Here is a 288,358-nt window from a genome sequence, read left to right as displayed (position 1 = left end):
GAGTGGATTTAAAGGGAGAATCTGGGCTCCCTAGATTTAAAAAAACATTGAACGTATTGTCGAAGGCTTTCACAGATGGGTTCAACTGGTTGTTGTGGGCTTTCCAGTCGTGTGTCCGTGGTCTGATAGATCTTGTTCCTAATGTTTCTCCTGCATCTTTGGCTGGCATCTTCAGAGGCATATCACAGAGAGAAGTCTGTAATAAGAGAAGTCTGGGCACAGTGTGTAACAGACTTCTCTCTGAGATACACCTCTGAAGATGCCAGCCACAGATGCAGGTGAAACATTAGGAACAAGATCTACCAGACCACGGTCATGCAGCCTGGAAAACACACAACAACCAACATTGAAAGTGATGCTGTTGGGGGGGGGGATCTAACCTGAAACAGCATCATTTTCAATGTTGTTTAAACTAGGGAGCCCAGATTCTCCCTTTAAGGTGGATTTAAAAGGAGAATCTTGGCTCTCTAATCTAAACAACATTAAAAGTGATGCTGTTTCAGGGTGGATTCCCCCACCGTTCATATAGCATCACTTTCAATGTTGTTTCAACTAGGGAGCCCAGATTTTTGAGTTGGGGCATGTGTTCAGATTTGTGAGTTGGGGCATGTTCTATAATGTGATTGTGACTTTGAGATGACATCGTGCAAAAATTGTTCTTTGGCCGTAATGGGGGAGGGTGACCTTTGGTTGTGGAGAGGCCGTCCACACTGCCCCCTGCCCACAAAACTCAGACTTTGCACCAGGCTCCATTGCACTGGGGAGTTTGGCAGGGGGCTGGGTGTGTCTCTTTATAATGGTATGCTATTGGTCTGCCTATCCTCAACCAGAGCCAGAACCTTGTCGGCTGTGGCCCCAACCTGGTGGAATCTTCTTTCAAGTGAGACTCAGGCCCTGCAGGACTTACTTCAGTTCCACAGGCTGTAAGATGGAGACGTTCCACCAGGTCTACAGCTGAGGACAGCAACAGTGTTCATGTTTGTTGGCCTCCCTCCCTCCCTCTCCCCTCCTCTCCCCTTCTTTTCCCCCCTTTTTTCCTCTTTCTTTCATTCCTGAGCCCTCCTTGGTTTTCTTTAAGAATTCCCGTGACCCTTTTCTTGATCCTTCTCTCTGATTGGGTATTCCAAATAATAAAATTAAAATGAATTAAAAACAAAAAAGATATATATAAACAAAGGTTCTCCACCACATGGTAGACCTTGGAAGTGTTAATTTTTGAGACTTCACCAACCCACTCACTTTAGCAAAAGAGAAGCACTCATACTACTAATTTGGAAATGAAAGAATACAGGAAGTTGCTAAAATGGCAGAGTCTATTTATACTATTGAATGATGTCAGAAAATCTGCTATTTTGTCCAACTATGAAGATTATGTCATGTTTGACATTATAAAGATGATGTCTTTGGCACTGAAAGCAGTGAGAACCCATTTTGGGGAGCCTGAAATTCCAAAGATTCGGTAGATGGGCTTCCCCAAATGAAATAAAGTATCTCCTCAGAACAACTGATGTCCAACATTAGTGTTGATTGCTGCAGAAACTATGAAAATATGCTTAAAATAACCAGGGTTCCAGCAGTAGTAGTGCATAGTTGTGAAATATGAAACTATTGCAAGATATGCCATTCTGATGGAAACTTGATTTCCAAATATCTTTGTTTCACTTCTTCCCATGACCTGCATACTTTTCTATGTGTAGGTTACATATCTTTGTTGACTATAATATCCCAGTATTGTGCTTTGTTTCCAACAGTTTTTATTGCTTACAATGTACTTACTCTTCTCCTACCTTTTTGCTTTCCCATAACAATGAAAATGAATCAATAATTTTCCAAGTATAATCTACTGAATATATCAAATCATGACTACAAATGGTATTTACTTCAGCATTTGACAGTTTTATATCCTTGTTATGCAATATAACCTACACATATTCCCAACCTTATTCTATCCCTACTTAAACCAGTTAGCTACAGAAATGATTTGTTGGTAAGAGCAACAAACAGGAGTTCCCAAATACAGTATCTGTGATATGAATGAAAACTATGCATTACGTACATTCTCCAGAGTATAAAATGTTGTGGTACTGGCCACAGTAGGTCTTTTGATTTGGGGTTAAGCCTATGTAAAATAGATGGAAAGCCAAATCTTCTGTACATTATGATTTGACAAGACCCCATCTGCTCACTCTGCTTGTCAACCCCATAGTTCATTGTAATCACAGTATTTTTTTAGGGGCTCTGTTTTTAGTAAGTGGGCTAATATCAAAATTCATGTTTGGCCAGATTTTTCACCTAGAACTATTTTCAATACTACTGTTTCCTCCAGGTCATCTTCTGCTACTTCCTCTAGACCAGGTATCCCAAATCTATAGACCAGGTATCCCAAATCTATAGACCAGGTATCCCAAATCCTCTAGACCAGGTATCCCAAATCTATCTACTTCCTCTAGACCAGGTATCCCAAATCTTTTTGAGTGTGCAGGCAGTTTCAACATTTTGGGAAGAGGTGGTGAGAACCACTCCAAAATGGCAGCCATAGAATGTCACACCAAACCCAAAATGTCTGCTGCAGGAGGTGGAGCCAAACATATCTCCCTCCTTACTTGACAAAAGAATAATGAGTAAAAAGAAATGAAGAAAAGCCCAAGGGCAGGGAAGTAAAAAGAAAAATGGAAACATAAAAGGAGGAAAGCATGAAGGGAAAATGGAATCACTTATTGACTAAGGAAAGCACAGATCCTTATCAATCTTCCTGATCCTATGATGGCTGTGGCTGCTATCATAGTAGAAAACCCTTTCATTTGAATGAGGGCAGCCAATAATACTCCTGCTTACTTTGAGCAGATTTGGCAGACCCCAGGGAAGTTCTGATGACTTCCATGGCCCCATGGGCACCATATTGGGAAAACCTGTTCTAGAGTATCATTCCAACCTGCAACATTCTCACAAACACCTCTTAGTTTTCAAATTGTCTGAAGGCTTATTGTGCAATCTTTCACTCTCACTATTTGTGCCGCTTCCATCATTTTGTCTTCCTACAGATTCCTGCCCAGGTTAATTCCAGAAAGCGCGGCCGTGCCTAGAACGCGGCCGCCGTTGCTATGAGGGCAGAAGGGCCCGACAAAGGCTCTAGGCCCACTCTGCGCATGCGCGGCCGATCCTGGCCAGGTTAATTCCAGAAACCCTTATCCACTTGCTATTTGTAGTTGATATAGATTTACTTTATTTATACTTAACTTGTTTTTCATTTTTTTCCCCTGTGGGGACTCAAAGTGGCTTACAACATTGTCTTCCTTTCCATTTTATTCTTACAACTGTCTTGTGAAGTAGATTGGAGGTGCTGTTGGACCAGATCTTTTTGTCGGATAAGAAATGGCCAGGGATGCCTTTCATCAGCTTTGGCTGTGGAGCCAGCGGCACTGCGTTCTGGGTGGGAAAGTTCTTGCCACTGTGGTTTATGACCTAATAACATTTAGGTTAAATTACTGCCATGCACTCCACATAGAGTTGTCCTTGAAAATTATCCAGAAGCTACAGTTGAAACAATGCTGAAGCCAAAATGTTGACTGGAATGTGTTGTGCAGACCCTATCATTTCAGTCTAATCTATGCTTCTGGGTTCAATTCAACAGATAAAATGGGCCAGGATGTTTGGATTCACTTCATGTTTGGAGTCACAATCTTCCTGAAGAAGGTGGCCAATTTTGAGATTTCTAACTTTATTTTCTGATGTGTTATGCCTGCTATGGTCAAATGGATGAATAGACAATATATTCACATGGATTTTTGGACTGCAATGAAATTGTTCTCAGCTAAATAGCTTTACATTTTGAAAGGGATTTTTGAGGAGTAATATGTAAGCTGAAATCTGTGTTCTTGCAATTTAATTGTTCTTGTCCACCCGTTAAAGAGGGTAAGGTGAGCTATCATCCTTCATCTTCTTTCTGAGTCTTTTATTACATGGTGATTCTTCTATTCTTCCTGATTCTTACTGAAGGATTTTGTTGAGCCCAAATACACCAAAAGACTACGCATCACTCAAGCAAGAGCAAGTGATAATCAAGCTGATTATTGGCTGTCCTTTCCCAGTTATGATTCTGCACCCTCACAATGTAACAAAAGCTGATGTTTTGCCAAGAAAAACACACTGAAATGCAACAGCTCAGTAAACAACCAGCTTCATTTCATTTTAAGCGTTCTAATTGAATGTCAGTCAATTACATAGTTGTAATCCATATCTTATTACAAATGCTAGCTAGTATATACATGCATTTTTAATTGTACATTTTCTTATCTCACAATCTTCTCTTTTTTAAAAAAGACACTAATCAGATTTGCAACCAAGCAATCAATTGTGGTTGTAGTAAAAGTCTATAAAATATTAATTACTTAATGTTACATATGTAAATACAAATGATTGCAGCTCTGTCCTGACTGGTTCCTTGCTGGGTGGGATGGTGCTGTTCTTTGCTGTGGTCTGGCAAAGTGAGGCAGCTCCTTTGAGTCACTTGACATGACTTGTGATCCCTATCCAGTCCCTCTCTGAGGTGTGGCTGTGTGGGTTAGCCCTATCTGTCCCTTGCTGCATCATGGCCAGGTGGAACAACATTGTCCCTTTGCTGTGGTTGGACTAGGCAGGGAAGTCTCATCCTGCCAGTTCCTTGCTGTGGTGAAGCCTGGCAGGTGGGCATCTCCCATCATCCCTCATCATAGGGAGAGTGGGCTTGAGAGGACATGTCTCTCATTGAAGTGAGCCCTCTCTCCTTGTGCCCTCCGCTCTTTTGGGGCTGGAATCACTGGGGGTAGCTCTCACAAACCTCAATTCAGAACTGTATGCTGTAGTGCATACAAATAAACATTGTTGAATCATATTGGTTGTATTTAAATCTACCTATTTAAATCTGCACATTTAAATCTACACATTGGTAGTATTTAAATCTACCTATCATAACAGGATGGCCCAATCTTACCAGATCTTGGAAGCTAAGCTGGGTTTGTCTTAGTTAGTACTTGGATGAGAGTTCACAAGGAAAGTCCAGGATTGCTATGCAGAGGAAGGCAATGGCAAACTACCTCTGAACGTCCCTTGCCTTAAAAACCCTATTAGGTCTCCATTAATTTGCTATGACTTGGCAACATGATCTACTACTACCATCAATCTTACTTGTTGGTGTCTTGTCTGGCTTTTTCTCAGAACCTGCAATTCTTTACAGGAATACTGAAAGGATGATAATGGTGGTTTCAGGGAAGTATATGCAGCAGTATAATCTTAGGCGGTTTCTGCGCAGCACAATTATACCAGGTTACAATTGGTATCTTACAATCCAGGACTATTTTATCCTGGTTTCTCCCTAGCATGGCTGCCTGTTTCTGTGAGGGAATTGAGTGAAGACCAGAAGGAAATACTCCAGTTTCGCACGAGCCCATGTCTTTTGTATTTACACCACAAGTGTATCTGCTCATGCGCAAACATCCCCAGTATCCTGCATTCTGATTGGCTGTTGTTTTGGGGCAGTAGCAGGGGAAAATGAAGCTCCCTCCCTTTTCTAGTTCTGGATAGGGCCCAGCACAGGCCTCAACACGGCAAGCGGCAGCAAAAAAACAATGGGGCACAGCACCACGTGACATTCCTGCTCATGTTCTCATATTTTTGTGGAAAATGAGAGACTCCCTCCCCCATGATATGCCCAGTAACATTTGGCCCAAAGTGCACATCTCCCTAGCTATGCACTCCAAGCAACCAGTTCATGTACAGAAAAGAAAATGGGGACATTTTGGGACTCCATGCCTGAGTAACCCAGGCAAAATGGCACCTGGTGGATACCATGAGTAGAAAACGTGCTTGGGGGAACGTTTCGAGGAGGGTGGACTGCAACGGTTGGTGGCTTAGCCTGACATGATGTCAGGTGTGGAGATCAAGTGGCTGGGCAGGAAAAATAAACTAGTTCTACTCCCATGGTGTTTGCTTGGTAGCAGATTCACCGCAGGATTTTTGAAAAGAATTGCCAAATTGGTGATTTTTGAAAATCCCAGAATGTGGGAAATATCGCTGAACAAACCTGCTTTAGGACCAGAAACTGCAAACTTCTTGGCCAAACTGGGATATTTCCCTTGCTCAGCCTGGGATATTTGGACCATGCAGAAACAACCTTAAATGACAGAGAGTCTTGTTCCATTTTAAAGTCCATCAAATTTATATTGGCATAAGCTTTCATGAAAGAGCCCACTTCATCAGATGTATGAACACCATCTTAGAATTTTTTCCAGGTTAATAACATCATTTCTGCAGTTAATAAGCTGATGGAATGAATAATATTTTTCAACAGAATTTGTTTTTCTCCGTCCCTGTTTTTAGTGTTAAAATTTAATATCCCTGTAAGGCTATCACTTTGGGCCCTATAGTAATGCAATTACAGGAATGTAATTATTCCAGTAGATCAATTATCATGTCCTGTGAATGCCACACTCATTAGATAGTGGGATTGGGAGGAATCAAGAACAATGTAATTGATGCCTAGGCTTGATTCCTAATTCACATTATGAAATTAGTTTGAAATGCATGCAGCTGTTGCTCATTGCGACAGTCACTGTAAAAAAATATGTTCTCTATATGTCATATTAAATATTTAATATAAGCAAGTACAGATTTGTTTTCAGGTTGGAACTGACTTAACAGTAATCTCAGCAATGGGCTTTCAAGGCAAGTGGGAAGCAGAGCTGGATTGTCATTGCCTTCTTCTGCAGTCTTCCTTAGTGGTCTCTTTTCCAAGTACTAACCTTGTTTAGCTTCCGACATCTGATGTGATCAGGCTATGGCTGTACCATGCTGCCTTCCTTCCAGTATACCACTTAGGAAAACAATTTTGAGCAGTAAATACACATACACACACACACATTTTTGTTTCCAGATTATTTATTTATTTAATTGACTGGAAGCATACTTCAAAACTCTCCGACCTGTGGTGAAAAAGAATTTGATCCTTCATCTAAAAGGACTCTGTCTGCACTTCCTCATCCACTATCAATGTTGTATTGTGTTATTCCACAAGCACTGTCTATTGTACATTGCCTGTAATCAACAGTGCTTGAGCTACAGCTTTCTGGGAACTGCAAAATGGGTCATGGAACCATTTCACCATATATAGCCACATATTCATGCTTTTGCCACTCCACTGCACCTGAGGTGAGATAAAATCCTCCTGGGCAATGTTCAAAATGTTCAACAAGCGACTTACATTTAGGAGAGAGAGTTTGTCCCTTGATCTTCTGTATGAATTGGATACAGTGTGGAAAGGAAGCACCACGAATAGGAACAGTGGTTCTATATGATCATAATTTTGCAAAAAGAAATGCTCTTAAAATTAACCTTCTGTACTCATGTTGCTTGACACAATGGCCATGACCATTTGAACTTCCTCCCCATGAGAAGTGTTCTATCTATGAGGGTAGAGCTCAGAAGCACAGAATCTGCTTGGGATGAGTTGTCTGAGTAGGCAGTACTGACTTTGATGGGCCAGTGATATGATTTGGTTTGAGGCAGCTTCATGTCTTCATATTAGTAATGTAGCAACTCCTTGGGGCTCTTTCAGGTGGGGAATGCTTATCCCTGCTCCCCATTTCTCATCTTCTTCATGGTGTTACTCTAAATTCACATTCTGTATACTTGTGTTTTAAAAAATGCCTTGTGTTTTAAAAAACTGTTTGCCCATAACTCCCAGTATTGTGTTCGCTTTTGCCAGAAGAACTGAAAGTGGGGGAAGGAAGGGAAGAAGTAATCATATTATACTTGAAAAGAGAAGAAACTATAGCTGTCTAAAAACACCTACCCATCACATCAAAATAATATCAGCAGAGTAGAGCGGAGCTACCCATAGTAGACAAGGAGGTCTAATAGTCCAACTGTTTACACTCAGCAGCCTCCCATCTTCTTAGAATAAGACACTTCACAAGAAATGTTCTTTCCACCGGAAAGCTTTACTTGATAGTTTCTCTATACAAACATTATACTATACAAAGTTCTTAAGCTACACAGGACTAAACACTAAGGCCGTTTCCGCATGGGCGGAATATGGTGGCCTGGGGACGGCAAAAACGTCGTCCCCAGGCCGCCATTCGCACAGGGGGCGCAGCTGCTTCGCCAAGCCGGTGTTTCCAGAGTGCGCTGGGAAGCGCACTTTTCTGGAAACGCCGGCTGGAAGCCGCTGCCATGCGAATGGCAGCGGCTTCCCGGCGCTTCCCCCCCCCCCACTCCCTCCCTTCACTTACCTTGTCCCGGGCCTCTGGCACGTCGCCGAGGCCTGGGGACACGCCCCCCTGCCCTGCGATGCTGGAGCAGGCGCGCAGAGCCAGGGGGGCATGTCCTGAGGCCTCGGCGACGTGCCGGAGGCCCGGGGACATGCCGGGTTGGTCGGGCGACGGCGCTCTGCGGCGCCGTCTTCCTGGATCTTTCTGGGACCGTTCATGTGAATGGTTCCAACGTTGTCGGGTCGGCGTCGAGTACGCCGACCCAGCCGCTTCCGCATTTGTGCAGAAACGGTCTAAGATAAGTAAGAAGCCTAAAGATACAGACAGAGTTCTATACACTGCCTTTATAATGTTCAAGCTAGCACTTTGCCCAGCAACAGTCTTCCATAGGAACAGAGTCACAGTCTCTTGCACCAATCACGTTAAAGGTCGACTATCACAAGTTGCTCCAGACTCTCTGGCTCCGGCTCTGTTGCTGACCCAGCTACCTAGGAGATGAACCCTCTTTTTTCACATACCATAACAAATAATGGGCTATCAGCTAATCTATATATAATGTGAGCGTTTTAGCTCTTCAGCTGTCATTCCAAGCTTCTTGATCTGAGTCAGTCTTTTGCCAAAAAGTGTATTCCTATATAGAGCTGAACAAGATGAACATTTCTTTTACCTAAACCACCATCAATGTTCCACATAGTAAGATGTAACTCTAGACACAATTACAGGACTTAATTCTGTGTCCCTTGAAATTAATGTGCTGGTTTCAATGTGAGCAGACTTTTAACTTGTTTCTGAAGTGAGCTCTTCCTCTGCAATCAGAATCAGGATTAAACAGGATTAATTCCCCCCCCCCTTACTTCATTTGCCTTGACGTGTGCAGTTCTATGAAAATTCTAATAGACTAACCATTAAGTGACTTGCTGTTTGTATTATAGATTCTTTGAAATTTAAAACTGACATTGCAAGAATTGGAATAGCAGAATTTACAGAAGCGTAGCTGTTTCTCCTGCTGGATGTGTGATAATTATTTTTCAACTCATTTACATTCAAAAGTAATTTAAGTATACAAGCAAGAAAACTTATGTGCAGAGCGTTCTTTGAGATGTTGTGGAAATTCCATAGAAATTTCGCAGTGACAGCTTTAATAACTGACTGTTTAAATTATCACTTTCTAAAACATAGGATTTTGCCCTTGAAAGAATAAGGCCAGGGTTGGTGAAGTTGTAGTGGTGGTCTACATTCCATTTTTTACAACTGGTGTTGTTTAAGATGCTTCTATATCTTTCTTTCTTTCTTTCTTTCTTTCTTTCTTTCTTTCTTTCTTTCTTTCTTTCTTTCTTTCTTTCTTTCTTTCTTTCTTTCTCTCTCTCTCTCTCTCTCTCTCTCTCTCTCTCTCTCTCTCTCTCTCTCTCAATCAATTTTTAAACTGCCCTCCCCCGAAGGGCTCAGGGCAGTGTACAACATAAAACTATACAATACACATAGAGTATAGTATAAACTATATAATACACATATAAAACAATTCAGATTTAAAACATTTAAAACAGCAACAATAAATACTAAAAGGAACTTCATCTGTAGCAGATGGCGATAAAAGCCCCCCACCCCAATATCAATTACTTATATCAATATCAATAAGTTATATCAATAACTTTTGAATCTATTTCTTGAAAAAAAATGGTTGATTTATTAAAATATCCAAGTAATTCATACAGTAGGAACGTTGTTTGATTTTCCTTTGAGATCTCCTATATCAAGCAATTGTTTTGCACATACCAGGGTAACAGATACTCAGTTGCAAATTACTCAGTGGCGGTCTGATGTAAAGAACTCTTACCAGGTTCTTCTTCCTTATACTTCATAGACTTCAGTTACAGAAAGAGACTTTCCCATGTAAAGTTACAAGTCCAGAGGACTGAATTGAAACATGGTGAAGGCCTAAGATGTAGACATAATTTTTTACAGCTAACTACCAGGGTTTGACTGACCTGGTTGGTTTTTTTTTAAATTACCAGCTTCTTCTTTTTGTAACAAGTCTCAGTCCCACCAGCTCAGAGGCATGTTTATTTGTGCACAGTGCTTATTGGTAGTGGTGGTTGCTCGTTTAACAGCTCCCATTCTATGCAGTTGAACTGGCTTGTGTTTCTGGTGCAAATGCTCATTGGATTGAGCAATTAGTTGCTTTTTCTGTGGCATTTTCTGTGTTCTACCAGATCTGCAACTTCTACAACAGATGCCAGTTTTCCAGGTGTCAAAATGCAATGGTGGAGGAAAGTTGCATGTGATTAATTTCATGCAACTTGTTAAAGGCATAAGGAATCAAGAAAAAAGATGGCACCCTAAGTTCTGCTTTTTGCAAAACACTATCTCAAGAATCTGAGGTAGTTCTTCATAACATGCACCGACTTGTGTGTCTCTTGAGGCCTCCATTCTACACTGGCTTCTGTCCACTCATCTTTAATCATATTTTCCAATATAGTGCTTCCTCTGGGTGACTTGCAATAGCAACACCAGCAATATTACACCCTTAATAAGGCTGCATCAGATATCTGGGTTCGTTCACAGATACCAGAAACATGTTGGAGGTTCGGCTAAAAAGAAGCTGGAATGGTATAATGCAATTTTAAACATCATTGGAGTAGTTCACTCTCAAAGACTGTATTTGAATTAGCTTTCAGTTTTCCAGTTGGACATATTAAAACCAAATGTCTACAGAAATGGCTGTTCCTTGACTTTTAATGCAAGCTTCTGCATGCCCAAGGATGATCTTCCAAGGGTAATGAAGCATACATGCAGTGAGTAGATTTCCTTGACAGCTTGGATTTTTGTTTTTTGCGGCAACACAAGAAAACTTAAGCTGACAAATATTCAAACAGATTGCACTCTACGGTATTATTTAGTGGTTTTCTTGACTGTTAGAAACACATTCTTGTAAACTAGTCAGTACTGACCTTAAGCAGCCATCCATATCACTTGTGAGTCTTACATGTACATGTCTTCGGATTTTATCATTGCTCTAAGAAAAGACTGGGGTTCTAAGGATCATGAATGGCACAAACAAACTCTTTGAATACTAGATCCAATATTCTCATAGAATCATAGGTATTATTAAATATCAGTATTAAAATTCCATAAACTGAAGGAATGCAGTGGTTTGTTTTGTTGACAAAGAGATGACAGTAACCTATATTTTGCTGTGCCAGAATTTTTTTTTAATGTGGTGCCAACATGTTCAAGGATTGGTTAATACTTGGGGCAATGGAAACAATAGGTATCACTTCTACTATATGCATTAAACCCAGAAACTTAGCAAAGAAAGGGAAAAGTGTTTGTTCTGGCTTCACTTCCCTGCTGTCTTATGGCCTCTAAGAGGTTCCAAACTTGGCTACCCCCCTCTCCGAGATTTGAAGGCCGACATCTGTGCATGATTCCAGGGATGCTGTCTGTATGAATGTGACTGCAACTTCCATGTTGCTTCCTAGGTTTTATTTGCCAAGGAGTAGGAAATGAATCTCTCCATTGGTTCCAAGATTAGGTGAGGACCTGGCAGGCACAATGAACCATTCCTTCTTCTTCAGTCTTTTGTGCAGAAAAGTTCACACTCAATAGATTTCCCATGTTTGATTAACATGACATGGAAGTTGGCACTGCAGTATTGGGGTGTCTTCTAAAGACTACTAAATATGGTCTGTTGAGGTGGAGATTCATGTATATCCCACCAGTACTGAATGATTGAATTGTGGGTCCCAACCAACTCTCCCAAGAGAAGAAAAAGTTGGTTTTTATACCCCACTTTTCTCACCTTTAAGAAGTATCAAAGTGGCTTATCCTCCCCCCCCCCCCACAATAGGTATCTTGTGAGGTAGGTGGGGCTGAGAGAGTTCTCCCCCTGAAGTAGAGGGGTGTTTCCTGCCACTTAGCCAGGAAGGCAGGAAATTAACTTTTTCTTCTTCATGTCTCCTTGGGAAATGCCCCCTACTCTTCAGTTTCTTTTCCAGACTCAAATAGAGAAGCAATAGAACAGTTGCCTGTCCTACTTTCTGTATTGTGTAAAACCTTATTACGTTTCAGTCTTTACCTTTCCTCTAGACTTTTCTTTCTTCACAGCCTTTCTACTGCTGTTTTCTGCTGTTGGTTCCTTTTTCACTTCTTTACTTCAATTTTGATGCTACTCTTTCAGTGCAGGAGGGACATTGCTTATCTCTGATCTCTAAAATGACTTAGAGATTGCTGGCAGCAGCAGTCTTTAATGGTTTTTCTTGAAGGAGGGTGAAGTACCCATTGTGACGCAGGAGGAGGAAGGTGCGGGCTGGGAAGGCATGACCCATGGGGCAGCCTTTGCTTTAGTGAGCCCTCAGTTGGTGTCTCCATCTTGCCTGCTGGGAAAAGGCACCAAAAGGAAGCGGAGTTCAAAAATAGCAGCCACTAAGAAAACATGTGAATCAGAACCTCTAGTTTACTGGCATCAAAACAATTTAGCTGGAACCAGGGTTCCCTATTTCCCCCAGGAGCTCCTGGCAGAAATGAGAGCCTCCATGAGGGAGGAGATGGTGGCCATAGTTAAAAGAGAACTGGCAACCACAGGGTTCTTCAGTAAAAAAATAGGGTTCTTCAGTTCAGCTGTTGTTTACCCTCCAAATCTGAAAGACAGAATCTGGAGGGAAAAGGAAACAAGGCAATGACTTGGCCATAGTTCTGGTATGGGGAGACTTTCACTATTTCACGAGATCTGGAAAAAGTCTCAAACCAATGTCTGGCCTTGGAGATAGTGCCCAAGGACTACTCCACAGAGTTTATTGCAAGACCACCAGAACACTTGGTGATATCACCTTCCTTCAACCAATCATTAGAAGAGACTCAGAACTGCAAAGGCAGTAGAACACCTACTGAACATTCACACAGTTGAACCCATGCCAAGAAGAGAAGGGTCAAGGTATCTACTGAATATTTTTCACAGTCCCCAAAAGAATCAGGGATTGGAAAGCAATATTGGATTTAAAATATCTGAACAGGTTTGTGAACCTTTGTCACTTTTGGATGGAGACTCTCAGGTCCATCTCAGAGGCACTGTTACCCAGGGAATTCTTGACCTCATTAGACCTTATAGAACAGTGATGGTGAACCTTTTTGAGACTGAGTGCCAAAATTGCAACCCAAACCCCACTTATTTATTGCGAATTGCCAACCCTGCAATTTAACCTGAATGATGAGGTTTTAGTTTAGAAAAAAACAGTTGACTCCCTCTTCCTCCGCCCCGCCCACTCGAGCAGGGGCCAGCCTGCTCTAGCCTCCAGCAAGTCCCGCGTGCACCGCTCTGTGCCTCTCCGAAGGCATCTTCTGCCTCCTCCTGCATCAACCCCGCCCCCCCCTCAGGACAGCAAACCACCCTGAGGTTAACAGGCACCAGGCTCCATGCCAGCCAAGTCCCTCCCTGCTTCAACCGCAATGCGGCAAGTAACATTGTTGGTAGCTTCCAGGTTCTGCCCAGGCCAGCCTAGATATGTGTGTGTGTGGGGTGTGTGTGTGTGTGTGTGATTTTCTGCCCCCACATAATGAACTCTGTGTGCGCATGCCCACAGAGAGGGCTCCAAGTGCCACCTCTGGCACCCATGCCATAGGTTCGCCATCACTGTTATAGAAGCATATCTGCACATCCCCATGTTTTCAGGTCATTGTTGGTTCCTCAGGTTTTGTGTCATAGACCAACACCTACAGTACAGAGCCTTACCTTTTGTCTATGTACTGCACAATGTGTCTTCACAAAGATTTTAGTCAATGTGGTGGCAATAGTTCACCAGGAGGACATTTTACTATACGCCTACCTAGATGACATCCTGATATGCATCTCATCTTAACAACAAGTGATTGTCTGCCTGTCTCCAACAACATGGCTTCTTGGTCAACCTACAAAAGAGTTCAACCATACCATCTCGGGTAGTAGAGCACTTTGGAATAACCACCAACACAAAATCCCACAAACTTGTGGTAACAAACAAGAAGGCTTAGAAATAAAGATCTGATCCTCCAGATCATCAGGGCAAGATCTGAAGTCCTTGTGATGGGATTGTTGATTTCCAACATAGAAGCAGTCCAGTGGAGCAGGCTCCACCCAAAGGATAACTCCTGCAATCATTTCACGAGGATTGTCAAGAAGGTGAACTTGTCTGTTGCTGACCTTCACCTGTAAAGGTCGTTCTGCATTGGTGGACAAGAACATGCAATGTAAAGCAAGGGATCAAGGATTCCATGAAAGGGTTGATAGTTTAAAAAAATTGGGGGGGGGGGCTTGTTCCAGATATTATTTGGTTGTGGCAGGATTGTAAATAGTCATTTGCCTGGTTATTTGCAATGACCATAAATTATTTCCAGGCAGTCTGTATAAAATCCTGTAAACTTTGCAGACATCTGCTCTTTTATTCTAGAAATAACTGCACTGATATATATTGTGATACTTTTTCAGGGCTAGTAACCTCTTATTTGCAAGATTGAGTTATGGGATTGTCTAGCCAATTAACATTAACAAATCAAGAACAGATGCTCTCATGGTAGCCTGAATAACAGTGGGAACAGAATCTGTATTCAGTATAAATCAGTCTGGAGTACTTACAATCAGGTGACAATAATTAATTCAAATAAAGAAGTTAATGTTTAAAATGTGCCTTTATTCCTTAATTTACTGTTCAGTCCCAAACAGAATAAAACCCTTCTAAATCTATTGAAGTCAGTGGGTAGGGAAAGAAGGATATAACACTAAAACTGATTTTTAATTTGCCTTACTACATTTGTAAAATTAGAGGAATTAGCTTCAGATGTTCTAGACAGGTAATACATAAGAATTCTCCCAATAATTTGCAATCCATCTTTTCCTTCTTCTAAATGATATCTTGCATTGTAAATGAAGATTTCAACATATCATTTCCTCAAATGTAAATAATACATACACAATTTTATAGGAAACCAATTTTGAATGAAAGCTCTTTGTACTGAAAATGAATGTTTTTTAAAAGCTTTAAATGTAACTCTCCCAAAATAACCCAAATCGGTGAAAGCAACACACCTAAAATGGTTCAACTGAAAAGTACAACAGAAAACTGTCTTTACCAGACATGTCTTGCCCATTAAAAATATGAAGGAAAGAACAGTATAAAGAATGAAATTCTGGCCTCCTTTGCCCACCTGTAGAGGTCAGAGTTAAGGGTATTGCCATGGATTTATAAGGAAACTCATATTGCAGCTGTCTGGACTATACCTGGCTTGAAGATAAATCAGCAGGCTAAATTTCCACTGCTGCCAGTTCTTTAACCTTCATAAGTACAAGTTATGAAGTACAATCCTGGTCCTGTGTTTTTGCAAAAAAAAAAAAAAAAGGTCTCAGAGTCTGCAGAGCCATTTCTTGCGAAGTCTTAACTACTAAGGCCTCTTTTCAAGCCTAATAATTGTGATGAGTCTCATGCAAAGGCATCTGGTTGGCCACTGTATGGCAGACAAAGTTGGACTACACGGACCATTTCTTCATTCCAGCATAGTATCAAATATATATAATTATTATTTTGTTATTTATTAAATTAGGAGTTTGCTATCCTGCCCATTCCCAACTGGCTTTGGGCTCAGGGTGGCTTACAGAAATAAAACACAGAATTACAATAATTACTGTATTTCTAATAACATTAAAACCAAGTTAAAATCTAATGATGGCAATTAATAACAGCCATTTGATAGCTTGTAATGTATATACTCACCCTCCTTTCTCATTAGGTTCTCAGGATAGTTTCTAAATAGCCTCATCCAAGACAGGGGAAAGAAGATGCCAAAATAAAACAACGAAGAAAAAAGGGGGGAGGGGAGTGCCCATTTTGTCTTTTATGGGCAACTTGAATGGATAAGAATTGATAGTTAGGAATGATGGATAGTGGATGGCCTCAACCAAAAGCCCTGTGGAACATCTCTGTCTTGTAGGCCCTGTGGAACTGGGCCGTGTCGCAGAGCAGGGGGGCGTGTCCCCAGGCCCCAGCGACGCACCCGAGGGCCGGAGAGCAGGTAAGTGAAGGGAGGGAGTGGGGGGGGAAGTGCCTGGAAGCCGCTGCCGTTCGCACGGCAGCAGCTTCCAGCCGGCGTTTCCAAAAAACCACGCTGGGGAAGCGTGGTTTGGAAATGCTGGCTTGGCGCCGGTCGGGCGGCGCGAGGGTGGTGCAGCTGCGAAGCAGCTGCGCCCCCTGTGTGAATGGCGGCCTGGGGATGACGTTTTTGCCATCCCCAGGCCGCCATATTCCGCCCGTGCAGAAAGGGCCTGACAGAGAGTTCTACCAGGCTGGAGCCAAGGCTGAAAAGGCCCTGGTTCTGGTTGAGGCCAACCTAACATTTTTGGGACCAGGGACCACCTGAAGGTGACTTTCATAGGGCCAAAGTGTCCTCCATAGGCAGCATAGGAAGATGCAGTTCTGAAGATACGAGGGTTGGCAGCCTGGTGCAGGCAACCCCTGGAAGATGAGAGTTGGAGTCATGATGTATGGCATTGAGCCAATGCCTCACTGTCACTTCCAGAAAGAACCTGGAAGTGACATCACCATGTCAGTATGTCAGAGCAGCAGCAGGAGCAGTAGGGCTGGGGAAGGAGTTCTCTGACCAAAGTAGCTGGGATAGCTGGGAAACCTGATGAGAGCTGGTGTAGCATATTGGCTGAGAGAATGCTGGTTCAAATCTCACCTTATCTATAAATTCATACATTGCATGTCATCTTGGGTAAGAATAAATGTCCACAACGCTGTTGTGTCAGAGTTTCTGACTTTCTGAATTAAGTAAATGTGTCAGAACATTTTTTATCAGTTTTCAACAGATTTAGCATAAGGCGACAGATTGTGATCCCTTACTTATGCACCGCTTCTTTGTTTTGCAATAGTACAAACACTGTACCAAGGCCATTGTGAAATTTGCTAATGTTTCTGTTTTCTTTTAACATGCTGTAGGATTGTTGAAGAAGGGTAAATACTTTTTCAGTGATAATCCATCTTGGAAAGATCTTGTCCCACCCTACTGCCTCCTTCCCGGAATTAATATGTAGTGATGCTACATGCCATTAGAAAAGAAATCTCAGGCTTTGTTTCCGTTTTCAATATCTTATTTTTTTTTAATCCAAAAGAAACTTCTGGGCTCAGAAAAGTGCATTTGATGTTTTCTGCAACTGAAAAGTCACAGTAACAGCTGCTATTTTGGCTCATTTTCTAGTTTTTTGAACAATAGCAATTTCCAATTTCCAGCAACTCACCTGTAGTGAGTACAATTCTTTGATCAAGTATACATCCATCAGATTGGTCATAGAAATGAAACTTAAATCAGTTTTCTAATCTTTTCCTGTGAAGGTCTGTCCCTCCTTCCCCCTCCCCACCCCCAGAAATGAGGTTTCCAAGTGAATCCATGTTGATTCAATACCTGTACAGTCCAGCCTATACTAGATGCTATCAGGTGCCATTGACTTCAGCAGGACTGAATTAAGGACTTAGTTAAGCACATCTGGCTGGATTTCCTTTCCTTTAAGCTTGCAAGGGACTCAAGATAAAAGGGGAAATGGGGAAATAAAATGGGACAGGGGTAGAGAACAGTAGCATGGAGTGAGAGAAAAATGCCTGATGAGAGATGATAGAGGAGAAATGGGTCTAGTTAGTAAGAGACTTTCTGGAGAGCAAGGAGAACCCAATATAGACAGATTCACCACTAATACTGCCCAGTGATACTGGTGATGGTTCCAGTAGATTCATGACTCAACTAGGCCTGTCCAGTTGCTGGTGGGCCACTGCGAGTAGCAGAGAGCTGGACTAGATGGACTTTGGTCTGATCCAGCTGGCATGTTCTTATGTTCTTATGCTAATGTTCAACAGCAGCCACCCCATGAAAGCTAGAAGACCAAGATTCGAATGCCCCTCTTGCTATGGAAGCTCATTTGGTGATTTTGGACTTTCAAACTCACAGAGTTGTTGTGTAGATAAAAGAGAGGCAAGGAAAATAATGGCAAGGAAAATAATGTCACTGTGGAGAAAGGTGAGATAAATGAAATAAATACATAAATAAATAAATAATATAGCTAAAGATAGGAAGTAGATAAAAAGTACGTTGTGGAATGGCTGAGAAGGAAAAATGAGACAGGGAAAGGGGAGAAGATAGGCAGGTTGCCAGGAGGGGAGGGAGGTAAAGGGGGAAGTGAGGTGCCACCCCACAAGTCCTTAAGAGTTCCCTACCATGGAAGTGGCACTGGGCCAGTGGCTGGCATCACACAACTGGGCCATAGTTTTCCTAGGAAGATGCTGCCCATGGGCGGGGGGTGGGGAAATGCTTAAGACAGAGGGGCACATTAAAGAGATAGTATTGCCAACTACAGGTTAGAAAATTCTTAGAAATTTGCGGGTGGAGCCTGGAGGGACCTCAGAGGGGTTATAATGCCATAGACTCTATCCTTGAAAGTATCTATTTCCTCCAGGGAAACTAGAGTTGCCAACCGCCATATGGGGACTAGAGATCACTCAGAATTACAACTGTTCTACAGATGACAGAGATTAAAAAATGGCTGCTTTGGAGCAACCATGGTGATGAGGATCCATGTTCAGGTCTCAAACTTGCAAAAATCAGTCATGGGAGAGGCCATATGAATTGGGCTTCAGATACTGGGGAAGAGATGCTGGTTCTTATGCCCCATTAAATCCCCCCATGGCATAGCGGTGCTTGCCTTTATATTCAGCCTCTCATTCCTACTGGTTCTGAATAATGAACCTGTTTTCACACTGCTTCAACACCCAACCTGACATTTTCAGTAAGCTTTACACTGCAATCCCAATATTTCCTTCCTGGGTACTCGCAGCTTATGCCCATCAATATAGGAAAAGAGGCTTTGAAAATCTGTAGATGCCTGTAGAAATAGCTAAGCAGATAATAAACGGTTGCAGAATTGTCAAATTAAAATCACAGCTTGATAAATCTAAGATCTAGCTTTTAAAAAGGGAGAAAAACAAGGAACAAGCAGTACAAGCTGCTCTGTCTGTCCCTGCCACCAAGGAAAAAAACTCCCAACACAAACTGTGCTTTTGGCATGAACTCCCTGAGCACTAAAAGCAACATGGGCTACCCACCCAAAACACAGTGAATGGAATAAAGGAAATCTAAATGGCACTGACATGAAATAAAATGTTTGTGCCATCAGAAAGAAATACCAACCGGTACACAGAGAACCACCTTGGGAGGGTGCTGATACGTACCTCTACTGCCATACTATACAGAATTCCCTCCCCAAAGATGTCTGCCTCACCCCATACCTGCTGTATTTGTATTGCTCTGTATGCAAAAGTTTTGCAAGGACTTTTGGCAGTCATGTTGTTTGCTGGTTTAAATGATATTGTAGTGGTACTGATATCAGAGAATCAGGGGGTATCCTGATGGCTGATGGCTTTTTTTTTTTTACTGTAACACTGTGTTTTGAGTTTGTAGGCTGTCGTAGCCCACCCTGAGCTTTCATTTTTGGGGGGATGTGGTGGAATGTAGCACAGTTTTCTAGCTCTGCAGAAGTGTCAGCAGCAGCCTGCAGACCAAATTACTGACTATTTGAATGGCAGCAATACCATCTCAGTGAATGCTGAAGATGACAAAAGAAGATGTAGTCCAGTGGAAGTAGTGATAGGCATCTGTGGATAGCATCATTGTATGTTACATTAATTTATTTAGAAAATTCCTATACTGCCTCTCCAGGGAAACTGCTTGAGGCAGCTTATCAAATAAAACATAAAACACCGTAAGTTATTAATAAAAACCCAACATGAGCTCAGGCATCTGAAAAGAGTTAGCATAATTTATATTCTATCAATACACACATAGCAAAGAGTGCCACAAATATGATATTTCTCTTTTGAAAAGGAGTCTGTAAGTCGGCTACTACCACATTTTAATCCATCTTCCAATGAAAGCAAGAGTTAGAATGCATTGAGGGCTTATCTAAATGAAGCAACTGTTCTCAGAAACTTACCTAAGATTGTCAAAAGCTTTCACAGCCAGAGTCAACTGGCTGTTATGGGTTTTCTGAACTGTGGGGTTGTGGGCTGGTAGAGTTTTTGCTCCTTACATTTCATCCACATCTGTGGTGGCATCTTCAGAGGCATGTCATGGTATTTCTCTCCATGGTATTTCTCTCCATGGCACAGTATAGAATGATTGTGTGGTGGGGTATACGTTTTGTCTCAGGAGGGTGAGGCACATTTGTATGTGTCTGGGTGGAGTGCAGTTGCAGTTGCGGGCAAAACTTTAGGAGCAAAAAATACCAGAACATGGCCACACCACCTGGAAAACTCACAATAGCAGTTACCTATGATCGTCCACTCCTGCCTCAAGGCTGCAAGTCACTTTTGTGCATACCTTTGCCTTTGAACCTTATGTGCCCAAATGGGTATTAAAATTTGGTGCACAAAGCTGAAAACCAGTGCTCTCTACGGCACTTCATGTTTATATTTGGATGTTTATGCTTCAAGAAGTGCCTTGAATTGAATGGTGGTAATGATCAGTCAGACCAGAGCCCTAGAGGAGTGAAACCAATACAAAAAGCACTTTTCTGCCTTCTACACTAAAATGACTGAATGCCATTTGACTCTGGGCTTGAGTCTTTGTTACAAAAAGATTTAAGATGGGAGTCTAGTGCCTAGTTCAAAGGACCTTCAGAAGTCTCTTTGAATCTCCTTCTTTTCAAAAAGACCTTGGGCAGACTTGAACTATTAAAATCTTGGGAAGTGACTTTTCTACCTTTCTGGTTGCATGCTGTTCCAGTTTCAATTCATGTCTTCTATGAAATTTGAGGCCTCAGGAAAGGATCATTTTCAAGAGCAAATATAGTTATCATTGATCTGAACAGAAATTTTTGAACATATCTAGATGATTAAAAAATTTTGGATAGAGGTAGCTAGCTCGGTTTATAAGAGGAACTCTAATAAACTGTAAGAATTTGTATAAAATCTATATAGTTCTAAAGAACTTCGATAGTAAAGATCAAATTTAGTACTAAAAATTGGTTCCTTTAGTTTAGCTCTCTGTCTGGCATATACCTTTTCCACTACAGTCTGAAAAGAAAACAAGGGAATATGTGCAGACTCTTTATAGTCACTAGTGATGGATTGATAGTATCCTTCTCATTAGGGCCATGAGGGGGGCTGGCTGCATTGAGGAAATGAATATATGTGTAAAACTTGTGTGTGCGTGTGTGTATGTGTGTGCACGCATGTGCATGTGTGCGTGTGTTCATGTGCACATGTACTGGTGGGGTACATATTGATGCAACTGGTGGAGGTGTCTTTGTACACCCTTGAACTTTTCAGGCACCAGTCACTTTTGATATATCCCGTAAAGAATGTTCTAGATTACAGAAATCCAGGAGAAGTGAGAAGTATGTTTCTGAAGCCTTAAAATAATGTATAGATAATGATTCAAAGATTCATGCATAACAATCTGAAATTTTAGGAATATTAATATTCCTACATCCGCAGAGGTGGAATAAGGAGAACCAACACCATTAATTATGATAATAAAAATGGCGAACTTTATTTTTCATTGCTGAAGAGGGATCTTCTGCACACACAGACCAAAACCTCATTTCAGAATTAATTCCAGTCTTGGTAGTAGTTGTTCTACAGAAGAACATAAGAACATAAGAACTAGCCTGCTGGATCAGACCAGAGTCCATCTAGTCCAGCATTCTGCTACTTGCAGTGGCCCACCAGGTGCCTTTGGGAGCTCACATGCAGGATGTGAAAGCAATGGCCTTCTGCTGCTGCTGCTCCTGAGCACCTGGTCTGCTAAGGCATTTGCAATCTGAGATCAAGGAGGATCAAGATTGGTAGCCATAGATTGACTTCTCCTCCATAAATCTGTCCAAGCCCTTTTTAAAGCTATCCAGGTTAGTGGCCATCACCACCTCCTGTGGCAGCATATTCCAAACACCAATCACCGTTGGGCGTGAAGAAGTGTTTCCTTTTATTAGTCCTAATTCTTCCCCCCCCTAGCATTTTTTCAATGGAGATGCCCCTGGTTCTGGTATTGTGAGAAAGAGAGAAAAATTTCTCTCTGTCAACATTTTCTACCCCATGCATAATTTTGTAGACTTCAATCCATAATCCCCTCAGGACGTCTCCCTCCTCCAAACTAAAAGAGTCCCAAAGCGGCTGCAGCCTCTCCTCATAAGGAAGTGTGCTCCAATCACTTCAATCATCCTTGTTGCCCTTCTCTGCACTTTTTCTCTCTTCGATATTTTTTTTTTTGAGATGCGGCGACCAGAACTGAACACAGTACTCCAAGTGCGGTCGCACCACGGCTTTATATATAAGGGCATGACAATCTTTGCAGTTTTATTCTCAATTCCTTTCCTAATGATCCCCAGCATAGAGTTTGCCTTTTTTCACAGCTGTTGCCATGCATTGAGTTGACATTCCATGGAACTATCAACTAAGGCGCCTAAATCCCTTTCTTTCCCTGGTTCTGTGACTGATAGCACTGACCCCTGTAAGCGTAAACGTATGTGAAGTTTGGATTTTTTTGCCCCTATGTGCATCACTCTTACATTTTGCTACATTGAACTGCATTTTGCCATTTCTTAGCCCACTCACCTAATTTATCCAAGGTCTGCTTGGAGCTCTTTCGCAATCCTTTGTGGTTCTCACCTTACCTTCTACATAATTTGGGTATCATCTGCAAACTTGGCCACCCACGGCTACCCACCCCCTACTTCCAGGTCATTTTATGAATAAGTTAAAGAGCACACTGGTCCCCAATCACGGGATCCTTGGGGACACCACTCCCTACATCTCTCCATTGTAGAGAACTTCCCATTTTATACCCACCCTTTGTTGTTCCTGTTTCTCCAACCAGTTTTTTAATCCATAGGAGGACTTCCCCTCTTATTCCTTCATTGCTGAGTTTTCTCAACAGTCTCTGGTGAGGAACTTTGTCAAAAGCCTTTTGGAAATCCAAGTAGACAGTGTCCACTGGTTCCCCCTTATCCACATGTCTGTTTACACCCTCAAAGAACTCTAGTAAGTTTGTAAGACAGGACTTGCTCTCCTACAAAAAAGCCATGCTGACTCTTCCTCAGCAGGTCTTGCTTTTCTACATGTTTAATAATTTTATCTTTAATGATAGATTCGACTAATTTACCAGGAACAGATGTCAAACTGACTGGCCTGTAATTTCCTGGGTCCCCCCTAGACCCTTTCTTAAAGATTGGTGTGACACTGGCCATCTTCCAGTCTTCAGGGATGGATCTGGCCTCTTCTTTCTATACATTCCTGTTAATATGGACAAGGCCACCAGGGCTCCAAGCCATAAGCTGTCAGGTGGGTATAGCTCATGCTCATCCTTGCCAGCTGTTCTTTAATGCTTGAAAGAGGTCCTTTTGCCTAGCTGTAAGATCTATGGGTGAAGGATAATGGTATCCCTAAAGGGGTTACTGTTCCAGTCCATGAAGGCAATAAGACCCCAGGTTTCTGATTTGAGGATTACCATGATCTTTCAAAATGATGCCTCAGGGAGCTTACCTGAGCTGCATCACATACCATTGAGGCAACATTTTCCTTCACTGCTACCTCCACTGAAGATTCAATGAGAGACATGAAGCAATGGCTCTGAATATGCCAGAAGACCCAGGAGACTCGGTCATTATACATTTAGATATCAAACTTCACTGCCCAGTGATTGATAAAATATTAGGCCCCTTCCGCACGGAGGCGGAAGGGGTTGTGTCGGCGTTACCCACGCCAACCCGACGATGCTGGGACCGTCCGCATGGACGGTCCCGGAACTGGCTGGGACGACGGTGCAGAGCTGCACCATCGTCCGGGCGACTTACCAGTCCCGTGGCCCTCCGGCACGTCGCCGAGGCCAGGGGACACGCCCCCCTGCCCTGTACAGCCGCTCCAGGGTCACAGGGCAAAGGGGGCGTGTCCCCAGGCCTCGGCGACGCACCGGAGGGCCGCGGGACTGGTAAGTCGCTCAGTGGGGGGGAGGGCGCTTGGAAGCTGCTGCCGTTCGCACGGCAGCAGCTCCAAGCCAGCGTTCCTGAAAAACCATGCTGGGGAAGTGGGGTTTGGGAACGCCGGTTTCGCACCGGTTGGGCGGTGCGGCTGCGCTGCAGCTGCGCCCCCTGTGCGAATGGCGGCCTGGGGACGGTGTTTTTGCTGTCCCCAGGCCGCCATATTCCGCCCATGCGGAAAGGGTCATAGTTATTTTGGTGTGGGATCACTACATGGTATTAGAGCTCATTGATCCTGCTATGGGGTCATGAATTCTTAAGCCCTGAATAGACAATATTATTGGTGTCTTGAGCAGGGACATGACAGAGGAGGGAATAGCCTTATTATTTTTTTTCAGGAAACATCTATATCCCTGGTGGTTATATAACCACAGCTCTGCTTTTTAGTAATTCAGAGTTTGATGTATCCAACAGTAATGGCACCCTGGCCCTGACCTGGATGGCCCAGGCCAGCCTGATCTCAGAAACTAAGCAGGGTCAGCACTGGTTAGTACTTGGATGGGAGATCACCAAGGAATATCAGGTTTGCTAAGCAGAGGAAGGCAATGGCAAACCACTTCTATTAGTTTCTTGCCTTGAAAACCTGACAGACTTGCCATAAGTCTGCTGCAACATGACACACTTTATATACACAGTGGCACCCTGATATTGTATGTGAAAAATTGGCCTTCTCTGTGTGCTTCCTTAGGTCATCCCAGCAACTTTTGCTAATTTTGTGCTGCCCAGACTAAAATTGCTATTATCTGATTGGTTGAGTATTCTTTTGATGACTACCTCTTCTCTTTGGAAAAGTCTCCCAGTGGAGGTGCTGTTGACCCTTTTCTTGGCTGTATTTGGAAAAGTTTGTAAGACTTACATTCATCAAGGTTTTCAAATTGATCCTCTGGGATTGTTTTCTAATATATTGTTCTTACTGTACTTTATGATTAGTTTAATTTTTGTTGTAAGCCATTTTGGAGGTGGGGTATACATCATTTGCTGTTGTGGTCGGAGATACTGCATTGGTGTTCCATGAAGCCCATATAGTTGTGGGAAGTGTGCAGTGACTTGGCAACTCTGTCCTGCCATGATTATTGGCAATCAAGTTTTGAGCCTCCCCACTAAATTCTTCAGGGGAAAGTCAATCATTTGTTTCATGATATAACAGGATTTTCTTCATGATAAAATGTTATTTTAGTCATGAGATCTGATAGAGTGTACACTGAATGAGTGTTGTGAGGTTCCACTGTGTCAGTCCCTTGAATGTTCAGTGTGTTTTCTGGTTGTTAGAATTTATTGTCTCTGTGCTTCATCAGCTGGATGAGCAATTTTTGCCAGCCAGCAAATAACCGAAGTCTTTTTACACTTACGAGTTAATGTAAGGTGAACTGACAATATAACATTGCTCATTTATAAGCAATTTGTATAAAAAAAGGCTTTTATGAAAAGCATTCCAGTTTAAATATATGGTCTATTAACATTGCCTGAATTTTGAATGGCTTTAATAGTGCGCACATTGTATGCTATAAAATGCTTAAGACAAAGTCAGGAATATAATAAATTCATTCATCATTACCTCCTTATGAGTTTGATCTTGCTCCTGAAAGAGAAATATCCAATGATTGCTTGAATTAGAACTGTCTAAGATTCATTTCAAAATTTGCTAAATAAAAGTTGCTAGTGAACTACAGTCTATTCCGCACAACACAAAGATGGCATCTGGGGGACATCTTAAAGAGAGGTGATTGCTTCTTTTTACTCTGTGCACCCAACGTAAGATGTCCGGGGGGCATCTTTTAAAAAGCTGCTCCTTATGTTTGTTTTCGACAGCAAAGGCATCAGAGGAGAAAAGAGACTTTTTCCCACCTGACTGGTAAGCTCTCTGGTCAGTTTCCTGGCCAGCTTGCGCCCAATGTTTTATGTGCAACTGAAGTTTGCCATTTGCTCTGCAGGCTCTGATCCTGGGCACCTTTTCAGCTCAAAAAGTACACAGTTGTACTCAGTTTGTCCTGCCAATTCCAGCAATATAGAGTTTTCCTTTTTTTTATTTTTAGAGAAGCTACCTCTGTACCTACACACACACACACACACACACACACACACACACACACACACACACACACACACACACACAAGAATCTTAGTATTTTATTCGGAAGTGGTTGCTATAGCTCAGGCAGGGGAATCGCGCTTTCGTAGCCAAGAGCTAGAACTTTTTATACACATGCATCAAAAGGGGCAAGGGGGCAGGTAAGAAGGCAGGTCCCTTACCGTACAACAGTACAGAAACATCAACACATAAAAGAAAAGATACAATTACAACTTTGTGAATGGGACCATGAAATCTCGCTGTCAGGCGTCTTCCCACGAGACTTTACGCTAGTGCTGAAATGGATAGTGGAGAGAGTCCATTTCATAAAACTGGGTGAGCCTGTTTAACGCACCCAGGAATCTGGTTATCAGATGGGCTGCTTCCTTGAGTCATGACCTGAGGCTCCCGTGCCTCAGTCCCGCAACAAAAGAAGGTTCAAATGGTCCAATGGTGATCTTGGCACGTTCTTCAACGGCTGAGATATCTGGGGTGCCGTTATCAGATTCAATTTGTAAATCCAAAGGGGTCTTTGTTTCTGCTAAAGAGATCTACGAGGTGTTGGCCCAAACTGAATTCCAAGGCTAGCTTCCTTGGCTCTTAATATCAGCTGTTACAAGCCATTGCTTTTACCCATAGATACAGATATTTAAAATAACATTTTTAAACTTAAACATTAGAGGAAACCTTAAAGAACCTCCAATACAGTACAAGCACATATACCTATAAGCAAGAGTATCCTAAATTAGCAATAACAAAACCTTAAATTAACTAAAGTATAATCCTAATAAATTCAACATTGAGAGGGCTTGTATTACACTTTAAAAGGGACAAAGGCAAGAAGGAAACCATGTAAAATATCAGCACATTTGTATATACACGTTCTTTTCAAGTCTTGTAGAGGCTTTTGGACAACACTGGTCTCTTTGCTCTGATCCTTAGCCAGTGTAGTTCAGTGGCAGGCTCAGGAAAATAGTTTTCCTATTTTCCTGGCGGTAACAATACCTCTTAACAGAATTTTCATGGAAGCTGACATGGGGCCTTGCCAGTTATATACACTCAAGCTGAACAAAACAGTGTTTCTCACCTGTCCTGCTCTGTGAACAGCTTTCTCAGTGCAATGGAGCCCTGCAAAGAAAACACATCAGTTTCACCTGCCCAGCAACCTTTCTGGGAAGCTTAATGAATTCTGTCATGGAATGGAAAACAAGCATTGAGAGTCATCCTGTTTAAACGCATTTGACAGTGCAAGAGAAAAAGCAGCATCTTATCTGTTGTATTTTCAGGAAGAAAACTCAGAAACAGAGTTTGTTTCATTCCTCAGAATTCTAAGAACTTTTTGTTCAAACCTTTTTTATTTAACAACGCTGAATCATTGATGTCTGTTACAAAGGAATAAATTGCTAATTCTGTGCTTCCAGAATCCAAAGGCGAACATCTGCTGCTTCAAACTTCTTGCATCTACTTCTTGCTTGTTGTGCATTATTGTGGGAGTCATATGATTGAATTCCATCTTTTTGCTGCCTCTGCACATTGCTTGGGCCTAAACTATGTGCAGCTTTCATTCAAATCAAAACTACAGCTCAAAGATGATATCCACAAACGATCCAGCTCATGTATGCGTTGATTCAATTGAAGACATAATGGGATCATTCAGGGAGATTGCCTTTTAAAAGAACCTTTGTTCACTCCCCCATGTTTTTTGGGTGTACAAGCATGTAAAATGCATCACAAAGAATGGGAGGGGGGAAATCTATGAAAATTTTTATTCATAAAAAGGTGCATTTTTCACAAGCCAGCTGTGGGCTGTATTCAGCTGCAAAGTATTAAGCTGCATTTCCAGACTCATTAGCAAGCTAGTAGGCATAGCCCACATTCAAAGGAATGTATACCAGTGAAACAAATAATAATGAAAAGACATTCCTGAACCACACCACTATAAAAAAATATTATCTAGCACGGTGCTGCTGCTTTTTGTTTGGGAAAAGCCAGTCTAGTTGCATAGGATTCGGTTTATTATATGTTTATTCTCCTTTCTCCTTTTAAAAGGCTAGTTATTGGCAGCTGGCTTAATGGATTGAGAAGTCTCTCCGAATGAAAGCCCTTTGTGGAGTTTGCCCTGGCTCCGTCAGACATGTGACAAAGGCCACATATCTTGCAAAAGACCACAGCGTTTCACAAAGGAGGTTGAAGAGCAACAATTGAATAAGACTTTTTATGTGAAACATCTGTATGGATCTACGAAGCAGTTAAACCCTCCCTGGGGGGGAAAGTGTGTACATCTTTTAGAGTGTGACAACAAGAAGTCTAACTATCACTGGAGTCTCATTAATGAGACCGTTCTCTTATCAGTAGAAGTAGAAAGGAATAGATGCTCATTGCCAAAAAGGAAACTAAAAGTGTAGTCCTATGCTCACCTGGAAGTAATTCTCTCTGAACATAGTGAGATTTACTTCTGAGTAAATATGCATTAGGTTGGATACAGGCCTTGAAATTCCAGCTCTTTGTGGTTAGATTTAAAGTATATACAAGGGTCCGGGTTTACAATGCTTTGGATGTTGTGCTCTGAACTTGAAGGCAATGGATGAATGCAAATATCAGTGCTTAAATACTGTAACTGCTTTTGTTTAAATAGCTGGGGAGAAATATTCAGGATGGACACCAGAATTTTGGATCACTGGGGATGCTGTAAACAGCTGTTGAAATGTAGCCATTTTTAGAAGGGTTGCCACACTGGTTTAAATTCCTGCCTTGTGGATGATTTAAAATTAGCCTATACAAATAAGCCATGGTCAGTCCTCAATACTAACTTCTGTGAGAATCGGCAACAGGCTGATACTAACAACACTTACACATTACTGTCTGTAATCGGAAGATGAATATCCCCTCTTGTACCATCTACAGTGTCCTGATCTCTTTTGTAGACTTCAGGCTGGAACCCTCAGAGGTTTGTTCCAGCCCCACATCAGATAGGACTAATCTCATACTGCCAGCTTCTGAAAATCCCAAAGAGAAGGAATTCAGGTCTGGGGCTGACAGGAGTAAACTTGAAGAAACCATATCTGTAGAAGCCAAACTACCTCCTACCTATTCTTTTCTAGATACTGTTGTTTACATTTTGTAGGCCACCCTTCCCCTTTCAAACTCAGGGCAGTTTCCATCATAAAATAATGGAATAGAATAAAAACAACATCCATAAAAATGTAATCCCAATGATGGAAAAAATAATAATCATAAAAATCCCAACAGCTTACACAGAATGGTAGGGAGGAAAGGTATGGGGAAAGAGCGGGGGCGCTAGATGGTAAAACCATTGTTGCCTCAACCATGTGCTTGGTGGATCAGCTCTTTCTTAAAGATTCTGTGGAATTGCACTAAGTTGCTTGGTACCATTCAACAGGGCATTCTATCAGGCTTGGGCCATGGAGGAAAACACCCTGGTCCTGGCTAAGGCCAGCCAGATAGCTTTAGGGCCAGGGATGACCAGTAAGTGTTTATCTGCTGAGCAAATGTTCTTCACAGAATGTACTGGGAGAGGCGGCCCTGAGAGAGGCGGCCCCATACAGATGTGACTTAATCTTGAAGTCCCCAGTCCACAACACATGACAAAAGTAAAGTAAAATAAAGAAAACCAGCTGTATGTGTGTAGCTGAACATCAATATTCCCAGTTTATTAACATCGTATCCCTAAATTTTATTAAAACAATTGGGGGACTCACAAGGAATTGAATAGGGCATCACATTTTCTCCTCAGCCACTATTTTCCCTTTCCCTTCCCAGAAAGCACCCACAGCTTTCTCTCCTTTTATTGACTCATGCTGTCTTTCTCACACATCAGCCAACCTACCTTTATTTGCCATCCTATTTCTCTTCCCTTGGCAGCCTCTATCCACAAAAACTGTGGCCTAGTTATGCGGTACAAGATGCCAGGCCAGGCTCAGTTGCATGGGGGGGGAACATACATGAACGTGTGTACTTCCCCACATTATTTCCTCTTTCCATTTTCCTGGCAGCCCCTATATCCTTACTTTTCCTGCTTCCTTCTCACTATTTCACCCACCTACCCACCAATTACTCTTTATCTGCCATATTTATCATTTCATTTATATACCACCCTTGTCCATGACAGGTACCCAGCATGACTTACATTGACAATGCAACTTACATCATTGACTTCCGCTCCATTTTATCCTCACAACAGTTCTGTGAGGTAAGTATAGCTGAGAATCTATATATATAAACGCGAAATACCACTCACTGACTCATGCACAAAAACCACTGAACCTACAATGTTGAAATTTGGCACACCGGTTCATTACGTACTCCAGGTGCTCACTAAGAAAGGATTTTTCAAAATATTCAGTTTTACTCGAGTTATTACACATTTACTGTTTTCACTGCTCATCTCTGGCCATCTGCACGAACATTCTAAGGGCAAACCAACCGCTCAGTCCACAGACATGCTGCACGAACATTCTAAGGGTGACAGTTAAACACTACCAGCTTCATGTCTTTCACCAAGGTGCACCAAATGCACTCTAACACTGCCCTCCACAACGCATGCGAACCTATCCCTTCTGCTGAAACTGCTACAGGGAGAAGAGGAATTAAACGCAGAAAGCGCTTTACACACTGCATTATAAAAAGACAACTACAGGAAGCTGCTGCAAAATATGCGAAAACAAACCCATCAGTCCACAGACAGGCTGTGAGGAAATATGCTGCATGTCACCCCAAAGTTCACAAACAGGCTGCAAAGAAGTATGCTGAATGTCACCCCAACGTTAACAGACAGGCTGTGAAAAAGTACTCCTCCACCCACCCTCACGTTAACAACACCGCTACAGCCAAATACTAACAACATACCTTACAAACCACACTATCACCTTGGACTACTAAACATTTGTCGGGTTTTGCATATGGACATCAGATTGATTACTGTGGAGACAAGTTTACTGCTCTCGGCCTCCAATCACCCTGTGCTTGGTGTCGTACTCTGAAGTGGTGGGATGAGTCTGCAGGAATGTGCTGCAGTGGCGATACAGTCCAGCTCCATGCCCTTCAACCCTACCCTGAACCTCTTCATAGACTTCTCACTCATCAGCATCCAATGACAGAACATTTCCTTTCTGCATCCCGAAAATACAACAGCTGCTTCCACATGACGTCTTTTGGAGCCTACCAGGTGAAAGAGAGCAATAAAACATTGCATTATAAAAAGACAACTACAGGAAGCTGCTGCAAAATATGCGAAACCCATCAGTCCACAGACAGGCTGTGAGGAAATATGCTGCATGTCACCCCAAAGTTCACAAACAGGCTGTAAAGAAGTATGTCGAATGTCACCCTGAAATTCATAAAGAGCCTGTGATGGAGTATGCGTAGCGAAGCATGGGTACCCTGCTAGTGTGTAATTGTTCCAATGACACCAGGTGCACTTCCCTGGCAGACTGGTAATTCATATTTGGGTCTTGGAAATCCCAGTCTGAAACTGTAGCTATTACACTACATTAACTTTTGAGTAGAGGATGTCTGCTGTTGATCAGTAGCAACCAGCCAATCCTGGGTGAGTTATGTAAGTCATGTGGTATCCAGTTATCCATTGGTTGCTGCTGGTCCTGGTCCCAAGGACTCATCCTCAAGGACTATCACAGCCATGGGAAGGTCACTTCCCTTTCCCTGGAGTTGCCAGACAGTGAGAGAGTGAGGGATCTCCTGTTTTGGGGGGCCTCCCCGGTACTATTCAGCTGGCAGCAATCTTACCAGGAACAGAATGAGGCCTAGTCCTCAACTCTGTGAACGCATCAACATCACTTTTGAAGTGATGTCTTCATGTCACTGATGATGTGAGAAAACTGTATGTTCGTTTCCACACGGGCCAAAAAAACCCAGCAAAAAGATGTTAACAACGACATTATAGATGGGGAGTTCGCACAACCATCGTTGCAGAAATGACGTTGCAGCGATGTGGCAATTCTCCAGCGGCACTACAACAGTTTATTAGAAAGTTGCTCACTGAGCATGTCCTTTCAACAATGCCACTCCGCAGTCAGTGTCGTGCAAAGCCCCCACTAGGAATCAGTGCCACAGAGCTCGCCCCCTCTACAGCGGCCCACAATGGCAGCGGCCATGATGGGGAGGGAGAACCCTCCCGGTGGCCATGACAGTAAGGTCAGCTGCAGTGCATTCCAGGGTAGTTGCTGAGGCTGTCCGCCACCACAGCAAGCTGGCCAGCTGTGCCTGTGGCCAAAGGGTCCGTGCCCTCATTTGTGGAAGCACGACGCCATCGCAACGCAGGTGCATTTACCTGTCACACCGAAGAATGGTGGCTCAGGTGACAGCATGCCTCCATGTCACTTGGGGCAGAGCCATCTCTATACAGGATGCCCACACTGTCCAGCCATGGGAGGTGCACTGGTCCAGGGAGGCGGGACCAGGGGCGGCTTCAGGGGCAGTCACCTGTCAAACCCACCTCCAGCTGCCAAGGAGGACCCTGCAACTGGGAGGAGTGGTCAAGGGGGATGGATGAAGGGATGCGGGAGACTCATGCAGACTCATGGGAAGACCATGGTGGCAGTGAGACAGGTCTGCAATGAGACTGTCAGGTCAGTTGGAGGGGCCCTGTGGCCCTATGGAGGTCCCAGCCGTACCAATGGCCACACCAGGGCCATGTCAGGACAGGCACCAGGGTGAAGGGTCACCTGGAAGGACAGGGAGATCTGGGATCTGTTGGACATCTGGAGGGAGGCAGAGGTCCAGCAGGTGCTGGGTAGGGGGCACCACAACATTGATGTGTTTGACAGGGTGGCCCAGCGGATGATGGCTCGGGGCCACCAGTGCACAGCCATTGAATGTGGTACCAAAACTAAAGCCATGAGGCACAAGTTCAAGCATGTGCAACAGCACAATGGAGGGACAGGTAATGCGAGAACCACCTGCCTCTACTATGAGGAGATGGTGCCCATACTTGTGATGGATGAGAGCATTCAGCCAGGCTGTGTGGCCAGATGCTACTTGCTCACAGTGGCGCGGGGCAGCAGACAGCCGCACAGCCCTACCAATGCGTGTCCACCCCCCTCCCTAGGAAGTCTGCCTCAGCTCTCCCCCACACATTGTAACTGGGAGGGCACCTCTTGTCGTGTCGCTGTAGATGCAACTGGACAGTGACGGGCAACTGGCGACCAGGAGGAGGAGGAGGCCAGCTGGAACCCCAAGCATGACCGATGAGGAGAACCAGTTATCGGCCATGGTGGCCACCCCACCAGCGGCCCCAACAGTTGCTCCAGCGGCCACCCACCATCAGTCACATAGGTGTCTGACGCCACCTGAGTTTTACCCCACAGTCACGTACCTGCAACCACTGCCTGGTTGACCAACTCTGTTGGGTCCATGGCTCACCTCTGCAGAGTGTGCCTGTGCATCATGGTATCTGTTGCCGCTGGGCGACATCCAGGGGCGGCCTACAGTGGCATGAAGAAATGTTGACAGGAAGGTGTGGGGGAGCCAATCACATCAGTGCCAGGACCTTGGCCAATCCTGGCACTGAACGCCAGTGACGTCTGAGCTACGTGGCAACACTGCCACGCATCTGCAACTGGATAACAAAAGGATGCCATTCCCAAAGCGCTGCTGTGCGAACCGCTGCAGTTCTGTCAATGCGCTTCCTGTCTATGGAACGGCCGCCCATGTGAACGCTCCATTGCTGCAGTGCTTCCAATAACACCAACGACACAACCGTGTTATTGGCTGAGATACGGCCTGAGATAAAAACAGTTTCTGTCATAGAGCTTTGCCAAAAAAAGCAGAGCATCTCTCAAGTGATGTGATGGCATCACTTCTGAAAATGATGTCAACATGCCAATGACATTAAGTCCTAGGCATCATTTTGCACTTGATAAGACCCATCCACCCCTCCCCCACCAATTGTCAGAGGGTACCTGGCAGCCCTACCTCTTCCCCTGACTTTTACTGACAGAAACTGAGGTTAGAACTGGCTGGCATTTCTGTGTGGTTCCCTAAATGGCCATGAGGGTATTTATTTCTTAAATCTACAAGCATTTCCTCCCCACCCCCACCCCCCTCCATTTTCAGATTACTTTTTTTTCCCTGCAAACCTGTGGCATTTTTCAGGTTTTAGAAAGATTTGGCTTCACCTATCATGACTCAAACATCCAGATTCAATTATCCACAGATTTGACCATGTTGAGAATTAGATATGCTTCATGTTATATCACAAAGCTGAACTGCTTAACAGTTCAAATACAGATAATTATTTGAATTTGCAATATTGCTGAGATCTTTTAAAATGTTCTCTGTTGGTCTAACTAATGAGTCAGATTCTACACTGCCTATTTCACCTTTTCAATGCTTGTTCCATCAAAGTAAATTGCAAAGTACTTTGACAGATGTTCTTAGTAATGTTGTCATGGATGAGGCAACACTATGACACAGCACAGTTCCATAGCAAACAAGTTAACATACCCATTACTTGAGATGTCTGGTACATGGTTTCCTATAGTGGTAAGAGCTGATTTTTCCCCTACCATAATGTTAACTCTTGATTTCCATTAAAGTCTCTATGGTGGATGGAGGCTTTTCCAGGGGCTGCTCTTTTAATCCACTGGTAGTTATCACGTATTATCAAAAATTAAAATTAAAAAACATCTAGAATATGTCTCCTTTTCACTGAAAGGTAAAAACTGTCTACAGACAAGGAAAGAAAAAAAGTTAGTTGTGGTTCCAGCAAGCTTTCTCTCACAACGTATGTGTATTATATAACTCAACTGGCTTAATAGCCATTCCCATACCCTAGGGAATGATAATTCTCTAGGGAGAATTCTAACAGAATACTCAGTATGTTTAACAAACAATGATTCCTGAGATTCTTTGTGGAAGATACTGCAGTTAAACTAATTTGTAGTACAGTATATTCTCAGTCTCCTAACCACTACTGTAAATAGAACATTTGACCATCCTTAAAAAAGCAATAGGAACACAGTTTTAACTGATATCAATTTCACAGATTAAATACATATATTTATTTCTGAAAATATATTGCACCTGTTCTTATACAAATGATACAGTCCTGTGCCCCAGGACTGTTTCTAGAGATGCATGCTTAGCTTTACCACCTATGAACAACTCCCATAATGTTCAGCCAGGATATGCAATTATGAGTACAAATCCCTTTAATTAAACATTTTGATTGGCTGAGAGAAAGTGAAACTAGAAGACGTTAGTGAAGCTGACTGAGGATGCGCAAGGTTCATTTCCTGTCCATGGTAACATTTTTTGGATATTCAACTCAGATTGTGGAAGTGAGGTGACCATGTCATTAACTGAATCCTCCGTCAAGAGCTCAGCTGAGTATGCCTCTGTAAATACTTTCTAGAACCAGCTCCTGATGTTAGCTGCTTAATCAACTCACTTTCAAGTAATCAGTTAACTCAAATTTATGTATAACTCAAACCTCACTGCAGGTGTCTTTCTGAGGATAATGAATGAAATATGAAAAAAAATGGCACTGGGTATAATCCAACCATAGTAAGGCTCTTTTAGGAGTAGCCTGCTAAGCACACTTGGAGGGGAGTAAGGACTACTGCACTGGAGAGTAAATATGCTTACAGATGTATAACATATCTTAGTGGTTTCAGCTGGAGCAGGATAAGCACCTGTTTGAAGTTTAAAAGTGTTTAATTGTGGCTGGATAATGTCCAATGTAATAAACCAAAGGGCCCATTTGTTGTTTGGGGCAGGAGAGAAAATCCATCTTCTTTAATGTGTTGTTTTTCATCCCTTGTCATAATAATGCACAGGAACTGAAATTCTGATTACTGATTAATATTTTGCCATCAGCATCACCTGCTAGTTCCAACTTTTATTTGCTATACTTTCCTCTGAGAGGCTCTGGGTGGCAAACATGGTTACCCCTATAAATTATTAACTTCACAATCCTGTGAGATTGGTTAAAGGTGGAGAAAGAAATTGGCTCAAGATCATCCAGCGAGCCTCATGGCAGAGTGTGGTAATTTTTGACCATAGTTCCTGGTCTAATATATTAATCACTACACCATGCTAGCTCAACTAAATCAATCAACACTGGCAGCCCACTTCTAATGCTGGAGCTGTGATGTCACCACTTGATCTGTTTGTCACTTAGGACCAGTACACACATGGCACTTGTCGCCAATGGTAATATTTAGCCAAATCTGACCTCTAAATTTCAAAAGGAGAAGTCTATGTACACATGGATGTTGTCTAGCAGCAGGGTAGGAAAGATATTTTTGTGCATGATGAAGTCAATACTATGTAGTGTTTTAAAAGTGGCCATCCCATCAGCTGTCTGTCCACAGCAGAGTTATTCTGGTTCCTGCTTCTTGTTTTGGAAGTCGAAGTACAGGGAAGATAACTGACTTGTTCCAACAAACACAACCCAGCTTTTTCAGAACCAAGGTGGAATTCCAGACTTCTACTTCTGCCACTGGCTTGAAGTTTCCTGACAGTTCTACATCTGACTCATCAACATTCAACATGTAAATTAGTCCAAAAACATTTTATTATTATGTATCATCAGCTGCGTACAGAAGATAACATAAAAAGTCAGAGGCAGAATTGAAGAGCCTGGATACACATTCATGATCTACAAATTGGGAATTGGTCAAAGCACATTTGTCTACCCTTGGGCCACCTGCTGCCACACGTTGGAATCCAGATGTACCACATAGCAGAAGATGGAACATGCAAAGCAGGACTGTGGAACAAATGGATTGGAGGAGCCACAGGAGACTTTTCTCCAACTCCATCTAGAGATGTAAAAGAATGTATCTTAAAGTGCTTGGATTGTAAAGTGGCAACCCTATCTCCAACCTCAACATTAATCAGAAGGTTGTTTCCAGTGTTCTCCAGAAATGATAATTTGAAATGTACCATGTTTTTATTTGGGTCTCTAATTTTTGGCTCAGGAAAACATTGGGAAAAGTTTTTTGTTGACAGCCAGAAAACTTCTCTTTCCTCAAGGGGAAATTTTGAGTAAACTAACATTTGCCTTTTCTGCACATGCCATTTTGTACCATTTCAAAGATGTTTTCGATCCCAATGTTCAGTAAAGCCAATCACTGCCCAGCTTTGCCAGAACTGTCCTCGGCAAAGTGACATGAGTTTGGATAGAAGAAACAATGGGCAACTTTCCTTGGCAGAAGTATTAACTTCTAAAATACTGGACTGAATACTAGTAACCCAAGAATACTAAGTAACCCAGGTTACAGGTATAACTTGATTATGAACACTCCAGAGAGACTCTGGTCACCAACCACCTTGCCTCTGCAAGCAGGGGCATAGAGGGCAGGGCTTGGGGAAAGAATCTTAACTAGAAGGCTGAACAGTAATTGTGTTTCGGATTCTTAAAGGGTAATTTCTCTTTCTCAGGCAACATCTATGTTTAGCAATTTCTAGAACTGATTTTGTTCTCTAATTATTCTGCCCCAGTTCACGTTGCATAAATGAGACTAGTTTATCTTCTCTCACATGCTTGATTCCCTTTCCTCTTCCCCTCAAACATGATCGGTTAATTACGGTAGTCACTTTCACATTACTGGTAAACCATAATCTGCCATTGTATCTGAATCACAATCTATGCTTTATTCTCTGCCCTCCAAGCCAGGATTCCAAACCAACATTAAACTGTAGTTTGGAATCCTGATCTGGAAGATGGGAAACAAACTGTAGTGTAGAGGAAATGAGAAGTTATGGTTTCTCATTATGTGAGAACCATGTTTTTCTGTTGTTCACTGATTCATGGTCATTTCTGTTGCTCACTAGCCACTCATAGGATGCTTGTTCAGACCAAATAACTACTTAGGACAGTCTGGCATGCATACCTGTTTCTGCTCTGTATAATATGGAGTAAGGTCAATATGATTCTGTCATCTTTAAAATAAGACCATATTTACTATCTCAGAAAGTAAGTGGGTAGAACAATGCTTTGTGTTTTTTATTGTACTTTTCATTTCTCTTTTAATTGTACTTTGTACTGAAATTATACTTTTCATTTCTCTTTTAATATTTCCAAAGAATTTGTAAAGTATGTCAGAGTTATTACTTTCATGTTATTTATTATACCACTGAAAACTATAGTACTGTTACTTAGATTAGTATTACTCTTGGATTACTGAAACTTATTTTGGTGATCCATCTGCATCTCCACAGAGAAGACAGGGGAATGAGGAAAGACTGAAGGTGTACTATGTCTTCACACAGCCCACTGATCAAAATAAATAAAAGATCTGTCACAGTTTCTCCAGTACGTAGTAACTGTCTTTTTATGGATAATAGTGTATGTTGATTTATGTAAGGATGTGATCCTCCAATGGCTTTTACTATATCATCATAAAACCACAGTCTTGGAAAGAACATTAAGCTGCACTGTTCTGTTTGTTCTGTACTTGGGCTGGTAGCAGTCTCCACTGTTCGTTTTGCACTGATAGTGAAAAGAGGGGAAAAGGGAAGTTGTTGTAGAACAGAAGTGAAGCAGGAATGATAAGTAGACTGGAAATTGGTGAATGGCTGATCTTAGTTCAAAGGAATTCCTCTTCTTCTTTTGTTAAATGTCCTGGAATGTCACTGGAAAAAAAGTGCATCTTTTTGAAAGCTTAAATTGGAAAACAGGTTAAGAGAACCTGACTGCAAATTTCCTAGAGATTTGGAGCCTCCAAGCATATGTTCTCATATGTACACTTATACAAAGTTCATAGATGACAATATATACATTTTCCCTACACCTGGAAAGAATGTTATGTGAATCATCCAATGTAAGGAAGGAAGAATCTTTGTATCTCAGGGTCTGGGTCTCTGAAAGGACAATAAGCAGATTGCTGAAAAGTTGAGCTGACGTGAAGAAACCTTGGAAGAAAGGCATTCCTATTAGTTCTAGAAAGCAATTTCATGCCACTTGTTTCCCTCCAAAAAGTTTTTTTCTTTTTGCAAATGCTTTGTGAAGAGGGCAGACATTACTAATGCAGCTTTACCACACATTGTCAAATGCTTGTAAACTCTATTTATAGCTACAGTTAAATATTTAGATATGCAAGTGCTCCATTAAAAGACCACATTAATGAGCCCTATGAGAAAATATCTCACAAAGCCTTCTGAGCTCATAACCACTTGGTTGTGCAGGGCTTCTTGCTTGTTAACATTCATAAAATATAAATACTGTGTACTAAACACCAGCACTTTGTAGGCCCTGATGACTTATGAGGCTATCAACAACTTACGTTGTGCCATTTGAGAACGCACTGCTTGAACTGAACTGCCGAATGTCATTCATTTCTGTTCGCTCAAGTAAGTTGTTCCTATTTGGAGACCTTTCATTTTTATTTGGAACCCTGGAGCTTTCGTTTCTGGTGGCTCAGTAGGATAGTATATGTAGGGATAATCACCCAGATAAAAGCCAAGCCTATTAGGTTGGCGTTACAGAGAAGAGCTTAGGTCTAGCTTCAGCTCAGGATTTTGAGTACTGACCTAACTCTACAATAAACAAATATAAACCTTTGGCAGGATATAAAGCAATGAAGAAAGCCTTCTGCCTTTGACATAAAGATCCCACTATATCATTGCTGGTGGAAGTGGGGGGGGGGGGGCGCAATAAAATGAATACAATTGAAAAATGAGCTTATTCTTTTTCTTTCACTGCTGCTCTTTTCCCATTTATTTTTTTCACTCTGCTATTTCATTATTGATATTGCTTTGGAGGTATTTAATGTTTAATACAGATAAAAAGTTAAAAGGTAACTGGAATTGACTTTGGATTGCTCTGTAATCAGTAAGATTTTTTTCCTAAATGCAGGTTTTGGACAGGGTGAAATCTTTTTACCCTCTGAGCACTGAGATCCTGCAACTCTCCATTGCTGGGGGGTGGGGGTGGGGGCTTAGACCTTCCTGAAACCATGCAGGCTCATCAGGGATGTTGTTACTACTGTTACGGGAAGTTCCTGATGTCCAGATTTTGGAAGATGACTGACCCAGGCTCTAAGGTCCATCTTGAAAGGGTAAGGCTTCAAAGATGTTCCATTAAACCAGTGGAGAAGATCAGGGTGACAGAAAAGAACACAACAATTAGTAGAACTTGGCCATGCTATGCTCAGGCCCACATCCAGGGCCTGCTTCCATGGCATCTCACCTTTATCCTGTTCCACCTCAGCAACCTCCACAGTGGAGGTGGCTACTCCATGGCTGAGCTCCATCTTCTCTCGGATTGTCCCCATGGGGTGGATGTCACATAGCTAACCTACTGGGGAGCGCCAGGAGCAGTCACCCGGTAGAGTTTATGGGTCTGCAATGGGACCCTTTTCTGGAGACCATAGTGGATTCCATAGTCACCCTGCTGATGACCCTGACATCTGACAGCATGGCACCAGCACTAGACTTGCTGCTGAGAAAATTGTCTGCAAGGGTGTAGGCAGGGGTGACCAGGTGGCAAGAGGTAGATGTGCACCCTTGTTGGTCCCCAGGAAGTATACCATGGCTATGAGGCCACACATCCTTCATAGAGAGCCTTGATGCTGCAGGCTCCACCACAACAGTCAGAATCACAGAACACAACATGTCCTCAGCACCAGACAGATCTTCCACCAGTGCCCTGTTGTGAGCCATGAGAGGACACATATGCCTCCATATTAAAAGGCACTCAGGTGAGCAATCATGGAGCAGCCCTTGGTAATAGCAAGGGCCACACTGGCATGCTCAACCACCAGCCCATGCAGCAGCACTTTTTCTGCTTCAGTCTAGTAAGGCTAGCAGTGGGCATCATTTTTCCCTCAGTCTGGTGCAGCAACGCCAGAATTCCATGGGGGAAAGTGAAGATGGTGTCAGTGAACCATGGAAACCTTAAGCCTGTGGAATGTACCCTTGACCCCTTCCCTCCCGCCCCCACTGGGCAGAGAATGGATGTTGCAATAGACCAATAGAAATGCCTGAACCTGGACTCCTGAGGACAGTCATAGACAATGGCAGAAAATCAATGGGTAGCTATGGGGGATGCTTGTGGTTTCAAGGGGCAGGGAAGGGCCATCTGGCCAGTCCAGGTTGATGCAGCCCTTCTCCCTCTTGTGATCTGTGCAAAGGCCATCTGTCCAACATGACTTCCCTTCCCTGCACCATACACCATGCTACTGCCACCACCAGGGATCAGCACAATCCTTCTCCTGGCTGCCCTGTACGTCTTGGCTGTTCAGTGATGTTGCAGGAGGCACTGTACCAGTTGCTACTGTATTTGCATGAGCACCTTCCAGATTCCGAATGACTCCTGCCTGGAGTGGTTTCACCTGGAGAGGGTGACCAGCCAAGCCCTTGTGAGGCCTTCATCCTGAATTGCAGGGCCAGGTGAAGAAGAAGAGTTGGTTTTTATACCCCACTTTCATCTATCTTTAAGGAGTCTCAACACAGCTTACAAATCCCTGCACACACAATAGGCACTTTGTAAGGTAGGTGGGGCTGAGGAGGTTCTGAGAGAACTGTGACTAGCCCAAGGTCACTTCAGGCTTCATGTGGAGGAGTGGGGAATCAAGCCCAATTCTTCTCATTAGAGTCTGTTGCTCTTAACTGCTATACTACACTGACTCTGTCAGACTCTTGACTATCCAGTTAAACCCTGTTCAAGTGGTTGTTGTTGTTCTATTGGTGGGACATCTAATGTCACATCTAATATCACAGCAAAAACTACTTTGCTATTGCAGATATTAAGCTTCATGTTTTATGACAAATGACATAACCTTTTTAGAAAACATAGCAGCAAAATCAATTCCAATGATCCTATCACTTCTCATCTAGAACCACTACATAATCAATTGCTCCCACTTGTGTGATAAGTAAAGGTACAAGGGAAAACTTGAATCCTTTTTGGTTCACCACTAAAGTTTTATTGTGATACCAAGTTTTTGTGAACTGCAGTCCACTTCATCAGTTGTTAGAAACATGTTCAATATTGGTACATATATGTATGTGTGCACAAATATAAAATTACAAAATTAGACACATAGTTTAGATCAGGATCATATGGAGGGTCAGGTAGAATCTTTGTCTGAGGGTCCACTATGCTTTCTGCAGTCCCGGGCAGCAGAGAAGGAAAATATTCAAAGTTTGCCAGTTTAACTCCATGTTTCCTTTCATATCACCAGATATGTATAAAGCAAAACTAAAGCCTAGGATGTTTGTCACGTTAGAACCTAAAAGAACCAAGAGTTAACCCTGGATCTTTGCTTAAAAGCCACTTCCCCCATCACAAATACAATGTAAAATGTTAGCCCAAGAAAATGAAGAAATATGACCCTCTTTGATCTGCCACATGTGGATTACCCTTGCTTTCTGAGTTAAATTGTGCATTATCATTGGTTTGTTGCAAGTGACTTGAAAATAGCTTTGATTATCACCTGTAAATCTTCAGTGATGTCACAACCATGCCTGCTGGCCTGCTAACAGTTGAGGCTTGTCTGCAGCAAAAAAAATGTATGTGATGGTGAGTTTCTCTGCACTATTCTTATATGCAGCCATGTTGATTGAACCACTGCTAGAATTACAATATGTGATACTTCTTTTGTTTTGTTTTGCTTTGTTTTTTGCAATTCACAATAATTAGATCTCTGTAAGGATATCATGGATCAAAAGGTTGAAAACCCAGATTTGCCTAATTCCCCTAGGAACAAGAGACACATTCTAGAATTCTGGGATGGGGACTGGTTTTAGATTTGCTTAACTAACTGGTTAAATTTGGTCAGAAACAGGGAATCTCAGATTCAGATCTCCTCTCTGCCATGAAGCATATTAAATTATTTTCAGCCAAACACTCCTTTTCAGCCTGAGGATCTCAGAGGCTCATTCCGCACATGCAGAATAATGCAGTTTCAAACTGCTTTCAGTGCTCTTTGAAGCTGTGCGGAATAGCAAAATCTACTTGCAAACAGTTGTGAAAGTGGTTTGAAAACGCATTATTTTGCGTGTGCGGAAGGGGCGAGAGGTATTATTGTGACGATAAAATGGAGAATGAGAGAACCATGTATGCTTCCCTGAGGTCCTTCAAGAAAAGGTGCAGGAAATGCCATAACAAATAAGGAAATTATACCTGAGCCAGTTGCTCAAGCCATGAAGAACAGTGTTCTTTCTCTACAGCTTTCTCTACAGCTTTAGTCTGATTGCCTATGACTGAAGAGAAATAATCTGTTCTGAGAACCTAAGTTCAAAATTTTAATCTTATTTCTTGCCTCCTTGATACAGCTCTCTGTCTTACATGGATATCCAATCTTTTTCCTTGTGATGTCAGTTCACTTTTTCTAGTTCCCGTTCTAGTCTTGGCTGTGCTGCCTACTGGCTTCTTGGTGCAGTTTGGCTTTCTGACCTTGGCCTGCGTTTTGACCTTCTAGTGTTTGGGCCAACTCAGATTTCACTACTTGTGTCCCAGACTGACTCATTAGCTTTCAACTGCAGTCTCCTTCCCTCCAGCCATGCAGAACATTTGACCCCTGACTTTTGATTCCATTTCTGAATCCTCCAGTTTTTTCTTGCTCTGTGCAGCTGCTTGGCTCCTGTGCATCTCAACTGTCTCTAACAGGATTGCCAGTTTTTCCAGGGAAAAGGAGATAATGCCCACACTCTTACATACGTGCATATACAATTACTTCTTTTATCCTGTAGAGATTTTTCAAAAGGAAATCTGGACAAAAGACAAACAAACTTGGTCAAGCTGTTTCAAATTCTGATGGTAATTCTAACACATCACTTTTGATGAAAAGGAAACATGCCCATCCCTAAGACATTCCACTTTCTCAATATCAATTATAGGATCTAAAGAGTATAACTCTGAACAAAAACAAGCTGTTCATGAATGGCTACCATCCAGAATAGCTAGGAATAAAATCTCCATGCTCCAAGACAATGTACCTTTGAATACCAGGACAAACAACAAGAGAACTGGTGTTCCTGTAGTTTCCAGTGTTCCACAAGACTCTGGCTTTTTCTGTATGCACAGCTTACCAGATTTTTCCAGTGGTCAGTCCTTCTGTCCTGGAAACATTTTCTGTGACATCATTCCAAATGCCTCCATTCCCTCTGTTGTTTCCCCCCTTGTCACTTCAATTGCATTTATTCTACACACTACTGCTGAAAACATGTTATTCCTAGTGGTGGTGGAATGTCATCCGTGATGCAGAAGAACACCCTCTCCTCTTTTCTCTCTTTTGCGCAGGCACTCTAGCATTACTTCGCAGTTACACTGAAGCAGCAGTTCAAGAAACGTCTCTGCCTCCATTTCTACCATTGAGAACTACCCACACAAAATGGAAGCAAAGAAAAAAACTCCAAAACCAATGGGAGCAAGTGATATTATCTGAAGGAATAGAAATACATAGCTTCCCCTCACATACATACATATTTTTGACCAAATTAGAGCTGCAGTAATGCACAATCGTCACTGTGGCAGTCTCTTGTCAATTTTGCTTGCTCCAAACTGCAAATATGGTGTATCTTTGCCTTAACCTTGCATTGCTAGTTTGATATGAAATTGACAAAGCTGATCCAATTGCCCCTATTTCTTTGTTTCTGTTCCTGAACATTAACATCACAAGCTCTTTGTGCAATGACAAAGTTGATCTGATTACCCCTGCTTTTTTGTATCTGTGTCTGAATGTTAGCCTCACAAGATCTAGATGAAATGGACAAAGCTGCTTCAACAGCCCCTGCTTCTTTCTATCTGGGCCTGTTAAGATTTCAAGCTCTTTGTGAAATTTACAATGCTGATCTAATCACCCCTGCCTCTTATCTCTGCCTCAGCATTACATCACTAGCTTAGTATGACAAAGATTTTTAATACATCCTTTTAAAAAGGGAGGACAAGAAGGAGAGGAAAATGGCTGAAATGTTGGTTGGGTCCCTGCACAGGGTTGACCATAGGGTCCAGGTGTTTGGTGGGATGCAGAAATAAAAATTGTTTCAACATGATTGCATACTGAAGGGAAGCTGATTTGGAAATGGATCATAAAAAGACCATCACGGTTAAAATGCTCAGGAAAACAACAGAGGGAAAATGAAGGGAAACGATTTTCAGAACCAAATGGAGGAAAAAGTGTGCAGAATTCAAAGAAAAAATAAGTAGTATTTGACACCAAGATTTGTTGTAAACATCTCGTGTGGGAAAGGCTCCTGCTAGATTATCACAGGGACATCCTGTCAACCACTGTTGTAGTCAAGGCATAGAACTTTGATCTCATCTAGTAAGGAAATTCCAGGGCCAAACCACAAATGAAATTGGAGCTGTGCAATTCTATATCCTGAAATGTTTTTGCCCCATAAAAAGCAATCAGAGCAATATGGATTAGGGCCACTATGATGAAGAAGGGAAATTCCTGTTTCTCTCATGCTATTTCTAGACTGAATATGGCATAAAATGGATACCCCATCAAGGCGAAAAGACAGATACCCATGTGATGCCATTCTTTCTTCCTCATAAGAACATAAGAACATAAGAACAAGCCAGCTGGATCAGACCAAAGTCCATCTAGTCCAGCTCTCTGCTACTCGCAGTGGCCCACCAGGTGCCTTTGGGAGCTCACATGTAGTATGTGAACGCAATGGCCTTCTGCGGCTGTTGCTCCCGATCACCTGGTCTGTTAAGGCATTTGCAATCTCAGATCAAAGAGGATCAAGATTGGTAGCCATAAATCGACTTCTCCTCCATAAATCTGTCCAAGCCCCTTTTAAAGCTATCCAGGTTAGTGGCCATCACCACCTCCTGTGGCAGCATATTCCAAACACCAATCACACGCTATGAAGAAGTGTTTCCTTTTATTAGTCCTAATTCTTCCCCCCAGCATTTTCAATGAATGACCCCTGGTTCTAGTATTGTGAGAAAGAGAGAAAAATTTCTCTCTGTCAACATTTTCTACCCCATGCATAATTTTATAAACTTCAATCATATCCCCCCTTAGCCGCCTCCTCTCCAAACTAAAGAGTCCCAAACGCTGCAGCCTCTCCTCATAGGGAAGGTGCTCCAGTCCCTCAATCATCCTTGTTGCCCTTCTCTGCACTTTTTCTATCTCCTCAATATCCTTTTTGAGATGCGGCGACCAGAACTGGACACAGTACTCCAAGTGCGGTCGCACCACTGCTTTATATAAGGGCATGACAATCTTTCCAGTTTTATTATCAATTCCTTTCCTAATGATCCCCAGCATAGAGTTTGCCTTTTTCACAGCTGCCATGCATTGAGTTGACATTCCCATGGAACTATCAACTAAGATGCCTAAATCCCTTTCCTGGTCTGTGACTGATAGCACTGACCCCTGTAGCGTGTATGTGAAGTTTGGATTTTTTGCCCCTGTGTGCATCACTTTACATTTTGCTACATTGAACTGCATTTGCCATTTCTGAGCCCACTCACCTAATTTATCAAGGTCCGCTTGGAGCTCTTCGCAATCCTTTGTGGTTCTCACCACTCTACATAATTTGGTATCATCTGCAAACTTGGCCACCACGCTACCCACCCCTACTTCCAGGTCATTTATGTGGGGCTTAAAGCAGTCAAAAGAGAGCATTTCCATTAGAAAAATGCACCTCCCCCCAGCTCAGTGCTGCAGCCCATGTCTATAACATACATATACTGTAACTGCTATTTTCAGCAGAATCACACTCCTTCAAGTGCATTGAAATCAGTGGGCTCAGAAGGATATAACCCTGTTCAAAACTGCATTTTGCAGGAGGCTGCTTCTTAAAGGCAAACACACACAAACTACATCTGGAGTCCCAGTCTTGGAATCATGTACAGCCTGGTCCTCCATTGTAAATATGTTCTGTTGTCATGCTTCCAATTATTTTGATAGTTTAAAAAAATATTGTTCACATCTTTACGTGACACTGGCCCCTGAACCATATGCTAAAAGTCGTATTAGCAAAGTTCTTGCAACCCGATGGTAAATTTCAATCTATGCAACACCCATGAAATGTGATCTTCAAAGGAATTCTCAACTGAGAAATGTGTTCATTCACCAAAGCAACATCCACATTAAGCCTTCAACCTGATTAATGTAGAAAACTGGCAGGACAAAAGTGCACTGTAATAATAAAACCAAGACATTTTCAACAGGGAGCGTATAACAGGATTCAAAAAGAGAAAGATGAGCTTCTGTCCCAAGACTTCAGAGTTACCCTTAAAAATATTAGATTACCATGCATGGAAAAAGCCCTCTGAAAAATGCTTCAAAACACAAGTGCACTGTACATGCAGTAGACTTCCATAAAACAGGCAAAAAAACCCCCCACCATACAATGAAAGCTGGCAAGATTCATTTCCCTTTTTTATTCTTAGGGATGTCAACATTTCATTTCCCAAAAATGCACCAAGTGCTCAGTCAAGAGTTTCACTGCCCTTTCAAGCGGGAGTGCCCATGATGACATTTAAAACAAACAATTACAGATAGCAGGCTGGTGATTTCACCATGAGACAGAAGTTAGGAGCCCTTGGCTTCAACTGGAGAATTTGTTCCTATGGTTTTAACAGTGAAGCCTTTATAACTTCAAGGCAGGTGGATTGGATTACATATTGAAAAGCTAATAAACACTTTTGCTGCATAGGCAACTTTCCTCCTGCTGCTCTGCCACTAACCACATTGTCTTTGAGCAAAGGACAAGAGGGTGCAGAATATGTCATTTCCTGTGTCTCCAATCCAACTTGCATCTGCTTTATCCACCAAAAACCAGTTCGATGAGGCAAGGAGATTGTCAGCAGTTATTTGAGCTGCTTAGGACTGAATTTATGAAATCATCATCACTGGCCAGCATACTAGAGATTACTGTGGAGTCGGGAGACTCCAGAGCAGAAATAGATACATAAATCAGGTCTAGACTCTAGAGTGCACCGCAAAGCAACATTTATAGTGCTAATAGAATTGCTCTTGAGTAAATGGCTTGTTGATCGCAATCAAAGGTATATTAGCTTTTATTAAATTCAAAATCAGGTGTCTGTGGGGAAGATTAACCAAGAAATATTAAACTTCTTGGACAAGCTGGAACAGCTGAATTTAGGCATAAAAGCAGCAGACTGTGTAGGCTGAATCGTGTCTGCTAAAGAATCCATAGAGTTTAACAGTGCAATTCTGAGGGGAGGCGTAGTTTTGGCATGCCCGGGTCCAATGCAGACAAGCTGCCTCCTAAAAGGCAAAAAGCAACACTCCGCCACCCCTGTTAAAATCCCCCTATGCAACACAAATGGTCTGTGCCTATCTTTCTGCTAAAGTCTGCACCAGCAAATGGGGACATTCCTGGGCCAAAAGGGCTCAGGAAGCTGACTAAAGCTGGCTCTGCCCCCTTTGACTCAGGCTCCTGTGCCAGAGGTGCACTTGTGCTGCAGCTGCATTGGCATCTGAATGTTGCATTGCTGCACAGCTCCCCAGCACTGGTGTAAATGCCCCTTACACCAATGCAAGTTACATTTATGCTGGCACAGGGTTCACACTGCCTCTTCAGCAGTTTAGCCCCCCCCCCCCTTTGGATTGCACTGTAAGTATGAGTCGAACAGAGGTGGAGTGAATGGGAGAGAGGGACTAAATCATCCTTCCAACCATGTTTCTCCTTTGTGCTGCTTGTGTGTGTGTAGCTCTAGGATTAGAAGTAAGCCCAGTGGAAGGAAGGGGCTTAAAAAAACCCCTTTAGATGGAAAAGCATGGACAGGGGGAGTGTTCAGCTCTCCCTTCTGGTTTATAAAGGAAGGTCCTTAAATTTCTCTTCCTTAGGAACTGGCAGAGACTGAGGTCTACAATCGTCATGTCTAATTATGTCCCAAATCAAAGACAAATAAATGTGCATTCCCAGAGTGAACAATCATGCCTCAACCTGTGAACCAGGTAGGCCATTCTAAAGTTTTGTAACAGTTACATGGATTCCGATTATCACCATCAGAGCAGGGCTTTCTTGGCCCAATATGCTAACTAATCAGCTCCCTGAGCAAGAGCCAAAGACTTGCTAGCTTCAGAAGCTGAACTGTCCCCTGGTCAGTCATCTGTTAACAGAGGATGTGACTAAGTGCTTGGAGGAAAAGAGAACAGCATCAGCTGGGGAACATCAGCTTACTCATACTTGGCATATTTAAGAAGCCTCTTCTTAAATGTAGTCAGCCCAGAGTCACCACATGCTTTTTAAACCTCTTCTCTCTCCACACATCTGAAAAGTTACCCTGCGTGGTTTAAAAAGAAAAAGGCCTGCTTTTTAACTACCATTCATGGCTTTTACAACAGCATGGATCTCCTCTGCATTTAAACGATGGCTTCTTACATCATACTTACTTATCTGTATGCCCACACAGATAGATGTCCCCTTCTCACACACATGACACAAAGAACCTTAATAAGAACAACCTTTGATTGTTTATGACAATTGCTTCATTGTATGACAGATTCGTGGAGTTTGTTTCAAGCGCTTCCTTGCCAAATGAGAGTTGACAAGATTCTTACAAGGGACTCGTGACGTGAACTAAAAGTGCATGATATTATTGCATTGATATAGCTAAGCAATTGCCAGCTGGGAGATCCAGTGACCTTCAGATTTTGGTGGGAGAGAGGGACAGAAAATTCATTGGGTATAGCAAGATTAGTGGCAGGGAAAAAACTTATGTCTGGATGAATTATAGATTAAATTACAGAACAGTGTGGTTTATTCAGAGCACTCTTTATAGTATTTTCTATTTTTACACAAAAGGATTTGTGCCTTTGGGATATGTATTTCTTTGTTTAATATACTGTCAGGATCCATGATAAATAGCAACAAATGCAGTAAAATCATTAGAAGACATCATTAAAACTGGTAAATTGGAGCCCACTCTCATAACTGGCAAGAAGCCCCATAATCTGCTTTAAAGCCTTGGTGGAAGGAATCAAGGATGTACTTGCCTCATCTCTTCTGGGAGGTTGCTCCACAGCAGCAGGTCAGCCACAGAAGAAGCCTAGATGGTAACAGATCATGTACTCATGAGCAAGGGAGCCACTAGAAGATTCTACTTAATGGAAGGCAACTGCTGCACATTCCTATTGGGAAAAATAGTCCTTGCAGAGAACCAGTATGATACTGTGGTTAGATTGCCAGACTATTGTATTTTGTATTATTACATTTTATATGCTGGAAGTTTACAAATGAAATAAATAGACAACTACAATGATAATGGGATTTGGGAGATCCAGGTTCACAACCCTACTCTGCCATAGAAGCACGGTGGATGAACTTGGGTGAGGAGCTGAGAATTGCAGCAGAAGTCCATCAATGCAGTAGAAGTCCAATGAGGAGTAGGAGGATCCCACAAAGCAGTATGTGGGGTTGTACAAATAGTGGGAGAAACTTGGCACATGCTCACAGACCTGGGCTAGTTCTTTTATGAAAATTCCATAGTTTGACATGGGACAAGACTTTGGGCCTTTCCCCACTCGAAGCGATCCCCCCTATGCCGCGCACTGCTCTCAGTGCGCAGCATCCCTGGTGCGCGCCCAGGTGTCCCCACGACACCGCGCTCTGCGCGGGGTCATCAAAAGGTGCCGTTTTCTCCAGCGGCAAGGAATGCCGTGCGCTGAGGGTGTGTGACCGCGGCAGTGTCGGGGCGGCTTCACTGTGGCCGCCCCTGTTGTGGGGAGTGCCCAAGGACCCCGCACTACTTGAAGAGAGTAGCACAAGGCTTAAGGTAAGTGGGGAAAGGCCTTTTGGAAGGGTCAGGATTAGTCCAAGAAGTAAAGTTTGAAATTGATGGGGCAGTTTAAAGGTAATTGTCTCCCAAATTCAGTGGAAAGTGTGGAAATGACATTTGACCTTCCAAGACGAGGTCACTGATGGGTATCTTTATTGACAAAGAACTAGAATAAATTTTCCTTTTGATGATCCATCCTGGTTCAGTTGGTCCAACATTATGGACCCTCAAAAGGGTAGCCCCATCTCCTTAGCAAAGGGTAGCCCCCATCTCCCCCTAAACCAAACTGCACCAAACTTGGGGGGTTCCCATCAGGACAGTTTCCAGATGATACCCTGATACTTTGGTGCTGATACATCCAAAAATGCGCCCCCTTCAGGAACATCCCAGAAATTTGCCCAAGAATCTTTGTTCTGCATTTGAGTTTTCTGTATTGCTGTCAATGGGGGTTGCAGGCTGGGGGGGGCACATTTCTGAAGGCACAGTCTCAAAACTTTCAGGGTCTGATCAGGAGACTGCCCTGATGATACCCCCCAGGTTTCATGTAGTTTGGTTCAGGGGGGCCAAAGTTATGAACCCTCAAAACTGTAGCCCACATCTCCTATTAGCTCCCATTGCAAGCCTTTATTGGCATAGACAACAGTACAACAATAATAAAAATGGATTAAAAAGCATCTACAATACAGGAAATAAATGTTAGGTCAAAGGAAATCTACTGGCGTTTAGTAATTTCCAGGAGAAAGTCTGCCACTATCATACAGAGAGAAGGATCAGGATTGTCCAACAAGTAGTGTAATCTAATTAAATCTGGGAGATCTGGTAAATGTAAAGGAGTAAGATTCATATACTTGGATCTAATTTCCTTGAATCTGAGACAGTGTAGTAATTGGTGGGCCAGAGATTCAACTGAGCCATCATTACATGGGCACAATCTTTTTGCCTTTTCTTGCTTATTAAATCTGCCATGTAACAAGGCAGAAGGCATAACATTAAACCTGGCAAGCATTATGGCTCTCCTTTGAGCAGGGTTTATTAAGCAGTACAGGTAGTGTGCCAAGTGGCTCCATTCAAATGAGAGAGAAAAATACAGGAGGGAGCACGTTTTCTTGGCTGTGGTGATTAGGGTAGAGAACTCTTTATCCAATAGTTGACCTTTTAATTTCCTATAAGCTTCTGAATAGGACAAAGGGCAAAGTGAATCCACTGACAGTCCAATAGAGGCCATTTTTTCTTCAATTATGGAGAACCAGAGGTTGGAATGGGTGTCAGAGAGCAGACGGTGGACCAGGGAATTACAGTCCAAGAGAAAATGAATTCGCAGCCAGAATTCGCAGCCCTCAGCCAAGTAGCTGATTCCAAGGAGTTTTGACCTAGCTCCAGACAAAGGGCTGCATAGGGCACACAATTTGGGGATTAGCTCCCATTGGAAACAATAGGGGATGGGGCACCCCCTTTGGGAGTCTGTAACTTTGGACTCCTTGAACCAAACCTCACCAAACTTGGGGGGTAGTAGCATAAGGACAGTCTCCTGATGATACGTTGAAATTTTAGTGCTGATATGTCTAAAAATGCACCCCCTGCACGCACCAATGTCCTGGTGCAAAAAACATTTGGTCGTGGTGGAGTGGCTGCCCATGGGGGGGGGCATCCAATTCAGGTTTTGCCCAGGGCTACAGTTTGCCTCGTTACACCCCTGCCTCCACGTGTTCATGTAGATATGATGAGGTCTTAATATGCAAAGTGGTGGTGAGAGGGAGGTTTTGCATTCACCTCAGCTGTGACCCCTCTTTTGTTTTTACTTTCTTTACGGAAGAAACAGAATGGGAAAAAATAAATAATATTTTTTACTATTTTGATGGGCACTTGACTAGTAAAATTCCAAAGACAGTGTGACAAGAGCAGACAACACTGGGCCGGGCTTAATTTGGGTTAGAATATCTTTTCAGGGCTGCTGCACATGCAAAATAGTAATAAAAATGAGTGTCTTCATAAGACAAATGAAGCTTACTTTCACACAGCTGGGTGAGAGGGGATAGAATGTGGCTTTCAGATTAACCCTAGCCCTGGTTACTGCATTTTTTAGAACTGAAGTGCTAAGTGGGGAGGTGGGGGTGGTTGCATGTAGCTGTATCAGTGGCTTTTGTGGGGAGAAGAATGATATTTAGTAAAACAAACCTGAATGGCTTGTAGTTGGGACTGTGAAGCACTTACTCTCCTGTCTTAAAGCAAGTAGAAAAATCTTGACCAAAGACACTTGACCCTTTTAAGTATCATCTCACGGCTGTAAGGATTTTCATGCATATTTATGTACAGTGGCTTGCTATGTAATGGCCACTTGAAATGGAACTATGTGAAGTGTGACAAAAATATTGTTATGTCCCAGTACTAAAAACTCTGTTGGAATTTCCTGCATACCAGTCTCAAAACCCTCCCACAGAGAGTAGTAGTGGATGGCATTTATACATTGCTTGTGGGTCTTAAACTTCTTACTTGGAGCTAGTTTAACAAAGTTTTTCTTAGGAAGCCAAATCCAATATCTTTGCTAAACAATTTCTGAGAGGCTCCATGGCAGGGCACATTGTTTTATAAGCCCCTTTTAGCTACACCGAACTTTGTGTTGTTCTCTATGCACCAAAGCAAAATCATATGATTCCCATTTCCAAAGTAACATAATTATCGTAGTGGTTCTTACAATGGGAAACACTACTTTTATTGTTAATTAATGCTGTCAAATCTGGTTATGCAAATCTGGATATGGGAAGTCTAGTTAAGTGTGTGCAAAGGTGAAACACTTGCTAAAAATAAGTGTCATATCCACATCTTTGTCTACCAATTAAAATAGTTCTTACGTAAACCTCTATTCCTAACTATTGCAAGGGATGTGACTTGCGGTCACTTTACTCCAAGGAAAGGCACAGGGGGGTAGTGGTGGGAGGCAACAGAACAACAGAAATTATTTTACGAAAGTAGGCTGAGGGTACTTAGTATTGCTTAGGGAGTGGAAAATTATTCACAGAGGCAAAAAAACATAATCTTGCTATTTTTGGCCCCAAAAGAGCCTGATGAAAAATGACAATAATATTTGGAGTCATTGCAAAAGCTTAGCTATTTGAAGGAAATCTTAAAAAAAAAACAACCAGCCAAAGTGTACTAGGAAATTCGTGCACAAATAATATTCTATATTTCCCTTAGCCAAGAAGGATCCATCGGACATGGAAGACACAGGATGACTTCTTGATTCTTTCAGTTTTTAGCCAGTCCTCTAATGCAATTCAAACCTGCTACATCTGCCATACCACACTGTTAATTGGTTTTCTATTTATTTAGCAGATCTAGAAGTAGAAAGCAATCTATTGCCAGTGAATTGTTTGACTTCTGTGCTAAGTAGGCTGCATTCCAATCCTCTGATGTTGAAACTAGCAGGAGCCCAACTTTCATCTCACTGCCATGTCAAATTAGCACCCAGCAGATTTTAGATATAAAGATTTCCCCTATCTTCTTTTTGGGTTTGCAAAAGACTAACATGTTCTTATAAGTCAATATAAACAGGCACTCGGAAGTAATTTGCTGTTCCCTTCTCTCTCTAGTCTCTCCTTCAATTGATAGGCAAGTTTAAAATTAGAATACATAAGATACATGCCGTCTGTAGTTTACAGAGAACTGAGGCTAAGGTTTCAAAAGAGGCAATGTTTGTTTTATAAAATCCTTTTTTTCCAAACAAAAAAAGAAACAACAGAGAGAGATAGAAAAGTTTGACTATGCAGGAATGAAGTAAATGTTAGGTGAGCCCAAGAAAACAATAGGGTATCTGGAATAGCTTACAAAGCAGATGCAATGTAGCTGCGAAGAGCTGGAGAATTCTTGCTCTGATCTTGCCCTGGGAAAGAATGAACTCTTAGGTCATATTCCTCAAGCCAATGTCTCTTAATGTCAGGCTCCTCAGTGAAATTATATACATGAAGTGTTTTGTACTCTCTGAAGAGACAACATTTATTTTGTTGCAGAGTCAGTGTTACCATGAAGCATAGCTAAATGTGCTAATGTTTGTTGTTTCATATTATTTTAATAATAAGATCTTGTCTATTTATATTTCTTTGTTCATATTTAATGTTTATTTTAAAACGTATTTAGCTGAATTGAATACTCTGTAGAAAGGTAGAATAGAAATCAAATAAATGTATGAAGGAATGGTAACAGGGACAACTCTTGAAAATCCAGTTTGGGTAAGCAATGGCAGGCACTGTTATTGCAGGAGCCCAGTTTTGCAGATTCATTGCAGTGGCGAAGCTCCCAGGGGATGGGGGGGGGGCGTGATGCACCGGGCACACTAATTTGGGTCATGTGGGAGGGGCACAAAATCCCCCAGCCCCTCCCCCTTCCCCCCCGTGGCACCCTTCCTTGCGGTGCTCTACCCACACACATACTTTAGAAAGCCGAGCAGGCTGGAGAACAGGTCTTCCTGTTCTGGTGGGACCTACATTTCCCAGGGCCTGGGAAGGCCTGTTCTGCAGCCTGTTCAGTTTTCTAAAGTAAGTGTGTGGGGGGGGGGCACCGTGGGGGGCGGGCATGATTCCCCACAGAACTGGATGCCCTGTGATCTCACAGACTCGAAAGCTCGGAACACAGAGAACCTGTCTTGTCTGGAGGCTGGGAAGGGCAGTGTAGATTCCCCAAAACCTCAGCTGCATTTGAGTATGCTACTTAAGGGGAAAAGCAAGAGAAAGTTACAGAGTTTAGGCTTTGTAAGGGATTCGTGCTATGGCTGTTGGACATATCAGGCTTTAAGCTAGCTGTGTCTGCAAAAATGACAACCATGACACCATTTAAAGATGGTGGTCCAGGTTCCAGGTGACTCCTGTTTATCCTGGAGTCCAGTGCCCTCCGAGCTAGGAGCATCTACCCTTCATAAGTTCCTTAGCTAAAGTGGCTGGATGCTCCCCCCCCCCCCCAAATCTGATTCTTCAGATACCCTTTGCCAGCAGAAACAAAACCACAAACTGTTTAAACAGAATATTTGGGAATTACTAGGTCTGAAGTCATTGATGTCCCATCCCCTTTTTAGGGGAACAAATGAAAAGTAAAAGGCAGAACACAGAACTCTGGAGGGAGCCTCAGAAGGCTCCTCTATCTGCCTCTGAAGGCCAAAGGGCCAGCCCCTCCAATGCATGACCATGTTTTTTAATGATCAAGGATAAATCCATGAATTTCAGAATTTTAAAAGATAAATAACCTGCAGGGATTTTTCCTAGTTATGCTTGATTATCTGCAGAACATATGAAACAGTTGCATCACAATTGTATGCTTCAAAATATTTCTGAAGATTATCATGTAACATTAAAATAACACCTTTCCTTACTTCAGGTTTTCTGAGGCCCATCATGACCTGCATGGTTTACATTCTGTGCAGAATTAGTGTTTAATTAATTTTTAAAATATTCACAACATTTTTTCTTCTTAAAACTAGAAGCCCCTTTGAGTCCTACATTCAAAAAGATATAAAGATATAAATATATAGATGCAGGTATATAGATACCTTCCGTAGAAGCACAGGAGAGTCAGTAGTGTAGTGGTGAGTGTATCAGACTAGGGCTGGAAGACCTAGGCTCCAATTCTTTCTGAGTTTAATTGGGAAAAAATAGATAGCTGTTAAAAATAAATTATAGCTTGCCATAGACAATTTATAGCTTGGCAAAGAATTACAGTTTGGCATAGGCAAGATGTGCAAAAACAATAAGAGTTGTCTTTCTTCACACTCATAGAAGCTCTACTCAGCACAGTTGTTCTTGAGGCCTTCAGGTTGTGAGGCTTAAGCAAAGTTCTCTCTGGATGCAAAAAAGGGGGGGAGGGAGGGAGGGGGTAAAATAAGGGGAAATAAATACTGTTACACTGATGAAATGCTGGCCATTGTCTGATGGACCCAAATGGTCAATCCAGGTGCTGATCCAGCCAAACCACCTAGGATTGGAGCAAACTGACCCCCCCCCCCCAACAGGAATGAGCAATTGGCCCCTGAATACTTTAAGCTAAAATAAATCTTTCCAACGAAGTGCTCACCTGGGGAAACAATGTAAGATAAGGAACAACAGCCTCACCTGTAAATGACTTGGTTGGTTAGAACTGGATTCCTTCTTGACAGATGTCACTGTCATATATTGATGGCGGGGGAGGCAAGTGCTACAAAGGATCTCCAAGCCTGGAAAAGATGACGGCTTTATTTTTCAAGGCAAACTTCAATGACTCTTTTGGCACACACATACCAATATGGTCCAATACACAGGTTATGAATCACTGATTTAATATATAATAGTTTCCTGATTTCCTCAGCACTGAAATTTTGATGAAGAGAGAAAGACAAAACCTGCACATGCCCTATCTATTTTCAACACTTTTTGTCTGAGATATTTGTGTTCCATCTTGTCTACTGGCATTAAAAAAATGAATTTGCCTTCCCTCCATATGTAGCAAACAGATGTCAGAGACTAGGGACCTTGCATAATCAATGAATGATAACTTATAAAATCTGTAAAACTGCAGGAAGAAATCTAAATTTCAGCAAATTTCCATCTTGTCTGGCTTTTCAGTTTGATCAACTAGAGAAAAAGAGCCAGTTGAGCATAAAACTCCATCTGTTATAGCCTTGGTGAATGTGTGGCTGGCAGAAGAATATTCAGAGGGACATTTCGTAAAAAGAGCTCTGAAAATTCTAAATGACTTCAGCATTCTGCTGGGGAACAATCAATTGGGATTCAATTTTTTGCGGGGGTCTTTAAGGTGGCAGTCCATATGTGTAGGTGTGTGTGTATACACACACACACGCACACACACACACACATATACATATGTATATTTGCTTAAAAAGAATTATAACAGGTACCTTCAGATTGTTCTCTACGTGGATACTGTTTAAACTACATTTACTTTTTTACAACAGTGATTGATTCTACAAACTCTTCCTCTGACTTTTTGTTTTGCAGCAGTTCTGCCAAAATGCTTACAACAATGTCAAGCAAAACACAGTCTGCAGAATGTTAGGAATTTGTTCATGTTCCTCAGATTAATCTGCAAGAAAAATAATGTCTTTATTGTTCTTTATGGTATCTGCTTATCTCACTTCATCCTGTGATAGATTTGCATTTTTACTAACCGTTGAAATATCTCACACACCCATGCAGAGCAAATTGATTACTCTTTTGAATAGATCATGTTTTCAGTCCACTTTCCTTTGCTAGTTTGATATGTCCTGGCCACCTGATACTGGTGTAGCCACCCTGAGCTAGCTGCTGTGATTAAGTGGTTAAGGATGAAGAAGTTGAAATCTGACAAGATGGGGTGATGCTGTTGGGGAAGGCTGTGGTCTTGGAGGCTACTGCACATGGGAGGACTGACCAAGGGGACATGCGGTATCACATGTCCCCAGGTGCACACCATGTAGTTGTGGGGTGGGGGTGCTGGGCCTCTCCTGTGTCACAGCGCCTGGTGGGCCTGAAGCTGACGAGCGTGGCCCAGGCATGAAGGGAGCCACCGGGTGACCCCTGCAGGAGATGCTGGGTGCAAGGACCCGGCCAGCGCCCGGCAGCTCCCTCTGTGCCAGGGTGCCATTCGCCGGCCAAACCACCTGGTGCAGCTGCAGACCTCCTGCCCTCCCCAGCCTCTCTGTCAGTTGTGAGAGCCAGCCTCAGGCCTGACAGGGGGGCTGGGGAGGGCAGGAGACCTGCAGCCACAGCAGGCAGCGTGGCCTTTTGGCGGGCAGCTCAATTCAGCTTAGGTGCCACTATAAGAGGGCAAAGCCTCTTCCAATGGCTTTTTTTTCTTCCCAGTACCACCCTGCTTGAGATACTGGATTACAGTAAAATTCAGAGTAGAATTTTAAAGAAATTAGAATGCTTTTTAAGAGTTTATATGGATTATAGCCTGTATGCTTTTGCTCCAACCCCTTGAGGTTTTCTAAAGCTTCTGTTGGAGGGAGCATCTTTTCCAAACTCTTTGCCTTCAGAGAGTCAAACTAAGCCTAAAGTACAGTTGCACCAGCACTGTTATAAGATTTTCTTTTTCTACATAACCTTTTCCTAAAATCTTTTCATCCCCCTTATCCTTTTCTTGCAAGACTTCCGTGACTGCAAGTTTCTCTCATTGCAGCTTCAGGTTATGCAGAATAGCTTTAGTCTTCACTGACTCATACATTTGGGGTCAGAAATACCTTTTCTTTCCATCAAGCATTTTGAAACTTTGTTGAAGGGCAAAGTTAGCATAAAACTTTTGAAAAAATATATCATCATAAATTGAATTAATAGCTTGGCTAAAGAACTGCTTTGCAGAACATAATACAAATGTTTTTGTTTGTTTCATTACCCCCCTCCCCCAACTCCAAAGTCATTACCAACAGATTTTGAACATCTTTTTTTTTAAAATGTCTTTATTAGTTTTAAAAAGGTAGAAAGTTACAGAAAGAAAATAAAGAAAGAAAATAATTCAAAGAGTTTCGCTCTGGTATTATAAGTACAATACAACGTTGATATCAGTGTCTTAACAGTTATAAAAGTAAATGATTTTCACTTTCTCAATTTGTGTTTCTATATTATTATACAAAGAGGTCTTCTCCTGCAAACTGTAGTCTGTAAAAAACTATATCTATCTATCTATCTATCTATCTATCTATCTATCTATCTATCTATCTATCTATCTATCTATCTATCTATCTATATATATACACACACACACATACACACACACACACGTACACACACACACATACACATACACACATACATACATACATATCTATATCTATATCTATATCTATATCTATATCTATATCTATATCTATATCTATATCTATATCTATCTATCTATCTATCTATCTATCTATCTATCTATCTATCTATCTATCTATCTATCTATCTATCTATCTATCTCTATAGAGATATAGAGATAGATAGATATAGATAGATAGATATAGATATAGATATAGATAGATAGATAGATAGATAGATAGATAGATAGATAGATAGATAGATAGATAGATAGATAGATAGATAGATAGATAGATAGATAGATAGATAGATGTACATATATATAAAGATTTGCTACTAACTGTTCTAAGATTTTGAACATCTTTCATGATACCAAGGATTTGAATCACAGTCTCTCCAACCCCTCATGAAATAAGGAGTCCCTTTGCCCTCTGGACTAAGCACATAGATGTTCAAGTATGAGCCATCTTGGTCTGTCATGGAGATCACTAATAAGCCTCAAGCCATTTTTTTTGTTTCATAGGTCAAAACCAGTCTAGAAAACCTATAGCAACCTCAGTAACTGTACTCAGAAGATAATCCCACTGAGCTCAATGTGTTATTCCCGAGTAAATATATTTAGGATTCTAGTCTTACTATCTATGTATTATCTTCATGTCCATCCATGAAGTTCTGGCGCATCATGAACACTTCTATAGAAATAGACAATGGTGCAGAAACATCATTAGATATTTCAAAATTAGTGTTCTGTTCTGCCACCATCCCTATTTGACCAAATATCAACAAACATAACATTTAGTCCTTTTCTTTAAATAAATGTACAGTTCATAGGTGTCATAGTGTGCATACGTGCCTGTTAATGTCTTTGTCACCATCAAAGGTTTCAGGCACATTTATTCTCCTGTTATTAGCTTTTATCAAACTAGACATCAAAAAAGGAAACATTTATTGATATCTTGAAAGGCCTGTGTGTAATTAAAACATGGATTTGCTTAGCATATTTTACACAAGACTGTCTTTTTGGTATTCTGTGGAAAAGAAAAAACCATTTCCTATTAATGTCCAAGAAATGCAAAATTTGTTGATGTTGTACTGGGAAACCTGAAATGGTGATATGTATTTAATGCACTAGTGTTATTTAAAATGAGGTTACGCTTTAAGTTAGGAGTGGGCTGACCTGTTTTATGGGAAGTTTTCAAAGTAGAATTCCTGTGTTTTATATGTATACAACTCTTAAAGCATAGCTAATTTGTATTAAATGGTCTAAAGCGCTGACATGTTTAGGAATAGAAGTTCTTTCTTGCTTTTTTAGCAAGGCCAACTTAGTTCATATTTCTTTGCAAGAGACCCATCCACCTGAAGACACTAGTAAGACTACAATCTATCCACTAGTGCAGGGGTGGGCAATTATTTTTTCCATGGGGCCGCATAAGAAACAGAAAATATTGTGGAGGGCCGGGCCAAAACGCAGGGGGGCGAGGTGGTTTTGAAAGCCCACAGAAGCCGGCAGCCAAGGCAACCGGCTTCAAGGGGTTAAAGACACCGCTACCAGGCAGAGGTGCGGCGCGCCCCCGCGAGAAGCCGCAGCCAAGGCAACCAGCTTCTGGCGGGCTTTCAGCTACGCCATTCCCCAGCAAGCCAGGGGCGAGGTGGTTTTGAAAGCCCGCGAAGCCGCAGCCAAGGCAACCAGCTTCAGGGGCTTTCAGTACGCCCCCCAGCAAGCCAGGGGCGACAGCTTGAAAGTTCACAGAAGCCGGCAGCCAAGGCAACCGCTTCTGCGGGTTTCAAAGACACCCTCGGCGCTTCAGCAGCAGGCGCGAGGCGCTTTTGAAAGCCCGCGAGAAGCCGGCAGCCAAGGCAACCAGCTTCTGCGGGGCATTCAAAGGCGCCACTCCCCAGCAAGCCAGGGCGAGGTGAGCTTGAAAGCCCGCGCAGAAGCCGCAGCCAAGGCAACCAGCTTCATGGGCTTTAAAGGCGCCTTGCTCCCAGCAAGCCAGGGGTGAGGGTGGTTTGAAAGCCCGCAGAAGCCGGCAGCCAGTAAACGGCTTTCGCGGGCTTTCAAAGACACCTCCTCGCCCCAGTGTTAAAGAGCTGGGGCTGGCTTTGAAGTCTCCGCAGAAGCCGGCAGCCAAGGCAACCAGCTTCTGCGGGCTTTCAAAGGCTTCACCCCAGCAGAGGTGTATCTAGGCAAACTGGAGCCTGGGGACAAACCTGAGTTTGGCACCCCCCCCCCCGTATGGGCGGCCACCCCCCCCCCCCCCCCACCAAACAAAGATTTTTTTCACCACCCCACAAAACACCCCCCCCCCCCCGCAAAACATACATGGCTCTCTCCCCACCAACTCTCTTTCCTAATTTTGTCCTTACACCAACCCTGTGAGGTAGGCTGGCCTGAGAAACAGCTCCAAGCCAGTGCAAGGGGAAATTAACTTTTAAGCATATAAATCTCTCACAAATCACCCCCATCTGAAGGTTTACCAAACAAATGCCAGCATCATCATCAGTTCTGTTGCTGCTGGGATCCAGCTCAGCTTCCCTTCTCCTGTGCCTATCGGAGTCTGCCGAGAAGGCTTGTGAGTAAGGGAGAATAAGGCACACTGGGTCAGAGGGAGGGGAGGCGGAGCACCCCAGTCCTGCTCCTGGGAGCACAGTGGGATTTCTCCCCCGCCCCCTGGACACTCCAGGCCACCGTACAGAGTGGGCGGGGCTACAACAGGCACTGGCAACAGTCGCTGCCTCAGTGCCCGGCTTGCTAAGGCCTACTGAATCAGCTTGCGTGCAGGGACGTTTTGGCGCCCCCCACGTGACCAAAATGGATGCGCCCGGGGACAAGAGGTACTGTCCTAGGCAAAAACGCCTGTGCTACCCAGCAAGGCAGGGGGGCCGGTCAGGGTCATCTGGCGGGCCGGATACGGCCCGCGGGGTCAGATAATGCCCAGGTCTGCACTAGTGGGTAGAAACCACTGGCCACATCTGTGTGGTTATCCTTGCCAACAGGCTTGGAAAAAATGTCTTGTCCCTACAATAGAGACTTAATATGTGAAAGCCAGCACATGAAGCTTTTCATGGCATGGAGGTAAATAACATCACCAGATAAAAAATAGTCGAATAACCCTCTGTTAAAGGAACTGGGTATTTTTCTCCCAGGCAGTCAGCAACCCTATCCCAAAACATACTAGGGGTGGAGACAAGGGAAGGAGCCCACGTTGATCTTGCCTTCCTTCCTGCCCTCAGGTCAGCCCTCCTTGCCACTCCCATCTTTGATGGGACCTGAGCTGGGCTCATTGGGCTGTGGCTGAGGTAAGTGAGCCCTGAGGGGGGACAGCTGCCGCAAGGGCACTCCTCTGGATGCAGCTCACTCTTCCTCTTTCCCTCCCACCCATTTATCCAGCCAGTGGGTCACTGCTGAGTGTCAGTTCGTTAAGGCTATAACAGGGAGACAGCGATGATGGCAGCAGCAGTTGACTGCCTTGCTCGCTTACTTATTTGCATTTGCCCCACATCCCTCACACAAACATGCTGAAGAGTGCATGCCCCCCCGCCCCATGGCGTGTGAGGGCAAAAGAGATGCTTGTCTATATGTGTGCTGGGACTGGCTGGTTATGGGGGGAGTGGCAAAGGCATCATCTTTTTATTTTCTTTCTGGCTTCTGGCTTCTTGGGACTTCTTTTTGTTTTGTTAACAATGACCAATCAACATTTTCTTGATTAAAAGAAAGGTGGACTGTCATCCCTCCACTTCCCTCCAGCCTGTCGCCTTGTGCCCAAATTCAATGGCAAAGTCAGCTTCCCAGTGGCCCTTCCTTTCCCTTCCATACACACATACACACATTTGCCTGAAACTTTGCAGAAACTTTTAGCATTAGGTTTCTCCTCTCCCAGTCTTGTGGTTCTCCTTTATGTTATTCATTATTATTTGTTTCTGACATTTATAGTCCACCTTTCTCACAGGGAAGCATAGCATAGGTAGAACTGAAGCATAACATGTGTCAATGTGACATTAATAAATTAGGGTAATTACCACAGTAGAATCCTATGGATGAACAAGCTTGCTCTTAGGGATTACATTATTTATAGAATGGATTAGGATCACTACAGAAAATGAGACCAATAATAAATGCATTAAGGATTTTAGAAGGGTTGAACCCCTGAACAGAACTGAACTGTAGCAGAAGTATTAACATGGCATATTAAATGATGCAGAATTACACAGTAGAATCATACTTACAGCAAACAATATTTATTTACTTTGCTTATTTACATTATTTATAGTCTGCCTTTTTCATAAGGCCTTTTGTGAATAGCACAGAATCAGGGCAATCATTAGAAATGGAACATTCGGTGCATTAAAGGTTTTTAACATCTTTGTAAAACTTGTCTTCTCGACCACCCCTTCACCCAGTTAAAACCTCATTTTTAATTATTGCTTTTGCGTAGGGTGTATTTGGTGGAGGTGGAGAAGCTTGCCATGACCTTGTACATCTTTTCCAAAAGTAAACTTGCTGCCTCTTTTTGCAAAAGTTCTGAGGTGTATTGGGGTTTGAGAAGAGCACAATTTCAGTGCTTGTCCTGGGCACCATTTTCTATAGATACCCCCTGCCCGTTGACAGGCAGCAATTAAAGGAATGCACCAATGTACACTAATGTGGTACCGTCCTTCTCATGTCAGCCCAATGTTGCCTATATGCAGGACACAAGGGAGAACAAAGCAGTGGTTCTTATCCTTTTTAATGCCGTGACCCTTTAATACAGTTCCTCATGTTGTGGTGACCCCCAACCCTAACATTTATCCGTTTTACAGATGGAGAACACTGATGCATAGAGTCTTAGGTGACCCCTGTGAAAGGGTCGTTCGACCCCCCAAAGGGGGTTGCGATCCTCAGGTTGAGAACCACTGGAATAGAGTGTCACACCAGTGTGGAGGGAGGCATGATCAGTAGAAGCCCTGGAAACATAAATGTTGAGATCTCTAGAGATGCAGGTTTGAGTGTCCTGCTGAAACCACACACCCTTATCCAGGTGAATACACAGGAAAATGAACAGAAATATCACCCCCCCCTTCCTTGTATCTTACTTGGCCCGTGAAACCCCGAGAGAATTCCCAAGTGTTAAAATATCCCCCCCCCTTCATTTTACCTATTTTTCCATCTTGTCACATAAAATAGTTGTATTTTGTTTTCTGTTTTATTTTGATGGATAAATGCCACGGTCATTGTACAGATAACCTTACGCGACTCATGCCCGGATTGGAACATGGAATGACTCCCCTCTAAAATGTATGGTTATGTCCTGTCAGATATTGATTCCATTTCATGCTTCCTCTTCCATATTGCCTTGATGTTAGAAAAGAAAAGACACAATTTATCATATCTGCACTTGCTAAATACATCCCCATCAGTGTTCTACTCAGTTCTCCCAACCCTTTCTGGCCCTTTTTTGGATGTGCTCCTGTCTTCACATGGTCTGTAAGGCCTTCCCACTCCCTGCTGACACTACCCAGCGGCAAATGGCTCTTCCACCTCCTCGTGTGTAGCAGTCTCTATACTACAATGTAATTTCTTCAGCCAGCCTGAAGTGAATTTTCATTCAACAGAGTCTTTAGCAAAGCAAATGAAAATGGCAATGTCAATATTGCGGCTGACATAAATGGTAGTCTTTGAATAAATGAAATGTAGATAGCTTTATTGGATTCAATTACATTTGAAATTGGACAACTTGAAAACAAACTACAATAAAAACTGGAACTCATTTATTAGGTAACATTTTTGGAAAACCCAACAGACATAAATTTTTTTTTTATTTATTTATTTATTATTTGATTTCAGATAAATCACCTATCCCCCCCAAGGAGGGCTCAGGGTGGTGAACAAATATAAAAGTATACATATAAACATAAATATATAAAAAGTTTAAAATTTTTCATTCTAAAACAGTATCCCACGAACCTGGCATATGCAACCCTCCCAAGAAGAGTGCATGGGTCCCGATGATGTTAGGGGACCCCTATACAGCAGGAGGGAGGATGAAAGCAGGGGCACCCCTAGCTGCTGGTTCCTCCAAGGTCTGGTGGAACACCACTCCGGTCTTTGCAGGCCTCACTGGAATCCTCTCCCATATCCCAAGAGGGGCCCTGGACAGCTGGTGGTAGAAGTGTTCCACAGGCAGGGGCCAGAGCGTCGAAAGGCCACTGGGTCCGAGGGAAGTGGAGGGCCAGCCGATCATTGAGGGGCCAGGGATTTCCAAGGTAATTGGGTTCCTCCTGCTGAGCCGCAGAGGGCTCCACTGGCTCGACATATGGGGTATCATGCGTCCCCGAAGGTAATGAGGGTCCCAGGTCGCTGCAAGGCCTTAAAGGTCAACACCAACATCTCTTGAAGAAGTGATGACCGGAACTCCAAATTGGGAGCCAATGCAGCTGGTGCAACACAGGCTGATATTATGATCCCAGATGGCACTGCTACTGTGAGCAGAACGTGCAGCTAGCATTTTGGACCAAGTTTTAGCCTCCCAATCAGGACGCAAGGGGAAGGCTCACAGAGCTAAGTTGGCAATAGTTCTAGGCCTGAGGAGACTGACCGTGGCATGGATCAAGCAGTGGCTAGGGTCAGCTGCTTGAGAGGGAAGGGAGCCAGCCGTCAAGCCGGAGCCTGTCAGAAGATGGAAAATCCAACTCCGGTTGTGGGCGGGCCACCCTGGGTCTCCATTGAAAGAGATCTAATCCAGGTGGGACCCCCAGGCTGCGAACGGAGGGGAGGTCGCCGCTAATGTGACCCCCCCTCCCACATCCGGCGGGCTGGAATTCCCCCCACCTCTCCCCGCCAAGCCACAGAGGGATCTCCCGCCTCTCGGATGGGATTAAGTTTCCTTTTAACCTTGCCTTGCTTGTAAATCCAAACTCAGCCGACCGCCTCCAAAACAATGCTGTAGAGCTGCAGGAAGCGGTGACAGCTCCCGCCTACCCATCGACAGAATGAGCTGAGTGTCATCAGCATACTGATGGCAGACCATGCAAGGGAGGGGAGGGAGTGAGGGATGGCATGCAAGGGAGGGGAGGTGGGGCGGGGAGAGGGTCCGGGCATCTGGATTACGGCCTCCACCACACCCCTAGCTGGCAAGGGAGGGGAAGGGAAGGGAGGGTTAGAAGGGGCAAATAGAGAGGGGTTAGATAGCCCAAATCTTTTTTACCAGTCCAGGAACATGTACACATTCTGCATCTCCTAACAAGTTTTTAAATGGTAGCACAGAAAGCACATTTTAAAATGTCATTTCCTAGCGCTCAGTTGTGGAAGGTAACAGTAAAATTGCTGTCCCAATTTTTTTTTTTACTTCAGCTTTGTGAGTGCTAGGGAATAAAAAAGTTGGGGTTAGTGCTGATTAAAAGTAGAAAAGATTAATCTTCAGCAATATATTGCAGCAGTTCATATTTCACTTCCAGCATTTTAATAAAACATGTTCATCCATCTGTAAAACTTTGCAGATTATGTAATATATAGTTTTGCAATACCTATATTAAAAAGAACTCTGAATTCACATATAGATGTGGAAAATCTTATTTAATCATGCATTTATGCACCCAAGATAGAAAAGAGTAGCTACTTTTTTTAAAAAAAACTTTTTCTTTCAGCAAATAATACAATGGGATCAATGTATGTGGCATGCACATGGCCAGCTATGGAGTAGGGAACTGTGCAGGATCGGTTTGCACACACAGTTCTCTGTTTAGCAGTAGACACATTTGAAACAATGGTTGGAAGTGGGTAAAGGAACTTATGCTGGATCCAAATGAGCTGGAAGCCAATACAGATGCATAAAGATGGGCATCACATTTGGCTATGAAATTTAGACGGAAAAGGCCTGTGACAAGGGGAAGCCAGAGATAAGCCTGCAGTAGTCAAGGTGGGAATTGCTCTGAGCATGAACTAGAACCATAGCCACATCAGGATTGCATTTTCATAATATTGTACCATGAACAAGCTAAGCCACAGTTTTCGTCAGTGTTATTCACAAGTGTGTGTGTATTCATTACTTTTTTTTTTCCAGAGGAAACTCTTCATATATAATATAGAAATGTTCTTTGCCTTACTGAACATACACCAGCAACAGAGTATCAGGTAAACTTTCATTTTTAAGGTATTATGTTTTATTTCACCATTTTTCTGAGCTGAAATGGACTACATTTGCAGCCAAGGAAAGCAAGGATGCAACTTCATTCCCTTCTGTATTCTCCTGTACAATTTTCCTCTTGGCAACAGATTTTAAATGTGGTTGCTTCTCTTTCTTCTTCTTTCTTTTTTTCCATGGGAACTGTTTGGTAAGCGCCGACATTAGAGTTGACAAAGCTTTTTGTGTGTTTTCCTCCTTTGCCTGGTTTCTGTGTCTGTGTGTGCAGGCATGCATTCATTAACGTAATTCCTCAACATTCAACAACAGCACATCATAAACCAGGGAGAAAAAAACCCCCTCATAAATATTTAGATTCTCCTGTCTACCTTCCAAACCAAAGTGAGGGGGGGAAAGAGTATTTGGTAAGGACTTGGTCTAAGTTAATCTGCATGTGAACTGAAATGCGTTACAAAAGGATGAAAAAGTGGTGAAAACTAGTATACAATTGCATGGTCCCTAGGGGGTCATTCATCTTGTTCATGTCAATACATTCCCAGTCTCAGTGCCTAGCTTTTTCTGCGCATGACCAAACAGACCGGCTTTGTAAAGACAATGTGGCAAATGATGTGCATATTTTGTTCCATTGTGTAGGGCATATTAAGAAAAAAAGTTGGTGCTAAATACCTTACATTGTGGGAGTAGCAACTGATTTTTCTTTGTGTCTTTCTGCTTATCTGAAATCCCTTACCCCTAGATACAGGTTTTTTCTAAGTAATCTACACGTATCAGCTCAACAGATCAAAATTAAGAATTTCTTAAGTGTTACCTGAAAATAATAGAGAAGAAAACAAGTTTAATATTTGGGTTTTAGGAATACAACTTTGAATGCAACTGATGACTACCAGTTAAGAGAATTAAAAAATGTAGACCTAATCTTCCTCACAATGTGTAAAAAGCACGACAGAAACCTTCACAGAGATAGCACCTCCATTTAGTTGATGCAACTTATATTAACAAGAATATAACATTAAAATACAATTCATAAACGTTTGCATTAAAATGGCAGTGACTGAATATGCGACTCCTGCTTTTGTACAAAAAGTTTCATGATGGTTTATTCCAAAAACTGTTGCCATACTAATCAAAGAACACTTTTGTGTGGACTAGATAGTTAAGTGAGAAAAAAAAAAAACAAATTCAGTATTTGATTTTTAAAAAATTAAAAAAAATGGATTTACTTCTCTGTATTTAAAACTTTTCAAGTATCACAAAGTATTTAAGAGGCTCCTTTTGCAAATCTCTGCTCAGCTGTGAAGGCTGCTGGGTGACAACAGGCAAATCCCTTCTCAGCCTATCCTATCCCATCATGTGGAAGATGAGATAGCTCCATTATACTGGCTCAAGTGCCTCAGAAAATATGTGGGTTACAAATACAATAAATAAATCACAATGACCGGATGAAGTTCTGAATCAAAGGTTATGACACTTATGAGATTATGATAATATATGCAGTCACACGTGCAAGTCAACATTCAATATTCCACTTGACTGAAGTATTTATATGAACCAATCCCGTTGTGCAAAATTTGAGTGTGTCCTTTTATTCTGTGAAGTCCAAATGAATCAGAAAGGAATGGAGATTTAAAATACGCACAAAATAGTTCCTATTAGCTATAGATAGAAGACTACAATTGCTCCCCAAGTTCTCTGTCCATAAAAAATTTAATGCATTGACCTTTTTTTAAAAAAGCTCTGTTCCACTAACTGGTTCTTAATTTGCTATTACGTCCCATGTATGTTTGTGTAGTTGATGCTTCCTTCTTATTTATCATGTGTTTCACAAAGACAAAAACACAATGCTGTCATGTTTTTTGCACATCCCATTTTGTACCTGTTTATAATGGTTGGAATTCAAGGAGCTGCTTATATTTATGCAAGGGGGAGTGTGTTAGTCCAGTGGAAGGTTTGATCTTTTTTTCTTTCTGAGATAATCAAGTTCCCCTCAGTTTTCAAAACAATCTTGTTATGTAAAAGGCTGCTGTTTGAAAAGGAAAAATGGCAAGTATAAAATTCACATGGGCTCATGGAACTGCATGTTTCTTCAGGGAGGTAAATCCCAGGGGGTGGTAAAAGGTAGTATTTTGTTTCTTCAGGACAATCAAAGTTGAAGTGGGCTAAGTGGGAAGGGAGATTGTGAGGTGGGATCCCCAGATCTTCCTCAAGCCCAGTAGTTCCCAACGTCAGGTACACATACCCCCAGGGGTACTTGCCACAGTGTTTGGGGATGTACAAAGATTATGTAATGTGTTTGCTAATGTGGAGGTACAGCTTTAGGGAAATGGGTTGCCAAGGGGTATGCGAGTGAAAAAGTTTGGGAACCACTGCTTTCGGCAATCCTTACGAAGAGCAGTTTGTTTCCAGAGAACTGATCTGAACTTGATTCTGAACAAAATGGTTTAGTGCTTGGCTTGAAAAGTCCAAGAAACTTTGCTACTTACATACCGGTAGTTACTGTTAATACCTAGCCAGTACTTTTCTATGTATGACAGATACATTGAGTTTTATGAGGTATTTTTTGAGGTATATTTAACGTTTGTGTGAACACTTTTTCTGTTCTGTAAACTATATTATCTACTTCTAAGAAACAAGAGTTTTATCATACAGGGTAGCTAAATTCTTAACCACATGAACTGCTAAAACTTCATTAGACTTTTAAGCAGAATTGGAGGCGAATTTGTAAAGCTTGAATTTAACTTGGGTACAAATTGCTGAATCCTATATGAAATTCCTTACTTTTGAATCCAAAGGACCTGGTTATCTTCTGAGTGATGGCAACTGACATTATAGATCCTAGGAATTTACAGACAAATATAATTCTTGAGGGAGTGGAAGAATCCAACATTATTCCAAAGTGCTAGAATATTTCTGCACTATAATTAAATATAATTAATTATATTTTATGATGTATTTAAGCTCTGTTTTGAGAGCCTAGGTGACATATATAAAATATTGCACTGATATATATGAGAGACAGGCTTTCAAATGCCATTGCTGATTGTTCAAAGTGGATTCATAACAAGGCAAAACACGATCATATTCCAGCAAAAAACAAAACGAAAAAGAGAAGCCAACAAGCAAACTTTTGTTTTAATGAGCCTCCCCCCACACACTTCAAAGTGTAATATATTGTCAGTATGACAGAATATAACTCCAAATAAATAGGAGTTACTGGATAAACTAAAACAATGTTATTTTGACTAGTATAGCAAAATTAACTTAATGGCTATATGATCTGTTTATAGAACTGGAAATGAACTTGTAAAGCTTGTATTCAACTTATTTTCAAGGAATACAATTTTATTAGAATTTTTAAAAGTACAGGCAGCCAGTAAATTACTAACTTTAGTGATTCACCAACCCACCCCCCCACCTCCCCTGCTTCCCGGTGAAATCTCCCAAACACTCCTTAGCAGGTGAGAAGTTATTTGCAGACCTAGGTGAAGTGAGTTGCAATTCTATTCCACATGTGGATGATCATATTTTTTTAACAAAGTTGAAAACCAGGTCAGCACTGGAAGGAAGACAGAGGAATGTTTCAAGAATGTCAATAGACTTTTGGCAGATAGAATGATCAAAATGAAGCCAGACAATGCTTAAAGCTTCCCCCTTTTTGACCCTGAGTGAGTTTTAACAATGAAGGAAGCATTGGCTAAGAAGCACTTAAAGAGACAGAATATCATAGATCTATAGTATGTGGCCTTCAAGACACTTGTAGCTTACCACTGCTACTATCTAAGTTGGCTGTAAGGTTTCCTAAAGGTTGTTACTGACTGGAGAAACTTTCTATTTTACAGAAAGAAAAGGAAGGAAACTAGCAGGATAAAGCTGTAAAACCCTTGTGACACCAAGGGACATGCGATCACCAGATTTGGTGCAACAGGGTCACAAGGAGAGTTATGTCTCCCCTTTGTTGTTGTTTCAATGGGAAGAACAGAGCAATCCCATGTAATTGGGGCAGTTGCCTACTGAGAATATTAATCAGGATACGTGAAAGAATCAGGATCCTTCTGAAAAGAAAATGGGAACCGAGAGCACATATGTACATAAGGAAAGAACTGTTACTTGAAAGAAAGTAAAAGAATGTGCCAGTAGATCCTTAAACAAAGAAGCAAATAGAAAAGAATCAATGAATGATCAGACCCCCTGAATAAACAAGTTCTTCTTAGAACACTGACACCATTTTAAAAAGTTAACCAACTCAGTTAGGGCGGCCATTGTGATGCTGGAATCCACCCCCAAACAGCATTATTTTCAATGGTGTTTAAACTAGGGAGCCCAGATTCTCCTTTTACTAACGACTTAGTCCCTAGTTTAATAATGATTGGTGCTGATTGCCTTTGGGGTGGATTCCCCACCTGAAACAGCATCACTGCACTTCAGTGTTTAAGAACTGGGGACCTCAGATTCTCCCTAAATCCATGCCAAGGGGGGGTGGATTTAAAAGGAGAATCTGGGAAATTTGGGAGTGCCTGCTGCCAGGGATGCAATTGTTAAGCTAGCAGCACTAAACTTTCAGGGTATCTTTAGGAGACTTCTCCTGATGATACTTCACTCCAGGTTTCAGGAATGGTTCTATGGGGTCAAAGTGCCATGGACCCTCAAATATGTAGTCCCCATCTTCTATTAGCTCCTATTGGAAACAATGGGGGATGGGGCACCCCCTTTGGGAATCCATAACTTTGGACCTCCTGAACCAAACCTCACCAACCCTGGGTGGTATCATCAGGAGAGTTTCCCAAAAAATCCCTGAAATTCTGGTGCTGCTAGCCCAGGGGTAGGGAACCTGCGGCTCTCCAGATGTTCAGGAACTACAATTCCCATCAGCCCCTACCAGCATGGCCAATTGGCCATGCTGACAGAGGCTGATGGGAATTGCAGTTCCTGAACATCTGGAGAGCCGCAGGTTCCCTACCCCTGTGCTAGCCTAAAAACCACGCCTCCTTAAGGCCAAAAACGGAAAAAACACTAAAAATACAAAAAACCCACAAACGGGAAGTGGAGCTTCAGACATGTAATGGAGGGGGTTGAACCTGGGAAACCCACCACCACCACCTATGTCCTTGGGGCCAAACCAGATACGTATAGGTAGTCTGTCTGTCTTACCCATATTTAAAATGTAGTGAGGAATGTGCAAGTGATAGGAAGTGAATCCTGCACTACATTACCTTCCCACATTCAAGTGAAGTAGACAGTTTTCACCAGGTCTCTCTCTATTCCCAAAAATAAGCCAGGCAGGGAAGGAAGTGAAAGGTTGGGGAGACAGTACTCCCAATCCCTAGTGTCCTCTTTTTTTGTAACAGAATCCACTCCTCCTATGATAAATGAGCAGAGGAGACATGCAATGGATGGGAATGTGCTTATTCCCATCTCCTCTAAATGAAGCTACTTCATATTCCTAGATATATTTAGTCAGAAGTACGTCCATTAAAAGTGGGACTTGCAACTGTGTAACTTTGTCAACATTGGTTTGCAAGATGTGTTTTCCAAAAAGCAACAAAAATATACATTCTAAGAGAGCCTACAGCTGTCTTTTAAATATTGGTACATTATACTTGAATTAATATTCTTATTCCTGAAAACAGGGAAAAAACTTACACACCACTATTTAACCTAAGTTATTTTTCTCTAAATCTCACACTGGCATTGTACCTTACATGGAACTACAAAATTTGAACAAGTAGAGATTATGAAAAAGCAGACATTTAAAACAGCCTTACAAGGCAATTGTTAAAATATGATCAGTATTGTCTTCTTAGAGAGTAGAGAATTACACACTGAGACAAGAGCATTAATATGTTTTAATCATTAATTTCTGAACGATCATATGATGCTTACTCGGAATTCAAGACCTGTAAAATAAAGTAGGAAATACATTTGAGTAAGCAGCATGCTTATGATCGGGTAGCAAGTATTTGTAAAGCACCTTTGAAATCTATTGGACTTTCATGAAAATATGCTTGCTATAATAAGCAACTATAAAAGAAAAGCTGTCTTGCCTAATCCATTTATCTATGTCTTTACAATCTGAGCCTATTTATGCTTCTTTATGGGCCTCATTTCCAGGTATGGCAGAATAAAATTGCCTTTACAGCAAAGATACCTTTCTAACAAGATAAATTAATATTAGGGTGTTGTGGGTTTTCTGAGTTAATGTTGTGCCTTGACAATGCAGCTCATGACAGACAGTAGCACACAGCAGCACAGTGGGATCTTGAAGACAAAACTTTGGAACGCCTGAACTTCTCTAGTTCGACTGTCTCAAACTACTGTTTATATGATTTTAGAAGGATTTTTTTAAAAAAGAGGAAACACACTTTCCCAATGTTATTTCTCAGTAAACAGAGCGAAGAGTAAGAGATACGCAGAGTTATTATTTCTAGCATCCTGCTGCTACGGTGAGCTTGTAAAGCTCCGAGAGAAAACGGGGGGGGGGGGGCGAGGGGAGACTGCGCACAATGACATGTGCCGGATCAGGTTAACTGAGACGTCCTTGGCAACAGGACACGGGAGTCCAAGAGAGGCAATAAACACGGCACCCTAAACTAGGCAGACGGTCATTTTTGGACTCGAGAGACCCCTCCCTTCGCAGTCGACCCTGCAGGGTTGACAGCTGAGGCGAGAGCAGCTGCTCAAGCAGTTTTGCTGAGGGAGTCAGGACGGGGTGGACCCTGACTGGAAGAAACTCCCTGGTTATGCTCCACCCCTAGACAACACAGTCGTGTTCCCAACTGGCGTGCGTGGCTTCTTGCGGAGGAGAGCCCGTGCGCTACACTTCTGTGTCAGGGACCGGACCACGGGAGAGATGCCACTCCGACTGAGGGAAGAGCCCACCCCACTGTTTCCAGAGTCCCCTCCCCCCCGGGACCTAGGCGCCCTCCAGGCAGCACCACCGGTCCCTGGGGCTGCGAGGCCAACGTCGGTCAATCGGAAGGGAAAGTCTTGCCCCAACTTGGGAACTGATCAGGGGAGGCCAGCTAGAAAGGCGGGCCGGCGTTCCTAAAATCTTCCTGGGCGAGTGCGCTGGAGAAAGGAGAGCCGTTCAGGCTGCCCGCGGCTGTGTGCATGGTCGTGGCGAACTGAGCACTAGCGGGTGTTCGAAACACACTGTGAGCGAGCCGGCGGGTCGCTCGTATGTGCTCTTGGAAGAGGAAATGGCGCTGCTCTGTGTGAGAAACGCCGGCCTCGGAGACCCCCGGTGTAATATGCACACATCACGACAGTGTGTCGCGGAGGACTAGCCGAGCACACGGGAATCTGCCGAACATGCCGGCGCATCGACATTCCTGGCTCTCCTCTTCACCGCCAGCGGCCCCTTCCCTTTGGGTCGCCGCTCTTCTCGTGGACCCTCGCGGCCACTTAAAAGAGTAGAAAAGAACAGACTTCGCGTGCCGCCTGCGCAGGCGCACACCGTCTTCTTCTCAGCCCCGCCCCATTTCTTACACCTTGAGAGGAAGGGCTGCGACCGCCGCGACACAATTGAAAGCGCAAGCCCGCGTGCTCGTGCGCGTACAAATAAATAATCTATGTGTCCGTATGAAACCGTGTGAGAGCGAACACTACACGCATGCGCGCTAGTAGTAACTCGCCCCCGATCGGGACTTCCCCGCCACCAGCACGTGACGTAGTCCCACCCCGACGTTAGATCCGTGAAGTAACAAGTTTTTTTTTCTCCTGAGGAGTTTCTCGTGCGCTCACATTAAACATAGGGGGAGGGGGTGTGCAGACAGCGAGAGCAGTTTCCCGCAACAATCATCTGGAGCGTGAAAGTGTAGTAGGCAACAGCGCGAGCCTTTGTGTGCGCGCGCGCCGGTTAGTCACACCAAACCACACGGGGGGGGAACAGAACGGAAAGCTGCGCGCGCGTGTTTGCTAGCGCCGCGTTTTTCCCGTTAGCACGAGCGACCCCCTCTGTCTCCCCCCCCACGACCCCCCCTTGTGGATCGAAAGCCAAGTCCCGAGTCTCTCAAGCGCGCGGCAGGGGCGGGGCGGCCAGAATCCGCCAAGTGGCGGCGCCGCCGCCGCCGTTCTGATTAACGGCCGCCCCGCCCCTACTCCTCGGCTGCTCCCGCCCCGGCCCCTCTCCCCTCCCCGCCGCCGTTGCCTGCCGCCGCCAGCACAGCCCGAACTGAAGCGAATTGAGGAGGAGGAGGAAGAAGACGGCGGCGGCGGCGAAGGAGGCACGGAGACTACAGCCGGGCGGAGACTCGTCAGCCACAAGGAACGGCACCGGCGGGAGGGGAGGGCGGCAGGCAACAGCAGCAGCAACACCAGCAGAAGCACCACCGGTGGCCGGGAACAGCCTTACAAGCGGCGGCGGGGACTCCTCGGGAAACAGCAGCCTAGCCCGCCCCCATTTGCCTGCTTGCCTCCCCCGTCGCGGAGACAGACCAGGGAGAAGGAGCCGCGACCGACGCCTGCGTGTGCCCGGGGAGAGGAAGAGGAGGAGGGGGAAACATTGACGATTGCGCCGGCCGCTGGCACTGGGAAAAGGCTTCCAGTGGGAGCGGCTACAGGAAGAGAGAGAAGCGGCCGCGGCTGCGGAAGATCTGTGTGCAAACGCGCCGGAGGAGGCAGACTAGGGCGCAGCCCTCGGCGGTGTTGGGAGTGGAGCGGGGGCTGGGGGGGTGGCGGTCGCCGAGTTTCCCCCCGTGTTTTTCCCCGCCGCCTGGGACCCGGCGGCGTCTTCTGCGGGCTTCTTCGTCAACGGTCCCGGCACCCCTCTTTTCCCGCTTCCTCCTCCTGCCCAGGTCTTAGGGGGGGGAGAGGCCTTCCCCCCGCCCCGCACACACACCCCGTCTCTTCCCCGCCTGGCGGGCGCCCAGTGCGGTGGTGGGGCGAGTGCTGGTGCGGGCGCTCTCTCGCTCTCTTCGCACGCTTGGAATATGGTGGGGGAAATGGAAACCAAGGAGAAGCCCAAGCCGAGCCCCGATTACCTGATGCAGCTGATGAACGACAAGAAGCTCATGAGTAGCCTCCCCAACTTCTGCGGGATATTCAACCACCTCGAGAGGCTGCTTGACGAAGGTAAAAACAAACACACGGGCGTTGGTGGTGGGGGAGGTGACCGGATAGAGAGTCCGAGAGCGACTCTGTCCTAGTGGCTGAGAGGAGGGTGGGGAAGAGACAGGGCGCCCCCCTCACCCCCGCACAACTTAGGCCTTTGTACTCTTACAGGGATCCCCTTTGCTCTCCCTATTTCAGTTCGGGAGATGGTGGTGGATTCCCCCTTTCGGCCCTTCAATGGCGCCTCTCGGCCTGGCATCCCGCCCCATAAACAAAAGAGGCGAAGCGGGAAGTCTTTCCACCGAAGTTTTAGGGTTCAGAGCTTGGGCGTCAATGAAATCTCTCTTTGTGCTGCTGCTGCTGTATTGTTATTTTGCTGCTCGGGGAAAACGCAGACGCCACATTGAGAAAGAAACGAAAAGGGAGAAGTAAAAAGCCTGAGAGTGTTTCTTTTTGGAGGGGGAGGGGGCATCGGCATAAGGGACACTTAAGCGACTCCTGAGTCCACATTACGAAGGGCTAGAGTGTAGAGGGTGTGGAGGTATTTAGAGGCAACTTTGTTTTGTAGCCTAAAGAAATGAGAAAATGGGTGGTTTTGTTGAGATTTCGCTGGCGCTGCGAGGTGGTTGAAATGTACTGACCCGACCAGAGACTCAGCCCTTTCCAGGACATTTTTCCCCACCGCAAAAAAAGGAGTAAACCATTTCAACTTTCTAAGTAAATAGAGGCCAAACTTCTTTACTGGCTTTTATCCTGAAGGATCTGCACTGACATATTTTTTACTATAATACCTAAAGTAAAGCATTAAAAAGTAGTGAATAATCAATTCAGATTCCAGCCAATGTGTGAGGTATACATCTCTTCCCCACCATCTCCCAGAACGTATTTGCCAAGAGTAGTCACATTTTTGGTGTAAGTCTTTGTTACTTTCAACTCTGCAATCGTTAAACTATTCTGAATTATTTTGTTGTTTTAAAAACTTGAAGATTGCAGGCAGAGACTTCACAAAAGTGTCTTCTAACATTTTCTTAATGATATATGGAGTCTACTGTCCAAGACATATCTTTAATTTCAGACAAAAGCATATCCTGTGAAATTTCATCTTGAAGTGAAGTGGTATTCTAGTAGTCTTGCCAGTTGAATATGAAATATGTACAGTTTCAGCTTTGGATTGGGGTACTTTAATTCTCTCCCCCCCCCCCCCCCCATTAGTTACTATATACAGAGCTCTTCCTTCTTTTGACAATTTTCCCCCTCACATTTGGAATAGAAATGATATATTTAGCACCTGCTTGAAGCAGTTGCAGAGAAAGCAAATTAACAAACTGGAATTTCCTAGTAATTTCTATTTTGACAGCCATGTTAAAAACTACACAGACAATATAAGAATGCAAGCTAGTGAAAGTTCTGTAAGTTCATAAACACTTTATGGAGACGTTCAGTAGTATCAACTTAAGAAATGAACTCAGAAATAGGGTGTAAGGGAACAAAATTAAACAGCAGCATAACAACGGATTTTAAGAGTTGATGAATTAATAAAATCTGTTTTGGGGAAGGAAGATAACAGCACCTTTGTCACAAGAACTGAAGAGTTAACTGGAGTTAAAAGTATAGAATGTGAGGTCACATTGCTTCTTGAATATGGAACTCCGCAAGTCTTTCTGTAGCAGCAAGTACTTCGTTTAAAAATCCAAAGACAGGTCTTGAATGAAACTTAACAGTCAAACTTTTCTAGTTCTTCCTTCCCCCCTCAGTCTGTTCCCTTTCTAGGTAGCCCAAAGAAAAGGTTTGGCTGTCCCTTTAAATCGTTCTGCTTTTCCTGTTTGTGTTGGCTCCTGGGTGGGAGAGCTGCGACTGCTGAAAACTTTCTGGAATGTTGAAAAAATGTTCTATGCAAATTCAGTGAATGATCTAAATGGTTTAATATTTGAACACTAAGGGGCGCCCGTTCTTTTTTTTGGGGAAAAAGAGACCCCTAAAATCCAGTTACTTTATAAACCTTTATGCCAAATTAGCTAACCTGCTGAGGACTTTAGAATTATGTGAGACGTGGAGGCTAAAACACAAACACGCATATATGCTTTGTAACTTTTTTGGCTAGTTTTTTGGTGATATAGTTCCACGCCCTCTTTTGTAAAATGTGGTGGGGTATGTTGTGCAATTTCTTTTTGAACACAGTGTAGTGCCATGAGATTTGTGTGAACAGTAGCACTCAGAAGCTTGCTAGAGAAGAGAAAGTTATATTTGGGGGAATTTCTGGAAATTTTTCATATTAATGGACATTTTATAAGAAACTGAACACATAGGAAAGTTAATGTATATCACTAATTTTCTATTATTTTTATTAACATTATTGTTATAAGATTTTTGCTATTGTGTGGAAAAAATCATAAGAAGTAACACTGACAACATTTAAGTGAAAGGATTAAAACCTGTATATTCTTTAATTGGTAAAGGCTCAGGAATTATTTGAAGCCTCTTTTCATTACATAGTACGAAATAACTTAATGTTTAATATTATGAAGTAAAGGAAAGGAAGAGATTTGAAATCACTTGTAATGGGCAGGTTTCTGTTTGTAATGGGCAGGTTTCTGCATTCATAGTTCTTATTTGTTTTTACACCTTGTATTTAGTAGCAAGGATTTCTAAAACACAGTTTCTTTTGGTTAACAGCAGCCTGTAGAAAAGATAGGAGAGGTATTTCTCTAAATTAAATATTTTTTTGTGTAATTGTTTGCTAGGACCCTGGATTTTTCACATAAGCATTTTCAAAAGCTAACATTCTGTTTCGCCCCCTTTAAATGGAAACATTAAATTCATTTTATACCATGTTCTTTTCCCGCTCTCTCAATGACTCAGATTTGGATCAACTAGAGATTAAATACTTTAGCCTTTGGTAAGTGATCCAGGCATTATCAACTAGCAGTAGGTTAATAAACAAGATGTTTGACATGTGAGATTCTCCAATTTTCTTGAAATCTAGAATTTTAAATGTATTTAGACCCCAATGAATTTACTATAATTTCCACAGTGAATTTAATAAGGAACTAAAACGAGTGCAAAATTCCTGTAGTAAGACATGAAGGATGTTTTGTTTCAGCTTCATGGCCAGTGCTGCTTCCATATGGAGTACATACCAACAGGAAAAGAAAACCAGCTTTGCATGCATGGATTCTGAATTTCAAATGAAAACATTTGTGAAGCCTGTTAATCATTATAAATGCTGCTTTTAAAGTTCAGAGGATGTTTCAAAACTACTTGTTGAAGTTGCTGTCATGCTTTACTAAACTAATTGAAGAGAAATACTTTTGCAGTTCAGTATCCATCTTGCTTTGGTTTCTTCTGATATGTGCTCTCTTAACAACTAAAATTTATCTTGTGGGAGTAAAAAAGTGATGTTCCAGGACTTGTGGTGTTTGCTCACTATGCATAATGTCTTCAGGTATTTACCCACTGTAATATTGTTAATAAAGGCCACAATGTGATCATACTTTAAACAAAAAGAAAGAAGGAAAAGACCCCTGATTTTCCCTTGGGATCTGAAATACTGAGAATTTATTTAGCAAGGGATTTTTTCCCCTTGTTTTCTAGATAATACACAGCTTCCTTTGTAATTATAACACTATAACATGGTTGAAAAACATGCTATACCTTTATGGTTTGTGATATTACTGGTGTACCAGTTAGCATGGTTCATCCTAGCATAACAAGCTTTGGAATTGATTTTTTTCTGTTTTAGTTCAGGGAGAGAAATTGATAAGTGCTTGAGTTTCCAGGTACATTTCACACTTTTATAGTTGAGCAGTAAAATACATTCTGCATGATACTGGACTGAAAACTATTATTTGTATGTACACATAATGTTGCTGCTATTGTTTATTACAGTTGTTTTGGAAAGTGTGAAGCATCTTTTTGAAAGGATGTTTCTTATCTGTTCATTTAGAAGAGCTTGCATTGGGCTAATTAAATTTTTCAAATGTTAGCACATCTTGATTCTATTTTGTTACTGAGTCTGTTTGACTTCCCATATAAAGAAAGTTCAGTTTTTTCTTGATATGTATGTATTCCACAGAAAGAAGTGAAAATTTAGCATTTCATGTATACATGTTTATCAGAATTTCCTCACAATTACCACTGTTTTACATTGCTGATGTGGCTTGTTTCATGACAAAGAGTGATTTATCAGCTGCATGCAAACATTCAAGGAACATAGACTTTAATGTTTTTTCTTCTTTCCTATTATGTTTGGTGTGATTGCTAAATGGCAGTGCCATCTTATTGAGGAAATAGTAGCTTTGAAATGCTCTGGGTTGGATCCTGAGTATCTCTTTTGTTAATGGTTGGAAATCCTTCTGACGTAACAAATAGGTCACTGATGGGAGAGGTATATCCACAGGTGCAAGGTTTTTTGAGCTAATGGAATACTATTTGCTTTGGTGTAGGGACCGTTAGTAGATCAGAAATATATCAGCCAACAGTTTGTGTAAAAGCTTGTGTAAAAAGCCTGCAACCTCAAAGCATGTTGTCAACAATCAATAGACTTCTATTTGTAGATTAGAACTGCAGTTCATAGTCTGATTTTCACTGCTGTTCTCCTTGACAACTTTTTAACCTAGTGCCTTAGAAATAGGGAATTACATATCAAAATTTACTTGAAATTAAAAGCTGGCTTGTGCAGTTTAATGTATATTTTAGGAAACCAGTTGAATAAGAAATGTTGTAAGTGTAGGGGGAGATGTTGCTAAACCAATTAGTTGTTATAATCTTGTTGGAGCACAGAAATCTTGTAATGTAATCTGTTGGAATCCTTGCTGTGATGAAGCTAAGAAAATGGATGCACAAATTCATGCTGCTTTTGATTAAATGGTACAAACTCACAGACATTTTGACATTAGTATATAGTGCAGATCAATAAGAATGCATTGTCACTTGCCTGAAATGAAGAAACTGGTGTGGACAACATTGTAGGTTATTAAAGTTCTTTGTATTTAAAGCAGAATTGCATCACTGCATTCGTAGAATCTTTACTTGTGTTACCCAAGTATCTCAATACTAGGGACCAATTGCACAAAGGTTTATTATACATGTAAACATACCTGTCAATATTTTTGTGAATTTAGAATTCCAGACTTCAGTATAGCATGGCTCATTAATGTCAATATTATGAGTTACCAAGGGGTAATGTAATGCTAAATTACAGTGTTAAGGCTGTAGACATTTCAAGCAATTATTCTTTGCCCTTTCCCCCTGGCATTCGTGTGTGTGCATATACACAAATATAGTATTCTACAAATTATACATCGAAAAAGAACCCTTACTTTCACAACTTATTATGTATCTTTACAATCGTTAGGAATATAAAATAGATTGTAGTTGTGAAATTATTAATACATTGAAGTTTGGGAATTTTCAGCTCTGAGTAGGTTGGTGAATGATACCAGGAAATTTGTTGTGGTAGTTTGCAGTAGATTTTTTTTTGCGGTAGTTTTTTGCTCCTTACGGTAGCAAAAAAGAAACTTGTGGCATCATAGAGAGTGAATAATTTGTTATAGCATGGTGTACTGTTTGATTGAAGTAAAGGTATGAGATCAAGATAGGAAACAGCTGAAGAAAGTTTATTTCTTATAATAAAGCCTTTGATCTTTATTGTGTTTTAGGCCTTTTGGCTGACTCCTCCATGGCACTTTTGGCTGACTCCTCCAAAATCACCCAGATTTATTTTGCATACCCAAAAGACCTTGAAGTTGTTAGATAAATGACCTATTAGTGTTCTGTTATGAGGTGACACAATGTTTTTGTTTTTGTGTGTGTTCAGAGGTTGGGTTACTGTTTGGTGTCTGGAGAGGGGAGCTGTAATTCTTGAATACTTATACCCTGAAACTCTCGCCTTGGTCTCCAAGGCGCTACTGAACTGGAACCTGACTTTTCTGTTGCACACCAACACAGCGGGCCTCTGAAACTATTTGGTGAGGTTGAACTTGAAGGATTTGTTGTAAAATTGCAAAAGATAATTTTATATCTCACAAAAACTAGTAATATAGATGCCCTTAAGAAATTATGGAACACTTGAAACATGAAAGTGAACATGCTTTTTATTTGTATTTAGAGCATGGATAGTAAGCAGTACTAATATGTGATCACTTAACATATTGTAGCAGTTAGATATTTCCTTTTGCAGAGTAGCTTCCCTTGCTACTTTGCAGCTCCCCGTCCCTTTAGGTTTGAAGCTACTAACATTTTATCAAGAATTATACATTATGCACTGAAATAGAAAACCTGATAAATAAGTGTATGTACATCATCTCCCACATCTTATCAAGCCTTAATTGTTAGGTGGGCTGCTAAGAGGATTTCTGGTTTCAGGTCATTTAAAGTTGTGTCATTGTGTGAAGTTGTATAAGGAAGTTTTTGTGTAAAAGGTCATGTTTTCTTTTGCTTGTGCATTTGATAAGGAGACTGACTTAGTAGACCAGAAGGACCCAATTTCTTTGAATAACCTTTTGAAGAAAGCTCAGTGTACTTTTCTTCCATTGGTATGTGCATTGGTACATGCAAGTACAAAATTTTGTCCAAATGCCACACATCAAATTTTAACTTTTTTTTGCAACTTTCATAGTCACTATCCAGTAGTGGTGTTACAGCCTAAAAATTCAACTTACCGGTAAATAGAATCCGTCCTACATTTTTGCCTTGCAGTTAAACTTATGTGAAAGACTGGAAGAGTATGGCTAGTGGTCTATTTGGGTGTTGTCACTTTGATCATTAACACAAACATAACAAAAAGTCAGCAAAAGATACCCATCAGATGGGATATAAATCCAGCAAGACACCATCTAATTCAGTCTAATTATAGCTAGTTCTGTTGGTAGGGAAGTGGCCAAATAGAAACTTTTGACTTGCTTGATGGAAACATCCCAACTGTTCAGAAGTTTTCTGGCTGAAGATTTTTGATCCTGTGTGGTATAGTGGTTAAGAACAGCCTATTGTAATCTGGAGAACTGGGTTTGATTATCCACTCTTCCACTCTTGTGTGAGGGGAAAAGATGATTGTACAATAGAGAAAAAAGGGTGTGTGTGTAAAAACCAACGCTGCTTGTAATACAAATGTTAAACTACTATGTCACTATTTTGAGGCAGGGGATTAGGAAATTGCTCATGCTGAATTTTTTTTTCTAATGTCTGTGTTTGGCTTTATTGGCCATACATGCCACATGAAATTAAGAGTATATCTTAAGGGTGAGTCCTATTGATCTGCAGTATTGTAGAGTTGAAAATGGGTGAATTAAATTGTATAAAATTAAAAACTTCATTTTAAAATTAGATTTTGTAGCTTTAGTTTTGCGCCATTTAAGATAACAGATTTGACATGAAATCTGAATTTAATGCAAACATACCTCTTAATAGAATTGTCTTACGGAAGATTGCTTTTTTATAGTAAGGAAAGCACTTAAATAGTACTCAAGTATTGGGCATATTTACAATTTAGCTTATGGAATACTGAGGCAAAAATACATAAATATGTCAGCTGAAGCAACAAAATAAGTAGAGGCTTTTTTTTTAATGATTTGATTTATAACTCCTACCCTCCCTTTAACGGGGGACCCAAGGCGCTTCATAACATACACAACACAACATGGAAAACTTAAAATAGATAATAAAACTGACAGATGCACCACATACAATAAAACAGATTCTGATTAAAATTCACTGGGTCGTCAGCTCTGGGACAAATCTGGATGCTCACTAACCTATTAAATGCTACACAAAACAAAAAGCCTGCTTTCACTGTAGAACCTTAATAGTTCATGTAGAGCATGAACCACTTTAGAGAGCTGGTTCCAGAGGACAGGGGCAGCCACAGAGAAGGTCTTTGCTTCAGTGGATGACAAACAGCCTATTTGTGAACCTGGCACCTGCAGTAGACCCTATAATGAAAACTGAAAAAGGCAAGGGGGGTCATTTTGGGAGAGGCAGTTCCAAAGGTATGAAGGTCCCAGACTAAGAATTTATAGGTCAAAACCAACCCTTTGAATTGGCACCAGACTAATTAGGGGACAGTGTAGCTGCAGTGAGATTGGACTTACATGAAAACCTGGTCAACTGTCTAGGCGTTGCATTCTGGGCTGTGTTCTTGGCAAAGTCTGAAGTGTTTTCAAAGGTATCTCTATGCTGGATTCTGCATGGGCCGATTTCACTGGCCCGGTAAAAGCACCGTTTTGGGGAGAAACTTCCCATGACTGCCGCCTCCAAATCAAGGCAGCGCCGCTCTTCCCCCCCAATGAGCGAATGCACTGGGTGAATGTTGCTGTTTCCGGCACGCCACTTAAAAAAACCCCTTACGTCCGTGTCCCTTCGTAGCTCCATCAGGACGAGGGGACACTCCCCCTGCCCTCTGACCCCTGGGCTGTTGCCTGAGCCACGGTGGCATGCCCCCTTGTCCTGATGGAGTTACACAAGGACATGGAGGTAAATTTTAAAAAGTGGCGCATCTTGTGCAGAGGCACTGCCACAAACCGTGGCAGCTCTCGGGCCACCCACACACAAGTGTGCAAACAGCTCAAGGGCTATGCTGGTGTCCCACTGTTCCCTGGGCCCATGTGGAATTTGCCTATGAAGAGTATGCTATAGTAATCTAATCTGGAGGTGAGCCGTGTGTGGATCCCACTGGGAAGGTCTGAACAAGACGTGCAGGGAGTCAGTTGGTGGGCTAGAAATAGATGGTAAAATTCTGCTATTGTCACCATGGTCACTTGTTCAAGGCTAAAGTGGGATTGAGTCTCACCCCATGGCTCTTGATGAAGTCCACTGCAGTATGATAGACCACATCAAATACTGGTAAAGATGGCCACCCCTGAGTTCTGGACCCACCCAACCACATTATGTTATGACATCCAGGCACACGGTAAAGACAGATTTGAGCTGTTGGTTGTTTTAGGTAGGTAGAACAGAATCATCATATTGTTGTATTTGTTCCAAACTTCCTGACTATCTCTTCCACAGGGCACATATAGATGTAAAATAACATTGGAGGAGGGATGGACCCTGTGGGACTCAAACGTAGAGCTCGAGGAGATGACTTGTCTCCTTTGATGACCAAAGTGCGTTATTCCAGCAAGCAACTCATTAGTATCAAGGCAAACTATGTTGAAGAGCAGCTGGTTGAACAACTGCGAGTTGAATAGTTTGCCTTATGAATTGACAAATCAACATTGCCCAACAATGAAGCCCTTCTAATGACATATTTTTGAATGATATCCAACTGGTAGAAGAGATACTTTTTGCTCAAAAGCTCAAGACAGACACTAAAGGGGAGTCAATTTTTCAACAGGTTAAGGGACGCTACAAGAAGAATATTTCATTAGCATACATAATAACTTGTGCTACAGATAGAGCTACTTTGATACAGGAGAGTACAAAGGATTTCTGGCATATTTTTAAAATGTCCCTGCCATTTTTACAGTTCACTAGTACATCGTCAGCATTTAGTAGCTAAAAAGTTAGGAGGACGACTGCATGACACACTTTCTGCAGTTTTAAAAGCAGTTAACTATATAAAATCCTGTTTCTTGCAAGATTGCCTCTTTTGCCAACTCTGCTAATAAAATGAAGAGCAGTTCGAGCACCTACTGTTCCACACAGAAATCTGTTGGCTTTCAAAGGGAAATTGTCTCAGTAGATTAGTTTCACTGGAGCCATGTAGTCACATTTCTAAATGACAATCATATTGTGGAACAGATTGTCTGTGCAAAGTCCAACATTTTCTATCTATCAGATATTTTCACTAAATTAAATATGGTTAACAAGCAGCTGCAAGGAAAAAAGACTCCAATTTGATATCATCCAAAGATACCATTACTGCATTTCTAGGAAAGCTGAAAGTTTTTGGGGTGTTATTGGGTGATAGGAGTTCATGTACCGTATATACTCGAGTATAAGCTGACTTTTTCAGCACATTTTTAATGCTGAATAAGCCCCCCTTGGGGTATACTCGAGTGTATACGGTAGTATATGTGACCGAGAGCCTGCAGCCAGGGAAGAAGGAGGCTGGTAAGCTGGTAGACAGGGGGGCGGTGGCGGCAGTGGCTTCTCCTCCTGGGACGGTCTCCATGACAGAGCCCGAAGCCTGCATGGCAGCTGGGGAAGAAGGAGGCTGGTAAGCAGCCAGCCAGCCAGGCGAGTGTGTGGGCGGCTTCTCTACCAGGGACTGCTCTCTGTGATCGTGAGATGGACGCCTTGCACAATCTGCCGCCAGCCCAAACAGAGCCAGAACAGCCCCAGAGGGGGGCAGTTGGGAGAGGAGGCAGGGAGAGGGTGGCCTGCTGGTAGATTTTGCAAAATGCAATTTTGCATTGGGGCTTGGGGTGCGTGCAAAACATGGCTTGCAGTGTGTGTGTGTGTGATGCACATGCAAAAGCCCCTGGGGTTTGCATTGTGTTGCTTGGTGTGCTTAAAGGCTCCCCTCTTACCCATCTTGGCGTGACATTGCTTTTTTGCATTGCGTGCGTGCAACTTGTAAAACGCCCATTTGTGTGCCTGCAACTTCTAAAAAGTCAAGTTGCATTGGGTATATGTGAATGCTAAAAATTCCTGGGGTTTCATTGTGTTGCATTGGGGGGGGGGGAGCTAGTTGTGCCCCCTCCCTCCTTGCAAATTTACGTTACATTTTTGTATTTTGTGCAATTTGTAGAAGGCCCCCAGTTTGTATTGCATTGTGCACATGCAGAAAGACTGGCTTCTTTTGCTTGGGGAAAAATGGGGAAGGGTGTATGGGTGCAATGGGAGTCTTGCATTATTGGTGATTCTCATTGGATACAAAAGGAAGCACAACTAATTTGGTCACTGGGAGTCCCCTATTGCTTGTTTCCAGCTTGGGGAAGAACAAATTCTGTGAGTCTATGATTCTAACTATTAACAAGACACATTTAGTGATACGGAGATTACAGAATATGATCCTATCACAATAAACTATACACATTGTTTATCCAAATCAGGATTTGCTGCAGGCTTGGCTCTGGCTCTGTTTCCTTATCACAGTAGATTATAATTTATGACAATTTGTGTGTTTTTGAGGCTGATCATGAGGCTTTATGGTGATCCATTTGTTTTGATGTTGCTTCAGTCACAAAGTACACGTTAATAGATTCTTTCTGGAGCCTTGTTTCTGGGTCACCTGAAACTGCTAAGCCAGAGACCCTGACTTTGCAAGCTGGAGACCTCTCTTAGATTTCCCTGTTCCCTCACAGTGCTGTTTCTTCTGTCAGTTGGTGGCTTGGAGTTAATTGAAATCTGCTGCTTTTTTGTCTTTAATCTGCAAGGCAATGTTTTCTTGTACTTCCTTGATACCAATTTACATGTTACAAAAAGATGATATAAGAGCATGAGCGCAGCTTTTGTAGTATGGGGTCAGTTCTTTGCAAAATTTCAATTTCCATTCCATTCAAGTTTAACTTTTCAGATTAAGAAAGAGATGAAAGTGTACAGTTGAGCAACATGTAAGCTAGTGTGGTACCTTAGCCATTTATTTTGCTTCATTTGTACCCCACCTTTGTGCCCTGTGGAACCCAAAGTGGATTACATTGTTCTCCAGTCTGTCATTTTATCCTCACAACCGCTCTGTGAGGTAGATTTGAAATTTACCAGTAGCTGCTGCATTTCCCACCGTAGGCTTATAGTCGAGTCAGTAAGTTTTCCCAATTTTTTGTGGTAAAATTAGGTGCTTCGGCTTATATTTGGGTCGGCTTATACGCGAGTATATACGGTAATTCACTGGCCATAGTTGCCGAAGAATTGCAAAATCAAGACCTTCACATCTATATTGACCGTTTTTTAAAAATTACATGACAAATTGAAGAACTGGATCTGCATCCTGTTGGATATGGTTGTCCCAGAATGTGTTATGAATCATTTGGGGAAATCTGATTGATTCACGCTTGGAACCTATGACGAGAAGAGCTTATTTGTGAATAAAGTTGCAAATAAATCAAAGATAATGGCCTAACTTTAGAGGCCACCCAAGTGGTGGTTAATTGGCCAATTATTCTCTGGAAGCAGCAGAGAGGAGTAGCAGTGAAGAGAAGAGGAACAGAAACGGCTATGTGAGCTCTGGTTTTATTTTTAGAGGGCTTTTCTCAAAGCCACATATTTTTAACGGGGGTTAACAGGGGTTTTCTTTTTTCTCTTTGTCCTGGCTGTGTGCTTGCCCAAGGCTTCTGAGAGGTGGGTATTTGGTAACAATCCGAACACAACTGTTGCGCTCCCTTCAATTAATTAATTAATCGATTAATTTAATTATTAATTAAATTAATAATAATGTTTAGGCTCATTCTGCACATGCAGAATAATGCACTTTCAAACTGCTTTCAGTGCTCTTTGAAGCTGTGTGGAATGGCAAAAACCACTTGCAAACAGTTGTGAAAGTGGTTTGAAAACACATTATTTTGCATGTGCGGAAGGGGCCTTAGGGACTGAATGGCAAATGAATAGAAAAGGACCAGTTGCATTACGAGTAATTGCTGCCTGGTTCGTAGGGTCTTATTTTTTGTCAGATTTTATTTCCAATTTTGGCAGAATTTATTTTTAATTTTTAATAATGTAATTTTGCCTTTGTACCAACTTTTTGCTTTTATTGTTTAACATGGCTGTTGACATTAACACAGAGCATTGCAGTTCTTGTGTTGATCTAAATGTTCTGTGTTGGCAGCAGATCATGGGCAAGGTACCATCAAATGTATTTAATGATAGAACCTATCTTCAATGATCCTGCATGGCTATCACTCAGGATTTTATTAGTGTTTCACACTGTCATATGAAGATAGTAAAAAGTTGTTTGCTTAGTTTTTAACATAGAATTTTAAAGATCAACATTTTTTCTAAGCAATAAATATTGATGAATGGTATGAAATTAGTTCATGAATTTTTCATTCTAAAACCAAGCTGTTTTACAAAAAGCTATTGTCTTTGTAATAGGTACTGTGAGCTTGGTATGACTTCAGATTGTTGATACTTTTAACCAGATACTTGAACTTGCATGCTGCCTTTCCCCTCCTGCATAGGGAGATACAGATTGAAGACTCCCTTTTTTGATGCAAACTGGACTTCATTGTGACATAAGAATTTGCCTGATATAGAGGTGCGAAACTTTCAATCTGTGCCCCCAAATGAAAAAGCAAAGGTAGAGAATGTGATTGTAATAATTACAAACTAGAATTTGTTTGTTGTCTCTGATGCCAATTTCAGTTGAGGTATATCAGGGTTCAGTGGTTCCATTGTTAGAATAAAAGTCACAGTTTCCCCTTGCAAGGCAAAGTTATCTGCTAGCATTGTGTAAAAATTGGAAGGTGGGCAGAGGCAAGTAGTGTCTTTGTGCATCCTCCTTGGCAGTGTGCCCTTTGAGAGTATAAAGTTTCTGCTTTTTTATGTGGGAAGAAATGTTTATTTTTTTCTTTAAAGTGTTAATGCTACTGATAGTTAAAAGGACCTACGAGAATATGGTTTCTGAAAATAATTTTGTTAGCATCTGCAAATCTTCATGTGACTTGTAAGAAAAGTCTGACAATTTTTTCCTATTTAGATGCTTTAGATACTTATTGCTAAGATGTCAAGGTCTGCCCTTGACAGATGTATGCAGCTATCTCCTTTTGTGTGGCAGTATGTCTTGTCTGTCTAGTGTTGTGTCTTGATTTAGACTTTTGTAATGCAGCAGAACTGAGATCTGATTTGAAGTAGAGTTTGGAGTGTTCATTTAAATAGATAAAAGCGGCTGGGGGGCGGGTATAAGCACGGTGGAGGAACGAAGGATGAAAGGTTAGGTGCTTTGACTCCACTCTCTGGTAAAGAGGAATATAAATATTGTAAATTAAATGTTGTTGGGGTTGTCTGGCTATCATGGTGGAAAATCCCACAGTAAGGAATTGTAATGGTGTTGGTATCTTTTGTACAGCTGTGTTGAGCTTTTACTACAGGACAAGCTCAAACATTAATTTTGGCAGTGTGAACTGTTGATCTGACAGCAGGATCTTGGATATTGTATTTTTATGACTAAGTAAACAATGGAATTGCCTAATGGTTTTATGGTTAGCTGTTAGGTTAATTAAACGTATTACCGTACTGCTTGTTCAGTATTATATAATTTCTAAACTTCATTTGCTTGCTTGGCTGTTATAAGTTAAAAAATGAAGTTTAAAAAAAGGTTACAAAGTTTAAACTTTTTTTAAGTTTACAATACAGCTATTGTATATGTAGAAAATTTTGCAATGGCTGAGAAGGCCTATTATGAGTCTGCACCTGTGTATGCTCACATGATATTATGTTCTCCCTCTGGCTCAAGAGGACAGCTTGAGTGGGCAATTCCCACTCCTTGGTATAGAGGGCTAGGAACTTTTTCTTCTACTTCTTGTATGCTGTGGTGATCGTCCACCTGAATCCTCATGTAGGCAAAAAAGGAAATTGCTATCTATCAGAACTGAGCACGTAAAAGAAACATCCAATATGCAGACCGGCTTGCTGAGCAGAACTATGATCCAAGAAGAGGAGTGGGTGCTCAAGAAAGCCCTATGTGACTAGATACTGGAGCACTTTGGCCCACCCATTGTGGACTTATTAACATCAGTTCAGAACTAGGAGACACCCAGGTTTTTCTCCAGATTCCATCATCCTAGGGTGGAACAGATGCCTTGACTTCGCATTAGCTGAAAGGTCTTCTATTTTCACCGCCCTCTGGTCCTGATAGCTTCGAAGGTAATTGGGAAATCAGACAGCAAAGAGCACAAGGACTTCTTGTCATCCTCTTTTGGCCGTGGCCAAACCTGCTCGCGAGTAAGCCGCTGCTTCAACATCTTTTGTTCACAAACCTGGTGTAATTGTCCATGGATCCACCACTGAGGTTACCCATCTCTACAGACATGCTTCACCAAGGTACAAGTTTATCATCCGTATCTGGAATCCATGAACTTAACTGCATGGAAATTAAGTGCAGCAGTTTTCTAAGGCTAGGGCACAGCAATGAAGTAACCAATACTTTCCTAGTGTCCAAGAGACCATCAGCTTCCAGGATCTGTAATACTTTATGGAAGGCCTTTGTTTGCTGGTGCCCGAGAAAGAGAGTGAACAGCCTATAGCCCAATCTTAGAGCTCTGCTGGAGTTCTTGCAAGAAGGAAGGGAAAGAGGCCTGAAGGTGGCCACCCTCAAGAGACAGATAGCAGTGTTAGTTACAGTTCTGCCTATGATCAATGGAATGTTCATATCCAGATGCCCTCACATTTTACTATTCCTTAGAGATCCTCCCCAAGTCTACAGGTTTCCCACCTGGAGATTGAACATGATCTTGACAGGTCTTACCAAACCACCATTTGAACCTGTGTTGGATATACTACTAAAATGGTTCAGAATGAAAACATTCCTGGTGGCCATAACCTCTGCCAAGTAACTGAAATAGGAGCTCTCTCTATCTGCCAAAACCTAAGTGTCTGTCATAAAGACATGTCACATCCCACCTTTTATCCAAAGGTTAATTCATCATACCACAGTTTGCAGGAGATTAACTTGCCATCTTTTTGTCCTAGACCTAGTTATCTAAAAGCGAAAGTGAGATAAGATGGATATGAGATTGTCTCTGAAATTCTTTCTTCAAAGGATGGAAAACACAAGGAGAACAATCTCACTTTTCATCTTATTATCCTCTCCAAACATGGGGAAACAAATGTCTAAGTTTGCCATAAGCAGGAGCATTAAGCAGTGTTTGCCATAAGCAGGAGCATTAAGCAGTGTTTAGTGGAAGCTTACAGGAGTTGGGGACTGGAACCCGCTCAGGGCATCACTACACATTCACTTAAAAGCACCACTACTAACACGCACTCAACAAATGGGCATCTGTAGAATAATTCTGCAAAGCGGCTACTTGGTCATCTGTGTCTATGTTCATTGAATTCTACAGGATAAATGTATATTAGTCTTCAGTGCTGCCTTTGGGAGAAGAGTTTTACAGATGATAGGGGAACAGGAAGATTATGACCCATCTGGAATCTAGGACACTGCTGTGGGAAGGCCCTGTCAAGATGTCCTCTGCTGCATAGGGAGAATGGGCTATTGGACACTTATTGTAAAGGGCCCTTCTCTGAGGGAAGGGGGACATCCTGTCCTTCCCACAGTCATTCATGGTAAGTAATTGCCTGTCCTTCAAGTGTGGAGAAGCAAAGTTGTAATGGGGGGGGGGAACTTTGGAGTTCGGGGGGGGATTGCAAATACTGAGTATACTGTAGACATTTGCAACATTTTTTGTTCATATATTTGTTTCGGTGTGGTTGAAACTGTGCACAGTGGGTATGTAGAAACATGTGTGAAGATTTTGCACTGTTTAGTGATTTTGGTGGTCTCCTTAAGTGTCCTTAGTCCTATCACAACTAGTAATATCTAGTAAATTTATGGAATTAATAAGTGTAAATATTAGTGTTCTGCAAATAAAAATGGGGGAAGGGGAGTTTCTAGTCTGGATCATCAGAAGTTAAGCAGGGTTGGCCCTTCTAGATGGGAGGCTGCCAAAGAATACCAGAGTTGCTATGCAGAGGTAGGCAATGGCAAACAACCTCTGAACATCTCTTGCCTTGAAGACCATATGAGGTAACTATAAGTCAGCTTCAATTTGCTGGGGTAAAAAAAAAATCAATTGTTAGCTTACACAGTATTTTAGAGAGACTTGGAAACTGCTGTTCTATGCTACTATAGCACATGTATTTTAATTTTTATTATCTAGGAGGTAGGAAAAAAGTAAGAATTTAAGGTGGGAGACAAATTTGTTAGCCAACAAAAAAATCACTGTATTTGGACAGAAGCTCATAAATTAAACTTAACATTGAAAAGGCTGGACTTTTTAGTAACATAATTAAGCCTGATTTTGGTGTGAAAATTAGGCTCATTTAAACAACATTTGTTGAAAATGTTGAATAGCTACAGCATGTGTAGCAATTAGCATTATGTAATACTGACACCGTCTATTACAATTTTTTTGAGTAAAACCTGTCTTTTTTTAATTCCAAAAAAGAAAAAAATAGAGTTTTTAAAGTGGTTTCCTCCAAATTAATTTTTCTCCTGGATGGTGTTGGCCATCTTGTTTGGGTTATTCTCCACCGTCAATCAAGGAGAATAACCTTGATTGATGGTGGAGAATAACCCAAACAAGATGGCCTACAACCACCCAGGAGAAGACCCCTTCACGGTGAGTATCCAATGGGTTGTTTCCATGGAAAATGGAAGTCGCCAGATTCTTTTATACTATACATTTTAAGCAAGGAAAAACAACACTTGGGTCAATTGAGTTATGAATGATATATTTCATTTGTACCACTCTTGCTCCAGAGAGTCCACAAAGAAAAATACAGTTATGTACTGTATTTTGATTTTTAAAATAGCCCTGTGAGGATGGTAACTACTGAGGGTACTCAGTGACCTTCATGAATCAATTACAGTTGTAATGAGGATATCCAAATTCAAATACACAGCTTTCTGTTCTGGTATTCATCCTTGTCTTTTACATACAGTATTCCCACATTTTTATAGCCTTGTCCTACTCACTTTTGTTAACCAGCTCATCTCCAGCCATTCAACAATGCCACTTTTTAATTTAGCAAACAAACATTTTTCCTTATTCTTCTTAGCTTGGTAGTTTGAAATATGATAAATCTAAGCTATGGAAACAGCTGGATTAATTTGTTTGGATTCATGTGATAAACATAAGAAAATGTGTTGTCGAAGGCTTTCATGGCCAGAATCACCAGAGTGTTGTGGGTTTTTTGGGTTGTATGACCGGGTTCCAGCAGCATTTTCTCCTGACATTTTGCCTGCATCTGTGGCTGGCATCTTCAGAGGGATCTTCAGGCTGGCATCTTCAGCAGCATTTTCTCCTGACATTTTGCCTGCATCTGTGGCTGGCATCTTCAGAGGGTCTGAAGATGCCAGCCACAGATGCAGGCAAAACGTCAGGAGAAAATGCTACTGGAACCCGGTCATACAACCTGAAAAACCCACAACACTCTAACATAAGAAAATGTTTTCACCAAGCTTGAAGTTAGTTTGAAAATACTTTTTTTGTTCCCAAGTAACTTCTGACATGTTTCTGTATACCTTCATGGCAGTATTGTAGTTATTACACATAAGTATTTATAGAGAGTAGAATAAACATGCACCTGCTGTAATTATAATCTAACAAGTATGATATGAAAGGGGAGAGCAGAATGAAGAGAGGAGGAAATTAAACACATTAAGAGATGTATTCTTAGATAATGCTGATACACTGGCTAGATCAGTGGTGGCGAACCTTTGGCACTCCAGATGTTATGGACTACAATTCCCATCAGCCCCTGCCAGCATGTCCAATTGGCTATGCTGGCAGGGATGGATGGGAATTGTAGTCCATAACATCTGGAGTGCCAAAGTTTCGCCACCACTGGACTAGATAGAATGGTCATTGCAGGCGGCTGTTCTGGAGGAAGGAATTAAATGGCAAATGGTCCAAGTTTATGGTGATGGCCTCATGGTTTAACCTTTTTTTGTAGTGTGCCAACTCACAGATGAAGGTAATTCTAGGAGTAAAGCTAAAATTGCAAAAATTTTTTTTATAGATTATGTACTTTAATGAGACAGATATACAATGATATGTATAACTTTCCATTGTCACCCTTTGCTGTAAATATAAGTACACTGCAATATAAAAAGAAGAAAAATTAGAGTGAATGGATTTAGAAATGATGTTCATTAAAGCCAATCCTATCGCTAACAAGGATATCAGACTTCCAGTTTTTATGGGTTGTATTTTAGGAAGATGGGGTAGAATTTTCAATCTTTTTTTTTGTTTACTTTGCAAAAGCAGAGTTACTTTCCCCTATGCAATATTATTGTGTTTGAAAACTGTCATACTTGGCTTTGGCAATATAGCTATATAAACTTGGTAATCCTTGATGTAATTGCTTTTATCAGGATAAAAGTAGCCTTATTGCTTTTATGAGTTGTAGAAACAAGGTGTGGTAAATTAAACAGCTATAATCTTACCTATTAATCTGAATCTTGATATTGAAACATATAATATAGAATTCTGCAAACAAATAAGTGCTAATCAAATTAGCCTACTGAGAATCAGTTCTAAACCCAATGAGTCTTTGTCATCTGTATTAAAACAGAAGAGGAGTTTGAATTTATACCCCCCTTTCTCTCCTGTAAGGATATTCAAAGGGGCTTACAATCTCCTTTCCCTTCCCCCCCCCCCCCCCCAGAAACAAACACCCGTGAGGTGGGTAAGGCTGAGAGAGCTTTGAAAAGTTGTGACTAGCCCAAAGTCACCCAGCTGGCATGTGTTGGAGTGCACAGGCTAATCTATCTCACCAGATAAGTCTCCACAACTTAAGTGGCAGAGCAGGGAGTCAAATCTGGTTCTCCAGATTAGAGTGCACCTGCTCTTAACCAATACGCCACTGCTCTTCATTAAAAGAAGATATGATTGAGTGCAACTATAGAAAGTATATCCCCTAGTTGCAAGCCTGGAGTTTATTCAAGGCACAAATGTATAGTAATACTATGCCGGGGCGAAGCGATTGGGAACTGCGCCTGGGCCACACACATGCCCTGTGCCCCTGCTGTGACGCCGCCAGAATACCCCTTTACGCCCTGGCCATGCCCACGCTGCTGCCCATGCCCGGGGCATCGCCCCCCCCCCCCGCTTCATTGGTGCTATTCCACTGTATTATGCATATGTGCTTGGTATGTTAATAAAAACAATACCATTCTTTCAACATGATTATTCTTTCATTATTATATACTGAGGATATAGCTTCCAGTGTCTACCACCTAGGATCCAAGATAAGATGATAGTTCAGTGGATGGAGCCAGACTCAAGTTAATGGATCATGGTAGTTGTTTAATCCTTGTTTTCCAGAATACCTTCACAAAAATGGTGCGCGCCCCCCCCCCCCACTTTGTAACTTCTACTAGTTCATCCTTTAACATTTTTCTTGTAGTATACTCACTTATTAATTAGGAACAGGTTGCTTTTGAAGAAAAGTTCTGCCCAGTATTAAGCCAAAGCAGCCATTGAATCCATGACAGACCATTTTAACAGAATAGGAAGTCATGTCAGCATTTTTAAGAACTGGTACTGTTAATGCTGTGTAGCACTGTGTAGCATCAAATTTATTATGGTGTAAGCTTCCATGAATCAGAGTCCATGTCATTACATGCATGAAGTAAAAGGACTGTAATCAGCTGGCAAAGAGATTTATGGTAGATCAGGGGCTGGTGAATTAGTCAAGTCAGCTTGCAGAGCTTATATGTGAACACATTCTAGGGTTGCCTCTTTAGTAAGAGAATCCAGTTAATAGCTTAAACCTATGAATATTAATACACCAGAGGCTTTGTTATGTGGCACTCATGAGGGATGTGGGGCCAGCACTTAATCAGTTGTATTAGAAATTGAAGCTTATTGCTCCGCTCAATCACCTATCCAGAGGAAGCCACATCAACCAGATAACACCTCATTGATAATACAATGGCTACTGTCTCCACACCTGCTGGGACTCTCTGCCTTCCAACCCACCGCCATGTGTGATAGAGATTTTGAAGAATTGGCTTCCGACAGTTCAGGGGCAGCCTGATGGGTGAAGAGGCACTTGAGAGTAATATCAGCTGGCAGCGCTGCCTGTCAAAAGCCCACAAGAAGCTGGGGGTATCATAATGGCTGGTTGGAGAGGCAAAAGAGGAGCATGTGCATGGCGGCTGAGGAGAAGGAATACCTTCTAGGTCAGTGGTGGCGAACCTATGGCACGGGTGCCAGAGGTGGCACTCAGAGACCTCTCTGTGGGCACATGCAGAGTTCGTCATGTGGGGGGGGAATCCCCCCCCCACCTAGGCTGGCCTGGACCGCTGGGCTCGATTATTAGCATTAAACCTAAGATCTAGTTTTGGGGAAGCAGTGTAGGTAACCCTGTTAAGTGCTGTTAAACCCCACTGATTTTCATGCGAATATAAGCCTTTACCTGGGAGTAAGCTTGGTTGCTAGCAATGGGGCTTGCTTCTCAGTAAACCCTCTGGGTCGTGATTCATCTGTCCAAAGAGTTGCATGGTTGCTTCAAAGCAAAACCACCAACTACCACCAAGCTTACTCCAGAGTAACGCACGCCTCAGAGCCAACCATTTTTTCTAAACTAAAACCTCAGTATTCAGGTTAAATTGCCATGTTGGCACTTTGCGATCAATAAGTGGGTTTTGGGTTGCAATTTGGGCACTCGGTCTCGAAAAGGTTTGCCATCACTGTTCTAGGTGATGCTGGTTAACTGAATATTGTGGCTAATAAAGTGCTGGATAGCAGACTTTTTACTGTACTTAGAAATGAGTGTCACTGACTTCAGTAGGTCTTGCAGATTAAAGTGTTATGCTTGAAGCTTCAGATGTTACACAAAAACCAGCACTGTTATGAGTCTTACTATCAAGGCTATTGCTTTCAGTGCCACACACCATGGTGATTTTCCTTTGCTGTCTGTTAGTAGGATTTTAAAGGATATCTGACAACATATGGCAGTCATGTATTTTTTGACCAGCAATAAAGATTGACCAAACAAAAAGGAATGAAATGCAGAAGAAAACAAAAGTATTCTGGCTGCAAAAATGGTGACAAGGGAGCTACAGAGAATGGGAAAGATCCTCAATGTTGGTATCCAACATGTTTGGTGGCATGTGAATGAGAGGTAATGAGTAGGAATTGCAGATGGCAAGAGACATTGTTGCCCAATTTTTCACAGTTGAGAACAGGAACGCTTCTATTAAGTATCTGAAATCAAGGGTGGAGGCCTGGAGACATGCAGATATTTCGGGCAACTATGACTGAGGAAGAGTCACAAGCAACTATTTCGGGCAACTATGTCTGAGGATGGTGGAGAAAAAATAGGAGCATCTGTAGTCTGTTCCTTCTCTGCAATGTTAAGCAAGTGGCCCAAACAGTTTCACATCCGAATATGGAAGAAAGTAAACAAAAATGGAGTACATGAATAGGAGTAAAACCTTTCTGAATTGCTGCAAAACAGCTGTTGATTGTGATCAGACATTAAGCCCTCAGTTGCAGCGCATCTGATAGAAAAAAATCCTTGCTGATGAAAATGTTCTTGTGAAAGACTGGGGCGTGTTCAAAAAATGTAACATTCTTCTGTTCATAAAGGAAACACATTCATTTAATTCAGCTATGTCAATTTGGTCAGTTGATTGATCTTGATTAAAGTCTTGCAGTGAAGTTCTGAAAAGCATTTGTCCCATAAATGTGTGCAGTTTAGAAAGATAAGCCATGTTAGTCTGCTATTTGAAAAATAACAAAAGATGTGGCACCGTAAAGACAAATTTATTATGGCATAAGGTTCCATGAATCAGAGTCCATGTCATTACATGCATGAAGTAAAATGGCTGTATTCAGCTGGCAAAGAAATTTATGCCCTTAACTTAAAAAATGGCATAAGGGTGGGGTTTGGGGGAAAATGTTAGAGAGTCCAGGACGACCAGTTTCCCAGGAAAGGATGTGTAACATTACATCTCAGAGCACAGTCTAAGATGAGATGCATTTAGGACTAAAATACCCAATTGGTGTGGAAAACTCCCAGAAGTTGATGAATAGCAGAGTAAAATGAATTTGAAGATAAACTGCAAGGATGAGCAATTATTTGTTAATGAGTAAACCATTCAAAGTCACTATTTAGTACAGGCCTGTAGTTTAATCATATCAAACCAATATATGAATTCCAGTTCCTAAGGGGAAAAATACCTCATAGTAGTATTTTTAAAATTTTCTCCAATTTATTTTTTATTGTTTTCTAATGAAAAAATTGTGAAAAGTCCTGCTATTAAATCTGAATAAAACCTTATAAGAAAGAGCATTTTTATTTCTTTCACAAGAAAAATAATTCATAGGTGCTTCTTTTAGTACTCCCCAGTGCTTTCAATCACAAAAATGAAAACACTTCCTTGAGGGAAAAATGGGGAAAATTTCATTCTTCCTCTCCCCGCCACACCCCCCATAGTTTTTTATTTCTCTCGATGTGACCGTTAATTCAGTGATCATAATTTTGAGGGTACATGAAGGTTGAGTTGGCACCATGGCTTGTCGTATAAAACAGTAGTTGTTCATATATTCTATTATGTGTATATATTAAATTTATTAATAGCTTAATTAATGTATTTGTTAGGTCTTCTTAGCTGCTCTGAGCCTGGCCAAGAAGTCAGGAAAGAGTGGAATAGCAAGTCCAATAAAATAAATAGAAATATTTCATTGCTGGTATGGTTTTTTCTGGAAAGATTTCCTGGAAAATTTTCTCATGCTCTAAATGTCATCTAATTCTGCATATTTGTTAAACTCATTGTTTGACTCCTCAGCACACATTTTCCTTAGTGAGGCAAACAAAAGATCTTATATTTAATAAACACAACTAAAAATGTAGCCCAGTCAATTTTATGTGCTGTTCAAATATATAAGATTTTCCACAATAGATATAACTGTGAACAAAATATATCTCATTATGGGGATAATAAATTAAGCATGCAATATAGTATAAATGTTACATTTAAATACATTAAAAGCTTTATGTGGGAACTACTTTAGTGGCGTACTTGTAAAATATAAAGACAATATCATATACTTTTGTTAGGTTGCCTGTTTACATACAAGAGAAAAAAATGGGAAAAAACCCAAACATACTATATTTAGATATGCAAAGATTTGTGCTTCTGCCTCTTGAATTTATAGAATTGACAAATCTTAAGAAAACCTTTTTCATCTTAACAGAAGAAATAAGGTACTGGTCTTTGTGCTTAAGGAAAGTGAAAGGGGCATCCCAATCCAGAGGCTGCAATGCAGAGGGCTTCCAGGTAGTATGGGAAAGCAGAACAAAATGGAGAATACTGGCCAACTGAAAATCCTCCATAGGATGAAATAGAGTTACATAACTTTTGGGTGGCACAAGTCTTCAAAAGTCCAATGGAACCCAACTAAAGTCAGCTCTATTTTTGAAAACTTCATTTTTTAACTTATAACAGCCAAGCAAGCAAAAGGCAACAACAATATACAACAATACAGAATATAAATAACACATTAAAAGTATTTGAAGCAGCAGCAGTATCCCACATTCTTATTTAGCAAAAGAAGGAAAATACACCACGAACAGACGTGGCAGTGTACAAGTACTGGGCTTTGTCTATGCTTCATATCCCACATTTTGACTATTTTTTTTGACTAACACAATCTATTTTGACTAACACAAACATTGTGACTGATACAATCTATTTGCAACACAATTGCCCTGACAGTTATAAATAAACAGTCATAATTTGCATTTGAAAGGCAGAAAAATCATGAGGAAATATAATACCATTTCCCCCAAAATAAGACAGTGTCTTATATTAATTTTTGCTCCCAAAGATGCGCTATGTCTTATTTTCAGGGATGGCTTATTTTTTCTCTCCATAGCTGCATGTTCTGGTCGACGGGCATGCTTCCAAACAAAACCTTTGCTATGTCTTACTTTCGGGGGATGCTTTATATTTAGCATTTCAGCAAAACCTCTACTACGTCTTATTTTCAGGGGAGGTCTTATTTTCGGGGAAACAGGGTATCACAATATTTTATATAAAATTTTTCATACCATATCACCATGTTCACTGGTGTGTTGGAAGTATACATTTAGTCAGAAGTGGTAGGGAAAAAGTGTCCAGGTTGCCACACGTGTATAGTTTCTGTGGCTGTGATGGAGCTTCTTCTTTGTCAGTAGAAAGATTGACAGCATTCCTAGTGGGCTTAGTGGCTTAGTCTATACTTTGGCTGCTTGTAGTGATGTCTTTTCTGTAGAGAGTCAAAGTGCCTGCTATAAGTAGTATGTCTTCTGTAGGAGAAGTTTTGGTAGACTTGAGCCAGTTACACACAAATAGTGTGGTGGTTGTGGTAAAATGGAAGAGAGGAGAACAGTGTTTTAAGCTTCCCATTGGGGAGTAAGTAAAGTATAAATATATAATAAAATCACTCACCATTGTCCCTGAAGTTGCAGATTGCAGTGGATTTTTCATTTGGAGCCTATCTGATATGATGTCCATCTTTTTGCATTTGGATAAAAAGATGATGGGTTGGATTCAGTAATCCATCTACAACAGATACTAATAGTTGGAGCTCAGCTATATCCCTCACTACTCAGCAATCAGTGATGTAGGCTTTCCAGAAGATTGTCTGATGTGTAATCTGGTTTAACATGTTTATTTTGACTTTTAGTAAACAAAATGATAAAAAGTTTCTGATATTAATTTCATATCCCAAAAGTCAGATATTCTTGACTTGAAATATTTGATAAGGGGAAGCATCAGTTAAATGTTTACATTCAAACAAGCTCAAAGCTTTCAGTGGAAATTATTTTTTATTGGAATAAGTTTTCTGGAAATGATAACTGAACATGTACATTCCTTACACTGTTTAAAGGAGAAAAACAATATGCTAATTTCAGCACCCTCCGAGAACTCTGAATGATGTACTATGGATATAGTTGGCTTGTCAGTTTCATTGCAATTTAACTCTGTTCTTCAGAGATCTTTGAGATATTTCCAGAGCAGCCCTAAGAATTGATTATATCTGAGTAGGATTCTGAGGAGACCTGCTTGGTATCACTTGGATTACTTTGTGGCTCTGTATCAAATGAATTCCAGTTTTATAACAGAATTCATTAAAAATAAATGAATTGTATGTGTTTGTGGTTTTTAAATCTATAAAACATGCTATTTTTCAATTCTGTAAAATATGTGCGATGAAGGTGGTATTTAGCCCCTCTCCTCACTGAAGCTCTGACCTCCTTGACTTGCTGCTGGAACAACGGGTCTGCCCAGGTCTGTATCTGTGCAAGTTTCTTCTACTGTAGGAGTGGGGCATCTTGTGTGGGTGTGATCTCGACCAATTGCAGAGAGGCAGGAAATGATGAAATTCTTCCATGTACTTCCTGTGAGGTCTTGGGGTCACCTTCTTCAGTATTTTCCTGCCTCTGCAGAGAGCAGACGCGTTTTTTGGCTCTGGCAAAAAACCCTATTCGTAGTCTGTTTGTGTCAGTCTGTGTTTGTCTAAAGTCCTTAGAGGGGTGAGTAAGCGCGATCCGGCTTGGGGAAGAGTAGTCTAGCCGCCGCTGAAAGCAACCGCTTTCCTTCCCACCCACCCCTCCCCCACCCCTTGGCAAATAGAACGTTGGCAAATAGACAGTTAATCATGGACGCTGGTGGTCCTTTTTCGCCTGAACGCGAAACCTTTGTTGGCTCCGCGGCGGAGCGCACACGCTCCGCAAAGTCAGGCGGCCATAAAGAAGGGGGGAGAAGCTCCACTCAAACGGACGCCCAACGCAGCGCGCGGGAAAATCTGGCGCCTCCGAGCATACGCAGTCATCCCAACCCGCCAAGAAAAAGAAAAGACTAAAACGGCCGGGAGTCTAGCGCCTTCCCAGGGTGCGTCCTTAACTGGAGACTCCATAGCCGGCTCCTCCGCCTTCCCAGGGCCTCGGAGCAGTCGTGCTACACCTCGCGGGCCCCCCGATCAACTGGTTCTTCCCTGTGCCCCTAACAGGCAAGACCCACAGGATCCTGAACGGGGAGATTCTAATACTGGGCAGTTAACTCCAGCCTCCTCCTGGATGAACGCGCCCCCTGCAGTTTTCGCTGAGTTCCTTAGAAGGGAGATAGACAAAGCTCTTGATGCAAGAGATCAAAGAACAGCGAATGCCCGCTCCTCTACTCGGTCCCATAGATCCCGCAGTCCCCACCGAGAGGACTCCGGCTCCTACAGAAGGGACCCCTTAGCCCTACCTAATGAGGAGGAAGAAGAATTATCCAGTTTAGACGGCTCTGATGGGGGAGAAAAATTCTCTGACACAGAGGAAACCCCTGAGCCAGCTGTAGAACAATCCATACAGTTCTTTAAACTGGAAGAAATCCAATCCTTAATTTCTAAAACTATCTCCGCTCTGGATTTACGCGACCCTGAGGACGCGGAAGAACAAATTCCCCAGCCTTCCATTAACGCTTCCAACAAGCCAATCAAGGGCTATCCAAAAGGCACATCATCCTACTTCCCCGCTGATAGGGAGGGCGACAAGTATTTCCCTGCCCACAAGGGCTTGCCCCCTAATTTTAAGAAAAAATATCTGATGCCTCAGCAGTTTCACGTCCTCCTCCAGAATCCTCCAGTTGATGCCCCTGTGTCCATCCTACATTCCGGGGCACTGGTAGCCAAAGAGGGGGAGGGCAATATCAAGGACCCACTTGATAGGAGGTCTGAAGCAGCCAGATCCCATGAGTGGTTGGCGGCAGCCATCAAAACTCTTACGCCCTCCTCCACAGTGGCCAGAGCCTCCATGGTGTGGCTCAAACGTCTCCTGGAGATGATTCCAGTCGAAGCAAAAGGCATCAGAGAAGGCATCGAAAGGGTCCTTTCTGCCAATTCCTTCATAGCAGATGCCACCTTCGACGCCATGTCACTGGTAGCGAGATCCTTAGCCTCTAACATGATAGCAAGACGCAACGCCTGGATTCGCCACGGCAAGCCGGACATACAATCTAAACAACGTAGTGGCTGGTTATTCATACTATGGAGGGGCCCTATTTGGCAAAGAGTTGGACGAAGTCCTTGTCCAAACCAAGGACAACAAAAAGACGATGCCAAAATCTGTCCGGGCACCCGACAGGTCCTCTACCAACAGCAAGTTTACCTTCCGGTCCCACAAATCCTTACCCCACACGCAACGAGACGGGCAAAGACCACACTGGCAGAATCAACATTCCTTTCGGAATTACAAACAGTCCTTCAAACAATACAACAAGCCGGGCAAGTCCTTCAACTCCAATAAGAACAAGCAATGACGATCAAAGCACCCCGGTGGGAGGCCGTCTCCAACACTTTCAGCACCTCCCGCAGGCAACCCACGTGGACCGGTGGACAAAGGAAGCCATCTCCACAGGTTATGTGGATAGAATTCAACGCTATTCCACATCACCACCTGTTCATTTCGCCGCTCTCAAAGGATCCGCCAAAGCCAGCAGAACTCTGGAGGCGGTTTCCCACCTAACCAAGATCCAAGCCATCGAACCTGTACCGACAGCGAACGCTTCTCAGGGACATATTCACATTTCTTTACAGTCCCCAAAAGAAATGGGGACTGGAGAGCAACTCAACCTGAAGCGCATCAACAAATTCATTCGGGTCCCCAAATTCAGGATGGAGACCCTTCGGTCTATCACGGCAACTCTTCGCCATCAAGATCTGCTGACTTCGTTAGATCTGACCGAAGCCTATTTGCACATCCCTATTCACAACTCTCACAGAAAGTACCTGAGATTCGCCATACAGGATCAACATTATCAATTCAAAGACGCTGCTATTCGGACCAGCCACGGCCCCAAGAACCTTCGCCAAGGTACTATGCGCCCCAGTCATCATGTTGAGGGAACAGGGGATACACGTCTACCCCTACCTCGACGATCTGCTGATTCGTTCACGCTCCGTCCCCAAGGCCATCGCCGACATCGAGGTAGTTCAAGAAACGCTAGCACAGCATGGCTTTATCGTAAACAAAGAAAAAAGCTCTTTCATTCCCTCCACACGGCTAGAACACCTAGGTGCAGTGCTGGACATGGTACAAGACTCCCTTTTCATACCAGAAGAGAAGGTAGAAAGAATCAGGAAAACGACATTACTAGTCATGTCCAACAGAAGATCGTCCTTGCTAAAACTGGCAAGTCTGCTGGGAACCTTCATCTCAGTAATCGACCTGACCCAGTGGGCACGTTTTCACGCAAGACCGCTCCAACGATTCCTCCGTGCATACCAGCTGGACATTATTGCCAAGAAAGACAGAAAATTGACCATACCCCCAAGAGTCCGTCTCAGCCTTCTCTGGTGGATGAACCGCTCCAACCTCAGACGGGGAAAACGTTATCTACATGCTCATCGAGCTCAAGTCTTCACAGACGCCAGCCTTCAGGGCTGGGGGGCCACACTCAGTCAAATGTATGTCCAGGGAACTTGGTCTCTGGAAGAATCTCGGCTCCACATCAATGTGTTGGAAACTCGAGCGATCTTCCTTGCCCTTCAACATTTCCGGCCACAAATTTGTCACCAACATGTCATCATAAGAACAGACAATGTTGCCGCAAAGATGTACATCAACAACCAGGGCGGCTCCAGATCAGCAAGGCTCCACTCGGAAGCAACAAAAATCCTCCAATGGGCCGAGGAGCACTTGGTATCGCTAGAAGCCCTACACATCAGAGGAGTCCAGAATCTAGAGGCGGATTGGCTCAGCAGACAGAATCTGTGCGAAACCGAATGGCGACTCGATCCACGGGTCTTCTTCAAGATATGCAACACCTTCGGCACTCTGGAGGTAGACCTGTTCGCCTCTCAGAAGAACCATCAACTTCGAAAGTTCATGACCTGACACTACCATCCACAGGCAGTAGCAACTGACGCCCTGAACGCGATATGGCCTCCAAATCTTCTCTATGCATTCCCTCCTTTTCCCCTGATCCCTCGGCTCCTGCGCAGGATCATATCCGGTTTTGGTGATCCTTGTAGCCCCCAGATGGCCCAGGAGACCCTGGTTCACCACCATCCTGGAACTGGCCATCGCAGAACCACTGACTCTGCCAATCACTTCCGACTTCCTGACGCAGGGCCCCATCATACATCCCGATCCCGCTTGGTTCAAGCTGACCGCATGGCTCTTGAACGGGCAAACCTCAGGATAAAGGGGTACTCGGAAGAAGTCACATCTACAATCTTAACAGCCAGACGCAGGTCGACGGTCAATATCTACAACTGTTCATGGAAGGCCTACGCCAGGTGGTGGTGCCATCGCGAAATCCACTCGACCCCACGGAACCATCCATCACCGTTATCTTGGAGTTCCTGCAAAGGGCTACTCAATGGGACTCAAGTGTTCCACCTTACGCAGACAATTGGCAGCTCTTGCTACCGGCTATCCCTTTGTGTAATGCATAATCTCTATCACCAGACATCCGGATCGCTCTGAACTTCCTAAGAGGGGTAAAATTGTCCCAACCTGCGGTAGTCCACAGGTTCCCTCTTGGCGCTTCGAACGCTGGTCCTGTCGGGCACTCACTAGGTCCCCGCTCAACCCATCTCAAACTGTACACATCAAATGGGTAAGAAATGAAAATCGCTATTCTTAATTGCAATAACATCGCCAGAAGAGTGGCTGAACTTCGCTTTCAATAAACTCAAAATTCTGCGTGTTCCATATAAGGATAGAGTATGTCTTTGTACAGATCCAACTTTCATTCCGGCGTTAACTCCCCTTTCCACGTATGGCCAGGAGATCGTCGTTCCTAACTTCATGCCTAACCCCTCTCATCCCAAAGAGAAATCGTGGCACACATTGGACGCACGGGCCTTAAAAGCATACATAATAAGAACGGAGGAGTTACGCAAATCAGAGAGTATGTTCATCAACATTAGCCCTTCCAACTTGGGAACGCAAATGTCCAAGGCAGCAATCAGTAGTACCCTGAAAGCCTGTATATGCGAAGCATACAAAGCTTCTGACTTACCGGTCCCTCAGGGAGTCACAGCTCACTCAGTTCGCAATGCTGCGACCAACATAGCCTTCCGAAATCATGCATCGGTGGAAGACATCTGCAAAGCTGCCACCTGGTCTTCCATTTCCACCTTCATACGTCATTATAAAATTCGGTCCCTGGCCTCGGCAGAATCAGCCTTTGGCAAAAGGGTACTGGAAAGTATCATCGGGGACTAATGAAACCCACCAATTCGACACTGCTCGAGGTTCCACAAGATGCCCCACTCCTACAGTAGAAGGATCCATTGGATACTCACCGTGAAGGGTCTTTCTACTGTAGGTAAGTGGGGCATCTTGGCCTTCCCTAGTTCCATTTGTTTCCCGATGTTACTCTCTCAGTTATCAACTAAATTCATGTTTTCAGACGGTTCAACGTTTAGGGTTGTCGTTGTTGTTGTCACTGTTCTAGTGATCCTAGTTATTGCCGAGCCGTTGTTTTTCCTTCTGTGTTTTTGGTTATATGTTCCTGTTACTTAAGTGCTATACTACTATGCCAGGCGGGGGTACTGAAGAAGGTGACCCCAAGACCTCACAGGAAGTACATGGAAGAATTTCATCATTTCCTGCCTCTCTGCAATTGGTCGAGATCACACCCACACAAGATGCCCCACTTACCTACAGTAGAAAGACCCTTCACGGTGAGTATCCAATGGATCCTTCAAGAGGTTGATAGATTTTGTTTGGTCCTTGCCCTGCTTGTTTTGACATGTAACAGTCTAAAAGGGGCTGGGAGTGGACGGGCAGGTAACAAAAGTTATTGTTGATCTGAAGGTTTATGTTGCTTTCTTGTGTCCTTTTTTGCATCTATGACTGGGTGAACACCTATTTTAAAGTGTGCTAAATGCTAAGTAAGGTCTCTGGCACTTTCAGGATCACAGGTTGCTTATGACCTGTGCTAATAATCTAATTTCTGAAGATGCTAATTTCTGAAGGATCCCCAAAGTGTACTTTAGTAACCTAGACAAAGTATTTTTATCAATGGTTTTTTCCAAACAAATATTTGCTTTTCTGGAAGTAGTCATTCTTTTCATTCTTTGTGCTCAAAACCAAAGAATGTATATGTTGGATTCAGGAACATTTCTCAGTTAAAATGAACAAGCTTGTCCAGGTAATTAGGTAATGCACTTCTGTGGTGACTGAGCCCTGCGGGGGTAGCGCGGTTTATCAAATCGAATAAATAAATAAATTTTGGTACCATATTGGAGAACCAAATGTCTGGATGGATGTGGGGGATAACTTAGAATGATGCTGCAAAGCACAGCAAATATCTTCTTTACTGTTCTTATTTAGCAGGCTGTAGGGTGCAACATATTTTTGTAATAGAGATAATTAATTTAATCCTGAACTGGCAGCCAAATGGAAATTGCAGACCTTGATACTGGGAAAAACATGCCTATAAAGCAACTCTTGAGAGAGTAGGCTTTAAATTTGTCTACCCATTTCTACGTTCAGTAGAGGATAGGAGCTATAGGATACTTGTTGGTCCTTCTTAGTTTGTATGGATAATAATTCATGTTCTTTTATTCAAGAAATAGGGGGAGTTTGTTAAAAGAATGGCCTTCTTGCCTTATATGTAAAGCATTTTGGTAAACTGCTTTATAAGACTTGAAATATTTGTGCTGCCATTACAACCATGGGGCTATCCCAGAACATTTTGGTACTTACGCGTACATTGTATGTTTGGTTTGGTTTTATCTGGAGATAAGGCAGAGGCATACTGCCTATAGGGACATGGAGTCACCCATGTCCCTGGGCGCATGCCACTGAGCCCCGCCTCTCTGCAGGCTGGCTCAGGGCTCCGCCGCCCCGGCCTCCGTGCAGGCCAGGTTTTGACTACCTCAGGCCCTGCTGCCCCCCCACACAGCCCTACTTCCTGTGTGGCCCAGCCCCCGACTTCCGTGCAGGCTGGTGATGCGGGGCTTGGTGCCCCCAACCCACGCCCAAACATGCAGGGGTGGGGGGGGCACCCGGGGAAGGGGATATCTCTGGGCGTCATTTCCCCCAATACACCTCTGAGATAAGGTTCATGGTTTAGAAGTGGGGAAATTTTCTACCCTGTTCTTGTGAAACACCAGATGGTGTTGACCTACAAAACCTACAAACCTGATGTAATTCCTTTGCAGTATGTCTTGCAGATAAAGTTGCTTGCACTTATGAAGAGTTATATGCCAGTTGGACTGGTCCAGTCTCAGGATGCTATTGGAGCACAGTGTGGTCTTAATTGTACAGATTCCTTGCTTTTTAAGAGACCTGATGAAGTAGATAAGATTTTTTTTAAAAAGTGTGCAGCCTGCCATATCCAGTCTTGCCTCTTGCCTTTCATGATTAATATATCATTCTACTGGAGGCGGGGGACATCTTGATGGGTGTTTTCCAACTGGATCTCAGGGAAGCAGGAACTAGAATTCTGTCACTTCCTGTAGACTGGTTGGCGCCCACCCAGTAACGTTCCTGCTTCATCCAGGGAAAGCAGCACTTCTCAGAGCTCCTGCTACTTTTTTCAACTTTCTTCACTTTTCTTCAAATTTCTTCTCTGACTACCTTACTGCTACCAGGAGGTATTCCCCTTGGTGCAAACCGGGATAACCTCCTTCTCCTCCCCCCCTCTACTTCTCCCTCCCCCCCTCTGGAAATGGAGTGCCGCCACTTTTCTCCTCCTATGGAGACCTTCTCTCGTTCCTCTGCTGAGAGGACGAGAGCCTCTACCGCCGCATCAACCCTCCAAAGCAGAGCGCAGACGACCAAGCCGGTAGGCAAGGTGTCTGCTAAGACGGCGGGAGGCGGCAAGAAAAAGGCGCGAGAAGAGAGGGGTTGATTCCTTTAGCGGCGCCTCGCTCGCGTTATTAGAAGAAAAGCGGGCTGCAAGCACCCTCCCGGCCCCTTTAAAGCGGGACGGATCATGTGCGGAGCGTCCCCGGACTGCGGGGGACGATCAAGGGCACGTGGCAACGGACCCGGGCGCGGCCGGGAGACCGTTCAGCCCGCCCAGGCAGCCGAACGTCGACGCGGAGGAGGAGGAGACCACCAGCGTCCCAGAGAGGGCCGCGGAGGGCGGATCTCCATCGCGTACAGCGCCCCCTAGCGTCGATCCAAGCCAACAACTCAGGCAAGATCGCGACGGTGGGGGGGTAGACCTGGCCTCAACCTCAACCTTGGTCCCTTCACAAACCCTGCAGGGAGGGTGGCAACAAGCCTCCCCAGAACAACTAGTGGATATGTTTAGAAAAAGCATGAGGGAGGAAATTAGAGCCTATCACAGAGCCCATCATAGAAGGGCTAGATCCCATTTCCCAAGCTTCCTCCCTCTTCCCCCTCACTCCACCAGATCCAGAGGGACTTCAGGGCTGGCCCTCTTCTGTCCTTCCTTCCATATTGCCCGTGGGAAGAAGGGGCGGTCAGGTGAAGGGGAATGTGAAAACTCTGACCACTTCTCAGAGCCAGAAGAAACCCCCAACGAACCCACTGACCCAATTCATAGATTTTTCAAAGTGGAGGATGCTACCCTCCTCATCACCAAGGCCATCGCCGCCTTGGAATTGAAAGATCCAGAAGACGCAGTGGATTCTGCTGCACCTACCTACCTCTTCCTCCCAGAAACCCATTAAAGGTGTCCCCAGAGGCAAGAGTGAGATTTTTCCAGACGATGACCAAGTCAAAAACTTTCCTTCCCCTACCAGAATATTTCGAAAAAAGAATGAAGAAAGAGTGGATCAACCCCTCCTCCAGTAAGGGGTTTCCTGCTAACGTCAAGAAACTCTATACCACCCCCCCTCATCTACAACGCCTCCTGCAGGTGCCCCAGGTGGACGCCCCGGTAGTCTCCCTCCAGTCAGGAGGATTGGTCTCCCAAGACGGTGACGGATCTATTAAAGACCCTTTAGACAAAAGATGTGACATCGTACTCAAAAGGCTACCACTTCGCGCAGAACCTAGCCACAACCACCAAAATTTTGGCCTCCTCAGCCACCATGGCCAGAGCCGGTATCGTCTGGAGCCGCAGAGTTCTCGAACTCATCCCACCAGCCCAACAGGGGATCAGGGAAGGAGTAGAGAGACTTCTCCTCACCATTTCCTTCCTAACAGACTCCAATTTCGATGCCTTCCTGACAACCTCCCGATCACTGGCTATGGCCTCAGTCCCCAGGCGTCTGGCTTGGTTTCGCTCGTGGCAAGCGGACTTCCATTCTAAACAACTCATTTCCGGCTTTTCCTTTCAAGGTGCTTCTCTCTTCAGCCAGGAATTAGAACGTATCCTTGTGGAAACTCGGGATCACAAGAAAGCCATGCCCAAATTCTACAGGGCGGACCACAACTCATCCAAATCCGGTTCCACCTTCCACTCCCACAGAACACTACAGAGATTCCTAAAGGAGGGTCGTAGATGCTTGGCTTAACCCCAGCAAGGGTTTCGGAGACGTACCAACAACAACAACAACAATTCTAACAACGGCTTCAACCATTCCTTTCGTCCCCACGCCAAACAAGGAAAACCGGACCGCTCCAACAAATCCTGACTATGTTCCTCCAGTAGGCGGCCGCCTCCGTCTCTTTCAACACCAATGGACGGGCGAGCACGTGGACCGCTGGACAAAGGAAATCATTCAAACAGGATATGTCATAGAATTCGAAAAGATTCCACCCCCTCGATTTTGAGCGTTTCCCGTCAACTCCAACCTCATCAAGGCCTGGAGAACGCAGCTTGCCATTCAACACCTGCTGACCATCAAGGCGAAATCGAGCCAGTACTCCAAGCAAAAGTTGAAAGATCGCTTGGGCATGATTTTTTCACTTCTTTTTACCGCTCCTTCAAAAGAGAACGGAGACGTTGGCCGAAAGCAATACTAAACTTGAGGTTCGTCTAACCAACACATAAGACTACATCAAGCTTTCCTGATGGAAACCCTTCGCTCGATAACCGAAAACTCTATGTCCCAGGGACTTCCCTCACCTCCCCTGGACCTAACAGAGGCAGACATGCACCTTCATGTGTTAATAAATCCAGCCCACCGAAAATTCCTTCGCTTCGCAATAGGCATGGACCAATTTCAATTCAGGGATTTTTACCTTATCTCGCCCTGACGTTTAAGCCACCGCACTCCAGAGTGTTCTTCAAAGGTCCTCCTGGCTCCATCACCCTCCTCAGACAACAGTCAGTTCACACCCATCCATACTTGGATGATATACTGATCAGATCCAAATCCCATCAACAAGCCATTGCGGACGTAGCCAAGACTCAGGAAGTTCTCCAGCTACACGGATTCCTGGTAAATCTCACCAAAAGCCACACGTCGCCTTCCCAACGTCTAGAACACCTGGGTGCCATCATCGACACCACTCGAAACGCGTTGTTCGTCCCACCAGCCAAGATCCACAAAATTCAAACCCTAACAAACCTCAGCATATCAACCAAGAAACCTTCCCTGCTTCAACTGGCAAGCCTCCTCGGGCTGATGGTTTCGGTCTACGACATGGCACAATGGGAAAGACTTCACGCACGCCCACTCCAAGCGTTTCTAAGGCCCCTGCAACACCAAATCATGGCCAAAATGGACCGAACTCTTATCCTGCCGGTTCAACTAAAGAAACAGTCTGCGATGGTGGACAGTCCGAAGCAACCTGGAAAAAGGAAAGCGTCTACCTATACACCTCTCCGCCTGGAGATCTTCACACCGATGCGCAGCCTCACAGGGATGGGGAGCCACCTTTGCAGAACCAATTCATTGCAGTGGGTCAGTGGACCAAAGAACAAGCTGCAAGCCTCCCCATCAACGTTCTAGAGACCAGGGCCATCTTCCTAGCTCTACAACACTTCCATCCCAGGATCCAGGGGAAACATGTTCTGGTCCGGACAGACAATGCGTCTGCCAAAGCATATATCAACAACCAGGGAGGATCGCGCTCGTCCCAACTACATCAGGAGGCGATGCACATCCTGACCTGGGCAGAGCTTCACCTACAGTCAATTTCAGCCGAACACATCCAGGGCCAACTCAACGTCACAGCGGACTGGCTGAGCCGTCAAACAGTCTGGGAAGCCGAATGGCAACTCAAACCAGCCATCTACCAATTCATAACCCAGAACCTGGGGGTACCAGAAGTGGACCTGTTCGCCTCGATCCACAACCGTCAGATTCCAACCTTCATGTCGCGCTTCCACCTCCCAGAAGCCCTAGACGTGGACGCACTAATAGCCCAGTGGCCCAGGGCTCTCCTCTACACCTTTCCTCCCACGCCGATCATCCCCAAGGTACTCCGCAAAATAATTCAGGAAAAGGCTCGAGTAATACTAGTTGCTCCCTACTGGCCTCGGAGGCCCTGGCTGTCGGCGATAATAGAACTAGCAACTTCTCCAGCCTTGTCCCTACCGACACCGCACAACATGTTGTCACAGGGCCCAGTCCTTCATCCGGATCCCGGATGGTTCCGATTGACCCCATGGCCCTTGAACGGAGGATCCTGAGAGACAAGGGATACTCGGCACAGGTGACATCCACCATCCTAGCGTCCCGCAGGACTTCCACCAATAACATATACAACTGTTCATGGAGGACCTTCGTGAGATGGTCCGCCAGACACTCAGTTAACCCAGAGTCCCCGGACCTTCCCCAGGTCCTTCTCTTCCTGCAGGAGGGGTTCGAGATGGGCCTTCGTAGCGCCATTCTGAAACGTCAGGTAGCAGCTCTCTCCACCATCTGGTCCAATCACCACGGGTGCCCAATGTCTAAACACCCGGATGTTATCAGATTCCTAAAAGGAGTCCTTCAGCTCCAACCACCAGCCATTCACAGATTTCCGTCCTGGCGCCTTCATCTAGTGCTTTCAACTCTGACGTCTTCACCCTTCGAACCAATCCAGTCCATCCACATGAAGTGGTTGCACATGAAGACTCTTTTCCTGCTGGCCATAACATCAGCACAAGAAGGGTTTCAGAACTCAATGCCCTATCAATCAACAAGGACCTTTGCGTCTTTCACAAAGACCGTGTAATATTGAGGACGGACCCGACCTTTGTTCCTAAAGTAAGGTCAACATTCCACCTAAATCAGGACATCATTGTCCCTAATTTCTGCCCCCCCAATCCAATCACCACCTCCCCAAAGAACGCCAGTGGCATAACCTGGACGTTCGTCGTTCCCTCAAAGCCTACATCATAAGATCTTCAGTAATCTATTCATCAACATCGCCCCTCCTAACCTGGGGGGACACATGTCTAAAGCCGCTATTAGTCATACTATCAAAGCCTGCATAATCGAGGCTTACAAAACCACAAACCAACCCATTCCGCAAGGAATTACTGCACACTCCACACGCAGCGCCGCCACCAACGCGGCCCTTAGAAGCCAGGCCTCAGTTTCAGACATTTGCAGAGCAGCCACCTGGTCTTCCGTATCCTCATTCGTCCGGCACTACAAACTACACTCCATGGCAGCCGCAGAGGCTACCTTTGGTAGAAGGGTGCTGGAGCACATCATTGGGGACTGATACATACCCTCCCTTCTTAGGGACACTGCTATAGGAGGTCCCATCAAGATGTCCCCCGCCTCCAGTAGAACGGTCCATTGGTTACTTACCGAGAAGGGTCCTTCTACTGGTCGGCAGGGGGACATCTTGGCCCTCCCGTGGTCGTCATCAGTCCCTAATTGGGCTCAGCACCAGTTCTACGTTAATTCACTTAGGTTCACATGAGCTCTGGTTAGCACTCTAAATGCCTCAGTTTCTTCTGTCCTGTTGACTGTTAACTGTTACTGTTACTGTTACTTCCTATTAATCGAGCTTCTCCCAGGTTTTGTTAAAAAAGGGAGAGCTTCCACTGCTTCATCAGGCGTCTACTGGAGATCTGGGTGGGCGCCAACCGGTGTACAGGAAGTGACAGAATTCTAGTTCCTGCTTCCCTGAGATCCAGTTGGAAAACACCCATCAAGATGTCCCCCTGCCGTCCAGTAGAAGGACCCTTCTCGGTAAGTAACCAATGGACCGTTCTGGGTTGGGTTGCAGTTACTTGTGTGTGTGGCGGGGAAGGCTTTTAAATTTCATTAACATGCCAAATATTACAATTTTACATGTTAAGTTATGAATTACACATTTTATAATAAAGCGGTTAGATACCTATTGCATATCTCCACCAGAGCCTGGAGATGTTTACAGGCAAGATTGGGAAGGCAGTTGCAGGGAGGACAGAGCTACCTCGTATCGGGAGGGCAGGACTACCTCCCCTCCTTCTACCTCCACAACCCCCAGCACAAGGCCAGAGGAGAAAAATTGCAACGCATGGAGGAATGCCTCCCCCAGAGAACTTATGGATATGTTCAGGGAGACCATAAGAGAGGAGATCAGTAACTATCATTGGGGGAAGGAACTCCCCAGATGCAGAGTCAGACCTAGGTCTCCCTCTAGGTTCCCCAGCCCTTCCTCTTCAAGGGGTGCTGCCTCCAGAAGGAACCCCCTCAATATCCCAGGGGGTAACTGTGATGATTTTAGCAAGGGGAAACTAGAGGAAAATTCCAACCATTTTTCTGAGGCTGAAGAAACCTCTACTGAAAACAATGAGTATTTCCTGAGGTTTTTTAAATAGGAAAACTTATCCCTGCTCATGGCCAAGATGATTTCCGCCCTGGAACTCTGGGATCCGGATGATGCAGATTATCCTTCCGTTCCAGCTCCCACCTCCACCAAAAGTCTGTGAGAATGTTGTCCATCTCAGCATTCACCAGGCACTACAAAATTCACTCCCTTGCAGCCACAGAGACCGCCTTTGATAAAAGGGTGTTAGAACATATATTTGGAGACTGATCAGATGCCACTCGTTCCTCAGGGACACTGCTCGGGGAGGTCCCATCCAAGATGCCCTCAGTCGCCTCCAGGAGAACTGTCCATTGGTCATTTACCGTGAAGGGGCTTTCTTCTGGTGGGCGACGAGGGCATCTTGGCCCTCTCTGATTCTCATTCAGTCTCCAATCCAGTCTGCAACCTAGTTAGTCACAACTACCATACTTTATCAGCTTAATGTTTCAGTTCTTGTGTTGTTACTGTTATCATTGTCCTTGGTACTTCTTGTTTCTTATCTTGTTGGAAGAGTTTTATTCACTGCTTTGTCAGTTGTTTACTGGAGCACAAGATGGATGCCCAAGCCTTCCACAGGAGTTCCTGCCTCCCTGAGAAAGGGTTGGGAAATCACTCATCCAAGATGCCCTGGTTGCCCACCTGGAGAACACCCCTTCATGATAAGTGACCAGTGGACCATTCTCCACCTTGACTTCCACTGGTATTGAAGAAACCCAGTTCAGCTACCTGTGTCATAATAAGAGGCTCTTGCTGTTTTAGTTTCTGCCCCTGAAGGGAGAAAGCAAAAATAAATTAAATCATCTTGGTTTTATTTCTTTTGAAATTTACCAGGTGAAGGTAACAAAAGCCATGTCAATTTCACTTTATGAAAAGCAGTGTGCATGCCAGTGCAGGATACATTCCACAGATTTTGACAGTGAAATTTGTTATACTTTCCTTCTGTTTGAACTATAGGGAGCTGTGCTACAGTCTGCAAAGTAAGATGAAGCTATACTCTGTCTCATATAAAGATGTTAGCACGGTCAGACGAGGTTCAACAATTGAAAAAATTGTATGCTTCTGCATTACAATATAGTCCTGAACGAATATGAGAATTATCACTCATTTTTGCATTCTGCCTTTGTCAAACCATTATTTTGTTAATTGAACATGGTACTTTGATACAAGAGAAGAGGAAGAGTTTGGATTTGTATCCCCCTTTCTCTCCTGTAAGGAGACTCAAGGGGGCTTATGATCTCCTTTCCCTTCTCCCCTCACAACAAACATCCTGTGAGGTAGGGGAGGCTGAGAGTGCGCTGAAGAACTGTGACTCACCCAAGGTCACCCAGCTGTGTTGGAGTGCACAAGCTAATCTAGTTCACCAGATAAGCCTCCACAGCTGAAGTGGCAGAGTGGGGAATCAAACCTGGTTCCCTAGATTAGAGTGCACCTGCTCTTAAGCCCATTTATAGTTCTTTGAACGACTATCACCAGTAACTGTCTTTTACAAACTGGTAGGCCTTAGGGCCCAGGTGGAGCATTCTACAACAAAAAGGTCTGGCATGTAGAGTTCTGTGGCACAGGAATACACAACCCTACTAACATATTTTTTCTGAGACAGACCATAGTGACATTGGGAATGTCATAGCAGTGGGACAGGTAAAGTTGGGGTGGTGGGTTACATGCTGTTACCAAGCAGGTCACAAACTATACTTCCAAGCTGAGGAGATCAGATGTGACAGGACAGTGCTACAGTTGTGATGGAAGTTTGAAAAACTGCTACAAACCAGCAGTGCAGAAATAATTTGGGACACTATCTAGGAAGAGCCCTGACCTGGATAGCCAAGGCTAGCCTGATCTCATCTGATCTCAGAAGTTGACTAGGGTTGGCCCTGGTCAGTATTTGGTTGGAAGACCACCAAGGAATAACAAGGCTGCTATGTATAGGCAAGCAATGGCAAACCACTTCTGAATGTGTCCTGTCCTGAAAAACCCTATGAGTGCTCCACCAAGAATGTTACTACAGTATAATTTCATAATCCTTAACCTACTCATAGGATACATAACGTGCTACTTGGTAGATTTGTCTGTGTATAAGGATATAAGTGAGAGACAAATGTGATATGAGAAGCCACAAAGCGCAACATTCCAAGGCATAGATTTGTTATGTTACATTTCAGCATAAGAATGGAATCTAGATCTAATCAGAAAAATAAGCAGCCTGGTTGATGAAAGGCTAGGAAATCATACATTTGTTCATCTTAAGAGAGCCATAAGACTTTGATGCTTTGACTGCTGTTTCTAAGAGGTTTTATTTTATTTTTTTGTCAGAAATGACTGCAAGCTTCATACTCTTTCTGTTCTTAAACCATCAGTCATGCAGTTTGCTGATTCAGGTGTTCCTCCTATTAAATCTGAAACTTCATTAAATGGTTTTATAAAAGTAGAATTTAAGGTTCTCATCTCTCAAAATATTGCAGTGTCAAATGTTTACACTAGAACTGTTTGCATTGTTGGCTTTTGTCAAAACTTTCTACTGCTTTAAAAATAGAAACATTTAAAGTACTGTTGAAATAGGGTACAGTTTTTAAAGGATACAACATGATCCCAAGATGTGGACTTGAAAGTCTTTCTTGCACCTGAAATTCAGAGGTTTGAACTAAATCTGTATGATTATTGTGCTGGACAAAGATAGCTGCAGGTGGGTTGGGTCTAGCTCAGGAGCCATCGTATCAACATCAGCTGACTGGTGGACATGACTGTGACTCTGGGCAGGGAGGGCTTGCCCTTTGGCAGATGGGAGTGGTGCCAGACAGGAGGGACCTTGTACCAAGATGACGACAACCATTGAGGAGAATTTAAAGGTAATTGTGGGCAGGAGCTAGGAGATATAGGCAAATGTAACATTTGTAGGACAGTGAGGGAGCATCATATGGCTGGCAGAATTGATCTTCTTGGCTCCATATTGGCTGAGGAGACTCTCATTCTCAGACCTGATGGCACTGTTGGACCAACTACCACAGACACTTCAAGTCCTTCTAGACCGTGTGTCCCAGGGTCTGCTATGCTATTTAGATCCAGCATGGTTGTATCTGATGACTTTGAGATTGAGCAACAAGGACTTCTAGATTTAGAGTTCTACTGGATGTTGGGAGACCGTCTTGCTTGGGTTTTCATCACCTTCTCTCAAGGAGGCAGGAACAATTTCCGTTGGCCACGCCCACTTGCTGACGTCGTCAAGCCCCAGTATCTTCCTGCCTTGAACAGGGAGTGCAGGCTTTTTTGTAGGCTCTTCAAAAAAAGAGAGAGAGAGAGAGAGAGAAAGAAATTCAGAGGATTTGTGTGTGTTTGTGCTTTACCTTTCCTCGTGTTGCCAAATTTACCTCACATCCTCCTCCCCTGTTCCCTCTGTGGTCTGTGAGGAGAGTTGAGGAGAAGAGAAAGAGCGGGAGTTCTTCCTGCCAACGGATCGTCATGGCGTCGGCGCCATTTTCCCCACCGCGAGAGCGCTTCGTGCGCTCGATTGCGGAGAGCACCAGGGCGGCGGCAAGAACGGGCGGACCCTCCTCGCACAGCCGGAGGGCTGGGAGAGAGAGGTAGAGGCTATGGGGGGCCCAGCGCAGCCGGCGGCTTGGCCAGTGGGTCCCTCCAGAGACGCACGCCTCGCATCTCCACGGGCGTTCGCAGGCGCCTCCTCCTCGGCCAGGCCGGGTTGAGTCAGACGCCGCTAAGCCGTTCGGAGGGAAACCGAGAGTCAGGCGCGGCAGCGCAGGAGCACGCCCTCTGAGGCAACGGATGCGGCGGGAGGAGGGAGGCGGCCTCCGGCAAAAGCGACTGCCCTCAGCTTGACGGGAAGCGCTAAGCAGCACGTGCGGCGCTTGGCGCTGGCAGGCAAGACCCCAGAGGGAGATGACTTTGGGCCCTGTTGTTAACCGGCCGGGAGCCGAATGGGCCAACTTCACTCCAGATCGCTTTACTTTCCCTTACATGAGAGGAGCTTCGATCCAGGGAGGGAGGTGGAGGGCATTATTGCAAGCCCCTTCCCACTTCCGAGGCGCCCATCATCCAGGGGCACAGGGGCAGATCTAGGTCCCCTAGGAGGGCTACTTCAGAGAACAGGCTGTGTATGGAATCTTTCCCCAGCTCTGACTGGAAGCTTGGTGTGTTCTGAGGTGGAGAGTAGACCTGGACTCTGGATCACTTTTCAGAGACCAGAATCACTCCCAGACAGAGGCTTCTGAGCAGTCCCATAGAGCTATTTAGAGTCCGAGGATATATTCCTTTCTATTATCCAAAGACAATTTCTGCACTTGAATTGCATGATGAGGGCAGATCTTAGAGGACCCCAATGATGCTAGTAAGGCAAAGCCCATCAAGGGCGCTGTCCCAAGGGGTTGGCGGCTCTTTTCCTGGCTGCAAGGGATGAGGAATCCCCAGAAATATTTCCCACTCCCAGAGCTCTTTTGAATCGGAAGTTCAGGAAGGAGTGGGTGGGCCCGGCACAAAAAACAAGGGTTTCCCCTGTTTTCAAGAAGCTCTATCTTACACCAGACCACCTCCACGCCACTACACTGGTAGGACCCCATTGGTGGATGGAGCCCGCCTCTCAGCCACCTGCATTCAGGGGGCTTAGTATATAGAGATGGTGAGGGTTCGAATTAAGGACCCCTTAGAGAAAAAGGCAGACCACCTACTCCGCCCAGAGTCCATGAGGGCGACGGGCTATGTCGTGGCTAAGATTTTGGCCTCCTGCGGCCACGCGTAGCCAGAGCAGCCATAGTCTGGCTTCAGCGCTTTGCTTTGGCACGCATTCCCCCTGAAGATCAGGGTCTCAGGGAGGGGGCGGAGCGAAAGTGTTAATGGCTAAGCTTCCCTTCCTAGCCGCACTCAACGCTGGACGCCTTCCTTAATTAGCCACGCACTATGGCTACTGCGATTCGTGGTCGCGCCAGTCTTATTTGGCTTAAGCCGCGGGTGCAGGCTGGATGTTTTGTCAAAGTCAGTGGTTTTCCTTAGCTCGACTTTCAGGCGGGCATACTTTTTGGCACAGAATTAGACACGTATTTTAGTGAGAGACAAAAGATCACAAAAAAGTCAATGCCACGCTTCGATTAGCGTGCAGATAAGCCTCCAGATTCACGCCATGAGACAGCTCCTTTCGGGATCCTACTCGCCCTCCCTCCTCCCATTTCAGTAGGGGAGGGGAGAAGGCAACCTTGGCAAAGTCAGTCATCATTCCGCTAAGAGACAGGGACTTCAGGTCCCAGGGTAAACCCAACAAAGGGTTTTCCGTCCCGAAGTTGGGCGGTAACAAGGCCTGACTAACCAAGACATCCCCATAGGGGCGTCTTTTGGCCTTCAGCCACAGGTGGCTAGGGAGAGATCACGTGGACGCCTGGGTCAGGGAGGAGTCTTCTCGGTAGAATTGGTACTCGTTAGAATTCAAGCTTTGGCCAAGGAGCCGTTTCATTCCCTCCCCATCAGCTCCAACCCTATCAAGGCTTCCCCAGTGCTGAGATTAGCAGTCCAGCACCTTTTGAGGTCATCCATGCCATTCCAGCCGGGTCCCAGAACACCAGCGGTTCAGAGGGACTTATTCTCCATTTTTCACGGGTACCTGCAATTGAAGAACGGGGATACCAGGGCCATCTTGAATTTGAAAAGAAGGGTCAACAGGCATCACCTTCAGACGGTTCAAATTTTGAATGGAAACGCTTCTGCTCCACAGTGGGAAGCAATCCAACGCGGAGATTTCTTAACCTCCTTGGACTTGTCCGAAGGCGTGCATCTTTACATGTGCCAATCCACCCAGCCCACCAACAGTACCTCAGGTTTGCCATAGGCCACTTCACCATTTTCAATTCGATTTGCCTCTCCCTTTGGAGTTAGCTTCACAGCCCCTCGGGTGTTCACAAAGGTTTTAGTGGCCCCCATAGTCCTTTCCCTCAGGAGTCAGGGGCATTCACTTACACCTCGTACCTGGACGCACATCTTTGATTCGATCAAGGTCAGAAGCTTCGGCGAGACGGTGATGTCTCCTCCCAGGGTACAACAAACTTTCTTCCGATCACGGGTTCGGGTGGATCAATCAGGAAAAGAGCTCCATGATCCCATCCCGATCAATCGGAGCACCTTAGGTGCGTGGATAAACACCTCCACCTGCACGCTTATCGGGTGCCAGAGGACAAAGCTCGGAGGAAGATTCGGTCAGGCAGTTCTGCAGTAGACCTTGAGACAGCTAACAGCAGCAATCTTCTCCAGCTGGCGAAGTCTACTGGGCCTCCTACTTAATCCACGATGGACATGATACAGTGGGGCAGGGCCCATGCCAGGCCCTTACAGGGTCTGCCTCGTCCTTTCGCCACCCAGATAATCCTCTCAGGTTGGACAGGCAGATCCACCTTCCCTCGGCAGTCAGGATCAGTTTGAAGTGGTGGTTGCTCCTCGCAGCTAACGCCGGGGAAAGGCGTTGGGTGTTCCTCCATTCTGGAGCCGGTGTCACATCTTTCACAGATGCAGAGTCTCCTAGGTTGGGGAGCCACCCTGGGGCCCTCCCTCTACAGCGCAGGGGGTCTGGCCACAACACCGCCTTTCAGACGCCAATCAACATCTTAGAGAGTCCAGAGCCATCTTCTTTAGCCTTGAAACGCTTTTAGCCAGGAGATTCTTCAACAGCATGTCATCATCCATCACGGACAACATCTCCGCTGCAGGTGTTATATCAACCATCAGAAGGGAGGCTCCAGGATGCGCCGGACCTTCTGGCCAGAGAGGCATTCAAGATTCTTATTTAGCGGAGGCTTGAGAATCTGGCCTTCACCTTCGGGCGGAGCATATTCGAGGTGTGTTGGAATGTCAAGCAGACTGGCTCAGCAGAATCCAAGAGATCAGGGAGTACGGAGTGGAGTCTGAAAGCGCTCGGTGTTTCTTCGATCCTCACCAAGAAATCTCGAGATGCCTCACTTCGACAGACCTTTTTTATGCGTCTCAGGACAACGACAGGTCTCCATCATTCCTGTCCAGATTTTTTTTCCATCCTCAGGCACTGGACACCAACAGCGGCGCTGTCCGCCTCGCTGGGCTTCGAACGGTAAGTCTTTCTGTACGCCTTCCCTCCGCTCGCTCCCACTACTGCTGTCCAGACTGCTGCACCGAAGTTCACAGAGAGGAACGAAGGTCATTGATTCTGGTGGCACTCCAATTGGCCTCTTCAGCCTCTTGGTACTCAGTGATCCAGGAGCTGGCTATCAAGCTCCTCCCCTGGTACTTCCCCGCTGTAATGACAGATCTCCTAATGCAGGGCCCCATAGGTACACCTCCAGACCCAGGTCGATTCGAAATCTGGACCACAGGTGGGCTATTGGAGGGAGCAGGCTAACAAGCAAGGGTTACCTCCAGGGGAGGTAGTGGACACTCATGTTGGCGGCTAGAAGAGGGTCCACAATTAGGGTTTATAACTCATCCTGGAAGGCCTTCGCTGCAGCTGGTGTGCACGCTAAAGAAGCTGGACCCGATGGCACTCTCTATTGGCTGACATTTTACACTTCCTCCAGGATCGGCAAGGATTTCAGAGGGATTCGTAGCGCCACCCCTTTAGGGAGGCAGTTAGCAGCATTGGCATACGGGTTATCCCTAAAGAGTACAGGGTAGTCCCCTCACTCAGACATCCTGATGTGGTCAGCGTTTCCTGAAGGGGGGTTAAGTTGTCCCAGCCTCCCCGTGAGTCCATATGAGTTCCCCAACTTGGAGATTACACTTTCGGTATTGGACGGCATCACTAGATCTCCGCTTCGAACTCCGGCCCAGTCCATCCACCTTAGGTGGCTAAGAATGAAACTTCTCTTCTTAGTAGCGATAACTTCGGCCAGACGGGTTTCGGAGATCAGGGCACTTTCTGTCAACCCTCAATTTTGTCAATTTTTTTCCAGAAAAAGTGGTCCTTAAACTGGATCCGTCTTTCCGGCCAAAGGTAGATTCCAGATTCCACCTTAGACAGGAGGTGGTGCTCCCCAATTTTTGCCCTGATCCAAAGCACTCCAGGGAACGGCTCTGGCACCAAATTGGGAATGACTTGAGCTTTCTCCAGGATTATTTTCTGAAGAACTTTTGGAATTATCAGAGTGGGTGGGAAGGCATAAAGAAGGGTCTTGGGCCATGGGGTGGTAAGGGCGTCCACACCCAGGACTTCCGGGTGGTGGTAGCGTGACATAAAGGTTGGAATCTGGCGGTTGGATGTCGATACGAAGAGATCCACCCTGGGTGGTCATATTGAAGATGGACGATTTTAGTTGCAATTCTGCTTCCACCACTGTTTGCCAGCTCAACCAGTCCGCGGTGACATTGAGGTGACCTTGTATGTGTTTCGCCGATATCAATCTCAGATGTCGTTCCGACCAGGTTAGGATGTGCATCGCTTCCTGATGGAGTCGAGATGACCTTGTTCTGCCCTTGTTGTTGATATAGGCCTTGGCAGATGTGTTGTCTTTTCGGATCAGCACATGTGTGCCCTGTATTGTAGTCTGGAAGTGCTGGAGTGCCAAGAAGATGGCCATGGTCTCCAAGACATTTATGAGTAGAAGTGCTTGGTCTGATGTCCATTGACCCTACACGAATTGTTCCTTCACAGTGGCGCCCCATCCCTGGCGTTGGTGAAGACCTCCAAGCGATCGAGGTGGAGGTATATCTTCAATCCCTCCAGATTCTGTCTCTGTGACCACCATCTGAGCTGTTCTTTTAGGTGAGTTGGGATTGTCAACGATCGATCTTTCTTCATCATGATCTGGTGTTGAAATGGATGGGGAAACAACTGAAGAGGTCGGTCATGAAGCCTTCCCCACTGGACCATGTCGAAAACCGAGACCATCAGTCCCAGAAGACTGGCCAGTTGAAGCAGCTGTGCCTTTTTTGTTGACATCATCTGGCTGGTGAGGGTCTGAATTTTGTGAATTTTTGCTGGAGGGACGAACAGGGCATTCTGAGAGGTGTCTATGATGGTCCCCATGTGTTCTAGGCGTTGGGATGAAATTGTGTTGCTCTTGGGCAGGTTGACGAGAAACCTGAGTTGTCGGAGGGTTTCCTGAGTCTTGGATACATCTAGAACTGCCTGTTGATGGGATCTGGACCTGATGAGAATGTCGTCCAAATAGGGATGAGTATGAATGGACTGTTGCCTCAGGATAGTGATGGGGACCAGGAGGACTTTGGAGAACACTCTGGGAGCCGTTGAAAGCCCGAAGGGAAGAGCCCTGAATTGAAATTAATCCTGGCCTATGGCGAAGCGAAGGAATCTCCGATGTGATGGGTTGATGGGCCCGTGAAGTTACGCTTCCGTCAAGTCCAGAGAAGTGAGATAATCCCCTGGACGTAGGTTTTCTACAATGGATCTGAGGGTCTCCATTCGGAAATGGTGCAGTCTTATATGTTGGTTTACGAATCTCAGATTTAGTATGGCACGCCAGTCACCGTTCCTTTTGAGAACGGTAAAGAAGAGTGAAAATATCCCTAAGGATCTCTCCTTCAGGGGTATCGGCTCTGTGGCTTTTATGTTCAGTAGGTGTCGAATGGCCTTTTGAGTTCTGTGTGCCTTGTTCCGGTTGGAATTGACTGGGAAGGACTGAAATCAATGTGCTGGGATCTTTGCAAACTCTATGATGTATCCTGACTGGATTATCTCTTTTGTCCAGTGATCCACGTGGTCGCCCGTCCACTGTTGTTGGAATAATTGGAGACGTCCGCCCACTAGTGGATCGTAGTCAGGGTTTGTTGTTTCGTTCCATCCCAAAGGGCTTACCCTGTTTGGGGTGGGAACGAAAGGAGTTATTAAATCCACTGTTGTTATTGGTGTTGGTGCGCTTGTGAAACCCCTGTTGTGGCTGCCACCAATGACCTTCTTTGGGAATTCTCTGCAGAGTTCGGCGAACAAAAGGTGGTACTGGATTTGGAAGAGTTGTGGTCTGCTCTGTAGAATTTGGGCATAGCCTTCTTGTGGCCTCGGGTTTCCACCAGGATTTGGTCTAACTCCTGGCCAAAGAGGATCCCTCCTTGGAAGGAGAACCCAGCAATTAGTTGTTTGGAATGAAAATTCACCTGCCATGAGCGTAGCCAAGCGAGGCGTCAAGGAACCGAAGCCATGGCTAGAGAGCGTGCGACAGCAAGGAAGGCGTCCAAGTTAGAATCGGCCAAGAAGGAGATGGTAAGGAGCAACCTCTCTATGCCCTCCCTAATCCCCTGTTGGGCAGGGGGAATAAAGTCTAGTAGTCTGCGTGCCCATACAGTCCCCACTTGGGCCATGGTGGCAGAGGACGCCGCGATCTTGTGAAGATTTTTGTGAAGCCTTTTGAGGACCGTGTCAGAAAGTTTGTCTATGGGATCCTTGATATTGCCATCTCCGTCCTTAGAGACCAACCCTCCCAACTGGAGAGTGGCAACAGGAGCGTCCACGAGTGGCACCTGTAGTTAGCACTGCAGGTGTTGTGGCATTGCATAAAGCTTTTTGAAGTTGGAAGGGAATCCCTTGCTAGCTGAAGGGTTGAGCCATTCTTTCTTCATGTGTTTTTCGAAATATGCAGGTAAAGGAAGAAAATCCTTTGCTTGGTCATCATCAGGAAAGATGTCACTTTTACCCTTGGGGCAGCCTTTGATAGATTTTTGGACAGATGTGGAAGGGGCAGAGGGGTCTACCGCATCCTCCAGGTCTTTTAGTTCCAGAGCTGCAATGGCTTTGGTGACAAGGGAAGCATCCTCAACCTTAAAGAACCTATGGACTTGGTCAGTTGTTTCAGGGACAGACTCCTCTGGTTCAGAGAAGTGATCCGAGACTTCACATTCTCCCTCGCTAATCCCTTCCTCCCCAGGGAAGATGGTGGGGACTGAAGGTTGCCCTGCACTGATCCCTTGGGACCTAGGTGGGGAGGGGGAGAGAGAAGTGGAGGGGGACCTAGTTCTTCTATGGTGTGTCCTGTGATAGGACCTAATTTCCTCCCTCATGCTTTTCCTAAACAGTTCAACTATTTGCTCTGCGGAGGCTGATTGCCAGTTTCCCTGCTGAAGAGTTTGCATTGGCTCTAAACTGGGATAAGACTCCAGGTCCTCCCCCCACCATCACGATCTTGCCTGGTCTGGTGGCTTGATCCGTTGACAGGGGCAGGTGTGGGTGGTGTGGAGGCGCCCTCCACGGCCCTTTCCGGGACGCTGGCGACCTCCTCCTCCTTGTCGTCAGGAGGCTGCATTCTGGTGCCTTTCCTCCTCCTCCTCCTACCACTGGAGCCTGGGATGCTTGATCGCTCCCTGCAGTCCGGGAGCAATCTGTACTTGACGCATCCCTGGGCGGGATGTCAGTACATGAAGCTGTTCCTCCCTTCTTCCCCGTGTGTGCCGCCGCAGTAGCTGTTTCTCTGCATGCCTTTTTTTCTGGCGGGCTCTGCCGACTTTTCCACCACCTCTTTTGGTGGTTTGGCGGCCAGCGTCCCCTGGGAGGAGCGAGAGACGGTCTCCCTGGGCGGAGAAAAATGGCGGCTCTCCATGTTGCCCTGAAAAGGGCGGGAAGGCAGGGAAGGGGGGTAGAGAGCTGAAGAACAGAGAGGAAGAGAGAGAGAGAGAGAGAGAGAGAGAGAGAGAGAGAGAGTGTGTGAAGAGGAGAGTCCCAGTTTGCACCAAGGAAAAACCCTCCGTGAAGTTAGAAAGGAAAAAAAGAGTAAACGCTGAATTTAGAAGAATCTTGAGGAGCTCTGCTGAAGTGCTGCTCTCCCTGGAAGAGGCAGGAAGTAACTGGAGATCAGATGGGCGCCAACCGGATTACAGGAAGTGATGAAATTCAATTTTCTGCCTCCCTGAGATCCAGTTGGAAACACCCATCAAGATGTCCCCCGCCTCCAGTAGAAAGTAATATTCTCTGGTAGAAGCTGTGAGCCCTAGGTTGGGCAATAAGTTCAATGAACATGGTCCAGCACAGCAGCTTCCTTAAGTATCTTGAGGAATGTAGACCACACAAGCTTGAGGAATGTAGACCACACAATCAGTAAACCCATAAAAACCTTAGCAGAGTAAACCTACTTCTGAGCCAAAGAAGGTCATCTCAAAATACATTTGAGTACTGCAAACTGTGTAATGTTGTATACACAGCTTATTTTTTCCAGATGTGAGTTTTTACTATTCAAAAACTCCTGCCAGTGTACATATATTTAATTTTTTGTTTGAATGGACTCAAATTGTCAAAAAGGTGGCATCTTTAGGAAATCTAATAGGGAAGTGTTTCTAATTTGTGATAAAGCTGGCTTTTTCAAGCTGTTTTGCCACAAAGTTCTAACATAAGATACATTTGATTAGATGGATTTAGATGACCTGTAAGCTGATAACATTCATAAACCTAGTTTGCAATGCTGTTGTTAGAATGAGAGCATTTACTTTCTCACTCTGAGGTGGAGGGCATTTTCAGAGAATGGGTTATCTCCACCCATTCTTCAAGGAGGCAGGATTTCTAACAAGCACTTCCTGTTAATAGTAGCCCCTATGCCTCCCTTTTTATTTCCTGCCTTGAGTGAGAGCAGATTGGAGAGAGATTCTGTCTAATTTTTCTCTACCTTTTGTACCTTACATTCCTACCCTTTTTGTTTGTTCCCTCAGTTTACTCTTCCCCTCTCTTTTGTTTATTTTGTCTTATGTTTCTATTATTGCCCCCCCCCCTCCAGCTCCGCTCTTGCTCTTGCTCTGCCTGAACCATGGAGCATTTGGAGGATCAGTTGGCTTTGCAGTTAGTCAAAGAACCCTTCTTATCAGATGTGGATGATGCCTCCAATGTCATTCCGGTTCAGCAGCTGGCAGCTGGTGTTTCCTCTTCCACCGACAATGCAACTCTTGTAATGGGAGTTGGTCAGGCATGCAATAGCAAGCCCAAACTGCCAAAAAGAAAAAGATGTGGTGTGGCTCACAAAAAAGGCCTGAAGAAGCCCCTCAACTGCAAGCAGTATAGAAGCAGCCAGTTCCACCCTCCAGGGTAATGATGGCCAAGCTTGTCCTCCAAATATTTCCTCTGCATCAGCTCAGCAAACCTCCACACTGCGGTGATGATGCCCCAGGCTTTGAGAATATCGTATGATATTCTTCCGCCCAATGACTTTGTGGGCTGGCAACCATTTTATGCTGCAGACTTTATGGGAGGGCAGCCAGTGTTGTTTTTCAGATGGGAAACCATTTTGACCTAGGGACCTTTTGGCCCTGATGCAGTGTGCTGTGCAGGAGGAAATGCACAGATCCATGAGGGAGGAAATTCAGAGGTCTATGAGGAAATAATTCTTTTGCCTCCAGTAGATCATTCCCCCTTCTGAGTTGTCTCAGGCTCCACACTGCTCTTTCTCTCCAATTACCCTTTCTGAGTTGGGGGAGGCGCCCCTTAATTACCAGGTTCTGTGACCCTGGTGTACCAAAGCAGCCATGAAGGCCAGTGCCCCTACCATGAAGGACTCTGTTCTTAACCAGCAAACTGGACAGGCCTGCCTTAGAGACGGAACCAACAGACGGCGAAAAGGAGGAAGGTGAGTTTTCCTTTGAAGAGGAGGAAGATAACAAGGCAGACTCCTCACCCCCATGTGTATTCAGTGGGGATGAATTTCAGGCACTCCTTTGCAAGGCCATTCTGGCTCTGGATTTGTCGCATGAGCCTGAAGTTGTCACTGAGAAAAAGGACCCTAACTGCAAATCAAAGAGCCTTAAATAGGAATACGTCCACCAGTTAGGATAAGGTTTCCCCTTTCTCAGAATTTTTTGACACCACTGTCAAGGCCAAATGGGAGAAGCCCATGGCCATTAAGCAGCACCCCGCAATTGCCAAGAAGCTTTATTGCTTAAAAAGTCAGGCTATAAATTGATTGATGCACCTGTGGCTGCCATAAAATCTTCAGACCTTCTGCCTGCTGATGGGAGAAGCGCTATCAAAGATCCCCTAGACCGTAAGGCAGTTTATCACCAAGAAAGCTCGTGAAGCATCAGCCTGGTGTCCCTAGCCAGACTATAGGTTCTCATGATCTCCTGCCTTTGTGCTATGGGCAAGATTGCATGCAAAGGACCTTCAGTTATTTTTACAGATGTTCACCAACAAATGAGACAACTTCCCATTTTTAACACTGAGAGTCCAACACAGCCTGGGCTGGTGAGCCATAACCCACATCTCCTAAAGGGCCTTTCCTATGTAAGAAAGGTGGGTGGGTCCTGCAACTGTTCATGGATGCCAGCAAGTTGGGATGGGGACATCTCTACTAGACAAACCTGCACAGGAATCCTGGTCCTCCAGGTTCAGAAGCTCAGCATCAGTATTTTGGAACTGCAAGCTATCTGGCGTAGTCCTCCTTCACCTCCAACAGCAGATTCTCTACCGTCACTTCCTTGTCCACATGGACAACATGTCAGCCAAGGCACACCTGAATAAACAGGGTGGCTCAAGGTCGCTTCCACTACATTGAGAAGCCCTTTGCAATTCTCGCCTGGGTAGAATCCCACCTCTTCTCCATCTCGTCCGAGCACAGTCAGGGACCCTTGAACATGATAGTGGACTGGCTCCGTCGATGAATTCTAGATAAGAAAGAGTGGTCCTTCAGCCATCTAGTGTTTTGCCAGTTGCAGAGAGATTTGGGCAGCCCTCTGTGGACCTATTTACATCAGTTTGAATTGACAACTTCCCTGATTCTTCTTTTGCTTCCCACACCCGCAGATAGAGCAGTTAGATGTCCTGACATGACCTTGGCCTCCACATCTGCAGTACACCATCCCACCCCTTCTCATCCTGCCGAAGGTCCTGCTGAAAACCAGGTTGGAGCGAGCAATGGTAATACTAACCACTCCTGAATGGCCAAACCGGCCTTGGTTTGCAACCCTAGTAGAACTGTCTGTCCAGAAGCTCTGGAAACTGCCACCTCATCTGAATTTTCTTTGCCAGGGACCCATATGTGCATTCTACTTGAAGCTCAGCAATGGAATCCTAAGCATCTGTGAAACGTATATTCAATGCTGCTACATGAGCACTAGTCTCTACCTTCATTCGTCACTATAAGATAAATCAGTGGGCCTCATCTCAAGCTGCCTTTGGACAGTCGGTTTTTGAACAGATCTTGGAACATTAACAGACCCTCCCGAGATGTTGTCAGATGCTGCTTTTGGACATCCCATCTGTGAAGATGCCCCTCACCTCAGAGAAAGAACGGAACCTTGGATACTCACCATGAAGGTTTCCTCTTCTCTGAGGTTGAGGGCATCTTGACTCACTCATAGAAGGAAAATGTTCCAAAGACCTCTAGTTAAACAACTACACAGGATGACACCTTCATTCTAGTACCACAGAACTGAGATGATTCATCACAAAGGAGAGGATGAGATGGTCCCATTAGAAAATTCACAGCTGCATAGACAATTATTCTCTCTGAAATTCCAAGGAAGATGTACTTCCATCCTTCCAAGTTCATCTCCCCCTATTTTCATTCCCTGGGCCACATTCTGCCTTTATACTGTCACTATGTTTGCATGGCTACATGGTGCTCTAACTAGTTAATGTTTAATGTTTCTGTTCAGTGAGCTCCCTTGCTTGGAAAGTTTTAAACTGAGTTCCTGGGGCCAATAGAGGGCCAACCACAGAAAGTTTAGAATTAATCCTGCCTCCCAGAGGAATGGGTGGGAATAACCGGTGAAGATGCCCTCCTAATCTCAGAGAAGAAGGAACCTTCACGGTGAGTATCCAAGATTTCATTTCAGCTACCTGCCAGCTGAAATCCTTGAGAGATATTGTGGGTTGAACCTGGGATTTTGTGGTTGTAAACTGCTTTGAACATTTTTTAGAAAAAACTTAGAACATTATCTTCTTTTGTTCCAAATACCTTCTCACTTGTGTAATAGGATGTCATTAGTTTCGGTCAGTTTAATACTAGATAAATAACTTAGATAATATAGTTAGACAAATTGAATCTTAACTGCTTTGAATGGTTTGACATAGTGGAATGGTGTTCCATAGTGAACACTTTAAATTGCATGAAAAAGGTCCATTTGTCTTCTTTTGTTTATGAATACAATTAAATGTAATTGGTATCTGGGAAAATGCTCTTGTCAACATGCATACCTGTTCACTTACAATACTTTTGATTTGAGTGCCATATCTTAAGTATGAAGATATTTGAAGTACTGACAGTAGCAGAAAACTTCTAAGATGAGTTTCTGTATTCAGCTTCTGAAGATTTTTGAATTGGAAACATACAAGTGTCTCATAGAGAATGCAGTGAAAGTAGTACATTTAGAATTTTTAATGTCTCAGATTATGTTTAATACATGGTGTACATTTTTTCCTCCCACAGAAATTAGCAGAGTACGAAAAGACATGTACAACGACACGTTAAATGGTAGTACGGAAAAGAGAAGTGCAGAATTACCTGATGCTGTGGGACCTATTGTACAGTTACAAGAGAAACTATACGTGCCTGTAAAAGAATATCCAGATGTAAGTATATACTTTTAGTAAATCTGTCTTCTGGCTCATTTGATGTCTTGTCATCTCATCTCATCTCATTTTTTTCATTTTTTTAAATCCAAGAATGCAGCTATGAAGTAAGGTCTGATAAGTAGAGGAATCTTTGTTTGCCATTTTATGATGACTGTTGCTTTTGCTGTTTTTCTTGCTTTAGAGTAGCACTAGGAAAGCAGTCATGGTGCAAGTATATGATGTCAAAAAGCATTTAGTCAAAATATATTCACATTTTGCTAGATTATAGACATTGTGTATGTAATTCTGTTATGGTGCTAAGTGTGTGGACAGCTGTATGTTATTCCTCACAGCAGCCAGCATTTATGTGCTCCTGAACACACTATCTAGCATACATAGATGATCCCAAGGGCATACAATACTGCTCTATAAGCAGATAGGCAAAGCCTTTTCTGTATCTCAGATCAGATTTGACAAAGCCTTTTTGCCATTATTATCCCTTCTGGACTCTGTGGGACTGCGGGAAGTACACTTCAAAAAACAGCTTGGTATTTTGTCTGAATAACATATTTCAGACTTCTTTGTATTCTGGGAAACTTTTTGAGATTTCTGAAATAAGCATTGAAATTTAAGCAGAAGTAAATGTTACTGAAGTATTTTAGTATCACAGTTTCTTATATTGGACTTGAAAACAGCTTGGAAAGGTACTTGGTAAATAGATTCTGTACTTGATATAATATGTAATACAAAGAACAAAATCTTTGACTAGTTGAATGGCTGGTTGGTTTACTTGCAACCTTAGCCCTTGTGTCACACAAGATTTTTGAAAAAAATGTAAACTAAAGGTATATCTATAAAATGGATAAATACAGTGATAGGAAGTTGCCATATTTGAGATGCACACTTACCAGAAATTTTGTAACCATGGAAAACTTTTCTGTTTTTCGAAAAAAAATCATTTTGTGAAAAACTAAAGTATGTGCAGTACTTTCTCATCAAAAGTAAATTTATGTTATTGTTTTATTGAATCGAATACAATTTATAACAAGATATAAAATTAATTTTTTTGGCATATTTATGGAATGTAGAACTATTGTTTTGCATTCATGTGCCGCCAAAAAGCGCTCTGGAGGTAGTGGGGTGGCTCTGCAGCAGTGCTGTTACCACTCACCAGGGCCTCTGGAGTGGACTTCCATTTTTATAAAATGATGTATTATTGGTATATGTTACCAGAGTAATTAGCTAGAATGTGTAAATATATTTCAGTTGTATGTTGGAAATGTGAACAGGAAGGACATTTTATCATTTCTGATGGACCTGTAGCAAAGCCAAAAACAAATTGGAAACAAATTCACTCATTAATCCAGAAGATTTTATCGGGTAATGTACAAAAATGGTCAAACAGCTAGAAAAGAGTAATGGGACTTCTGTTTTTATGTGTATGTGGCAGTGAGAGTGTTCAGTGCTCAGAACTGGAAAGGTCCAACATTACCTACAATGGTGGGATGGTTGATGAAGATGATTGAATTTGTACAGTAGTCTAACCTTGCTTTTTTGATCAGAGAAAATATGACATCTTCATTTATTACTGCCTGGAATCCCCCTTGTTGACTTTTTGTGCAACATTTTAAAAAATGAACCAATATTTGTGGATTTGGTGATTAAGGAGAAAAATGAATTAGATAATTTTAAAAATAGGTATTCTTCTTGTAACGATAGAATAAGTGTTAGATTTGCAATTTTACTGCTTTTCTCCTGGAAGTGGAGGGCATCTTGTGTCAGTATATTCTCCACCAATTGCAAGGAAGCAGGAAAAAGTTTGTTGCATTACTTCCTGTTGGTGCCTTGGGAGCCATTTTCACCACAGTATTTTTCCTGTCTCAGCAGGGAGTGCTTGGTTTTATATAGGCTCCTACAGGTTCCTATCCTCTTCTTTGGTTTTACTCCATTTTCTTCAGCTGTCTGATCTCCTCTTAGTGTTGTTGCCTTTATACTTTGTCTCTTGTCTGTTTGGTGTTGGGGAGATCTGTTTTGTAGACCTCTTGGAGAGGCTGTTCTCGAAGCAGACTTAGACCAGGGGCCTTTTTCTCGCCTTTTTTTGCTGTGCGTTTGTTCATGACCTTCAGGTCTTCCCCCTACCGCGCATCTTCGCCTGAACGGCTGCAGAAGGGACGTGGGCACCCATTCACAGGAGCTTTTTTCTATGGACCTGGGAAGCTCCCTGCCGCTGCCAGATCACTTTGCCCAGCGCAAGGCAAAGGACAAGTCCACAGACCGGCACATGGAGAGCCCGTTGGCACTGCAGAAGAAGCGCTGCGCCTCATCATCCTGGAGCTCAGCACCCTCCCAGGACGTGGCCAATCTCGGCGGCTCCTTGACTGGCTTCTCCAGCCCTCCCAGGGCCTTGGAGTGCTCGGCTTCGGATTGGGCCCCAGAGGAAGGCAATCAGCAGTTGGATCTTTCTGTTTGCAGGGAAGAACAAGGGCCCTCGGGGGGGTGGGGTGGAGGAGAGCTCACAGAAGCCCCCCATTGATCCAATTTACACTGTGAGTAACACTTCAGTCTGGCGAAACGCTCCCCCCCCCCGGCTGCTTTTGCAGACTACTTTAGATCCACCCTGAGGGAAGAGATTGAGAGGATCCTGGACACCAGGGAACATTGTGGGCCCCAGCTAGCAATCTAGAACCAACTACAGGCTTCTCAGACTGGATCCCAGCTCCTCGAGGCACGATCCTTTAGCCTTCCCAGGGTTGGAAGAGGAGGAACAATGCAGTGATTGTGAGAGGATAATGATGTTGAACATTTTCCTGAAGCTGAGGATTTGCTATCGGATCCCTCGGATCAGTCCCCAAAATTTTTCAAACAGAAGGACCTGCAACTGTTGATTAATAAGACCATCTCAGCTCTTGATTTGCAGGACTCAGAGGACACAAAAGATCCCTCTGCCCCTTCCTCTCCTCCTCCAAGTCTATTAAGAAATTCCGCAAGGGCAAACCTGATTACTTCCCTCAAGAAGAGTGGGAAAATAGGTTTTTCCCTATTCCAGAATGTTTTGAAAAACACATTTATAGGGAGTGGCTTAACCCCACCTCTCACAAGGGACTCCTTCCTTCCTTCAAGAAAGCCTACACATCCCTCTACATTTCCACCCCATGCTACAGGTACCTCCGGTTGATTCACCTGTACCACTCCTCCACTCTGACGGCTTGGTCGCCAAAGAGAGCTCAGGCTCGCTTAAAGACCCCTTAGATAGGTGGGCAGATGTGGTTCTTCGAAAATCCCACAACTGGCTAGTAGCGGCCATTTAGGCCCTGACTCCTTCATCCACAGTAGTCAGAGCCACTATGGTCTGGCTTAAAAGAATTTCGGAGATGTTCCTCTCGAGGGGATCAATATCAGATTGGGGGTGGAGAGGGTCCTCCTCGCTAACACTTTTCTAGCCGACGCCACCTTCGACATCAGGACTCTAGTGGCCTGCTCCATGGCTTCCAACGTCATAGCTCCACACATTTCCTGGCTACGCTCGTGGCAGGCTGATGCACATTCCAAGACTGTGGTCTCGGGGTATTCTTTTTATGGTGGTGCATTATTTGGTAGGTATCTGGATCAGGTATTGATCGGGACAAGAAGAAGGCCATGCAGAAGTTCATCAGGCAGGACTGACCACAGGTGCTGCCTAGAACCACCTTTCAGTCTCAGGACCCTACCTAGAACTCCCAGAGAGGGCGGCTGCCCCCATTGGCAACCACAGGGATCTTTTTGGAACAAGAATTCCTTTCATCCCTACAACAAACAATCTAAGACCTTCTAAGCCGATCACCCCTCCAAACAATGATTATCGCTCCATCCTGGTTGGGGGTCGCCTCCTACACTTCCAACAGGCATGGCAAGATGACCATGTGGACAGGTGGACTAGGAAGGTAGTCCCCTTAGGTTATATTATAGAGTTCAAAAGACTGCCCGGCCAGCACTTCATGGTCTCTCCTCTCTCCAACAAACCAGAAAAGGCCAACAGAACATTGACTGCGGTTCAACCCCTTCTGAGAATAGAAGTCATAGAGCTGGTTCCCCCTTTGGAGAGGTTCTCCAGGACTTATTCTCATTTTTTCACTGTTTCCAAATGCAACGGCAATTGGCGGGCCATACTAAATCTTCAACTGATCAACAGGTTCATAAGGCTACTGAGATTTCACATGGGGACTCTTCGATCCATAACCACGGCGTTTTGACATGGAGATTTTCTCACCTCTCACGACTTGACGGAGGCCTGTCTCCACATCCCTGTCAACTTTCCCACAGGAAATATCTCAGGTTTGCCATAGGAGAACACTATTACCAGTTTCTAACCTTGCCCTTCGGCCTAGCCACAGCGCCTCGGACTTTCTCCAAAGTTCTCCTGGCCCCCATCATGCTACTGAGGGAACAGGGGATACACATACACCCCTACCTCGACGAGCTCCTCATCAGGTCAAAATCGAGGGAACAGGCTCTCCCAAGACATCGCCAGGGTTCAGTCCATCCTCCTTCAACATGGCTTCCAAGTCAACTTGGACAAGAGTATTTGGATCCCGTCCCAGAAGATAGAACATCTGGGAGTGATCCTCGACTCCACAAAGGACTCGCTCTTCACCCCAAGGGACAAAATATTAAAGATTCAGCGTGTGGTCTTAGCAGTGATCTGAGCAAGGTGCACCCCCCCTTCTTCAACTAGCGAGTCTCTTGGGCCTGTTTATCTTAGTGATCAATCTGATGCAGTGGGGTCAATTCCATGCCCGTCCCCTACAGCGCTTTCTCTGTCCATACCAACTGGAAATTATTCTGAAATGAGACAGGAAGCTGATGATCCCCACCTCTCTATGCAATGGTCTGTGCTGGTGGACAATTCGATCCAATTTAGTGCAAGGCAAATCCTACCTGCACCACAACAGTCCTCAACTCTTCACGGACTCCAGTCTACAGGGCTGGGGGACCATGCTCATCCTCAGTTTCGTTCAGGGGGGATGGTCTCCAGCAGAGTCACAACTCCCCATCAATCTCTTGGAAATGCGAGCGATATTCCTAGCACTTCAACGGGAACCTCATCCTGGCAATATTCCTGGCACTTCTGCGGGAACCTCGTCAACAACACGTCTTGGTTCGAATTGACAACATCGCATCCAAGATGTATGTGAACAATCAGGGGGGGTTTCAAGTCGTCCAGACTTCACCTAGAAACTTCCAAAATTTTCAGCTGGGTGGAACAACACTTGCTGTCTTTAGAGGCTCATCACATCCAGGGAGTTCTGAACGACAGGGCCGATTGGCTCAGCAGGCAGAAGATCCTAGAGAGCAAATGGAAACTCAAACCGCTGGTTTTCAGAATGATATGGCAGACCTTCAGCACCCCAGAGGTGGACCTATTTGCCTTTCCGGAGAACACGCAATTCCAACTATACATGACAAGACACTACCATCTGACAGTCTATGCGACGGATGCTCTTTCAGTCCCTTGGCCATCCACCTGGCTTTACGCCTTTCCTCCATTTCTGGTCATCCCACGGCTCCTGCAAAAGATATCCACAGAGAAGGCGACAGTGATCTTAGTGTCTGAAATGGCCCAGACGCCCTTGGTATTCCACCATTCGAGAGATAGCAACATGATTCTTCCTTCAATTCCGGACCTCCTATCGCAGGATCCCATCACACATCCAAATCCCGAATGGTTCAAGTTGACCGTTTGGCTATTGAGCGGCTCCAACTGATGCAGAATGGATACACTGAAAAGGTCGTCTCTACCATCCTGGCCGCCCGCAGCTGATCCACAATTAACATCTACAACTGTTCGTGGAAAGCCTTTGTCAGGTGGAGCAGGTGATCCAGCATCGATCCAGAACATCCCTCCATCAAGAACATCTTGGATTTTCCGCAATAGAGTTTTGATCTGGGCCTCTGAAGTGCGACATTTCGTCGCCAAGTTACTGCCTTGGCCACGGTATGTCCTCCACTGAACGGGTTCTCAATATCAAAACATTCAGACATCTTAAGCTTTTTGAAGGGAGTACGTCTGTCCCAAACGCCAGTAGTTCACAGGTTTCCCTCATGGAGGTTACACGCGGTTTTAGCGGCTCTCACCAAGTCTCCACTCAAGCCTGTGCAATCCATCCATTTGAAGTGGCTCCAAATGAAGACACTTTTCCTGATCACCATTACATTGGCCAGAAGGGGTTCTGAGTTACGGGCCCTGTGTTTCACAAGCATCGGGTAGTCTTTCATACCGACCCAACCTTCATTCCCAAAGTGAATTCATACTTTCACTCATGCCAGGAAATAGTGGTGCCCACCGTTTTTCCAAATTGGACACACCCAAAGGAAAAGCTTTGGCATAACCTCCGTGCACTCTGCCCTCAAACATAATCAGAACAGAAAGCATTAAAAAAAGCAGAGAGTTTATTCATTAACATCGTACAACCGAATGTAGACTCCCAAATGTCAAGGGCGGCAATAAACTCCACTTTGAAAGCCACCATAATAGAAGCCTACAAGGCTTCCTACTTACCGATCCCACCGGACATCACCGCTCATTCCATACGCAGTGCGGCCACCAGTGCTGCATTCAGAAATCATACTTCAGTAGAGGAGATCTGCAAAGTTGCTATGAAGTCCTCGATTTCCTCATTTGTGAGGCACTATAGAATTCACTCCTTCACTTCTGCTGAAACAGCCTTTGGAAGAAGAGTGCTGGAGAACATTATCCGGGACTGATGAGGCCTACCCGTATTCGGGACACTGCTCGGGGAGGTCCCACACAAGATGCCCTCCACCTCCAGGAGAACGGTCCATTGGATACTTACCATGAAGGGCCTTTCTCCTGGTAGGTAGGAGGGCATCTTGGTCTTTCCTGGTTCTCTATTAGTTCCCAATATAGATCTCCATTCATTGTTCTCTTTGTTATTCTTGTTGTTGTTTGGTTCCTGTTGAGCCTCTGTAGTTCTTGTTGGAATCGTGTCACTTCCTTTTCTATTTTATGTCCTTCATTGTTTACTGCTGTGCCAGTGGGATTACTGGGGCAAAAATGGCTCCCAAGGCACAAACAGGAAGTGATGCGACATTTTTTTCCCTGCCTCCTTGCTATTGGTGAAGACACCCACACAAGATGCCCTCCTACCTATCAGGAGAAAGGCCCTTCAAAGTAAGTATCCAGTGGACCGTTTTGTATCTTTTTTATATTCCTTCCCCCACCTTGTCTTTTATCTTTTATCTTTTTAGTTGTTAATTTTTTAGTTTTTTAATATACAGATCTTTCAATAAAAATATTTGATAACATAATATTGTAAAGCTCATTTACTCCCACCAAAAGATATTAAAAGCCCTAGCCATTCAGTTTTACAGTACTTTCTGAAAACTTTTGAGGAACTGGTTCCACAAGGTGGCAGTCAGACTTGAAAAATACCTAGCTCTTGTAGATTCTGTGTGGGCAACCTTGAACAATGGTTCAACTAAAAGATGACAACTTGAGGACTATAATTGTGCACAGGGACACAAGGAACAAGAGTGTCCTTCAAGTTTGTGAGTTCTAGGCCGTAAAAGGCATTTAAGGTTGTTTTTTTTTTCTTCAAATAATCCCTTGATATCAGAAACAAACTGGCAAAGAGCTGTTTTACATTAGGAGAGATGTATTCCTGGCAGTAGCCTCTGAGAGTAATTAAGTGCAACATTTTGAACTAATTGCCATTCCAGGTTGTCTTCAAGGGCAGTCCAGTTTAGGGCCTATTGTAATCCAGCCATGAGGTTACAAAAGCTTGGCATTGTAGGGCCAAGTTGGCTGAACAGAGTGCAAGGCAGAGGAGGATGAAGTGGATGCAGTTGATAGAAAGCACTTTTTCCTGTTTCATTAATTTGCTTGTCAGACACCAAGAGTGAATCCTAGTTGAAGCACTCTCAAACTGTTAACGTACTCTGCAAAAGCCACATAGGTTCATCTGGAAGCTTAGGTAGCGAAATAATAGTACTGGATATCACCCAGCTCTGGATGGTTTTATTTAATGGCCTCATATAAATATTGAAGAGCATGTGTGGCAAAACATAATCTTGAGGCACTACACCAAAACACTTCCCACCTGATAAATCTTTCTTCGGTAGAAACTGTGATTAGATAAAGGATGAAACCACTGAAGAGTAATTCCTTTAATGCAGTCCAAATTTTAAGCAATGGTTAAAGATGGAATAGTCAGTTGAATTAAAGGATTGCTTTCTATAGAGTGCTAGGAAAATATCCCAAGCACATTAATAGTTTTAACCAAAGGCTCCAATATCTTTTCCTGGCATGATCTTAAAAGCCAGGTGGCTCCTGCACACATTTTTGAATATTGACCTACTCTGTATAAGATTGAGGTAGTCTCCTGTGCAAGTGCAAGTACTGGGTCATTAGTGACCTATGGGGTGATGTCACAAAGACTATGTTTATGGGGTGCTTTGCCATTGCCTTCCCCACTTGTTTATACCTTGCCATCAGCAAGCTGAGTACACATTTTACCAACCTTGGAAGACTGGAAGGCTGAGTCAACCTTGAACCAGCTACCTCTAGCAGCATATTAAATGTGGATAAAATTAATTGCATCTAAGCAGTGAGCATATATTTATGAAAATGTTATGCCTAAAGTACGTTCATAAACTACAGCTAAAGCTATAGATTGTTTTACATAAAAATTCATACTATATTAAAATTTCATATTGAGTGAGCAGTATCATGTATTAAATATTTCACTGATTTTAAAAGAAAGTATTTCATAGAATTTTTCAAAATTCTCAAATGTTCACATTTTTCTGTTGGAAAAAAATCTTTGGGGTGGGGGAATGGAAAACGTTTTCTGTCCTATTCCAGACATTTTCACAACTCTTTGGCAGATGCTTTTTTTTTACTCTCTCTCCATTTTTTCTGTGAATACCGCTCATTCCATACGCAGTGCTTGATTCATTGATTCATTGTATTGCTGTGAGAATCTGCATATAGATGGTATTTTAATACATCTTCATTAGTTTGTAATGAAATAAGACAGTAAACACAAGCAATAAAATATGATCATGATGAATCCATTAAAGGAGTGTCCTGGCATCATCCTTTCCCCATTGTTCTGGGAAACATATCCTGTTTTGCCTTGGAAATCTTTTGCCTTGTGGGTGTGCTGATGGGTGTGGGTCCATCCAGTCTTTTTCTCCCGTGTGCTAATAGAGTTAGGATACACTGCTCTTTCCTCAGACAAAGTGTTGGGAATTTTATTGTAATGCTTTAGTTTCTTCCTAATATCCCTTAGTTACATACAGACTGTGGTGTTCAGTATTTTTGGAAGTAGAAAAGCTGAGGGGAGTGTAACTGTTCACTATACCCTGTTCAGGATAAAGATGAGAGCTGGATTGTAGATCAGTCCACTGCTTCTTCCTGGAACTTTTTCTTAGCTGAATCCTCTGCTGTGGTCCTAGTGCCTACCGTGTTCAGTTTCCACCCCCCCTCCCCCCAGTAAAAGGCATTTAAATTCAATGTCTTCACTGACTGTGTGTATGAGAAAGCATCTTCTGCATAAAGTAGTGACTTAACTTTTTTGGCAAGTGTCTGAATTCTTTTGGGGGTTTGTTCTTTCTTCCTGCAAGCAGTGGCTGTCTCCCTGGCCTTTGGAGTGGCTGGAGAAGCCCTGAGCTGCCTGGAGCAGCAGCGCCTCTTCTCCTAGCCTCTGGTGTGGCTGGGGAAGCCCCAAGCCAGCTGGAGCAGCTGCAGCTCTCCTTGCTGAGCCTCGAAGTGGACCAATAAAATAGCTTTCCTACCTTCAGACACTGATTATTGTGCTGGATTTGAAACTCCTGCTTCTGCAGCTGGGAGAGGGGGACAAGATTGGTTGGACTCAAGATTTGAAGCCAAATTACCCTGTAAAACCTGCTGTGAATACACCTGTCTCCTAATGTGTACTTATTTACTTGTGAGAACTTCCTCCCTCCCCTCCCTCCTGTTGCCTGGGAAACCTTCAAAGGCAGGAAAAGGGTAACCTTGGGTACCTTTAACGGCTACAGTTCAGCAGTCCCAAATAAAATCAGAATTTTTCATGTTTATTTGGGTTCCAGATAACTGGCTACAGCAAGTGTCTCCAGTTTAAAAAGCTATTTTTGGCTTAGCTATACCACATGTACATCCCTAATGACCTGAACATACATTTTGAGGAGCAGCCATAACTGGTGTCAGGTAAAGATGATAAAGGTGCTATATGCTAAGACATGAGCCTCCAGCTGTAGGCCAGGATCCAGCACCATGCCTCTACTATTATCTGTTCCTTTGGGGAAGTACAGAAAATGCTATTTTCATAATTCTTGAACAGTTTTTTCATTGATCATCAGCATCTCAGTCTTCAGTTTGTTGGTTCTCATCTGACCTAGCATGTTCTCCAGGGATAATGGAACAATATCCCAAAATGTGAGATTGCAATGCAGCTTTTGACAGAAATGTAATTCTGTAGGCTACTGCCTACTGTGTAATCCAATGATCTTCAATCTTATTGAGCTTGTGGGCATTATTTGAATTTTATGAAAGGATAGTGAGCCACAGAATTACTGTCATGGGACAAAATGGCTGCTGCAGAATAAGGGCAATCACAAAATGTTGGGAGGTTCCAAGTCAGTTATTCTCCCAAATCTGATACGAGCATCACAAAATTTCCTCCCCTTTTTTCCAATTCAGTACACTTTGGAATTTGACACAAAACGTAAGAAGCAACCAGGCATTTGGAAACAATTAACAGTTACTGGAGCACCCTCAGTCTTTAAAAAGCAAAATAGAAACATAGAGACCAATTATGCATAAGGCATCTGCTGTGCAATGGGATATATGCATGCAAGATTTCTTGTACAGATGTATTTCTTCAAGCCCCACTCTGTTTTCCCTGCAGCAAGTGAGACCACTTCTAGCATGACTTTAACTTTGCTTCACAGTCAGAGCAGGCAGTGTTGGCAATGAGCACAGCTTTGTCCTCCACCCAGAGTCAGCCTGCCTAGTCTCACCCCCCACTCCCTTGCTCTGCTTTGCATGCTTCCCCTTTGCTTTCCCCCCTGTTGCCAGTTCCTTCCTGCCTTTCTAAATGCTTGTATCGATACATCAATTGGAACAACACAAGCAGGGTCTCTTTTTGACTCCATCTCATCTCTCCCGCTATGCTCGGAAGATTGGGAGGGCTTTTTTGTAAACTTTTTGTAAACTTTTTGTAAACTTTCAGACATTTTTGTAAACTTTTTTGTAAACTTTCAGACATTCTTCTGTTTTAAAAACAATTCTCTTTCTTTGGCTTTTGCAAAGGAACAACACAACCAGGGTTGCTTTTTTCCTACATCTCCCTTGCTCTGCTTTTGCCCTCCCTAATGATTGGGAAAGCTTTTTAAAACTTTATCTCAAACAAGACTGTAGTTTAAAACAAATGGTTGGCTGCAGCAGTGAGAGAGAGAGAAAGTGTATGTGGAGGGGAAGGGAAGGGAGGATGATCTAGCATATGGTCCCTTTCTTTAGCAGCGTGTGATCCAGGCTTTGGAATGGCTTTGCCTGTTTCTTTTGGGGGAGAGGTTATGTTGGAAAAAGGGGTACAATATTGATATACTCCTAACTTAGGTACATTGGTATGAATTTAATTTAAAGGGCTTTGTCTTGCAACTATTGGTGTGATGAGATCTGTGCCTTTAAGAGAAGTTGATGGACAGAGTTAAAGAGAACCAGGAAAAGCTGCAGAGGCCCATTGAGACAAGCAGGGTAATTCTGGGCAGCCAGAGAATGGCTCCTGGCATGTAGCAGAGAAATGGGAGAAGACCCCTCTGCAAGCCCATTGTTCACTGAAGAGCCCTGGGGTAAATGTTCTATCTGTAATGGGCCAGAGACTCGCATGAAATGTATCATTATCTATAGTGCATATCAACACCACAATAACTTTAATAAAAAGATACGAAGAAGAGAGTGGCAATTCCTCCGTACATCTTTAGAATAGGGAGTAGGGGCTGGGAGAGAACAGCAGAATGGATGTCTGTTTTTGTTGTGATCCTGAAAAAGCAGGTTTATAATTTGAGAGTAGTGTCTGATAATCTGATGTAATCCTAATTTCTTGTAAAATATTTCTTGCAAAAGTAGGCTTCTGAGGCAAATATTACCCACTTTTTGTTACCTTTGAGTGATTGAAAGAGAATTAGAACTGCCTGGCAAAATTGTAATTATTTCTACATTTATATGCAACTTCCTGAGTTCAAGCTGACCCCCTTCCCATTTTATCCTAACAACTCCATGAAAGTTATGGTAATAGTGAATTATTCAAGTAATCCAGTATGTATCATGGCTCAGTGAGTGCTTAAGCCCAGATACCTCATATTCCACGCTTTACAGTGTGGGGCTACAGCAGCATTGCAGGCAGTGGGCCTGCCTGCTTTGGCTGGCAGCTGTTAAGCAATTATTTCTACCTCCTACTTCTAGTGAAGGGGAAGGGGACGATAATTCAGACTATTCCTCTGAGAATGAGGCCACTGTCAAAACCTCGGATCAATCATTCCCCAATCAGGACAGTCACTCCTTCCTGATTGCCAAAAACCACATCAGCCTTGAACCTTAAGTACCCAGCCGACGTGGTGGATTCCTCAATGCCCTCCACTTCAGACAAGCCTAAAAGGCTACAGTGCACAGGCATCTTCCCACAGGAAGACCTTACCAGGGAAATTTTCTCTGCCCCTGAATAATTTCAATGCACATTTGCAAGGAGTGCACCAACCCTTCTTCCAGTAAGGGACTCCCACCCCCCTTCAAGAAAATATACCCAGCACCTGACTAGGTAAACTGTGTGCTCCAGACCCGCCCCCTTGTGGATGCTGCTGTCGCTGTGCTACAGGCACCATCCTTAAAAGGTCCCAAGAAGGCCTCGCTGCCATCACAAAACCTTACTCCTCAGCTACAATGGCCGGAGCAACCACCTTTCTAACCAGCTAGCTCTATTAGCCAGCTCCTGCTTGAATGTCACACGGCTATCAAGCAACTAGAGACCAACTATTATAGCGGCAAAATGGAAGCTCAAATCATCCATACTGAAGGAGTTTAACAACCCAAATGCAGGATTATTTACATCGGCCAAAAAATCACCAACTCACAGCATGCATGTCCAAAGTTATCACACATAAGCCCTGGAGGCAGTTGCCCTCCCAGCTCCATTACGTCTTCCCACATGTTCCCATCCTCCCCAAGGTCCTGAGGAAAATATCAATGGAACAGCCATGGTGACCCTTGTTACCTTGCACTGGCATCCCACAGCCTGGCATTCCTCCAAGAGGGCTTCACCATGGGCCTGCGCAGTGACACCTTGAAGCGCCAAGTGGCAGCACTCACTACAGTCCTGCTGCCCACCCAGGGACTACCCCTCTCGCACCACCCAGACATCATCACATTCCTAAAAGGAGTCGAACAAATACAGCCACCAACAATTCACTGCTTCCCGACTTGGTGCCTTCACACAATTCTCTCCGCTCTTACGAAATCCCCGTTCGAGCCAGTGCAATCCATCCACTTAAAATGGCTTCGCATGAAGGCCATTTTCCTCCTTGCCATAACTTCGGCCAGATGGGTCTCTGAAATCCAGGCCCTCTCGGTCGACTCCGACCTCTGCATCTTCCATAGAGACAGGGTAGTCCTCAGACCGGACCCATCCTTCCTATCCAAAGTCTACTCTGACTTCCACTTGGCTCAAGAGGTCATCCTGCCCGCCTTCTGTGCAAAACCAACACATCCTACAGAACGGCTGTGGCATAACCTAGACACCAGGAGGGCTGTCAAGACCTTTATCATCAGGACGGAGTCCCTCCATACGACCCACAGTCTATTCATCAATGTTTCGCTGCCAAATGTGGGCGGACAAATGTCAAAGGCGTCCATCAGCCGCACCATCAAGGAATCCATTATAGAGGCATACAAAGCCGCCGGACTGCCGCTGCCCCAGGAGATCACAGCACACTCCACTCACAATGCGTCAACCAACGCGACGTTCAAGAAGCAGGTGCCACTGAGAGACATCTGTCACACAGCAACGTGGTCTACACCATCGACCTTCGTCAGACACTACAAGTTACAATCTCTAGTAGCCTCCGAAGTCACATTCGGGAGATGAGTGCTGGAGCATATCATCGGAGACTAGTCTACCCATCCTTAGGGGACTGCTCTGGGGGATCCCATCCAGATGTTCCCCGCCTCCAGTAGAATGGTCCATTAGTTACTTACCATGAAAGGGGCCTTCTGCTGGAGAATAGGGGAACATCTGGGCCCTCCCAGAGTGACCATAAGTCTCCGAACATCAACACATCGACGCTCACTTCCTACTCTTCTCCGACAACATCAACTTTCACAGCTTTGGCAGTAGCTTACTGAAGACGGGGAGGGGCACCCAGCCTATGCCCAGGAAGTGACATCAAACTTCATCCTGCCTCCCTGAGCAAGAGCTGGGAAACACCCATCTAGATGTTCTCCTATTCTCCAGTAGAAGGCCCCTTCACGGTAAGTAACCAATGGACCATTCTGCTTCCTCAACCCGCCTTCCCCAACTTAGCATGGTGTAACGAACTAGCAAAGTCCAGGCCAAAGTAACCGTTCTCAGTTCTTTATTGTGCTGGCAGTCATAGTCAGATACAGGCAATGCGAGGTCTGAGAGCCTCAGACCTCTGATAGTAGATTTTACACAGTGGCATTTCATGTTCCCGCCAATACAGAATAAACAAAGCAAATTCTCAAAGCAATACAGCATAGTTTCACACAAGCAAGTACAGATAACTCCTTACAAGCAAAAAAATCCCTGCATCCCTAGGCAGAAGAGGCCAGAAGCAGCCAATGACTGACCCACCTCCCAAGGACAGATCACACACCAACCACATCCTGACATTCTGCCCCTCTTAAGATTCCCCTCCCCCCGGCTTGTGAGGGAAAGCTTTATGAAATGCAGTGACTAAAGGTAAGAATTGAACATCCTGAAGGCATTGACCCACTGATTATGATCGTAGTGGTTCGAAACACACCTCCACCATGAAACAAGATATTGTAAGCACTGGGGGCGCATGCGGGAATCCAGGATAGCGTCCATCTCGTAATGCTTGTGACCATCAATCCACAAAAGAAAAGAACTGGTGGAGGGCGTTTCCAGAGGGGGGCCTTGCCAGGCATTGAACTCTGGAGCCCGCTTGAGCAAACTGGAATGGAAGACAGGGTGAATATTGCTAAGAGACTTAGGCAACTCAAGTCTAGCAGTTACACTATTAATAACTTGTAAAATTCTAAAGTAGGACCAATGAAACTTTTTTCCCAGTTTTAGAATCTATTTATAGTACATCACGGAGATTTTTTTGTAGAATAAAATACACCCAATCATCCAACATGCAGTGGAAATCACTTGGTAAGTTTGTCTTGCCCTAGGTCTTTTGGGATTCCTGAGCCGAAAGGCGGGAGGAAGCTATACCAATTGAGTCCCACCCCTTGACTATGGTTTGGATCCAGTCCATTTTAGTTCCAGGGGGGGTTGCAGTAAGGATGGAGCCCAACAAAGGAAACGGTGGGGCAGAGCATCCAGAAACAACTTCAAAGGGAGTTTTCTTGGTGCTACTGTGCACTGCATTATTGTACGCATATTCCGCAAAAGGCAGTAAATCAGCCCAATTATCCTGATAGTAATTGTAGCAATGCAGGTATTGTTCCAGTGCCTGATTGGTTCGTTCCGACTGGCCATCAGATTGCACGTGATACAGAGACGACAACGCGGGTTCAACCCCCAAAAGCATTAAGAAGGCCTTCCAAAACTTGGGAGATTAACTGAGGACCTCTGTCCGAAATTCTCTTAGCGGGGGCAGAGTGCAAACGCTAGATATGTTGAATGAACATTTTCACAAACTTGGAGGCTACAGGAAAGGGATGAGTGGAACCAAGGTATAAATATGAGCTTGTTTGGAAAACAAATCGACTACTACCCATAATACAGTATTGCCATGACTCTCGGGTAGATCCGTTATAAAAAAATCCATGGAAATGACCTCCTGGCCACGGGTAGGAGGCAGGAGGAATGGGTTGTAATAAACGGTGGGATTTGCCAGGAATGGACTTGGCCTCTGCACATGTAGGACAGCCTTTGACGTATGTTTCAATATCCTTGCGCATAGAACGCCACCAAAATTGGCAGCGCAGTAATTGAAGCTTTTTCAAAAATCCAAAATGCCCCACCTGTTTAGCATCATGCCTGGCAAGGAGTACCTTCTTACATAAAGAAGGTGGTATGTACCAACAGCCCCCCCCCCCTTCACCACACCCCATCCTTTAAAACCAGTGAAGAATCGTTTTCATTTTCCGGGACAGGGCTCCTCCCTGCTACAAGGAGGTCTTGTAAGAAAGGTGTAGCAATGTCATTGTATAAGGGGTGTGTGACGGGTGGCGGGATCGAAGGTGGAGCCGGACTGGGATGCGCGCGAGTTTGGGACCTGGTGACAGCCAGGCCCAATTGCGTCGGAGATAAAACAGTATATGGAATGGAGTGTAAGGAAGTTTCTGCCCCCTTAGGAAGGTGGGAAAGGGCGTCCGCCAAACGGTTGGTTTTCCTGGGAAAGAAATGCACTGGAAATGGGAAAAGAAACCCACCCATCGAAATTATTTAGCTGACATCTTGCTAGGAGTCGAAAGAACCGCCAGGTTTTTGTGATCAGACCAAACCTGGAAAGGGTGTGTAGCCCCCTCCAACCAATGGCGCCAAGTACGAAGGGCTTCCTTAATAGCCACAGTCTCCTTATCTTCTACTGTCCAGTTCAGTTCAGGTCCAGAAAATTTCTTGGACAAATAAGCGCAAGGGGTGAGCTTACCATTCTTATTTCTTTGCAAAAGGGCTGCACCTAGCGCTTTATCAGAAGCATCCACATGAACAACAAAAGGAAGGGAAGAGTCAGGATGTGCCAGGATAGGTTCCGTGGTAAATGTGGTTTTGAGTTGTTGGAATGCATCCTGGCACTTGTCAGACCATGCAAGGGGGGGTACCCGGTTTTGCGGCTTGTGGCCCCTTACCCTTTGTACGTAGCAAATCAGTCAAAGGCAGTGCAATTTGGGCGAATTGTGGGATAAAATCACGATAGAAATGTGCAAATCCCAGGAACGATTGCAGTTCCTGGCGGAATGATGGAGTGGGCCAATTAACCACCGCTTCTACCTTGGTGGGGTCCATCTCTAACCCCATGGCCAAGACTCTGTATCCAAGAAAGTCCAACTTCTCCTGGTTGAAAGCGCATTTGGATAATTTTATGAATAAGGAGTTATCGAGGAGCCTTTGCAGTACAGTCCGGACTAATTTAACGTGCTCCTCCTCGTTCTCAAAATAAATCAACACATCGTCCAAGTACGCCACCACACCTTTAAACAACAAATCTTGCAACACCTCATTGATCAGAGTCATGAAAGCCCCAGGTGCCCCGTTTAATCTGAATGGCATTACAAGATATTCAAACTGTCCAAACTTAGTATTAAAAGCAGTAAGATGTTCATAGCCTTCAGCAATCCGGACCCTATAATAAGCTTCTCGCATGTCCAACTTGGTAAAGATCCGACCAGATCCTAAGGCATCTAATAAGTCCTTAATCAATGGTAAAGGGTATTTATTGGAGATCGATACAGCATTTAAACCCTTATAATCAGTGCATAGTCTTAGGAAGCCATCTTTTTTCTTCACGAACAACACCGGTGCAGCATAAGTACTTCTGGTTGCCCTCCAGATAAAACCTCTAGAGAAGCTCCAACCTTACACCCCCGTTGTTTTTGGCCATGCCCAAAATATTTCTGCTTTGATATTTGTTAAAAAGGAGTGGATATTAAGAACTTAATATTGGCATCAATACTATGGAATCTGAAATGTTGTATGAATGGTTAGAAGAATTGACAGGAGGTGTGTTTTTCTTACCAGAACTCCTTTTTTGTTCTAACATTATTACTTTTTGTGTCAGTGTAAAATGTGAAGTTGTCTGGTATCTGTACAAAACCAAGTATATGAAAGACATTGCTGCTTTTTCATAGTGTTTGAGACAGTGAAGGAGTCTGTTACAACTTTCAAAATGTTTTGTCAAAGGCTTTCAAAATGTTGTCTATTGCGTAGATTTAACCTTTTGCTGTTTGCAACTGTAAAGGCTGAATCAAATTAATATTTTAGACAATTACAAATCTAATAATGAGCATGGTTAATATGAAATCTCAATTGTATTATGTGGCTTCTTATCAAAAAGCCTGAGAGCACAGTAATTATCACATCTAAAGCTACTGGTCCTTAGAGTATACTGAAGCTGAAAAGCTGGCACACAGCTTGTGAATGTGCTCTGTCTATTTAAGTTTTTAATTTGTACTGTAAAATACGTATTCATTTGGAACATGATGATAAAATGGCATATAAATATTTGATTCGCAAAGATTCAGTTAACATGTTTTGTTAAAGAGACTATATCAGTTTTATTTTTTAAGTGATGATGTAATGCATATGTAAAAGCATTATGCTCTTCACTAACTGGAAAGCCATATATTAACGTAATATGGGTTATGTGTTACTAGGATCTCTTTAACAGGCAGTAGAAAGTTGCCTTTCATGTGTCTTTATGATCAATAAGACTTTTTTACTTTGAGTATCATTGTGACTTTCCTTCTAAACTTACATGAGTAAAAGCTATCTTGGGCAACAGGACTAGAATCTTCAAATCTAGAACGGTGAATGATTAGGGCATGGACCGTTTTTATGAGTTATAGGTCAGTGCTACGAAGACTGTAAAACATGATTCTTTTCCCTGTTGGCTTGTGGTTTTAATAGAAGCTCCTTGTTGCTTCATATAGCTCAGGGGTAGGGAACCTTTAACACTCAAAGAGCCATTTGGAGCCCTTTTCCACGGGAAAAGAAAACACTTGGAGCCGCAAATAATTTTTGACATTTAAAATAAAGATAACACTGTATATATTGGGCTTTTTAACCTTTTACTCCACTCATTCTGAGAAGCGCATGGATGCACCCGCCCTGCTGCCTGTAGGGCGGGCAAGGATGGGGCCAGCGGCTTGGCCTTGCCGGCCACTGCGAAAGCGCCCGCCCTGCTCGAACAAGGCGGGCGAGAGGAAAGCCCGCGGCGCTGCCCAGCCGGCTGCAGGCAATTGGTGTGCCTTGTGCTGCTGGCCTGCAGGGCGACGGAGCAAGGGATGAATCGCCGACAACTTGGCCTGCGCCGACGGCCTTGAGGAAAGCGCTCACGCCCCGCACCAACAGGGCGGGCGAGAGTGGCGTGTGTGCCCAGCCGGCCGACTGGCGTGGTGCGCCCGCCCGCTGCTCTGCAGGGCGCGCAAGTGATAAAAAACCGGTTTCAGCTTAAACGGCTCGTGGAGCCGCAGTGCAAGGGCAGAAGAGCCGCATGCGGCTCTCGAGCCGCAGGTTCCCTACCCCTGATATAGCTGATAATTTGCTGAATTGCAATACTACTTTAAAAAACTGTACATTTAACATTCCCTTGACTCTGAACTCTGGAGAAGCTCCAATCCATAGAGGTACCATAATGCATATTCTGCACAAAGCTCTAGAAAGTGATAGGGCCTCAAGACTTTTTACAGTAGCTGACTATAGAATGAAAGAAAAAAAGGTGAAATGAGAGTTTACGAGGATAAGGACAAGAGAGATTTTGAGGGGTGGGCTGGAATTTCAAATCCACCTCCTCCCACCCCAACTGCAGTTTCTCACAGCGTCTTTTCTGCTTGTTCAGTCCATTTACACTCTAGCTGGTGGGAAAGCGACCTTTTCCATATCCCTTTGGGATATTTTGCTCTCATTAGGCTGCTTTTAAGGTACGCTTTTTCCCCTTTTCATTAATTTACAAAGCCAACTTTTTCTAAATAGCTACGAAATTGCCCATGCCTGGTTTGTGGGGCATCTGGTTTTATTGCTTTTGTATTCTGACTGGAGACAGTCATTTAACTATCTCATATAACTATGACCCTCTCTGATTCACATCATATTTGTGCAGGCAATCATACATTTTCTGTCTCTAATGCTACTTGGGAAGAATGGAGTTCAGGAAGAGTACTGCTTTATACTTCCCCATGCAGGGTTTTAGGAGGTGATTAGAGATCCTGTTCTGGAACGCCTGCAGGTTTAGTGTTCAGATCTACAGCTTATTACATGCAGCAGCTGACTTGTATATATGTGGCTGCATGCAAGAATTGCTGCACATTGTCTAAATAATTAGTGTTTGTGGTAGTGAGGCGCTGCCTCCTCAGTAAATAGCTTAACTATAGAAGGAAGGAAGCACAACTTAAACCTTGGAGCAACGCTATGGTTTAATCCACTATTACCATACTAATCTGGGATAAAAGATGTCTGATGGCACATCCTGATTTTCTCTTGGCTCATTTCTGGCTTGCTTATTCTGGGGAAGATTATGAATAATTTTCTTATGGTAATGCTACACAATATGTAGGAGTCATGAAATAAGGATCTCTTGCAGCTTTTAAAAAGTTAGAAGTAGCTCTAGGGTCATCATTTCTATTTGAACTGGAGCTGTGGAACTGAGAAATGTTGAATCTTTTACTGTGTTCCATGTTTTTCTTCAAGCTGTCTGTCCATAAGACCCAAAACAAAAGCCTCAGTTTCATTTATATATTAGGCTTTTAGATCTTTTGGACTGTTGAATGTACTCGTATCCCAACATTCTGTCCTGAACAAGAGGACATCTCCTAAGTATGGGTGTTTCCCATCTTGCTGGAGGCAGGAAATTGAAGATCAGCTTCCTGCTTCACGTGGGAGACTCCTCTTCCTTCTCAGTTCTTTCCTGCCTCTGAAGGAGAAGCAGTACTTTAGAGTCTGTCCTGACTTTTTTCCTTTCTCTTTCTGTCTTCTCCCTGCTCTATTATTTAGTTGATAGTTGACCAGCCCTTGCCTCTTCTCCTGAAGGCGGAGGGAATCTGGATGGGTTGTTCTCTTCCTGTTGCCAGGAGGCAGGACTTCTCTGAACTTTTTACTTCACTTTCTCCCTATAACGGTCACTTCCTTCTGTTGACAGTTACGTTCCTGCCTCGTACAGGAGTGCACAACTTCCTTCGGGCTCCGTGCCTTCCTTCAGCTTTTTTTCCTCAGGAGCCTTAAGTTTTTTGTCTTTCCCTTCCATTCTTGTCATTTTTTGTGTGATTGTTGTGTCTTCTGTGTCTGTTTCCCTCTTTTTTTTTCATTTTGCGCACTGATCCAACTTTTAGACCTAAGGTTTGCTCAACCTTCCACTTAAATCCAGAAATTGTTCTTCCCACCTTCTTCCCTAAGCCAACGAGGGAAAACGAAAAGATTTGGCACAAATTAGACGTTCGCAGAGCCTTAAAGGTCTACATCGAACGTACTGAAAAATTAGACAGACAAATAGTATGTTCATCAATATCTCATGCCCCAAATTGGATCAACAAATGTCTGCTGCGGCCATCAGCTCGGCACAAAACTATGCATAGCTGAGACTTATAAAAATACCAGTCTTTCCATCCCATCAGGTATTTCAGCCCATTTGATTCAGAGTGCAGTGACCAATGCTGCACTCAGACAACAGGTGTCTATTGAAGACATCTGTAAAGCCGCAATTTGGTAGTCATCATCCTCATTTGTGTGACACTACAAGATCTAATCCTGGGCAGCCTCCAGAATGATTTTTGGATCTAGAGTGTTGCAACATGTTTACAGAGACCAATACCCCCCCCCCCCCGGAGGAGAGGGGGACACTGCTTTGTTAGGTCCCATCCAGATTCCCTCCACTGGTAGGCTTTCTTCAGGATCGGGGGAGGGGAGAGCAATCATGTCAAGTGGCTCTGAGGAGAATTTCCTCTCTGTGGAAGAGCCGGGAAGAGCGCATAACCGCGTGAATGACTGGCTTCCCTGAGCAGGCTGATCTTCCATGGATGGCTCATAGTGGTGGCCGTTCCCGGCGGAAAGCCTTTGTCAGGTGGTGCCTTAGAAGGAAGATAAACCCTCAAGCTCCATCAGTTGGTCACATTCTGGAATTCCTACAAGAAGGTCTAGACTTGGGACTCAAATGTTCCATTCTTAAAGACAAGTGGCGGCCCTTGCCACAGTTTGTCCCGCTATACAAAACAAACAGCAGACGAAACATCTGGACATTGTAAGGTTCCTCAGAGAGGTGAAACAACTATAACCACCAGTCGCACACAGGTTCCCTACATGGCGTTTACAGTCAGTTCTTTCAGCGCTTACTAAGTCACCTTTTCAACCGGTACAGTCCATATAATTGAAGTGGGTCCGTATGACGCTTCTGTTCCTGGTCGCTGTAACCTCCGCCAGTCAGGTATCCGAGCTCCAGGCACTATCAGTCAATTCCAGCTTCTACACCTTCTTCAAAGACAGACTAGTCCTTAAGTACCAGATCCCTAGGCAACTTTAGAGCCAAAAGCGGCACCAAGGTTCCCACTTAAGGCAGGAGAGTATTAATTACCTTCTCCCACAACCTAACCATCCGAAGGAACGCTTTTGGCACAACCTCGATGTAAGAAGGGCCCTCAAAGCCTTCATCATCAGGACTGAGGGCCTAAGAATGAATCCCTGTTCATCAACGTCACTCCACCAAATATGGGCTGTGCTATGTCCAAGGCATCCATAAGTTCTACCCTAAATGCCTGCATCATTGAGGCACACAAAGCAGTTAACTTGCCTGTGCCTCTGGGCATCACAGCATGCTCCATTTGCAGTGCGGCCATGAATGCTGCATTCACTTGACCATGTATCTGTTGAACAGATTTGTAGGGCAGCCATTTGGTTTTTGCCTTCATCTTTTGTAAGGAACTACAGGCTTCAATCCTGAGCAGCAGTTGAGGCAGCATTTGGGAGAAGGGTTCTGGAGCACATTCTGCCAGACTAATGACTACCCACATAATTTGCTCCAAACCTCCTTATCAACATTATTAAAAAAAAATTACTTAGGTTTTCCACCACTATATGAGGAAATGTTTTTTCCTGTTATTCTTTTCACTTCCTGTCTTTGTTATTCTTGTTGATCATTTACTGCTATGTTAGTAAAATACTGAGTTCTGTTGGAGGCAGAGCTGGGACAGGAAGTTTTAAAAAGTTGGAGTTCCTGCCTCCCTATCTGATGGATCAGGAAGACCAGACAAGTTGGCCTCCGTTTCCCCAGGTGAAGACCCCTTCACGGTGAGTATCCAATGGGTCATTCTTTGTAGATACCAGCCAATAATATTCCATTGAATTCAGTAACTCTTAGCTTGACCTGTTAGTATACCTTGATTACAGGGAAGAGTTCTGCTTTGTAGTGGCATATTGTCTTGCCCAGTCAACTTGTATGAATGTGAGCAGGCAATATGAGGAAGGGTACTTCATGGTTGTCACTAAGGAAAGGCTGTAAATGAGATCAGAGCTATATATATGTTTGTGACATTCTAGCAGTTGGCTTAAGCACTGCTATTTGTTGCAGGGATATACTGGCCTTAAAAAGGAAGAGAATGCATTGTAGCCCAGGGAGGGAAACAGCTGGTGGGCTTATCACTCGGGCTACTGACAGGGAAGGTCAGACAGTTTGGAGAAGTAAACATAAATGATAAGACACCGTTTAATGCTCACTATTTCAATAATGCATGAAACAGATCTCATTTTTGAATCTTGACTGAAATCTTACAGTTTGTTCACATGTGACAAGCCCAGGGTCTGTAACTCAAATCAGACTTTGCAACTTGAAGGTTTAGAAGTCTTTATCAGCAGATACCAGTGGCCAGAGGGAAAAAGCTATTTCTGCAGGAACGATCAAACCACCCCAGTATACCAACCCCTGTTCACCTCCCCTTCCCTTTCGCATGATTCTATACTACACTACAGGAGGTGTAAAGGACAGGAATGCAGGATGGACTCAAGATCAGAAGACTGAGAGAAGGCCACCTGGCCCTGGGTGCCTCTCATTCCCCATCTCCCCTTGTTCTTCTCTGCTTGATGCCAGGCTCCTGCCTGACAACATGTTTATTTCTTTTGCTTTCTTTTGCTAACAGCTTTACTATTAAAATATTTATTAATTTTCGAGAATTTGATTTATGCTTGAAAGGCACATCTACGTAATACTACTTGTAATGTTCTATCTTCTGATGGAAAGCAGATAGTAATTGAAATAAGTTTTAAAAAACACATTCTGCATGAGGGATTTTTTTTTAATGAGTAGCAAAACTAAACATCTGGTGTGCAGCTGGGGGTCTCTGGATCATGCCCTTCTAACTGTGGTTGGATTCGTTATATTGTTAAAAATACTGTGATTGTTCACCTCAGAATAATTTCATAAATGTCTGCCTTCAGTTTCATTTGGCTACTAAGCTTTGCATTTCTTTGTTGCAGACTTTTTATTTTGCATGCATGTCTGCCTTATTACTTGCCCTTCCCTCCCCAAACTTGACACTTAACAATGGAATTAAAGTTTTTTTCTCAACTCTATGCTTATTTTACAACATTTTTACTATAAAGAGGCATGTTATCTCTGCAGACACCAATTCACAGTTCTGAGAACTGCAAAACCAAGTATCTGTGATAATATTTTCTAAATGGAAAAATTCCTCAAATAATCTTAAGAAATCTGGAAGAGCATGACATTGTGAATGGATTAATGGACTTCATTTACTAAAATTTTTAAACATTGCATGAATATACAGTTTCTCGCTACATAATTAAGAACTAATCCTTATTTCATTATACACCTTTGGACTATAATGTATCATTAGAAAATATTTAAATTATCCTTAAATAGATTTTTCCTCAAAAAGCATTTTATTTAAAAATCTGAATGAAAAAAATGCAATTTAAATCAGAAAAAAATCTAATTTGATTTTTTAACAAATAATTCTATTTTTTAAATCCACTTTTCTTTCTGATCATATAGAGCAGCTTTGTTGTTGGACTGGTAGTGGCAGAAATATAAAGAACCCAACTAAACTGGACTGTGTTTAGTCCAGTTTCCTGTTTCATCAGCCATGGTTATTTCACAGCTTACTTCTTCCAATACGATAGGAAAAAGAAACCTTTTTACCTCGATTCTGCAGAAGGGGAGGCAGAAACACATGAACATATGAAAAATAGTGGAGTTGAGTAGCAAGAGGCCTGTACAATAAATGGAGATTCTCTATGTAGAGGCTTGAATTGCTAGGTTAGTTTAATTGATAATGAGAAAGGTCAGAGGTAAAGGAGACGTCAGGTAAAGGATGTTGTCAACACACATCCAGACTGATTGAAGCTGGACAGTCTGCAAAGGATTTGAAATGTATGATGTTGTGGACTCTGAACCCTCATTGTTACAGTTATATGAATACCCAGAGGATCCTTGCTCAACAGGAAGTCAAATGTATACACTGGCTCAAAACAATGACTCCACGAGGATTAAATATATATGTAGATTATAGTTGTTTCTTATAGATCTCAATTGTGACCATGGGATACCTATGAACTGTCAGAGTTTTAATATGCAGGTGTTTCTACTCTAAGTACACTTAACTATCTGATTCTAATCATAGTCTCGAAGCTGACTCAGATCACATTTCTGCAACTTGTCCAGATGATAACTTGAGGCAACCCCACAATGTGTCCCTTCAGAGGACTACTCCTTATATTTGGAGCACCTGATTAGGATGACAAATTCATTAAAAATGTCATTTCAAACCCAGGATGCTACATGTAATGATGGTGGATGTGCTTTATGACGTGGCCAAATTCTGGTTGCACTGCTCATGTCCTAACCTCTATTCCTCTAAAACATTTGAAAATCTTTACTGGGTGTAGTAGGAGGGGTGCAACTTTCTGTTAAAACACCCTCCTCCTAACTACATGGTGTGTGAAGCACTTCTATCAAAGTCACAGTCAGAGTCCACTGTGTCTCCTCAAGATAAGGAGGGGCACAAGTTGAATAACATGGGGAAAAATTGTATGCTATGGCTTCCTTAGTCATCATGATAATGAATTTTATAGCATTACATCCCAGTCTTTGCAGTCTCATTGAGCCAAATATTCCAACAGGTAGTCTTTCTATCACAGGTCTGTTCCTTTCTATCACAGGTCTGTTCCTATTATTACCAGGGGGCTCATTACCAACCTTTCACTGGGCAGTCATTTACACAGTGCAGGGGTAATAGAAATTTTGCTCCAAAGGGCAAACAGCATTCTTGTTCTCCCCAACCTGCTCAGTGGAGGCAGCATAAAAATACATGACTAGATGGTCTTTTGCTGATAGTTGACTCGTTTTGCCCCTTAGTGGGAGTCGATTTCTTCTGATAGTTGGGTTGTTTCTATAATAAAGAATGGTTACAGATTGGTGGTGTTTTGCATCCCTTCCTTCAATGAGTCAGAATTTATTTCAGCTGAGCTACCTCCCTTGTTGCTGGAGGAGCTGGACACCTTTCTGAGTAAGGTTGCAGTCTCTGAGATCCCCCTGTTGGCCTGCTGTTTGTATTCATTGTATTTTTTTGATAGATAAAAAATCTGGGGGCAAGCATCCTATCAATAATAATAATAATAATAATAATAATAATAATAATAATAATAATAATAATAATAATAATAATAATACACCAGACATCACCGTGATTGAGGACAAGAAAGTGACCATCATCGACATAGCAGTCCCCGGTGACAGCAGGGTCATTGAAAAAGAATACGAGAAGGTCACTAGATACTGCGATTTGAAAATCGAGCTTCAGAAGCTGCCTCTTATGGCACCAGCCTGGAGAGTCGTCCCTAGTGAGAATAATGTCGGCACTCTGGAAGCCATCCCAAAAACACTAGGGCAGTGCACTTGAAACATCCTTTGAATCTGACAAAGTGTATCTGTCAAATTCAGAAGGCAGCTCTGCTGGGATCCGCACGAATACTATGCAATACATTACAACTTCCTAGGCCTCTGGGTGAGGTTCAAATTGTAATGAAGGCCAACAACCAGCTAAAGATCTGGCAGCTGTGAAATCTACAACAACAACAATAATAATAATCCCAAAAACACTAGGACAGCACTTGAAACATCTTCGAATTGACAAAATTAACATCTGTCAAATTCAGAAGGCAGCCCTGCTGGGATCCGCAGTGCTGATACGTTACAACTTCCTAGGCCTCTGGGTGAGGCTCGAATTGTAATGAAGGCCAACAACCAACTAAAGATCTGGCAGCTGTAAAATCTACAATAATAATAATAATAATAATAATAATAATAATAATAATAGTAGTAGTAGTAGCAGTAGCAGTAGTAGTAGTAATAATAGTAGTAGTAGTAGTAGTAGTAATAATAGTAATAATAGTAATAATACTAGTTGGATTTATATCCCTCCTTTCCCTCTTGTAAGGAGACTCAAAGGGGCTTACAAACTCCTTTCCCTTCCTCCCTCATAACAAAACACCCTGTAAGGTAGGGGGGTTTGGTAGCTGCTGATCGCAAGGCAGGTCTCTCAGATATCCTATGCTATTTGCAGGATACCGTTAACAATTGGTAGCTTGATTTTGGAGGTATCTACCTTGTTGATAATGTCTGAGATGGGGTCTGCAGTTTTTGGATGACAAGACCTTTAGTGATGTTCAGTGCCTTTGCCAAACAGATCAGTTGATTCATGGAGTTTTTGTGGACCTTGGATGACGCTGATTGACTCTGTGAATTCCCCAGGGAGTCATCATGCGTCATACCAGAATCAGAGTCCCCAGAACCTTTTTCTGATTCAGTTAGGCATGATCGTGGATGCAGATTTAGAGCAAGGCAGGCTTCTGTGCCGGACAAAAAGGCTGCCACTTCCCTTGTGGTATTGGGAAAGGCCTTCAGCCGTTGCCCAGACCAGTGTGCCACCATATGACATAGTGTATTTCCAAACCTCCAAGCGGGGCTGTAGAAATCCCTGCACCCCAAAGGGTTGCTGCAGGAAATGAGACAGGGAAATCCAGTATATTTGTTCCTCCTCTGAGGAAAACTGGACATCGCCAAGCAAGGGTGAGTGAAAGTGCAACCATTTTCCACTCCTTACCTTCGAGGAGGAGGCTGAGTGAACCATTGCACCCAAGAAATGGCAGGAATGCTGGCCAGGCAAGTGCTCCCTATCAACTTGTCAAAGCCAGTCCTTGTCTGGGGATAGTGACCTCTGACGATGGGTCCTAATCGACGCCCTACTCAGTGATGGCAATTTAGCCAACCTTGGGATAGTCTTTTCCCCTCACAGAGTTTAGAGGACCACCATGCACCTGGGCAAGCAGGGTCCCTGAGGAGTACAAGTCCTTTTCAGAAAAGAGGAAACACTCTCCTTAAAGGCAGCCATCAAGTGTTACATCTTTCAATTTTGAAATTTTAAACCGATAGACCTGTTTGTATTTATTATTTAAATATCTTGTTTTTTGTTGGGCTCATATTAAACGTAATGGGCTGTGAATAAGTTAGTATGGATTGATAGCAGTTCTATGTATGTGTGAGTTGTTACTGACCTCTGAAGAGGATCCAGTGGGTTCAAAACGCATTAGGTCTTTGTAGGACTTTTATGTGTTACATTCTGACATATTATGTATTTGATTTTTCGAGTTGAGGCTTTGTAGTATTTTGTGATGTTGTACTTTTTTTTAGATATGAATGTATTTTTTCTATGAGGAAATGCCCTCATTGCAGTAAACAAGCAGATTGGAGGTCACATAGAAAGAACTTGGGTCCCGCATACAATTAATGGACACAGATTGGGGATCCATGATTTAGAGCATCTGATAACACAGAATTAATTGAATATATGAATGGCAGTATTATTTAAGAGCAGAGTTATGTGAAAGTCTTGTTAAAAGCAGTGTATTGTTATTACATCGACCTGGAAAACTATTCAGGCTTTATGGATTTGATTTGTAGTACATGAGATTATAAAGCTGTTTCCCAGTTAGTCTCAGGCTCTTCAGTACATGGGTTATTAGAGGTGAATAATGTGGATTAAAGGGATTTAGTAATTCACTCTAAATCCCCTAGTACATTTTTAGATGCTGTGTTTTGCTTAAATCTTTTAAAGCATGAGAACACCTGCTGCTATGTAGAATACTCATTTTACCAGGATCCCTAGGATAATCTGGTTAGTCTAGATTACAGAATTAGTGATAAAACAATAATCCAGAGTCTTTGGGATTGATTGCTAGTCACATTTCTTGACAAGATAAGAGATATGATTTGTTCTGAAATGTTTTAAGAATTAGATAACTTGCACAAATGTTTAGCCTTTCCCTAAGGAAAAGTAGAAATCAAAGAAAGAAGAAAGAAATAGAACTGTTTCATGAAGAATATGGAATCTCTTTTTATTTGTGAGGTTCATGAATAATAGTATTAATTTAGGTTTATTTTGATTCTCCATTATATAAGATCTTTGCATAACTGTCAGGACTAAGTTTAGTTTCCTAGAGTTTACCAGTTCCCGCCGCAACTACGAACCGCCCACCCACATACCCCATATATACTGAAACTGAGGGCAAGAACCCTCAGTTCCAGCACCCTGTACCTAGGGCGACACAAATCAATAAAGTTCGTTCCTTTTTGATAAAGTCAACTTCGTTTGAGTGTGTTCTGCCTTACAAATAACACTGTGAATTTTTGGTATCCTTGCAACTGTCTGTTCTGATGTTTGCATATCTGTACAGTTTTGTAGGCAGTGGATTTTGTGTTCAGATACAACAAACCAGTTGGTTAGAGTATCATCTCTTGCAAGGCACTTAGTGGTCCAGGTGCTGCAGAACTATAAAGAAAGACATTTCCTTACATTTGTTTTTGTATGTTTCTGCTGTATTCATCAGTGCATGTAAAATACTAAGGCAACATGCTCTCAGTTTCTATTGATTAGCATGTGGTAGTCTTCTATTGTGAACTGGGATATTGTTCACTATCCTTTCGTTTTTAGACATGAAGTAATGGGAGAGTTATGTGTGTTCACAATTTTGTCCCACAGAAACAAAAGTGACTTGAGACCAGCTAGATCATGCTTCTTGTTTGAAGTACCAGTTGTACAGTGTTTCAAAAGAATTGACTGTATAACTGTTTTAATAAGTAATCACCATTGTGTTAGAAAGAATGAACATGTTATTTTATGTCTTTTGTTGTCTTCATGCAAAACCTCCTTTGTGGCAAGTATAGTACAGAAATAGATGTCTGACTGAGTTGTTGCTGTCATGAATGTGTTTACATTTGAGGTGGTAATATGGCTTGTAATTGGTGGTGAGTGATTGTCTCAGCATGCAGATTTTGTTTTTCTTTTTTAAATGCTGTATCTTTCAATGATATGACTTGTAAACAGCTGAGTGAAAATAAACAGTATGATCTGAGAAGATTGTTGGCTGGCACTTGAATATGTTTCCTGTGTGTGTTTGATTTTGCAATTATATGTGATGCTTAAAATAACAGTTATATGTCCTCTGTAACAAATGGACATGGGCTATCTTTTAGAAGTAAGAACTGACATAATACACCAAAGCGCCACATCAGCAAGGAGGGTGATTTACTTCAGGATCTTTCTTGCTAAAGAAGTCCATTCAGAATATGGTGAATACTGTATTTCAACCCTAAAACATTCTAAAACAGCCAAACCGATTGTGAGGTGAACAGGAATGTTGGTGTTGTCCAGTGTTTTTCAGGGAGCATCACGTGTTTGATTATCTACTAACTGGGCAGAAATTGTGAGTTCTCCTGGAGGCGACTGAGGAAATCTTGGATGGGTGAATTCCCAACCCTTTCTCAGGAAGGTAGGAACTAAATCTTGCTACTTCCTATGGAAGGCTTGGGCATCCATCTTGAGTTCCAGTAACAACTGACAAAGCAGTAAGTAAAACTCTTCCAACAATAAAAAGCAGGAAGTAACAAGGACGAGAATAACGGTAACACAGAGACTGTAATGTTACAGCGATAACACAAGTAGTATGAATGGAACTAGGTGGTCATCTGAATAGGATTGGATTGGAGACTGATTGGAATCAGCGAGGGCTAAGATGCCCTTGTCACCTTCCCGGAGAAGGCCCCTTCACAGTAAGTGACCAATGGACCGTTCTCCTGGTTTGGATGGGACCTCCCTGAGCAGTGTCACTAGTTACGGGTGGGAACTGATCAGTCTCTGAAAATGTGTTCTAGCACCCTTTTGCCAAAAGCTGTCTCAGTGGCTGCAAGGGAGTTGATTTTGTAATATCTGATGAATGTTGTGATGGACAACCAAGTGGCTGCCCTACAAATGTTCTCTACAGGGATAAGTCTCCTACAGGCAGTTTTTGTGGCTGCACTGTGTGTTGAATGTGCGGTGATTCCTGAAGGAACCGGTAAGCGGGATGCCTTATATGCCTCGATAATGCATTGTTTAATGGTGCTACTTATGGTTGCCTTAGACATTTGGGCCCGCCAAGAGAAGGCCCCTTCACGGTAAGTGACCAATGGACCGTTTGTGCTTGGAGCCCTTCACTTGCAGGGAAGTTTGTTCTCTTGAGGTTAGTGTTACTTACCTGGAAAAGCTGAGATAGGGGTGGGGCTAAAGACAAGACCGCCAAGGACTATTTCACACAGTCGAGCAGAGAACAGAGCTGTTGGCCAGTTTATTGGTGAATGAGGAAGGTCTGTTTGCCTGGGGTTGATTTCTGACCTCACCTTCGACTGTGGCTGTTTAGAGGTGGGGGGTGGTGCTGTGAGCCTTTGAATTGCAAGGATCCTCCCTGCTAGAGGCAGAATTGAGTCAGCTGGGCAGGGAGACAGAGCTGAGGACAGAGATTCTGACCAGATGAATGTTTGTTTTGCTGTTCCCAAACTGCCGGGGAGCATTAATTAAGACTGCTGTGTCAGAGGACAGTGTAAGAGAGAGAGTTGCTGGGAGCCTGCTGGAGAATTCTCTCAGAAATGCTGTTTTGTGTGTTCCTTTGTCTAGTTTGTAGCTGATTAAGGAAGACCTGTTTGCCTGGACTTGATTGCTGGCCCTATCTTCTGAGGCTGTTGCACGACAGGGGCTGTGAGCCTTTGAACTGCAAGGTTCCTCCCTGCCAGAGACATGAACCTTTGGCATGAGCTGAAGGGCAAGAGCTAAAGGTCTCTTGGCCTGGGAAATAGGCTTTCCCATTGTTGTGCTTGTTATCACTTTTAGCCTAGCTGGATATTTGGTGAGCTCTGGATTAGGTGACCTCAGTTTAGTCTCAGGTTAGAAGGCCTACAGACATTTGTGTGATATTTTAGTGAGATACTTTTTGTGGGAGAGACCCAGAGTTCTGTTTCAGTATCTATTTAAGATTATTGAATATGGATGGTGAGGGTGTTGCTGCAGTCACCTGCAGCAGCTATGGCATGTTTCTTTTCTTACCAGAAAATGTGGTTAGATACACCTGCAGCAAGTGCAGGTTGGCTGCCCTCTTGGAAGAGAAAGTCCAGCAACTTGAACCATGGATATATACTTCTCAGCACCTTAGGAAGCATGAGGACATTTTCGGCAGGGTGGAATTGACTGTCCTGTATGAGGAATAGACAGAGAGTGTTTCTGAGGGGAAGGGCAGTTTCTAAATATAGGAGGTAGACATTTGCAAGAATGTAACACATAGACGTGCAAGGACCAGGGATTGTTCTGTGAGTTTAAAGCCACAAAACTGATTTAAAGGTCCTTCCCTTGTCATTGATAATAAGGAACAGACCCATGAGCAACAAAGCAAGTCCTCAGAGGATGTGCAGGTGACCTTGAAAAATTTAGTACATGGAATGGCCCCTGCCAATCCCCAGAGGAGACGGGTGGTGGTGGGGTGTGGTGGTGGTGTGGTGTGGTGTGGTGGTAGGGGACTCCCTGCTGAGGGCAACAGTGATTTGCACGCCTGACATGATGTCTTTTTAAATAAATAATGTTATTGGTTTTTTTAGCAACTACAGCAAAGCAAACACAGGATGTAAAAGACCCAGGTGATCCAGCCACCCTATTCTACATATACTGTAGAGGTTAAAGCTACATAGACCACAAAGAACCAGGCAAGAGATAGTGTGAAAGATTTCAGCAAAAGCTCTTGGGGAGCTGCTGCCAGTCTGAGCAGAAAACCCTGATTCTGATGGGCCACTGATCTGATTCAGCCCAAGGCAGTGTTATGTGTCCCTGTCTTCGCAACCACCTGGCCTGCTTCCATCACCCTGTACATATACATATACTGTAGAGGTTAAAGCTACATAGACCACAATGACTACATATAACTAAATGACTTCCCACTTATATCCTGCTGTTGAACTTAACATTTCTTCATTGTTCGTTAAAGTTCAGGGCCAAATTAAAATCCGCTTTTTTCTTAAACCTTTTCTAATGTATCAACTTACAATTTGAGGCAATTTAAAACCAATAATAAAGGGCATCTGATTCTCCTAACCTAGTTTCCTATAGTCAAAGATTTTTAACATAAATTCTCCCTTCCCTCTCTTAACCTTATATCTGAATTTACCATTCTAACTTTATTTATTAGTCTCCAGTAGACCCATTTGCTTCCCCTCTTGTTAAATCATTGATCTTACAAAACATTTTTATTCAAGGTATTTTTAATTTCCTTGAAAATTTCTTTCCAGGCCTGACAGGATGTCCTGAAAAGCATGCTGTCTCCCTAGGGCTAAAATCCACAACGTAACAGAGAGGCTGACAAGGCTGATCAAACCCACTGACCATTATCCTTTCCGTTTGGTCCATGTGGGAACCAGTGACACCATAAAACATAGCTCTCAGGATATCACAACTGTTAACGAGCCACTGGTTAGGAAGCTGAAGAAATACACAGGTTATCATTTTGTCTCTCCCAGTTGAAAGACACAGCCCAGGGAGGGAGAGAAGAATAGTGAAGGTAAACAACTGGCTTTGCAGCTGCTGCTGTCGAGGACTCTGCCAAGACTATGAGGTCCAACGAACTGCTCCAAAGGTGGAAGAGGCAACAAGGGATTGACTATTTTAGATTTGCGCTGAACCAACAATTATGACCTGATTAGTGGAGAAGTGGTGGGATCCTTAGGTGGGAGTGACTGTATTCTCCTGGAGTTTGTTATACAGTGGAAAAGGGATGCTAAGCATAGTCAGACACACATTCTAGACTTTAAGAAAGCCAATTTCAGTAAACTTGGAAAACTACTGGGTATGTTAGTATGCTTAATAACACTAAAAGAGATGAGAGTTCATGATGGATGGGATTTTCTTAAAAGTGAGATTTTGAAGGCACAATTTCAAACAGTTCCAGTGAGGAGGAAAAATGGGAGGTATCCAAGGAAACCAGGATGGATGTCTAAAGAACTTTCAACTAAGCTAAGATTTAAAAGGGACATGTACAAAAAATGGAAAAATATTTTGCAATAATCTTCGAGAAATCCTGGAATACAGGAGAAGTCACAGTAGACTAGATGCGGGCTAACATTATTCGCATCTTCAAAACGGGGAAAAAAGAGGACCCAAACAATTACTCCCTAGTCAACCTGATATCAATACCAGAAAAGATTCTAGAGCAGATTATTAAACAGACAGCACTTAGAAAGGAATTCTGTGATCACTAAAAATCAACATGGGTTTCTCAAAAACAAGTCATGCCATACTAATATCTCTTTCTCAGGTATGGTGACAAGCTTGGTATACGAAGAGAATGCTCTGAATGTAGCACACCTTGATTTCAGTAAGGCCTTTGACAAGGTTCTCCATTGCATTCTTTGAAGCCAGCTAGTAAAATGTGGGCCAGACAAAGCTACTGTTAGATGGATTTGTAATCTGTCGACTGACCAAACCCAAAGGATTCTCACCAGTGGCTCATCTTCAACCTGGAGAGAAGTGTCTTGTTGGGTGCCACAGGATTCTGTCCTGGGCGCAGTGCTATTCAGTATTTTTATCAGTGACTTGGATGATGGACTAGAGGGCTTGCTAATCAAATGTGCAGCTGGGCCAAAACTAACAACATGAATTTCAACAGAAATAAATGTAAGATACTACACTTAAGCAGAAAGAATGAAATGGACAGATATAGGATGGGTGACCCCTGGCTTGACAACAGTACTTGTGGAAGGAATCTGAGAGTCTTAGTAGACCATAAACTGAACATGAGTCAGCAATGTGATGCGGCAGCCAAGAAAGCTAATGCGATTCTGGGCTATATCAATAGGAGTATAGTATCAAGATCGAGGGATGTAATTGTACCTCTCTATTCTGCATTGGTTAGACCTCACCTGGAATATTGTGTACAGTTCTGGGCACCGTAATTCAAGAAGGATATTAACAAGCTGGAATAGGTCCAGAAGAAGGCAACCAAAATGGTAAAAGGTCTGGAATCCATGCCCTACGAAGAGAGACTTAAGGAGCTGGATATATTTAGATCGGAGAAGAGAAGGTTAAGAGGTGACATAACCATGATTAAATATTTGAAGAGAGGTCATGTTGAAGCTTCTTCTTTTTTTTTTTTTGCTGCTCCAGAGACTAGGACTAGGAGTAATGGGTTCAAGGTGAAGGAAAAGAGATTCCACCTAAATAGTAGGAGGAACTTCCTGATGGTCAGGGCTTTTAGATAGTGGAATACACTTCCTCAGAGTGTACTGGAGTGTCCTTCTTAAACAGAGCTTTTAAACAGAGGCTGGACAGCCATCTGTCAAGGGTTTCTTCCTGCATGGCAGAGGGTTGGACTTGATGGCCCTTGTCATCCTTTCCAACTTTATGATTCTAATGGTTTGGCAGTTCAATGAATTTTTTGGTAGAAAGCTAAGGAGTCCAAAGGATCCGTGCACTCCCTGATCAGGCAGGAAATAGAACTGGAGATAATTGGAGTCCTAGCCTGAACAGGAAGTGACGTTTTTGATCCTGCCTCCCTGAGAGGGGGTGGAAATCACCCACCGCCACAGAGAAGGTCTCCTGCCTACAAGAGAAGGCCCCTTCAGGGTGAGTACCAATGGTCCGTTGTAATGGTTTGGCAGTTCAGTGATGATTGACTTCTGGCAAGGGATGGTTTGCACCTCACAGCAGTTGGCAGAAATATTTTTGCTAGGAGGCTTTCAAACGTTGCCAGGAAGGCTTTAAACTGAGTTTTGTGGGGAAGGGAGACAGTATTCTTGAGCGCCAGAATTCATCAAGTGCTGACATAATAGTTTTAATATTATAGAGAGAACTGTGCAAACTGTCAACAACCCATCAGTGGGAGGGAAAAAACCTTAAATAAGCAGCCCGATTACTCATGGTCTTAGATGTTTCTACACCAATACAAAGAGCATTGGAAATAAACTAGACAAACTTGAACTCTTAACACAAGCAAGCAAACATGACATAATAAGCATCACTGAAACTTGATGGGATGAGTCTCATGATTGGAATGTGTTAATTGAGGAGTATAACCTATTTCAGAGAAATCAACCAACTAGGAAAGGAAGAGGAATGGTATTATATATCAGAGATGATTATACCTTTGAAGAAGTCCATGACATAAATCCTGAAAATCAGGTTGAAAGTGTCTGGGTAAAAATTAAGGAGAGAAACAATAGTGATGTCCCCCCCTCTCTCTCTCTCACTCACTCACTCACTCTCTCACTCACTCATTCTCTCTCTCACTCACTCACTCTCTCCCTCTCCCTCTCCCCCCCCCTCTCTCTCTCTGCGTCCGTCCGTCCCTCCGTCGGGTGGGTGGGTGGTTTTTTTCCTGGAACAGACTGTTTCAGAAAGGAGAGATGTAGTAGTAATGGGAGATTTCAATTATCTTGATTTTTGTTGGAAGTCAAACTCTTCCAAGACTACAAAGTTAGGGCTATCGTACATCTTCTCTGGCTGCAAACATAGACCCCATGAAATGGCACACATTTTAGAAATCCTTTTTACAACCCTTTGGACACACATCACAGGATATCTGCTAACGGATATACCCCCATGGCCCCCTGTATCAGCTGATGAAGTTAAAACCTTAATTCTTCAGCTCAAAGCTAATAGATCTCCTGGACCTGATTTGGTTCCAGCTGAAGTCTACAAAACCCATGTTGACTGGTGGGCACTTATTTTAGCTAAACAATTTGATCTGGCTGATAATACAGGTATTATACCAAGCTCCTGGACAAATGCGTATATTATTCCAGTCTTCAAGAAAGGAGATCCTCATGATCCCACAGACTATAGACCAATTAGTTTATTATCGATAGCGGAGAAGCTTTATGCAAGATACCTGTTAAATCGTTTACAAGTATATGAAAATACAGTATCTTGGGTCACAAACAAATTGGATTTAGGAAGGGCTTTACAGCACTAGACAATTGTATGTTACTTAATGTGCTTATGTCCAAATATAAGATCCCGGGCAATACCAAAATCTTTTTGGCCTTTTTGAATCTTAAAGCTGCCTTTGATTCAGTAAATAGGATTCTCCTTTGGGACAAATTAAGACATTTGGGAGTAGATCAAGGACTCTTAACACTAATAAGATGTCTCCATTCTAATCCGAGTTGCCAAATAAAATGTACATCTATTGGCAAACTTACCACCAAAATCCCAATAAATACTGGCGTAAACAGGGACGTCTATTGACACCAACCTTGTTCAATTTATTTCTGAATGACTTAGTCCCTTAAATCAGGGAGGCAAGTATGCATTGTCCAACAATAGGTAATGCTGCTGAGCCAATTTTGCTATATGCTGACGATGTGATCCTATTATCGAGGACTAAAGTTGGCTTAAACCGCTTATTATTGAAATTCAATGCATACTGTAAGGAAAATTCTCTAAGCTTAAATCTGGAAAAAACCAAAATAATGGTTGTCTCCAATAGTCATCAACTCTATAAGTGGTCCTTAAATGGAACCCCTATAGAGCAGATTAAAAAATTCAAATATTTAGGAGTCCTTTTTCATCAAAATACTTAGTGGACAACACAGAGAGATGCAGCAATTAAAAAATGTAACAGTTCAATTATGGCATTTTTACATTTTTTTATTTACAAAAGGTCATGCTTTTATCTCTGCCGTACTAAAAGTGCATAATGCTAGAATAACTCAGTAGATATTATATGGATCACCACTATGGATAAATGAATGGAATAACAAGGTGGAAACGGTACAATCTTATTTTTTATATAATTTTTTGGTGTGCCTTATAGTGTTCCTTGTGCAGTTTTATGCCTAGAGACTTGTCTCCATTTATTAGAAACCAGGGCGTGGATTCAATCTTTCAAATATTGGATTAAACTTTGTTTTAATAGGGCTGAGTATAGTTTAACCTACTTAATACTTCCTGAGTTGCAGAAAACTAAGTGGTGGGAATCTATTACTCAAAAACTGTGCTGTTTGGGTTTGGGTTTTGAAACATTATTAATGTTGACAACAGGGGAAATATTATCCCAAATAAAAATACATCTTTATGGCCAGGAACAGCAATGGCTCTATAGTCATGCAAACTTATCCTGTTCACCATTATATAATGGAATCACTATAAACCGGGACAGTCAGCATATTATCTTAGCTTACTGATCGATCCTAGACAGAGATGGGTTTTCACCGGGGCCAGATGTAATGTTCTACCTTCAGCACAGCGCTAGGGTCTATTTAGTAAACCCCATATGCTGATAGAATTTGTAAAGTATGTAAAGCAACTGTTGAAACGCTGGAGCATATTCTATTCAACTGTCACAAATATGATGCGTTTAGGAAGGACTGTTCTCCACTAGCCAAACCAATTTACAACAGGAAATTAAGAATGGTACAAATACTTAATTGTAACAATCTTCAAGTTTTACAAAGTGTTGTAAAATTGTTGGTGTTAGTTTTAGAGAAGTTTTAGAGAAGTGATTGTTTATATTTTCCTACTATGAATGCCTAATAAAGGTAAACTGGACTGAACTGATTACAAAGTCCAACGGATTCTTCACTTCCGCTGCAGATAATTTCATTGAAAGAGGCAACGCGTGGATCAGCTATTTTCTCTCAGGATTACACTTTTTTTTGCTGTAGGGACACAGCTGACTATGGCTACCCATAGGTTTTCAAGGCAAGAGATGTTCAGAGGTAATCTGTCATTGCCTGTCTCTGTATCACAATCCTGGTAATCCTTGGACGTCCCCCATCCAAATACTAGCCAGGGTAGGGCCTGAAATTGTGTAACTGGCCTAAGGTCTTCCAGCAAACTTCTATGGCCTAAATGAGAATTCAGACCTGGGTTTTCCAGTCCAACCCATTAACCACTCTGCCATGGTAGTGTTCACAGGATTATACTACATCTCTGTGGTGTAATTTCTGAATGCTGAAAAAAAAAGAACACTTGTTTTTTAATCTAGCCAAGATAACATAAATTCAAAATGTTTTCTTAGAATTGTTATAGTGCCCAAATCCCATTTATCCCCAAGACCAAGAAATCTAGAATCAAGCCAAGCTTTAAAATCTACAAATCTAATCATGAAAAATGACAGGGCAGAAGGTAGAGGCTATTTTGTAACGAACTAACTTTGTAGCATTCTTCTGTTTATTTGTTTATTTAGTTGGTTTCTATTCCTTCCTTCAATGCATCCAAGGGCGGGTTACAACAAACTAAAAATGCTTCCTACATTACAATAAGAACATCCTATACAGATAAAAATTCCTAAAAACACCTAAAACTAAAACATACCTAAAACAAAACAACTACATGTTACTTTATGTACAATTGACCCTCCCACATTGCTGGGGTTAGGGACGCAGCATCTCCCACAATGTGGAAAACTGTAAAATTGTGTGTGGGAAGACTTCAGTTTTTTCAGGCGACCTTTGTGTGGCAGTGACTATTCAGCTTCTTTGGGCCGCTTCTGTTCATCTGCTCCGGGGGGCGGTGGACAGCGTCATTGGTGGTGACCTCTTGATAGTGGGTGACATGTGGGCTTTAAATTGGTAGCCCTCTTTGTGGTACTGGGGTCTGCTTTGGGGTGTTCAGAGGGTTCTTCGGACGTGCCTGTGTTGGGGGTGGGGTTTGGTGCCGGCCCACAATTAGTCAAAACTGCGATATGGAAAATCATGATGTCGGAGGGACAACTGTATTTGCATAGTTGCCATTTCCTTGTTAATATAATATAAACTTTGAAATTATTCAAAGTGACATTTTCATGTGAATGACATTTATAAGTAGCATAAAATTGACATAACTCAAGTTTGTATACTACATGGGAAAATATAGTTTACAAAGTTCAGAGCTTGTTTTTTCATGTGCTCTGGATTGCTTGCAGTATAATCAGACCAAAAGTATTGCAGTGAAAGAAAATGTAACACTATTAGAAGAATGGGCCCATAGTAGGCTATTGATCCTGTATATATTTATTATTAGGTTTTGGCGTGTTCTTGCTCTCAAAACATATTTCAGGAAGAAAATCAGCATAGTTTGTATTGACTTGCCATTAGAGAGTTGGAGAATACCTGCAAGGCAGGGGGTGAGCGGGTGGTTCAGTAGTGGAGCATGTAAGAACATCAGAACATCAGAAAGAGCCTGCTGGATCAGACCACAGTCCATCTAGTCCAGCACTCTGCTACTCACAGTGGCCCACTAGATACCTTTGGGAGCTCACATGTAGGATGTGTAAGCAATGGCCTTCTGTTGCTGCTACTCCCGAGCACCTGGTCTCATAAGGCATTTGCAATCTCAGATCAAGGAGGATCAAGCCATAGATCGACTTCTCCTCCATAAATCTGTCCAAGCCCCTTTTAAAACTATCCAGGTTAACGACCATCACCACCTCCTGTGGCAGCATATTCCAAACACCAATCACGTGTTGCGTGAAGAAATGTTTCTTTCTACTGGAGGCGGGGGATATCTTGATAGGGTGTCTTCTTCACCAATTGCAAGGAGGCAGGAACTAATTAACGAAGTAACGCCTTCTTCCTGTGAGGGCACAACTCCTTCTAGCCTCAGTATTCTTTCCTGCCTGCAAGGAGTGCATGCGTTTGTGCTTAGCTCCTTAAGGATCTAGCACTTAGGAGTCTTGTGTTGAGTTTGTGTGTGTACTTGTTTCTTGGTGTTTTGTGTCACTCCCCTCCCCCGCTTAGTGTGTAAAGCGTTTAGGGAAAAGAAGAGGTGACTAGGTTAGATACATTAGCCTAAAAGCGCCAGGAGGCGAAAGCTCCCTCTGATCCCTCGCCCGCTGCGTGGTTCCGCCAAGATGTCGACCTACGGCTCTTTCACACACACCCAGGGAGGGATCCCGGCCCGCTCTGCTGTGCGGAGGGACCAGATCGAGCAGGGCAAAACCATCGCCTTCGCGGACGGAGGCTCCAGCAGAGGACCTCCGTAGAAGAAAAGCAACCCGGCAAGAAGCGGGACCCGGCGCCAGCGCCTTGAGTAAGTGGCCCAGTAGCGGACCTGCAACGCAGTTGGGAGCTTAGAAAGCCTTCGAGGCGCCCAGCCGTTAAGCGGCGGCTCCGACACCAGTTCCCTCCTACCCCATGCGGGGTCCGGAGGTCCCGGTGCTCCCCGGCCAAGAAGAACCTGAAGCCCCGGTCCAGGCAACAACCTGCGTCGACAAGGCAAAGGCCGGGGCCCGAGGGGAGTGGCGAGTCCCACAGGCCCCAATTCTCAGCCAGCAACGCCCGGCTTAGCGGCAGTAGCGGCCTGGCATAGCACTACCAGAAGAGTTCGCATGCGCGCTTTTGGCCGAACAAATAGACATAAGGCCCTGGAGGCCAGGGAAGCGCCGCCCGGCACAGAGCAGCCAGCCCTTGATAAAAGCGGCAGCCACGACCAGCCAAGAGAGGAGGAGAGAGGCGCCAGTACAGGAGTCCCATTGAGTTCCCGGAGGAGGAAGAGGACTCCTCCGAGAGCGAAGGAACAGGGAGGAAAGGTTCTCTGGCCTTGAGAGGAAGCGGCCATAGAGGCTACACAGAGCAGTCCCCAAAGTGCTTTGAAATTAGGGGGACCTCCAACTACTACCCGATCCGCACGAAGTCCCGCTATCAGCATTGGACCTGCAAGATCAGGGAGGGGGGCAGAAGACCCCCAACCCAGACCCTGACTCTGACATTTGTTCCAGCAAAGCCCGTTAAGGGCTTTCCCAAAGACAGCAAACTAGACTACTTCCCTCCAGACCAGGAAGGCGAGAAGTTTTTCCGATCCGGAATACTTTGTGGGAAGCATTAGAAGAGAATGAAATGCTTAAACCAGCTTGGCGCTGCAAAAGCGCTCCCACGCTTAGGTACAAAGACATACCTGGTCCCTCCCCAATTCCATACAATGTTACAGGCACCAGCCATAGATGAGCCCGGTAGCAGCTCTCTCACTCAGGGGACACTGAGTGCGTCCAAGGAAGGAGAGGGAAATATTAGAAATTCACTAGATGATAGAAGGTGGGAGGCAGCCCTCCGAAAGGCACCGCAGTGGATGGCGCATAGCCATTAAGGCCCTCACTCCGGCCTCCCGGTCTCCAGAGCCAGCATGGGCGTGGCTCAAGAAGGATCCTGGAAAGGATCCCTGCTATGAACTCTCTGCCACCAGAGAGGGAGTGGGCGAGTGCTCCTGGCTTCTGCCCTTTATAAGCGGCACCTGCCAGCTGGATGCCATCGCTCTTATAGCCAGGGCCATGCGTCATCCACCATGATGCGCCAAGAAGTGGCTTAACAAGCTCCGCCCTGTGGCAAAGCGGGATGCTGCGGTCAAAAAAAGCGTGGTGGCGGCCTACTCCTATTTTGGAGAGGCTTTATTTGGCAAACTTATCTAGACGAGGGTACTGAGTCGAAACTAAGGACAAAAAGAAGGCAATGCCCAAATCTGGCAAGGGACAGGAGAAAAGCAACACCAACTCTAGAACCACGTTTACGGCTCCAACAGAGTGCTCCCCAGATACTCCAGAGACCTCAAAACCAAGCTGGCCTTAGCAGCAACACCAACAGAGCTCCTTTTGAACAAAAAACTTCCAAAAACAACATAACAAACAGGAGAAACCATTTCAAGCCAGACTTCAAAAACAATACGACTACCTAAGACCCCCCCAATCCGGGGGCGCACGTCTCTCAAGGTTCAAGTCCAGCCTGGCAGGGCCCCATATATGAACAAGGTGGGCCAGGGGAGGTAGTTCAAGAGAAGGCTATATTGATAGAGGATTAAGCAAAGTTTCCCAAAACCACAGTTCCATACAGGTCTCCGTTGGTGCCACGCGGCGACCAAGGAAGGCTGCTCCTAACCCTCCAGGCAGTGGATCACCTTTTTAAACATTCAGGCAATAGAGGCCAGTGCCACAGCAGGAGATGTTCTTAGGCACATATTCACACTTTTTTTACAGTCCCCAAGCGAAATGGGGACTGCAGGAGCATATACTGAATCTAAGGACAGTCAACAAAAATCAGAATTCGATTGCCGAGGAGTTCCGTATGGAAACTCTCTGAACTACTATCTGCTGGCCCTGCAGCACTGTGAATTCTTGACCTCTCCCTAGACCTCACGAGGAAGCATACTTGCACATCGATCCACCAGGAGCCCATCGAGAAAGTTCCTGAAGAGATTTGCGGTGGAGCCTGCAACACTTTCAATACAAAGCTCCCATTTAGGACTGGCCACAGCCCCAGAAGCGTTCTCAAAGATACTTCCTAGGTCCGATGTAGTTCGTCTGAGAGGAGGAGAATCCCACATCCATCCCTACTTAGGCGACCTGTTAATCAAAGGTCCAGCTCCAGAACAACTTTGAAAGAGGCGTGTCGATGTCACCAAGAGTGCAGAACACACTGCAAAGCGCGCGGGTTCATGGTTAACCTCAAAAAGAGCTCAATCGAACCAAAAGAAGGATCGAGCACCCTGCCGGAGCCATCCTGTGGACACGGCAAAGGACTCACTGTTCATTTCGAAGAAAAGATCCAAGAATCCAGCAAGCAACCTCCCAGCCCTGTTAACCGCCAGGCAACATTAAGCTACTCAAGGCAGCCAGCCTCCTGGGACTTTTCCATATCAGTGATGGACGGCCTGAACCGCGAGTGGAGCCCGATTCCACGCCAGGCCGCACTGCAACACCTCTTAGCGCCGCCTTGAGATTTCAATGGGACATGAAATCCAAAAGCAGGACAAAAATGCTATCGTCATCCCCGGAGAACTCAGTCTGCAACGGTCTCCGATGGTGGCTAATCCAGAAGGAACCTACAGAAGGGCAAAGCGCGTACCTACGAGGGAGGCGTCCCGGAGTCTTCACAGATGCCAGCCTGCGGGGATGAGGGAGCCACCACCGACCAAAAATCGTGCATTACAAGGAGAGATGGGAGGAAAAAGAGACCAAACTTCGCCATCAACATGCTGGAAACCAGAGCTTCATAGCTCTGGCCTTAAGGCCTTAAAAGTTACTTCAAAAGATCACTACAACAACAACCGCGTAATTATCAGGACCCGACAGCGTAGCGTGCCAAAATGTATATCAACAACCAGGGGGGGCTCAAGATCCCGAGGTTTGCATCAAGAAGCCGGAAAAAAGATCTTTGTCCTGGGCGAAATGTGAAGAAAAAACCTGCCATAATAAGCTGGAAGGCGCCAACATATCAAGGGAAAGCTAAACAACCAAACGCAGACTGGTTGAGCAGACAGCAGACCACAAGAAGGAGAATGGCAGCTGAACCCAGCGAGTGGTATTCCGTCTGATCTGCGAAATACGCCGGAACTCCAGAAGTGGACCCCTCCTAGCCTGCGCCGGACAATGCCCAGAACAGCCAGGTTCTTCGAGGTTCTTCCAGCCCGGCGGGCCCGAGGAGAGAACAGATGCAATAATGCCGGTGAAGTGGCCGCCCGGGGCCTGCTACTCACGCATTCCCACCATTCCCATTAATCCCTGCGCCTCACTGAGGAAGATCATCTTGGAGCAGGCAACCCAGTCATCCTGGTGGCACCAAGATGAAAACCCGCGGAGAACCATGGTTTTCCACCATCCAGGGGCCTAGCCAGCCGGACAGCCTCTGACACTACCAACAGCCCCAGACTTGCTAATACAAAGGGTCCGGCTATTTCACCCCGATCCAAAGTGGCTATGCTCTTGACCCGGCGTGGCGTGTGAAAGGAAAAGACTAGTGCAAAAGGCTACTCGAAGGGTCACCAACGCACCATCGCTAGGTGCCGCGGAAGGAAATCCACTATTAACATTTACACAATGCCTGCGTGGAGAGACCTTAGCCGCTGGGCGAAGAAGTCAAGAGACACTGGAGCCGGAGAAGCCCGGCAATCAAAGACATTTTAAGAGTTCCTACAGAAAGGTTTTGATCTGGGCCTGAGAAGGCGCTACATTGAGACGGCAACTGGCAGCACTTTCCCGCGCGGTATGCTTGCGCCTATCAGGAGACAACACCATTTGCCAAACACCCCCCTGGCGTGGTAGGTTCCTTAGAGGTGACTCTCAAAGCAGCCTCCACGGTAATTCACAGGTTCCCCCACCTGGCGATTACATGCAGTCTTGAGTCGCTCCAGCGAAGCCACCGTTCGAACCCATTCAATGCGATACCGCTGCGCTGGGTGGGAATGAAAACTCTGTTCCCTACTGGCCATCCCACGCATCAGCCAGGCGGCGTGTCGAGGAACTGCAAGCTCTGTGTGGGTCAACAGAAAATTCTGTATTTCTCCACTCCAGACGAAGGGTAACCCTTAGACTGGACCCGGCCCGTTCAGCCCAAAAATTCATTCGAGCATTTTCATTTTAAAACAGGAAATATCAGTCCGATCATTTCTGCTAACCCAAACCATCCCAAGGAGAAGCTCTGGCACCCTGGATGTCGCGGCGGGCACTCAAAGCCTTTCTGATCAGATCAGAGCCCCTTAGGAAAGCGGGCTGTTCATTAATGTAAGCCCATCTAGCGTGGAAGCACCTGTAACCGAAAGCAGCCATCGGCACCAGCTCAAGGCTACGATTATTGAGGCGTACAAAGCACAATCACTACCCATTCCGTCAGGGGTTACAGCCCATTCCATTAGAACATAGCGGCCTTCGAAATTATGCGACAGTGGAGGAGATCTGCAAAGCCGCCACCTGGTGCGTCAATCTCATCGTTAAGTAAGACATTACAAACTGAACTCCATGGCGCCTCGAAGTAGCAGCCGGAAGAAGGGTATTGGAGAACATCATTGAGGGACTGATGCTTCCCGCCTAGTTTTGGGGACACTGCTCCGGGGAGGTCCCTATCAAAGATATCCCCGCCTCCAGTAGAAGGGGTCCATTGAATACTTACCTGTGAAGGGCCTTTCTACTGGGCGGCAGGGGATCATCTTGGCCCTCCCTGGGGGGCTATCAGTCCCCAATGTTAATGTTAATGCTCTAGTTTAGGTCAGGTTACCTGGGAGCAACTGTTCGTTTGTTGTTGATCTGTTCGATGTTCTTGTTTGTCTTCCTGTGGTCCCTGTCATTTGACTGCTTGGCCAAAAAATGGATACTGAGGCTAGAAGGAGTCGTGACCTCACAGGAAGAAGGCGTTACTTCGTTAATTAGTTCCTGCCTCCTTGCAATTGGTGAAGAAGACACCCTATCAAGATATCCCCCTGCCGTCCAGTAGAAAGGCCCTTCACAGTAAGTATTCAATGGACCCTTTTATTAGTCCTAATTCTTCCCCCCAGCATTTTCAATGAATGCCCCCTGGTTTTAGTATTGTGAGAAAGTGAGAAAAATTTCTCTCTGACAACATTTTCTACCCCATGCGTTGTATGAAGAAATGTTTCCTTTTATTAGTCCTAATTTAGTTTCAAATATTTTTGAGCTCCCAAAGGCACCTGGTGGGCCAATACGAGTAGCAGAGTGCTAGACTAGATGGACTCTGGTTTGATCCAGCAGGCTTGTTCTTATGCTCTTATTTTAGAAACCTGTCTTGAAAATCTTTACTGCTGTAGCTGTAAAGAATTGTTTAATTTGGAAATAATGTTGCCTGCTTTAAAATGGCTATGTTTTATTTTTTTCTGCAACTTTTGAAACGTCAATATGATACATATTTCCTTTCCTTATGTAACATTGGATTTAGAAGAAAATTTAGATCAAAGACAGCTCTTGTAGTTTAGAATTAGTTTGTCCGTGGTGGTGGTGGTGGTGGTGGTGGTATCAGTTTGGATTTATACTCCACCTTCCTCTCCTGTAAGGAGGCTCAAGGTGGCTTACACACACACAACAGACATCTTGTGAGGTAGGTGGGACTGAGACAGTTCTGAAGAACTGTGACTAGCCCAAGGTCACCCAGCAGGAATGTAGGAGTGTGGAAACACATCTGGTTCACCAGGTAAGGAATGTAGAGAGTACGGAAACACATCTGGTTTACCAGATCAGGTGGAGTGGGAATCAAACCTGGTTCTCCAGATTAGAATCCACCTGCTCATAATCTCTACACCACACTGGCTCTACAGTTTGAGCCAGTTGCAGTGAAAGGTATCCTCTCAAATTGTAGATTTGTGTCCTGCTTTTGTTTTGTTCAAGATGATTACCTTTTGCTAGCTGTGCTGAAAATGGGGACTCATTCTTAAACCAGTGATCATAACTGTGTACTGTACAGTAGTTGCATCTGTATGGGGAGCAGTTGTGTCCTTGCTCTCATTTAGGAAAATAAGCAATGCAAAGCTTGGCTTTGTTTGGTTTAAGGAATGTAGATGAACTAGTAGCATTTCATCCTTGTATGCCAGCGTGACCAAACTTAAAGAGTCACACAGAATTAACTTTAAATGTTTGAAAGACATGAACAAATACACACACATTTTGATCATTATATGCACATTTTGTTGCAAACCTTTTATAGAAATATTAAGAAATATACATACCAATAATGACTGTTCATCTTTATAGTTTTATCTACTTTGAGACTGCCAAAAATAAACCAAAAGGGATAAAAAAGCTTCATACATTATTTTGTCCACAATTTGATGACACCAGCCTAAATAACAAAAATTTCACAGATACCTAAACAATAAGCTGGGCTCCTAGTCTTCCCCCTTCCTCAATACTCATCTGTTCTGCTGGCATTTTAAGTATGAATTTGACATTTTTACAAAATGGGCACTTTGTTAGTTGCAAGATGAATATCTTGGAAAGTTTCACAGAGCAGAAGATGAGGGAGAATGGGACTTCCAAAGAGTGCTCTCCACCACCCCCACCCCCACCATGGAAGAAATTCAATGGACTATGCAGAAAGAACAAAGGAAAAGAAAGTTCAGGGTTACTCTGATTAAATTTAGGAGGTTGAAAACTGAATGTGGAACTCAGCAACAGCAGCAGTGCATCCCTCTTCTCCAATCTTATATATTGTGAGGATTCTGCAGCCAGTTCCAAGTGTGGGGAGAGAGTCATGAAGACCTTTTTTCTAAGCCAAAATAGGTCTGAGGGAGGAACAACAAGAGCAGAGAGAGAAACAGTGACTATGGCTGTCCCCTCAGTCCACTCTCAAGGACACTGATGGAAGATTCCTTACACCTTCCTCAGAGCATCCATTAACACCATCCCCCTCTCTCCATCACTGAGAGTTGACTGAGTGGGATTATCTCCTCTGCCCTCCCAGTTTGGAGTGACAGTGACAAATGAGGTCAGTCAGAGCATTCCTTACCTTCCGCCCATCCAATCTTCCAGCCAGGCTCTAGAGCCCAGAACACTCTTCAAGAAACAGGCCACGTCACTAGAAGATTACCATGTGCAATCATGCCACAGATAGAAAAAGAAAACAGAGGCACACAGATTTGCCAGTAAACTGGGAGAGGGAAAAACCTGCCGCCCCAGCCACAAGCTGCACCTTATGTGTCAAAGAGCCACATGTGGCTCATGAGCTACAGTTTGGCCATCCCTGTTGTTTGCTGCAGGTAAGAGATAGTCAGCTTAGTGTGGCATAGTGGCTCATTTCAGAGTACTGTAAGGATTGTGTTCAAATCTCCACTTTGCTGTGAAGCTCACTTGGTAACCTTAGGCCACTCTCCCTAACCTTCATCATAAGGTTGCCTGTAGGAATAAAGTGGGAGAAGGTGAATTTACAGTGTTTTGAGCTCTGTGGAAGACTGAGGCAATAAAGGGCTGAAATGGTTGAATTGTCCTTTTTCATAATCTTGGTCCTAATAATTGTATAGTATATAATAATGTTAACAATAACTCCAATTTATTACAGTATTTTAAAACATTAAACTGGCTTATTTTTATTTCAGTTTAATTTTGTTGGACGAATCCTTGGGCCTAGAGGACTAACAGCTAAACAACTTGAGGCTGAAACAGGATGTAAAATCATGGTCCGAGGTAAAGGGTCCATGAGAGACAAGAAAAAGGTAAGAGTACAAGTGGTTGTGGTGGGTTTTCCGGGCTGTGTAGCCGTGGTCTGGTAGATCTTGTTCCTAATGTTTCACCTGCATCTGTGGCTAGCATCTTCAGAGGTGTATCACAGAGAAAAGTCTGTTTCATACTGTGTCTAGCGAGAAGGGAAAGTTTAGTGGGGTATATTGTCCATGTCCCAGGGTGGGGAACCAATCAGTAAGTGTTTGGGTGGAACTTGCTATGCAAAGGTGTGGTTGAGTGCATTGTATTGCGGGTGTGGTTAAGAGTACAAGTGTTCCTGAGAAGATCTGGTTTTTAAAAAATTTAAGCATAAAATTCTTCAAATGTTATTTACAGTGGATTATATTCCATTTTGTATAAGTTTGTGAATGCCCATTCAAGTGAATCTTGTTGCTTTTGTTTAATAGTGGAGGCGTATTTCCAGGTAGGAGTCTTAAGGTTCCCATAGCCACAGTTCTGGTACTGCTGCCAATACTTGGCAATGTAAAGTTGATGGTCTGAGATACCTTTTGTGAAGAAACCTGTCATTTCATTTACAGGATATCTCTGTCCACCTTAGGCCACAGCGTACATCAGTTTGATTGGTACCTTCTGCCCTGAATACTTTCTGAGTGAGTCTCCAGAATAAGGTGTAGACTAATAGCATTCTCAAGCTGTGAACCTGCTGTTTAAGAGAAAGTGAAAATCCATCTTCTCTTGGGCTGTTTCTGCACGGGTGAGCGAGTGGGGGGTGCAGTCGGTGCACCTCCCGGGGCCATTTGCATGCCATTCTGCAAATGGCCCCGGTGCCCCAGCTGCCTGTGGGGCAGCCTTCGCACGCAGCACGCCACTTTTTCACCCCCTTACCTCCTCTCGGCTGCTGTCGCTGTAGAGAGGTCAGGGGACATACCCCCATAGCCATTGCGACCCCTCCATGGATGGAGGCCAGGAGGTGTGTCCCCTGGCCTCTCTACAGCGATGGCAGCCAAGAGGAGGTAAGAGGAGGGGGAAAGTGGTGTGGGGAAAACGCCACCTTCCACCCAGTTCCGTTCATTCTGCACCAGGTGAAAGACGCTGCTTTTCAAAAAATTCACTCATTGAGTGAGTTTTGAACAGTGTCTTCGCACCGATTGGGGGGGCGAGCATGGCACTGCTGCGCTGCAGCAATGGCAGCTGTGCAAACAGCGCCCCAGGGACGGTGTTTTTACCATCCCTAGGGCACTGTTTTCTGCCCGTGCAGAAAAAGCCTTGTAAACTGGAATACCATCTTCTGGAACCAGTTAAGCTCCCACCTAGCAACAGAACTTCCATCTCCATCCTAAATCTTGGCACCTATTCTGTACTTTCCCTACGCCTGTTAGTTATATGTGATAGACTTCTCAACTTGATGGAGCATAAAATAATAAAAGTTAGCTTGTACGTGCTTGAACTTAGAGAGAGGGTTCCAACACTTCTAATTCTCAGCTTTTCCATTTCACTTTTTAAAACCCATTACATGACCTGTTTACCACATGTAATACTGTTTTATTTTAAAAAACTCAAAAAACTCTGTCCTTTCTTTATTTAGAAAAGTAGCTTTAAATTGAAATTTTGTGCTGAAGAGTCATGTTATGAATTTTAAGAATGTACATTTATAGATAAGGTTTTAAAATTTTGTAAATTCAGATGTCTTTTAAAACAAAAGCAAAATAAAACTTTGCTTGTACTCTGTAAAGTATCAGGCACATTTATGACATGTATAAATAGATTTAAATCATCATTGGCTCTGTACAATCCCACATGGGACTGCACTTGCACAGGCCAGATGTGGACACTTTTTACGAACTTAAATGGAGCGAAACCCAACCAGTGAGTGCTCTCCCCTCCCCCCGTCACATACCTGGGTTAATGTTTTTTTCTGACCAAGGATGCACGATGGGGGGGGGGGGGTGCCTTCTCTCCCTCCAGGTCTTTTTTTGCCAAGGTCCTTCTCCTGGTAGGCTAGGAGGACATCTTGGCCCTCCATTGATCATCATTAGATTCCAATATAGTTCATGTTCAGTTTCCGAGCCTAAATTTCTTTTATGGCGTTCTACGTTACTTCCTATTAATTTGAATTTGTCAGTCACTGCTTTGCCAGTTGGATACTGAGGGAAGATGTCTGCTGAGCCTCAGGACTGGAAGCGACAGAAAATTATTTCCTGCCTCTATGACAATGGGGTGAGGAATAACCCAAGCAAGAGGTCCTCCTAGCCAACCAGGAGAAGGAGCCTTCACGGTAAGTATCCAATGGACCGATCTGCATCATTCTTAAAATGGCGCTTTTTGAGAAATGCCACTCTTCTGGCTCTAAAGTGTCCCAACTTGATGAGCATGACAATTTGTTTAGGAGATTGACACATTATTTCTACCTGTAAAGCCTGTGCCATCTTTACACTGAAAGCTGGACAGAAACGGGCCTTCCGGTTAAAGGCGGAAGTCCATCCTGACTTGGCAGAAGGCAAGAACAAGATTTCACCCACTGTGTGCTCTGCTCTTGAACCTTCTATTTTTGCTGAGGCGTGTGGGCAGTCTCCTGGGGTGGTTTCTGAGCCTCCTCCGAATAAGGTCAGAAAGAAGACTAAGCACCTGAAAGCAGCCTCGAAGGGAACAACTTGTCCTTTCCTGAAGGGAGTCCGTTCTCCCCCATGAAAAGTCCTTTTTTGCCCCATCTTAGTTTGGAATCCTCATCTACCAAAGTACTGCAGTGTTCAGTATCGTTATCCACTTGGAGGTCATCCACTCTGGTTCACCACTGGCATTCTTTGTTTCCAATAGGAGGGGAATATACTTTGAGGGAATGCTCTCCAGTTCATCGTTTCTGACGATCTCCCTTGATGTCAGTCTGCTCTGCCATCTCTCTGAAGGGGAAGGTGTGAGAGAAACCACACACTCCATCCCCTTTGTTGGGGGACATTCAGTTGTTCTCATCGGGTGAAGCGTTGATGGAGGCAGTTGCATAACTACCATGGGGCAGGGGGCTGCCATGCCCCAAGCGTGCATCGTTGGGTCACGTGGGGAGTGGAAAATTGAAGAGACAGATGAAGACTATTTCATAAGAACATAAGAACAAGCCAGCTGGATCAGACCAAAGTCCATCTAGTCCAGCTCTCTGCTACTCGCAGTGGCCGACCAGGTGCCTTGGGGAGCTCACATGTAGGATGTGAACGCAATGGCCTTCTGCGGCTGTTGCTCCCAATCACCTGGTCTGTTAAGGCATTTGCAATCTCAGATCAAGGAGGATCAAGATTGGTAGCCATAAATCGACTTCTCCTCCATAAATCTGTCCAAGCCCCTTTTAAAGCTATCCAGGTTAGTGGCCATCACCACCTCCTGTGGCAGCATATTCCAAACACCAATCACACGTTGCGTGAAGAAGTGTTTCCTTTTATTAGTCCTAATTCTTCCCCCCAGCATTTTCAATGAATGCCCCCTGGTTCTAGTATTGTGAGAAAGAGAGAAAAAATTCTCTCTGTCAACATTTTCTACCCCATGCATATTTTTGTAGACTTCAATCATATCCCCCCTCAGCCGCCTCCTCTCCAAACTAAAGAGTCCCAAACGCTGCAGCCTCTCCTCATAGGGAAGGTGCTCCAGAACATAAGAACATAAGATTTCTATCACCACCCTGCCCTCAGCTCTCTAATGGTGAAAGTGATGCCTGCAAAGAACAAGTCAGGCACTTGTCAGCTCCTTTAGACAAGGAAGGACATAAGTGGGTTGCTGTGGGGCACTGAATCTACTTGGCAGCAGCCATGGGGCTCCCTATAGCCATCTGTTCTACCAGTTTTGATGGGCACTACCAGTTTTGTTTTTGTGAGAGGCCGATGTTAGGTTTGCGCAGGTTGAAGGGCTGAAATTGGCAGAAACCCAAATGAATGCTGCAAAGCATTCTTCTGACAACAGCTGCAGTGTAGTGGCCTCCAGCATTGCATTGGGGTGCCATGCATGGCTTTGTTCCTCCACTCTGACTACTGATATTAAAGCTCAGGTGGAAGATCTTCCCTTTGACAGTAGAAAGCACTTCAGTGAGCAAACTGATGATATTTTTCAAGCTAACCATAAAATCCCCGGGTATTACCATATATACTTGCATATAAGCCGACTCGCATATAAGCCAAGGCACCCAATTCTACCTCAAAAAACTGGGAAATTTTATTGACTCACGTATAAGCCGAGGGTGGGAAAGATGCATCAGGAGGCAGGGTGCTAAGCCGGCAAAGGAGCCACAGCTGGAGGAAAGGAGCGCCCCAGAAGCCTTTGGCAGGCTTTTTAAGGAGGGGCGAGGCGGCACGCATGGGTCTGGGGAGAGGGAAAGTGGCTGAAAACAGGAGAAAGGGAAGCCGAGAATGCCTCCTCCCCCTCACTAACTCACTCTTTCTTTCTTGCAGGCTCAAAGTTTAAGGCATTGTTTCAGGGAAGCTGCCGGCTTTCTAATCTCTAAGTCTGCAGGGAAGCTGCCTCTCTAGGCAGCCTGTCTATCGTTTTCTTAAAAGGGCAATGCTGCAGCATTTTAAGAAAACCACAGACAGGCTGCCTCGAGAAACAGCTTCCCCGGTAGCTTCCCTGAAACAACGCCTTAAGCTTTGAGCCTGCAAGAAAGCAAGTAAGCATGAGTTAGTGATGGGGACGAGGCTTCACCACTCATAGGTAAGTGCTGTGGCTCTGCGCGGGGTGTGTGTGTGTGTGACCTGTGTATAAGCCGGGGCGGGGGGCATTTTTCAGCCTAAAAAAGGCTGAAAAATTCGGCTTATACGCGAGTTTATACGGTAATCAGCTTTCATCGTCTGGGGGTCCTTTGCACAGGCAGAAATACTTTTAGGTCCAATGGTACTACCCCAGGAGGCAGTTTAAATATGGGTCATACCAGTCTTTCAATCAACAGTCTAATCAGTATAGACCAGGCCTGTTCAACAAAATAAGGGCAAAATAAGTACGAGCCCAGAGAGAGGGGATAGAAATAGAATGGCTTCCCTGAGATATCTGCCTCTTGCTTCCAAAAAGTAGAATGCCTGACTGGCTGTTCTTCCTGTTTCTCCTACAGAACAGTTTGGTAATCGTTTATCTCTGTTTTTGGATAACTGGAAGCTTATTTGTTCTGATTTCTGGGTTATTTTGTTAATAAAGTGTGATTATTTGATGGAACTTGTCCGGAAGTCTCCATTAGCAACTAGAGTGCACCCTATTTTTCCACCTTCTCCAGCATTGTCCATAGAAGTAGGTACCATGTTAGCCAAAAGGGCTATCTGAGGAGTGGATCACTCTTCCCTGGGGGGAGGTTTCTACTCACATTATTAACTTGTCAAGAAGAAGGATTGGGGGCCAGTATCCTATTTTGGATCTTTGGGACATTAATTAATTTATGGTTGTCAAAAAATTCTGGATGCTGTCAATGCCTGAGATTATTCCCCTCCTCAACAAAGGGGATGGTTTACTGTGGCCCTCAGGGATGCTTATTTTCTTGTGGCTATTCATGAGAATTGCCACAAATACTTGAGATTTGCAGTGGGTGGTGTGGTCTATGAGTTTATAGTTCTGTCCTTTGGGTTATCCTCTGCACCACAGGTATATACTAAGGTGATAGCGGTGGAGGTGGAGTACCAGTCTTTTCAGGGCCACACTCTTTCCCCTTATTTGGATGACTGATTCTTTGTGGCACTGTCAGCGAAGGACCTATGAGCTAGGCTAACCTTGGTTTTGAAGGTCTTTCAGACTTTGGTTTTTATACTCAGTTCCGCCAAATCACATCTTAAACTTTCTTGCTGACTCAAGTTCATTGGTACCACATTAGACTCTGAGGCTGGCCTTGCCAGCCTTCCCTTGAAGGGGATTAGAGCCATTCAAAGCCACTTGGTGGCTCAGTTTCACTTCAAGAGATATCAGCGAGCAATTGCCATTCAGATGTTGTTGGGCCTGATGGCGTCTTCCATCTTTATAGTATGCTTCACCCATCTTACTATGTGGCCTCTTCAAAATTGGCTCATTAGGTCCATCAAGATAAATGTAGACCCTCAATGGCACAGGTTGTCCATTCCTAGGAATGTCCTCAAATCCCTCAGGTGATGGGAGTAGACCACAATCTTCTCAAAGGAATGCCCCTGAGGGTCTCCCTAACTGCAATACTATTCACAACTGATACCTCCCTTCTGGGGTGGGAGGTGTTCTGCTCCCCAGGTGGTTATTTAGGTGCCTGCACCCGGCCAAAGCAGAATGTAAGACTCACTGACTCAGTTAACAGTTCAATACTTAAAGCTTTAATTGTAACAATGTTGACAGACCCTGACTCCTCCCGGGTCTAACTAAATAAAGGTTACTTTGTTGCAGAAACTTTCTGGAGTCTGGAATTTATTGTAAATACTGTGAGACTATAACATCTATAACTGTTAAATACTGAGAGTCTAAAACATCTTTGACTGTTTAACTTAAATACTGTGAGCCTATAACATCTTGGACTGTCTAACTTGTTGCTGTCACCCAGCTTCCGTTGGCACCTAACTGCTGCTGTCACCCAGCTTCCGTTGGCCCCTAACTGCCAAATCAGACAGGTTGCTGGGTAATAACTGCTACCGATAGAACACCAGCCCTAGGGGCTTCTTAAAGGGAGGACAGAACTAAATTGGTTCCCTCCCGCACTGAATACTTTGTACAAAACACTTATAGCTAAACCCATACTAACTGTTGGGGAAACTAAAGGGGAAATAAACAAAAGGCTCTGTGGGGCATGACACTCCACGCCCTAAAACTTACTCTGGAAGTTTACCTTTATCAACTTCCATTAACTATACTTAACTATTCTTACTGTACTACTCTTAACAACTATCTATCCTAATACGTAATATCAACTATATGCTTTAACTGTAAACTTCTATGCTAACTATAACTATAAACTTCTATGCTAACTATAAACCCCAACAATCTTGATTACGGGAGATTCAAACTGCTTGTGGTTCACTGAAGTTCAGCGTTCAGGAACTCTGAATAAGAAAGAATCTCCATCTTCATTCTTAAAATCAGGGTTAAAGAGTCATTAAGTAGCAGAAAATGGATGTTTTCCACAAGACATTTATCCACAGCTACTAAAGGAGAATCTCTTCTTTTCATGTTTGTCTGTTGCAACACTGTAGGGTCTGAAGCTTTCAGGGTTATTTCTAGAGTATATGTTTGTTGAGTTTAGCTGCGCGTCAATGGTAAGGAAGGCAGCCATCTCCATCTTGCTCCTGGAAAGCTGAACTGTGGCTTATCAATTTCAGCGAAGTCTCTTCTTCACCTGTTGCGTTAGTTGTCTTTGTGTGCAACCTTACGCGCTCTGTGGTCCTCTCCTGGGAACTACTTCTACCACAATGGCCAATGGCCAGAGACCTCCGTGGAGATTCTTTTTTCCTTCCTCAAGACCCGTCTCCTACTTGAAGATCTTGTTGGGAGTTCTTCCCATTTGCTTCTTTTGTAACAATGGCAAATATTCTCTCCTCCATCTCTTCCAGAATGCATTAGCCAAAGACTGCACCTGTTGCCATTGTTTTGTAGCGATTATTATTCCTTTTAAATCTGAAGGCTACTGGTTATATCGGTCCACTCTGGAGTTTTAAGAGGATTAACAAAGTTGCTAGTGTTAAAATGCTTGGATTTTCTGGGTCCGATGAGAGTGGAGTTAAAGGAGCCCGACTATTGACTATAGAGACTAACTTCTGCCATCAATGTAACTAAGACTTCATGTGTGTGAGATTGCTAACATTCAAAGCATAGCATCCAGGAGTCTTTTATTATCCCTATCATTCTCTCCATGCTCCTCCCACTATGGGATGCGTAGTAGTTGGATTGAAAAACCATTTGCAGCCTTCCTGCTTTTAGAAATTCTTTTGTGTGTTTCTTAGAGAGGGATATTTTTTCATTTTTTACTTCCCTGTTTGTGTTGACCTGTTATTTTTCTCTCGAACTTGTCCAGAACAACATTCGATTCTGTGACATGTCCTGGAGCAGCCTCTCAGGAGTGCCAGCTGTTTACCCTATGAGATCATCTTCTGGATCTGTGATGTTTTCTATCTCTCCTTTCCTGATGCACATCTCTCCTCTTGCTGCACAGAGGATGTAACAATCAACTATGCATCAAATCATCTATCTCAGGTTCTGATTGAGTACCATCTCTTCTCACTTTCATATGATTTACAGTGAGGCTGATTTTGCTTTTCTGTACATGACTTTGTTTTTCTGCCTGCTGATGGTCACAGGGCATCAGGTACACTGTTATCTGATGAATTACTGATGGATTCATCGTAACTAAATACTGGGTTTTTCATCTTCATACACTGACATAGCAGTACTATGCAAGAGGGTACATCAAACCTCTCATTACACCTTTCTCCTAGTTCACTCTCCGGAACTTTCCAGGTGCTGTAATGCCCGCGGCGTGATTATTTGGTAACTTGTCTCTGGGTTCTTTGAAGGGTAAAGGTGCGATCAATTTCCTTGCTCATCCTGCTGACACTCTCTTTCCATTATGGCTAGAGAAGCAGCTTGTCTTCTATGAGACAAGGCTGGCTGAGTCATCATGGACTGTAATTTTAAACACAGATGACTCCAACTCCTCTATGCTATGATGTTGTTGTATCTGGATGTGATTTGGGCGATTCCAACATCTGCGTGGGTCGTCCATTTGGCATAAAACCCCATGCAGAAGGTGTGTGCATGTTCAAGGTATTCTTTTGTGCTTCAAACAAACTGGGCCTAGAATGAGTCCACTTTAGCCCATAACCTCTGAGCAAAATGGCATTCCTGGGGGGACCTTTCACTTGTTCTTTGATTCTGAACACCTCTAGGACAATCTGTGCCGATAAGCAGCAGGAATCTTAGCATTTAAGGTCAAGCTCTGGTATCCTTGTCTGCTATAAGACTCAGGTGCTTGTGCTCGCGTGGTAATGCTTCTTGTTGGAATTTGTCTTTCGATCTTTAGGAATATGTTGACATTCAAAGGAGAGTAGGTAGTTTAAATTGCTCTTTCCCATCAGTTGATTATTAGAACAAATCCTGGTGCTGTTCTTTTCCTGTCATGATTTGATTTCCACTACATGTGGTCATGACATATTCTATCTCTTCTGAGTATATTGTTAAACATCTCCAAAAAAACTCTGGAGTGGCTAATGAAGTATGCAGCTTTTGTCGTCCTAATACCACATACATGCGTTGGAGAAGCTTGATCGCGGTGAAGCTTTTTGAGTAAACATCTACTTGAGAGAGATCCGTCGGATGGCAAGTGCGCGTATCTTTTTTGTTTTATAGCACATGGCGAGGTGCGTAATGGCTGTTGCCGTTCTGTTCTCCTTTAATTTGTGATGGTTTCTCCAGGATATTTTCTGCTTCTTTGGTCTCTTTCTTTGGTAACTGGAAGTGGTTTTTTGTGCAATAGATGTAATGCTGAACAATGCTGTTCACTTTCTGGAGCATTCTTGGCGCTTTGCCTTTCTTTTTTTGCATTAGATTTGGCCATATGGTTCTTGAAGAGCAACGTTTAAAACACAGTTTCTGTTGCTTTATATGTAGGACACTTGGCGCATCTTCACAAGGCATTTCTCTGAACTCTTTGCAGTCATTGAGGGTTGTTGCAATTTTTTTTATGAACTGGACACATAATTTCCAATGGCTTACTTGAGAATTGTTTAACTGAGTTTGTGTATTTTGTCTCTGTCTTCCCTAACCATAGCTTGAGGGGTTTACCTTTAAACTCTTGGAGCGACTTCTTCTCTTCTCTAACACCTTGGTACAAAGAAGGGAATCCTGTTTGAGGATCATTTTCTTTCTTTAGCCATTCTTGATATAAATCTTACAAGATATGAATATGGTGGATACCTTTGCTGATGGTTCTCTTTGTAATTAAAAACTTCTTTACCCCGTTGCTCTTTCAGGGGAAGGGCAACTTAATCGATAACTTCTCTTTGAGTCAAGTACTGATCCAAACATGCAAGTCCTGGCAATAGCTCGGGGGTTTCTTTTGCAGACTCCATCTCTGAGAAACAGATCTGTCAAATCCACAGTTTCTTACCAATCTTTCATTTGCAGAAGTTTGGGGAAAGGTTTTTAAGCCTTTGTAGAGTGAAGCTTCTATTTCTGAAGATGCTCCGCTATCTTTTGCGTCCTAATCTACTCCATGCTTGCGTTCCTAAAGCCGTAGTGAGGGTTTCTTACATGTGCTGCATAGACTCTTCTTATTTAAGCTTTAGCGATGTTGTTTCCCCAACCAAGCTATAAGCAAGGTCGAAAGCTCTTCCCTCGACATCCTAGTTTCAGGTCTTTGAGAGCTCTCTGGAATGTAATTTTCCAAAGTAGAAGTGGTCTTCTGGCTTATCAGAAAACTTCACAGAATGCCTCTGTCTGCCTAAATCTCTCTTCTAGGATTTCTGGAAAGGGTAGCTTTCAAAACATCTGACAAATTTGGGATGTCAGGTTGCATAATGGGATTTGTTGCCTTATGATGCGGGTAGAAGTATAACTGTGAAGCTGATACTCAAGGTTTTGTGGTGTCTTCAGGGAGACTTCTGCTCCTGTCTAAAAAAAAACTGTAGAGTCGAGAAATTGGGCATCCCAACTGGATTTGTAAAGGTTTTCCTCCCCTCATTCTGTTCATTTGCCTAACTGACTTTGCTTGTTGATTACCCAGGGCAGCTCCTTTTTGTGGTACTGTCTGCTGACTCACCGCTACCGGTGCAACCATGCTATGCTGTGGTTGGAACTGGACCATGGATTGCTGCACTTTGGACATCTGGGACATTAGTTCTGCTGATTCTGCGAAGCTGCCAGATGTTCTGTCACTCTGAATTCTTCCGACTCAGCAGTCCCGCTACTCCAAAGTTGGATGACTGTTGGATTAAAAATGGAAGCTACCTTGATCATAGGGTCTTCTTCCTCCTATTTCCCTCCAGAAGCGGAGGAGTAAATAAACTCTCTTTAAAGGCCTTGCTCCAAAACTTGAGCTCTAAGTTATCAGCTTTTCTGCCTTTGCTCTTTGTTTTTTTAGTGTTGACAAGGCTGCTTCTACACTTTGCTTGTCGAGCCTCTTCCTGGGCTTTTAACTGTGCCACAGCGGGGCGCTTCCTGGAAGGCTTTCAACTGGGCTTGGTAATGTGCCTGATGGAGCGCTTCCTGGGTTTTTTTTAACTGTGCCTGATGGGCTGCTTCTAGGCTTTAAGCACAATGTGCCTGGACGGGCAGCTTCCTGGGCTTTTAACTTTGTGCCTGACGGGCAGCTTCCTGGAAGCTTTTAACTTTGTGCCCTGACCGAGCAGCTTGTTCTTCAATGATTTCTTCTTTTCGTTTTAAGAAATCTACTTGTTTTGCAGCAGCTGCTGCGTCAGCTTTTAACTTCCAGGATCTTCATTTTCCATATGCCACTCTTTAGGGAGCGACAGAGAGGCACTGCTATAATTTGAGCCTGACTTAGTGCTTCTTGTTCTGTGGGATGTGTGGGAAGGCGAGGTTTTAGTTGCAGATTTACTGCTGCCACACTTGCTTAGCACTTCAGGTGTAACCTTTCTTGGAATGTGAGGTGACATTCCTCTTCCTATTCCTCTGCGTGGGGATGCAGTGTCTACAGTTGGTTTGGTGGATTGTTCTTCTTAGTGCTGGATCTCTGATTGTTGACTTGCTTTGCAATCCCTGAAACTTGCTGGATAAACCACACATAATGTTGGTAAAGAAGTTTGCCTTTTCTCTCTGATCCTTCTCCATCTTTGTCTTGATATTTCCAAGGCTTCACATGTATTCATATGCAGCTCTAGGAGGAAATGCGTATCTCCTAGCTGACCTTTCCATAAAAGGTACCGTTGTTGTAAAAGGTCTCCCTTACAACTTAATATTTCTTCTTCTTGTACAAGGCATTTTCCAGACTGATAAATAGCTAGGAGGTCTTGCCATGTCTTAGAGCATTTGAGCTGCAATACATTCACCTGATCTTGCAAAGATGCTAACATTTTGGTAGTGGGCTTTTTTATTTCTAGCATTGCTTTGTGAAATAGAGCTTGTTGGCTCTGAGTGAGTTTCTTCTCTTTCTTGCATTGCCGGTGCTCCTAGCAAAGAGACTTCCAACTTTCCTATGCCCAGCTTCTTTGGGGCTTATAGCGGACCGAAATCTCTATCTTCTGCCAATTATTCGCTATGAAGAATGGCAACTTTCCTATGCCCAGCTTTGGGGCTTATAGGAACAGAATCTCTCCTGTTCGCGGGAACAGACGAACTTTGTTCCTTTACTGCAAAGGCTCCTGCCTTGCTTCTCACAAACTGAAACTTTTCAATTAGACCTTTTGGAAACTAGGAAACATTCAAGTTAGACTGTTCTGCTCCCCAGGTGGTTATTTAGGTGCCTGCACCCGGCCAAAGCAGAGATGTAAGACTCACTGACTCAGTTAACAGTTCAATACTTAAAGCTTTAATTGTAACAATGTTGACGAAGACCCTGACTCCTCCGGGTCTAACTAAATAAAAGGTTACTTTGTTGCAGAAACTTTCTGGAGTCATGGAATTTATTGTAAAATGCTGTGAGGACTATAACATCTATAACTGTTAAATACTGAGAGTCTAAAACATCTTTGACTGTTTAACTTAAATACTGTGAGCCTATAACATCTTGGACTGTCTAACTTGTTGCTGTCACCCAGCTTCCGTTGGCACCTAACTGCTGCTGTCACCCAGCTTCCGTTGGCCCCTAACTGCCAAATCAGACAGGTTGCTGGGTAATAACTGCCGTAGAACACCAGCCCTAGGGCTTCTTAAAGGGACAGAACTAAATTCGGTTCCCTCCCACTGAATACTGTACAAAACATAGCTAAACCCATACTAACTGTGGGGAAACTAAAGGGGAAATAAACAAAGGCTCTGTGGGGGCATGACAGGAGGCACATTGTCAGAATTTCCTGACAAGGTGGTCATGTGGCCCAGTTTGGAACACTTGCCACAGGCAGTGTCTCGTTTCTACTTTATGCAGGATGTGGTCCTGCCAGTGTTCTTTAAAGACCCTCTGTCCAGGAATGACAGAGCCGTACACTGTCTGGACATATGTAGTCCTCCTTCATTCTATATTGACAGGAGCAGATCCTTCAGAAAGGACAACTATTTGTTTTAGGGTTGTGGGTTGTGGAGCGTCTTCCCAGACGTAATCCAGTCGGTTACTTTGGCTGTCGAAGTTGCTTATAAAAAAGTTCTCGTCCGTGGGCCTTTTGAAAAAAATTGACCCTTTACAACCATCTCTTTTGGCAGTCCTAGATTGTCTACAAGATGGGTTCCAGTTGGGTCTTCACAGTGCTACACCCAGAAGACAGGTAGCAGCCCTTGCAATGATTTGGCCCATTTCACAGAGTAACATCCACCTAACATCCTGATGTGGCTCGATTCCTGAAGGGGGTTCAACAGATCAACCTCCCCAGATATACAGATTCTCTTCTTGGAGGTTACATACAGGCCTGACAGCCCTGACAAAGTCTCCCTTCGAGACTGTGCAGTCCATACCCCTTCGATGGCTATGCATAAAGGTACTCTTCCTCGTGGCAGTGACTTCAGCTAAAAGAGTCTCGGAACTCAGGGCCCTGTCAGTTAACCCAAACCTGTGCATTTTCCATAAAGAGAGAGTCTTTTTAAGATCGGACCTCACCTTCAAGTCAAACGCCCGTTCCCCCTTCCACCTGCATCAGGAGATTGTGCTTCCCACCTTTTTGTCAGCAGTCCACCCATCCAAAAGAAAAGCTTTGGCATAACTCTCAAAGCCTTTATCATCCAAACCGACTCTATCAGGCAAACGGAAAGTATTTTCATTAATACATCGCCCCCCCCCCCCCAACCTGGGTCATCAAATGTCCAAAGCCTCAGTCAGCTCAACATTAAAGGCATGCATTATGGAAGCTCACAAACCACAAAAACTGCCACTACCAGCTGGCATCACTGCTCACTCAATTTGATCCACAACCTCAAATGCAGCATTCAGGCGTAACGTTTCAGTCGAGCAAATTTCCAAACGGCCACCTGGGCATCTCCATCATCCTTTGTGAGGCACTACCAACTGCACGTCTGGCCGCTGAGACCGTTTTTGGTCGTAGAGTTTTAGAGCACATCCTGGAAATATAACGATAGCCCACCCTACCTTAAAGACACTGCTCTGGGAGTTCCCAGCAAGATGTCCTCTGCCTCCAGGAGAATGGTACATTAGATACTCACCGTTCCAGATCACTTCCTGTTATGTTATGCATGTTACGTTTGTGTGGATAGTTGATGTTGTGGTTACTGTTAAAACCGTTTCTATAGTTTCATCTTTCTGTCACTGCTTAGTCAGGAGCATACTGGTAAAAATGGAGTCCAGAGCCAATAAGGAAGTGATGATTTATTTTTCCTGCCTTCCTGAGCAAAGGCAAGAAACATTCAGCAAGATGTCCTCCTGCCTTCCAGGAGAAGGCCCCTTCATGGTGAGTATCCAATGGACCATTCTCTCTGTAGGAAGCAATTAAATTGATTAAAATGCCAGGCAACTGCTATGAAGCTGCCCTCACTAATTGATTATGCAACTTCAGTGTTACTGAACATGGGTGGAGGTTCAGTAACTGAACATGTTTAGTTACTGAACATGGGTGGATGTGCTAACATGGGTTGATTCCACTTGATTCCATGCAAATTGCACCCTTAACACATTTAACCAATGCGGATGGTTCTTTCACCCACCCTCGACATTCCACAGATATATATACTCCACTTGCTTTACTACCATCAGATCCTCTGAAGATGCCAGCCACAGATGCAGGGGAAACATTGGAAGAAAATGCTACTGGAACACCACCAGACAACCCGGAAAACTCACAACACTCTAGTGATTCCAGCCGTGAAAGCCTTTGACAATACAATTTCCTTTGTGTTGTTTTTTTTTTTTTTGGTTAGGGTTTTCTGTTCCACCTTTGGACCTGCAAGTAAATGATGCTTAGATTTTAGACTAGTATATGGTATATTTTTAGAGGAAACTTTGAACACTTAACTTTCACAATTAGAAAATTAAGTTTCAATAACGTGTTTAAGCTAATTATTATATTACAGATTTAAAACTATGATTGTGTTGGTCATCTCTAACTAATGAAGTGAACTGTGAGAGCCAGCATGATGTAGTGGTTAAGAGCAGGTGGATTCTAATCTGGAGAAGTGGGTTTGATTCCCCACTCTGCCGCCTGAGTGGCAGAGGCTTATCAGGTGAACCGGATGTGTTTCTGCACTAAGTTCCTGCTGGGTGACCTTGGGCTAGTCACAGTTCTTCAGAACTCTCTCAGCCCCACCTAAATCACAAGGTGTCTGGTGTGGGGAAAGGAAGGGAAAGGAGCTTGTAAGCCACCTTGTGTCTCTTTACAGGAGAGAAAGGTGGGGTATAAATCCAAACTCTTCTTCTTTTAGCAAGATAGTTTGTTTTATTAGTATATGCTATTAATGAGTACCTTAAAAATAAGTCTTGTTTAGGTTGCAATGAATTTAAAGAACATTGAAAAGATATGTGCTGTTCTTTGGCTCCAGCTGATACAATTTTGAAGCACATAATCTCCTCAGACTGAAATTACTACTGGAATGTAGCTTTTATGGAAAATACCAATTGATTCTTTCTCTCTCCACCCCCCCCCCCCCCCCCCCCGCGCCCCAAATAACTTTGAACCAGGAAATTTTATTGATATTTTTATCAGCTATTAAAAGTTAAGAAGCCATTACATGGCAATTAAACATAAAGTACTGCCTGGATTAGACCACTAACAGTGTAATCCACAAGACTGGCCAAAAGGGCTCAGGATGTGACATGACCATAGTGTCAGCGTAAATGCTACTTCTGCTGGTATAAGGGGCATTTACACTGGCATTGGGGCACTTATGCCAGAGTTGGGAGCCGCGTGGCAACATGGTGCCTGGGCTACCAGCACATCTATGGCAGCAAAACTCTTCCAGCACAAGAGCTGGCACTGAAGAGGGCATTCCTGAGGGTGGAGCTAGCAGTAGTTAGCTTTTTGAGCCGTATTGGGCTGGAATGCCTCCACATTTGCTGTCATAAACTTGTGGGACAGCCCATTGTGCTGCATAGGCTGCTTTGATGAAGGTAGATGGAACTTCACTGTCAGGTTGATAGTCATGGTTCAGTAAGCTTCTTAGGAGACAGTGTGGCATCTGCCCCACCTTCCAGGGTTGCACTATAAATATGCTGTCATTGTTGCCCTTAAACTTAAGCTTTTAGTAGGTTGTAATATATTTGAGAAACAATTTGGCCTGTGCTTAGGCTCTATTGAGACATCAGAAACGAGGCATTTTTTTTGACATGGAAAGGACTTTTCCAGTAGACCATGAACGCCAGGCTTTCTATTCATCCAAAATTCCACTCTGTTCTCCTCGAGCTTTGGCCATCTTTCCCAAGTATGGAGTTATAGCCAATTACCTAGCAGCTACTTTACCGGTTGCCCACCGTCGGGCATTTATGTTAGCCAGATTCAACAGTCTTCCTTCAGCCTCTACCAACGGAAGGTATCACCATATTCCAAAACAACAAAGACACTGTCGCTGTGGCTCCATTGACTCTCTTACCCAAGTCCTCCTAGAGTGTCAAATAAATGCAGATGCGCGTCTCAGATTAATTCACCCTTTATTAGTGGCGAGGAAAATTTCTAACCCTACTGTTGCCATACGTTTTCTTCTTGGAGACTACAATGCTCATACAACACGTATGGTAGCTCTATACCTGACAACCATTTTAAAGTGCTATTATTTGGCACAGAATCAAATTTTTAAATATAAAATATGATACATAAAACAAACGTAGAACTTCTTATAAAAGATAGGTATCTTCTCCAATCTGTCTAATCTGCATGGTAGGATACCTATTGCTGTATCATTTTGCTTTTAACTTGCTAAACAGATCTAATTTTATTGCAATTTTATATTAGATTGTATTTTTACATTGATGTGTAGGGGTATTTATTGTCATTTGCTCTGGCTATTTCTTTTTTTAAAAAAAATCTGAAGTGATTTGACGCCCTTGAAGTCAACCGTCAAGTTATGTGGTCTATTTCCTTGCTACTGAACTATACTTGAGACTGAAGAATGTGTCTGTGTAAATCTTGATCTATTTATGCCTATTAAAGGTTAATAAAGATAAAGACTTTTCCAGTCTGAATAAATTACAACAGTAACCACATATATTTTCCTTTACACTTCATTTTTAATGATTTGGTCCTGGAGATTTTTTTTTATTTAGGTTGTGAATTCTGAACAAAGCCTTCTGAATATTTGTTACTAGCAGGGCACCCGTGCTTTGCTACGCATACTTCATCACAGGCTTTCTATGAATTTCGGGGTGACATTCAACATACTTCTTTACGCCCTGTTTGTGAACTTTGGGGAGACATGCAGCATATTTCCTCACAGCCTGTCTGTGAACTGATGGGTTTGTTTTCACATATTTTGCAGCAGCTTCCTGTAGTTGTCTTTTTATAATGCAGTGTGTAAAGCTCTTTCTGTGTTTAATTCCTCTTCTCCCTGTAGCCGTTTCAGCAGAAGGGATAGGTTCATAACTCTAATGAATTGTGCATATGTATAAAACAGATATTGGTGCACATTGAACTCTTACAGGATAGATTTGACTTTGTCTTTTCAATTATTTCACGTCAAAATTTCTTAAATATGTTTTTTTACCAGTAAATATTCTAAATTGTCATGTCCTGGTTCTCAGTGTATGAGTGTACTAGTTTAATGAAGAGCATAAGTTGATGTAATTGGTGCAAATAAATTGCATGTATGTAATCTTAAACACTTAGCACTACCCTTGAGTACTAAAGGAAGTTTTTATGCATTTTCCATTGCATAGCACACAAAAAGATGCATCTGATTGCAAGTCAAATTTCATACCCACTTTTTAAAATATACAGAGCTAAATACCATGGTATCTTGTGCTTGTTATGCGTTTTCTTAACTTTTTGACATTTTAACATGACATCTGTTACATTTGTGAGGGACAATTGTCCTCTAATGAGAGACTTGTGTCTATAGGATGAAAGAATAGGATTGATTGCTCACAATCTAATTTTTAAAAACATTTTTGGATTACTTGCATATCTAATTGCTGTGCAATCAAAACTAACTGAACTGTAGCTACTTGAAGCCAAAAATGAAAGGCAATCACATATTTTGAGGAAATACCATATTTTCATGCAAGCCTGTCTGAATATTAGAGTTAGATTCCTCTTGTGTTTAATTATAGGTGTCTGAAAAGTGAATCTATGCTTGTGCATGAAATGAATGAATGTGACCCTGAAACATCAGCTGTTCTTTGTTGAAGCAGAACAGTTGGCACTGAGAATCTAACAGTGTTGTGTATTTGGTGATAAGAGACCGTGACAGAGTAGCTGTTAATTACCTGCTTTGTTTGATATTTAAAGTAGTGGCTCTACACTTTCCTTCTTGCTAGTGAAAGGGCTCAGTTAAAACTTGAATTAAACAATGATAATATCATTGTTTTTCTGGCACTGAAGAACATTGATAGGATTTTTACTAGCTTGGGGTCTTTGCTTTGTGTGACTATAAAGGACAAAACTTTTGCTTTCTACAGTTTGTCTAAGGGTTAAAGTACCTTCAAGTGCTGTGGTTATATTGAAGAGAAGGAAAAGATAAATGTGTAAGGCTGGACACACTCAAACGAAGTCAACTTTGAAACAAAGGAACGAACTTTATTGAAATGTGTAACTCTAGGTACAGGGTGCTGGAACTGAGGATTCTTGCCCTCAGTTCCAGTATATATAGAGGGGTGGCGGAGGGCTGTTTTATTGTTCGTAGCTGTAAGGCTGCATAGGCCCGCCGTTGCTTGTCTAGGTCCCGGGTCGCCCTTCATTCTGGTTCTTGGGATCTCGCAAGAAACGTTGTTAGGCGCAGCCGTTCCACTGTCCCCACACCATGGAGGGTTCCCACTCCAGTCCATGACTCACGTCGGGGTTGGGCTCTCCCTTCCTTGATTGGTGAGAAGTCAATGGGAATGGAGCACTCTCCATTCACAGCCATGTTGTGGAGGTCTGAGCACAGAAGGTTGTAGCGAGAGAGAGAGTTCCAGCACAATGTCGACTTTGAAACAAAGGAACGAACTTTATTGAAATGTATAACCTTAGGTACAGGGTGCTGGAACTGAGGATTCTTGCCCTCAGTTCCAGTATATATAGAAGGGTGGCGGAGGGCGGTCCCACCCAGAGGCGGGAACTGGGACAGTTGGGGAAACGGAAACTAACTGGAAAAACAGAAACTTATGCGAGGGTTGGGACCCTGAAAAAATGGAGTTTGTGGATACTTAAATATATTTAATTAATAAGCCGAAAATCAACTTAGCTAACACTCTGTTTGCAATGGTAAGATCTTCCTTGCTACCTTTTATAGTTTCATCAGGAAAGTTTGCTTAATGCCTTGAGTCATGCTCTGAATTCAGGAATTAAAGTAGTGATAGGGCACTGTAAATATAAAGTACATTTCAGAGGTTCATAAGAAGTTTATCAGATCTGGAAAATTACTGGTTATCCTTAAACTGAGTGCAGATGTCTGCTAATTTTATCTTTCTAGCTCTGTTAAATAATCATAATAATTATTTATTCATGGAGTAATTACTGTTCAGAGTGCTTTAGGGTACCTAGGCATCCCATGTGAGGTGCTGGGAACGTTGGGTCACATCTTGGCTTCAAACATGTGGAATGGTCACAGACTGGTCACTACCAAAGACTTTAGGCTGCCTCTTCACACTAGTTCCTTCTGGTGACATTCTTTCATAATTTTATCTTTAGTTCACTGTAATGCATTTGACATATGGTTGAATTTGATAACTATTCTGAAGCTGTAGTTGGTATAGAGTGTCTCGTCCTATTTCCTGATGGGTAGAGACCTTCATGATTGCTGTAACATTTTGACATGTCTCTAAATAACAAGTTCTTTGAAGGCTGTTAAATAACACTGTGGTTAATATTTAATTAATTAATTGATTGATTGATTGATTGATTTATATCCTGCCCTATCCTCGCAGGACTCAGGGTGGGTCACAATACAAAAGCAATTATACACTCATTAAAATCATTACAATAAAAACATCAATCCAATATTAAACTATTAAAACAATACAATTAAAACAATAAAACAACATCCAATACAAAACATTATGGTGGTACTGACTATATGTTTCCCCAATGAGGTCTTTCACTTTTAATGGTGATCAACTTATGTATATGACTCAATTGTTGGAGGTAGAGGTTTCCCCCACGAGCAATTGATCCTCTTTAAGGTTATACACCCTGAAGCCTCTGGGCCTGTTATGGATGTTTTCTTAGGGGTAAGAGCTAGACCCTTTGTTGAGAAATGAGGAAAACCAAATTCACAGCAAAACCTTAGGAGCTGCTCTTCCTGCTTCACCTGCTCAAAGCTCTGTGTATTGTTTAACCTCTCAGTGATGGCTTGTTGGTGCATATAGCACAGAAACCTTTTTTATACAGCAGCAACAGTAGAAGACAAGCAAAGATATAGTTCAATTATTTCTGTGTTTTTTCTCCTGGTAGTGATAGTGCTGAGGTGCAGTATGAGGCAGCAAACGTTTTAAAGGATTGTTGAACACCCCCCCCCCCAATATATTGGAGAGTAACATAAGCTTGGCTGACTGTCAGATGTTTGCCAAGAATGTGGATCAGAATTGTGCTATTAATTTGTAGGCTATCAGCAGAATAAGCGCTTATCAGAAGACATGGCAGACCATGTTAGAAGACATTGCCTTTGTGAAGTCTGTTCTTGTTTCACCTGTCCAGTTGGAAAATATATGTTTAGCCTGAAAAATAGCTTGTCAGTACTCCACCTCTTCTCATCCCTTCAAAGTGCCTAAGAAGAAGAATAGCATCTGGTCACTCACCAACAGGAAGAGATTGAAATATTATCAATCTGAGGTCTGACAGTTGTCTCCACACTTGTTGCTGAGAGTACAGTTTTTCATACCTGATCTGTCTTTTGGGCTTTCGTAATCTATGTAGTGTTTCAGTTCCTAGGTTTGCCTTTCATTGTCACCAAACCCACCAATATTCTGATGGAAAAAGTTTCCTGTATTTGGGTGAACGATAGCATAGAACTAATAGTGTTCTCACAGAAAGGGAGGAGATTCTATACCTGATATTTCACCATCACTGAGAAAGATGGTAACTTGCAGCTAATATTGGATCTAAGGGGAATCAACAAAGTCATATGGTCCAAAAGAATTTTGAATGGCTTCCTTAGCTGCTATTCTCCCCATTCTGTCATAAGGGATGTAGTTCATGTAAATATACTTCAGAGATGTGTAGTTTCCTGTCAACATCCATCAATATCAGAAGCTTTTTTTTTAATATCAAAGAAGATACTCGCATTAGAACTGCCTTATAAGTCTGCATTCCTTTACAAAATGCATGGTTATTGTGGCAGAGCATCTGTGCTGTCAGGTTGCTTTCATTTACCCATACATGAGTGGCTGCTGACAGATCTTCTGTAGTATAATTTTGGCATATATTCATGTCATACCACACTTTATAGTGCATTTGGGTCTGAAGGTTGATTTCCAGAAATCCCACCCTCCCATCAAGTTCAGTTTGTAGGCCAATTCTTGATTCCATTTGGTATCAGGCTTTTTTCTGGCAGGGGGGGGGGGGGTTACTATTATACTTCTGGATGTAAAATTCTTGTGGTGCCCATATCAAACAGTGCATTGTTTATTGGGTCTTATAGTATCATACTGGCCATGCTGGCAGGGGCTGATGGGAATTGTAGTTCATGAACAAATGGAGTGCCATAGGTTCACCACCACTGCTCTAGTGGATTCCTTGATCAGGAATTACTATATGGTCCATGTTCTTAAATTTAAGGACATTCTGACCCACCTTAAGATTCTAGAGAGGTCCAAGCATAAGCATTTTTGTTTCAGCAATTAATTCAGAGGGTGAAGTATGACAATAGAAGAGGTAGGTGACAACATTCAAAAGTAGCTCAGACATTCACATGGAATAGAACCTCTCTCTATATATTTCCCCACTTGTGTCTATTTATAGATGTAGTCACCAAGATTCTGAAAGACAGTATTGATTAATTTGGGGTTATGTCCTATTGATTAACACTAGTGTAACTGGCAGCTCTTCTGTGCCTAAGAAAAGTTCATTTGCTTCACTTGCAAGACCTTCTGTCTCAAGACAGTAGTTTCTCTGCACAAAGATTTAAAGGTGTTTACAAAAGTTAAAATCAACCCACTGTGATAAACATACAAGTGATAGACAAAAGCCAGTAATACTTGGAGGCAGGCTTGAATTCCAGCTATCATGTATATATGCTAAAAGGCATGTCTGCAAGATTTTTCATAGGATCTAAATAAACCTGAGCCAAAGATGATAATGCTTGTCCTAAATATCAAGGTCACAAATAGGAAAAATGTATTATGAACATGTATGGTGTGCCTTTCCCTCAGTACACAGTAACCACACAAATCTGCTTAACTGATATTTTGGGAATGAGTATTTTGGTTGAAGGGAGTGAATGGCAGGGATGTGCTCTGGAATCTCCCATTTTAGTAATTAAAGCACTGCTTAATAGTCAGATAACCTCATGCTTCTCTGTTCCCATCACATTTTTGAATTCTTCCTCACAGTATGGGGAAGAAATGCTGTGCAACATCTCTTAAGGGAAGGAGTATAGGTCCATGTGTTAAATACAAAAATTGCTCATAGAATGATTATAAACAGTGTATTTCTGGACAGCCTACTGTGTGCCATATTATAGGTATTTTAGAGTCCTAAACCACAAAACTTTTAAATATGTTAAGTTTGTATTTGTGAATTTATAGTACCCTATTTGCTTTTGTGAAAATGATTATTTTAAAGTATTTTTAAATGAAATCTCTAGCAAAAATTTGAAAGTTTCCATTGAAAGTGCACATCAGTTTACAGACTGAATGAAATATTGTGAGATTGTTTAAATAATTCTGCTAGTACAGACAAATATTTGTATGTATTTGGAAGTCTTAGAGCAATCTTAAATTTTACAGCTTTCATCCAGAATCCTGTTTTGCCCTATGAAAGGAAATTCTGCAACACTGAGGGAAACATCGCTGTGTATTCAGGAAACAGGAAGACATGCTGGTGTATTTATAGAATTATTAGCTAGCTACTAAGAAACTTGGGATAGCTTTGCTTTGACAGCCTGCCTTTTCTTTCCCCATGGAACCAAGACTTGAAAAAGTGGGAATGAGGGACTTTTTGGATGAGAGCAGTGGCTTAGACGCTATTGCTATATATTTATTATATGCTAGAAATTTGGTAAATGTTCTTTGTGCTACAAATAACTCCATACATTGAATCCACCACGGTGATAGCTGCCTGATATATGCTGTTATTTTTAAGATGGGCATCTGTTTATGTCCTAGATTTTGTGATTCCAAATGTTTTTTGTTTAAAAACCTGTTCACAGTAACTGATTTTAGATACCAGACTGTGTATGAATCCATTCCATCTAGTTTCATTTCCTAAACAGTCTTTAAGAAATGACCTTGATAAAGTGATATCATTATGCAGATGTGATTCTACCACATCTTTCTGACATTTCTCTTGATTTTTTAAAAAATGTCAGTTTGCTAACTTACATGTAATTACATACAAGATCAGAATTGAGCATTTAATCTATAAAAGTAACATGTTCTAGTCAATAACACTAAAGGTTTAAAATTGATATTTTAACATGAACTGTATAATTATGTAAGGAGAATGAGTACAATGATATTAAATTATTGATCCGCTGCTATACAAGGAAGGCTGCAGGAGAGAAACCAGAGGTCACATTGTACTGGAAGACACAAGTAGAGTCTCCTCTTATGCTGTTTCAGCCTTTGTATTACACAGCAGCTTCCTGTGTATGAAATCTCATTGCCAGAAGCAAGTCCAGAGCCTTGTTTGGGTATACATGAATGAACCAATCATTGCATTAGCAGGGCAGGGACAATCAATGTGTTCTTATCCCTCATGTTACAAAATTACTTCTGCACTTTGTGCACAATTTGAAACTTTTGTCACAGCCATGAAACACAACACTTCTAAAACTCTAGGTTTTTGCTAGCCTATAGTTGTATAAAATGTCAGTTTAATGTCAGCTATCTAGGAAGATAATAAATTACTTTCTAAAGCAATTCAAGACAAATTTGACAGTAAAATAAATCTTGTTTTGAAGTACTCAGATATGTCATAAAATCAAGAAAGCTGTTACATAAGTGGTTCATACTTTCAGGCTGTCACCTGATAGTAGTAGGAATGATAGGCCCCAGTCCTGCAAGAGTCAGGAACACACCCACTCACCACATCCCTCACTAAATAGAAAGGTGCAGTTATTTTCAGAGACTGCATGTTCTTCTTCCAGTGAGCTTCAGGGCTTAGTTCTGTGGCTGACCATGTAATGACAGGTATATAGGCAGAAGAAAAATAAAGGATTGAGACAGACCAGTCTAGCCAGCATTGCTAGCCAGCCAGGATTTCTCTAGCCTGATTTCAGTTTTATCCTTTTGAGTAGTTGCTAGAATTCCATGATACAAAATCAGGAAAGAAGTGTTTTGGTGGCCTGTTTTAATTGTTGATCAACGAACATAATACTATTAATGTGGTATGGAATCACATAAGGGTGATAGCTGGATTTCTACTGTAATTCACAGAGAACTCTGAATGCAAACACAGTCCCAGTGCTGCACTGTATAGGATTTTGAGTAGGGTGCATTAATTGTATTGTGCCATAAATGATAAATGCTATACATTAAAAAACAATTTCTTCTAAAGTACCTGAACATACTATTGTATAATGAGATTCAGATCTGATTTTCTTATGGATATGCCAAACTTAGAAAATCTTCATATAAAGCACTTAATGAGGTATTGTTTAGTGGACAAATTTTCTGCTTGTTTCCAAAATCATGGTATAAATCCTTTAGTCACCCACCTGATTTTTCCCAGTCTGACACGTGTCATTTGTAATTGTCTCAACATACTTGGATTGCTTTATGAGGCATTTGATACGCAGTCTAGACTCAGTTTTTTGTGGATTGTTAGATAATTCTGCTTTGCTGGGGATAATTAGGGGATAATTAGGAAAGGAATCGATAATAAAACTGCAAAGATTGCCATGCCCTTATATAAAGCAGTGGTGCGTCTCCACTTGGAGTACTGTGTTCAGTTCTGGTCGCCACATCTCAAAAAGGATATTGAAGAGATAGAAAAAGTGCAGAGAAGGGCAACGAGGATGATTGAAGGATTAGAGCACTTTCCGTTCAAGGAGATGCTGCAGTGTTTGGGGCTCTTTAGTTTGGAGAGGGGGAATATCATTGAAGTCTATAAAATTATGCATGGGGTAGAAAATGTTGATAGAGAGAAATTTTTCTCTCTTTCTCACAAATTTTTCCCTCTTTCTCACAGGAACCAGGGGGCATACAATAAAAAATTCTGGGGGGAAGAATTAGGACTAATAAAAGGAAACATTTCTTCACTCAACGCGTGATTGGTGTTTGAAATATGCTGCCACAGGAGGTGGTGATGGCCACTAACCTGGATAGCTTTAAAAAGGGGCTTGGACAGATTTATGGAGGAGAAGTCGATGTATGGCTACCAATCTTGATCCTCCTTGATCTCAGATTGCAAATGCCTTCGCAGATCAGGTGCTCGGGAGCAGCAGCAGGAGGTCATTGCTTTCACATCCTGAATGCGAGCTCCCAAAGGCATCTGGTCGGCCACTGCGAGTAGCAGAGTGCTGGACTAGATGGACTCTGGTCTGATCCAGCAGGCTCTTTCTTATGTTCTTATGCTCTTTGTGACAATGGATCCTGTTTTGAAATGGTTTCTTTACATTTCTGTGTCTAATTGGGTGATTGGTGGCTCCGCACAAAAAACATAAGGCAGAACACTTAGTGAGATGATGTGAGGCACCTTGTGGATCCTTCTTTTTGCTGTAATTTCTTGCCTTCACTTCCAATAAGTTTGAACTGCTTTTAGGCCAATAATTTAAAATGTTGTAGTCTTTATACAGTTTTTTGTATAACTAATATTGGCTAGTGTAGAAGCAGCGCTTGTTCTGTCCCAAGTCAATTTCAGTTTAAAATTATAAGGACACGTTGCAAGCCCTACTCTTGTGGTTAGTATATTGGCTTGCATTCCTTTTTTTGCATGTGAATTCCAGCTTCCACTCACCGGAAGTATTTTTCCTCTTAGAATTTACAGCTGCTTATGTGTTGTGTGAGCAAAATGGAAATTACAAAAAATCAGTTCCTTTGGTCATGTTTTGTAAATCATACCTGCTGCTGTTGAGGCAACAAATTAAATATGTGTTATTTTTTCAGGAGGAACAAAACAGAGGCAAACCGAATTGGGAACATCTGAATGAAGATTTGCATGTACTAATCACTGTGGAAGATGCTCAAAATAGAGCAGAAATCAAACTGAAGAGGGCTGTGGAGGAAGTAAAAAAATTACTGGTACCTGCAGTAAGTAACTATATTAAGCATTTATTTTGAGACATATTCTTTAAATTGAGGGACCAGAAGCTCGTTCATGTGTATTGGATTATATGTATGTAAAAACCATTGTGGTTATACTGGTTAGAATATCAGATTGGGGAGATGAAGATTCAGACTCTCGCTCAGTCATGAAGCTCGCTAGGTAACCTTGGGCTATACTTGCTCAGCCTAACCTACCTCAAAAGATCACTAGGGTAAAAGGACAATAGATGTTGGCCTGACTTTCTTGGCAGAAGAGTGAGATACAGAGATTTTGTAAGTGAAAAATTAATTTTACTTATAAAATAGCAAAGAAGCCTTTATCCAACAGGCTGCATTGTAATGTCAGAAGGGAAATTGAAATGTATACATCACTTGCTTTGTCACAGCAGCATTTTTCTTACTGGAAAAAAGACAAACAGCATCATCTTAGGGAACACATACAGCTGGATGATGATGGAAAACTTATTTTAGGTGCCTTTGTTCAGAATTCAGAAAATCATTAATGATTTTTTCTGCTTAGAAAACCAGTTTTTGAAACTTTCTCAAGTTTCAAAAGCAGTTTGCAACATGGCATGGACATCTAGTGTTGAAAGGAAGAAAAGGTCAAACTTCTGCTGGCCTTGGACAAACTCTAGGTAGGGCACAGCGAAATCATCTGTTTTGGTTGTGGTCAGGGATGTACAAATCCAGGTATCCACTAGTTTCCAGAACACTAGACATGGCACTTCAAACCTGTGTTGCTGTAGAGTTTATATATATAAAGAGAGGGACGAAAAGGGAAGGAACAGACCAGGTATCCTAGGCAAAGGAAGAGATGGGGTTAAGAAATATATAAGATGGAAAATGTAGGTCAGTAAGGAGGTAGAGAGTTGAGCTAAGATGGAAACCATCACTGTCCTCAACCATAAGGCTGAATATCTCAGTCTTTCAAGAACTGCATCAAGTTCCATAGGCCCCAGGTCTCACTTGGTAGAGTGTTGCACCAGGCCAAGACCAGAGCCAAAAAGAGTCAGTCTCTGGTTGAGTACAGCTAGGTACTTTGAGCCAAGAGCCACCAGTAAGTTTTTCCCATCTGAGCATAATGTTCTTTGAAGATATATTTGTAGGTATAGGCTGGTTTTCTTTTGCTATCTGGCTCTTACTACCCTGGTTAGCAGCATTATTTCTCCTGAATAGCCCAGGATTGCCTGAAGCGAAGCAGGGTCGGCTGTGGTTAGTATTTGGATGAGAGACTACTATGGAAGATCAAGGACTGCTGTGCAGAGGAAGGCAATGACAAACCATTTCTGCACATCTCTTGCCTTGAAAACCCCATTATGGATTGCCATAAGTCAGTTGTGACTTGATGGCATATTTTTGTTATTATTTAATTTTGTATAATATTACAGTTGGCAGTTATTTTGTTGGTTGTTGGCCTTTCATTACAGTCCGTACCCCGCCCAGAGGCCTAGGATGTTGTAATGTATTGGCGTAGTATTTGTTCAGATCCCAGCAGGGCTGCCTTTTAAATCTGACTGAGGCTGATTTTTTCAATTTGAAGGTGATTCAAGTACAGCCTTAGTGTTTTTGAACTGGTGCCCAGGGTGCTGATTACCACAGCTTGGATCCACAGCTGATTATCACCTCAGCTGGTTTGTGTCATAGTCGCTGAATCTCGATCTTCAAATCATGATATGTAGTGACCTTTTCATGTTCTTTTTCAGCGACCCTTTTCCTTCAGTTCTTTTTGCCTTTCAGTTAGTTCATTGTGCATACCTTGCCTTGAAAGCCCCATGAAGAATTGCCATAAGTCAGTTGTGACTTCTTCTCCTTCTTCTCCTTCTCCTTCTCCTTCTCCTTCTCCTTCTTCTTCTTCTTCTTCTTCTTCTTCTTCTTCTTCTTCTTCTTCTTCTTCTTCTTCTTCTTCTTCTTCCTCATCACAATAACAAATGAAGTCTTTATTTCATAATTGTCAAATTGCTACAACCTAGAACTACATAAATTTGAATTTAGGATATATTACTGTAGTAAACCTGAGTATATAACACTTGTCTCCCTGTCAAAATATGAACAGAGTGTACAAATTATATGGGGTGTAGCTAATTTTCCATGGCACAAAAATTTAAAGCTATAATGGATTATTATACAGCTTAAAAGACAATTCTAAAAATGGAAATATCTCCACCAAGGTGTTACAAGGTGTTTTCAGTGGGACCTGGAATAAAATTTAGCCCAAATTGTACATACATAGGCAATACATTAATTTCAATGCAAATGTGTCATGATACAATGTTCAAAAACTGTTGATGGATTAGTATAGGAAGTTAATATTTCTTTTACCAGGCAGTCATTTTAATAATGGCGACAAATAACAAGTCAAAGCTAGTTATGCTACAGTACATTTTAAACAAATGTTTGATATATTAGACAAATTACTGTAGTTATGTTGACTTAGATCTGTAACAGGGATGTCAAACTCATATCCAAGGCTGGATATGACAAAAATCTGACTTGGTCAGGCCATACCCAGGGGGAGTGTGACTGCCTGCCTGTCTCAGTGTGCAAGCTCCCAGCAAATGTACCAGCCCAGATCAGCACTGAGGTAGGGGTGTGTGTGTGTGGCTGCGGCTGCGGCTGCTTCGGCTGTCAAGCACACAGCTGGATCTCCAGGCCAGATCTGGAGTGGGAGGGAGGGGTTACCTCAAGGGCCTGATAAGCCCTCTTAAGGGACTGGATGCAGCCCCCTAGCCTACTACACATTTAAAACCCCTGATCTATAGAAACCAAGGCCCTTTCTACACATGCAGAATAATGTACATTCAGTCCACTTTCACAACTGTTTGAAATTGGATTTTGCTATTCTGCACAGTAAAACCCAGCTACAAAGTGCATTGAAAGAGGATTGAAAGTTCATTATTGTGTGTGTGTGGAAGGGGCCCAAGTGGCATAAAATTGTTCCAAAAGTTATAGCTATTCAAATTGGGCATTCAGCTAATTTTTTTTAATTAGTTGGCTTGATAGAGTTCCATTTGAGAGACATACCTCAATTGTAAATATATTTACATTACTTGATGTAGAGAAAGCTTTATACACAGGAAATTGTCAGATAACCAAACACACAGTTTAACAAAGCTTTTATCTGTCTTGCAGTGAGTGACTCATCTGGATAATAAAGTTGGCACTGTAATAATGAGGGTTACCTGTAAACTGTTTCTATTGACTAAACTAGTACATTGCTAAAACGTCAGTATAGGCGCTTTTTTCTGAAGACACAGAGGGAAGGGTGAAAATATGCAATATAATAGTCTTATTATGAGAAGAAAATCAATTGAAATATTCTATCTGTTTAGAGATAGAATATTTGCTTCTTCCATTCCTTTCTCAAAGTGGTAAACAAGAAAAAATTGTGCCATGAAATCATGATAGCAAAAACTATTAATAAAATAATCCCAGGGTATACAAGAAACAATGAAACAAATCATTGTGCTGCCTAAAGAAATCCAGAAAATGGGCTTAAGGTTGGAAGCCGATCATAAATAAACTGAAAAGACTTCTTAGTTGTTGTTTTTAAAAGGCTGGATATAAAAGAAGGTATGTTATGGAGCCAGGAGGGCATTCCAGAGACAGAAGTGCCCCCAGTGGGGAAAAAAACCCCTGTCTCTTGTCACCATCTGCCTCACCTCTTCACCTCTTGTGACACCAAGAATGGGACTTGAGATGCAAATCTTAAATGCATGGATATTTTCCCAGATAAAAATGGGCTCAATCTAATTGACCAACTAAGGTTTTAGTGGAGTTACCATTTAACTAGATAAATCTTGAAGCCCAGTTGAATTCAGTGGAATGAAGTAAGCACTGGGGATGCACTCATTGTTGAATTGGTCTTTGTGGGTCAGTTGGTAACTTACATATTGCAGCAGTTCAACTGCTGTTGAAATAACTTAGTAATGTCCAACTTAACTTTAAAACTGGTTATCTGAAACTCATTTTAAAATTCATGTAATCTCTCCTCCCTTCCCCAAAATGATGGTGAGATACTGTCAATTTGGATCAAAAGAGGTGGATATAAATAGAACAATTTTATGTCACGCACTAGTTATAAATAGTGAGCTTCTAATTTAATTGAATAACTGAAAGTATGTCTTTACCATAAATCATTCCGTTCTTCAAAACTGCAGGTATGGATTTTATTTTCTGTCCAGGCTTAATCACTTTTCAGCTGGATTGACTACTCTATTTGTCAGTAACTAAATGATTATTAGTTCTCAGTAATATCCTTTGCAACTTGTGTATGTTTGGAGATAATACAGGTGAACTTCTTTGGTTTCTTTCAGCGTTGAAAGGGTGAGTCTCTATAATTAAACTTAAGAAGCATGGTATTATGCCTACTACGTTTGCTATTGAAAATATGTCCAGGGGAGAAGGAACGATTTGTAGAAATATAGCTATTGGTCTTATTTGCTAGTCCTTGTAAATTCCTAAGCTGACTTCCCTAGTATAAGCAAAAGTAATGCAGTACAAATATTGTATGTTTGACTCTGCCATTATTTTCAGTTCCTTTGTGCTAAGGATGGTTCTATATGGTTTTCCCTAGAGAAAAGTTACTAAGGGACATAGGTGCATAGAGGAACATTTTCCATTTCTTTACTTTTCAGTATGTTTTTGGTTTCTAAACTTCCATGGTTTATCAAATAAATAACAATGAATGGATGCTGTTGCAAATATAATTTTAGGCAAATTTGGCAGGTTCAGAGTTGTAAATAATGTTTTTCAGGTGATTGTCTGTAGGACTCGTGAGTGTACATGTGAGGGAGAAGAGAAACAAAACCACAAATGTATTTAATATTCCATTTTTAAAAACAAACAAACACCAAGTTGTGAATTTACCTGATTGGCTTTGTAGGTCAACAACAAACAAAGTTAGAATTTGTGTATCTCTCTCTTCAGTTTTCATTTATACATTGATTTGCATTATTAATAATCTGCTTTTCTTACTTGGCCTCAAGGTGGGTTACACAGACTAAGTCAATATAATCGACAGATTGGAACATTCAGTGAACAATACAATATGATTAGGGTTGTAGAACCAAGCAGAAGTTTAAAAACAACTGAAGCAAGGCATAAATATTAAATTGACACATTAAATGATGCAAAATTCCATAGTAGGATCCTATTGTGCATGCACAATAGTATAGACTGCAGTCCCTAAACATTTTCTAAGTAACTTTGTTAATAATTTAGTACAGGGCAGATATGTTGCCTATGTAGTGTAAACCCCATTCTGATATGGAACTAATGAGTAATGCACATGATGCTGGTGAGAGTGACATAGCAACTGAGCTGCCTCTTGACCCCCACAGAAGAAAGTGAATTCTGTTGAAATAGAACTGATTGGTGGACAATCACATCCAAGTCATGTAATGCACAGTTCTTTGGGTGTGCTTCAAGCACAGAATTACTTACTGCTTTTTAAATGCTGAGCTGTCAGCAAACATGCATTATCTGACTGGATTTTCAGTTCCTATATGGTTTGTTGCTAATTAACCCACCTCTCAGTCACTGCTAGGCGTCAAACCTGGTATGGTTCTGTCGCCGTTTTTAAACATTTATGGTTGTTCTGAAGCTTGCATGGGACTTGCTTTGTGCCTGAGTTTTATGTGTTAGTATGATTTCACTAGTCATCCCAACTGAACAGTACCTGACTTTTCTTCTAAAGTGATTTAAACTTTACTGCCATATGAGTATTTGAATCAGACTATACTCTGTCACACAAAAAGCTATTGGTAGATTGCATATTCCTCTGCCATAGACCTCAACATGCTGGACTGTCTTTGTAGTAAAATGCTTCACCTGGGTCTGAGTGCCTACCTAGGCCTGCTCCCCCCATCTGTTTGAAAGTTTGATGATAGTCATTCAGTGAACTATAAATTTTCTTGTACTAAAGTTCCATGTTGATTAATGCACAGCATAATGATTTTGACAAAAGCAGTGTGTAAAAATGTATAATTCTCATCTTTGGTCGGGGCTATATTCTAATGCAGAAGCATATAATTTTCTCAACCACTGCACCTCAACTGACCATACTAACATCTTTGTCTGAGACAGTATAGACTGTAGCTTTTCTGGAAAAAAAAATCCATGACTCTTGCCACACCAAAGCAATAGGGATTGCAGTCCGCTCTAAAATACTGTGTCCAAAGTGTGCGTGAGATTGAATCCTACATTTGTCTAAGTAATAGGTCTTTCTTCAAAGACAAGCTCCTCAAAAGGAGTCAGAGGGTTCAACCCACAGACTTTAAAATAGGTGAGATCCCTGAGACATTCCTTCACTGTAGATCCATGGATTGGGGGAACATTAGTGTATTGTACTTCTGCATTCTGTTTAATGGCTAAATCAGTTTACTGACTGATTAATTGACAGTTTATTCTTACATCAGCAATAATACTCTGCTTTAAGGCAGTGATGGGATTCAAATAATTTAACAACCGGTTCTGGTGGTGGGATTCAAATAATTTAGCAAGTGGTTGTTTACAAGCATCATTTTAACAACCGGTTCTGCCGAAGTGGTGAGAACCTGCTGAATCCCACCACTGCTTTAAGGGTATTCTAAATGTGTTCCAGTCAAATGAGATCGGAGGGATCTTTTGCAAGCTCTGTTGCATTTGTCAGAAAGTGCATCAGCTTTATTTATATAAGTTGACTTGAAGAATTTTTGTATGCGTATTACAAAATAACAATGCTGGTTGTCTAAAGGACTGGAACAATAATGTATTAACTGGGCTAACTACCAGGACAAGAACTGCTTTCCCGTTGAAAAAACATAAAAACACATTTCTGCTTTCAGAACAAGTTTCAGTTTTCCTTACTAATCATATATGCTACTATAACACTAACATATATATTAAAGCATAAGGGTACTATGCTTTTTAAATTTTTCTCCTGTTTGAACTAAAATTTTACAGTTTGCTAGATATTCTGAATGAATAAGTGGATGATAAAAAGTAGGATACATCTTATGGCAGGCTTATTTGAACAGATTTACACTACTAATTAAAAATCAGATATGTTGCATATTTACCTAACCATATTTACCTGTTTATAACAGAAACAGTGTATTTACTTTTTCACTTTTAGTGTATTTACTTCCCATATTTCATTAAGCAATTACTGATTTACAAAACATTCTTAAAGTAGATGTAGTCCTGTCCTTCATAGTTGACTTTTCTATTCTGTTATAGAAAAACCTAGTTTAGTAAGGTTTGAGTAGCTGAGTTTGAATAGAGCATGTCTAGGATAATGACAAAGGAGCTAGTATATAAACATTATCTTGACTATTTTTAAAAAGGAATTTGGAACAATGATCTTGTGAACAGAGATGAAGATGTTTAACATTAAACTTTCACTTGAAGTCTCTTCTTCTAAATACCTTGGGGCTAGGCATTCTTGCAGGGTTCCCATTTGTTTTTTCTCCATGGAGTTGGACCTTGTGGTGGTATTGACACAATATTGGGATGCCCAGATTTGATCTTTTATCAATTGTGAAACTCATTAGGTTGCCTTGATTAGGCTGCATTTCTCAACCTAAACTACCTTGATGAACTCTATAAATTCTATACAGTGTTTCTCATGTAGAAAGCATTTTTAAAGCCATAGAACGGTATAATTAATTATCTTATAATTGTACAGGCATCATATGGGATAAATTTCCATCAGACTTTCTCACAGAAGCCATTTTCTACCAACCTGTCTTATTGTGAGCTACACTTAAATTCCTTCTTGTAATGAGCGCAGGTTGAGTGATCCTGCTATCAGTTTTGCAGTGTTGGTTGTTGGACAGAATTGAGCAGAATTTAGATACTGCTTTCATCAGCTCAGTCTTGTGATTGGACAAGATCAACTGCATGAGAAGCGGGGGTTGCTTTCCTGTGAATAGAGTTCTTCCAAAGTGCCAGTGTCTAGTCGGGTATTCCTACTGATTACTTTCTTTTGGAAAATAAATTCTAAAATTAAGATATAGAGAAGCAAAGGGGCTTATCATCAGCCCTTCTTTCCATGTGCTGGATAGAGCTTCCTGTGCATTGGTAGTTAAAGGTTCCAGTGCTTCTCCCTATTCACTCTGGCTAGACAGGGTCACTTAGGAAGAATTCTCCTAACAGGTAAGGAATTTTCCCGTTCTAACTCCAGTTTTTGTGTCATGTTCCAGGTCTTCCAAAGGTTGATAAACCCGTCCCAGAAAAAGTAAGTTGGGATGTGATTTTTCTGATTTAAAAGTTGTGAAAAATAAAATTTAGTAGTTCCTGCCTCTTCATAACTTCATAAAAAGACTGATGGTAGTGATTTACAATTGGTCATTTTGTAAGCAGTCTTAATTTCTTATGCAACTGTAGCTCTTTGAAACTAAGAAGTAAGGTCAATTAAAATATTTTTTATTAGTGGATGAAAGTGAAGAGATTTGATTACATTTTGACAGTTCATTCTAGGCATTCTAGCATTGCAAATGGACATATTTCATTATTGACAGTTATTTGCTGTTTCTTTTATATATGTGCCAAGGACTAGTACGCAATAATCTATTGTGACTTTAATGATCAAATTATAGAGGTTCTGAATTTTAACAGTACAATCTTCAAATGATACCCAGGCGGTATCATTTGATAAGTTGACTGATCTGTGTTTATACTAAATATTTTTGTACCATTTTTGAGTTATTTCCTTGTTTAGGCATTTTGTGCCATAAATAGTGAATACCTTTCCTTCTTTCAAGGACAAATTCATAAAAGCAGCACACTAGTGATTTTTAAAAATCTGTTATGTGTAGGAGTAATGCCAAGCATAGTATAGTTCTGAATGGAATGTTGTCACTGGGTCAGTGAGACAAGATGCAGAATATCTTTGACTGGACTTTGTTTCTCGTTGTGTTAGCTATGTGAGGCATCTTTTTGGGGGTTCTGCTGGACTTGGACTTGTCCTGTATTTTAATATTTCTGTAAGGCCACTGATTAAGATTGTCCTGAGCTTTGGAGGGGGTTGTCATCAGAATGCTTTCGTTCCACTTCTGATCATCCAGAAGGTGCTGATATGGTTATCTTATTGCATGGAGTGGCCTAATAGAATGTGATTTCCTATGTTAGTCGAGTTGATGATCCAAGAACCCTGGCATGTATCATTGAGCCCAGATCTGCTACATCAGACCCGGCATGGCATCCTCATACCAAGTGGCTTTGTCTGTCAGGAGATTGAAAGGCAGAGGCTGATATCCTTAGATTATGAAAAGGAGGTCATCAAAGCCATACTGAAATGCAGAAAGCCTTCTATGAAGTGTATTTATAAAATGTCTTGGAAGTCTTTTCCAGGTATTGAAGTAAAAAGATTGGCCCACTAAATTTGGGCCTAGGTTAACTATTGGGGTGCCTTCAAGAAGGAGTCTGACAGCATCTTAAAACATCAACTCTACACAAGCTGGTGAGAACTGTTGCCACTGGCATTCCTCAGATCACTGGGGTCCCTACATCTAAATATCCGCATGTCATTGCCTTCCTGAAAGGAGTCTCTCAATCCAGTCCATCAGTCATACATTGATTCCCAATCTGGAAACAGCATGTGGTGCTTTCAGGCTCTCCAAAGCCCCTTTGAACCTCTAAGAAAGATACATGTGAAGTGACTAGAGATGGAGGTACTTCTTTTAACAGTGGTTACATTAGCCACAAGGGTTTCTGACCTGGGGACCCTCTCACTCAGAAAGTGTTCGTGTGTTTCTCCCCTGAGTGGAAGTACATCTTGTGGGGTGTTTCCCACACTGCAACCAGGAAGGCATGAAATAAGGTCAGTGTTTTTCATAAGGCCAAAGTGGTTCTCAGAGCAGTCCCACAATTCATGCTGAAAATTAACTGTTTCATAGAAAACAAGAGTCCTATTTACCATTTTTTTATCCTAGTTTTAAACACACTAAAGAGAGATCCTGGCATATGCTGGAGCTTCACAAGCTCTTGAGATCTGTAATTGGTACTTGATGACCTCAGAAAGATGGATTTTTATTCATATATTTAATGGCACCTAATAAAAGGAAAAAGGATGTCCAGAGCAGCAATAACTACACCATTTGATAGGAAGTTGACCAAGCATATAAATATAATTATTAATAATCTAATCTAATATAATATAATAATTAAGAAATCTATTATTAATCTAAATAAAATATTGATTAATTAGTCTAATAGTAATTATCTGGTAATATAACCATTCCACAAGGCATTCCACACACTTGGTGAAGAGTGCAGCCCCAAATGCTGAATTTGAATGTCAGCTGTCGACTGAAGGAATCTGTAGAGCTGTCTCAAGTCATATCTCAACATTCGCCAACCACTATAAAAGCTGGTTATTAGAAAATAACAGGTTTCTGCCAAATCTGGTTACTCTTTGTAGGCTACTGTCATGGCATGTAGTTTGGACCAAAAAAGTATAACCTGTGCCTTTCAACCATCTCTTGTGTATATGTAATATGCAGCTAAACTCTTTGAGTTGTCTAGAATCACAGTTTGGAGTTATCTGGATTGCTTCTGTCTAGGAAGGACAGTTTCTATCAAACTTTATTTTGAAACTCTATTTCAAAAAAGGCTTATATTACTGTGTTGGGGGACTGCATGGCTCTTTGAAGCAAGGACTGTTACATGGATATCAAATCCAGACTTGCTGACTCCCTCATCTATTCCAAAAATCCAATGGAACGATTCCTCCAAGAACAAAACAAGTGCACTGCTCTATGGGCCTACCTTCTTAGGAATTAGGGCTGATCTATTAGGAATGTTACCTTCTGAACATGTTATCAGTAGATTTAAGGAACTGTCCCAGGGGATTGCTCATAACTTATCAGACAGTTCCGTGGATCTCTTTCCACATAGGAGGTGCACTGTGGACAAGAGTTTCACAAAAGACTGCAGGCACCTCAAAAGACAAATGAGACTGGTCTTTTCAAATTCCAGAAATAGTGACCCACCTTGGTTACCCAATAACTATTTTGTCATGAGAGAAAGCTTAATGCAAGCTTTCCAAGAAAATTGGAAAAAAGTTATTCAAATCAATTGGGACTCAAGAAGAGATACTTGTCCAGCCATGGAAGCTTTTATGGTTCAAAAATATTAAATTTACTACCTCCCAAATACTGAGAGGGAATTGGTACAAAATATTCTATTCTATAGATCAGAGGTTCTCTACCTGGGGGTCGCGACCCCTTTGTGGGTCAAACGACCCTTTCACAGGAGTTACCTAAGACTCTCTGCATCAGTGTTCTCCATCTGTAAAATGGATAAATGTCAGGGTTGGGGGTCACCACAACATGAGGAATTGTATTAAAGGGTCACGGCATTAGGAAGGTTGAGAACCACTGCTATAGATGGTACGTGAAACTGAAAGATGAAGAATTATGTTCTTATTTATTAGCAGCAGCCACAGTAACAGTGGCAAAAAGTTGGAAAGTTGAAAGATGTCCGAACACAGAAATTTGGGAGGAAAAAGTAAGAGAGTATACAACAATGACCAAATTAATTAATTGTGTAAATGGATAGTCAAAACATGATTTTGATGAGAAGTGAGCATTGTATTTTCTTTATGATGCTGATGAAAAACTAGAAGCAATGGAATTAAATGAATATATTTCTATGTTTTATGTTTAAGGCCGTAAATAATTGTTTATTTGACATATACACATGGGTGTTATTTGAATAGCAGATTGTCAGGTAAAATAAGTAGGATGGAATGTGCTCTCAAATTTCTGTCATGTTTATATTACATTTAATATTACCATCCATACATCGAATATTGCCAACCATCTCTTTGTTAATGGTTTATATAGGTGTATATTAAATGTGTTGTTAAGTGGTTTGAGGTTCTTTTTATAACTTTTCTTTTTAATATGTGTTTTTATATAGATAAAAACTAATAAAATATTTATAAATATTCCTAATTTGAAAATGAACTCATGGCAGGTGTTAGCGTGGTCACCTTGGTATATTCAAGTTATCCAGGTGTAATATAGGTTTGGAAAATTGAGCTTTGACAGAGAACATTTTTGGAGTTCTGAAATTTATATGTGAACGGTTAAGGCATCTGCAGTGTAGAATGTCATACTATGTATATAAGACACTAAATCTTTTCTTCCAAAGCAGCAATAAGGAGCCAAGATTAAGATCTGTAATTGATGGCCACTATAATCTTATCCCTCCCTAGAATTTAACTTGCTCTAGATGGCTTTAGCCCTAGGTTAATCATCTTAAACTGAGATATCTTTTCTTAATCCTAATTCAAAAAATTGTTGTTACCTTATTATCCCATAATCTAGTGGAAGGTATCACATTCCTTGGATCTATACAGTTGTGTGTTGAAAAAGCTCAATTTTTTTAAAGGAACCTTATGAAACTTTTAAGTATATTGGTAATTAAATTAAGTGTCCTGCTTTCATCACTGCTTGTCTTTGTATTCCAAGGCATCTTTTTTAGGCTTAAGATTATTGAAGTTTGTTTTGAAGAATAAGGAAATACGTCTTGAATGTTTGAAATAAATTAGGTTCTTAGTTCATCCAATAGCAGCGAATTGTTTTGTATGTCTTGACTGAGAAGGCCCTTTCGTTGGTTGTCACCCATCTAGCTTCAGATGATGGGGCCAACTAAAGCAGGGTCTCTGAAGATAACCAGAGTGTGCAGGTATGTTCCTATGAGTGATAGTGGTCTTTAAGGTAGGTTATCCCAAGTCATATAGGTCTTTAAAGGTCAGTAGCAGCACAGAAGCAAATTTGAAGCCAGTGTAGATGGAACAAGATCGGAGTGATATGTTCCCTAGGACCCATTACAGCCAACACTCTGGCAGCAGCATTTTGTACTAATTGTACCTTCTGAACAATCTTCATGTAAAGTGCAGTGCTGTGATCTAATCTAGATTTTACCAGATCATTCATCACAATGGAAAGTTGTCTTCTGCCCAGGAAGGCTGCAACGAACTAAAGTTGAAATGCACTCTGGACCACTGCTGACATCTGTTTATCCAACAGGAGGCCTGGGTCCATGAGCATCCCCAATCTACAAATCTGCTCCTTTAGAGGGAGTGAAACCCCATCCAGAACAAGAATGACCCATTTCCTGAGTCAGTTCCTCCCTCTACCAGTAGCACTTCCACTTCGTTGGGATTAAGTTTCAGTTTGTGCCAGGTATCCACATCTCCCGATTGAAAAACGTCTAAATATTTTAAGATCTCTTTATTCCAGATGTTTTGATGTACATAAGCAGTGACTCCAAGACAGTAGGAACAAGCTATTTTGAAATGAATCATTTTGACAGTCTGAGTAATCTTGTGACTCACTTTTTCTGTTCGGGAGACACTTAATTTGTGTCCTCTAACATGCACCAATTTGCTGTTTTGGAAGTAGATTCAAAGAAGCTCAAGCAATTTAGTAATTTCTAAAAATTGACTTGAATATGAGCTTTTGGGAAGCAAGACAGGTTGCCATTATAACTTGCCAAGGTGCTTGGTGCATCCATTTGATTAAAACATCTCAAAATAAATATATGCAAAAAAAGTTATCATTCTACATGAACTTGAACTTCAAATAATGCTAGCACATCTTTTTATTTCATGACTTTCTAATTCTTAAAACCTTGTATGAGCAGGAAGATAAATGTCTATGATGAAATAATTTGTTTTCTCATCTAAAGTGTACATTTCTTTATAAAATTGATTGGAATTTCACTAAAATAATGACATTTTTGGTGAGGTTTTAAGTATTCCTAATGCCATCCATACCAAAATAAAATATCAGTTTTGGATACATTTGTTTTTTCTTACTCCATGTATTTTACAGGTGGCTTCCACATGTTTAAACTTTATGTATTAGTTTTATAGGATATTTAGTACAGATAGTTCTATACAGTTGTCACCAGAACAATTATGTGGGGTGAGTCACTATTCAATTTTACCAACAGGGCATTAAGCCAAGGCTGCCTGGTGAGGATTAGGAGAAGGAGTAATTTGACCCCTTAAATTGTACAGAACGAAGCCCAGTGCAACTGTCTCATTTGTGAGAAATGTTGCTGTTCAGCTCGTAAGTACTTACTATGTATTTGAGTACTCATGCACATTAGCCATAGCTATTTCTCATGGAAGGAAGAGGACATTGGTGCTCTTGGACTAGGCCAGTGATGACGAACCTTCTCCTGGAGGCGGAGGACATCTTGCAGTGGGTGTTTCCTCATCCCTCTTCCAGGGAGGCAGGAAAAGGTTTTTTGTCACTTCCCATTCGGTGACTCTGTACTTCCCCCCCAACTTTTGGTCTACTCCAGAGTAGTGATTTTTGTTTATCTGGGTCCACCTTCCCCTCTGTCCCACTGCCTGTCTGCAGATAGCAGAGGCCGGGGTGGGGATCAGCCTTTTTCTGCTGAAGAGGCGGACTCCTATTTTTACTGCATTTTTTTTGGCGACAAAGAGAGCGAGAGCAACTTTTTCACCCATGAAAGAGGTGTGCTCTAGAGGCACAGTTGAAGGGACCTATGCCTCTACCAGTAGACATGGAAGATCTCCCTTGGGAAACCAACTGGCCAACCTGCAGGAGGAGAATGGAACCTTCCCGGGAAGCCAACAGGCCAACCTGAGGGCTGGGAAGCCACCGCCACCGGAGAAGAAAAAGCAGTGTGCTTTGCAGCGGTCACTCCTGGAGGCTCAGGAGTGCTCAGACTCCCAGAACAAGGCAGCAGAGCTGGATGGCCCACAAGTGAAGAAGCCGGTGGCATCAGAGGGAGGAAAATGGAGCACCACCAAGCTACACCTCCCAGCTGCTCAGGAGTTTCCAGTCTCTCAGAGCAAGGCAACGGAGCAGCCTCCTGCATCCACCAGCAGCCCAGAGGGAACGGAGGTAGTCTCATCTTCCAATTGCAGGCAAGATCGGGGCATGGTGGGAGGGGAGAGAGGCAAACTGAATAGGGCAGAGGAGCAGGCAGCTCCTGGCTTTTTGAACTGGCAGGGGTTTTCCCCAACTGGGTTTGCAGCCTTCCTCAGGTATGCTATGAGGAAGGAAATTGAAATTTGCCGTTAGCACAAGCACCCTCGAAATCATTCCCCCAGCACCCCCCCCCCCAGGATTCAGATCACATTCTGGGTCTCCTCACTTCCCCCAGAGTGAGGAGGCCTCCTCACACCCCACTGCAGCTCCCAGGGAAGGAAGAATATAGTGAAGGGGAGTTCCACGAGGGGACAGAACATTTTTCTGACTCAGATGAGGTCTCAGCAGCATCAGTGGAGCAGCTATCTCGCTTTTTTAAGATAGAGGATCTCCCATTCCTCCTCTCTAAGACCATTCTGGCTTTAGAATTGCATGAACCAGAGGATTCCGAGGATCCCTCTATGCCCTCTACCTCCTCCTACAAACCCATTAAGGGATGTCTTAAAAGCAAACAGGCTCTTCCCTCAAGGGGATGCCAGCCCATCATACTTCCCACTGGCTGAGTCCTTCGAGCATCACATCAGAAGAGATTGGAATAGCCCCGCCACCAGCAGGGGACTGGCATCTATAGTTAAGAAATTGTATGTAGTCCCGGACTGTGTAACTAGGATGCTAAAGGTGTCCTTGGTAGATGCTTCCGTAGCTGCATTGCAATCGGAGAGACTGGTTTCTAAGGACAGCAATGGAAGATCCTATAGACAAGTGTTCTGATGCAGCTCTCAGGAAATCCCATAAGTACCTAGTCTTAGCCACGTCCTCTACCGTGGTGAGAGCCATCATCCTTTGGATCCAGAGAGTCCTAGACATGTTTTCCCCAGAAGGGATCAGAGAAGGCATTGAGCACATTCTTGCAGGTGTCTCCTTCCTGGCCGATTCCACTCTGGATGCTCTCATTCTAACAGTTTGCTCCATGGCCTCTATGGTGCAATTTGTGGCTGAGCGGACTCCCACTCTAAAGTGGTGGTGGCAGGCTACACCTTTCAAGGGGACATGTTGTTTGGCAAGCAGTTGGACCAGGTTCTGGTAGAAGCCGGAAATATCTATGCCTAGATTCGTTAGGCCTGAGAGAACAACTAACTTCCCTAAGACTACCTTCAGATCTCACAAGGCACTCCCTAGAACTGTGGTGGCGAACCTTTGGCACTCCAGATGTTATGGACTACATTTCCCATCAGCCCCTGCCAGCCTGGCCAATTGTTGGGAAATGTAGTCCATAACATCTGGAGTGCCAAAGGTTTGCAACCACTGCCCTAGAGTCCCCAGAAAGGGTAGGCACCCTAATTGGTGGCCACAAGTTTCTTACCACAGACGGGGCAATTTTCGTCCCTTCCAGAGGGCTGAGCGCTTCCCCAAGGTTGACAAATCCCCCAGAGAACGATTCCCTTGCGTGCCTGGTTGGGGGTTGCCTCACCCACGTCCAAGCCCAGTGGGTAGGGGGTCCTGGACCAGAGGGTCATTCTAATGGGCTATACCCTAGAATTCCTCAGACATCCCAAACCACGTTTTATGCCATTCTCCTTAAGTTTCAGACCCGAGAAAGCCCTTCAAACAAAGGCAGCAGTTCAACATCTCTTGGACGTGTATGCCATAGAGAAGAAGAAGAGTTGGATTTATATCCCCCCCTTTCTCTCCTGTAAGGAGACTCAGAGGAACTTACAAACTCTTTTCCTTTCCTTCCTCACAACAAACACCCTGTGAGGTAGGTGGGGCTGAGAGAGCTTAGAAGAATGTGACTAACTAAGGTCACCTAGCTGGCATGTGTTGGAGTCTACAAGCTAATCTGAATCTTTTCTGCTGTTTCCTTCCACAGCTCTGCTTTTACAGGAAGCTGAGGAATCAAAACCCTGGTTCCCTCCGGTGACTAGAGTACACCTGCTCTTAACCACTACGCCACTGCTGCTCCCAATGGCAATGCCCACGACAGACAAATCCTTAGGGGTCTATTCCCACTTTTTCATGGTGCCCAAGAGGAATGGGACTGTTTGTCAACAGACACATCAGACTGTGCAGGTTCAGGGTAGAAAAACTGTGCACCATTATAGAAGCCCTACGACTAGGAAACTTTAACGTCAATAGACCTGACGGAAGCGTACTTGCACATCCTCATTCACCCATCCCATAGGCGTTACCTGCAGTTTGTGGTGGGCAGCGACCACCTACAATTCCTCATGAAAGTACTGCTCTTTGGACTGGCCACAGCACTGAGGGTATTTTCCAAGGTTCTCTTAGTGCCCATCACCCTCCTTTGTCAGCAAGGGATTCATGTCCACCTGTATTTAGTCAATATCTTAATCAGGTCCTGGTCCAGGGAACAAGCTCTCCGCGACGTCAGTCAGGTCATAAAGGTTCTCAGCCCACAATGCTTCCTCGTGAACAAGGGAAGCAGCCAAGATTCTTACTACCATCACAGCAGATGGAACACCTAGGAACCATCATTGCCTCATCCAAGAGCTCTCTCTTCCTTCCCAGAGAGAAAATCCTAAAGATCCAAAGGCATGTAGCATCAATCTTGGTCTCCAGGCATATGTCCCTCTTGCGACTCGCCAGCCTACTGGGGCTCTTCATCGCTGCCATCAATATGGTTAAACAGATTTCATTCCAGACCCCTACAGCAGTTCCTGAGACCTTATCAACAACAGATCATGGCAAAAACGGATCAATCCCTTCAGGTAGGACCGAAACCTTGCAAACCAGCCTGAGGTGTGGATGTCCCACCAGAACCTGAGCCAAGGCAAGGTCTGTTTTCATCAAAACCAGGTCCAATTCTTCATGGACGCCAGCCTTCAGGGGTGGGGAGTGACCCTGGAGAACCACTTTTGTGCAAGGCAAATGGTCCACAGACCAGCCATAACCACCACTCAACATGCTGGAGACGGGAGCCTTCCTATTGGCTCTCCAGCACTTCCAATCACAGCTCAGTAATCGGCATGTCCTAGTGTGTACAGACAATGCCGCTGCCAAAATGTACTTGAACAACCCGGCGGGGAGGAGAGGCAAGGTCTTTGCGACTACACTGGGAAGCAGCCAAGATTCTTACCTGGCCAGAGGAACATTTTCCATCTATCCAGGTGGAACACATTCAGGGAAACCTAAATCTGAGCAGACAGATGGTCTTGGAGACAGAATGGTCCCTCAACTGGTTGGTTCTCCTAACAATATGCAACAGATTCAGAAATCTGCAAGTGAACCTCTTTGCAACGGCCTAGAAAGCCCAACTACCACAGTTCATGTCAAAGTACTTCCATCTGAAAGCGTACGCAGTATATGCCCTCTCTGCAACATGGCCGCAAACCCTGCTTTACATCTTCCCTTCTATCTCACTGGTTCCAAGATTGCTGCAGAAGATCACAGTAGAGAAGGCACAGGTCATCCTGGTGGCACCTTACTGGCCCAGACGCCCATGGTTTTTGGCCATTCAGGAACTCTCCGCAGTGTATCCACTCATTCTACCGCGGACCCCAGACCTAATGTCACAAAGCTTACTCCAGCATCCCAATCCTGAGTGATTTCATTTGACCATGTGGCTCATGAGAGGAAACAACTAAAAGAAAGAGATTTTTCAGACAGAGTCACCTCCACCCTACTGGGATCCCGTTGCCCTGCTACCATCAGAATCTATAATTCCTCCTGGAAGGCATTTGTTCGCTGGAGCAGGAGAAAATGGGTAGATCCGGAGGCACCATCGCTGTATGAGGTCCTCGAATTTCTGCAAGATGGGATCGAGGCAGGCCTTAGATATTCCACTTTGAAGGCAAATAGCAGCGCTTGCCATGGTTTGGCCGACCTTTCAAGTCACCCCGGCATCACGACACCAAGACGTTATGAGATTCCTCAGAGGAGTTTGCCAAACCCAGTCTCCACAGATACATTGTTTCTCTTCGTGAAGACTACATTCATTACTCTCAACCTTAACACGCTCACCATTTGAACCAGTTCAATCTATATATCTTGGCTGGTTAAGGTTGAAGCTGCTATTCCTGATAGCGATTACTTCAGCCAGAACTGTGTCAGAACTCAGGACTCTATCAATGAATTTGAACCTTTATGTTTTTCATAAAGACAGGGTAGTTCTGAGGACCGACCCGAAATTTAGACCAAAGGAAAGCTCATCTTTTTAAGACAAGGAATTGTGATACCCAATTTCTGTCCCCATCCGTCACATCCTAACGAGAGGCGTTTGCATAATTTGGATGCCTGATGTGCCCTTAAGGTGTTCATCATACGGACAGAGCACATCCGCAAAACAGAAAGCCTGTTCATCAGCGTGACACAGCTGAACCTTGGTTGCCAAATGTCCACAGTGGCGATCAGCTCTAACCTAAAGGCCTCATTGGGGGACATAACACAGCATCGAGGCACATAAAACCGCCAACCTACCAATTCCTTCGGGAATCATGGCTCACTCTATCCGCAGTGCCACTACAAATGTGGCCCTCAGAAAACAGCTTTCGGCCGAAGACATCTGTTGGGCAGCCATCTGGTTGACTCCCTCAACATTTGCTAAACATTACAACTACACTCCTGGGCAGCTGCAAAAGCAGTGTTTGGTAGGAGAATTCTGGAACACATCCTGGAAGACTAACAATTGTTATTCGGGACACTATTCTGGGAGGTCCCACTGCAAGATGTCCTCAGCCTCCAGGAGAACGGTCCATTGGATATTCACTGTGAAACAGCCTTTTCCTGGTAGGCTAGGAGGGCATCTTATCCTCCATGGTTCATTGTTGGTCTCGGATGTTCTACATTTCTGTAGTTAGGTTACACGTTATTGTCTTGTTATATGTGATTTCTTGTTATTTTATTACCAATGTTTACTGCTTTGACAGTTGTACACTGGAAAAATGGAGTCCAGACACTGAGCGGCAAGTGACAAAAAACTTTTTCCTGCCTCCATGAAAGAGGGGCGAGGAAACACCCACTGCAAGATGTCCTCCTAGCCTACCAGGAGAAGGCCCCTTCACGGTGAGGATCCAATGGACCGTTTTAGGCTCAGCTTGTCAAAAATTCAGAAAAAGCCTATGACTCTGCTTGCATGCCCCCTCTCCCCCCCCCCGAACAAAAAATAAATAATTCTTTACATATTCATTTTTTAAAAAAAAAATACAGTCCAATCATGTGTGGTGCCATTTATTATATAAAGAAACGTCAAATAATTACAAAAATGACTCTGACAGGGAGAATAGTTGTTGTGGGGTATTGGTAAATGCTGGCGAGTCACCCAAAATGTTGTGGCATGTCACCCTTGACAAGTGTGTCATATGTCTGCCATCGCTGGCCTAGGCTCACTTAGTTTTTTGCTGTCCAACTGCAGTCTTATTTCTTAAAAAGGAACTTCCCCAGCTGTAACTGCTTAAACTGTCTGAACTAGAAGTTATATTCATGGATGACCAATGTTTGCATCTGGAATCCCAGTAGGGGGAAGTAGCAGGAGAAGGATTTACACTCCTTCCAGCGATCTGCTGCCAATTGGCTCCACCTAGTACTTTGCTGGACAGGCATAGTAAGGGGGAAGTGGAATATGTATTCACATGCACAGTTTGTTATAGTGAACAGGAGAAGCTTTCTTAAGTGTAAAGGCAAGATTTTTGAAAGGTCCTATTGGAACAAAAGATAAAAAGGAATTAAATTGGAAGAATGCCAAATGGTAAACATGTTTAAACCTTCTACATGTAGAAAATTTGTTCTGCAGTCCAGAATTTTGCTATGCTTCTTGTATCAGTTAGAAATGTGAGGAATGTGGAAATTTTCTTTGCCATGTTGGTGGTTCTTGTAATGAGTTTTCCATACATAAGGTTAGAATGTACAACGTAGTAGGTTACTGTTGAGTAAATAGCCAACTGTGTATTTTTTTAGCGAGCATTAAATTTTATTTTGAATTGTCCTAGAATAATGTTGTAAGGTGCTTTCAGTCCTGACTGGGAAGAATAGTGGGGAGAGAGTATGTATGTATGTATGTATGCATGTATGCATGCATGCATGCATGTATGCATGCATGCGAAACCTTATGATATCCCAGCCAGCTCTTGTGAGGACAATACCTAGTTGGGGAATCCTTTATTCCCTGACAGGCTTCCTTGGTACTAAACTTCATGACACTTGTATTGGTTGGCTATAACGTGTGCAATCCCTAATGATGGACAGTACCATGCTTAATCATAGCAGTCGTCTCATGATACAGGTAGAATGGAAGTCACTGTTGTCTTCTTAAGCATTTCAGGAAAGCAGTATTATTACCTGTTGTGTGTTCTACCTCAGTTCCCTAGTTGGTGAAACATTTTGCTTGAAAGGGGTGTATCAATTCTACAATAACAGATCCTTCCTAATAGAAAGCTATGATGTGAGAGTGCATTCCCCTCATGTTAAAAAGTTGTTGCTGCTGTTTCCAGCCATGAAGGGCTATTTTAATCTGAATGGAAAATCTGTCTGGGGACCAAAGTACAGTAATTAGCAGTCTCTTCAGAGTGTCAGAGCGGAATTACCATTGTAATGGTTTAGCTGTAGCATAAAAGGATTGAATTTTGGTCCCCTTGCCTGCCAAACTAAATGAGTTGCCATGGGAATTTTTGAAATGTAAGAGGCGTTTACTTTGAGCAATTTGAAAGGTTTGAATAAACTCAAACATTATGGGTTTTAAAGGAAAGATTTTTCTGGCATAGGCTGAGCAGCAACATGAAGGCTGCTAGAAAGCTGCTTTCATACTTAATGAGAATGAGTTGATCCATGTGCCCTGTGCAGACTACCAGGTTATTAAAGCTAAACTGTTTCAGTTAAATACCATACAGTAAGCACATTTCAAGTGAGACAGTTTGCAACAAATCCCTGGAGTAAAAAGCAAAATCTGATTGCAGTAGATGTAAATTGAATTTCCCTTGTTGGATTAGATTTCTTTTCAAGTAATGCTATTAAAAGCAGTTCTTTATATTGTTTCAGTAAACATTAACTTGATTTTAAGTTTCCCCCCTGCATGTAATATTTATTACAATCCTTGTCAAATCTGACTATGAAGGGGTAGAAGGGCACTGAAGACTTCATTTGAAAGCAAATAAGATGGCTCAGTTCTTTGAACTGGCTCCTTAAGGTCATATACGAGTTTAAGAGGTGGAGTTTATATTCCTTTTAAAAATGATCAGTTTTGACCTCACTGGTTTGTAAGCATTGACTGGACTGTTTTTGCAAATGCCTGAAATAATGAGTATCTTTATGTTTGTTTTAACCTTCAGGTGTACTTGATGAGTCTGTTAAAAATCTAACAGTAACTAGTAACTAGTACACTGCATTAGGAACATGGTTTTAATGCAACATTACAGCCTTTTATTTTATTACTATCTTTTTGCAGGATTTCACATGTGATAGTCTCAGAGATGTTCAGTGAACTTTATTGTGTTGCAGGGGTGGAGGGAACCATTCCATTTTTGCATCAGTGTTCAAAATTAACTGATCATTTCTTTTAGTTGTTGCAGTGTTAGATTCATATTTGATCTTCATCGTGACACCAATGAGATTATTTCATCCATTTGAACTTGCCCACAATATCAGATAATTCACCACTGCCTTTATGTCATGTCTACACTGAGTGAAATGGGGTTACTGAGTTCTCAATACAGGACTTTTGTTGTGGGGCTGCCTGCTGATGCATCCTTGGATGAGGAGGAGACAGAGAAAGCCAGCCCCAGCCTTCAAATGGTGTAGGAATACACACTGGACAAGGAAAAGACTTCATCAGGTGGAGGGAGAGAGAGAGAGTTGCGGGTGGAGGCTAGTATGCCACACCCTGCAGCCTGGTACCAGAAGCAAATGGCAACCAACAGCTTCACTTTGGGGGATTGCCAGAGCCCTTGGAATGTCAAAGAAGGTGGTCCCGGAAAGAAACACAGGATCAGCACAGTAGCACACAGCTGGCAGTTCAGCATCAGTCAACCTGTACCTGTGATGATTTAGCTGAAGCCTGTGATCTTGAATCACCACAGGATCAGAGTTAATAGACATATAGGATTCTCAGCCACTGACGAGTTGCACTTGTCCCTGGTTGACTTAGCTGGTTGATGCTAAGTCCCTTCCCTCAATGACCCTGCAGGGTTTTCCTGGAAAAGCAACCTGGAAAGAGCAACCCAGTGTGGAAGCAACCCATCCACAATCCTTGTGTAGACATGAGTGTGTTTGACTTTCTGGAACTGGCTTGTGTACTTCAGATCCGCCCTCTTGGCTTTAATACTTGTAGACTTTTGAATAGACTTCTGTGCTTTGACCCATAGACAGTGTTGTGACTATGCTTGTGTTTTGCTTCAGGTGCCTGCCTGAACCTGGACAGCTTTTCTGTGGTAGCTCCAGGTCTGGCCCCTGTGGGCCTTCCGAAGATGTTTAAATGGAGAGTGCTGAAAAGAAACAGATTTAGACTGTGAGGGTTTGAGTTGTAGTTCTGAATACTGGATTTTATGATTCCAGTCTCATATTGCTTCTTAATACCCCAGTGGAATTTGGGTTTGATGACTGTAACATTTTAATGTATGTTTTGGTGTTACTAGATCTGTTAATGTTTGAATGGCTTCTATATTTTTCTGCTGCTGTTATTATAGAAATGTTTTTGTGTTTGGTATCTGTTATAATTTGGTATCTGTTAAATTTGTAAGCTTTTCTGGGTATTGTTTTAACACATCAATCTAGTGGCCTATTCAGTCTCAGCATTACCTAGTCAAAAACATTGTCTATTTATATTGTACCTTTCCTCATGGCTCATGATGTCATACAAACCATAATTAAAAACATCACAGTTTGAAAATAGAATAAAATCACAGATATGCCCTTTATATATATAAAATCACAGATACGTTCCATTTAAATGGGAATTACCAGAAGGAGTCTCCTTCAGTTTTAAAGACAAAAGGTTTAGAATTCTGGAATATTTTGAAAGTAGAGGAATTTTTGTATAAGTATAGAACTTAGAACAAACACAAGAAATCTAATCACAATGGATTATAAAATCTTTGTCTTGGAATGTGAATTTAAGAACATTTTATTTGTAGAGAGGCTTACCAATCATCACAATATTTAATTTTGTAAAAAATTTCATTAATTTAACAATAAGGGATGTATTTGAAAAAGCTTGCCATCTTTCTCATTAGGTTTCTTGAGACCAGAAGGAAACCTGAGATTTAAATGACATTTTTATTTTTAATACTTTATTATTAAATTCAAAATAGACATCAAACAGATTTGAAAGAAAATATTCATTTCAGAAACATAAGTTGCACACCAACTCTGAGCTAAGGTTACAGCGGAAAGGATACATAGCCATTCCATTACTCAAGGAAAACAACTCCAATCCTTGCTTAGTTTTTTTCCCCATATATTCTGTCATTAATCATTATTTTGCAGATGGCTACTGCCTTTCCCTAAATATTATGTCTACGCTGCAAAGCTATTTGTACATGGTCAGTTTATTCAGCAGCTGGATTATCTAAATTCTGCATTCCCATAGAGTTACAAAATATAATTTTTTCTGGTTTCCAGGAAACATCAATTGAAATTTTTGCCACTTTTAACCTGTAGATTATCAGTTGTTTATGTATCACTTTAATTACACCTCTCATATGTGTATTCCTTTTGTGGGAAAATAATTGGAGGGGGGGGGTTACATATATGTTCAGAATCTTGAAAGGGTAGACAAACTGAAATATGTTCTAATTCAGAATGAGAGCAGTAGGCATTAAAGCACTTTGTTAAAATACTCTTTCATCCAGTTCATGCTGTTCTGAAGCTCTTTGATCTGAAATTCAGAAGGTAGTATAATGTTGGTGATGACAACATTGCTGCTGTTTTTGGTTGGATTTAAATGAGCCAGTCCCATTAAGAAACTGAGAATGTGCAAATAGTAGTGTTCTGAAGCATAAGACCTTTGTACAACAGCTTGACTCCTCCGCTTATTACTTGCCTCAGAAAGCTTCTGTATAAAGTGAAATGAACTGATAAAAGTTTAAAAACATCAATCTAGGAATAAACTAAATATGGAAAGAATTGAGACACTTCTTTTCAAATTTTGACAAATCTTTTCCAAAGTTCCCAAAGCTCCAAGTTATGGTCAAATTATGTTTAATTGTTTTTTTTAAAAAACTTACTAAAGTGGAGCAGGGTATAAATTTTATTATGAAACATACAGCTTGGCCTTATCTTATTTACCCAGAAGCAAGTCCCACTTAATAATGTGATATTTTCTCCCAAGTAAGTGCAATAGTTCCGTAGATATTCAAGTTTAATTGTGACTTAGTTTAATTTTTAAAAGGGTTTTATTTTCTGAACCTCTTGTAGTACTGTTGTTGAGGGTTAGGAAACACTCCATAGCAATATACCATTTGCCCAAGAGGGACTCCACAAGGTGGAAATCAGCTTAATTCCCCCCTCCCTCTCCCATATACAAGTGGAGATTACTTGGTGAGCTTATCAAAATGAAGAAGGAGGTACAAAAAATCATTCAGTTTGTTGTAACTTAGCTCCAGCTGATTTTTCTTGTGGAAACCTTACTGAGTAATCAAAAATCTTTGCTTTTGGGTAGCTTATTCTGAAATTCGTGAATAAAGCAATGCTGTTACAGAATATGAATTGTGCAATGCTGTTACAAAATACTACCAGAAGAAGACCAGTATCACGTGTATGGTCCTGTTGGTCTTAAAATTTGATGAACCTGCCAATTATTAATCTGAGCCACATGTCTGTCACCATGTCAACACATTGTGGACCATAATAAAAACAGGTATTTTAAACAGCATCACAACCAATACTGGTTGAAATGTGGCACCATCCTTTCAAAAGTATAGTGTGATTTGTCACAGCATCAGCCCATTTAACAACTGATTTATTAATTTCTAATAGTTATTGTGAAGTAGAAGTCCCTTTTGGAGACATGTTATGATCCTTAAGACTTCAAATTAAGGACCAAAATAAATGTCTTATATCTTATACTTTGTCAGGCCCTGCGCAGTTACGTTTATAAAAACTGGTAAGGAAAAATACCAAAGAATCAGGCTTTAAACAGAAAGATTGGTTTTACTGTGCAGAACACAGGGTGCCTCTCTATGAGAGTCATACCCACCAGACAAAGACTTCCTCTTTTTATAGATACAAAGAATATATATGTCATAATTCATAATCATAACCCCATATAATCCTATTTCTCCCACATATGCTTTCTTCTTCAGTATTAAAATCAAATTGGCTTGTCTGATCCTTCTTTGCACACAAGCTGAAATTTCCCTTCTTTCTGCCCATATGCAAGGGGCAAGAATAAACTGAATTCTGTCTTTCTCGTTTTCAATCCAGATAACTAGTTCCCAACATTTCTAAGAGTGGGTTTTCCCATAGAGAAATACACCCTTAAGGTATAAGGGTTTCACATACAACTTATTAACTTTAAAAGGTTAAAATGATTTTGACAAATATAATATGTGATTCTAGTAGAATACATATAGACATATCTCATTATTTCAGTGTTCATTAAAATATAGAAAAACACATTTTCAATTATCTGATCAGATTCCTCTCTTAATCTTTGATCTTTTCATTCCTGTGTTTATTTCACATAGGCCATCTTATATAGCTGGTTATGCCAAACAGGTCTATAAGATATGTCCTTTTGTCACATCTTTGCCCTTAGTGACAAGATCTTTCTTAGTGATATAATCTTTTGCTTGCCTGCATAACCAGTTGACCTACAGAGAAAACTTTCCTGAATCTCTGATTATATAAATCCCTGATTCTTTAATATTAAATACAATTCTAGGCATATTCTCCATTCTCACAACTTGAGAGTTGAAATGGCAATGGAAGGGAGACTCAGCAGAAAGGCATTTTGTGCTTTTTTCTGGAAAGAGATCAAGCATCTTGCTGTCAGGGATCCTTCAGGCAAAACTTAACATGATGGCATCTTCATGGCTGCCGTAGCTATTTTAGACTTTTAAAAGAAAAATTAAACTAGTTTTAAATTTCAATCAGTTCTTTTAAATTGAAATTTTTAATAAATTTGTTTGTGAGGAAATATATTAGTTTAGTTTTCTATGTAAGATAAATTATTGTTCAAAGGTTGTTCATTGTGAAATAAGGATTAGTTTTTAACTGTGTAGCAAAAGACTGTATATTCATGCATTGTTTAATTCTTTTAGTAAATTAATTCCATTAATGTGTTCATGATGTCATGCTCTTCCAGAGGTTTCTGTAAGATTATTTTGGGCAATTTTTCTATCTAGAAGATATTATAGATACTTGGTTTTATAGTTCTCAAAACTGTGAATTTGTGTCTGCAGAGATAACATGCTTCTTCTTTACAGTAAAAAAATTATAAAATAAATCTGCAGAGTTGAGAAACACTTTAATCCCATTATTCCTTTGCAAACCTGTGTATGCAGAATCAGCCCCTTACCTCTTGTGCTAAGTTTCAAGAACTTAAATGAAGAGAAGATTGTTTGGAGTGAAATAGACTTGCATATGGAACTGAGAAGGGAGGGGGAAGCAGTAAAAATGAACATGAAACCTTTCGACCAGCATACTCCACAAGTCTTGGGATCTCTGTGTGCATGTAGCCTGAGGTTTATCATGTTATTCTCTCCCTGGAGGAGAAATCTGTAATGGCAGCAGGTCATAGAAGAGACCCAGTTTGAAAATATTTTAATGAAATTTCTCTATCTATTGTAAGGCTTGCAGGTGCGCAAAATGCAAACACTGTGACAAAGAAATGCAAGGCCTGGTGGCCCAAATGGTACTGAAGATAGTTCATCTCCCAGATGTTACTGAAGATAGTTCATCTCTCAATAATGTCATACTTATCTACCTATGTATTTCTAATAGTATAATTAAATCAGTAATTTTTATATAATTGTAAAACTAATCTGAAAAATTATTCTAAAAATGAAACCTTCATTTGGCTCTACATATTAACTTCATAGCAGAAAGGGTGAGTCTTTTTGTAGAAAACCATTATTTCAAATCACTGACTAGTGTTTTGAATCAAATCTACCTTGTTTTAAAATACAGCAAAGGCTTGATTGGGCTTTCAGCTCAGTTCTCTTGTCCTCACCCCACACACCTTTTTAAGTGCCAAATCATATGTTTTTGCGTTACTTTTTTAGGGCTGGACAAGAGTTCTATGCTGGAAGCCTGATCTGGAAGCCATGGCATTTTAAAATGTCTTCAAAAAGAGGGTATCTTGTCGCTGTAAGGATGCCATCATGTTTGGGGGGGGGGGGGGCTCATAGCAAACTTTTCCGTAAACATAGTCTGTGTAATGAATGTCGTGGTGTGACATCACCCTGTGGGTCAGGAATGACTCAGTACTTGCACAGTCCACCTTTACCTTTAAGGAGCCCTGAACGCAGGATGATTGATCTTCCAGAAAAGAGTGAAAATGCCTTTCTGATGAGTCTCTCTTAAATTTTCATTTCAGCTATGTTTCCTATCAAACATAAGAACATAACTAGAGTCTGCTAGGTTAGACAAGCCGTCCATTGAGTTCAGCATACTGTTTTACACAACAGCCAGCCAGCCTGGGAGGTTCAAACAAATACAGCAGAGAAGCTAAGGCCGCCTTATGAGGTTGCCTGCCAGCACTGGTATTCAGAGGCTTGCTCCCTCCTTAGTCAGAGGTACCATTTAGTCACTATGAGTATTAGCCACTGATGGAGCTCTCCATGGATTTGTGTTACCCTCTTTCAAAACAGTCTGTGCTTTTGGACTTCATCCACTAACAGTGAATTCCATAGTTTGTTTATTTGGTGAGTAAAGAAGCATTTCCTTTTTTCTGTCCTGAACCTATTTCTTGATACCTGCAGATGAGGTAGAGTGGAATAGAAGTCCAAAATAAAATAAAATAAGAAAAACTGTGGGAGACAAGAAAAAGGTCTGTCTACTTTCTCCACTTCATTCATAATTTTATGAACTGCTATCATGTCTCCCCATAGTTCTTCCTCCCCACCCGCCCACCCACAAGCCAGACTATCGAGCCTTTCCTCACAGGAAAGATGTTCCAACCCCCTAATAATCTTAGTTGGCTTCCTTTGTACTTTTTCCAGCTCTGCAATATTCTTTTGGGATGCAGTGATCAGAAATGCACATAGTAATCCAAATGAGTCTGAACCACCATTCTGTACAAGGGCATTACGATATGGGCGGTTTTATTTTCAGTCCCTTTCCTAATAATTTCTGGCATGACCTTTTTCACCACTGCCACACATTGAATTAACATTTTTGTGGAGGTTTTCACTGCAATACCAAAATGTCTTTTAAGTCTCAACCAGTTCAGCTAAATTATTTCAAAGATATTATAATAAAAGCACATTTTTATTGCTTCCACTAAATAATCTGAGTGTTGGTGCACTACCTCAGAATCAAGCAAACAAAAGTGGCTAATAAAAAGTTAAGTAAATAGCTAAAATTCTCTATGGTAACCCAGTACTTAGAGATGCTGTAGAATATCTAAAATAAGAGGTCATAGAGTTAACAAATTTGTCCTCTAAAGGAAGTAATCTTTTTTAAGCATTCTATATTTTTAAACTGAGTGAATACAAGTCTTATTCAGAAGTGAGACAAATAAGTAACCCCCCCCCCCCCCCCAGCTTTCTCCATAAGATCCTGCAGTATTTTCCTATACCTGTCTATTTGGTTAAACAGTCTTAGAATCACAAGAATTCATGTTGAAATAAATGTTCATTATTAAGGGGCCACTGGACCTCTGGATTATTTAGACAGTAATTTATAGCTCACGTATGTAAAAAGTGTGATGGACTGTATTACTCATCCTTTTGAAGGGTTGCAGAATTACTGTGAGGAAAGATTTGAGGAAGTAATATATAGCTTGCCTGTGGCAAAATGAGTGAATATGGGTTGCTCTGGGTACATACTAGTTCTTACTAAAGAACTCTGTACAAGAATTCTAGGATATGTTAAACTACCCTAAAACTTTGATTCTGAATTATTGACAAGTATTCTTTTTTGTGTGTGTGGTCTATACATAATAATTTACGTGTATGGCTTGGGTAATTTACAATCTATTGTATACATAAAAATAAGCAAACTACCAATGTAGAAGTAGTGATTAGGGAGACCATTCTTACTTAGGAAAAGAAATACACGTGAGATAACTGCAGCCTTGTACAAAACAAACATCAAAGGAGAGATTATACTTTCTATGAAATGATGAATAAAATGTCAATACAGTCAAAACCAATTTGCTATCATTCTGCATTCTGTCTAGATGTGTAGAGGTGTGCAGGAGCATTGGCAAGTCACATGGCCATCATCTTGCATCTTTTATGGTGCATTAAACAAGACTATTGTAATGTAAACCTCAAAGTGTTAAACCTAATTGGCAAGCTATATTTTAATTAAGAGAAGTAAGTCAAGTGAAGGTATTTGTTTCAGTTTTATGCTATTCCTTGGCTTAGTCCTCAGCATCTTCAGTTCAAAAAATACTGGATAATAATTCAAGTCAGAATTGTTGAAGCTAAGACACTAGACTTCCTCTGAAGATGCCGGCCACAGATGCAGGCGAAATGTCAGGAGAAAATACTACTGGAACATGGCCATGCATGGAAAACCCACAACACCCTAGTGATTCTGGCCGTGAAAGCCTTCGACAATAGAATGGTTTCCGATTGGCAAAAGGGTCAGACATAGATGTGCATTATTAGTCTCCCTATCTGTTCAGTCTGAGTGCAGTACAAAAAGAGATACTCAAGTTTAGATGGAGGTGGAGTGAAAATGTTGGAAGGAACTTTAACAATTTGAAAGATGGAGAAGGGACCATATTATTGGTAGAAAATAATGAAGACTTGCGACAAGTGTTGAAGGCTAAAGGAGAAAGTGCCAAAGCAGAATTACACCTGAACATTGAGATGATAAAAGTGATAACTACTGAGGAATTACACAATTTTAAGGTTGGCAATGAAAAAATTGAAATTGGTTATTTTTTTTGGTTTTTGGCTCAGTCATAAACCAAAGGAGACCATACTTTAGAAATTATAAGGAGACTGAAATTGGGAAGGACAGCCATGAAGGAAATAGATAATATAGTTAAGTGTAAGGAAGTACTGCTGAAGACCAAGTCTGTGATAACACATATTATGGTATCCCCCTTTACTGTGTATGGATATGGAAGCTGAATTATGAAGAAAGGATTAATTTTGTTTCATTTAAAATGTTTGGAGAAGAGTTCTAAAGATACCATGTTCTGCCCCCTAAACCTCCCATCCCCCACCCATGTGTTCTGGTTCAAATCAAGCCTAAACTCTTGATTTGAGCAGCAGTGGCTTAGTGGCTAAGACCATGTGCACTCTATTCTGGAGGACCGGGTTTGATTCTCCACTCAGCCACTTGAGCTGTGGAGGCTTATCTGGGGAACTAGATTCGCCTGTGTACTCCCAACACATGCCACCTGGGTGACTTTGGGCTAGTCTCAGCTCTACAGAACTCTCTCAGCCCCACTCACCTCACAGGGTGTTTTGTTGGGGGGGGGGGTGGGAAGGGAAAGGAGATTGAAATCCCCTTTGAGTCTCCTACAGGAGAGAAAAGGGGGGTATAAATCCAAACTCTTCTTCTTCCCTAGAATCTAGTATGACCAAACTGAGGTTATAGTACTTTGGTTACATTATGAGAAGACAAGTCACCAAAAATGGCAATAATGTTAGGAAAAGGGGAAGACCTTAAATGAGATGGATTGGTTCAATAAAGGAAACCGCACCCTTCAGTTGCAAGGCCTGGTGAAGGCTGTCAGTAATAGAATGTTCTGGATTTTATTGTCATAGTTTTGCCATAAGTTGAAAGTGTCTTAATGACACATAATACACACAATAGTTGATATCAAAGACTGTGACTGAGACCTTTGAGAATCACTGCCAGTCAGAAAAGACAATACTGAATTCTAATAGATTTATGGTATAAGGGTCAGTGTAAGCTTCAGTAGTGTTCTCTTGGAGGCTCTCTTGTTCAAATGCTGTACTAAATTAACATGTAGTGTTTGATTATTAAGGCTAATTTCACAAGATTATGTTTCTAAAAGTAATATGCTCAGTCAAGACAACAGGTGATACAAAACCAAGCTGGTATAGGTAGGGATCTAGTTGATATCAAACTGTTTCTTCCCTTGGATTACCCTCCTGTTCCAGATTTTCAAAGTAACCAGTTTTAGCCACTAGCTCAGAGTCTGCTTTTCTTTTTTTCACTATTAAGGGGCTAAAGAGAGCTTCTCACTCTGAAATACAATTCCAGTCAAGAGGGCAAATCTTAATTTCAAACTTTCTGTGATGGGGGAACATCAGCCTATTCCTCAGTTCATTTCCTACCTAGGAAAAGTATGCAGGATTTTAGAGGAGCTCTGCTAAATAGTCTCCTTCTATATGTTTTCTTAATTCTTAGTTCTTCCTAATTCTAATTTCATAGACTTCCTGTCCCTTCTTGTAACACCTCTGTACCATTTGCCTTCCTCAAATAAGAAAAACTGAAAGTAAAAAGCTTTAGAGGCTGAACTCTGTACTGGATGTAGTGGCAAGTCATCGGGGCAAGTGTAGCCTTAGAAGGTTTACTCTACTTTCCAGAAGATGTAAATTCTCAAATGCTGCTGTCATTTAAACGTTTTAACAGGTGTTTAGGCAGTTTAGAAATATTTAGATGACAGCTTCCTCCAGGAGGAACCAGGGCAGTTCCTAGAATGTTCCAATAGGTGTTAAAGCAGAATATAGTTAATGACAACAATAAATATTTCAGAAAGTTTGGATTGCGTATAAATGTTCGCTCATATGCCTTTTAAAATGGCACTGTTTACCACGTTTTCCTAAAAACTGTCAAAGATAACACCCCTTCAGCATCCTTGATCAGGCTGTCCCATAGGATCAATGCCACCACTGAAACATTCTGGCTGAGTGAGGCTGGCTGACCATTGCTGTGAGGGCTCCAACACTGGATAGAGTACTGCAGTATGTGTGCATAGCTGTACAGGTGCTTTTCTCAGTGTGTGATTTATAAGTTTATTGTTCCGTAGTGGCGAACCTTTGGCACTCCAGTTGTTATGGACTACAATTCCCATCAGCCCTTGCCAGCATGGCTAATTGGCCATGCTGGCAGGGGCTGATGGGAATTGTAGTTCATAACATCTGGATCACCAAAGGTTTGCCACCACGGGTCTAAATGATCGCTGATCCCACCAGGATTGCAGCAGTTTCTCAGCTTGATGTTTTTATCCTCTGCTGAGTAGTATTTGTAGGCTGTAATGCTGCTTTTGCAAAAACAATCTAGTTTGTTATAGGAAGAATCTCTCACTATTCCTCCCCCCCAAAAATCACCATGTCCTCACATGTATTGCACTTAGCTACTTCACTAGTTATATCTAAATGAACCAGTTGCTCAATTCCATTGTTCTTGGATGTGACCAAAAATATCAGCCCAACGTAGGGTTACACCAGCAAGACAGGTCCTTATTTTGAGCAACTGTCATTCAGTTCTGGGCTACAGTCTAGTATGCAGTCAAGGATCCCAAAAGTGAGCTTACCTGTATCATGGTGCAAAGTTTCACTCCATCCATTGGTGGCTTCAAGTGTTCTTTGCCTCATAGCAAGTGAGTATCCACTTTTCATTTCTGCAAAAGGAGTGTACTTTTGGCTCATTTTTGCAATATGATTCTAGCATTGCCTCCTGACACTAGACAGCTTCTGTAAGCCGGGACCCTGTGGAAAGTAAATGTAATGTGTCGATGCTGAGATTGTTCAAGCGTAGGTGACTAAGTTTGGGCTTCCATAATCTATAAAGTAAATGTATTGTTCTCATGGAAATCATACAAACTTTGAATGAGAATTTTATCTTTTACACAGTACAATGCAGGAATACCCTTGGTTCTGAAGCTTTTGGAATGACACAATAACGTTGCATGGTAATACTACTGCTGATTCAACTTGGAAGGACAAATGTTCCCTTTTAGCACTTCATCTTGTGTGGTGGTCAAAGTAGAAGGAGAAATCCTTGAAAATGTTGCTATTAGCAGGAGTATCATTAAAGTAGAAAATATCCAGGTGATGGGAACCATAAGAAGATAATTCCAGCTCCCCCCGCCCACCCGCGGCTGCCTTTAACATTATGACCACTGAATTTGTCAAGAAAAGCACTGCTTGCATATAGTTTGAACTGATATTTTCCTTTGAAAAAGATAAGAAGTTATGTTGGCAGAAAGAAATAATGATGCAATTTATCTTTGCTTGTCCTAAGCGTGGTATGTATTGCAGTTTTGTTTTGAACATATCATTACAGTCCTGGCTTGTACATTTTTGAAGTTTGCAGCCTGATCTTGTGCATGCCTAATTCATTATAGGGATGGATAGTTTGTATTTATCAAAACATTTATATCTTGCTTACCAATATGGTCCTATCAAATATGAAAGTATTAATTACAAATACAGCCTTAACATTTAAAAAGAAAATGAAAAGTCCAGATATGCACCAATTGAGCATAACTTGAAAGTGAATAAAACTGTCAGCAGAACACACTCAGAACCAACATTCCCACAACTGTCCAATCAAAAAAGGTTACAAAAGCAGGAAAACAACCAGCAAAAGCTGACATCAGTTAACTGAGAATCATCAGCTGTTCATTCACCCACAGTTAACTGACATAAAAATCCCTACAGAAGAAAATTGTCTTTGCCAGTGAATGGGAGGAAAGGTGCCAGACCTATGCCACATAGCAGAAGACTTAGTACCACCACTAAGAAATTTAAGGTTGCAGAGCAAGCTGCAGTAGGGCGTCTCCAGATACTCTGTTGGTAGGCTGAGACTGAAGGTAGTTCTTCAACCATTTTGCCCAGTCTTACAGAGCTTAAAAGTCAAAACTGACACCTTGTACTGGGCCTAGAAGCTAACTGAAAATCATTGAACAATAAGAAAATGCAGCAACATTTTATATTGGTTGATATTCTGATGATTCTGTTCCGGGATGACTTTAAGAAGAATGTGGTATTATTGTCTTGATGTCACCCTTAAATTTGTTAACTGCTGCCAAAGTCAAATTTTTGGCTAATCTGAATAAGATACCCATGAATTAAAACGTTATATTTAGCTTCTTTCACTCAAGCACAAAAGAGAAACTTCAGTATTTCATACATTTCAGACATCAAATATAGCATAGCACAAACCACCAGATTTTTTTACTATGTCTTTTTATTCTGTACATATTTGGATAGCATTGAGAGTAATTCTTTTTTGCCATGGAGCATTCTTTTAAAATATTTTCAAGCCTATGGATTTAATTTATATTTTATAGTCTAACATTAACTTTGCATATAGGTTCCCTCCCTGGTAACGGTATTTGAAGAGTATATTCAGTTTTTGAGGGTCATGCTGAAGATTCAAGCTGTATCTGTAGAAAGAGCTTCCTTGTCACCCTGAAGCTGCTGTACAAAAAATCCTGGAAGCAGTATTTGGTTCCCACTATCTTGAATAATTTGCGGACATCCACAACTTTTTACCTTTCTACTTGTACTTTTTTACACAGTCTATTTACTCCTTATCTTGTTTTCATTTTTAACCAGTTATCCGTATTTAAAAGAACAATTCACTTATTCACAAGATGACTTGTAATGCATCCCTAAATGGAATTACACTCTTTCAGTATACAGAAGTCCATGAATTTAGAATGGTGTAACTCTGCTTAGAATTGAACCTTTGGTTGACTTAGGAGTCTTTGAGGGATTTTAATTTTTTTCTGTAAGAGCATATGATGATCATCAGATTTTTCCTATATCTATGTGTATTGGTATTATCAAAAATAATGGCAAGATAGTTGCTCTTCATGGCTTGTTTTGCTGGTCCTTTCCCCTCCTGCTAGTGGTAACTCACTATGCTGGATCATATAACTCCAGAGCAGAAATTTAAATTGCCTTTGGACAAAAAAGTTTACTGAAATGCTTTTATTTCATTTGCCAATGTACACAGTAGAAATTGCTTCACAGAAAACAGTTGCAACCCACATATTACCATAGTTTTTTCCATATTATGTGAGCTCCCCTCCCTTAAAGCTCGTTCTGTTTCACAGGAAGGAGCAAATGGGTGGGTGACCTAACCATTATTATGTTTGTTCCAATTTTCATTTTGTTTCTGCAAGAAAACAAGGTTAGAACATGTACTAAAACAGCAGAAATGGTGTTCAGGGCTGTAAAAAATCTGTTTAAGAGTGAAAATAATAATAATAGAGAATTCAGTGAAAGACACAAGGTGAAGGAAGATGGCTGATAATACTTAGAGAGGAAAGAGGAAATAATTTTCCTACACATTCCCTACCTGTACATTGCAAATGATCAATAGTAAGCCAGGTGTCTATTGTCGTGAGGCTTTGCCAGCAGCCAAGTAATGCAAGGAAGGTTGCGGATTCTGGTTGACTAACCAAAGTTTGTGACATCTGAATGAGGCCTCATTTCAGTCATATGTTGTATATTTTTGTTCAGTAATTTCACATTTCAATTATTTGGCAACTCCTGAGTTTCTGCCATGGTGATCTGTCATTTTGTAACTTTTCAGTTAACCCTTGCTTTTCATTTCATGTCTACCTCTGTTTATTTGCTTCACTTCTTTGGTTGCATTACCTTGAAGAAAGAACTTCATGTCTGGGTTATATCAGTTCTAGAAAGGTATTGCAAAGGTACACTAAAGGTATTGCAAATCTACACTTCAATTTTCTAGACATACCCAATTTTGGAAAAAAAAACCCTTCCAGGAATTGTGTTTTGGGGAATGTATACTAAATTTTAGCTTTTCTTTCTTAATGTTCATTTGTTGGGAGTATCCCAAGCAAAAGTCTCAAAAATTAGGTTTTTAACTACATGTCAGAGTGTTCTACAGAGTTCCAGTACTCAACTAGTCCTTGAAAGATGTATGGCAAAGGATTCGCCAAAATTATGTTTATAAAAACATAGGAAGGTAAAGAAAGATTGTATTTATACTTTGTAACATAAGCCTTAGTTTTAGAAACTTGTTGATTTTTTTTACTTCAGTAGCTGAAACATGGAAAAGCCATCATTTTTCAAGCATTATTGTTAGCCACAACATATTGAGAATATTGAAGTTGATGTTCTAAGCGGGGGTGGGGGGGTGGGTGGAGATGATCTTACTATGAGATGGACAAATGGCATTTTTAAATGTTATTAAATTATTTTAAGGAAAAATTCTTTTTATTTCTGTTGAAAAGATTTAATGAGAAAAACAAGTCAAATTCAACCAGACTCCAGTCTTACAATTTGATACCAAATTCATTTAAACCTGGATTAGGTGATAGATATGCTACATCGTTAGAGCAAATCTAGTAATAAACTATTCATGCATATTTGGAAATGCTACTTTAGAACTCAATAGTACAATACAAAGGTGGGGGAAGGAAAAAGTAGAGTGGTGGCCGAGGATGGTGCCGCCATGTTACCTCCAAAGAAGTAATCGGGGGTGCAGGCACTGATGAAAATCCATAGTGGAAAATGAATATGTCACCTTTTTTTGGTGATGTAAGTGTACCTCACTGAACATTTCTGGGTCAAAGGTCATTTGGGAGCCAACTAAAGTCAGGTTCACCCCCAGTAAGGTCCTCCTTCTTGACACTGGTGTGGGCTTTCAGGTTTGGGTGCTGTGGCAGCCAGCCGCCAAGATATGACCCTCAGTGCTGGGGTCCATGCTAATTTGCACAGTGCTGGTGGCTTGGGTGCCGGCACAGCCCTTCTATCACTTCCAATGTGGCTTCAGTCCCCCACTTTGGATTGCACAGTGTGACTAGCTGTTGACTCCTGTCTAATGTTTTTTCACATTGATCAAAGGTTTGAGATAAATAAAAGATAGCAAGCTCAGTGTGTTGGAGTAGTTGTCCATACTTAGGATTCTAGCTGCTTGCATGCCCTTTGGGGAGAAAGTCCAGCCATCTTATGAATAATTTGACATCAGGAAAAGACAAAGTAAGAACATAAGAACATAAGAACTAGCCTGCTGGATCAGACCAGAGTCCATCTAGTCCAGCATTCTGCTACTCGCAGTGGCCCACCAGGTGCCTTTGGGAGCTCACATGCAGGATGTGAAAGCAATGGCCTTCTGCTGCTGCTCCTGAGCACCAGGTCTGCTAAGGCATTTGCAATCTGAGATCAAGGAGGATCAAGATTGGTAGCCATAGATTGACTTCTCCTCCATAAATCTGTCCAAGCCCTTTTTAAAGCTATCAGGTTAGTGGCCATCACCACTTCCTGTGGCAGCATATTCCAAACACCAATCACACGTTGCGTGAAGAAGTGTTTCCTTTTATTAGTCCTAATTCTTCCCCCCAGCATTTTCAATGAATGCCCCCTGGTTCTAGTATTGTGAGAAAGAGTAGTCACTCTGTTTTGAAGTTTCTTGCAATGTCAGAGAACCTCTCATAGAATATTGTTTTGCATTGTTTGTTTCAAAGGTGAGGGTTGATTTATATTCAGTTTTTTCCCCAGTGAATTTTTGTGTGTGTGTGTATAGTTCATACAATAAAAAGTTTTTTTATTTTAAATTTTTTTCAAATCATGGAATATTTATCAATAAAGGTAGCTTTTAAACAGATAATTATATGCATTATTAGTATTATATGTATGAAAGAGAGAACATAAAATGTTTGAATCAACTGGATAAGTTTAAACAGCAGTTCAAACAATGTTAGTTGATATTTGCTTACAACAGCTATGTCTCAGTACAGATTATTAGATTCCTTGGTACAGACTGTGTGGGCAGTATAATGCCTCTTCAAAGACTATTTTTATTTCTCTTGCAACTTAAGCTTGGTTGAATGGAGAATGCCTGTAGAAATGGCTGAGGTTAAGAAAAATTGCATCAGTGTGCTTGATTTGTCAATTGAGAGCAGAGAAGGAACTGGTCCAATTGTGGTGTGTTTCCTGTTTTTAATAATTTTCGCTTGAGCTTGGCATGCTGGAAGTAAAAGTATAGGAATCTGAACTGTGAACACTATCTTTTAAACAACTGATTTATGCAAATGAGTAATTATGATAGTTCATAATTTATAGTTCATAATTTATCTATTGATGATGAAAGATAATTCCAATTTTCACAACTGAATTTAGTGATTGTTTCAGTTATGAGATCACATTTGAACATTGGTGCTTGGTCTGTTTCCCGTACATATTTATTGCTCCTCAGAATGTAAGTTATTTTTTCATCATCTTTGATGCAATAGAGAATGCAAACACCACATAAAATACTTGTTGTTTGTAGTTTGAGACCTCTCCATACAAGAATATAATATACCATATCTATAATGTCATTCATAATTCAGTTGTATTAAAAGTGTGCCTATCACAGGGTATCACTCGTAACATCCACATGAAAAAAGTCATTGTACACATATGGGCTGACTTGTAATTTATAAGCTACTACTTTTCCAGAAGCAGAAACATTACCATATATACTTGCATATAAGTCGACTTCTTCAGCACATTTTTGTGCTGAAAAAGCCCCCCTCAACTCATATGCGAGTGAGGTGTATTTTAAAAAATATTTTAGGGTTTTTACTTTGTCGGCTGCCGGGGGTGCAGTTTTTAGGCTAGCGGCACCAAAATTTCAGGGATTTTTCAAGAGACTCTCCTGATGATACCACCCAAGTTTGGTAAAGTTTGGTTCAGGGGGTCCAAAGTTAGGGATCCCCAAAATGGGGGCTAATAGGAGATGGGGGCTACACATAACTTTGGACCCCTTGAACCAAACTTCACCAAACCTGGATGGTCTCCTTAAGATACTCTTCAGTGTTGGTACTACTAACATAAACATTCCTCCCCTGGCCAAAAATCCAGTTTTGAAGGATTTTAACTCTTCTGTTTTAGCTTGGTTGCTGATTGAGCTAAGGTTTTTGTACATTTAAAGTTATTGTTGAGACCATATTGTTTTTCTTGACCCTGTTTTCCACTTACAGAGCTAGTTTACTGTTTTTCTGTGAAATAAATATTCAAAAACATTTAACCTACTGATGCCTCTTTTCCTCTTACAGAGCTAGTTTACTGTTTTTCTTTGAAATAAATATTCAAAAACATTTAACCTACTGATGCCTCAATTAATATAATTTTATCGGTATCTATTTTTATTTTTGAAATTTACCAGTAGTTGCTTCATTTCCCACCCTCAGTTTATACGCGAGTCAGTAAGTTTTCCCAGTTTTTTGTGGTAAAATTAGTTGCCTCGACTATATGCAGGTCGACTTATACATGAGTATGTACAGTAGTTTATGTTCTCTCACATACCTTCAATATTTGTAGAACAATTAATTAGTCACATGTCTATTTAATGGGGTGGAAGAATTGCCGCAGGCAACCTGATATGTCCTCATGTTCACTCTTGGCTTTAAAACTTCTTGCTTTCTAAATTAGATAACAGCCAAAGATACATCCCTTTTTCATGGAAGGGTGGTTATGAAGTTTCACTTTTCATAACTAGCTGTTAAGTGTGGAAGAAAGACCATGAAAGGCCAAATGCAGCATTTGTAGGAGGCAGGAGAGATCAGCCTCTTTCAGTGCTTTCTTTCTAGTGGAAACTTGTTGCCTGTTTTTGGGAGCGTGAGAGGTGTGATAAGTAGATAGAGTGGCAGTATACAAGCATGTTTCTTATTTACCACTTAAAATCAGCAGATATTGTGAACTAATTTTCTCCTTTTTCTGTGCAGGCAGAGGGAGAAGATAGCCTTAAAAAGATGCAGTTGATGGAACTTGCAATTCTCAATGGCACGTACAGAGATGCCAATATCAAATCACGTAAGTATTACAGAACTATGGTACCTTACATGTAAGGATTCTTCTAAATCACATTTGTTCACATAGACCAGATCAATCAGACAGAATAGAATATGTATTCTTACTGAGCCCTGTTTTGATGATCCCTTCAATTATTCTAATGATGCATGGACTAAATTGAACAGAACTAGTTTCCTGTGCTCTGATTTGTTTTTTGTATTGTCATACACATTTTCAGTTCCTAGTTCTTCTCACTTTGTGATACATTTTCATGGGTGTACTTTTAACTTCATGGGATTGTACCCTGTGTGCTGCTGTGGAGTTCTGCACAGTTTCTGTGGCTTTCCTGGTTCTAATTAGGGACCCTTTAAACATTAACTCTAACTATGTGAGAACACTTTTCCATTAGTCACTTCTGCATTACTTCAGGTTATTCAGCTGGGCAGGTTCACTTCATCTCTTAATCATAGAATTAGGAATATGTAAGGGAGATTTTTGGGAAACAAACAAATGTCTCTTAGAACACGTGATTTTGTCACCAAAGTATTATCCCAACTGTGTGGGGCATTTCTCACAAAGTTAGGAGTACCATTTAAAATTCTACTTAATATGGTCTTAGGGTATTCAGTCAGGTCAAAAAGTTCTCCTCCCTTGAAATAAGCAAACTAATACATTGCCTGTGAAGCTAGCAGACACTCAGCGTTTATCTACTGATCAGTACTTAGTGCTTAAGCATTTTAAGCACCATCACCTGGATGATCCACGCTAGCCCAAACTCATAAGATTTTGGAAGCTCAGCTGCGTTTCTGTGCAGAGACAGGTAATGGTAAACACCTGTGAACATCTCTTGCTTTGAAAACCCTATGGAGTCACCATCAGTTGGCTGTACAATGACAATATTTTTCACACATACTCAAGCTTTTTAAAATTGGTTTGCATTCCAGGACTAATCAGCATTAGGCCATAGTTAACTCTAGGCTTCTGACTCAACCCACCCCTCTTGCCCTGCACACACACACAGCATGTTATCCAGCAAGCTGACCTGTCATTTCAGAGAAAATTAAAAGTGCAACCATTTAGGCTGATATTTTTGAAATGTTCAGAGACCTAAAGGGTTCCTTCAAGAATTCCTCATTGAGTCATTCAGTGTTGAAATGTAGCTATATCCTCTTAATTTCCTCTTAATTTTGGTTAGTTTTGTTGAAGGACTTTGATAAGAAATACTCTTTTAAAACTGTTTGAAGTATTCAAAATGTAAGTAGTATTTTCTGTGCAATGCTGCTCATTTTTTGGCATTTCCCTTTTTCAATTTTTCAGCTATGAGTTCCAAGATCAGTCATGATTTTTTCAACAGTCCTTAGTATTAGTATGGTTTAGCATGTTTTCACAAATTGAACATGAACATAAGTTAATTTAACCAAAATTCCTTGAACTTACTATTCTCCTGAAGATGGAGGACATCTTGCTGGGTGATTTCCCACCCTTCTCCAGGGAGGCAGGAAAAAGTCTTTCATCACTTCCTGTCCATGGACTAGACTCCATTTTGCTCCAGTATTTTTCCTGCCTCGACAGGGAGTGCACAAACTCTTTAGGGCTTCTTAGCGTTTTGTGTTATATCTCTATTTTTGTGGTTTCTGTGTCTTGTCTATTGTCCTTTCTTCTCAATGTTAGCCTTGAGACACGCAATAGGAATGGGAGGAGATAGGTGGGATTTTTCCCCTACATGAGTTTTTCCCACCAAAACTAGTTGCTCCAAGATGGCGGACTGAGTTTTTCTTCCCCAAGGGAGACCTTTTTTCTAAAACAACTGCTGAGGTCAGAAGCTGGCCGGAGTGAGCTCTTCAACAGGGAAAGCTTGCAGTTAGCAATGCCTCTTCCCTCAGCAGTATGGAAACTGAGCTCTCAAACAGGGAATGTTTGCAGTTAGCAATGCCTTTTCCCCCAGCAATAAGGAAAACACGCTCTTTAACAGGAAATTCTTGCTGTTAGCAATGCCTCTTCCCTCAGCAGTAGGGAGACCAAGCTCTTTAACAGGAGATGCTTGTTGTTAGCAATAACTTTTCCCTCAGTAGTATGGAGAACGAGCTCTTAAACAGAGAACGCTTGCAGTTAGCAATTCCTTTTCCCTCAGTAGCATAGAGACAGATGAAAGGGTTGCAGTTAGCAATACCTTACCTCCAAGCTGGATGGAAACAGATGTTCCCCCCAGTGATACCAGGCAAGTTCGTGACGGGGCCCAGAAAGAGCTCACCAGAATGAGCTGTTAAGCATGGAGGGCAATGCTAGCAGTATGGAGAAGGACGAAAGCGTTGCACATCACTATACCTCGCCAAGCCGATGGGTCTCTTCATTACCAGCATATGATCCAACAAGGCCAACTGCACGCCAGACCTCTACAGCAATTCCTACGTCCTTCCCAAGTGGACATCATGGAAAAAAGGAACCACCCTCTCTTGATCCCAGAGTCACTTCAGCTTACATTGGTGGATGTCTCAACTACATCTGAATCAGGGGAAAGTCTACTTTCATTCACAGAGGACGCTAATCTTCACAGACGCAAGTCTGCCAGGCTGGGGGGCCACTCTGGGGAATCAATTTGCCCAAGGTGGATAGTCACCCGAACAACCCCAAGTTCTCATCAACGCCCTGGAAATCAGGGTCATCAGGCTGGATCTCAGTCACTTCCAATCGACTATGCATCTCCAACATGTCCTGATCCCTACAGACAACATCTCTGCAAAGATACAAAAACAACAAAAAGGGATCCAGATTAAAATTAGAAGAGACCACAAGGGCCATCAAGTCCAACCCCCTGCAATGCAGGAACACACTAATCAAAGCAGTCCCTACATCTGTTCATCCAACATCTGTTTAAAAACCTTCAAAGAAGGAGACTCCACCGCTCTCAGAGGCAGTGAATTTCAGTGTCAAACAGCCCTTGACGGTCAGGAAGTTCTTCCTAATGTTTAGGTGGAATCTCTTTTCCTCCACCTTGAATCCATTACACCATGTCCTAGTCTCTGAGACCGCAGAAAACAAGCTTGCTCCCTCTTCTACATGACATCCCTTCAAATATTTAAACATGGCTATCATGTCACTCCTTAACCGACGCTTCACCAAACTAAACATCTCCAGTTCCCTAAGTCTCTCTTTGTAGGGCATGGACTCCAGTCCTTTTGTCATTTTTGTTGCCCTCCTCTGGATCTGTTCCTGCTTGTCAATGTCTTTCTTGAATTGTGGTGCCCAGAATTGTGGTGCCCAGTACACAATATTGCAGGTGAGGTCTACCCAATGCAGAATACAGAGGTACAATTACATCCCTCGATCTTGACACTTTAGTCCTATTGATACAGGCCAAAATTGCATTGGCTTTCTTGGCCTCTGCATCACACTGATGATTCATGTTTAGTTTATGATTTACTAAAACTCCTAGATCCCTTTCGCATGTAGTGTTGTCAAGCCCGGTGTCACCCATCTTATATCTATTCATTTTATTTTTTCTGCCTGTGTAGTATCTTACATTTATCTCTGTTGAAACTAATTTTGTTTGTTTTGGCCCAGCTCTGTAATCTGACTAGGTCATTTTGAATTCTGACTCTGTCCTCTGGGGTATTAGCTACCCCTCCTAATTTGGTACAAGAAATGTACAAAATTCATCTGCTGATTTGACTAGCATACCGTCTATTCCATTATCCAAGTCGTTGATAAAAATATTGTATAGCACTGAGCCCAGGACAGATCCCTGTGGCACCCCACTAGTCACTTCTTTCCAGGATGAAGATGAGCCATTAATGAGCACTCTTTGAGTTCGATCAGTTAACCAATCACAAATCCATCTAATAGTAGCATTGTCTAGTCCACATTTCACTAGCTTACTTGCAAGAATATTACAGGGCACCTTGTCGAAAGCTTTACTAAGGTATTCTACGTCCACAGCATTCCCTTCATCTACCAAGCTTGTCACTCTATCAAAAAAAGAGATAAGATTGGTCTGGCAGGACTTTTGTTTTAGAAATCCATACTGACTTTTTGTGATCACAGTATTCCCTTCTAAGTGCTGGCAGACCATCTGTCTAATGATCTGCTCCAGAATCTTCCCTGGTATTGATGTCAGGCGGACTGAACTGTAATTATTAGGGTCCTTCTTTTCCCCCTTTTTGTAGATGGAGATAACATTAGCCCTCCTCCAGTCCACTGTGCCTTCTCTGTTCTCCAGGAGTTCTCAAAGATTATAGCAAGTGGTTCTGAGATTACTTCTGTGAGTTCTTTTAATATCGTGGGATGCAGTTCATCATCTAAGTGATGTACTAGGAGATTCAGTTCACCTGGCAATCAGGGAATGTGTGCATTCTCTTGAACACAAGGTGACAAACCTGGAGAAGCTGAGAGAGGCAGAGAGGGTGATCAACAGGACTTACAGGGACCTAACACCTGGGTCCCACTCCCAGAATGACATCTCTTCAGATGTCATGAAGAATGGGGGTCAGGGGGTGCCAGTCTGAGGTGGTGGAAAATGCTCCCTTAGATGGGACCCCTTCCTTAGCTGGTGATCAGCTATCCTCTCACACCAAGGATGTGTGAGAGGGCTCGGGGAGATGGAGGGCTCCTCATAGTAGGCGATTTGATCATTAGGAATGTAGAGAGTTGGGTGTGTGAGAGGCATGATGACTGCATGGTGACTTCCCTGCCTGGTGCGAAGGTTGCGGATGTCACACTTCATCTAGATAGGCTGTTATACAGTGCTGGGGTAGAATCAGCAGTTGTGGTCCACATTGGCACCAAAGGCATTAGGAAATGTAGCCGGGAGATTCTGGAGGCTAAGTTTAGGCTGTCAGGTAACAGGTTGAAGTCCAGGACCCCCAAGGTGGCATTCTCAGAAATGCTACCTGTTCCACATGCAGGGCAAGCTAGGCAGTAAAAAACTGTGACACTGCTAGGAAAGGTCACCCAGATGTCTTTAAGCTCAGTGGAGAACAACCGTTGGACTTGCTCGTGAAGGGTCATTCTCGTTTGAGCAGAAAGGACATCTGCCCTCCCTATTAGTCATTAATCCTTATTCAGTGCAAGGCAACTGTATATGTATATGTAGTTGTGTATACATTAAGTGTTATTGCTAAGCTTCCTCCTGTCATTCATTTATGTTGTGTTGTGAGCAACCTCTGGTAATCTAGTTCTGTGTGTTGTTTATTTCTCTTGCCTGTGTTTTGAGTGTTGTTTTTCAGGTGAGAGCTTGTGTTCTGCAATAGCTGTTCTGAGTTTTTTGCTTATTTATTTATTTATTTATTTATTTATTTATTTATATTTATTTTACTAAATTTATAGACCGCCCTTCTCCGAAAGTCTCAGGGTGGTGAACAGCCACAATAAAAACATAACATAGAAACACAACATTAAAACACAATAAAACCAGCACAATACCCCAGTATAAAATCAGGAACCATATAAGTATAAATATCAGATGGCATCAGACTCCCCCTCCCTCCCCACCCTTGAGCCCACAGGAAGCCAGATGGAATGATAGCAGATGTGCTTAGCCAGACTGGCCAAATGCCTGGTGGAACAGGTCCATCTTACAGGCCCTGCGGAAACTCTGGAAGTCCCGCAGGACCCTGATCTCCCTTGACAGCCTGTTCCACCAGGTAGGGGCCATGGCTGTAAAAACCCTGGCCCTTGTAGAGGGGCCAGGGATCACCAATAGGTCCTCCTCTGAGGAGCGGAGGGGCCTAACTGGACGATATGGACACTACTAGTTGGAAACACCAGAACTGGTGCTTGAAGGGAGTGGCCCCAGCATAGGGGGAAGCTGAAAAAAAGCTATTTAGAATCCTGCCTCTCTGATTTGTCACAAAGATGAACCCAGATGTTCTTTCTGTTCAAAGGAGAATGGCCCTTCATGGTCATTCTCATAACCTTGTTAGGGTAAATTAAATGGATTTTATCAATGGCTAAATCTTCTCCTTACCTCTGGCAACCCCAGTCACTACTGATCTAGGGTGTTCCCATTTTTAAGCCAATGCTGGATTGATTTTGGTGTCACTGGGACACTGAGATGTAAAGTGGGGCTTTGAATGCATAGTCTGGACCACCAACATATTGTTCAAGAAAAAGGATACCTCAGCTTTGCATCATGTGATTTGTATTCACAAAGTTCCATAGTCTATGATAAATTGTTTGAGTAACTGGCTGGGTGGGAACCTTAAATCATGCACATTTTTAGAGCCTGTGTGTATGTAGTATTTTGTAGTGTAAACAATTTTTAGGACCAGCATAGTGTCTAAATTTTGGGTTGCTTTGGATCAGGGAGTTTTCCAGCACAGTGAGAGATCCCACTCCTTTAATAACAGCATGATTCCAAGTGCTGTTGTTGGTGAATATGTTTGGTGAACCTGTTAGTTGTTGTTGAAAGATCAGAAAGTCTGATGAGCTTAGCTGTTAAGCATATACTGCCTAAGATGTAATCAGGCTCCATTCTTATCAGTAGTGCTCTAACTGCAGTTATCATCTGAGATCTTCTGCACGAGAAATTTTCTTTTAGGGCCTCTGATCTTTCAGACATGCAGGAATTTAGTTGTAGAAACTTTTCTCCTCTCTATGCTATGCTAAAATTTCTGCCACCCAGGCAGTCAACAAATGTAGAAGAGCCTTGTCAAAGAGCAAGTTGCTAACCAAAGGCTCCTCACAGTGTACAAAAAGAATAGAACAGGGGTCTGCAACCTGTGGCTCTCCAGATGTTCACAAACTACAATTCCCATCAGCCCCTGCCAGAATGGCCAATTGGCCATGCTGGCAGGGGCTGATGGGAATTGTAGTCCGTGAACATCTGGAGAGCCACAGGTTGCAGACCCCTGGAATAGAACGATCTGCTGGATCAGACCAGTGATCCATCTAGGGCAGGGGTAGGGAACCTGCGGCTCTCCAGATGTTCAGGAACTACAATTCCCATCAGCCTCTGTCAGCATGGCCAATTGGCCATGCTGGTAGGGGCTGATGGGAATTGTAGTTCCTGAACATCTGGAGAGCCGCAGGTTCCCTACCCCTGATCTAGGGCATAGGACACCCTCTCCCCACCCCAGTTCTCTCCATTTAAAGAACTGTCCTTGCAATTATCATTCCTTCTGTACACTTCCTGTCATTTAACCAACTTCTATATATACAGAAGAATTTGGCCAAATGCCCTGTTGTATTTTTCTTGGAATTATTGGTGGGATGTTGCTTGTGAGATGTATTATGTATTGAGAAATTTTATGGTGTGGATGAACAGTAGAACTTGTCTGTTACATGTGTGTTGCACCAATTCTTTGTTTAGGATAAACGTTCAGGACTAGGGAAATCATAGTAAAACCTTGTGAAAGAGCCCAATTGCTGTTGTTGAATATGAAGCTACTTCATCTTGAATAGTCAGAACGGGAGGAATTTGGCTTGTTTTAAAAAATCTAAATTAAGAAGAATGACTTGTAATATTTTAAACATTGGTTAAACATTTCTCACTTACAAGTAGGCATGATTGGATTGCAACCAACATCTTCTGATTGAGAATGTTCCTTTTCCTTCTTGCTAAGACTAAGGCTAAATAAATGAGGCTGCTAATACGCAATTGCCAAATATTTTAGAACTGGCAAGAAATCTCTTTTCCATGGAATTTCTACTTCGTATTCAGAAGCAGCAATACCAGTGTCAGGAAGCCATGTTAGGAGAAGGTGTGCCCTGTTGGCCATTCAGAACAGCTGGCTGCTGGGTGAAACAAAGTGCTGGACTGGATGGATCACTTCTCTGCTCATCGGAGCTACTCTTATATGTTCTTCATTTGACCTAATTGAGGTGCCAGATACCAAGCCACAAAACTGCAGCTAGAATATGTGTACCCAACAATCCCACTTTCAGAAGAGCAAAAAGACAGGAAGAGTTTGGATTTACCCCACTTTTCTCTACTTTAAGGAGACTCAAAGGGTCTTACAAGCTCCTTTCCTGTCCTCTCCCCGTGACAGGCACCTTGTGAGATAGGTGGGGCTGAGAGAGTTCTCAGAGAACTGAGAGTAGCCCAATATCACCCAGCAGGCTTCATGTGTAGCAGTGGAGAAACAAACTTGGTTCACCAGATTAGAGTGTACCACTATTAACCACTACACCAAGCTGCTATTGCTGTCTGTTCATTTTTTATCATGTGTGGTACAATTAAACAGAGCAATTTATATAAAGTGTCAAAATATCGAAGTCACAATGCAAGTAGCCTTTAGGCAAAAATTTACTTTGGAAATGCTTTATAAAACTTTGTCCAGTGAAGTGTGGAGTTAGTAACAACTCATTTTTTTCACTAACTTGCATCAGTGAATAACAGATATTCTCTATATGCAACATGTATTTATTTAACTGAGTCTGATCTTTAAATAACTTTTCTGCCAAAAACAATCATAAGATTCAGCTTTTGTTACAGTGCAGTCAGTACAGTACATAAGCATTCTTCCACACTTTTGGAATAATCTTCTGTTCAATGTTTCTGATCTATGTGAACAAAGCAGAATAAAGGGACTCCACCTATCCACGCCTTACTGATCCTAACACAGGAATACGTTGGTGCTGACAAAAATTGTTTGTATTTGTTGCAACAAACTTGCATGGCTACACCACTGCAACTTGGTTTTCCTAAACACTGAAATTAGAGATTAACTTGAAACAAGGATTCATCCACTGACAAAGCCATTTAGAGTCCTCAGCCGTTTTATATTCCAGTTATAATACTGTATTAGGCTTTAAAAAACGATCTGTACTTCTCTCAAATATGACTCTTAAGTACCATGGACTTGTGAATAAAATGTGAGAAGATATTTAATAAATTATATTATCCTTTGCTTTAATAACTGAGTCAACACTAGGCTTAACTGAAGGAAAGGATGGTAGCAATCCTAAATGTGTACCTAGATGTACATTATGTACTAATTTGTCCAAGGGTTTACACATTGATGAAGTAATATTTTTCTTGACTAAATTCAGATGTAGTTTTTTATAGAAACATAGGTTAGAATATTCTTGGGATTTCCAAAGTGGGATGTACCACCCCCCTGGGGGCAGTGCAAACATCAAGGGTGGTGAGGAATTTGGGAGCATCAGGGCAGCAGAGAATTGTGGGGGGGGGGGTAGGGATTCCTGGACCTGCTGGCAGGGGAAGATCTTGTCCTTCCATGCCTTGTAGTAACTGGTGAGTTTTAAAGGGAAAGCAGCAGCACTCTCCCTACTGTGTAGCGGGGTTGAGGGTGGCAAGGCAAAGAGCCCCATTGCCTCAGCTTTGCAAGGCAGTATTTTTTAAAAAAAATAACAGCAGCTCTCTCCTCACTGTGTAGCCTGTGGGCGGGGGTGCACTTGGGCCTGTGTGTGTGTGTGAGTCTGGCTGGTTGGGGGAGAGGGCAGCTGTAGGATCAGGGTGGGCTGGCTGGCCACTTTGCAAGGCAAGTTTTTTTTAAAAGGAAAAGCAGCAACACTCTCCTCATTGTATAGCCCAGGGACGGGAAGCCAAGGCAAAGAGCCCCATTGTTGTTGCTTTGCAAGACAAGTTTTTTTAAAAAGGAAAAGCAACAGCACTTTCCTCGGTGTTGTTTTGAATTTGTAGTAGGTCTAATTTCAAGGAAGAGGTGTGCGTTTGTATGAGCGTGGGGGCGGGAGCACTAGGGATGTAGCCTGGGAACCAAGGGGAGGGCAGCCCGAAAAGATTTGGATATCCCTGGAATATTCTAATACCAGAGGAAGGGAAATCGTAATTGATAGGTTGGTATTCATCACAAGGGACCACTTATCAATTCATAAGCCATTTTCCATAAATGTGCAGTTTGTCCCTGTGTCCCCAGTTATCCTGAAAATAGTTCATGTTTATAAATACATTCTTATCTATGCATACTAAATAGAATGTTTATAATATAAACAGCAACTGAAATGTTTTGTATTGTATGATATCTGAGCATAACTAAATTTCTGTGGACTCTATAATCTCACTATTTAAAAAAATATTTTTATTTTTAAATATTTAAATATGTGCGATTACAACAGTATTTTCTTTGTTTCCTGCATGCCTCTCAGTCTCATGCAGTCTTGAAGGCATAGGTAATGAAAATATGTGGTCTAAATTGAGCTTTTGTGCTGTGTAACCTGTTTTAGAAATCTACCATTTGAAATTGGCTTTTATTTTGCATGTTCATACTTAATCACACTGGGAAATGGAAAGCTGTTTGCTTTTGAATGGTGTGCTTTAGCACTGAGTGATCAATGCATGTACTAATGATTTCCTTTTATTTTTCTTCTTTCCTACTTTTCTACTTTCCTCATCTTTCCATGTTTTGCACTGCTGTCTCCATACTTCCTTCTAAATTTCTTTGCTTACTGTAGCAGCCCTTGCCTTTTCTCTTGCAGCAACAGCCCAGGCTCCAAGGATTATCACGGGGCCTGCACCTGTTCTCCCACCAGCTGCCCTGCGTACCCCTACGCCAGCTGGCCCTACCATAATGCCTTTGATCAGACAAATACAGACCGCTGTCATGCCAAATGGAACTCCTCACCCAACTGCTGCAATAGTTCCCCAAGGACCTGAAGCTGGTTTAATTTACACACCTTATGAATATCCCTACACACTGGCACCTGCTACATCAATTCTTGAGTATCCTATTGAACCCAGTGGTGTATTAGGTAAGTGTCTTCCAGATAAGGAACTGAACATTAATTTTTCAAACAGTGTATGCCACAACTGTGTAACTTCCTGATTGCTGAAAATATCATCAAATGGGAGTGTGAGCCATGCATTTCTTTTAAGCATATCATAATAGTCAGAAATTTGTCCAGCTTTTTAGTGTAACACTTTCGGTATAAATTTAAGCAAGCATGCCTTACACAAATTATAGCAAAAACTGATCTGGTTACTTTAAATACTTCACAGATTTTGAAAATGGTATTTTATGAGCATGATGACAAATAATCTAGAATATTATTATTCCTTTTGTAGCACATTCTAAAGTAAAAATTATTTTCTATGTTTAGAGGAAATTGATGGATGAGTCTATGTATTAGTACCCGAACTATGTAACAAAGCATAATAGTGTTCCACATTTGGATATCTTGAAAAAGCTAAGATGAGATGCATTCACCCCTCTGGGTACCCCAGAATGAAGGGGACCCAAACATCATTAAATCCTATTCACCTTGGCAGTATATGGGCAGTGACATCTTATAAAAGAAGTAATAAAGATGCATTGCTGCAGACAGATGTGGGAGTATCCCAGAAGTATCACAATTGACATAAAATGCCAATTTTATGTAGAAGTGGTAGAAGCCTACCACAAGGCAGTACTAACTAGTACTAGGTTTCAGAAATTTGGAAATGCTGGACTTAGTGTGAGATGTAATGGCTGTAACAGCGGAGAAAAAAGTAAATGTCATACATTAAGTTGGTGTAGGAAAGCATAGTCTAAAGGATTTGCAACTTGAAAGTTTGATTTGCTGCGTTTATTGTAAAATATAACACCTTTTATATAACAAGCTGCAGGTGAAAAAAAGCCAAAATTAATCATATCAGATCCATTTCTTCTGTCCCTCTGAATGGGTGGGACTTAATAGTGCTTCAGTTTGGCCATTTCATGCTCATAGACTTATTATTGGATGCTGATCAGACAAAGGAAGAAAGAAAGGAATATATCCTTGAAAGAAGTATATTTTCAGTAGTGGAAGTTATTGAAAAGTAAATCTGACCACTTCAGCTCACATGATCCAGTTACTCATGTAAAAGAAAAAAATACCAACGTTAACACTCATTTTTGTTTTTATTACTTTATACTACATTTGTAGAGTCTATTTAGAATACTACTGCAGATTATTCATTATAGCATGTTGTTTTAAATGAATAGCAAATGTGATTTTGAGGCTCTGTTGCAACCCCTTTTCTTGCAGTCACTAACAGCTCCATCCAAACCTGGAAGTGGCTGGCTGTGGCATCAATATGGCATTGCCCCGCCACCTCCAAGGGGGCTTTTCAGCAGCATGGGAAGCAGGGAAAAGCCCTGACCCCCCCCCCCCCCAACAGCCACCAAAAATCTCCATAGGACACACAGGACCGCCACCAAAAAGGTGGTATAAGTCCAAGGGGCAGGGTGCTGCACTCCCAGTCCTCAATCCCAGTGGGAGCCGACCAACACTGGGAATGCCTTGGCTCACCACCTCCCACACTGGCATCTCCCCCCCACACACACACACACACACTGCAGCTGGGACTTCCAGGTTTTGTGACGGTGGGGTTGCGGGACAGGCAGCTGCTGATGTGTCTGCCTCCTCTGCCTGGGTAAGTGCCCCAGAGTGGACAAACACACTGGTGAAAGGCCGCACCCCTTCCTGAACCTCTTCCCCTCCCCTTTGGATGGGGCTGTAAATCCCTCATCATTTGGATCCTTTCTTTCAGTATGCAGATAATCAGAAAGAATAATACTGGAAGGAGGTACCTGTTAGTTGCCAGTAACTTCTCTGTTTACATCATTTCAGACCAATCATAAAATTTGTGTTGGTGTATCTTACAGCACTGTGTGCCCCACTCAAAATACTTGTTAATTTAGATTTGGAACCTGGCTATTGGTAAAAGCCATAATAATTGATCTCTTCAAGCCATTGTCAGTAATGTGTTGAACATCTTTAACTTGCAGGCTACTCATTTAAGAAATAGTATTGCAATATGGAAACAAAATTTCTGTTCTCCCATCAACTAATTGAGTGTTTTCCCCCCAACAGGTGATAATTTAAATGACTTCAGGAGTTGTATGGAAGTACTTATTGTAATGTATGCAGTAACCTATGCAATCAAATTTGAAATAATAAACCCAGGCTACCATGCATACATTGCTGCTGCTGGCCGGCACAGGCATTCCTTTTTTGGTTGAAATGGCCTTTCCAGGGCTATGTTCACAACGATAGTGAGGGTGTAGAACTGATCCCAACACTGAATGGGAAGTTCCTTGTGCCTGATAGAACACCACATGTATGCTAGAGCTGCCCAGTACATGAGGTGCTGTTTATTGGAAGTGAGTACATGGTGCTAACAGACTTCCTTGTTATAAAAATTTAAAACACCAGAGACCTGACAGCATGACTTTAAAAGCCAGTCATGTTCACTTGGTCAGAACGTAACATGATTTTTACGAGATTTTATGGCAAAATGTTAGGGTTCTCAGAAGAATGACTATTTTTTACTATTATTATTATTCAATTTATATCCTGCCCTACCCCCCACAGGGCTCAGGGCGGCGAACAACATTGATATATGAGAAGTATGTGATATAACTGGAAGATTTACATTAGTATCAAATCTTAGTTGACTAATTTTCAATTCCCTTCCTTTTATCTTTAGGTATGGCTTTCCCAACGAAAGGCTAAGAATTCAAGAACGGTCTTAACTGAACTCTCATCAGAGATGATTTTAACAAATACTTAGTTTTCAGCGGCCTTGAAAAGTTGTAGCCTAGCAGTCAGTGACTTACTTGCACTTTTTTTGCACATAGAATTAAAATGCTATTAATTTGGTGTAGCCTGTACTATATATGATAAACTTAGCTGTGATTTATGAGTGTATGGTAGTGTACTGACTGCTATGTATTCTGTACTATTTGCTTTACTAATCACCTAATTCATTGCAGTTCACAGTTATTGACTTAGTTTTTAAACCACAGTCTGTAGGCTCGAGGAATTACTTTAAAACTTTTTGTACAAAATGGTAAAAAACTGGAAGTTGTTTTAAGATTAGCAAAGAATCATCAGTATTAAAAACTGCATTATTTAAAAATAGTCTTGCTACAAGGAGGGCACTTCAGTGAATATGTGACTAGTAAAGCTCAAATATGCTTGGGTCAAATAGATTTCATGGAATACTGTAATCTTGCATTTGTAAATGAATGGATAATGCAGGTTAAGGCCCAGTTGCTTAAAAATGCAATATTAATCTGCACAGATATGCTCCATATATTAAGGTTAAAATTTGAAACTACTGTGCCTTAACTAGTTGCTTTCTTAAAATGAATTTTAGAAAGTAATCAATTTAAAACCATTTTGATAAGCCTGCTGTTAATGTTTTTGCAAATGTTTTCTAACTGTCTTGGTAATTGCAATTTAACTAGGTGCGGTGGCTACTAAAGTTCGAAGGCACGATATGCGTGTCCATCCTTACCAAAGGATTGTGACCGCAGACCGAGGTTAGTTTAGTTCTGCAGTTCTTGCTTATAAGAAATGCTTTGAGTGTACATGAAATTTGCAACACCACAGCTGGTTAACCAAATACTGTTTTGACCATTCTATGGATGTTTTACATCAATTGCGATGGTAATAATTTAAACATCTGGAAGAATCTTGTAAACTACTGTATCCTCCCATCTATATGAAATATATAAACTTCAGTGTATTCAGTTTAAAATGCTATAACTTGTTCCCTTTTTAAGCACTATTTATGATTTTTTTTAATTCAAGCAGGACTCAAGACTTTAGTGTTACATTAATAGTTGATTCTCCTATTCGACTCTCTGTTAGTTAGAAATAGCAGATTGGTGTTGCAAAATAAAATGAATGAATGGGCGCTTAATGAGATAGAAGTAAATGCTTTCTATGTGTTTCAGGAGAAAGCTGAAGATTTAGTTTCCTCTTTGCTGAAAAATGGTTTGTGCCACTGTACTATAATTTGATCAGTTATGTGAGAACAAGAGTTTTTTGTCAATTCAGCAGAGAACTGTGAGAATTATATATCAAAAGTTGTTTAGTGTTTGTTAGTAAAGATGCTTTCTTTAAGTTCTCCTTTCCAAAATGAATTTTCAGTTTCAGTATTTGCTGCTAAAATGCATTTCCTGAACTTATTGCAATTTTGATGCTTTTGTTAGTTAAGATGACTGTTTTTGAGCCCTGGTTGATTTGGTAAATGGAAAATAAATCTTCATTTTCTCCTTTTCATCAGATGAAATTTACAGTATTCAACTCTGGAACCCTTGAACAAATTTAATCTTGTGAAAAGTGAGCATTCGGTTTATTGACATTGAGTAGCCTATTGAGTAGCCTATTGGAGGTTGTGCAGTTGTTCATGTTTGCTCAGGAGCATTTCTCCTAGCAGTGGCTCTGATTTGGTTTGAGTATTTGCCAGGTCACTGTGCTATCCGTTTTCTTATGAATACTCCGTCCCTACCTCACAGGGGTGTTGTGGGGATTAATTGTAATACAGAGTTCTAAAACACAAACCATAACAAAAATGCTAAATTACAAAGGATACGATTTCTTTCTATGGGTAATATGTGTTACGCTAAAATGAATTCAGGCAATTACTGTTTTATCATAACATGATATCAGAACTCTGTATGCCACCCAAGAGCTTTTTCTGGACATTTTAGCCAGCTTAGGGACTTTTTAAACAAGAGAACACCTTATAGAAACATTCCAAAACAGAGATACACACTAAAAAAGGCACATACTGAAGAATTTCATAAATGGTATATTCCTAAACATAACAGTTTTCTGGCTACTTGCCTTATATTTAATCACAATCCTGGTTCTGACAACATTCTATCCTATGTTCTCCTTGTAAGTCAAGGGAACAAAATCTTGCCTTGACTGTTCACCTATTCATTCCCAGGCATCCCTGGATTGTTATCTGTGAGTACAACATTAGAATAGGGTGTATAGATGTAAAATCAAATATATGTAAACTGAATAATGCACACATGTACCCTATCTGCATGTTATGCTGTTCAAGGACCTGGTGTAGCTGTGCCTGAACAAGAGTGGAGTCACAGTCTCTTATCACCATCATTCCAGTTGTGTGTCAGAGAAGATAGGGAAGTTATTTTCTGAATCTTCTTGCTGTTAGCTTTTGCACTCGAAAGTGTTGGCAGCTGGGTGTTCATCAAAAAGAATCTATGTTGTCATCTGCTCGTTGGTCATTATGCTCCATACATCAGAAAATATTTTGCAGATTTTGGGTCAGATTTTTTTTTATTTTGCTTCAGATAACTTGTAGCAGCAGGGTTTGTGGTTTTATTTATAAGGGTCGTGTAGCATTTGCAATTATTTTTAATACTGAGAGGTCCTCAAGTGCCTTACAAATTATGACCTATAACTGTTTCTTCTTTAGTATAACTGATTACAGGTTTTCTTTAATGGTGCTATGTTGTTTAATAATATGTATCATTAGTGAACATGGCAGATTTCAGATTTTGTAAAGTTCTTCAGCAGTCTTCATGGTTTTGAGCAATAGACTGTATTGTAGTAAAGGAGAGTATTATGTTTATTTTTTTATCTCTATAAAATTCCTAAGCATATATCTTGGTATCTTGTTCAGATTTAATTGAACTGCTGGTACGCAACGAAGAAATTTTGCCTTAAACATTCTAAAATTAACAGATACTTCCCATTTAAATTGTTGTAAATACATGTTTTGATTCGTCCATAAACATTATTAGTTGAAGTATGTCAGTAAACCGGAATGCTTTCTTTTCATGAGGAAAAGCTGTAAGCAGATTGATTTTGGTCTGCAGTTTTAAAGAAATCTTTTGACAATTGTAAAGCTGTTGTCATGTTTTCTCATTAAGCAAGCTTTTATTCTTAATGTTGGCTTTACACGTAAGCACTGTGTTTAAGCAAGAGCCCCCAATATGTCAGTATTCAGTCTCTTGGTTTAGAATTGAAGAATACAGCAGTACTTACTAAATTTCTGCTAAAGTAAAGGCACTGTTATATAAATAATACAAAACTGAATTTGATTCATGTAACAGAGAAACTGACTGATTTAATTGTAATGAACTGTAAATGGTTTTGCACAGTCGACAAACCTGTGTGTACTGTAGAAGGTCAGGGACTTGGCAGAGGATGTATCACAGGTGTACTGGTATCTTAAGATAGCTTGCATTGATTATATATACCACAAGAATGGCAATGCTAAGGCTATAACTGAATGTTTTATTTTTTTTCTGAAGCCAGTTGTCACATAATTTATATATAAAATTGTAATACCTTTTTTAATCAAAATTGTAGTAAGTACCAAGAATGCTTTAAGATTCCGAATATCTAGTATACATTTTAAGGTGGCAAGATGGTGCCACGTTAAATATTTATTTTTATTTTATGTTTTATTTTTTACAACATTTTTAACTTAAATCCCACTTTTCAGATTTTTTTGTCAAAAAAAGAAAAGAATCAGGGAACAGAAGGTATCATTTAAGTTGCATCAACAATGTTTAGTGTTCATGAACTGTAGCCTAAATAATAGGCCACAGAAACAATTTACCATGTGAAAGTAAATCCTACCCTTGATGTAGGGTCATTAAAAGTGTGCTATCTGTGAATATTGCGCCTACTGATTTTATTTTATGAAATGGCACAAATCTGACTTTGCACTGAATACCTTTCTCATTTTCATCTCCTCTGCTTTAGTCAATGGCAACAGTACAAATACTCTTATCAAACCTCAGAATTTATTAGAGATGATTAAGCTGTTGAATGAGTCTTAAAATTTGTACTACTGTAAAGTGGACCAAGTTGTTGAAGGTGTATGTGAGAGAGTCATTAAAGAAGGAACAGCTCAAGAACATTGGGAATGATAACTTTCCACTTGAGAATTTTTTTATGTTTTACTGTATTTTTTTGTGTGTTTTGGAAAAGAAAATAGTATTTACAGGTGGCTTCTTTTAAAATATAAAAATATAAAGCAGGAATGTATATGAAATGTCAGATTTTATTGTATTTGCAGAGTATTAGCTTTGAAAATAAAGAGCTGTTTGTAGTTTTTAAAATGCCTTATTAGGATCAATTAGATTTCCTCTATTTTTGATGTAACTAGAGCATTTTAAGTATAGAATTTAAAATGGCAGGACTGTTACAGTGTTTACATGCAAGTGCATTTTCTTAAGTGTCCTATATATGTAAAATAGCATTTTCAGCAGGAAAACGCTATTTGGCCTTTTCCTGGTTCCTATGATGATGCCTACACTTCTAGACTACAATTTAGTATTGCTTTGTATCATGAAGCCAAGAAATTAAATGTTGTTTGTAAATAGAATCATTGAAAAGCAATAAAAGTTATTGAACAAAAACCCCTTGTTTGGCCCATAGTTTATGTGGAACCAAATTGTTCATGATAAATCCTTAGATTCATTTCTTTTAACAACCAGTTATTAATAATCACATTCATCATTACTAGTTGCTTCAGTGCTTGCAGATGGGAAATTACTAATGCTTAATAGCAGTCAGATACTTATTGGTACACTGGCTGTTTTAAATTCTTTTACCAAATTCCAGAAACTGTTTCATTGGGTTTTTTGTTTGTTTTCTTTCATCGACTGCTACTAACCATTAGTTGTTATATTTTATTTCCATTTTTTCTTGTTAACCAGTTTTGTGGGAGTGGGCTTCTCCTTCACATGTTCAAATCATGATACTGAGGTGTCATGATTTTTATTGCATTCTGTAGATGGTGTCAAGCAGTATGTCAGAATTAAACATGCTTGTTTTTATTAGTTGTGATTAGTTTTCATGTTGTCATTAAGCCGTCACTAGCTGAAACTAATCTCTTCTCTATCTTTCTTTCTTTTTGTTTTGTTTTGTTTCTAACCACCCAGCCGCCACCGGCAACTAACCTATGACCTTCTGACCTCTGAACTCTTCACCCAATGATGACCTGACCATGCCTGCCTGCTGATCAGTTAACTGGTAATCGCCTTTGCTTGCCTGTCTTCAGTGCAGCGAGCTGAGGCACTTGTCCGTTCGTCTTACCATCTAACAAAAGACAAAGAATTTGTTGTCCTCCAACTCAACTTTTTTTCCCTGTTTGGGTGAAAGTGGTTCTAGAACCTGCACTGAATAGTAGTAAAGCAATAAGGTCCAATTCATCCCTCCGCACTGATCATCCTTTAGTGTCCTACCCTAAATGAATGGTAAAAAGGGCCTCACTTAAGAGATGGAGGCAAATGTCCCATAACTCCCTGATGACAGAGGCAGTTACTGTGAGACTTCTAGGAATCTTTTTCTTCTCATAAAGAAGTCAAAGCTCTCTTTGAATGTACTGTGTGATGATGCATCATGCATGAACCTTTGGTCAGGGATGTCATTGGTGAAGGGATTCCTAAAAGTATTCAAAATTTGACATGCAGTGTAGTCACCACCAGTGCCCTCAAAGGGCAGAAGATTCAGCCTTTTTTATATTACCTGCCAAATTGGGTGTTTTTAAGAAAAAAAGTGCCATGAAAGATAGGTTACTGAATTTTTGAACTACATCAATGCATAAACAAAACAGCAACACTATTTAAGCTAAACCTGAAATAAAATTCCTTTTACTATACAACTTCCTTAAAAGATTACATGAGTACAAGGTACATGCATTATGTGTCACATTACTGGGCAAACTGTTCAAATATTTTTTTAAACCTCCCTGTATAGAGAAAATTCATTAAGGATGTAAAAGCCATGCTTGCCTATTTGCTGTATACATGTAATGAAATTGTAGATAAAGTGTAGTGCATTGAAACAAATTGAAAAAGTAGATACTTTTACTATACAAGGGTGCTGGTGCAGAAAAAAAAATATATTTTTGGAAATGTAGCATTTTATACTTTCAAGTGTTATAAAAAAGAAAAAGAACAAAGAAACCCTTTATTTCATTAAATGATTTTTTCTGGTGGTTGTCGAGAAACAAAAGACCAAAAGAGCCTTTTTGTCTTTCTTTTTTATTTTTTAAGTATTGGAATAAGTATAAAGAAAAGAAAGTGCCTTATTTTCTTCATGGTCATTTAGTCAGATGTCTCGTATAATCAGCTCCTCCCTCAGACAGCAAGTAAATGCATGCCACTCAGTCGCCCAGTATGTGAAAAGAAGCTGTGAAGAAAGACAGATAAGTTGACCATTTAAATTACCTGATTTTTGCCATGAAATGATGTAACTTTGCCAGGATATATACTGTGAAATAGAATTGTACCACCAACAGCCAACCACAATATTTTTGTAACATGTTCCCTCTTCAATTGTAGACAGTATATTTTTATAGTACTTGCTCAGCCTTAAACCAAAGGGTTCAAAGATGCAGTCTTATTATAAATGAAAGCATTAAATGACAGTGTTAATTTTTTTTCCCTTCAGCCTCTGTTGTACTGTTTCTGTTTGAAATAGATGTGGGAAAGTACAGCAGAACTTGAACTTGTTACAAGATAATTTTGTCAGTGATTAGATTAAACATTCACACAGGCCATCTTTTAAATATATTTTAACTTTTTAGGTGTCCAATCTACAATGCCAAATAGTGTACACAGTGCATAATTCTCATCAAACTCCTACTTGATGAATGTTAACTGCTGGTTGCGCTTTACTGAAAAGATAAAAAGTATCAGTTCACTATCTTGAAAGTCTAGTTATGGTTCTAGTCAGAATGAATTCATAGAACTGGGCTAATGTGAAACACTTTACGCACAAAAGTGAATCATAAAAATAATGAGCAAATGCTAATGGCTTAATCATATTTGGCAAATATCAGGCAATAAGTTGCCCCTCCTATAGTGTCAACTTTTGATCCTCCTAAAACTTTCACAGCTTCCAAATCAAGGGTCAATAGTAAGTTAGGTAAGAGGGCTTATTTTTATAAGCACCTATATGGTGACTTGATCTAACATCGTGTCTCACCTGGAAACAAGTATCAGTTTATTTACTATGCAATAAACATTCATCCTTTTGTACTCAGCTAGCTTTTCTTTTATTCTGCCACTGGCTTTGTCTTCCTGTTACACATAGGGTTGTTTTGGTTTGATTTTTAGTATATGCTGTGCCATTTTGATTTTTGTTTGGTTGAATAAACTTGCGACACTCAAACATTTTGAAGAGAGAATTGCTTAAAAAAACATTACCAGTATTTGATCCAGTTTCATCTCAACTATGATAAACCTGGACATTTTTAGATTCTGATCAAAGGTCTCTTCTTGGGAGAAGTGTGACTTGTAATAGTAATGTTTGTTCTGGAAAAAGTTTGAAGACTTAGTTGACAACATTTTTGATCAACTTAAAGCATGACTTTTGAAATCTCTGAATGCCTTGGTTCTCAGTATTATCACTTGTTGAATTTTTCTTTTATTAAAATATGTAGTTTAAGACTTTTTTCTGACAGTATTATGTAATTTTTTTAGAGTGGGTATCTGGGAGTGTCGCTTGTATGTAACCGTACAGATGACATGTATTTGTCTATTCTTTATCTTAGTTTGATGCTATGTATGTACCATAACCAACCTATTGCCTATGAGAAACATGTAAGATAATGTATTTACAGCCATTGTTACAAGTTTATAATGTATTTTTCTATCTTGTTTTATATGTATGTTATATAACATTCAGAAGAATTTTTTTCCTGACCGAGAAATGGATACAAAAATGCAAAACCCACAATTTTGATAACTGAAAATTGCCAATTGTTTTGCAGTACTTTATTATATTGGGAGTGTTGTCTTTCTTGGGCTTTTAGTTAGCTACTGGATTGAATACATTAGACATATTTGGGTTTTAGTTGGGTTTTTACATAGCTTGCATTTTAATTCTTTGGTTCTTTGCTGTTTCTATTAACCCATAGCATTATTTTAATAAATGTTATAATACCAACCTACTAACTCTGGACTATGTCGGTTTATTAACCATTACATGTTTAATTAAAATAAACAAGGAAAGACGGAAGAATGTAAAGTCTTGAGTTATTGGACTAACCCTGAAGAACGTGACCACAGATAACACAACGTGACTTGTTTTATGTTGTTTGTTTGGCTGACATTCTGCACACTACTATTAAATTGGCTTTGGCCATTCTGGCCTCTTACTTTGAGGGGTCAGTGCCAGTAGATTTGGGAACAAAGTAGCATTATTGGAAGCATTCTTGTAGAATCTTGCCACCTGCCTTTCAGCATCTGCATTACTAATTCCACACTTTTCTTCTCTGAAATAATCACTGTCAGCTCACAGCAAAAGGGCAAAGATATCAATCAATTGGTAGATAGTTATGACCTGCCCAGAGAACCAGTTTGATTCTTTGTTGAGCCATTCTGAGGCCAGATAAAATTTAAATGTGCCTGGAAATTTTGTGATAAAAAGTATGATTCAGTATTCAAAATGTAACACTGCTGTATTATAAGTGGTTCTGAATATATCTAAAGCAAGAAGGATTTTGTCCCGATAAAACTGGCAGATTTAGCTTCTTTATTTTGTAACACTGAAAATTACTTCATTTGTGATCCTGAACCCTTTTAAGCTACAGTTCTCAGACTGTGCAATTCTCAGGTAATTTTACTGATTGACTGTTCATAAGCAGCTTGACCAAAACTCAAGTAACTTTAGCTCAGCAGACTTCTTCATATATCTACTGCATTGCCTGAACACCACTTCACTGAGGCTGTTTCTGCATGGACGGAAAACAGTGCCCTAGGGATGGTAAAAACACTGTTCCTTGGTTGCTGTTTGCACAGCTGGTGCTGCGTCATGCTCACCCCACCCCCCAAGCAACGCAAAGTCGCTGCTTTTGAAACTCACTCCCTGACTGAGGTTTTTCAAAAGCATCATATTTCTGTCGGCGCGGTGTGAAGTGCACCGGCGTGAGGGCGTTGCTTTTGGTCCCTCTGGTTGGAGGATCCCTTTGGTCCCTCCCATAGGTTGGAGAGCAGCTTAGGTGTGACCCTCCAGCAGTCCAGAGCTGTGCAGGGAGGAGAGGTAGGTGAACAGGATGACGCACGGGCGGCTCCATGCAGAGCCGCCTTTGCAGGTTGTAGCAGTCTTGGCGCTGCCTGCACGAGACCATGTGAACGATCTCGTGCATTCAACAGCATGAATTATGCCGATGGAGAGCCATTTCTTGCCGCTTTGCAGAAACGGCCTCAGGGCAGTATAAAAAGCCAAAATAGGTTGTTCTGTACTAAATGCAAAAGGTACACAATAAAATGTTGAAGTAGTAGCCGTTTCTAAGAAGTATTGTAACACCATCTGAGATGTTGTTGACAACAGTAAAATGAGTGCAGGTATGTAAGCAATAATAATTTTAAGTTGCTTTCCTAAAGATCCTCTTTATTGGAAAAGAGTTGCTTAAAACACATATTTTATATATTATTTGTCCAAATTAAAATTTTCTGTGCTTGACATCAATTTATCCCCTTTCATTCCATATATATTTGGCTATCTTAGAATGAAAAAGAGTTTTAAAAATAGGTTGGAGTTTAGCTATTTAGAAGGAGAAAAAAATGAAGTACGTGAAACATACCTAAATCAATTCTTCCTTAGCATTTTTAAAATGCTTCTAGTGCCACTGTATGCTTCTTAACCCATGTCATAATACCCGTGTAAAATCCATCATGTATTGTTAGGAAATGAGATGACAATTTGAGAAGTACTAAATAGTTTTTTAATAGTTATAATTGACACCATTAAAAATACAAATGATTTAAATCCAGAGGGTCAATGTTTAACATTCTGTAGAGAACACTCAATATTTGTGAGTATTTGCAAAACAAAAACAAAAAAATGCCTACTAAACTTTTCACATAGGCAGCATAAGATCTAGACAAGTATTTATAATGAAGCTTTATGATCCACTTCAGTATTGCAGCCTATAAAATTATAATCAATATGCTTTAAGGATTTAGTAGACATTAAAAATTTTATGAGATCTAAAACCAAGGATGTATACATAATTATTTGCAATAGCAACTAGCATTGATTAAAATCTTTAGAATATGAACAGTGAGAATGGCCATTTTTATGTACTTAATGCCTTTCACATACAAGGTAGTATGCAATTCCTCTGTGTTAGAAGTAAGGATTTCTATTTACATATAGCAGTACAGACATTATTTTCTCCGTGGGCAGCTTGTTGTGCTTTATGGAGCAGTGTTCTAGCTGGTCAGCTGCTGCTGTTAGAACCTGTGTGCAGTGTGAGCACTTATAGGGCATTTTAGAAGAAGAAGAGTTTGGATTTATACCCCACCTTTCTCTCCTGTATGGAGACTCAAGGTGGTTCACAAGCTCCTTTCCCTTACTCTTCCCGCAACAGATACCTTGTGAGGTAGGTGGGGCTGAGAGAGCTCCGAAGAACTGTGACTAGCCCAAGGTCACTCAGCAGGAATGTGGGAGTGCGGAAACATCTGGTTCACCAGATAATCCTCCACCACTCAGGTGGAGGAGTGGGGGATCAAACCCAGTTTTCCAGATTAGAATCCACCTGCTTTTAACCAGTACACCACGCTGGCTCTGCCATACTTTCACAAGAAAATAATACCTTTTATTTTGATGGTTTGTTGATGAATCATTGTTTGAGGACCTTGGCAACATTTTGATCACCTCTTGTTCCATGGCATTGTTGCATTTGAGTAAAGTTTTATTAATAGCACAAAGGCACTTGGATCAAGAGTGAAACCTTTGTGTAAATTTTAGTCAATTGGTTTTAACATAATTTGTATTTTACCACTCTTTATATGCCATTAAAGGTCTTGTATTTGTATTTGTATTATTAATAGCTACCTGTTTCTTTTGGAAGGAAAAATAACCAGGGAAGTAGATGTAGCTGTTTTCCATCCTCTTTTAAAAAGAAATCTGTCAGGTCATCCCACAAGGTTTCCATGCATATTTAAATGTAAGGAAGAGTATAAGAACACTGTTTATATGTAAATAGATAATAATGCAAGACAGTTATACTACTGAAAAAATGCACTAATTGATTGAGACACAAGTACCAGATAAAGTAATAGTCCTTAGTATATTCATGCAAGTATATTTATCCCATTGAACTTGTGGGGTCATCTGAGTAAACATGCTTTGGATCACATCATATGCTTATAATAGTTAATTGTACATAAAGATCAAGTATATCTTTTGCAATTAGAATAGAGTTTACACAACTAAGTTTGGGGTTCAGTTAAAGTAGTAAACTTCCAATATCAGTGAACAGAACTTTTTCATGACATGGAGTTTTCTGATGTAATTTCTATAATAAATGGTGATTGGATAGTATAGTGCCATCCAGTCAACATGTAACAGGTATGTTTGTATATTTTGATACAGGTTTCTTAAATCGCCTACTGCATAGAATAAAGATAGGGCCATTGTTTTATAACATTCCTCAGCTATAAATTGTGTACTCATGTTTGGGATTCCTGTCTTTAATTCTTTATAATAATGAACACAATCACCAGTGAAATATTTCATGTGGTAATCAATATTGAATCAAACTGGTTAAAAAAGTGGTGCTCTGGTTCTTTTTACACTACTTGTTCACTAGCTTTAGGTAGTAATAATTCTACCTTGAAAGTTGGTATTTGAGAAGCTACAGATGGCGTTCTTGTATTCACGTTTTGCCAATAATTTTATGTCTTTTTTTGATAAGTAATTGAAACAGGAGACACTAACCCCAGGCAAATCATTAGCATCTGGGGAACTAAGGATTGCAGAAGGATTTTAAATATATAATATCCTTTGAGTTGTACTGTGACAGAATGTTTGAATAATTTAAAGTTTTTGTTTGTGCAACAGTGTGTATTAGGAAAAATGGACATTGCCCAAACACATGTAAATAAAAGAAAAGCATCACGCCTGTACATGATGTGCAATAAAAACTGGAAAAGTTACATGTGCTTTATCCTCAAAAGCCAATTGACAGCTTGCAGGGCTGCCATTAGTTTTATATTTTGAGAAGTCAAATTTTATTCTGTATCTAAATGTACAGCAGAATAAAGAATGTACCTTTTGCACTCTGTAACAGTCATCAATGTTTTTAGCTTTGGAAAAGATTCCAGATTGCTGTCTGATCCCACAATCCCTTCTCATAGTAGATTCCGTTGAATGGCTTGTCAGAAGAAAACAGAAGTGTGTATGCATATTATCACTGAATTAATTTATAGGTATTCCTTCAAATGAACAGGAGGACAGGTAGTTTGCAGTCCCAACATATAATGAATCAAGTTTTCATGGTTATTTGGTAACAGTTAAATACATTTTACAATTACTATACAAGTCTTCAAACTTCTAGTGCTGGATTCCGATTCTACACACAACAATGATTCGTATTCTTTGGTGACACTTGGTTCAGGAGTGTAACATTTTGCATTAATCTCTGTCATTACATTTTTAAAAAAAAAATTCTGCTTTGCCTCACCAAGTGTTCAAAGAAAGTGAGCATGTGGCTGTAGATTTCTTCATAGTGTAATCGAGGCAGTAACTACTGACAAACTACGCTATTTATTTATTTACTGATGATAACTATGGTGGGTCTTTCTGAGGAACTTGTTGGCACTTTGCTTCATGGAGACATTCAAAAGGGGCACACTGATCACTTCTTTATGTAAGATCTCGCCAGTATCCCATACTGACCCATATCTTCCATCTTTACTGAATCATGCTTCCCTGCTGTTGGGGGTATGCTGTATGAGTTTCCTGTTGCTGTATCTACACAAAGCCATATTTTCATCTCTCAATTCTTCACCTTATGCCAAAGCTTTTGAAATGTGTGATACTTTCAGTCATTTTTTTCTGATTTCCAGTTTTGCTCATACATTCTGTGGGCCATAACTATTGGATCACTGTCTTAAATGCTCAAAAGAGTACTAAAATCTGACTTGGTGTCTAAATCTTCTACATAAGAAATGGACAAGTAGCACTTTCAGAGGTAGAGTTTCTCCAAGAACTTCAGTTTCCTCATTCACCAACCTAAGTTGCAAACTTGGAGTAGAAAGCAAACTTGGGGTAGAAAGGCAACTCATTTTCTGCAGTATGCTCAGTTGTTTATCAGTCTTCTTCCTTATACTAGTAACCAATACACAATGGAATCCAGTACACAATGTTATTTCCTTATTTTGGTCAGTTTGCCTACATTTTCCTTTGATTTTGTTGCTTGGACTAGAACAGTAATAGTCAATATCACAATAACTGGTTAACATCTCCACTGGATTGTGAACTTCAGAGTGCAGCACCCATAATCACCCAAGTCAGTATAAGTCAAAGAAGCAGTTGTAACCAACACTTCGTTCTCTGGATGCAGTTATTGGAGCTCTGTTAGTAAAGTACAATAGAACCTCGAAAATCAGTGCCTTCGACAATGCTCGAATTTCGGCGGTCATCGAGGTACGCAAACAGCATTCGCACATGCGCAAACGGCGTACCTCGAAATACACCATTTTTGTAAATCGCCAATAATCTCTGGATGGATTATCACCAATTTTCAAGGTTCTACTGTAACTTTCCAGTTGGAAAGTTGGAGTTTTTTGTTGCTTCTCTAATTAAGACATCCTATCTTGGCCAGAATACAAATAAATTGATTCTAACAAAAATTGCTAGTCCCCTGCCTCATATACTGGGTATGTTGGCCTTCCTTATTTCCTTTCTTATTCTTGCAATGTGTGCTTTATGGCAGTTCAGTCTCAAGTGCTTGAATTGTAGCCAGAAAGCGTAATTGGAGAGCATCTTATTCTGACTAAACTCATATGTTCCTGAGGCCTGAGAGCTGATAAAGAACTGAAAAAGGTCCTCCCCCTTCCCTCGGGAAGCATAGGATAGATAATTTGGGCTTTGCTGTAAATGACCTTAAGGTCATAGGTGGTTATCAGACTCTATTTTTCCTGTCTTGAAGAAGAAGAAGATTTATTTGATTTAATGCCCCACTCTCCCTGCTGAAAGAAAAAGAGAATGAATGTATGCGAGAACCATGGCAGCCATCATCTGAGTTTCATAGTGGAGCCAACACTACTTAGATATTGAGTAGAAATTGCATAAAAACAATCTGTTGTCTGAAGGGAGCAAGAAATTAAAATAAACTATGAAACTTGTCCATCATTTCCTCTGTTGAAACTTACAATTGCCCCACAATAGTAAAGGCCTTCAAAGGATCTAAGTCTGAGCAAAAATGGGTATGGAAGAAAGATAAGTTTGCTTCACCAAACCCAAAACAAAATTAGAAAACTAGACCAACAGCTATGCTGTTTTTAGTAATTTAATTTGGTGTTGTTAAAATCTGGATGTATTAATTATAACAAAGTTAAGGGAAACCTTTAAAAGTCATGTAAGCCACAAGCTCTTGACCTTAAAACCCAAACACACCAGGGAACAAAGGGAGGGTACTCAGCAAAGCAAAGCTTTGAATCTTTCAAATCCAAACAGTGCAAAGTTCATCTTATTCAAGGGTTTATGTATAACCTTGTTCCTGTAGTTCCCTACACATTCTTATTAGAGACTGGCTGTTCTGCTTTTGGAGATGGGCATATGAGAGGCACCCTCTCTGCTTTACTGCGTAGTAGTGGTGGAGAGGGTGAGGTTTGCAGCGACGGTTGGGTAAAGAGGCAGTTGGGTCAGCTGCCTTGATCACAGTCAGCATGACAGGCAAATCAAATTTGACAGCAAATATTGCTGGACTTTGGGATTTCCCAGTGACAAGCAGAACAGCTTGATTTTCCCTGTGCAGAAATCAAAGTCAAACAGTAAAGAAACCGGACTAGTCAAAAAGGACTGATGATTTGAATGCCTGTGTAGTAGCAGTACTAATTGAAAACTTTTGATGTAGTTACCTTTTTTCAGAGTAAAGGTATATTCTTACAACTTGGAGTAGCCTTTTGTAGGTCAGGTATGTTCCCTGCATGTTCAAAGTTTGATGTAAATTCTTGAACGTTTATTGTTAGCTAATCAAATGGCAGCATCAGAGCCAATTCTGTAAAGAATCCTAAAAACTTTTGCCATTTTTGGGCTAACCCAGAGAAACAGGCTACATACATATACAAGGCTGACACAATATGTTGTTTGTTTATTGATTGATTTATAGGCTGCCTTCCCATGATGAGTTTAGGGTGGTTGCTATCCCAATGGGCACTAAAGCCAACTAATTGAGGGGGATGAGAAAAAGAAGGGAAGGGGATAGGGAAAGAGGGGGCCCACTCTGTTGGGATTACTGTTTCTACCCTCAACCATAGGTGTGGTGGAACAGCTCTGTCTTGCTGGCCCTGTGGAACTGTACCAGGTCCCACAGGGTCCTGGTCTCATTTTACAGAGCATTCCACCAGGCTGGAGCCAGAGCTGGAAATGCTCTGGCATTGGTCAAGGTCAGCCAGACACTTTTCGGGCCAGGGACCCCTAAATACTGAGATGGCTACTTTATCGTTAACTCAAGTCATTACTCTTAATGTAGCCTTGATAATATGGCTAGGACATCCTATTATATAAAAGCTGTGATAGTGATGACTCACTTCCATCCAGTCACCACAAATACATGGGTTGGGGTTGGAGCTTACACTAAGCAGGTAAAATGCAGCACAAAACAGTGGAATGGGGCAAATACTCTCATGCACTCACCCTTCTACCCCACTACTGAATAATTACAGTTACTGTACTGAGGAGGAACAGATGTCAGCTGCTCCTCATGGGAGGGTCACAACTGCTATTGGCCATGATTATGCTGTTAACTGTTGTGTGGTGATACAGGCATCCATGAAGAGGAGCAGGTGTCTGGGAAAAGGAGGAGGAGGGAGCTGGTGTTACAGGGCTGGAAGGGGAGGAAAATTAGGAGTGGTTGCCCCTCCCCCCTTGGTGGGGACCACTAGCTGTTGCATGCTGATGCAGACTTTCAGGAAGAGAAGGGGAATGAAGAGGGAGCTGGTGATGAAGGAAAGAGGAAAAGCAGGAGGAGTTGGCCCCCTCAGCCGTTAGCCCACCAACAGTTTTCTACAGCCCATTGTATTTTTCTGTACAATGGGCTTTACTGCTAGTTATAAAATAGTTGGGCAATTTGCTTATTCTATTAGAAGACTACTAGATTCTGAATTCAAACAGATTTTACCTGCCTGAAGTACTGCTCTCCATGAAATTGTTTGCATTGTCCCATTTCAGTTGCTGATTTACACCTCTTTTTTAAAAAAACGAGGGAGCTGCAAAATAATCTTTAAAATGATCAGTCAACAAAACTTAAAGTCAAAGGGATTTCTTATTTTAAAAATGTCCTGCACCTAAGGCAGTTCACAACAACAATCAAGAAGATCACCATATAACACTTAAAAATTTGAGAGGACAAAAATACAATATAATAATGATAAAAATCAAACACCAGTCAGAAATGGCTTGTAGGCATCACTACCTGAAAGTGTTTATCTTTTCAATTGCAAGCCAGCATAAAATGAAAGTACTTGCTTTCCCTCTTTTGCTTCTCCCGGGAACCATGGACATGGCTATACAAAACCCAAGGCTATTTCCACTTAAATTGGGCACATCCACCTAATGCCATACTATTTGCAGTTCCTGGGAGTTTCCTCTTTAAACCAGAGCAAAAAAAAAGCTCCTTTCCTCCAACAATAGGGGGAAATGGTGCACTGGCTTCAGGTGGAGCCTCTCGTGTGAAAGGTCTGCCTGCAGCCAGTCAGGAGCCTTAACTGTTACAGAGGATTCTTGTCCAGTTGGCACTTCTGTGCTGATGTGCTGAACAGGAAAAAGTTAGGAAAAAGCAGTGCCTGCAGCAAGTGGCACAGGGTGGGGCATGTGGACGCTGTCCCCATGTTCTTCTATTGCTTGAACCTCACTGATAAGGGGGGGGGGGAGTTGCTTCATTTTCATTGAACCCAAAAAGCAGAGAAGGTTGAGGAAAAATATAGAATGTGACCCTTCTATTTAATAACCAGTTAAGATCTAACTATATCCCCAAATGACTGTAATATATGAACCACTCCTATGGTCAGTCTTAAGGCAATTGACCAAAGGTATTTCAGTGTCACCAACTTCATTGCGAAAGCCTTGTGTCCCTTTAACCAAATCTTATTTGAAACGTCCAGTGATTTTTAAACATTATTAACATCACTTTGAATTTGCCAGACATTATGTTTGCCATAATAGTTGTGGTTTCTTTACACATATGCAGGACAGAGATGAGGGGATTTGTCCCTTCGAAGTTGTTTTTGTTCTTCCACACTATTAGCATTCAGGGGGGAAAGTTAATTTAAAGAAAAGTTTTATTGCAAAATTTGATGACTTTGAGGTATAAGTTTTCTTCAAAATGAACTAATTCGTTTATGAACCAACAATGATCACTGGTTTTATGACAAATAATAAGGTGTTTAGTATATTTTATTTTGGGGATGTTTGCATATTTATTAAAGGACATTTATTTTGTTTGGTTTTAAAACAGTAGAGTGAGAATAAAATACTTTCTACACAATTTTTCCCTCAATCTTTTTTTGCTTTTTTAGCTTAGCTGGTGTCATGGTTCATATTTGGAGAGATTTTTCTCCAGGCTGGTGGGTCTCAGGCTTTGAAGGTCTTTAAAGGTTAACACCAGCAGTTCTGATTTTAACTCAGAAACAAACTAGCAACCAACATAGCTGATGACAAACAGGCTGAATATATTCTTTCTGATAGACTGAATAACTGTGTTACATACAGTGCCATGAATAAAATTCTCATGCAGTTATCCTCAGAAACATTAGAGGAGGAAAAATCTCCTTTTCCTGGTATGACTCTTTTTAAAGTCCAGGTGCCAGGCTCCTCAGCCTGCCCAAAGTGCATCACTCAGTTATTTCATTGTTACTATGGATCACTTGGATCTAATTTAGATTGTCTTATAAGGAGGCACAATCTGACTCATCACCCTTTTATAATACTGCTATGTGTCACTTGTGGTCTCTGGAATTAACAACAACAACAACAAATCTCTGCTGTATGTCAGGGGCCTGATCTTGAAAGGCAGTTTCCCCTCTTCTCCCTTTCTTTTCTCAGCATCTTCATGCTTTTCTCTATTATTACCATTCACTAATATCTCCCTTTCAGACCTTTTGATTTTAAAATCTTTTCACTCTTTCTGCTTGGGCCAAGAGAGTGTCCCCTTAAAATACTGAAGATATCTCAGTAGCCGCATATTGAATCAGATCAATGGCCAATCTAGGTTGCTGCTGTCAGGGTCAGCCATAACTGGCAGCAGCTCTTCAGGGTCTCATGCAACTTGTCTTTCCAGAGATGTTTTAAGCTTGCCAACATACATAGTAAGCAGGACATCTGCACTATCACTTTGCTATGTCTCCTCCCTTTTTCATTCTGAGTTTCTTGGAAGCAAAATTAAAACAGTTTGGAAAAAAAATAGTAAGATTTTCAAACTTAGAATAAACAGTAAACACCCTGATATTTACAAATATATTCTTGGTCACTACTTTACCTGGAATGGAATCATGTTTTATCCCATGCACTGTTTTCTTTCATGGCACAGTATGGCATAAGCAGCATCTAATCCTTGGAGTACATATCCTGTCCCCTACTGGGTGACATGACTAGATAAGGACATTTTGCTGCATTTTCCAACTTCTGCATTTTTCCTGCACCATCCATGGCATGCATGCATGCATGTTTTGAAAGTGCAGGAAAATCAAAGGTGTAATGATGAGAAGTTATGAAGTCTTTGTTGGTAGATCTGTTTGATGTAGTTATGCAGCCCTGTTATACATCCTTCCCTTTATCTAATATTTATTCCTAAACAGGCAGTGCCCCCACACATACACACACTTTTTATCCCTTAGACTGTAAAGAAGGCAGTTATCAACACTACTTCAGAATAAGAAAAGATCCAAAAAGGCAAAGGAACAGCAACTAATCCTCCTAAGTGGCTTTGTTACCTTTGATTCGTGAGTCACTTCCAATAAATTAGATGTCTTCTGTTTCTAGAAATGGTGACCTGCCCACCTCACGTTCTCACATAGCCTCTGAGGAACCTCACGGCTTTGCTTAGTAAAGGCTTTTTACAATCCCTTAGTACAAAATCCTTTGCATAGAAACCACTGAGACCTCACTTGCTGCTGTGATATGATGAACATACTAATAAAACCATTTCATGTTTTAAGAGTCAACAAACATTCAAAGCAAAAAAAGAACCCTTTACACAAATCTCTGTCTTGTTATTTAGTCTCTGCTGAGAATTCTCATCAAATAACAAATTGAATGAAAAGTACCCTCAGTCTTGCATTTCTTTTTACTAAAGTATATTTGCTACAAATCAAGCTTTCTCACAAATTAGAGAGCTTATGTAGTTATGGTGGCAGCATTATTTTTAGAGAGAAGAATAAACCGAAAAGTTCACTTAGGAATTTTCTAATGTTAACAAGTGTAGCTATTTGTCCAAAAAGACTGGTGGTCAACCCAGGCTGGTGTCATCAGTTATGCTTCCATGGCCTGTGTTTGCAGAAGATGTTACTGATATCCTTCCTACCCCAGTGTCTGGCCAGCCACTCTCACAGCTTGTGCAACCAACCAACAAGCACTTGAGCAACCCCACCCATCTCTCTCAAGAATGTTAGAGGTCTTTCCCTTCTGTTGCCACCACCACCACCATCTGGTATTTACCCCCTCACCAGTTTGATACAAGGAGAGGCATCAAAGATGGCTGTTACATAACATTTTCACTACAGCAAGGCTCGCAGGTAGGAATCAAGTCAGTCTCTTTTAACAAGTACAAAGCTTAAATCTATCAACAGCTGTAGAGACTATGGAAGCTACAAAATTATGGTGCAGATACTAATAAAGAAAATAAAAACAGGGAAAGATATCTAACTTAACTTGGAAACTGTAGTTACATGGCATTTAGTCTGTCCTCCCCCCAGTCTGGAAGATTCAAATAGGTGTATGCATAAAAGGATGCACTCTGGTGATCACTCATATGGACATGGTCTTAAACATATACCCTTATATTGAGGGAGAATGGCTTGTTTTCAATATCTGCCCCCCCCCCCCACACACACACACACACATACACAACTGCAGTAGCGAATAGTCAGTTATTCCTCGCATCAGAGGGATTCCTTTTTTCCCCACAGTATACAAAAAGTATTGATCTGAGCAAAATGGGATTTTTCCCAGCCTGGATGTCTCTATCAACAGCAGTTCTCCATAAATGTCATCCCTTTCGAAGATGAAATGGTTTCTTCCTGCCCTCAGTCAAGACAGTTACCACGTCTAGTAGGTTCCGGACTATGAAGTCGAGCTCTGTTATTGGTAAGAACGGCAATCCAAACTGTTTTCTGCTAATGGAACTCATTTTTAACAGTGCAAAAAACAGGTTGATTTATACTGATTTCCTCTTCCTCTGGCAGATCCCCCCTCTTTGCACCCAGTAGCAGGACTAGGGGAAACCTCTGCAAGGAAGAGCCATTGGCCAATTATGCAGGAGGCCTCCACGGCACACTGGCAACTGAACTCTGGCACGGCAAACTTTCTTGTACTGACGTACAACAAAGTTGCCATGTGCCTACTGCTCTTGCTTTTGGCTTTCTCCACAGAAAGCAAGAGCACTTCTTGTGCACTCCTGATGACTTGGCAGGGCAGGGAGGAGATAAGCTCCCCGATCCAGAATCGGCCATTGTCACACAATTTGTTGCTTTACCACAACCCTACAGAACTTTGTTGCTTGACCACATTGTTGATTTACCACAACCCTACAGAACTTTCCCTGTGATTCATGTGGTCCTTATTGGCTACTCCTGCAATTTCTTCAAAAGCAAAGGTTTTCTGCCCCTTTGGCTACTTCTCATAATGTCTTCATTTTACCCTTTCTGGAGGAAGAAAGAGTAAGATGCTTTCAAGTTTTTTTTAGACTTTTTCAAGGGTCCTGATCCAAATTTCTTCCATTTTCACAACTTGAAAAACCCATGGGAGATCCTAATATATGTTTAGGTTGGGCCTAAAACTATACACTGATGTTACTTAGTGGTGAGACAAATGCACTCTGCACATGTCTAGTAGCATACTGTTCTTGGCAGTCTGTGGCTAAAACAAAGATTTGCTCTCCCATCCAGTAACTCTACAGGGCAAGAATTATAGAGGTAATTCTGAGGAGCCATAAATATTTTCTGGAGAGTTCCATTTGCAGGGCTGTTTCACCTAGGAGAAGGTCTAAAGGTTTCTGGATAATTCAGAGGGAACTGGTAAATTTCTGCAGCTTGATAAAATAGAAGCTTTAGGAGAAATCTACATTCAGATTCATACCAGTTAAACTATCCTGCCATTTCTGAAGAATCCTGGCAACAGTAGCTTTGGAAGGCCCTCTTTGCTAAATACAATTGCTAAGTTAAACTGAGGGCCTGTGAGGTATAGTGGTTAGAGGAGACCAGGATCTGGGACAGGGGTAGGGAACCTGCGGCTCTCCAGATGTTCAGGAACTACAATTCCCATCAGCGCCTACCAGCATGGCCAATTGGCCATGCTGACAGATGGGAATTGTAGTTCCTGAACATCTGGAGAGCCGCAGGTTCCCTACCCCTGATCTGGGAGATTAAGGCTCCAATCCCCACTCTGCCACAGATGTTTACTGGGTGGCCTTGGGCCAGTCACATACTCTCAGCATAATCTACCTCAGGGAGCAACAGGGCTGACTTAACAGCATTATAGGCCCTTGGGGAAAAGCAGTGCACTAGGGCTCCTGACTACACAACTATTCACAAGAATAAAATGTAAATGGTCAATAAAAGTAAGCATATTTATTAGTATTTTCCAAAATCAGTGTAAACATTGAAAAACATGCTATACAGCAAAGATTAATCAACACAAACATTTGAACAATATAACATGAGCCTTGAAAAACACAAAAAAATTCAACATAAATGCTACTCAATTGGTACACCATACTATCAAGTGAGTTGAAGTGAAATTAACCTCTGCTTTTATACTATATAATGCATGAGATACATGCACATATGGTTGCAGAGATGACCAATGTCCACTTTATCATAAAATTAACATTAATATTGTTCATTATGTTTAGTAAAACATGGTAAATATGTATTTAGTTTAGTATAGTATTGATTTATTACCAGCAAGTCACAACATACATAGATCATCACAGGGCCCCTGTACTCGTGCTTATGTATTAAGATGACCCCAGGAAGCAATCCTCAATAGGTCTACCCAGAAGTAAGTCCCAGGAGTAACTGTATGCCTGGGATGAGGGGAGTGGGGAGGTGTGGAGATATGCTTACTTTTATTGACCATTTACATTTTCTTTTTCATATATGTATATAAACAATCTGGTGAGCCTAGAAGTAGATGGATCTTTGATTTCTGATCAAGAATGTAATTTCTTGAATTTTTCAACTATATATTGTTCAACTATATATTGTTGTAGGATATTTGGGTTTTTTTATCATTGTAAACATCATTAGCAGGAACTCAAATGGTTCATTGGCAATAGTTGTAATCCTCAGTTACAAACTCTCATGTAAGTGCACTTAATATTGGGATTGATCTTTGGAACAGCATGAACTCTCCCATACCATCGTCCTAGTCATTCTGTAAACAGATTATTATGAGCACACTGAGAGTTGGGGAAGGATATTCAGTAACAGTACAAACAAGGAGAGAAGGTTAATAGATCTTGGGACATTAAAAATGATAATCTTTCTTGCACTATCATAATTCTGATTGAAAATATATGGATGAGACAGTCAGTTACAATACAGAGAATCCTTTCAGAGAATCCTGGAAAATCCACGCTTCACAAGTAGAACACCCTTCGAAGAAAAGAGCTATGAAGGAAACTATCTTATGTTCCCATTTGAGAGCTGTAGTGCCACCAAGATCAAATAAAGAGGACAGCATATGCTTTATCAACACCCATGGACTCTCAAGGGCCAGCCCTGAAATCTATTCATGGTAACACCTTTTTTCCTTTCATTGTTCCCTTGCCACTGAGAGCATTGAGGCTCACTGATCACATGGATTACTTTGGCTAAATGCGACATGGAAATAGTTTCTTGGATCATTACAACATACTGCAGTCCCCTGCAGGTTAATGTATTGTTAACAACCATTCGATGTGTTAAAAGTTTTGTAATTAGAACCCCATCTACCAGAAATGACTAAAGGTATTGCATAAACAACATTGCTCTGTATGGAGCTGAGAATTAACCTCATTTTGCTTAGATTTCTTTGTAACTGGCAAGTTAGCATGAATGGAAATTAGTCCAACTACCACTGGTTTCCTGAGTCATCCACATCAACAAAGTGAGTATAATGAATCTGGAAAGAGAAGTCAGTAGTGGGGAACCTAGCTGAGAGAGGACCTGCAAGCACTGTGTACAGTGGAACCTTGGTTTTCGTCAATTTGTCCGGGGAACCTCGACAAAAACCGAAACCAGTGAAAACTGAGGCAGCCATTGACAAGAATTGGAGCAGCAGGGGGTTGCCAGTTTTCACTGCAATTTTAGCACACGCGTGATGGCGAAAATCAACGAAAAGTGAAGCAGTCAACGAAAACCAAGATTTTCACCGAAAGAATCAGCAAAATCGAATCCAACAAAATCCGAAGGCGACGAAAACCAAAGTTCCACTGTATCTTGCATCTCAAAGAATGATGCTTGTTCATTTTCCTCATTATACTATACCTTGAAGCTGCAACAACAATCTAAAATACATTACTAAAATACATTACTAGGCTCAACCTTATAATAGTAGCTGTGGACACCTATAACACATTATTACTGTGTGGCAGGGCGAATGAATAACTATTTTACCTGCAAGGACATAGGTAAGGTGGAGGGAGGTTTCTTGGGTTCAACCCCCCCCCCCATTACATGTCCGAAACTCTGCCCCCCGTTTGTGGTTTTTTTGAATTTTTTAGTGTTTTTTTTATTTTTGGCCTGCAGGGGGTGCAGTGTTTAGGCTAGCAGCAGCAAAATTTCAGGGATTTGTTGAGAGACTCTCCTGATGATACCAACCAGGTTTGGTGAGGTTTGGTTCAGGGGGTCCAAAGTTATGGGTTCCCAAAGGGCGAGTCCCCATTCCCCATTGTTTCCAATGGGAGCTAATAGGAGATGGGGGTTATACATTTGAGGGTCCATAACTTTGGCCCCCATGAACCAAACTTCTCCAAAACTGGTTGGTATCATCAGGAGAGTCTCCTACTGATACCACCCAGGTTTGGTGAATTTTGGTCAAGGGGGTCCAAAGCTATGGACTCCCACAGGGGGTGCCCCATCCCCCATTGCTTCCAATGGGAGCTAATAGGAACGGGGGCAACACATTTGAGGGTCCATAACTTTGGCCCCATGAACCAAACTTCACCAAACCTGGGTGGTATCATCAGGAGGCCCTCCTAAAGATACCGTAAAAGTTTGGTGCTGCTAGCTTAACAATTGCACCCCTGACAACAGGCACCCCCCAAATTTCTCCAGATTCTCCTTTTAAATCCACCCCCTTCGGCATGGATTTAAAGGGAGAATCTGAGGTCCCCAGTTTAAAAATTGAAAGTGATGCTGTTTAAGGGTGGGGGAGAATCCACCCCCAAAAAGCATCACTTTAAATTTTGTTTTAACTGGGGACCCCAGATTCTCCCTTTAAGGTGGATTTAAAAGGAGAATCTGGGCTCCCTAGTTTAAACACCATTGAAAGTGATGCTGTTTGGGGGTGGATTCCAGCATCACAGTGTCCACCCATTGGGGGGCCCCTGCAAAACTCAGATTTTGCACCAGGCTCCATTTTCCCTAGCTACGCCTCTGCCTGGAGGGGAGGGCAGAAGGGACTGCTGGCTGGGAGCCCATCCAGTGGGGGGGGAGGGGAGTCTGCTGTCCCTTGCCTCGGAGAGCTGCTTTTATAAGCAATGAGGCTGGGGGCAGGGCTTGGGGAGGTGTGGCCTCACCCCCAACCCCCCCTAAAAATCTATACCTACATCCCTGCTTACCTGAACACATATTTATTATTATTTTTATTATTTAATTTGTATGCCATGGTTGGCTTAGGGCGGCTCATAGAAAATCCCCCTTTCTCCCCCCTTACTTGTCATGACATTTTTGGAAACTGTGATATTTGTTGTTGAAGGCTTTCACGGCTGGATTCAACTGGTTGTGGTGGGTTTTCCAGGCTGTGTGGCCGTGGTCTGGTTTGTGGTTTGTGATATTTCTTATTTTAAGCTGTGATTCACTCCTTCATTTTAGCACCTAGGAGCTGAGAAGTTCTAGGCTGGCTCCTGCCTTCTTGCCACCATTTTCCCAATGCCAATATCTTTCATGTATAGTTCATCACATATTTGTTCAGTTGAGAGGAGCATATTTACCTGACCATTCACACAGGATTAGATTCAAATGAAGTTGGAAATTTCCACCAATTTCCCCCTTCCCATGGAGACTCCCGATGTTATTTCTCATCTCCCCATATCCCGGTAGCAGGATTAACAGAAATCAACATGCTGCGCTAGAAAGGAGGTGGCAGGAAAGTTTCATTCTGCCAAAGGAAAATTTAGTCTGGATCTAACTCAAGATGACTGACTGATTTATTATTTGACTTGTGGCTAGGCTGTGACTTTACACCATATGATTGCCCCCTTCGTTGGCTTGCCCTTCTCTTTTTATACTTATATATCAATTGCCCATCACATCCCT

The 288,358-nt window shown here is 42.2% G+C and overlaps 1 protein-coding gene and 1 long non-coding RNA gene across 11 annotated transcripts; both read left to right on the top strand.

The window, feature by feature from the left end:
• Positions 1-76,572: 76,572 nt before the first annotated feature.
• On the top strand, positions 76,573-270,686 carry QKI (QKI, KH domain containing RNA binding). Of its 10 annotated transcripts, XM_048487596.1 has the most exons (10): positions 76,695-76,986; positions 132,465-132,607; positions 181,644-181,760; positions 208,136-208,279; positions 248,933-249,020; positions 259,065-259,088; positions 259,374-259,667; positions 263,129-263,203; positions 263,953-264,008; positions 267,602-270,686. In XM_048487596.1, the coding sequence occupies exons 1-9, from the start codon at positions 76,845-76,847 to the stop codon at positions 263,985-263,987; spliced, it is 1,062 nt and encodes a 353-aa protein (XP_048343553.1). In that variant the 5' UTR covers positions 76,695-76,844; the 3' UTR covers positions 263,988-264,008; positions 267,602-270,686. The 10 variants fall into 10 exon arrangements, 9 of the variants coding, with proteins under 9 accessions (XP_048343610.1, XP_048343618.1, XP_048343553.1 ...); XR_007243763.1 differs by lacking the exon at positions 263,953-264,008 and having other exon boundaries at positions 262,366-263,203; XM_048487602.1 differs by lacking the exon at positions 263,953-264,008.
• Positions 91,485-103,502, top strand: LOC125428070. The gene is made up of 4 exons (XR_007243765.1): positions 91,485-91,496; positions 94,002-94,012; positions 98,583-98,591; positions 103,409-103,502. It is a non-coding gene; the product is annotated as an uncharacterized LOC125428070 (long non-coding RNA).
• Positions 270,687-288,358: the final 17,672 nt, after the last annotated feature.

This window comes from Sphaerodactylus townsendi, linkage group LG01 (genome assembly GCF_021028975.2).
Source record: "Sphaerodactylus townsendi isolate TG3544 linkage group LG01, MPM_Stown_v2.3, whole genome shotgun sequence".
NCBI classification, from domain to species: Eukaryota; Metazoa; Chordata; class Lepidosauria; order Squamata; family Sphaerodactylidae; genus Sphaerodactylus; species Sphaerodactylus townsendi.
This window is presented reverse-complemented; position numbering and strand designations above follow the sequence as displayed.

Bases quoted from the DNA above. Each gene is read 5' to 3' on its own strand.
- QKI (XM_048487596.1), top strand. From the start codon at position 76,845: ATGGTGGGGGAAATGGAAACCAAGGAGAAGCCCAAGCCGAGCCCCGAT. The intron at 76,987-132,464 runs GTAAAAACAAAC...TTCCTCCCACAG, and splicing joins CGAGAGGCTGCTTGACGAAG to AAATTAGCAGAGTACGAAAA. The intron at 249,021-259,064 runs GTAAGTATTACA...CATGCCTCTCAG, and splicing joins AGATGCCAATATCAAATCAC to TCTCATGCAGTCTTGAAGGC.